At 46.8% G+C, this 288,358-nt stretch overlaps 2 protein-coding genes, 1 non-coding gene and 1 pseudogene across 9 annotated transcripts; 2 read left to right on the forward strand and 2 right to left on the reverse strand.

The window, feature by feature from the left end:
- Positions 1 to 1,383: 1,383 nt before the first annotated feature.
- On the reverse strand, positions 1,384 to 117,326 carry Tpd52 (tumor protein D52). Of its 7 annotated transcripts, none has more exons than XM_075971479.1 (8): positions 117,183 to 117,326; positions 37,828 to 37,943; positions 22,559 to 22,707; positions 21,514 to 21,615; positions 20,457 to 20,483; positions 7,878 to 7,919; positions 6,531 to 6,579; positions 1,384 to 2,892 (listed from the first exon to the last, which is right to left on the reverse strand). In XM_075971479.1, exons 1-8 carry the CDS (start codon positions 117,199 to 117,201, stop codon positions 2,770 to 2,772), a joined length of 627 nt encoding a protein of 208 aa, XP_075827594.1. In that variant the 5' UTR covers positions 117,202 to 117,326; the 3' UTR covers positions 1,384 to 2,769. The 7 variants fall into 7 exon arrangements, with proteins under 7 accessions (XP_075827594.1, XP_075827590.1, XP_075827597.1 ...); XM_075971475.1 differs by lacking the exon at positions 117,183 to 117,326 and adding an exon at positions 52,635 to 52,916; XM_075971482.1 differs by lacking the exon at positions 117,183 to 117,326 and adding an exon at positions 52,625 to 52,723.
- On the reverse strand, positions 73,251 to 73,819 carry LOC142850646 (large ribosomal subunit protein eL21 pseudogene; annotated as a pseudogene).
- Positions 117,327 to 178,903: 61,577 nt separating the features above from the next.
- Positions 178,904 to 179,010, forward strand: LOC142851520 (U6 spliceosomal RNA). Its single transcript, XR_012910832.1, has one exon. It is a non-coding gene; the product is annotated as a U6 spliceosomal RNA (small nuclear RNA).
- A 10,808-nt stretch (positions 179,011 to 189,818) lies between these two features.
- Positions 189,819 to 191,076, forward strand: LOC142851241 (histone H3.3C-like). The gene is made up of 2 exons (XM_075975136.1): positions 189,819 to 189,912; positions 190,324 to 191,076. The coding sequence occupies exons 1-2, from the start codon at positions 189,819 to 189,821 to the stop codon at positions 190,746 to 190,748; spliced, it is 519 nt and encodes a 172-aa protein (XP_075831251.1). The 3' UTR covers positions 190,749 to 191,076.
- Positions 191,077 to 288,358: the final 97,282 nt, after the last annotated feature.

Consider the following 288,358-nt stretch of genomic DNA (forward strand, 5'->3'; position numbering starts at 1 on the left):
AGGGAATGGAAGGAGGGGAGGGAGCGGGAGGAGGGGAGGGAGCAGGAACTGGGATTGGTATGTAAAATGAAAAAAAGATAGTTTTTAAAAAATAAATTAAAAAAATAAAAGGGAAAATATGCGTAACTGCTCAGCAAAGTCTGAAAGAAAGATCCAGGGCGTGTGTAAGATATGCTGTCGCACTGAAGACATTTCAGCACCGTAGAGGAGAGCATTCTGGGATTGGGAGATTAAAAATTAGTCATATTGAAAAGCAAGCCGAGATGTGAATGAAAACTAACGTATGTGGAACTGAAGGGGTTTTAATGTGTTCATCTGTGTGGGGGTGCACATGTCAGCACGCTGTGGAGGCCACTGCCGATGCTGGATGCCATCTAGGACTTAGCCCCTTTCTGAAAGTGGGAAATACATAAAAGAACCCATACCCAAATTACAGTCTTATTGCTTTCAAACTCTTCACAGAAAATAGTGTATACTTTAAAAGATCCAGAAATAGTTCAAATTAAACATTTTTCTGTATTCCAATAATTGCTTTTGAGTTGCTAAAATCATAATCCAGTTAATGAGTTCTCTCTTCCCATTAATTTTGTGAGGTTCTAAACAGTAAGAATTCCGGCTAGATTTACCACAGACCCTGTGCGTTAGGGAAACCGCGTGTGGAAGGCCTCAGAGATCTTCTCTCCCATTACAGGTATGGCCTTAAATATCCAAGATTTCACAAATATTTGAGGTTTCTCTTTTGCTATTTCCTTACCCTAAAAAACACAAATCCCAGTAAAGTGGCCCTGACCTCTTAGGAATATTTCTATTAATTGCTATATTTCAAATTTCTGAAGTATCTGTGAATTCATAATAAATTTCCCACAAATATTTTTAATATTTCTGAATATTCTAAAAATTCGTGTTTAATTTTCTTTTTTTGTTTTTGTTTTGTTTTTCGAGACAGGGTTTCTTCTGTGTTAGTCCTTAATCATTATTGTGATGTTTTTGGATGAGGCAGGGTTCTTACAGTAGATTAACTTTTTAGGTTAAGAGTAGGAAGATGTCCAGAAATATGTTTCTCTAATTTTTTCTTTCATACTGATTCCTCAAATTTATCTATATCTGACTTACTATTGTTTTCCTCATGTGAGAAATCTCTTTATGAAATCTGAATATTTCTTATGAAGAAAGCTGCCATATTACTCTATTTTTGCCTGGTTACAAAAACAGTGGGTAAGACACCCAGGAAGTAATCTGTTGAAAAGATGTTGGATTGGGGGGGGGGGTTATACTGAAAAATCACAATATTTCTCTAAAGAGACAAATTTCCAGGATACCAGTTGATTTTGGAATACAAATTTTATCCAGACCATTGGCCTCTTAATAAATCAAAACCTAGACTACTGATACACAGACTTTATTGAGATTTGTCACATACAATAGAGCATCCAAGTAGCAATCAACAATGGCAGCACGTCATTTTGTAACGACTGACACTTGTGGCTTTTCAAATTTGGTCTGCAGAAACTTTATCCTCAATTCAATCTAGTCATGCTTTTGAAAATGCTTTAGGTCACTCCAAGCTTGGCAATTAACATTTGGCATGGACAATGATAAAATCACAATAGATAAATACCAGACAGACCTTGTAGCCATAAACATAGACAGCAGAAGGAAATGGTAGTGAGTCAGTAGTTAGCCACAGTTACGGGAGGAGCTCAGAGACATCTGGAAGCCTTGATCACAAGCCCCACGATCTCTCCAAGCAGGGGCCGTATCTACAGTACACTCTACATCACTAACGCACTGAGAACACGTACATGATGAGCTCATTTGTATTAATGCCTTACATCCTTCGGAGTCAACAATACCTTAGTATAAAAATATTTAAGTTGTACTTCTCATAGAACTTTCTGTGTTTCCTAATGGGTGCTAAATGGATTTAATGGAGGCAGCAAGTTCCCCTGCGGTGATCGATTTCAGCATTTTTACAGCTATCTAGACCTAAAGACGTTTTAGACAAGTGTGGTCACATTTCAACTTATAGTAATATATGCTTGACTCACAATGATATTTTGTCAGTTTACCTGAAATTAGATTTTAATCTTATAAAAAATGTGTAAGAGTGGCATAATAAATAAGCAGTATGTTGAAATGGTAGCTGCTAATCACCAAGGACATGGGGGGACCCCACACTCACGCCACTGGCAGACTGAGTTTCTGCATGGTTTTAACTTACAGAACTACTCAAGTACACACACACCTGTTTGCTTTAGTCTGGTGTGCTCAGAAACCCAAGATATGGTCCACATACAAAAACTGTTTATCCAAGAAAAAAAGAATTGTAGCTGGTGGTTTCTCCTTTAAAAGTAACAAAATAATTCCGAAACTTTTAACTACCAGAATTTAGAAGAACCATTTTAGTTAGAAATCAAGTATAACAGACTCAAAAAGGAAAAATGACTCGTATAGAAAAGGATCAAAAAGAATCCCAGATGTGGAGTGATTCCGTAAAGCCGAAGCTGAGGTGGCCCGCAGCTTCCTGTCACCCCGGCATGCCTCGGGGACTACCAGAGGCTCTGGCTGCGGTCTCCTACAAAGGGTGTTTCCCTGGCGTGGAGGAGAGAGTGCTCCCACTTCATTTAATTCGCAAACTATTTGGTCAAAGAAATAAGTAAAGCTAAATGAAAGCACATCTGGTCGAAATCTGTGGCCATGAACGCTGACGAGATGTGCTTGATGTCCCTTGCAGCACCTGGCAGTGGGCAGCAGGATATGTTCCGGAATTCAGGGCATGGCCTCCGTCTGCGCTGGAGGGGGCTCGGTGGCCTCGGCACTAGTAGCGTTCGCGGTGGAATTCAGGACCTCTCCAAAATCACCGCCGGCAGGCTTGGCTCCCCCTACTTTAGACTTTAAAAGTGGGGAAAAGAGAAGACATCATGAAGCAAAATTAATCACCTCTGCAGAAAGAAACTCTAACCTGACTTTCAGTAGCAAACTGGGCCTCTCAAGACTATGTCCGTGTGTACATGCTGCTGTAGCGCTCGGGGTAGCTTAACCGTGAGACACAACAAACGGAAGATAAAAGTATCTTTCCTGGTGCACTGTAGGGTTCTCAGCCCTTTCCTACATAAGTCTGCCTACAGACTCAGCCATCATCTGGGGACTTGTCAGACACGGAGTGTCAGACGTGGAACTGTAATGCCTGAGGGACCCTGAGTGACTTCTTGTACACTAGAAATTTGTGACGCCCTACTCCAACCTCCTAGGCCTGAAACTGTCAATCAGTATCGGTTTGAATGCTACATATGCCTGATTTTTTTTTTCAAAACGCCTAGATGGGTGTGGTGGCTCATGCCTATAATATCAACACTCAGGAGGCTAAGGCAGGAGGACTGCCGTAAGTTTGGTCTCTAGCCTGGGCTCTACTGTAAGTTCCTGTGACGCACTGTCTCAGGACCAAAACCACACCTGTTATCAGTATGTCACTTCATGCTTCTCAGTGCTCGCTGCCTGTTACATGTAATGACTGAACAACACGAGAGCTACATGAGGAAACCAGCAGTGACCAAGAATGCATGCTCAGTGGATTCAACTTGAACTTCCGGTTTCCCCAGTCTTAACTCACTGGGCAAGTCTGAGAACTGGAATCTAACTGAAAGTTTTCTGCCATCCAAGCTTTGACTTAGATAAATATGCATAGCTTATAAGCATTACTAAATTCACTAAAATGTCTTTAACTATAAAAATTGTTACAACTTCTGGCAATTTAGCACAAGTAAAGGAACTCCCCACAGTGGGCCCCTCTTCCATTCATCTTTCCTCTTCAGAAGAGCCAATGAAACCCTCCAAGAAAATAATTTTTATTTTGTTTCGCTTCACTGCTTGCTCCATAAAATTCTAAGTAAAAGTGATTAAAATATTATGTATCTTACTATTAAATTTAAAGATGTAAAAAGAAAATGTTCAACAGCAGCACCTCCATAGCTAACTGGCCCAGCACGTGAGGTGTGCGAAGCCAGCCTGCGGTGCACAGCATACCACCTGCTCCAGCACATGAGCTGTGCGCGAGCCAGCCTGCGGTACACAGCATACCACCTACTCCAGCACATGAGCTGTGCGCGAGCCAGCCTGCGGTGCACAGCATACCACCTACTCCAGCACATGAGTTGTGCCTGAGCCAGCCTGCGGTACACAGCGTACCGCTCACTCCTGTCTCCCTTCTGTGCTTTGTCCCATTAGACCCTCTGAATCTTTCACTGTCCTCACCGAGATCGCAACTCCTGCCTCTCAGCTGCTCTTCCTCCAGGTCTGCATGGTACCCTCAGCTGTTCCTGTCATAGCCACCCACATACCTAAAACTACAGGAAACTGAACCCATCCAAAACCGCAGTGCACTGACATGCTGATACAAAGCGTAAATGACTGTAAGTATAATTTGGCAAAATTATCCCAAGCATATAACTACAAATTTCTTTAGCAATAACTATTCAATATACTTTGAAAAGTTACTTTTTATGTGTTTATCTGTGCTGGACAGTTATGTCAACTTGACACAAGCTATAGTCACACGGCAGGAGGGAATCTCAATTAAGAAAATGTCTCCGTGAGACCAGGTTATAGGCAAGCCCATATAGAATCTTCTTAATTAGTAGGTGATGGGGAAGGGCCCAGTCCATTGTGAGTGTGGTCACCCCTGGGCTGGTGGTCTTGGGTTCTATAAGGCGGCAGGCTAAGCAAATCATGGGGAGCAAGCTATGTTTAAGTTCCTTTTCTTCCAAACTTGCTTTTGGTCATGGTGTTTCATCACTAAGACATCATGTTTCATCATCCAAATGATGCTAAGTTGGATATGACAAATGAACTATACTGGCTGGAATCTATAGCAACAATAGTTAATATAGCAAGTGACTGGGCAGTTCTTTCTCATCTTTGGGATCAAATGCACATGAGCTGCTGATTTCTGATGAGCTATTTCAAATACTAAGAAGACAGATGTGAGGAAGAGGCAGGGAGAGTCCAATAGTCTTGAGAACTGAGTCACTGCAAACCGTGACTATTCACAATGCAGCCTCTTTTCAGATGTGTGACCTGGCACCGAGATGAAGAAAGCCAGTCTCATGTACCAATCTAGAAACACGAGTGTGATGTATGTTTATATTCATCCAGTGCACACCATGGAACAAGCCAAAGACTATCACAGCCCCGAAGCAGTAATACTGAACAAAATGAAGGATCCCTGCAATCATGGGTTCACAAGCATGAAGCTGTAAGACTGTATACAGTGAGATTCTACAGAGAAGAGGTCCAAGCTAAAATCCAGATCACTGCAGTGTCTTATCTTTCAGTAAGCAAATTCTGCCTTTTCATGTAAGAAACTTTTTTTCTTTTTGTTTGTTTTCTTTTTGTTGTTGTTATATTTTGTTTTTGTTTCATTTTAAGACAGCATTTCATTATCTAACAGTCTTGGCTGTGCTGGAACTAGTACTGTAGACCAGGCTAGGCCTTGAACTCAGAAGTGTGTTCTGAGTAAAATACCCGGCTATGTAAGATACTTTTAAGAATAAGTGATTCTTCTGGAGTTCTGAATGACTAAAATAAATATGAGTTCTTTTTAACTTATGTTCTTGAGTAAGGTCTCTCTGTAGCCAAGGATGGTCTTGAACTCACAGCCCTCCTTTTCTATCTCTCAAGTGCTGAAATTCCAGGTGTGTACCATTTATATAAATGAAACTGCCAGGCAAGGCTCACTTATTTAAAATAATAAGATGTCAGCTCCAAACTATATCCAGTGCAGTGAAGAGGGCTGGATAAAGGGCCGCCACCCAGGCTGCACACAAACGCTGGAACAGAGCATCAGGAGTTTCACTAGGCACACATGGGACCATTTGTGACTCAAAGAGTTCATAGAATCATTTGTCATGGTTTGTTTGTTTCCTGTTTTAGTGCTTTTGTGACAGAGTATGTAGCAAAAGCTAGCATCAAACTCTAGGCAATGCTCTTGCCTCAGCCTCCAAGTGCAGAGATTAAATGCATGAGCCACTATGCCCAATCCTCAGGGTTGATGACTTCGCCATAATTTTGGAAATAACACAATTTATAAAGCTACTGATTATGGAAGAATGTGTACCTCCAATGGGAGATCAAAGGAGACAGATATGAACAAGATACACTTTATAAATGTGTGAAATTGCTAAACAATAAGAAAATACCCTTAAATAGAAAAGATAGTGACTAATTTTTCATATTTTAATATCTATTATCAATATTAAAATACTAATATTTATATTGTCTAGTATTGTGTGATTTTTAGATAAAAACAGCACAAATTCTTGTTCAATTATAAGAATATTTGAAATAAAACAAATGTCTGAAAAATTGCAGTTTTATGTTATCAAAAAAAAATCACAAGAAAAAGAAAAAACCCTACAAAACCATGCAGTGTGCATTAGTGACGCGCAGGGTAGAATTCTTAAGTTCTCTAGAGCTTTATGGGAATGATGGGAGGTGGCAACAGTGTCATGAAGACAGCGCACCCCTGTACTTACCTTTAAGTTTTCAACCTTTTCTTCAAATGACTTGAAAGTTGGGGAGTTTCTATGAAGATAGAAAAAAATAAAATTACAACCACTGTGAAAAAAACAAAAGTCTCTGAAGGATCAGAAACGACTGCTTTTCTCCTTGCTGAGATTCATAATTAGCAAGAGTGGGTATTTATCTGCATATATGTGAACAGGTATCAACACATACACTTCCTGTGTGAACCAGCTTCTGGGCTAATACTTCTACATTGCTTTTAAGGTCATGAAGACAGTCACTCTAAGATATAAGTGATACTGTCATATAAACAGAAAAGGAAGAAGGTAGACAATACCAGCTCTGTCACCTTCCTAAAGACTCACCAGAACCAAGAAAATGCCACTGTGAGATCCCCTGAACTTAGCAGGATACTTTAGAACTCTGATTCAGTGCCTCATCCTGTGGGCTAAGATTCCCATAAGAGCACACAACACACTACACCATCGAGACAAGCTGAGATTCCATTACAGGGACCCTAATTCCAAAAGAATTGTGTCAGACAGAGAAGGGACCCAAAGAAAGCAGAGAGCTCAGAAAAGTATCTCTCCTCTACACATTAGGCTTTTGTCTCTCACCTATGGGTTCCTACATAGAACCTTAAATCCCACCCTGTTACAACGTTAGAAGGGCACAGAGGGGACCAAAGCCAGTGGTTGTTACATGTGACACCCCACCTCCCCAACCCCAGGCCAACTGTACTAGCGCTCTCAAGAACACGCTAGGAAAATGAACTCTCAGTCCCACACCTACTCTAGATTCAGAGACTCTAGGGGTGGTTCCAGCGTGCAACATTGTAGCTACCCCTCCAGGTGCTTCCTGTACAGACTAAAGTGCAAGCCAGGGATACCTACAGTTCCGGAGCCTCTGCTCCCCAGGCAGACTAAATTATGGCTGATTACCAGTGCCGGCTGAGGAAAGCTGGCTACAAAGGCCACTCTGGGATGAGCAAAGCAGAGTGTGAGGCTGGAAGCTATGGTGGAGGCGGGGTGGGTGGGGGGCGGGGGGGGGGGTTGAACAAAGAGAAGGAGAAGGAACAAAATAACCCTGAACTACTAAGACAGCTTCAGTCTACACTGGCATGTGCTTTCCAATTCAACTGGTTTCAAATAGACATTTTATAAAATAAAATTGAAACAGTAATTCTTTAAAAAATTCACATTTTGGCTCTTATGAATCTATCCCAACATTGTAAGAAAAGCAACTGCAGGTTGTAACAGTGTTAATGCCCAGCTTGTTAGACAGAATTCTAGTTCCCTAGTCAGTGGTTTGAGCATCCATACATGGGGCAGGAAGCATCTTGTAAGGACATACGTTACCTCATAGCAGGCATGCTAATCGAATGCTGAATGGAGCGTATACTGAGAGGCAGCATTAAAGGAAGACAGAAACAAGTTAGTATGCAGTGATCCAGCACAGAAGCTGCCCCACTTTCTGATTAGCGGAGCTTCTGGTAGCTCATTCTTTAGGCACTGTGAACAATCGTCTACTTTTTGAGGTGAGAGGGCGACATCAAAGCTATGCCAAAAGAATTTACTTCCATTCATAAGTCAATGTCAACCAAATCATTATCGGCGCTAATAGACAAGTATATCCTCTCCTGGCGCTGTGAAAACTATCAAGTGTGTTTACCCAGATCTAGAAGGTTCAAGGCTCAGAAGCCAAATTGTAACCCAAGGAACAGTAGAAAACTAAGAATGGAATGTGGATCTTCAGGAGTCCCGATTCAGGGTTCACTACCTCCCCTCAAAGATGAAGTGTACACACACACACACAACCCTGAAGGGCCACAGTGGCCATCTTTCTCCGGGTATCTGTTTCAGCGCTCAAACAGGCCAGTTTCTAAATCTATCACCTATTTGGTAACTAAGCAATCACAAATTCCAAAGCACTGCTTAGCAGGAGCAGCAGCAGCATCAATTCTTCACTAAGAGAGGCTTACACTTGGTCTCAAGACTTCCCCGAAGATCATTCAAGTACCATTCAGCTCTCTGTATTCTGGGGTTCAACGTCTACCCCTTAACAGTACAGTCTACTGATTGGCAAAGCTTTTGAGCCTGCTCTGAGCTACCGTCCCTAGACACTAGCTCAAGAAAATATCTTCATTCTTGGGCTCCTAAAAAAAATTTAAAAAAAAAAAACTTTGCTCTTGTTCAAACTGTTAAGTAATCTTTCCTTTTGGTAAAGTGAACAGTTCAAATATTAATCCTTAATGACATTCAAAAGAGTTTGTGAGTTTATGACTAGGACTGTTGTTACAGATGGCAAGGTGTTATGTGCTATCAAGTCTAGCTTGACATATACTATCTAATTATATACAGCATGATCTGGATGTACAGAATGCATACTCTGGAACAGAGAGAATTGGGGCACCATTGTGCTATCTGTCACACAGGAAGTTCTCCACCCTACAGAGGGGGCATGTGCTATGACAGCATCCTGGGCATGAACTACCCTGGAAAAAGTTACCAGTTCTTCTGCTTGATATTTTCAAGTACACTATCCCCCTAATTATAGGGCACAGATTAATGAAAACAATTGTAAATTATTTACAACATGACTTGAATCATCCCATGGATTTCCTTGGGCCGTTCTAAAGAACGAGCCGGGAAGAGCCAACACCCACGAAACAGTTTGACCCCAACTCCTGTGACACATTGGGGAGCACCCTCAACACTTTTAACCTCCTGCCAATCTGCAAACTGTCACTGAATGGGGTGTGGAACTCCACAACAGACAGATCCTCAAATCCGACAGGACGCGGATCTCTGAGCTAGAAACCCCACCAACTTAAAGGCTGTGGTGGAATTGCCAGATCATGAAAGAGCCGTTAGAACTCAGAGGAAGCCTGTTTGCCAAGAAAAGAGAAAGGGAAGTGTGGACAGGGTTAGGAGGGAGAGAGGGTCTGGTCGGTCATGCAGGTACACCTGGGTAGGAGGGGGCACACTTTCGTATCGCCTAGTTGGCAAGTGCTACCTCAATTTCCAAAGCTTTTTGCTTTTCGAGGAGTTGGGCTTGTTTGAGTGGGATGGGGCTGGGCTTACCTCTCCCCACTCCTTGGTTTACAACACTGTTGTTATATTTGTGCAAAGCTTTTCCCTTTGCACTAAGCTAACACATGCCATTTTCTGTCCCTCCCCGAAAGCACTCTCCACCAGAACACCCACTTCAGGAGAAGCTACTAAACTCTGGCCACGGAAGGTGAGTAGTGGCCAAGTATGATAAATTGATTGTGTGTGGGATTCAGACACAGTTTAACAATATTAACAAAATGAGGTAATAGTGGGTAAAGTTTAATTTTTTTAAAGTCCCAGACAAATCTAGCTACTGTTCCTATAGTCACATAAGAAGTTTTATTTCCCCTAGCAGCCAGGTGGCTGGGTTTTCTCACCAGCACACAAGCTAATACATATTAAATATGCCTCAGACAATATCTATAGGAAAAGACAAGGACCTGTTTATAATAAGGCTTATTTTGTGGAAAAAAAAATCACTGGGCTAAATCTGAATACTTTTCTGTAGCTGTATTTCAAAATTCAAAAACAAAACAAAACAAAAACCTCTTAAAACAGAGAATGAGATCCATTGCCAGAGATGGCTTTGAAGGCAAGGTCTCTGCTCCTGAGAGCCATCTTAGTGGGAAGGACAAAGCGTATATGTGAGTCCAACCCCACCCGTTAGCTAATCCCCTCTGCATTCGCATCCAGATGGCATTGCACTTGGGGCAGCTGTTCTTTCATCCCTGGCTACTCTACACCAAGTTACTCAAAGCTTCCTCAACTGATACTATCATTTCCTATTTCATCCAAAGTTGAACTCAATACAGAACCTCCTACAGCAAAAAGCCAGAGTCACTGATTAACAGCCAAGCTGTGGGGACCCGTCCCATCTACAAGGCAAGATCTGTTGTAACCCTCGAAGCAGGGCACAAAGTAAGGCATCTCTTAACATAACGACACAGCACAGGGCGGCTGGTTCTCAATGTGTCCTTGTCCACCTCAGGGTCACTCTGACTTTGCAAAGCCCATTCTTTTAAAGAGCCAAACTATTCGGGGCTGGAGAGATGGCTCAGTGGTTAAGAGCTGGGCTGCTCTTCCAGATGACGCAGGTTCAAACGTCAGCACCCACATGGCAGCTCACATGGGACTCCAACTCCAGGAGATCTGTCACCTTCAGACCAATGCACATAAAATAAAGTATTTTCTTTTAAAGCTGAATTACTTAGTTTTTTCCTAGTCTGATACTGTTGCTTGGTCTTTCCATCTCTACAAATCAGGATGAACAGAGAAAGAAGGGCTATGCAGAGAGCAGCAATGGCTAATGCGTGGGTGCCGGCCGCATGGCAAGCATGGCTGCAAAAGCAATCTCACGTGGTTCTCAGTCTCCTCTGACGTGAGCAATACCCAGGGATCAGGAGTCACTCTCAAACGCAGTGCTCTTAGCAGAGAGTCAGCTCCGGGTCCAGGACGCTGGATTCGAATCCTAACCAGCAGCCACTTACATTGGCTTTGTAGCCTTCAGGTCATTTACTGTCCCTCCAGCTCAATGTTCTCCCAACTATAAAATCAGAACAGTAACCACGCCTACTTCGGAAGTGCTCAGATCTTCTTACCCAGCTTACAACCCTGAGGCATTATCACATCATTTTCATAGTCAATTATGTGTCTAAAGTTTCCAGCATCAGCAGTTCTTAGTCCCAGCCCTACAGGCTAGGACAAGGCTATCATTTAACAGCTCCATCAGAATGAACAAATACCTTGGCTAACTGAAGGGGGGGAATGGATGCGGAAAGTGGAGGAAGTTATTACTACGATTCAGTTCCTAATTAAAAGATACTGTTTCATGGAGAAGGAAAGATATTGTCTTTTCCCACAAAGAGCAGAAGTTTCCAGCAAAAAAGAATTGTCTAGAATGACCCTAATAAACCCCAAAACAAATTTTAAAAATTGAGATATGTCTATACATGAAGAAATACTTATTTGAAAGGAAAACACCCTGTGAAATAAACACAAAATGAATTAGCATTTCTTTGTAAATATGAAAGAAATGAAACAAGATGAATTATTCCAGAATGCCATGAGCCCATCGCCTGTGTTTAAAGGCAGCAGTAGTTAAAATGAGAAGGGACTTCTAAAGGATGAAGACTCAATGTGCTGCCTGTATGTACAGGGGAAAAGGTGGAAATAGAGATGTGGAAATGTGCGTGCCACTTTCATGAGTGGTCAATGACTGTCCCCAAGGGCCTCATGGATCAGTTTTCATTGACTTGTCCCACCAGGATCCCAGCCAGGCTGAGCTCTCGTACATTTTCTCCCTGACCCCCACTTATCCTCCTGTCCTTTCCCTCCCCCACCCACCCCTAACCAAGCCAAATTACAGATGTCTAAATCTCAAACATCACCTCATTAACTGACCACGTTTATAAGATGAAAACCTGATGCTGAAATCTCCGAGTCAGCAAAAGCCGTGTACGTCTCTTCTTGCATCCCAAACTACATGGGCACGAAATCACTAGTCTCGAGTTTGCCGGACGAGGGGGACTCAGGACAAACAGTTAGTGGGATTAACCGTCTGTTTCAGAGCGGTTGGCACGAGGGATCTCTGGTTTCCATCCTCTTAGCCCTAGACGGGGCCATGCTGCTACAGCCTGTCGCCTTGGATGGTTCCTAGAGGAATGTGGCCAGTTTGCCCCTGACCTTTATGATCTAAAGATCAGATATGTTTTCCTTGTATGTCTGAAACATGAGACTAGATTAAGTGACTTTAGCTGATCTCTGCTCTATAAGAATTACAAAGTTCACGCCCAGTCCAGCCTGTCTGGGCGCTGGGTCCGAGTCCTCGGGGCGCCCGGGTGGGCTGCAGTTCCTTTGTTTCTGTGGCCTGCCTGCACCAAGCAGGGTAGGCGCTTTGTTTGCGAGCTGCCCAACCAGCACGGAGGCCTGATCTCTCGGTGCCAGGAGACCCAGCTTTAGGGTGAGTTTCTGGCCTGCGGCGCCAGCCTGGGACGGGGAGCTCGGGGGTTCCTTGGCCCCCTGTCATTCTTGGGCTCTCTGCAGGGCCTCTACTCCCTGGGTACTGCCTCTTTCTTCCTGGCCCACCCAGCTTCCATCCAGAGTCCTCCCCACTTAGGCCCCACCGCCCTCTTTTGTCACATAACATCACCCAGCCCAGCCTGTCTGGGCACTGGGTCCGAATCCTCGGGGCACCCAAACGGGCTGGAGTTCCTTTGTTTCTATGGCCTGCCTGCACCAAGCAGGGTAGGCGCTTTGTTTGCAAGCTGCCCAACCAGCACGGAGGCCTGATCTCTCGGCGCCAGGAGAGCCAACATTGGGGAGAGCCAGCGTTGGGTAGGCAAGGAGACCTGATCCGGTAAAAGAAGATCCATAAGGGAGCATTTGGAAGAAGAGATGGGCAGACGCCAAGGCAAGAATTCGCCCAACAAGCTGAAAAGCAACATGAAGCCACCAGAAACCAGCGACCTCACAACGGGAGGACATGAATACCTTAATCAAGAAGAAGTAGAAAAGATTGACTTCATGAAAGTGATTGACGCCCTTAAACAGCATGTAAAAAAACGCCCTTATAGAAATGGATGAGAAATATAACAGAAAGTTTGAAGAATTGAATAAATCAGTGAATGATACCCTAGAAAACCAAGGAAAAACAATCAAACAGATAATGGAAACAGTTCAAGACTTGAAAACTGAAATGGAGGCAAAGAAGAAAACACAAACAGAGGGCCAGCTGGACATGGAAAATCTAGGTAAACGAATAGAGACTACAGAAACAAGCATAACCAACAGAATACAAGAGATAGAAGAAAGACTCTCAGATTCTGAAGATACCACAGAGAAAATAAACACTATGATCAAAGAAAACAGCAAGTCCAACAAACTCTCATTACAAAACATTCAGGAAATATGGACACAATAAAAAGACCAAACCTAAGAATAATAGGAGTAGAAGAAGGAAAAGAAATGCAGCTCAATGGTCCAGAAAATATATTTAATAAAATTATAGAAGAAAACTTTCCCAACCTGAAGAAGGATGTACCTATGAAGGTTCAAGAAGCATACAGAACACCGAATAGGCTGGATCAAAAAAAAAAAAATCCCCTCGCCATGTAATTATCAAAACACAAAGCACACAGAATAAGAAAAGAATATTAAGAGCTGCAAAGGAAAAAAGCCAAATTACTTATAAAGGTAAACCTATCAGACTTACACCTGACTTCTCCATGGAAACCATGAAAGCCAGAAGGTCCTGGATAGATGTACTGCAGAAACTGAGAGACCATGGATGCAAGCCCAGATTACTATACCCAGCCAAGCTTTCGTTCACTATAAATGGAGAAAATAAAATTTTCCAGGATAAAAACAAATTTAAACAATATGCAGCCACAAATCCAGCCTTACAGAAAGTAACTGAAGGAAAATCACTAACCAAGGAGTCCAACAATGACCACAATAACTCAGACATCCAGAGACCCTTCACCAACACAAGTCAAAGAAGGGAAACACACAGACTCTACGACTAAAAAAAAAAAAATGACCAGAGTTAACAACCACTGATCATTAATATCACTTAATGTCAATGGACTCAACTCACCTATAAAAAGGCACAGGCTAAGAGATTGGATACGAAAACAGGATCCAACATTCTGCTGTTTACAAGAAACACACCTCAACCACAAAGACAGGCACCTACTCAGAGTAAAGGGCTGGGAAAAGGCCTATCAAGCAAATGGACCTAAGAAACAAGCAGGTGTGGCCATACTAATTTCTAACAAAGTTGACTTCAAACTTAAATCAATCAGAAGAGATGGAGAGGGGCATTTTATACTCATAACAGGAACAGTTCATCAGGATGAAGTCTTAATCCTGGACATCTATGCCCCTAATATAAAAGCACCCACGTACATAAAAGAAACATTGCTAAAATTCAAGGCAGCCATCAAACCGCACACACTAATAGTAGGAGACTTCAACACTCCTCTCTCACCAATGGACAGGTCAATCAGACAGAAACCTAACAGAGAAATAAGAGAATTAATGGAGGTAATGAAGCAAATGGACTTAACAGACATCTATAGAACATTCCACCCAAATAGGAAAGAATATACCTTCTTCTCTGCAGCTCATGGAACCTTCTCGAAAATCGACCACATAGTCGGTAACAAAGCAAACATCCACAGTTACAAAAAAATATTAGTAACCACCTGTGTCTTATCAGATCACCATGGATTAAAGTTAGAATTCAACAACAATGCTACCCCCAGAAAGCCTACAAAGTCATGGAAACTGAACGGTCAACTACTGAACCATACCTGGATTAAGGAAGAAATAAAGAAAGAAATTAAAGTCTTCCTAAAATTCAATGAAAATAAAAAAACAACATACTCAAACTTATGGGACACTATGAAAGCAGTCCTAAGAGGAAAGTTCATAGCACTAAGTGCCCACTTAAAGAAAACAGAGAAAGCTCACATTGGAGACTTAACAGCCCACCTGAAAGCTCTACAAAAAAAAGAAGCAGACTCACCTAGGAGGAGTAGGAGACTGGAAATAATCAAACTGAGGGCTGAAATCAACAAAATAGAAACACAGAAAACAATACAAAGAATCAATGGAACAAAAAGCTGGTTCCTGGAGAAAATCAACAAGATTGACAAACCCCTATCCAAACTAATCAAACGGCAGAGAGAGAATTTGCAAATTAATAAGATCAGAAATGAAAAGGGGGACATAACCACAGACACAGAGGAAATTCAGAGAATCATTAGATCTTACTACAAAAGCCTATATGCCACAAAACTGGAAAATGTAAAGGAAATGGATACTTTTTTAGATAAATATCATATACCAAAGTTAAATCAGGACCAGGTGAACAATCTAAATAGACCTGTTAGTCGCAAAGAATTAGAAGAGGTTATCAAAAACCTCCCTACCAAAAAAAGCCCGGGACCAGATGGTTTCAATGCGGAATTCTACCAGAACTTCCAAGAAGAGCTAATACCTATACTCCCTAATGTATTTCACAATATAGAAACAGAAGAGGCACTGCCAAATTCCTTTTATGAAGCTACAGTTACTCTGATACCAAAACCACACAAAGACTCAACCAAGAAAGAGAATTATAGACCAATCTCACTCATGAACATGGATGCAAAAATCCTCAACAAAATACTGGCAAACCGAATCCAAGAACACATTAGAAAAATTATCCATTATGATCAAGTAGGCTTCATCCCAGGGATGCAGGGCTGGTTCAACATACGAAAATCTATCAATGTAATCCATCATATAAATAAACTGAAAGAAAAAAACCATATGATCATCTCATTAGATGCTGAAAAAGCATTTGACAAAATTCAACATCCCTTTATGATAAACGTATTGGAGAGATTAGGGATACAAGGGTCATACCTAAATATAATAAAAGCTATATACAGCAAGCCGACAGCTAACATCAAATTAAATGGAGAGAAACTCAAAGCCATCCCATTAAACTCAGGAACACGACAAGGCTGTCCACTCTCGCCATACCTCTTCAATATAGTGCTTGAAGTTCTAGCAATAGCAATAAGACAACATAAGGGGACCAAGGGGATTCGAATTGGAAAGGAAGAAGTGAAACTTTCGTTATTTGCAGATGATATGATAGTGTACATAAGCGACCCCCAAAACTCCACCAAAGAACTTTTACAGCTGATAAACACCTTTAGTAATGTGGCAGGATACAAGATCAACTCCAAAAAATCAGTCGCCCTCTTATACACAAAGGATATGGAAGCAGAGAGGGAAATCAGAGAAGCTTCACCTTTCACGATAGCCACAAACAGCATAAAATATCTTGGGGTAACTCTAACCAAGGAAGTGAAAGATCTATTTGACAAGAACTTTAAAGCATTGAAGAAAGAAACTGAGGAGTATACCAGAAAATGGAAGGACCTCCCTTGCTCTTGGATTGGGAGGATCAACATAGTAAAAATGGCAATTCTACCAAAGGCAATTTATAGATTCAATGCAATCCCTATCAAGGTCCCATCAAAATTCTTCACAGATCTTGAGAGGACAATAATCAACTTTATATGAAAAAACAAAAAACCCAGGATAACCAAAACAATCCTATACAATAAAGGATTGTCTGGAGGCATTACCATCCCTGACTTCAAACTCTATTACAGAGCTACAGTGATGAAAACAGTGTGGTACTGGCATAAAAACAGAGAAGTCGACCAATGGAATCGTATAGAAGACCCGAATTTTAACCCACAAACCTATGAACACCTCATTTTCGATAAAGGAGCTAAAAGTATACAATGGAAGAAAGAAAGCATCGTCAACAAATGGTGCTGGCATAACTGGATGTCAACCTGTAGAAGAATGAAAATAGACCCATATCTATCACCATGCACAAAACTCAAGTCCAAATGGATTAAAGACCTCACTATCAGTCAGAACACATTGAACCTGATAGAAGAGAAAGTGGGAAGTACCCTAAATCAGATCAGCACAGGAGATCACTTCCTATGTGTAACCCCAACAGCTCAGACATTAAGGGCAACATTGAATAAATGGGACCTACTAAAACTGAGAAGCTTCTGTAAAGCAAAGGACACTGTCACCAAGACAAAAAGGCAACCTACTGACTGGGAGAAGATCTTCACCAACCCACAACAGACAAAGGTCTGATCTCCAAAATATATAGAGAACTCAGGAAACTAGACTTTAAAATGCTAATTAACCCAATTAAAAAATGGGGCACTGAACTGAACAGAGAATTCTCAGCAGAGGAAGTTCAAATGGCCAAAAGACACTTAAGGTCATGCTCAACCTCCTTAGCAATCAGGGAAATGCAAATCAAAACAACTTTGAGATATCATCTTACACCTGTCAGAATGGCTAAAATAAAAAACACCAAGGATAGCCTTTGCTGGAGAGGTTGTGGAGAAAGGGGTATCCTCATCCATTGCTGGTGGGAATGCAATCTTGTGCAGCCACTTTGGAAATCAGTGTTTCGGTTTCTCAGGAAATTCGGGATCAACCTACCCCTGGACCCAGCAATACCACTCCTGGGAATATACCCAAGAGATGCCCTATCATATGACAAGAGCATTTGTTCAACTATGTTCATAGCAGAATTATTTGTAATAGCCAGAACCTGGAAACAACCTAGATGCCCTTCAATGGAAGAATGGATGAAGAAAGTGTGGAATATCTACACATTAGAGTACTATGCTGCGGTAAAAAACAATGACTTCTCGAATTTTGCATGCAAATGGATGGAAATAGAAAACACTATCCTGAGTGAGGTAACCCAGACCCAAAAAGATGAATATGGGATGTACTCACTCATAATTGGTTTCTAGCCATAAATAAGGGACACGGAGCCTACAATTGGTGATCCTAAAGAAACTAAATAAGAAGGTGAACCAAAGGAAAAACATATAGTTATCCTCTTGGCTATGGGAAGTAGACAAAGTTGCCGGGGAGAAAATTGAGATCTTGGGGTTGGGGTGGGATGGGGGTAAGGGGAGATGGGGAGAGAAAAGGGAGAAGGGGAGCAAGGGGGGAACTTGGGGAAAAAGGAGGATTGGGATAAAGGAAGGTTGGATAGGGGAGCACGGAAGCACAATTCTTAGTTAAGGGAGCCACCTTAGGGTTGGCAAGAGACTTGAACCTAGAGTGGCTCCCAGGTGCCCAAGCGGAGGTCCCCAGTTAATTCCTTGGGCAGCTGGGGATAGGGAACCTGAAATGACCCTATCCTATAGCAATACTGACGAATATCTTGCATATCATCATAGAACCTTCATCTGGTGATGGATGGAGATAGAGACAGAGACCCACACTGGAGCACTGGACTGAGCTCCCAAGGTCCCAATGAGGAGCAGAAGGAGGGAGAACATGAGCAAAGAAGTCAGAACCGCGAGGGGTGCACCCACCCACTGAGACAGTGGAGCTGATCTATTGGGAGCTCACCAAGGCCAGCTGGACTGTGACTGAAAAAGCATGGGATAAAACTGGACTCTCTGAACATGGCGAACAATGAGAGCTGATGAGACGCCAAGGACAGTGGCAAGGGGTTTTGATCCTACGTAATGTGCTGGCTTTGTGGGAGCCTAGCCAGTTTGGATGTTCACCTTCCTAGATATGGACGGAAGGGGGAGGACCTAGGACTTAACACAGGGCAGGGAACCCTGACTGCTCTTTGGACTGGAGAGGGAGGGGGAAAGGAGTGGGGGGAGGGGGAGAAGGGTAGGAGGAGGGGGAGAAGGATGGGAGGAGGGGGAGGGAAATGGGAGGCTGGGAGGAGGTGGAAACTTGTTTTTTTTCTCATTTTCTCAATAAAAAAAAAAGATTTAAAAAAAAGAATTACAAAGTTCAGAAGAGAAGTTTTTCTCTTATTGCCAAGTTTTGATCAGAAGACTTGATCTCCACATGCACTATTTGTCAGTAGAAACGAACACTTGCACCACATCCTTGAAGTTCAAGAACTTTGTGGAAGGGGGAGCAGAAAGAATGTGCTGGAAGGTGAGGAGAAGGCTAAGAAATGTCACCTCGTAAGCCTGACACGGCAGTGGCCGTCTGTATGAAAGTCTGCTATGGAAAGAGAAAGGACTCGTGGGGTCTTGCTGCTGACCTGCTGGCAGCTAATGGATTCTGGAAGATGGGAAGGCAGACTATCCAGTTGTATACACACTGGTGAGCCCACAGCGCTGCGATGCTTAGCTCCAAACCCAGGGTAACACAAGGCCCTAGTAAACTCAGTAGGACACTAAACCAAAACAAATGAATATGGGAAAGATGCCCGCCAAGAGGAATGGGGATTGGCAGGGCTGGGAGGGAAGCAAGAGTGGGTGGGGGAAAGGATTTTATACCTGCATGAAATTCTCAGAGAACAAAACTTATTAGTTTAAGAATAGTGCAGCACAATTGCCATTTCTAAGTAAAATGAGATGACCTAAAAACATTCAGACGAGCAGACTGTTTCTGATATAACATGACGGCACACACTGACCATGTACACATCAGCTTTAACCTCGCTAACAGTGTGCGGAAGAATTAATAACCAGAAAGGGAGACAGGAAGGGGGGGAAAATAGTAGCAGCTAAATCATAGCACAAGTCCCTTAAGACAATGATGTACTCCAGTCAGAAGAGAGATGGAGAGGGAGACACCCTTCCTGCTTACTCTTTAAGATCTCCACTTGTCTCCTCCAAAGCCTCCATTTATAATCACATAATCAGAATCGTCACAGCGACACCTACAGGGCACAGCCTGTACTTTCTCATACCCCATTTCCACTGACAAACCATAAAATTACCCTGTATGCTTAAAAAAACAGCTAGCAGAAAATAATAAAACAGCAAAATCTATGAGCTAATAAGACAAATGTTGCGAAGTACATGGTGGGTAAGATCTGACGTCTGTCTTACCACACACAAAAAGAGCAGTGAAACCTTTATAAGATGACAACTACCACGAGACAGCACATGCAGTCTATTACAGTTACATAATAGGACACACATGAAGGAGAATCCCAGCATCCTTACAAAAGCACCAAAGAAACTAAAGCATCAAAACCAAACAAAGTCAGACATCAAAAGGGAGGAATTCTGTATGCCACGGTAAAAGTAATGACAATAATCAATGAAACTTCAAACATCATTTCCATATCCCTTGTGCAGCAGCGTCAAATTCTTCTTTCAACTGGTTCATTACACATGGCACACAAGGAACCCTCCCGTGGAGTAAGAAACACTAATGTCCGAGCTACCGCGAGTGCAGGAAAATCACAGTGGACACACACAAGCATCCACCGAGGCAACAACATCTGCTCTCGCATGCTTGTCTCACACAGATGCGTGGCCGCAGCAGGCATTTCGCTCTCCTTACCTAAAGGAATGTGAAAAGGCTTGCAATCTGTAAGAAGCCAGAGGAAGCATTAAAACAGAAAGTTCTGACAAATCTGTCACAATTAAATAACCTACTTTTATTAAAGGTTCATGTTTTACATAGCCCCTAACACACTGAAGAGCCAGTCAGCATTGAAGAACCGAGGGCATCTGGTCGGTGCTGCGCACACGACTGTCCGAGGGTCAGGAAATCCCTCCTTACGGTGCCATGCATACAACCGTGGTGCTCTCAAATGCAATGAATGAAGAAATGTGTTTTAATACACAGTATAAAATAGTAATTGAACAAACCAATTCAACTAATGAAATTCTGGTTGTAAAACATATTTTCCACACAAATAAAAATACAAAGTCATGCAATCTGGGTTTAGGAAAAGACAAACGGGAAGTGTGCACACCAACAGAAGCAGAGCCCACGTAAGCCATGTTGGCCATGTTGGCACTATTCCAATCATGGCGGTAGATGGGACACAACAGCACCCCGAAGCGGTTTCACCAAAATGACAAGAAACAGTCTGCAAACTAATCTCAAATATAGATGCACAGTTTTTAAAAAGAAACTAAAAATGAAGACCCGGGCCTGAGTGTGGGTGTACAAACCAATGCACGCATGAGCATCCTGCAGCCACACCATGACACACAAATGTCACACACAAACAGTGACACCCTCAGGCCAAGCATGCGCTTCCGTGCCCGTGTACTGAAAGATGCTCGGCTCTAACCACAATCCACATTTGCAAACACCAGAGACAGACCGACACTGCAGGACTGAGAAGGACCGAGATGCAAAAGTTTGCAACCAGAATTTTTCAACAGCCCCTAAAGGGACTCACAAGAAACTCATTCTGGAGCTTAGAATACTACGCCTAAAGATTCAGGCACGCACTGCAGGCCTTGGCGTGAAGGCAAACCCTCCCTCCCTCTAACAGAAGGGGACCCAGCAGCACCCTGACCCACAGGCAGGGACCAACAGCGATCCCAGCACCAGTTCAGTTTGTCACAACTACTGGGTGAGCAAGGGAAACATATACACATACTTCACATCTTCCAGCTTCTTGGTGATGACTGAGCCAACCGAGGAAAATGCAGCTGACGCCTTCTGTCCAGCCTGAGATAAGGTTTCAGATGTCTTCTTGTACCTACAGTCAAACATGATTAAATGGGGGAGAGGGGGGTCAGTCAGGCTTTCCTATAAATTCCAGCACAGTGTCATCACCTACTGAGAAACTCAAGTACAGGACAGTTTAATAACTTCTAATGTTCTCTCTAACCATCAGAGCAGCAATAATCTCTCTGCCACAGTCTTCTGCAGTGCCCTGAACAGAGGCCTAGAAAGGAATGGACCAAGCAGTTATCAGGGTAAGGCTCACAAACTCAAATGCCCTCTCCCCCCACAAAAGCTGCACATGTATTAAAATCTTCATTTATCTGAGACTATACCTTATCTGGGGTTATCTCATCACCTAATCTACTGGGTTCTGAGGACTAAATATCACTGTGTACATACTGGAAAAGTCAATAGACAGACGTCCCCTCCCTGAGCTGAGGGCAGTATGCTATAAGACCACTAGTGGATGTCAACACTCGCCACTTACACTGAACCCTAGCTATACCATGTCGTCTTCTCTTAAATGGCCACGAAATGAGTAAGGATTGGGTGGTGCATACAGCATGGGTACAGTGGAAAAGGGGATGAATCATGTCCCAAGCTGTACAAAGCAAGATTGCAAAAGATTTAGTCAAGTTACACAGAATAGCATGCAATTTAAAACTTGAGTTTTATGCCTAGAATTATCCACTTAATACTTTCTGACTGTGAGGAAGAAGAAAAAACATACACAGGAAGGGAGGACTATTATCCAACACTTTTGGAACTTCAATATTGTTCCCACAACCCGCACATGAGATTGTTCTGCTCTCTATTCCTTAGAATGTTCCGGAAAACCAACATTAGAAAATAGTCAAGTGCTCTGAAGAACGGGAAGAAAGGGCTGTGTGGTCCAAAGAAAAGAGGTGCAAACGTCCTCATGCCCCTCCTCTTCCTCTCCCCAAAGAAGAAGTGTGTACACCAAGGGAACATACGCAGAGGTAGCTGTCACATCTTGCCACCCTTTGGCGATGTTCTGCTTCAATTCCTGAAGTGAACTGATCCCAAGTTTGCGCTTGATCTCCGCAAGATGTTTCTCTTTCGCTGCCAGCACTTGAGAGAGAGTCTGGATTTCTTCTTCCACCTATGAGGAACGTGGATGAGGAGAAAATACAGCAAGGATTGCTCTGTAAGTTATTAAGGGCATCAAAGCAAGCCATGCCCAGACACTATCATTACTTTCGGGGAGATGTTTTGTTCACTTAAGAATCTCGCTATGCATTTTTGGCTGGCTGAAACCCTTTATAGACCAGGTTGGCCTCAGATTCACAGAGATCTGGGTCGTGGTGGCACAGCCTTTAATCCTAGTTCTTGGGAGGCAAAGACAGGCAGATCTGAATTCCAGGCTAGCCTGGTCTACAACACAGGGAGTTTCAAGACAGCCAGGGCTACCCAGAAGAGAAATCTTGTATCAATAAAGGAAAAAAAGAAACAAAAAAAAATTTCACAGAGGTCCACCTGCTTCTGTCTCTCAAGTGCTAGTATTAAAAGTGTGTGCACCACCACACCTGGCTACAGTTAATTTTTTTATTAATTTCATATGTGTCTTTACAAATAGCATTGTTACTAAGCTCTCCTGAGAGCTACTCTCTAAGCTATCAGTTGTCTGCTCTGTTATCTCAGAAGCCTCAGGGCTTCAACCTCTCACACGTGATTGCTACGTCTACATCCGCTGTAGCAGCCGAGCATCCACGGCTTTCCTTCCAGACCCTTCTACCCAACTGCCACAAAAGCAGTTTACGACATCGAGCCATCTCCATCCGCCACCGAGACATTCGCAGCCAACCCTCTTGTGTATTTCATAGACTTCATGGTGAGCCTGCCAAAGTCAGAGTTGTATGAACTAAACGACGTCCCCTAGAGAGCCCCACACTACGTGAACCTCCAACCCTAGAACAGCTATGGCCGGGTATGCTGGGGCAGGGTGCCTGGCAGGAAAGAGGAGCTAGACTCAGCCTTTCTTCTAGGAGCCTGACTGAAGGAATGAGATCATGGTGGAAGACGCTGAAAAGATCTGGAGACAGAAGCATCTAGGAACAAGTGAGGTGTGGTAGAAGAGAAGGCTACATCACAGAGAGAAAACGGAAATGTCACCGTGTGACACAGACACCAGGTAGAGACGAAATTGAAAACTGGGCTCCACGATGGAGCCTGCATGGGTCCGACCTAGGCGCTCTGCATAGATGTGACAGTTGTGTAGCTTGGGACTGTCTCTAACTCTTACTGGCTTTTTGAACCCTACTCCTCATTCTGGGTCAGCCTTAATTCATGGAGAGGTGCTTAGTCTTACTGCAACTTATGTTTTGTTGATGCTCATGGGAGACGCGCCCTTTCCTAAACAGAAACACAGGAGGAATGGATTGATGAGTGGGAACAACAGAGGGGGAGTTGGGGAAGGGACTGGGAGACAAGGGAGAGGAAACTGCAGCTGGGATATTGACTGACTGACTGAGAATCAGTAGAAAAGAAAAATCGGGTCCCTAAAGTCTATTCATTCCCCTTGCACAACGCTTCCCTTAGCTTGCTTGCTGCCAGCGGCACCCTCAGCCCCACCTGACCTGCCACACAAGTCAAGGATCCCAAAGCCTTGGAAAGCAACATACACCTTTGCTGAATCAGTTTCAACCAGCAAGTACATCTTCAGATCAGGACGTGATAAGCTGTCCACCAAAGGAGGGAAGGATAAACAATCTCCAGAGGGAGGCAGAGAAAGGGAAGGAGAAGACTATGCCAACACAGCACTGAGAAGGCATTAGCTGGCAAAGTGAGTCCAAGACAGATGCTTAGAGGACTCAGTGTTAACCCTGACTGCTTAGACCGTTCGGATGTGCAAGGAAAAGGTGGAATATGAATGAGGAGAAGGGAGAATGAATGCTGTCCAAATCAGGAAGTTGTATGGTTCATTCAGTCACTAACAATGACGGGGAGGCAGAGCTTCCATCCAGGTCTTCTTCACACAGCACTTGGTCACCGGGAACAAACACCTCCAAAGCTTCATGGAAAGGCCAGCCACTGTCTCTTCCCCAACAAGGCACATCTGTTGGTTAGAGCATGCTACTGCAGCATACTGGCAGCTAAAGTCCCTTCCTTCAGTGTGGAGGGTAAGGAAGGGGAGACTGACCAAGTGAAGACACGAATGAAAACAGCGCTGTGAGGGCACAGTAATGGAGGCCGGGGTACTGCAGTGATGGAGGCCGGGGTACTGGAGTTATGGAGGCCGGGGTACTGCAGTAATGGAGGCCGGGGTACTGCAGTAATGGAGGCTGTGCTACTGCAGTGATGGAGGCCGGGATACTGCAGTGATGGAGGCAGGGGTACTGCAGTGATGGAGGCCGGGGTACTGGAGTGATGGAGGCCGGGGTACTGGGGTGATGGAGGCCGGGGTACTGGGGTGATGGAGGCCGGGGTACTGGGGTGATGGAGGCCGGGGTACTGGGGTGATGGAGGCCGGGGTACTGGGGTGATGGAGGCCGGGGTACTGGGGTGATGGAGGCCGGGGTACTGCGGTGATGGAGGCCGGGGTACTGCGGTGATGGAGGCCGGGGTACTGCGGTGATGGAGGCCGGGGTACTGCGGTGATGGAGGCCGGGGTACTGCGGTGATGGAGGCCGGGGTACTGCGGTGATGGAGGCCGGGGTACTGCGGTGATGGAGGCCGGGGTACTGCGGTGATGGAGGCCGGGGTACTGGGCTGATGGAGGCCGGGGTACTGGGGTGATGGAGGCCGGGGTACTGGGGTGATGGAGGCCGGGGTACTGGGGTGATGGAGGCCGGGGTACTGCAGTGATGGAGGCCGGGGTACTGCGGTGATGGAGGCCGGGATACTGCAGTGATGGAGGCCGGGGTACTGCAGTGATGGAGGCCGGGGTACTGGAGTGATGGAGGCCGGAGTACTGGGGTGATGGAGGCCGGGGTACTGCAGTGATGGAGGCCGGGGTACTGCAGTGATGGAGGCCGGGGTACTGGAGTGATGGAGGCCGGGGTACTGGAGTGATGGAGGCCGGGGTACTGGGGTGATGAAGGCCAGGGTACTGGAGTGATGGAGGCCGGGGTACTGGAGTGATGGAGGCCGGGGTACTGCAGTAATGGAGGCCGGGGTACTGGGGTGATGGAGGCCGGGGTACTGGAGTGATGGAGGCCGGGGTACTGGGGTGATGGAGGCCGGGGTACTGGGGTGATGGAGGCCGGGGTACTGGAGTGATGGAGGCCGGGGTACTGGAGTGATGGAGGCCGGGGTACTGGAGTGATGGAGGCCGGGGTACTGCAGTGATGGAGGCCGGGGTACTGGGGTGATGGAGGCCGGGGTACGGGAGTGATGGAGGCCAGGGATACTGCAGTGATGGAGGCCGGGGTACTGCAGTGATGGAGGCCGGGGTACTGGGGTGATGGAGGCCGGGGTACTGGGGTGATGGAGGCCGGGGTACTGCAGTGATGGAGGCCGGGGTACTGCAGTGATGGAGGACGGGGTACGGGAGTGATGGAGGCCAGGGATACTGCAGTGATGGAGGCCGGGGTACGGGAGTGATGGAGGCCAGGGTACCGGGGTGATGGAGGCCGGGGTACTGCGGTGATGGAGGCCGGGGTACTGGGGTGATGGAGGCCGGGGTACTGGGGTGATGGAGGCCGGGGTACTGCAGTGATGGAGAACGGGGTACTGCAGTGATGGAGGCCTGGGTACTGCAGTGATGGAGGCCGGGGTACTGGGGTGATGGAGGCCGGGGTACTGGGGTGATGGAGGCAGGTGTACTGCAGTGATGGAGGCAGGTGTACTGCAGTGATGGAGGCCGGGGTACTGCAGTGATGGAGGCCGGGGTACTGCAGTGATGGAGGCTGGGGTACTGCAGTGATGGAGGCCGGGGTACTGCGGTGATGGAGGCCGGGGTACTGGGATGATGGAGGCCGGGGTACTGGGGTGATGGAGGCCGGGGTACTGCAGTGATGGAGGCCGGGGTACTACAGTGATGGAGGCCGGGGTACTGCAGTGATGGAGGCAGGGGTACTACAGTGATGGAGGCCGGGGTACTGCAGTGATGGAGGCCGGGGTACTGCAGTGATGGAGGCCGGGGTACTGCAGTGATGGAGGCTTGGGTACTGCAGTGATGGAGGCCGGGGTACTGCAGTAATGGAGGCAGGGGTACTGGGGTGATGGAGGCCGGGGTACTGCAGTGATGGAGGCCGGGGTACTGGGGTGATGGAGGCCGGGGTACTGCAGTAATGGAGGCAGGGGTACTGGGGTGATGGAGGCCGGGGTACTGGAGTTATGGAGGCCGGGGTACGGCAGTAATGGAGGCCGGGGTACTGCAGTAATGGAGGCCCGGGTACTGGGGTGATGGAGGCCGGGGTACGGGAGTGATGGAGGCCTGGGCCACAAGGGACCCTATCTCAAACCATACCACACTCTAAAACCTTAAGACCTGCTGCGCTTCAGAGTTCATTATTAAGAGACAAAAGGAAGCCAACAGAATAAGAGAAATATCAAAGACCACTGCAAGTTGCTCAAGCAAGTTCAGCTGCCTAGAAAGTGTAATTAAGTGAATGGCCTAGAAGGTACTCAGACCAGCCAAGATGGGGGTGGGGGGACAGAGACACACAAAACAGACCAGCCAGCTGGACCTCCTAGAAGCAGCAGCAAGACCAGGAGAGCAGCCTAGATGGGGCTCAGGCCAACTGAGCGACCCAGGAAAAGACACTCTGGCCTGTTGACCAGCTCACAAGTTATGCAGTCTGTTTCAGATTCCCAGCTTTGATGAGCTGTCACTCATGCTGGGGTGGGCTTTGGCGATGCAGCTGTCTTTGAGTCATTCCTGCTTCTGAACGTAATCCGCCACTCACACTCTTTTGGGGGGAGGGGAGACTAAGAGTTTATATGTAACAGCTCTGGTTGTCCTGAAACTTTGGAAATCAGGCTGACCTCAACTCACAGAGATCCTCCTGTCTCTGCCTCCCGAGTGCTGGGATTAAAAGTATGTGCCACCACCACCTGGCTCATTCATATTCTTTTAATGACTTCAACAGAACTCCCTGGTTCACTGGGTTGGACTTGGGTGGCATCGTACTTTTGTCTACTCACCTATCTGACGTGGGTAGCTGGTTGCTCACGTCTCCCTACATAACAGAGACTAGAATGACATCCATGTCTACTGCGGTCCACAGGAATCATGCAGTGAGTTTCAGCTGACAGAGCAGAAGGCTGACCCACCAGAACGAATGAGTTCTGATGGAGGCAAACCCAGCCTTTTGCATATCACAGTGGATCTCTGGTGAAGCCATACACTCTCCCTTGGTACAAGCTTCAGCAGAGTATGGACAAGTGGGTAAAACGCCTCCCCATGTTCTGGTGCATTGAGTCATCCTGCCGCCACTCTGCAGTGGGAAATTCAGTCACGCGGTCGATAGCCTTGGTTCCCACAGTCTAATCTCCGCTTCGTTCCCTGAGATACATTAGAAGCCACCTCCCTGTAGCTATCTCCCGTTTGGAAGCACAGACATACAGATCACATTTGGAACCGTCCAAGCTCCGAGAGTTGCCTTTGTTTTGCCTGTGTATATAAGCTGGAAGCTTTGGAGAACAGGACAGCAGAGAAGAGTAAAGAAGCCGATGCAGAGAAGTACATAGTGGGAGTTCATTTCCCCTCAGATCTAAGTCCCGCGCTTGCTGGGAGTCTTCTGGACCCTGAGGCTGGCACTCAGAGGTCTCCAATACACATGCAATGCCCAGTGCAGGTGAGTCTATGACAGGAACCAGACCAGCAATTGCTAGGGGCTGGGGAAGGGCGTGACTGTCAATAAGAACAGGGCTTCTTTCTAAGTTAAGGAAAATGTTGTAGTGCACCTGGTGCTGGTTGTACAACCCTGGGAATATAAACCAAACACTTTAAAGCGTGAATTTCATAATATGTAAACGAACTTCCATTCTGGGCTCAGTCAGTCAAGTGCTCACTATGTAAACGAGGACCCCAATTTTTGTTTCTGTTTTGAAGTGTGGTGGCATACACTTGTCACCCCAGTGTTGTGGAGGCAGAGGTGGAAGATGCCAGGAGCCTGCAAGTTACAGGTCGCAGAGAAACCCTGTGTCAAATGCGAGTTTAAAACAGTGGAGGGTGCTTGATGAGAGGGCATCCCCTGGCCTCGACATACGTATGTGTGAACCTGCGGGTATCCCCTGGCCTCGACATGCGTACAGTAGACCTGCTTCCTCCCAGCCCACAAAAATTCCTCCTGAAATAAGAAATGTATTTCAAATTGAATTCCTATCAATTCTTTAATTGCAAGAAAGTGAAAAGGTAAGTTATAGAGTAAGAGAAAATGCTTAGACATCACAAATCTGTAAGGGTATAGAATATAGAATATATATATATAATTCTTACATTTGAAAAATAACCCATTTCTTAAACGGACAAAGGACTTAATGAGTATTTTTTTCCCAAAAATATACAAATGGCCAGTAAGCTGACAAGAGGCTCAGTATCACCAGTCATTGGAGGAAATCCAAATCACAAGCACAGTGGGATCTCATTTCTCACAAACTGACACATACACTTTAACAAAAGGATGCAGGAGGAGCCTGTGTTACTAGGAATGTGAAGAAATTGAGATGAGACGGTAAAGCAGCGTCACTGCTATGGAGAACAGTTTGGTGACGCCGTTAAGAAGTTAAAACATGGGCTTTGACACCACACCTGTGTACCAGCCCTGGAATCCATTTCGTGGAAGGAGAGAACTTACTCCTGCAGGCTGTCCTCTGGCCTCCACATGTGCACGGGTGCACATGCGCACACAAATAAATAGATACATGAATGTATTATTAAAATTAATTCAGTGTGGAATTACTGTATGGTGAAATCATCTTACTTTTAAGCATATACAAAACAGATTCAAAAAGATCATTTGTACATAAATGTTATTGGTTCACTATCCACAGCTGTCAATAATACACCTGGCTACCAGACATATGAACAACACAATACCACATCTATATGGTAGACAAACACACAGTGGACTATTATTAGCCATAAAAAGGGAATAAATTACTGACAGATGGCACAGCAGGAATGAGCCCCAAAAGCATGATCGTGAGAGCACTGCTGAAGGAAGCCAAGATACAGAGGCCAGGTGTGGTATGTGAACTATCCAGAAAACAGGTAAATCCACAGAGGAGAAAAACAGCTGAGAGGAGGCGGCTAAGGAGTGCAGGGGGCTCCTTGGAAAAATGTTCATAACTTGAAAGAGGGGACAACTATGACACTGACCGTGCTGAATGACATTGAACTGTGCACTGAGAAATAGACCATTGTAATAATTTTATAGTCCAGGCAGCGGTGCCACACACCTTTAATCTCAGTACTCAGAAGGCAGGCAAATCTCTGAGTTCGAGGTCAGCCTGTCTACAGAGCAAATTCCAGGACAACTAGGGCTACATGGAGAAACCCTGTCTTGAAAAAACACAAAACACAACAGCAAAAGAATTTTAGAAGCAAAAGCTATGGAAAGTCGGAGCTGGAAATCTGTCTGGAAGTTAGGCTAAAGTCTGAAGCAAAGAAGAAAAGCAAGGAGGGAGGAAGCTGTCTATATCCACAACACGGAAAAAAATGAAGCTGTCTATATCCACAACACAGACAACAGGGATGAGGCTGTCTATATCCACACCCACGGACAACAGGGATGAGGCTGTCTATATCCACACCCACGGACAACAGGGATGACGCTGTCTATATCCACAACACGGACAACAGGGATGAGGCTGTCTATATCCACAACACGGACAACAGAGATGAGGCTGTCTATATCCACACCCACAGACAACAGGGATGAGGCTGTCTATATCCACACCCACAGACAACAGGGATGAGGCTGTCTATATCCACAACACGGACAACAGGGATGAGGCTGTCTATATCCACACCCACAGACAACAGGGATGAGGCTGTCTATATCCACAACACGGACAACAGGGATGAGGCTGTCTATATCCACACCCACGGACAACAGGGATGAGGCTGTCTATATCCACACCCACGGACAACAGGGATGAGGCTGTCTATATCCACACCCACGGACAACAGGGATGAGGCTGTCTATATCCACAACACGGACAACAGGGATGAGGCTGTCTATATCCACACCCACGGACAACAGGGATGAGGCTGTCTATATCCACACCCACGGACAACAGGGATGAGGCTGTCTTATCCACAACATGGACAACAGGGATGAGGCTGTCTATATCCACACCCACAGACAACAGGGATGAGGCTGTCTATATCCACAACACGGACAACAGGGATGAGGCTGTCTATATCCACACCCACGGACAACAGGGATGAGGCTGTCTATATCCACACCCACGGACAACAGGGATGAGGCTGTCTATATCCACACCCACGGACAACAGGGATGAGGCTGTCTATATCCACACCCACGGACAACAGGGATGAGGCTGTCTATATCCACACCCACGGACAACAGGGATGAGGCTGTCTATATCCACACCCACGGACAACAGGGATGAGGCTGTCTTATCCACAACATGGACAACAGGGATGAGGCTGTCTATATCCACACCCACAGACAACAGGGATGAGGCTGTCTATATCCACACCCACGGACAACAGGGATGAGGCTGTCTATATCCACAACACGGACAACAGGGATGAGGCTGTCTATATCCACACCCACAGACAACAGGGATGAGGCTGTCTATATCCACACCCACAGACAACAGGGATGAGGCTGTCTATATCCACAACACGGACAACAGGGATGAGGCTGTCTATATCCACACCCACAGACAACAGGGATGAGGCTGTCTATATCCACAACACGGACAACAGGGATGAGGCTGTCTATATCCACACCCACGGACAACAGGGATGAGGCTGTCTATATCCACACCCACGGACAACAGGGATGAGGCTGTCTATATCCACAACACAGACAACAGGGATTGTAGTGAGCCGGACAGGATCGCCATTACAAGATGGCGCCGACACCCTGTCTTGTTTGTTACAAACAACTCCATATTTGGCTATGGCTTTGAGAGCTGCATGTCCCCGCTTCCCGCATGCGCGATGGATGCGGATTCTTGAGCCTATCCCGATGCGGTCTGGTGTCAGCTGTTGGTGGCAGCCAATCACAGGGCGACCCGTGTGCCAATTCCCTATTTAAGCGGCTGCCTAAGTGCACCCCCTTCCCTTCGCTTCCTGCTTCCCTTCGCTTCCTGCTCTCCCTGCCCCTTCGCTCCCTGTCCCTCGCTTTCCTGCCCCCTCTTTTCCTGCTCCCCATCAATCAAGGGCACTCCAGTAAAGCGTGATCTGAGTGGAATCCTGGTGTGGTGGTCGTTCTGCGGTCACCGGCAAAGAAGTCCGCCGCAACTGGTGCCGAAAACCCGGGAACTTCGGTCGCCAGGCGAAGGGCCGAAGAGGATTCTGAACTCAACACGCGGAGTGGCGACGTCGGTAAGTTTCTCCCAGTATGCTGGTTTCAGTCTCCCCAAGTATGCTGTTTGCGGGAGTGGGTTCTTGGATGTTTGGTCTCGTGTTCGTGGCGTTTGTGGTGTTAGTACTAGCCTGCTTTCTCTGGTTTCACTGCCGTAAATCCGGCCACAACCTCAGAGCAGGGAACAACGTGGACGTTCCGAGAGAGGGGCGAAAGGCCCGAATTAAACACAAGAACGGTTTTTCAGATTCAAAGGGAAGAAACTTGGAAAGGCCTGAAAGAAAAAAGGTAAAAGAAAAGGATCCTGATACAATCCTCTCTAAAAGAGAGGCTAATGAGAAGAGGGGAGGTCCCCTCTATCCAGCGCTCGTGGAATTTGCGGGCCTGGATCGGTCTGAGGAGGAGTTAGATCCTCAGGAGGAGAAAAAACTGGAGAAAGCCGCCTCTGGCAATCTTAATGTGTTATCCTATGATAGGCTTGGTAGAGATCTGGCCGCTAAACAAGATATGCTAAGGAAGGGAATTATATTCCTCTGGTTCGAGTTACCGAGGCCTCCAGATTTTGTAGAATGTGAACAGCTGCAGCTCCAAGATGCAAAGCTGCAAACACAGGACCTGCCTTGAGGACCGACAGGCTAGAACGCTAGGCCACTCCCAGCGTGGGCCTCAGGGCATAGTAGCGCAGCACGACCGTGGTAAGGCTCACCGCTCTGCTCAGCCACACATCCAAGCAAGGCTGAGCACATGTTCTTGTGGTTAAACAACTTTGTATTTAGGCCCCAAAAAAAAAGGGTATTGCTAAGTTTTGAGGTAGATATTTGCCTAATTTTAAAAAATAGACATAGTGGGAGACTCCCAATGCTGGGGAAACTCTCACTCGGGTCTTGGGATGGCGCGGGCCCCGCATGGCTTGCGGGAGACCATCCTTGCTGAGGTCGCGCATGTGGCCTTGGTTGGTGGGGAGGAATTCAACCCCGAGTACCAGGAAAAAGAATTTTTGAAAAAGAGGCCACTGCCCAGTGGTCCAAAAGGGTCATAAATTCCAAAAAATCCACAGGTGGTTGCCTTGGGACCACTCCCAAGGTCGTAATCTGTTAGTTCCTAAAACACAGCAAGCTGATAATCACAAGGAGGAAACTCACTGTTTCTTGGGATTGTTATCAGAATTGCAGTCTGGCTTTGTCTTCAGCTGGTTCTTAGGGCAGGGTCGCTGAAGCGGCTAGCCCTGGATTTTTGGTTCTTCTCTTCCTGCTGGGAGAGTCTGGTTTGTTCAGGTTTTTCAATTCCTTGTGTGATCCAAAGGTGACTGTGTCGGTTTGCACTTCCAACAATGGAGTTTTTTCTTTAACCACATTTTCTTAAACATAAATTGTTAGCAATAATTTTTAATCTTGGTCATTTTTACAAGGATAAGGTAAAATCTCAGAGTTTTGGTTTGCATTTCTCTGATGGATAAAGGATGTTATGTTTGAGCATTTTTTAAGTGTCTCAGTCATTTTTAAGTTCATCTGAGAGTTTTCAGTTTAGGTCTGTAACAAATATTTTTATTGGATTAAATTTTTAATAACTAATTTCCTGAGTTCTTCATATATTTTTGAAATGGATTTATGATAAATAAAGATCTTTTCCCACTATATAGCCTTGTTATACAAAAGCTTCTCAATTCAGGAGATATAATTTATGGTTTCTCACAATGTTTGTGCCACTGAGGCTATGTTTGAGACGTGGCAAAATGTACTTCAAAAATTTTTCTCTGTAAGGTTCAACATAATTTTTATATGCTAAGGCCTTTGGCTCATTTAAACTTAAGTTTTGTACATAAAGATGGATATAGATCTATTTTCATTTTTCTACATGTTGGGGCCTGGTCTTGGCACCAGATAAGATCCAACAGACTACTGCTATAAAATTTCTGGGGGCAGTTATATCCCCTTTGACAGTGACCCCTCAAAAGATTTCCATTCGCACCCATCATTTGAGGACACTTAATGATTTTCAACAATTATTGGGGGATATTAATTGGATTAGGGGGTATTTAAACATCCCCCGGGCAAAGTTGTTGCCCTTGTTTTCTATTTTGGAAGGTGATCCAAATGTTAATTCGAACAGAACTTTGACCCCCTTGGCTGAAAAGGCTTTAAAACAGGTGGAGAAAGCAATGACTAAGGCACAATTGTGCCGAGTTGATCCTGATTTGCCCATATTCTTATGCATCTTAAAAACTGCACATTACCCTACTGGGGTGCTATGGCAAGATGGCCCCTTGTGGTGGATCCATGGTAATTCTTCAGGTACCAAAACCATTCAATATTATCCCGAGTTGGTTGCTTCTCAAGCGGTATTGGGGATAAAACATTGTTTAACATCTTTTGCAACCATGCCAGATAAATTGATTATTCCCTATACCAAGGAACAGGCGGAGACATTGGCAGCTACAGTAAATGAATGGGCTGTTTTGGTTTGCGCTTTTCCTAACCTTATTGATAATCATTATCCAAGACATCCTCTATTAAATTTTGTGGAAAGGAACTTAGTGTATTTTCCTAAGGTTACCTTTAAAAAGCCCATTAATATGGCCTTGACTGTTTTTACTGATGGCTCCAAAACTGGCAGAGGTGCCATAGTAATTCAAGGTAGGGATCCCATTTTGCTTGATTTTCGACCTGATTCCCCACAAGTCACGGAATGTATGACCGTGCTGGAAGTTTTTAAAAGATTTTCAGAACCCTTCAATTTATTTTCAGATTCTAAATATGTGGTGAATGCTGTTGCCTCATTGGAGGTGGCTGCCTTTGTTAGAAATTCAAGTACAGTTTCCAATACTTTGTGTCAAATTCAAGCATGCATTTTACAAAGAGATAATCCCTTTTTCATTGGACATATTCGGGCTCATACTTTGCTTCCAGGACCCATGTCTGAGGCCAATGATTTGGCTGACTGCCTTACCCGGTCCATGGCTTTGGTCGTCTCGGACCCTGTAGAATTAGCACGAGATTTTCATAAGCTTTGGCATGTGCCTGCCAATACCCTTAGAAAAAAATTTCATATTTCCAGACAGATAGCCAGAGAAATAGTTAAAGCCTGTTCTTCATGTGTGACCTTTTTATACCCCCCTAATGTTGGGGTCAACCCTAGAGGGCTGCAACCTAACGCGTTGTGGCAAATGGATGTTACCCATCTGCCTGATTTTGGCAAATTAAAATATTTACATGTATCAGTGGATACCTTTTCGGGCATTATTCATGCCACGCCCCTAGCGGGAGAAAAGGTAACTCTTGTAAAAACACATTGCCTGGAGGCCTGGGCCGCCTGGGGAAAACCCCTACGCCTGAAGACAGACAATGGCCCGGCATATACCTCCCGTGGATTTCGTGCCTTTTGTGCACAGCTCCAAGTGACCCACATTACGGGTCTTCCATACAATCCACAAGGACAAGGTATTGTGGAGAGAGCCAACAAAAATATTAAAAAAATTCTACAAAAACAAAAAGGGGGAATCCGCTTCCCCCAGGGAAAGAATCTCCCTTGCTCTCTTCACACTCAATTTTTTAAACCTGAATGAGTCGGGTACTGCAGCAGCTGAAAAGCATGCAGCAGGCCCTATGGAACAAAAGGAATATGTAAAGTGAAAAGATGTATTGGATAACAAATGGTATGGACCGGATCTTGTGTTGGCAAGATCCAGGGGAGCTGTATGTGTTTTTCCACAGGGCCAAGAGGCTCCACTTTGGGTTCCGAGCCGGCTGACACGCATGATCAAGGAAGTTCCTAAGGATGAGGCTGAGTCTCTGGAAAAAGTTCCTGCAGACATCCCTGATGACGTGGATCCAGTGGAAGGCGGAGCACTGAAGGGGAATCCTGTCAGCCTTCCCAAAGGCGATGCCTGTTCGGCATGATGCCACAGTTCTCCCCAGATTTTTACCTTTTAGGAGAAGCACGTAACTTTACAGAGAAAGGGTCCCTGTGCTTTCAGTTGCGTGGGCATGTTTTTGGCAAGCTGCCTGGGTGGCCGTGTGTTGTGCCTGTGGTTGGTTTGCTCCCTTCGAGCCCAGACCAATAGGGATAAGGCTATATGGGAATAAAGTTATAATCTCTCAGGCATTAGCTACTCTGGAGTGTGGCTCCTTCCCCCAGATATGGTTGTTAGCACTAAGAGACGCTTAGAGCTTCCATCCTGCACAGCCTTTGCACCCCATGGGATCTGTTGATCCATTGCACTTGGGTAGGTATGCGGATGTAGGCTCCTTCTGCACAGCCTTTGCACCCCATGGGATCTGTCGATCCATTGCACTTGGGAAGGTGTGTGGTTGTAGATTCCTGCGACACAGCCTTTGCACCCCCGGGGTTCCTCGAATACCCATTGCACAGGGGAAGGTGTGTCCATGGAAAATATCTTCCATCCTCGATCGACCAACACATCATGAGGTGGGGGTCAGATTGGATGAGTTAGTCCTGCGCTCATTGCTTACAAACAATAAGGGGGAACTGTAGTGAGCCGGACAGGATCGCCATTACAAGATGGCGCCGACACCCTGTCTTGTTTGTTACAAACAACTCCATATTTGGCTATGGCTTTGAGAGCTGCATGTCCCCGCTTCCCGCATGCGCGATGGATGCGGATTCTTGAGCCTATCCCGATGCGGTCTGGTGTCAGCTGTTGGTGGCAGCCAATCACAGGGCGACCCGTGTGCCAATTCCCTATTTAAGCGGCTGCCTAAGTGCACCCCCTTCCCTTCGCTTCCTGCTTCCCTTCGCTTCCTGCTCTCCCTGCCCCTTCGCTCCCTGTCCCTCGCTTTCCTGCCCCCTCTTTTCCTGCTCCCCATCAATCAAGGGCACTCCAGTAAAGCGTGATCTGAGTGGAATCCTGGTGTGGTGGTCGTTCTTCCGTCACTGGTCAAGAAGTCCGCCGCAAGGGATGAGGCTGTCTATATCCACACCCACGGACAACAGGGATGAGGCTGTCTATATCCACACCCACGGACAACAGGGATGAGGCTGTCTATATCCACAACACGGACAACAGGGATGAGGCTGTCTATATCCACAACATGGACAACAGGGATGAGGCTGTCTTATCCACAACACGGACAACAGGGATGAGGCTGTCTATATCCACAACACGGACAACAGGGATGAGGCTGTCTATACCCACACCCACGGACAACAGGGATGAGGCTGTCTATATCCACACCCACGGACAACAGGGATGAGGCTGTCTATATCCACACCCACAGACAACAGGGATGAGGCTGTCTATATCCCCACCCATGGACAACAGGGATGAGGCTGTCTATATCCACACCCACGGACAACAGGGATGAGGCTGTCTATATCCACACCCACGGACAACAGGGATGAGGCTGTCTATATCCACACCCACAGACAACAGGGATGAGGCTGTCTATATCCCCACCCATGGACAACAGGGATGAGGCTGTCTATATCCACACCCACGGACAACAGGGATGAGGCTGTCTATATCCACACCCATGGACAACAGGGATGAGGCTGTCTTATCCACAACACGGACAACGACAAGGATGAGTCTGGCGAGCACTTGCTTCACGGGTCTGACAGTGTACCCCCCACTTCCCACTGCACCTGACTCCCAGATCCACCTGAAAACTAACTGGAGTCCCTCTCCATCCTCTGCCCTGCTGAGACTCCAGGTTATCCCTGTTCACAATGCTCTTTTTTCCCTTGAGCCTTTTACCATAAGCTATCACCAGGGTCTTTGGGAAAGGCAAAGGTCCAGAAAGGATAGCCCTCACCTTAGCAAGTTCCCGTCTCAGCTCATCTTGCTCCTCCTCTGACAGGTTCTCTGGGGCACTGAGCATGGCAACGGCATCCTCTCCTTCCTCGGCCACTGGCTCTGTCTTCAGCAGACCTTGGGGTTAAAGAAGAAAAGAACCATGTCAAATGTGAAAGCTAACCTAAACCCCTACAGCTGCTCCACTGTCCCAACGTGAACAAAGTCACTGAGGTTACAGCCAGACCCCTTCATTCTCTATACTGAAGGGATCCTGGGGAAAGAAGAAAATCCAGGAGAGCCGATAAAAAAGCACTGGCTTCGAATGCCAAGCCCTGTGCTGAGAAACGTGCCCGTCTCAAGCTTCTACTCACTCTCAGTATCCATCTCAAAATAATTACAACAGAACAGAAGAATGGGGTCCCACCATGACCTACCTTTATACTAAACACAGTGTGCATGCTTGTAATCCCAGCACTTAGGAGGAGATGGGACAATCACTAGGCAAGGCCAACTTCAGCTAAGATCAAGTTTAAGTCCAGCCCAGGTTACAGGAGATCTTGTCTCAACAAAACATCAATGTTTAAAATACTGCACAAATAAATCAGCAGAGAGTAGAGGAAAGATTTTAAGTCCTGCATACCAGCCCACAGGGGAAGACTGTGTGCTCATTAGGTCCCTGTGAGACAATCTCCATGACGGAGCAAACCAAATGCCCTAACGAAAGTGGATTCTGGTTGCAGCTTTTCATAAGCCTGCACCTCACTGAGATAATCTTCAGCACAATGCCATGGGGTAAGGCAGTACAGGCCTGCGGTCCCAGTGCTCTGGAGGCTGACACAGAAGGACTGAGAGCTCCAAGCCTGGGTTCCACAGTCTCCAGAACAAACAGCTGTCTGTATCTATGTAGAGACGTGACCAACAACACAGAGACTTCCAAACCCACGGCCCTCCTTCCCTGAAACAGAGCCCCTATTAAGACCACACTTCTAGAGCATGGCCAGCATGGCAACCATCTCCAGCTCTTGCCTTTCCCTGTCCAGCTCCCTCTAAAGGCCAGCTCAGATAAAACATCGGGTGGAAAAATCAAAAAAGCCACCAAAAATCGCAATTGTATTTGATTAAGGTTTGAATGTCAAGTATCCCACACAAGCCTGCTTTTATGTTTGAGCTGTCGGCCCCACCTGAGGGCTCTGTTTTGAAGGGTTGTAGAGCTTCTAGGAGATGGAGCCTCAGCAAAGGAACTGTGTCAATGGGGCAGGCCCTGGGGTTCTACAGCCTGGTCCTGCTTCTTGTCTTCCCTGACTGAAGCCCTTCTCTTCTCCAGCTGCTTTTCTCAGGCATTTTCTCCCAGCAGCAAGAAAACAAACTAATACATATTTTAATCCAATTTTTAAAATCAAAGGGAAGGGAATTCAAAGAATTGAGACGAAGTCTCACTATGTAGCTCTGGCTGTCCTGAAATTATGTAAACCAGGCTGGTCTTGACCTCACAAAGACCAGCATGCCCCTGCCTCCAGAGTGCTGGGATCAAAGGTATGTGCCACCACAACACCCAGCCCAGAGCAGCAAACTTTAGGACAGAAAGGATTAGCCCTGCTGACACTGCCTTTGCCTCAGGTTCTAAAGTGGCTCTGCACTGGTAATTCAGCCACTGGCCTTGCCTTGGTTAACTTTTTGATACTTTGTTAACATGGATTTTGTTTGCATTGATTCTGACCTTCTCAAAATGTTGTATTGACAGATGATTTAATTACTGAGCTTTCTGGTGCCCTCTTAGCTGTCCACCTGTGACTCAACCTAGCCACAGTCTGCCCACCCATTCCCAGCATTCCCAGGTCACAGACTCTGATGCACCGAGGCCCAGGAAGGCCTCCTCCTCTTCCTGTCAGTGCCACCGCCTTCATCCTGCCACAGTCCACCTGAATCAGCAATGGGGTGCCCCTCCCAGCGCGATGCCAACTGGCAGAGGAAGGGCATGTGGGCAGGCAGGTAGGCAAGAGGGAACGCACCCTGCTGAGCAGGTAGCCAGTGCCACAATACACATAAGAAAACCACAAAGCAATGAGAGCCGTGTGTGGCTGTATGCACAGGACAGAGGCATTTGATGTGGGTTTTATTGCATAATAACTTTTAAAAGTAATTAATAAGTATAATAATTAGCACAGCAGTACCAAAACAGTGGCCCACGCACAAGATGTTAAAGAATTATTAAAGAAGCAAAAGTAATACAAACAAGTCTGTTCAGGAACTACACTTTGGACTAACAAGCAGAACTCAACGTATGCTTTCAGGAGCAGAGATTGTTCTTGATGCAATCAGAGGGTAGAAAAACTCACTGAGTAATTGCTTCCTACTAAGGAAAGCCACAGAGACATGCCCAGAAAGGCCACTGGGTAAAGCTGAAAGGTGAAGCCTGCATTTCCTTGGACACCCCAAGATGTTGGAGATGCCAGAGATGTGGGATACCCGCCAAAGAGATCTACATACAGGGTATGGCACTAACCCGAGAGAAAGAAGTGTGCTGCGGTCAGGAAAGCCGGACGGAGGAGCCATCTAACCACCTTTGAACACCAGGCATGGAGCGCTGTGATTTAGAGTTTGCCTCCTGGGGTGTGGTCTTGCTTTGGACCAGTATTTCCTCACGAGCCTCCCTTCTTCCCCTTATGAAATGGTAATGCATATTCAGTCCCGTGCAACATACATGTGAGCCGCCATCAGCCCATGCAACATACATGTGAGCCACCATCAGCCTGTGCAACATACATGTGAGCCACCATCAGCCTGTGCAACATACATGTGAGCCGCCATCAGCCTGTGCAACATACACGTGAGCCACCATCAGCCCGTGCAACATACATGTGAGCTGCCATCAGCCCATGCAACATACATGTGAGCCGCCATCAGCCCATGCAACATACATGTGAGCCGCCATCAGCCCATGCAACATACATGTGAGCCGCCATCAGCCCGTGCAACATACACGTGAGCCGCCATCAGCCTGTGCAACATACATGTGAGCCACCATCAGCCTGTGCAACATACATGTGAGCCGCCATCAGCCCATGCAACATACATGTGAGCCGCCATCAGCCTGTGCAACATACATGTGAGCCGCCATCAGCCCATGCAACATACACGTGAGCCGCCATCAGCCCGTGCAACATACATGTGAGCCGCCATCAGCCCATGCAACATACATGTGAGCCGCCATCAGCCTGTGCAACATACATGTGAGCCGCCATCAGCCTGTGCAACATACATGTGAGCCACCATCAGCCTGTGCAACATACATGTGAGCCACCATCAGCCCGTGCAACATACATGTGAGCCACCATCAGCCTGTGCAACATACACGTGAGCCACCATCAGCCTGTGCAACATACATGTGAGCCGCCATCAGCCTGTGCAACATACATGTGAGCCACCATCAGCCCGTGCAACATACATGTGAGCCACCATCAGCCCGTGCAACATACACGTGAGCCGCCATCAGCCCGTGCAACATACATGTGAGCCACCATCAGCCCGTGCAACATACATGTGAGCCACCATCAGCCCGTGCAACATACATGTGAGCCACCATCAGCCCGTGCAACATACACGTGAGCCACCATCAGCCTGTGCAACATACACGTGAGCCACCATCAGCCTGTGCAACATACATGTGAGCCGCCATCAGCCCGTGCAACATACATGTGAGCCACCATCAGCCCGTGCAACATACATGTGAGCCACCATCAGCCCGTGCAACATACACGTGAGCCGCCATCAGCCCGTGCAACATACATGTGAGCCGCCATCAGCCTGTGCAACATACATGTGAGCCGCCATCAGCCTGTGCAACATACATGTGAGCCGCCATCAGCCCGTGCAACATACATGTGAGCCACCATCAGCCCGTGCAACATACATGTGAGCCACCATCAGCCCGTGCAACATACATGTGAGCCACCATCAGCCCGTGCAACATACACGTGAGCCGCCATCAGCCTGTGCAACATACACGTGAGCCGCCATCAGCCCATGCAACATACATGTGAGCCACCATCAGCCCGTGCAACATACATGTGAGCCACCATCAGCCCATGCAACATACATGTGAGCCGCCATCAGCCCGTGCAACATACATGTGAGCCACCATCAGCCCGTGCAACATACATGTGAGCCACCATCAGCCCGTGCAACATACATGTGAGCCGCCATCAGCCTGTGCAACATACATGTGAGCCGCCATCAGCCTGTGCAACATACATGTGAGCCGCCATCAGCCTGTGCAACATACATGTGAGCCGCCATCAGCCTGTGCAACATACATGTGAGCCACCATCAGCCCATGCAACATACATGTGAGCCACCATCAGCCCGTGCAACATACATGTGAGCCACCATCAGCCCGTGCAACATACACGTGAGCTGCCATCAGCCTGTGCAACATACATGTGAGCCGCCATCAGCCCATGCAACATACATGTGAGCCACCATCAGCCTGTGCAACATACATGTGAGCCACCATCAGCCCGTGCAACATACATGTGAGCCGCCATCAGCCTGTGCAACATACATGTGAGCCACCATCAGCCCGTGCAACATACATGTGAGCCACCATCAGCCCGTGCAACATACATGTGAGCCGCCATCAGCCTGTGCAACATACATGTGAGCCGCCATCAGCCTGTGCAACATACATGTGAGCCGCCATCAGCCTGTGCAACATACATGTGAGCCACCATCAGCCCATGCAACATACATGTGAGCCACCATCAGCCTGTGCAACATACATGTGAGCCGCCATCAGCCCATGCAACATACATGTGAGCCACCATCAGCCCGTGCAACATAAAGCTAAAATCATCTGACTTGATGTTTTGCTTGGGACTAAGTTCTTGATGACACGGGACTCAAATCAAAGAGTGCTAACAGAATTCGAGTATTAAACTTTGCCTTCTGAAGCAAAAGCTCTTCCATGCTTTTAAATACACATTATTTTGCAAGTCTAAATAGGCAAAGAGAGAAATACAGCATCAAATTGCTAGTGTATGGGGGAATCTTCTATTCCAAAAAGAACCTGAAAGGATGCCGGCACGGGGTGCGAACACTCAGTATGAAAACCATGACTCTTATCCAGGTTTGGATTTTCAACCAGGATTATCAATCAGTAGAGTTCACATACATGTTCTCTAGTCCAAACAATGACAAAAGCCAAAATATGAAATACATGGAGCCCAAAAACTTCAGATAATGTGTCTTAGGGTTTTTATTAATGTGAAGAGACATCATAACCATGGCGTCTTTTATAAAAACATTTAATTGAGGGGGCTGGCTTACAGACTCACAAGTTCAGCCCATTATCATCATGACAGGAGCATGGCAGCATGTGGCTGGCTACATCTTGACCAGAAGGCAGCAGGAAGTCAGCTGACTATCACACAGAGGGAAGCTGAGCAAAAGAGACCTCGGAGGCCACCTCTACAGTGATACACTTCCTCCAACAAGGCCACACCTAATAGTGCCGCACCTTTGGGGGGCTGTTTTTCAAACCACCACATAAAGATATTCAAATACTTTTAAATTTTATTTATTTATGTGTGAATGCACATTTACATGTGTGCCTGCACACCAGAAGAAGGCATCAGACCCCATTACAGATGGCTGTGAGCTGCCATGTGGTTGTTGGGAATTCAACTCAGGGCCTCTGGAAAAGTAGCCAGTGCTCTTAACCACGGAGCCATCTCTGCAGTTCTGATAATCAAATATTTCATTAGGTTTTCTATAAAAATAAATGTCTCAGAAAAAAAGACTTTGGTAACACCCATACTTGGTTATCAATTAAGTATCTAGCAAAGCCAGCCAGCAATAATTCAGTCTGCTTTACTCACATTCACCTGCAGGGGGCAGCAAATCATCGGCATTAAAATTTAAAGGTGCAGGTTGTTAAGACACTCAGCTGGGAACAAACACAGAAAGGCAAGAACCAAGTGGGAGATGCTCTGGTCACAGGCAAACTATACAGTCATCTCCTATCTTAGAGAAGTTACTAACCACAGCCGCTCCACATGGCTCGACTTACATCCAAACCTGAGCCAAGAGGTCCAGAAACAGTCACTTACACAGTGGCGTCTGTGACGCGGGGATGGCTGTCACCACTTACAGATGAGGAAAGAGTCACACACCAGCACAGGGTTCTTGAAACCAGTCTGATTTGAAAGGAGACGCCCCAAGATCCTGACCTGGAAACCAAACTGGGAGCAGGAGACCTGGACGCCATGTGGTAGCAATAAAACTACAGAGCTGAACCGGCCAACGGCGGCCTTCGCGCCAGCTTACTTCTCCGTTCTCAACATCCGCTCCCCTCACATAAATTTCTAGGCATTACCTTCTTTCCTATATGCTCACAAATAGTATGGAGGAAGAGTCAGCTTAGGGGAGAAAATACGTCATTTTCATACTCTAATCATGAAAGGTGAGAAATGAGACTATTACAAACAATGCACAAACACTTGTTTCTTAATGTTTTTCCCTAGACGCCAATGAAAAGCCGTTTTAAATGGCAAAGAGTATGGCTGAGGCCTGCTGAAGCTCATCCTGCCAGCCACCGCGAGGGGACATTGCCTTGACAGGGATTCTCTGCTTGGCCGAATGTTGGGCCTCCAAACCTCCTCAGGTCACTTACATACTTCATTTTTTTAAAAAAAGAGCCGGGCAGTGGCGGTGCATGCCTTTAATCCCAGCATTCAGGAGACAGAGGCAGGTCGCTCTGTGAGTTCCAGGCCAATTGGTCTACAAAGTGATTTCCAGGATAGGATCCAAAACTACAAAGTGAAACCGTGTCTCAAAAGCAAAACAAACAAACAAACAAACAAAAATAAATAATAATAAATCCAGTTAAACAACCAAACCTACAAAGTCACTTTTACCAGAATCTCCATCCCTAATATCTGACGGCCTCGCCATACCTAATCATGTCTCTTTTTTAATTGTTTCTGCCTTTTAAGCTAAGGCTAGCCTATTCGGCACTCACCCTCGCCCCGCCTTAAAAACACTTCACCTGGCTCCTCCATGCGACCTCCTGACCACAGGTCAATTTTAATTAATCCAACACATTTTTGAATCATTAAGCAAATGTTCCAGAGCATAAACTAAAGTAACACACTTTAAAATAACATTCTGCATCACTCCCTCAATGATGCCTCATCTCCCCGACTACAGTCTTCAGCAAGACTCCCACTAGGTCGGTGGAGCCTGAATGTGCCTGACTGCGCCACTTCCTTGACACATGCCAATGCTGTATTTGGGGCTGACCCCAGTGTCTGCAACAATCCAGAACAGTGGTCACCGTATCTACCCCAAGAGTAAAGCTCCCTCACCATGCTTTAACAGAATCTTTTTCCCATTAAGAACATGTTCCATCAAAGCAAACAAAATTAAACTAACATTCAATGGGAATAGTGATTTCTACTAGAAAACTGAGCCCCTCCAAGGTTATAGAATTTACCCTGAGTCACAGACAAGACTAAACTGTTGTTGGATTTTTTTTTTACTCTAGCCCCATGTTGGAAGACTAAAATGCTGTTTGCTTTACACTCTTGGTTTTTTGGGGGTGCCTGCCACCCAGCTCCCAGATAAATCACACACGGAGGCTTATTCTTAATTATAAATGCCCGGCCTTCACTTGGCTTGTTTCTAGCCAGCTTTACTTAAGTATCCCAGCTATCTTCTGCCTCTGGGCTTTTATCTTTTTCTATTTCTGTATACCTTTCTTAGCTTCTTGCTCCGTGGCTTCCTGGGTGGCCCCTGATAGCCTCCTCTCTTCACCCCTTCATTACTCCTTTCTTCCCGGATTTCTCGTATTTATTCTCTCTGCCTGCCAGCCCCGCCTATCCTTGCTCCTGCCTCCCTGTTGGCTGTTCAGCTCTTTATTAGACCACAGGTGTTTTACACAGGCCAAGAATCACAGCTTCACAGAGTTAAACAAGTGCAATGTAAACAAAAGCAATCCATCTTTACATCATTAAACAAACGTTCCACAGAATAAACAAATGTAACACACCTTAAAATAATATTCCACAGCACTAAACCTTGATGGTCTTTCTGACCATCATTCTGGCTTGCTCATGTACAGTTTTTCCTTAGAGAAATACCAATGAGCAGGGCAGGACAAAGAACCAGGGCTAATCCTTTCTCCCAGGCCTTTCTGGCTGGAAGAGCTCGCTAGCATCAGTAGGGTTGAATTCAGGTGTCTAGACATCGGGGATCACAGCCCCCCTCGGGTACGAATAGTTTAATTACTTCCTTAATTGTCTAATGAAGCAGATCGTCCTTCCGTCTTCAGTACCAACCAGGGAATCCCCAGTGTGGTTTGAGGGGACAGTCAGTGTGTATGTGTCGTCTAGAAGGTCCCTCCAGCAGCACAGGCTGGAAGCTACACAGTGGGCATCAGGCAGCTGGAGGCATGGGTGACAGCTGAGCTGTCTCAGGAGTGAGGAGGGAGCCAAAGGTACCACTGTACACAGTTTGTGTGCTTTGTCTTTAAGCTGTAAACGGTGCAATTGTAAGATTAAGAAATCTGGAAATTGGACATCAGTAGCTCAGATCATCCCAGATCTCTCTACAGACCTCTCATTTAAACAAAGCACAACACGGACGTTGTGTGGGAGAATACACAGAGCTACAGGGTTCCTAAATGAAGCGGGTCAGGTCAGACAACACGCATGAGAGTGTCTTAGGAAAACCTCAACTTCCTTTTAAAATACGCCCAAGAGAATTACAGTCATCACACGTAACCAATCTTCAATAACCATAAATTCAAAGACTGGAGTGACAAGAAAACGCTGCTTTCCAGTTCAACTCGAAACATTTGACAGCCCTGTAAGATAACTTAAAAACCAAACACATGATCTGAAGGGTCTCAGATTGCAGTGAGCTCATGAGGGAGAAGGGACTAGTTGGCTCCAGCACAGTGGGAAAGTGTCCAAGCGAGCGTGAAGGTGTTGGAGGCAGAAAGGCAGGCAGGAAGAAGTCAGCCCTGAACCGGCTCCAAGCCCTGGTATCACTTCCTTATCACCGCACCTCAGAACTCAGGGGCCGACGCCAGAACAAAGGCTAATATGCCATGGATCAGCTAAAGCTTTAGTTAAAGTTGGTTCTCTCTTTGCCCGTAAATGACCTCTCACCCACCACATACCCCACTAATTCCGGCCACGAACAGTGTCTTACCATCTAACCCACGCTGACCCCAGACTCCTGCCTTAGCCTCCTGAGTGTTAGCATTACACATTTGCACCCCTAACCTGACTCTAGAGTCTTCCAGTTTACAGGAGTCTAGATTCTACAGTCTAGCCATGAGCAAGGGGGCTTGCATGATGGGGCTTCTCCGCACGAAAGGTAGGGGTGGGTTCAGCCTCACACCCCAACTGCACCTCCACCTGAGCAGATCAGTGCCCTTTATCGTGACTAAGACTGCTTCCCTTCAAGATTTCCTACAGTGATTATAACTAAAACTTGAGCCATTTTTATACAGTTCGACATCAGGAAAAGAATTCCAAAGTCGGGCATGGCGGTATGCTCCTTTCATCCCAGAAGCTGGGCAAGTGGGTATCTGTGAGCTCAAAGGCAACCTGGTCTACATAGTGAATTCTAGGCAAGCCAGGCCTACATTGTAAGACCCTGTCTAAAACAATAGTCTCGGATCATTTCATTTAAACATTTCACTGTATAAAAATAAGAAAACTAGAGAAGGGATGACTTATACAGAAAAAAAGCAATGAGATATGAAATAACATTTTATACAGTGCAGGACAGAGTGGAAACATTCGTCAATGGCTGGACAGTGGTGGTCAGGCCACAGCCAGACCAGTATCTTGCCTGTGGTTTAAACCTAAAACTCATGTCAAAACCATGAAGATAGGAAGATAGGGCAGGCAGAGAGAGGGATACCAGACCTCATTTGTTCTTCCCAATGTGAAGACAGGAGGATCGGGGGAGAGAGGGGTACCAGACCTCATTTGTTCTTCTCAATGTGAAGACAGGAGGATCGGGGGAGAGAGGGGTACCAGACCTCATCTGTTCTTCCCAATGTGAAGACAGGAGGATCGGGGGAGAGAGGGGTACCAGACCTCATCTGTTCTTCTCAATGTGAAGACAGGAGGATGGGGTGGGGAGAGAGGGGTACCAGACCTCATTTGTTCTTCTCAATGTGAAGACAGGAGGATGGGGTGGGGAGAGGGGTACCGACCTCATTTGCCTTTCTCTGCATGTCACTTTAATTGTTGTAATGAGAACTGGTGGCTGGTGGCTAAGCCTGGCCTGTTAGGACTTTCAGGGCCCAGTCTTTGACTTAACAACTCTACTTGATGAGGCACAAGTGATATTATAGAACAACTGCAGTTCCCAAAGGACTTTGTACAGTGAGGCTCTCTGCTGCATACGGAGCATCTCAGCCTCTGGGCTCTGGACGTCAGTAGCTGCCTAGAACCCAAACCATGCCTACAGGGCACAAATCTGCCCCAGGCTGAAGATCACTGACCTAAGACACCTGAAGATCTGAACGGACACATAGACACTTGTCCTCTGAGGTATCATCTCCAGGAAACGGCGCTGCAGGAGCAGATGGAGACTTGGGTCCTCAGAGGCTGTCATTCCCCATGAGTAGCTCACATTGAGAATACAACCTTAGAGAGAAATGAACTGGGTAACTGTGGTTGAGGTGGCCAGGAACAAAGGAAGCTAAAGAAATGACCCATTTCATCTGGCAGAAGCAGGAACCTCAAGAACAGAACTGAATGATGTCAGGTGACTGAGGAAGCAAGGGGACAAAGCAGGAAGTGAAATGGTGACAAGCAGAGAAAGCGAGAGGAGGGGGTGCCTGCCACGGAGTATCCTCGGGCCCAGAACCCTGACAGAAGTGAATGTCTCACTCAGGAATGGAGTGACTTCGCATAACTTCACAGACTGGGGGATAAAGAAAGATCCCCCAGGTAGAACACAGTCGTTTTTTTTTTTCAAATGGCTCACTGCCCTCTTCCGGTAACCTGACCTCATTATATCTTTCATCTTTAAAAGGGGGGATTTTATCTTTAAGAGGGAAGATGAAGAAAGTCTCTGGTTACTTCAAAGCATGTGAATTCCCCTGCTTCGTCATCCTCCCTCCAAATACCAAACACAAAACTGCTAGCCAAGACCATCCACTCAAGAGACACGGGTCAGTCGTAGAGAAACTTGGGGATACTATCATTAAATTTTCTCTCTGTGGATAGAGTTCTCTTCATGTCTACTCCAGTTTTCATCTGTAAACCATAGATGGTTTGCTCTTTAAGACCTATGCAATCATAAAAAGCCCCGTGAGAAGCAGTTATCACTTCTCTACGAAGTGGGATGACACGGGAGAAATCAAAGTATAGCAGAATTAGAAATAAACTCCGAGCTAAGGACTTTCAGCTTCACTTTTCAGAGTTTCAGATTTTGACAGCATGAAGAACATATTATTATTGTTTCCCTACCAGTCTCAGGATTGAACCGAGGCCCTTAAGCATGCTAGGCAAGACTCTGCCACGACGCTGCAACCCCAGTCCAGCTGACAGATTATTTTCGCTACTCATCTTTTCTGCGGTTGCTAGAAGAACCAAAGGTGTTAAAGAGTTGTGGCTTCCTGATTTTTCCTAGAAAATTCATAAGAGCAAGAGAGTCCACATAATCGGTGTCTAGGAAAGCATTCCAACAAGCTCTCCCAGAATGGAAGAGGAAAAGGCAGGAAAGGGTGTTAACGTGACACAGATGGTATTGACAGCCACACACACACACACGGATGGTATTGACAGGCACCACACACACACACACACACACAGATGGTATTGACAGCCACACACACACACACGGATGGTATTGACAGGCACCACACACACACACACACACACAGATGGTATTGACAGCCACACACACACACACACATACACACACACAGATGGTATTGACAGCCACACACACACACACGGATGGTATTGACAGCCACACACACACACACACGGATGGTATTAACAGGCACCACACACACACACACACACACACACACACACACACGGATGGTATTAACAGGCACCACACACACACACACACACACACACACGGATGGCATTGACAGGCACACACACAGATGGTATTGACAGCCACACACACACACGGATGGTATTGGCAGTCACGCATGCACATGTGCACGCACACACGGATGGTATTAACAGGCACCACACACACACACACACGGATGGCATTGACAGGCACACACACAGATGGTATTGACAGACAGACACACACACACGAATAGTATTGACGGGCACCCACACACACACATACATGGATGGTATTCACACACACACACACACACACAAAATGGAATTAGAATTTATATCCCAGTGGCACAGAAAAAGAAGCCAACAAGCCCTTCACAGTAAAATCCTTGGCGAGGAAAGATGCCCGTCTGTCCGTTCTGTAAGACCCATCCCAGCACCAGAGGTGTTAAGATGAGCCCCCTAAACAACTGAGGTTTGGGGATCAGCTTTGAGGTAGAGCAAACAGGTAGCACATACTGGGTCCTGTGCGATCCCCAGCACAGTCAAAAGCAAACCACTGGCTTGAGAAGCGAAAGATGAGCGTGAACGCCAGCGAGGCTAACTAGACTTGGGGACACCAAAGACCTTTCCTACGTCAGAGCCCACATCTGTCAAACAACCAGGATGTGTCCTAGTCTCTAACAATTCCGCTCAACAAACAGCTGCTTTGTTTTAGTTATATTTATCATTGCTGTTATTGTCTGATATTTATTTTTGTTGCTGTTTTCATTGTTGTTGTGACAAAGTCTATGTAGCCAAGGCTTGCCTCAAAATTACCACCTTTCTGCTCAGCACCCCAAGGCTTGTCTTCCAGACTCTACCATGTATCACAAATCCTGTTTTCAAACCACAGACTGAAAGCACTTCGCAGGAGTATTGCTGAGCCTGTGGGAAAATGGAACACAGCAGGACCAGAGGGGACACAAGCACACTGCAAGGTGCTTCTAGCCCTGAGAAGATTCGGCTTTTCATCCAGCCTCTGGTTCCGCTCCCACTCTCCACTCATGAACATCTGCCCACTGCCTGAGCCTCCTTGCCTTCACCTCTGCCTCCTGGTGGTGTTTGGATACAAGTCAAAGGATAGATTCTTGTTTCGATTCCATCCAATCTTTCTGAGTAGGATACCTTCTTAGATTGGTCCTGTTTGCCTGCACAACCTACCTGCTTATTAAGAAAGTACATACTGGCCAAAAGTCACACAAACTTTTAAGATCAAGCCTAAGTTTCTCCCTCTTTTCAATTTGTAAATTCGAGTACTTATAGCCACATGAGTGGGGTTTCAGTGATTCAGTTATTTGCTTTTTTAAATGAATTTCATTAATTTCACCACCCGAAAGGCTTCAAACTGCTTCTAGGAACCGAGGAGATGGTTTATAGAAGTTTGCAGGGCGCGGCCACTCACACCTGCTGTTGCTGTGACAGAGAACAGTGAGAAGTGGCCACACACTTGTAACTCGGAACACAAGTGGAGGTGAGGAGCAGCAGGCAAGAACTAGCAGATGCAGCAAGCCTTGCTGGGAACTGAGAAGCCCGGAAGTTGCTCACCTGCCCCTCTGCCATCTACACGTTCCCACAGTGTTACTGACAGCTCTGACTTCCCACTGTGGGCACTGCTCTGATCCACGGGAGTATGCAAGCTAGAAAAGGGCTGGGGACCGGGGAAGCCCAGAAGTCCCACGTGGGTCACAGACAAAGGAAGTGAGAAAATGAGAAAAAAAGCTTCCTTGTGAGCCATGTTCCTGCAGACAATACTAACAGCTGCCAACTTCTAGTGGCCAGGGTTTGCCTGTAACGGTCAACATTGGTTACTTTCTGAAAGTCCAAACTCTACCTCAAAGGTGGGGAGCAACTGTAACCAAGAGTTGAAGCATGTTGCATTAGCACACACCTGTGGTCTGCAAATACCCAACCCCCGCCCCCCAGGCAAGTTTGCAAAGGAGTTTCCGCTTTGTATCCTTTACTGTTGGTTTTCTAAGTTTCCCAAGCTCCACTGCTTAGAACAAAATGTAACCAATTCTTCACAATAAGGAAATAATTAACTTCTTCTGGGAAAACCTAGCTGCTTCCTTGACTCATTACAGAGGACCTTATTTTGCCGTCTCCTCCCCCTGGCCAGCAGTAGAATCCTTCCTGCAAGGCTGAGGCTGCGCCTTCGCCCCCATTTCTGTTGGATTCTACCTCGAGATGCCCTGTCCCAATCAACTCTGATGGCCATTGACCAGGTTCATGCTACCATGTGGAAGGGGACAACTGCTTCCAAAGATATAGAGATTCTTGATTTTTCCTTTCTGGAAACTCTGTAGTCTAGATATTTGTCTAAATGGATCTTGGTCTTCAAAAACAAAATCCAGGACAACTACCAACTGCTCTTGAATGAGGGTGAGTGTTTTGGATCCTTCACCAAGACAAACTAGCCGGATTTTAGAAGTGTACAGGTTACTCGAACCCAGAGTCTTCAGACCCCTCCACATGTCATCAGCTCCGCACCATTTGTTACCATTCATGCATCCACAAACCTCTAAAGAGCACAGAAACGGTGCTGGCTTTAAAACCCAATTCCCACTCTAAAGAGTTAACAACCTACTGCCTCTCCGTGCTGAAAACAGGGTGGTTAGTCAGAGCATGGCAGCACCTTGGCCCACCTTCACGCTAATCTGAAAGTGAGGTGAACCCCAAGTCACATCTGGGTCCGATCACAGTAAACAGAACTATACAAACCAATAGTTACCGAAGCTCTGCCTGGGTGAACCAGGCGGCGACGCGTTCCCGCTGGGAGACAAGTAGAGGTAGTTTTTGTTCACTCCAGAATCAAAGTCAAACGGGGACCGGTAGTCCTCATACAAATCGGTATCTCTAGAATCCATTCCAGAGGAAGACAGAAAGCATGGCGCTGCGGCCGCCTGGAACTGCTCCCCAGGCCTGAGATGCCTGGGCCACGGGTCCCTTGGCACCGTGTGGCCCTGGTGAGGGAAAGAACTGGTGCTTGGAGTCCGGCCCAGCTCTGGCCCAGGCTTCACACCCTCACAGCAGATCTTTTAATGGCTCCTCCCAGCACCCTCAGGAGGGCCTAGTCACCACCTGTTGCCAATTTGAGTGGACAAAGGACAACCTGGGTGGAGGGCGTGGCGTTTTCCTCTGTACACAAAGGAGGGCCCGCTCTGCAGCCCCACTCAGAAGTACAAACACTGGATAATGGCAGGATTATTTTTTTTAAATACATTTTTTTTTTAGACTGGTCAGCTGATGACATCCTCCCCAGGGCAGACTTAATCTTCTAGGGCAGGGAAGGATTATCTGTCAGTAATCTCCAGCAAATGCCATCTGGGCCTCACTTTCCTTGCACCCTATATCACCACAGCATTCTGAAAGCCTGGGGTCCTGGGTTAGCAACCAGTAACCAGCTATCTGAGCCTAACATGATACAAAAACAAAGCTAAATTCCTACCTTCGCTTTTTCTAAAGCAGAATCTGAGTCACTGCCAAAATTTTAATCTGACTCTTTTTGGAATGGCGCCCTGAAAAGACGTGAAGCCGCTCTGAAGGTAGAACTAGCTCCTCCTGTGCTCCCCTGCTTCCCACTGTGCTGTTGTGCTCCCCCTGGTGATCCCCTATGCTCCCCTGTCCTTTCTCTGTGATCCAGCACCTTCTTTATTTATGTAAGGTCATGCCCTGTGGGGGTCTACAAAAAAAAATCTGTTTCCTTTAGCATACCTACATGGCAGCCATGGTGGGAGGGAGCCATGGTGAACTTATAAAACTTTTCAAACACCAAGTTCATTTCCTCCATCACAGGCTTCTAGGTAGAATTTTTCCATACTCACAAAGGCCTTTGCTGTGGCCCCAACAGCCCTCCAAGCCCTTGCTGGAACTAATGTTTTTAAAAGGGGGAAATACGCCAGGTGGTGGTGGCGGTGCAGGCCTTTAATCCCAGCACTTAGAAGGCAGAGGCAAGAGGATCTCCAAGCTCGAGGCCAGCCTGGTCTACAAAGCAAGTGCCAGGACAGAGAAACCCTGTCTTAGGGGTGGGTGTTAAGGGAGGGAGAGAGGGAGGGAGGGAGAGGAAGGTGGAGAGATGGAAGGAAGCAAATGAAAAAGAAAAAAAAAACAAGAAAAAAGAAGGGGAAATATGTAAGTCAGTCATGCCATAATCACAGCACTCGGGAACCTGAGACAGGAGGATTGCCACAAAGCTAGCTTGAACTACAGTAAGAGACTATGTCTCAAAACAATAAAATACTAACTGAACAACACTAAAACCAACAAGTAATCATACGTTTTCAAGTTTCAGTGCATAATCTCGGATATATATATATATAATAAGTATAATCTCTGAAATGTAACTATAGATCCAGAAGTGTTTTATGTAGTTTAGGTGTGGACTTGAGTGCAAACATCAGCTCCGCATGCTCGCAGGAACCCCGGAGTCAGTCAGAACAGGCTGACAGATCCCCTGGAACTGGAGTGCCAGACAGCATAAGCCCGTGTGTTCATTCTGGGAACTGAACCTGGGTCCTCTTAAGCCCTGGGTCATCCCTCTGGCCCCCAAACCCAAAATATTTTAACTACTACCAAAAAATTCGTTGTATGCCTAGTGTACAAAATCTGTCTATATTCACCTCAATTTATGATTAATTTTCTTTTCTGCTCCTTTTGGCTAATCTCATGTACTCTACGGAACACCTTTGTCTTATTTCAAGTTTTTAAGAGTTTTTTTTTTTTTCCGAGACAGGGTTTCTCTGTGGTTTTGGAGCTTGTCCTGGAACTAGCTCTTGTAGACCAGGCTGGTCTTGAACTCACAGAGATCCGCTTGCCTCTGCCTCCTGAAAGGCCTGTGCCACCACCGTCCGGCCCAAGAGTTTATTTTTAACAAAAATATCTAGTGCCTTTCTTAAAGATACCAAAACTTTGGCAGCTACAAATGCTGTTTGTTTGTCTTATATTTGAAACTAGATTAAATACTTTTTTAATATTAATTGAAATACTGAACTCTCACAGCCAGGCACAATAGCTCATACTTGTAATCCTGGAATCCGAGAAGCTGAGCAGGGGGATTCCCACAAATTAAAGGCTGGCATGGGTTAAATAACGAGTTTCAGGCCAGCTCAGGCTATTAGTGGGATACTGTGCAAAAACAATGATTTTTTTTTTTCTTTAAAAATTCAGGTGTGCTGCAGTCCATGATGTCATTCACTCTGACAGGACACGGTCAGAGCTGTGTCCCTGGAACAGACACTGCCAGAGAGTGTCTGCTATCGCCTCTCTGGAACCACAACCTTTAAAGGGTTAACTGCCACTGCCACAGATGCAACACAAGCTGCCACCTCATCTCTTGCCAGCCCCACCCCCTCTGGTGACCTTTATGGCTGCAGGCTGACATCATCATGCATCCTTCAGGCCCTGGCCTCCTCTTGGAAGTTCCTCTTGGGCTTGCCATCCAGTCCCAGGCACAGCACACTTACGGGAAGCGCTCAGCTGCCGGCCAGACCTCATCCCTACAGCAGCCCCGCTGTGGAGAGATCGCAACTCTCTGCTGGCCCTGCCCTGGATATGAGGCTTCTCATGGGCGAAGAATAAAAACACCCTTATTTTCAAATATGAGGGCTAAGATCTAAGTAACTGCCTTAAAGCCTGACTCTCTCTACCTGCTAAGTCCATTTTTAGGTCTGGGTTTTGAATCCCAGCATTGGGAAACAATCTTCCTTCTTATTACCCCAGAGACCTATTCCAGTCGGTCCAGCCTCGAGAACATTGAAAACAGCCCGAAGAAAAACAGGGCTGGGTTCCTCAAATGGCAGACTCAAGGTCTAGATGGGGGAAGGGGTGTTGAAAAAAATGAAAGAAGAGAAATGTAGCTTGGGAATCAACCAATAAAGAAAGGTGAATGATGAACCTTTGCATTTACTATAGACTTTTTTTTTTCAAACTTGAGGGTTATGAAGTAGCAAAAGTAAATATTAGGAAATGGGGTATAGCTGAGTAGAAAGCACTAGCCTATCATGTGTGCAGCCCTGGACTTAATCACTGGATGGATGGATGGATGGATGGATGGATGGACGGACGGACGGACGGACGGACGGACGGACGGACAGAGATAAATGAAAGATGGTTCAATGTTATAAAGGCCACTTTGGAAAGGAAGCATACAATGCAATGGAGACAGACAGCAGTGACAGGAAAGGACATGCAGAAAGGATCCTACGACCATCCAGGAAGGAACAGGAAGTCTCCAGGACACAGCAGGTCTTTTTGATTCCGGTGTGGCTAACTGGCCCAAGGAAGAGTTGGCCCTATGCAATGGATATTTCCACAGGGTTATCCCAAAACGCCTTCAAAAATCAGCATTTGACACTCCTACACTGCTGATGGGAATGCAAGCTGGGACAGCCCCTTTGGATGTCAGTGTAGTGATTTCTCAGAAAATTAGGAAACAACCTTCCTCAAGATCCAGTAATACCACTTTTGGATATATACCCAAAAGATGCTCAATCATACCACAAGGACATGTGCTCAACTATGTTCACAGCAGCGTTGTTTGTCACAGCCAGAACCTGGAAACAACCTAAACGTCCCTCGATCAAAGAACGGATAAGAAAAATGTGGTACATTTACATAATGGATTACTATATAGCAAATAATAATAATAATAATGACAGCTTGAAATTTGCAGACAAATGGATGGAGCTAGAAAACTTCATATTTAGTGAGGTAACTCAGACCCAGAATGACAAATATCATATGTACTCACTCATAAGTGGCTTTTAGACATAAATCAAAGAAAACCAGCCTACAACTCACAATCCCAGAGAACCTAGACAACAATGAGGAACCTAATAGAGACATACATAGATCTAATCTACATGGGAAGTAGAAAAAGTCAAGATCTCCTGAGTAAATTGGGAGCATGGGGACCATGGGAAAGGGTTAAAGGGGAGGGGAGCAGAGAAAAATATATAGCTCAATATTATCAATAAAAAAATATGCTTATTAAAAAATAAAGTAGGCAGCTGTGAAAACTTTTTGAACAATTAAAAAATCAGCATTTGTGACGTTATTTTCCCCTAAATTCTCCATGCCTGATCTCACATGGATTATAGTCAACAGAACACAGAGAGCTGTCCATGGTGAGCCCTGCGTCCTCTCCTTTTCCCTCTGCCTGCAGTGTTCCTGTGGCCCAGGGTGCCACCTTCCTTGTCTGTGCAACAGTCTCCTGCCTTGAAGATTCCAGACCGCCTAGCCCACGTGCTCTGGCTGAGAAGAGGCCGCCATAGGCGCCACCCGTTCTGTCCTGATTCACAGATGAACCAGATACACAGCGCTGTTCTGGGGTATACCTAGGAGCAGACTCCTGACCCAAGGAGCCCAGTCAGTGGTTGTCCCTGATACTTATGAGCAACAGAATACAGTGATATTCTCTAGAACCTGAACTGCCTGGTGCTGGTTTGGATGAGAGGGGCCAGGGAGACTTCCCTCCACATGCGGAGAGGGGAGAGAAGCAGTGAACAAACTAGGAAGGACAGGGGAAGAAACTAAGTTAGCCAGGGGATGGCACCACATTGTGTGAGCCCTGCATGGAGCTGCAGTAGGCTCTAAGGCGAGCTACAGTCTGCTCTTCTCTTCCAGTTGGAATCAACAAACAGCAGGGGCCCTGGAGTGTCCCTGCAGTGTCCCCAGAGTGTCCCCGGAGTGTCCTGCAGTGTCCCCGGAGTGTGCTGCAGTGTCCCCGGAGAGTCCTGCAGTGTCCCCGGACTGTCCTGCAGTGTCCCTGGAGTGTCCCAGAGTGTCCTCCAGTGTCCCCGGAGTGTGCTGCAGTGTCCCCGGAGTGTCCCTGCAGTGGCCTGCAGTGGCCTGCAGTATCCCCGGAGTGTCCTGCAGTGTCCCCGGAGTGTCCCTGCAGTGTCCTGCAGTGGCCTGCAGTGTCCCCGGAGTGTCCCTGCAGTGTCCCCGGAGTGTCCCTGCAGTGTCCCTGCAGTGTCCCTGCAGTGTCCTGCAGTGTCCCTGGAGTGTCCCTGCAGTGCCCTGCAGTGTCCCCGGAGTGTCCTGCAGTGTCCCCGGAGTGTCCTGCAGTGGCCCTGAAGTGTCCCAGAGTGTCCCCGGAGTGTCCTGCAGTGTCGCCAGAGTGTCCCTGCAGTGTCCCCGAAGTGTCCTGCAGTGTCCCCGGACTGTCCTGCAGTGTGCCCGTAGTGTCCTGCAGTGTCAACGGAGTGTCCCAGAGTGTCCTGCGGTGTCCCCGGAGTGTCCCTAGAGTGTCCTGCAGTGTCCCCGGAGTGTCCTGCAGTGTCCCGGAGTGTCCCTGCAGTGTCCCTGGAGTGTCCTGTAGTGTCCCCGGAGTGTCCTGCAGTGTCCCCGGAGTGTCCCTGCAGTGTCCCTGCAGTGTCCCCGGAGTGTCCTGCAGTGTCCCTGCAGTGTCCCCGGAGTGTCCCTGCAGTGTCCCAGGAGTGTCCTGCAGTGTCCCCGGAGTGTCCTGCAGTGTCCCTGGAGTGTCCTGGAGTGTCCTGCAGTGTCCCTGGAGTGTCCCTGGAGTGTCCCTGCAGTGTCCCTGGAGTGTCCCAGAGTGTCCTGCAGTGTCCCTGGAGTGTCCTGCAGTGTCCCCGGAGTGTCCTGCAGTGTCCTTGCAGTGTCCCTGGAGTGTCCTGCAGTGTCCCTGGAGTGTCCCAGAGTGTCCTGCAGTGTCCCTGGAGTGTCCCTGGAGTGTCCCTGCAGTGTCCCTGGAGTGTCCCAGAGTGTCCTGCACTGTCCCCGGAGTGTCCCAGAGTGTCCTGCAGTGTCCCGGAGTGTCCTGCAGTGTCCCTGGAGTGTCCCTGCAGTTTCCCTGGAGTGTACCTGCAGTGTCCCTGAGTGTCCTGCAGTGTCCCTGGAGTGTACCTGCAGTGTCCCTGAGTGTCCTGCAGTGTCCCTGGAGTGTCCTGCAGTGTCCCCGGAGTGTCCTGCAGTGTCCTTGCAGTGTCCCTGGAGTGTCCTGCAGTGTCCCTGGAGTGTCCCAGAGTGTCCTGCAGTGTCCCTGGAGTGTCCCTGGAGTGTCGCTGCAGTGTCCCTGGAGTGTCCCAGAGTGTCCTGCAGTGTCCCCGGAGTGTCCCAGAGTGTCCTGCAGTGTCCCTGGAGTGTCCCTGGAGTGTCCTGCAGTGTCCCCGGATTGTCCCAGAGTGTCCTGCAGTGTCCCCTGAGTGGCCCTGGAGTGTCCTTCAGTGTCCCCGGAGTGTCCCAGAGTGTCCTGCAGTGTCCCTGGAGTGTCCTGCAGTGGCCCTGGAGTGTCCTGCACTGTCCCCGGAGTGTCCCTGCAGTGTCCCCGGAATGTCCCTGCAGTGTCCCCGGAGTGTCCTGCAGTGTCCCCGAAGTGTCCTGCAGTGTCCCCGGACTGTCCTGCAGTGTCCCCGGAGTGTCCTGCAGTGTCCCCGAAGTGTCCCTGCAGTGTCCCTGCAGTGTCCCCGGAGTGTCCTGCAGTGTCCCCGGAGTGTCCCTGCAGTGTCCCCGGAATGTCCCTGCAGTGTCCCTGCAGTGTCCCCGGAGTGTCCTGCAGTGTCCCTGGAGTGTCCTGCAGTGTCCCTGGAGTGTCCTGCAGTGTCCCCGGAGTGTCCTGCAGTGTCCCCGGAGTGTCCTGCAGTGGCCCTGGAGTGTCCCAGAGTGTCCCCGGAGTGTCCTGCAGTGTCCGCGGAGTGTCCCTGCAGTGTCCCCGAAGTGTCGTGCAGTGTGCCCGGACTGTCCTGCAGTGTCCCCGGAGTGTCCTGCAGTGGCCCTGGAGTGTCCTGCAGTGTCCCCGGAGTGTCCTGCAGTGTTCCCGGAGTGTCCCTAGAGTGTCCTGCAGTGTCCCCGGAGTGTCCCAGAGTGTCCTGCAGTGTCCCTGGAGTGTCCTGCAGTGTCCCGGAGCGTCCCTGCAGTGTCCCCGGAGTGTCCTGCAGTGTCCCGGAGCGTCCCTGCAGTGTCCCCGGAGTGTCCTGCAGTGTCCTTGGAGTGTCCTGCAGTGTCCGTGGAGTGTCCTGGAGTGTCCTGCAGTGTCCCTGGAGTGTCCTGCAGTGTCCCTGGAGTGTCCCTGCAGTGCCCTGCAGTGTCCCTGGAGTGTCCTGCAGTGTCCCCGGAGTTTCCTGCAGTGTCCTTGCAGTGTCCCTGGAGTGTCCTGCAGTGTCCCTGGAGTGTCCCAGAGTGTCCTGCAGTGTCCCTGGAGTGTCCCTGGAGTGTCCCTGCAGTGTCCCTGGAGTGTCCCAGAGTGTCCTGCAGTGTCCCTGGAGTGTCCTGCAGTGTCCCTGGAGTGTCCCTGCAGTATCCCCGGAGTGTCCCAGAGTGTCCTGCAGTGTCCCTGGAGTGTCCCAGAGTGTCCTGCAGTGGCCCTGGAGTGTCCTGCAGTGTCCCCGGAGTGTCCCAGAGTGTCCTGCAGTGTCCCTGGAGTGTCCCTGGAGTGTCCTGCAGTGTCCCCGGAGTGTCCCAGAGTGTCCTGCAGTGTCCCTGGAGTGTCCCAGAGTGTCCTGCAGTGTCCCTATAGTGTCCCTGGAGTGTCCCTGCAGTGTCCCTGGAGTGTCCCAGAGTGTCCTGCAGTGTCCCTGGAGTGTCCTGCAGTGTCCCTGGAGTGTCCCAGAGTGTCCTGCAGTGTCCCTGGAGTGTCCTGCAGTGTCCCTGGAGTGTCCCCGAGTGTCCTGCAGTGGCCCTGGAGTGTCCTGCAGTGTCCCTGGAGTGTCCCTGCAGTGTCCCCGGAGTGTCCTAGAGTGTCCTGCAGTGTCCCTGGAGTGTCCTGCAGTGTCCCTGGAGTGTCCCTGCAGTGTCCCCGGAGTGTCCCTGAGTGTCCTGCAGTGTCCCTGGAGTGTCCTGCAGTATCCCCAGAGTGTCCCAGAGTGTCCTGCAGTGTCCATGGAGTGTCCCAGAGTGTCCTGCAGTGGCCCTGGAGTGTCCTGCTGTGTCCCCGCAGTGTCCCAGAGTGTCCTGCAGTGTCCCTGGAGTGTCCTGCAGTGTCCCTGGAGTGTCCCTGCAGTGTCCCTGGAGTGTCCCTGGAGTGTCCCTGCAGTGTCCCTGGAGTGTCCCAGAGTGTCCTGCAGTGTCCCTGGAGTGTCCTGCAGTATCCCCGGAGTGTCCCAGAGTGTCCTGCAGTGTCCCTGGAGTGTCCTGCAGTGTCCCTGGAGTGTCCCTGCAGTGTCCCTGGAGTGTCCCAGAGTGTCCTGCAGTGTCCCTGGAGTGTCCTGCAGTGTCCCCGGAGTGTCCCAGAGTGTCCTGCAGTGTCCTTGGAGTGTCCTGCAGTGTCCCTGGAGTGTCCCTGGAGTGTCCTGCAGTATCCCCGGAGTGTCCCAGAGTGTCCTGCAGTGTCCCTGGAGTGTCCCCGAGTGTCCTGCAGTGTCCCCGGAGTGTCCTAGAGTGTCCTGCAGTGTCCCTGGAGTGTCCTGCAGTGTCCCTGGAGTGTCCCTGCAGTGTCCCCGGAGTGTCCCAGAGTGTCCTGCGGTGTCCCTGGAGTGTCCTACAGTGTCCCTGAGTGTCCTGCAGTGTCCCCGGAGTGTCCCAGAGTGTCCTGCAGTGTCCCTGGAGTGTCCTACAGTGTCCCTGAGTGTCCTGCAGTGTCCCTGGAGTGTCCCAGAGTGTCCTGCAGTGTCCCTGGAGTGTCCTACAGTGTCCCTGAGTGTCCTGCAGTATCCCCAGAGTGTCCCAGAGTGTCCTGCAGTGTCCATGGACTGTCCCAGAGTGTCCTGCAGTGGCCCTGGAGTGTCTTGCTGTGTCCCCGCAGTGTCCCAGAGTGTCCTGCAGTGTCCCTGGAGTGTCCTGCAGTGTCCCTGGAGTGTCCCTGCAGTGTCCCTGGAGTGTCCCAGAGTGTCCTGCAGTGTCCCTGGAGTGTCCTGCAGTGTCCCCGGAGTGTCCCAGAGTGTCCTGCAGTGTCCCTGGAGTGTCCCTGGAGTGTCCTGCAGTGTCCCCGGAGTGTCCCAGAGTGTCCTGCAGTGTCCCAGAGTGTCCTGCAGTGGCCCTGGAGTGTCCTTCAGTGTCCCCGGAGTGTCCCAGAGTGTCCTGCAGTGTCCCTGGAGTGTCCCAGAGTGTCCTACAGTGTCCCAGAGTGTCCTGCACTGTCCCCGGAGTGTCCCTGCTGTGTCCCCGGAGTGTCCCTGCAGTGTCCCCGGAGTGTCCTGCAGTGTCCCTGGAGTGTCCCTGCAGTGCCCTGCAGTGTCCCCGGAGTGTCCTGCAGTGTCCCCGGAGTGTCCTGCAGTGGCCCTGGAGTGTCCCAGAGTGTCCCCGGAGTGTCCTGCAGTGTCCCCAGAGTGTCCCTGCAGTGTCCCTGGAGTGTCCTGCAGTGTCCCCGGAGTGTCCTGCAGTGTCCCCGGAGTGTCCTGCAGTGGCCCTGGAGTGTCCTGCAGTGTCCCCGGAGTGTCCTGCAGTGTCCGCGGAGTGTCCCAGAGTGTCCTGCGGTGTCCCCGGAGTGTCCCTAGAGTGTCCTGCAGTGTCCCCGGAGTGTCCCAGAGTGTCCTGCAGTGTCCCCGGAGTGTCCTGCAGTGTCCCCGGAGTGTCCTGCAGTGTCCCGGAGTGTCCCTGCAGTGTCCCCGGAGTGTCCTGCAGTGTCCCCGGAGTGTCCTGCAGTGTCCCTGGAGTGTCCTGGAGTGTCCTGCAGTGTCCCTGGAGTGTCCTGTAGTGTCCCTGCAGTGTCCCTGAGTGTCCTGCAGTGTCCCTGGAGTGTCCTGCAGTGTCCCTGGAGTGTCCTGCAGTGTCCCCGGAGTGTCCTGCAGTGTCCTTGCAGTGTCCCTGGAGTGTCCTGCAGTGTCCCTGGAGTGTCCCAGAGTGTCCTGCAGTGTCCCTGGAGTGTCCCTGGAGTGTCCCTGCCGTGTCCCTGGAGTGTCCCAGAGTGACCTGCAGTGTCCCTGGAGTGTCCTGCAGTGTCCCTGGAGTGTCCCAGAGTGTCCTGCAGTGTCCCTGGAGTGTCCCAGAGTGTCCTGCAGTGTCCCTGGAGTGTCCTGCAGTGTCCCCGGAGTGTCCCAGAGTGTCCTGCAGTGTCCCTGGAGTGTCCTGCAGTGTCCCTGGAGTGTCCCTGCAGTGTCCCTGGGGTGTCCCAGAGTGTCCTGCAGTGTCCCTGTAGTGTCCTGCAGTTTCCCTGGAGTGTCCCTGCAGTGTCCCTGGGGTGTCCCAGAGTGTCCTGCAGTGTCCCTGGAGTGTCCCAGAGTGTCCCCGGAGTGTCCCAGAGTGTCCTGCAGTGTCCCTGGAGTGTCCCAGAGTGTCCTGCAGTGTCCCTGGGGTGTCCCAGAGTGTCCTGCAGTGTCCCTGTAGTGTCCTGCAGTTTCCCTGGAGTGTCCCTGCAGTGTCCCTGGGGTGTCCCAGAGTGTCCTGCAGTGTCCCTGGAGTGTCCCAGAGTGTCCCCGGAGTGTCCCTGGAGTGTCCTGCAGTGTCCCCGGAGTGTCCCAGAGTGTCCTGCAGTGTCCCTGGGGTGTCCCAGAGTGTCCTGCAGTGTCCCTGGAGTGTCCTGCAGTGTCCCCGGAGTGTCCCAGAGTGTCCTGCAGTGTCCCCGGAGTGTCCCAGAGTGTCCTGCAGTGTTCCAGAGTGTCCTGCAGTGTCCGCAGAGTGTCCCTGCAGTGTTCCAGAGTGTCATGCAGTGGCCCTGGAGTGTCCTTCAGTGTCCCCGGAGTGTCCCAGAGTGTCCTGCAGTGGCCCTGGAGTGTCCCAGAGTGTCCTACAGTGTCCCAGAGTGTCCTGCACTGTCCCCGGAGTGTCCCTGCAGTGTCCCCGGAGTGTCCTGCAGTGTCCCTGGTGTGTCCCTGCAGTGGCCCTGGAGTGTCCACTTTCCAACTCAACTGTGTTTCAGCCACCATGACGTTCCCCAGTTTTTGAGTCACTTTATGTGTGGAGTGTTAAGACGTAAACCCCAAGGCGTGCACATACTTGGATTTTTGAGACAAGGGTTGACCATCTAGCACAGGCTGGTCTTGAGCACAGAAGGGCCTGCCTCGGCCTTCTGAACCGCCACATGTACCAATTTCCCTGTTCCTTGAACTAATCCTCAACTTGTCCTAGACATGTTTTCTCAGGCTAGAATGTCCTCTATATTTTACCTATTAAATCCTAACTCATGTATCAAGCTGTGTTCATTTGCATCCTATACAAATGGTACACATACAAGATGCTCACTTTAGAGCAGCCCTGAGACAGGAGCAATGCAAGTGCCTTCCAAGTGGACGTTTGCCTGCTAAAAGTGTGTGGTAACATGATAGTGGGAAATGTGTATTTAGCATGGAGACATATGCTTTTCAGTTTCATTCCTGGTGCCCAAGGAGGTGGTGAACCTCCATGCTGCAAATCGAACCCAGGTCCTTAACAAACGCAACTGCTTTGAAGCGCTGAGCAGCGGACTCTTCAGCAACAAGGATATATTCTTCGTAAACTTAGTAATCAAAGTTGTTTCTTTTAAGATACATTTCTTTTTAGTTATGTGTATGAGTGCAGGCATGTCTGAGCACCACATGCATGCCCATGGTTCATAGGGGACAGAGGAGGGCACTGAATTCCCTGGCACTGGAGTTGCAGAGGGTTGTGCCCTGGGGTCCTCTGAGAGAGCAGCCAGTGCTCTCACCCACGGAGCCATCTCTCCAATCCATCAAAATAGTTTTGAGGGCCATATGGCATGACCCATATTTACATAACTGAAGAGAAAGTGGGAGGAGCCAACCAAAAGAAAGAAGAGCCCAGAGGTGTGGAACAACCTCAGAAAGGTGTGCACACAGAGCAGAACCAGCAGAGGGCACCCAAGGGTGGTGCGAAGTCAACCAGGAGCAGGCAGCAAGTGTGTGCTGTGCGCCATAGGGCCCAACCCATTGAAGGAGTCCCAAGCAGAAAGGGCAGTAGATAGGAAGGACTGCAAAGAAAATTAAGGTTCTGACCACCTATTAGTGCATAACTCTATTAGGTCAAAATACTCCCTCCAAATGGGAGACACGTAAAAGAGAGAGACTTGAAAACTATGCTCAAAATTAGGGACTTTCGTGGCTGGCTCCTGAAAGACAGACACTTAAGGACAGCGTACAGGGCTTCCCAAAAGGAATTCATTTAACTCAGCCCTTAGAGGGGTGTAGGGACGCATTCTTCAAGGAAACATCATCTCTGTTAAAGATGAACAGAGGCTGTGAAAATGGCCTGTATTTAAGAAGACTAAACCAATGCTAATTAAATATTACTTAATCATAGAATTCATCCTATAATCAGGAGGACAGCTAATTCTATAAAGGCCATCGTGGACACACTTGAAAATACCACAGCTTTGCCCAGGTGTGGTAGCACAGGCCTGTGATCCTGAGGCAGGGGCAGAAGGACAATGAGCTCATACCAGCCTGGGATTCGGACATCAAAGGCCAGTCTGAAGTAGACAGTGAGCCCCAGGCTCAAAGCAAAACAAGAGCAGGGGATATGGCTCTGTGGTAGAATTCTTGCCAAGTACATGTTTCTGGGTTTGATATACAGCCAATAACTCCCCCTCTCTCTCTCTCTCACACACACACACATAGGTAGATACTTACACACACATACACAAATCTAAACTTAGAACATGCCACAAATCTCGTAAAAGTAGCAATAAAACTGACACTCTATATATCTGAGAGAAGAGCCTCCTTCTTAGGAAAGAAAAGACGAAGTCTTCAGAGGCCTGGGGCCTAACATATGCAACTTCCTTTCTTTCTTTTTTAAATTTATTTATTTATTTATTAAAGATTTCTGTCTCTTCCCCGCCACCGCCTCCCATTTCCCTCCCCCTCCCCCAGACAAGTCCCCCTCCCTCGTCAGCCCAAAGAGCAATCAGGGTTCCCTGCCCTGTGGGAAGTCTAAGGACCACCCACCTCCATCCAGGTCTAGTAAGGTGAGCATCCAAACTGCCTAGGCTCCCACAAGGCCAGTATGTGCAGTAGGATCAAAAACCCATTGCCATTGTTCTTGAGTTCCCAGTAGTCCTCATTGTCTGCTATGTTCAGCGAGTCCGGTTTTATCCCAGGCCTTTTCAGACCCAGGCCAGCTGGCCTTGGGAATATACCCAAGAGATGCCCTATCATACAACAAAAGTATATGCTCAACTATGTTCATAGAAGCATTGTTTGTAATAGCCAGAACCTGGAAACAACCTAGATGCCCTTCAATGGAAGAATGGATGAAGTATGGAATATATACATATTAGAGTATTACTCGGCAGTAAAAAACAAGGACTTCTTGAATTTTGCATGCAAATGGATGGAAATAGAAAACACTATCCTGAGTGAGGTAAGCCAGACCCAAAAAGAGGAACATGGGATGTACTCACTCATATTTGATTTCTAGCCATAAATAAAGGACATTGAGCTTATAATTCATGTTCCTAGAAAAGCTAAATAAGAAGGTGAATCCAAAGACAAACACATAGGCATCCTCCTGAATATTAACCTTCATCAGGCGATGAAAGGAGACAGAGACAGAGACCCATACTGGAGCACCGGACTGAAATCTCAAGGTCCAAATCAGGAACAGAAGGAGAGAGAGCACGAGCAAGGAACTCAGGACTGCGAGGGGTGCACCCACACACTGAGACAATGGGGATGTTCTATCGGGAACTCAACAAGGCAACTTCCTTTCAGATAACTCCTATGCCACTAACCTAGGAGGGCACACTCACAGAAATGTGTCCTGGGTGATTTCATGTGTGTGAGAACCTAAGAGTGCGCTCACACAAACTAAGAAGATGACCTCGCTAGGTGATGGCCTCCTATGGGTGCACTGTCTGTGTGTGCTTCTGTTGTTATATTAGGGACCCGTAGCTAGGACAAAATACCTGAGATACTCGACTTTAGAGGAAAGAGCTTTGGTTCAGAGATTTAAGGGCTCTGGGCCAGTATCAATGCAGAATGTCTTGCAGTGAGACAGTGATAAGGCTGTTCAGCTTATGACCAAAAGCCAGGAAACAGAGCAGGAGAAAGGGCTGCAGCCCCAATATCCCTGTGAAGGGCACACCCCCAATGGCCTAAACCCAATGTAGTGTGGCGGCATTCCAGAGCTGAACCACTGCTGTGAACCAGCGTGTTACCTGGTCTATGACAGAGCTGAACCGCTGCTAGTGTGAGCTGCTGCTACTGTGAGCTGGCGTGTTACCTGGTCTATGACAGTGTGAACCATTGCTACTGTGAGCTGACGTGTTACCTGGCCTGAGACAGAGTTGGACCACTAGACACTTCTCACTCCTCTCATAGACAGCTGGGAAATAAGGGGCTCTGGAGTCAGAGAGTTTTGTTTTCAGTGTGTTTGGTTTCCTCCTGCAATACTGATTTACAGACTGTTGTGTGGACAGCTGCCTACCTTCCTGCTAGGAGTCTGGAATTATAAAGAGCAAAGAGCCTAGAACAACAGCTCAGCACTAACAAGGGATGAGAGCTAGTCTAAGGGCATTGATGATGTATTTGAGAGCAGGGTGGTCTCAGCGGTGAGATTAGCAGAAGATAAAAAGGGTTTTGTCTGAGCTGAACATTTCCAATCTGCTGAGTTGAAAGAGAGCTCAGCTGTTGGACCTACCTGGCGTTTGGGAAAACTTCCATGGCACTTAGACAGCTATTCCCGCCAACTGGAGCCTCACATGCCCCACCTTGAGTTTCTCAAAACAGTGGGCACTTACTTAAAATTAATGTTGACCACAAGCTTCAGTCACCAGCAAGCTGAGACACAGCAAAATGCTCGAAATACCAGCAAGCCCTACAGCCGTGGCAATCTGGTCGGCTATACCCAGGGGCTCAACCATTAGGAAAATCCACAGCAAGGTCTGGGGGAGTGGCACATACCTGGAATCCCAGCACCCAGTAAAGGCAGGAGGGTCAGAACTCAAGGCTAGCCTGGGCTACACCACCAGCATGACTGAGACCCACCTGAGTCAGATCAGACCATCTCAAAACAAAGGGATGAGTTGCATAGGACAAGCCACTTTATCCCTGAATTTTATTTTTAAGGTGTCTCACCTTGAATTTTATAGCATTGCTACTCTGGTAGAGAAATGGCCACATTCCATACCCCTTCCTTCTTAAAACAAAAGTAGACTATCAAAGCCACAAGTGATGATTAATTTCAAACCCACATCTAGGAAGCATGAGGCCTGACATCATAAAAATATATGGCTACCATAACTGGGTTAATTATTGTGAAGACGTGATGGTCTCCTCTCAGTTTTACATGGTGTCTCTATTGAGAGAGTATTTACCCAACAATATAGAAAAGAACGGTGTGGGAGTTTGGATGTAATTGGCTCCCCTACACGTATATGGAATGGCACTCTTAGGAGGCGTGGCTCTGTTGGAGTAGGTGTGGCCTTGTTGGAAAAAGTGTGTCACTGTAGAGATGGGCTTTGAAGTCTCATATATGCTCAAGTCATACCCAAAGTCTCAGACCACTTCCTGTTGCCTTAGGTCCTTCTCCAGCACCATGTCTGCCTGCATGCTGCCACGTCACACCATGATGACAATGGACTAAACCTCTGAAACTCTAAGCCACCCCAATCAAACGTCACGGTGTCTATTCACAGCAATAGAACCCCAAGACAAACTGGTAGGCCTAATTTATTATAGAAATCTCTCCCAGGGGCTGGAGAGATGGCTCAGTGGCTAAGAGCATTGCCTGCTCTTCCAAAGGTCCTGAGTTCAATTCCCAGCAACCACATGGGGGCTCACAACCATCTATAATGATGTCTGGTGCCCTCTTCTGGCCTTCAGGCATACACACAGACAAAATATTGTATATATAATAAATAAATAAAAAGAATTCATTTTAAAAAAAGAAGAAATATCTCCCAGTATTAAAGGATAAGTTTGGGTAAGGAGGCAGCATGATGTAGAAAAATGCTCTCATGGGGCCAGCAGGATGGCTCAGCAGGTAAAGTGCTTGCTTGAAAGCTTGATACCGTGTGTTAACCCAGAACCCACACACAGGTGGAAAGAGAGAGCAATTTCTGGAAACTGTCCTCTCACCTACACACATACACACACACACACAAACACACACACATACGCATGCACACACGTACACACACATACACACACACATACACACATACACACACACATGCACGCACACACTCCATGCACACACAGTAATAACTTTTTTAAGAAAAAAGAATCATTTTCCCAAAAAACATCAAGAACTAAGAAAGTGCTAATGACAGTCATGTGATCTGTCAAAGGCAGCAATGTGTATGGCTCAGGCTGTCCTGGAACTCATTATATAGACTGTGCTGGCCTCAATATCATAGAGATCCTAATATGGCTAAGAATGCTACTCAGGGACCAAACCAATACCCTCTCACGCCTATGCACAGACAACACTAACTGTCCTTTCCCTTGCAGCTGGATGTGGCCATGTGACCACATAGCTATACTACATTACCCACTATCTCCTGAACCTAGATGCTGCCATGTGACTAAACAGCAAAACTACATTACCCAGTTTCCCCTGCAGCTGCCAGGGGACTAGGTTCTAGCCCAAAGATAAAGATATATATGTAAACAAAGACTGTCCATAAGCACTGAGCTTTTGGAGAATGTTACCATAAAAAAAACCTAATTTAAGCTAGGGAGAAACCTTGTCTCAAAAATCAAAAATAGTAATAATAATAATTTAACTCTAATAGACCTACAGATATTCAGTTGATTTCTGTAAATGTCTCTTCTAAAATGATCTTATCCCAAGATGAACACAGTGGTGTTGGCTACCCAAATATAAAAATCTAAATGCTGATGAATCGCCACATAGCTAAAATCAACAGTATTGAGCAACACGCATTCTGCCACATTACAAAAGCCAAACACAAAGGATCACAAGAGAGTTGAGGTATCCCTGGCATAGCAGCATGCACTTTAATCCCAGCACTTGGTTGTGAGAGGTAGGAGGATCTCTGTGATAGAGGCCAGCACAGTCTATATAATGAGTTCCAGGACAGCCTGAGCTATATACTGAGATTCTGTCTCCAAAAAAATAAAAAAATAAAAACTGAACGCGCGCGCGCGAGAGAGAGAGAGAGAGAGAGAGAGAGAGAGAGAGAGAGAGAGAGAGAGAGAGAGAGAGAGAGAGTCATTCACACCACCAGACAGAACAAACCAGTACAACATAGACCAGGCGGAAGGGGAGGCCAGCAACCTTGATAAGAAGATGCGCTGTTAAGAATTATAAACTCTCTCCCAGATTTGTAAGGACATTTCCTGTGAAGAGCCTCCCCCTGGCAGAGGCAGAGCTGGTCAGGTTGTCATAGGGAAGGAGGACAGTTGTCACCAAGACAACAGATGCTGTGAACAGAAAGAGTACACCTGCTTCCACACCACACTCATGGTCCTAGATGTCTAACCAAGTGGGCTGAGAGCACCCACGCTCACTGAACCGCACACAGGTGACACCAAGGTGTCTTCCAGGAAACGAATGGGTAATATCTGTAGCAATGAACAGACAAGGGAATATTAGTGAGCACTGAAGAGGAAGGGACCAGCGAATCATGAAAAGCTGTATGAGGGAACTGTTAATGGTATTGCTAAGTAAGAGAAGTCAACCTTACAATCCTATCCCAACATTCTGGAAGAAGCAAAACTGTAGCGACCATAAGAAAACTCAGACCTTATCCTCTGGATGCCTGGGGTTGGGAGACTGGAGGGTAGGGGGGATATGTGGGGCAGAAGACGGTTAAAGCAGGACAACTATGATGGAGGAGGGTCATTTGTCTATGTGTTACTTTCATCCATTAATAAAGAAACTGCCATGGCTTTTGATAGGCCAGCAGCTTAGATAGGCAGAGAAGACAGAACAGAATGCTGGGAGAAAGAAGGCAGTGAGGTAGACGCCATGGAGCCAGCCGCCAGGTCAGACATGCTGAATCTTCCCCAGTAAGCTACACAGATTATTAGAAATGGGTTAATCAAGATGTGGGAGTTAGCCAATAAGAGACTGAAACTAATGGGCTAGGCAGTGTTTAAATGAATACAATTCGTGTGTTCTTATTTCCAGGCATAAGCTAGCCAGGCGGCAGGAATGCAGCCTTGCTCTCATCACTACACAACTATTTCTGTAGACACCATAAACGCAGTGTTGCGGTTGGGATGTGAGATGTCCCCTAGAGGCTCCTGTGTGTGACCACTTGAACTGGAACCTAAAGAGTCTACCCCAAATGCTACCTTCCCATACTGCCCTGTGGCATGGCTGCACTGTATTTCCTCTAAAGACATTACCAAGGGATTTGAGACACCATCTTCACAGAATAGATGTCCCTTAGGCCAGGCCAGGTGCCGGTCACCTGTATTGCTCCCCTTGTTCTTTTCAAGGTTCCTCTCACATACACCATTTTAGCCACGTGTAAGCAGAGGCTACCATCCTGCCAGTGGGCTGCATAGAACAAAAGATCAGCAATCCATGCACCAACACTAGACTTGACATGGAATGTCCACCAACCTAGAGATTGCATAAGTCTATGTGATCTCCTCAGGGGATACACCATGGGTCCATGCCTCCTGAAGGGAAGAGAAGCTGAGGTGACGTGTACTTTTTCAACAAACCTCGTGGCCTTCAGGGTCTCTATGTGTGCAAGGAGAAGGAAGAAGAGGTCGGAACAGCAGGGGGTTTGGGAGAAGGACCTCGGCCATGGAGAGTCAGTGGGGAGCTGAAGGGCCATTATTGCTAAGAAGACAAACACTAGATTAACAGGCTGGTGGGTGCTTTGGGTTTACTATCTTTCTTTTTTTTAACTTTTATTGTTGTTTTTCAAGACAGGGTTTCTCTGTGTAGCTCTGGCTGTCCTGGAATTCACTCTATAGACTAGACTAGCCTAGAACTCATAGACATCCATCTGCCTCTGCCTCCCGAGTCCTGGGATTAAAGGTGTGTGCCACTACAGCCTGGCTGATTTGGGTTTATTAAGGCCAAGTTTTGCTCTGTCACCCTGGCTGTCCTGATACTCACCATGTAAATCAGGGTAGCCTCAGATCACAGGAACCAGCCTCAGCCTCTCCAGTGATGGAATTGCGTCAATGCACCCCCGCCCCCGGCCCTGAGTTATAACCCAACTCCCTGCGGAGCACAGAGACACAGGTTAAACCCTGCGTGGCTATTGCATCTCCAAAACACAGCCTTTCATGCTTTGCCATTCTCTAAGAAGGCAGCAGAACCCAGCACCTAAGGGAAATCACACTGATTTCTTGAGTCTTCAGAGAGCCTAACTTAGGGCAGCAAAGAATGCTGATAGCAGCATGGACCTGATGCCAGTCCAGAGGCTGGAAATGCTGGCAGCCTGCTCACGTCGAACAATGAAAACTATGAAAACTTCCGTATGGCAAAACTGCCCGACTATGTCAAAAGGAACTAAACGCGCTATTTATATTAACAGCTGTGCTGCCAAGTTTATGTCAATATGATATACGCTACAGTAGTCTGAAAGGAGGGAACCCAGTTAAGAAAATGCCTCCCTCTGTAAGATGGGCTTGTAGGCAACTTACATGAGTGACTGATGGGAGAGGGCCCAGAGCATTGTGGTGGTGCCACCCCTGGACCTGGGTAAGCAGGCTGAGCAAACCATGTAGAGCAAACCAGTAAGCAGCACCCTCCATGGCCTCTGCAGCAGCTCCTGCCTCTAGGATCCTGCCCTGTTTGAGTTCTGTCCCGGCTTCCTTTCATGATGAACTCTGATACAGAAGCACCAGCCAAAAATAAACCCCTCCCCGCCCCAACTTGCTCCGGTTATGGTGGCTCATCACTGCAACAGCAACCCTAACTAAGACAACAGTTCTTAACAGATGATTGACAGAATGCTACATGATCTTTAAGAAAGAGTTAGAGTCGGGCAGTCGTGGTGCACACGTTTGATCCCAGCACTCGTGAGTTTGAGGCTAGCCTGGTCTACCTAGTAAGTTCCAGGACAGCCAGGACTATGCAGAGAAACTGTCTCAGAAAGAAGGAGAAAAAGAATGAGTTAGAGACAGACCTGGTAGATGGAGCATACCTTAGCACAGGGAATGCTGGGATGGTAGGAACGAAACGTTGCTCTACATACACAGTGAGATCCCGTCTCAAGAAAACAAGAGAACAGAAAGAGGAGAGAGCTTTACGCAAAGATCTCAAAGGAAAAAGGCTTTCATAATTTATTTTTTTGGTTATTTTTAATTTTGTGTATATTGGGGCATGCACATAAGAGGGTATGCCAATAGAGGCCAGAAGAGGGCATCAGATCCCCTGGAGCCAGAGTTACAGGAAGCTGTGAGCTGTCCACAACTGGGAACGGAATTCGGGTCCTCTGGAAGAGCAATAAGTACTCGACTGCCGAGCCAACTCTAAGATCCTTAAAGGAGAAGGGCTTCTAAGGCAAGTGAACCCAGCATCGTGAAGGAGGAGAGCAATCCTATTGCCAGCCACAGAGACTTGAAAGTGCTCTAACAGTGTGCTAAGTGTATGCCAACAGTCTGAGGGTGGAAATGAACCTAGCCAACGCCCAGAAAAACACCATGAATTCATAGGGAATGGGCTCCAGCAGCTCAGGCTCCTTCCCGTTAGTCCTCACGAAGTGTGCTTCTCTGGGTGGAGCAGGCTGGCGCTTCAGCTGAACCCAGGTGCCCTTCTCTTTGGCTTCCTTTTTCTTCTGGTCGTTCTCCTTCACTCGCTTCAGGAAGCTGTCTCTGCTCTTCGAGTGCTTGATGTGTTCAATCCGCACATTAATTCTCTTGGCAAGAATCTTGCCCTTAACTTGCTTGTTTACAATGATGCCCACAGCATGCTGGGTGACATTGTAGACTCTTCCGGTTTTGCCATGGTAACATTTATGGGGCATTCCTTTTTGAACAGTGCCCATTCCCTTGATGTCAACAATATCACCCTTCTTGTAGATTCTCATGTACGTGGCCAAAGGAACAACTCCCTGTTTCCTAAAGGGCCTAGAGAACATATAGCGAGTGCCCCTCCTCTTTCCCTTTGTGTTTGTCATTTTGGCGAGTTACTGAAAGATGGCTACCACGGCCAAAACCTAAGAATAATCTAAAAACATTTTTAACAAGATTTGAAAACCATCCACAAGGAAAACCCCAGTCCCAGATGGCTCCACTGGTGAAAGAGGAATGAAGACCAATTCTTCACGATGTTTAAAAAAATAAATCAAACATCAGGCAACATTAACCAGAACTCAGTCTGAGAGGCCAATAACTACAAGAACCAAATACCTCCCTCCCTCCCTCCATCTCTCTCTCTCTCTCTCTCTCTCTCTCTCTCTCTCTCTCTCTCTCTCTCACACACACACACACACACACACACACACACACACAATCTAGGATAGTGTGGCTGGTAACTGTAGACATAAAATCCTCAACAAAATACTAGAAAGCCATCTAGGAATACTATTTTAATGATAATTATATGGCAAGATGTATCTGTAAACACCTGTAATCCCAGCACTTGGAAGACAGAGGCAAGGGAATGGGGAGCTCAAAGTGATCCTCACTATACCACGAGAATCTACTCTGTGGTGGAAAAAAGACTGTTGTGTTGTGTGGACTCCACATTCATCTGAGGAAGGCAGGGGGCTTTGAAAAACACTCCACAAACTAGCACCTTTTACAGTCAGACGAAAGTCATCTCAGGTGACAGCCCCCTTAGAGTCGGCCACAGACAGACAACAGCTCTCAACACACACACAGAGATATGGATGTGAATGTCACGGTCTCACTGTGTAGCTCTGACTGACAAGGCTGGCCTTGAACTCACAGAGATACACTTGCCTCTGCTTCCTGAATACACAGCTCTCAGCATCCCTCTTCAAGACAGCAGTGAAGGTGTTAGCCAGGACACTCAGGTAAGAAAATGAAATAGCACGATTCTGTATCTAGAACAACTAAAGAATCCACTAGAGAACTACCAGAACTTATACGCAAGTTCAGTGTGTTTACAAGATACAAGAATAAGACTCAAAAAAAAACCTAGCAGTAAATAATTAGAAAGTGAGATAAAAATGCAATATGCCAAATAACTGCATTTAACAAAAGAAAACCAGAACTTAATCCCTGAAAATTATAAACATGAAAAAATTAAAGACAGTCTAACAAAAAGGAAAGTATACCATGTTTATAGACCTGAAAACCTAAAATCATTAATGCAACACTGCAAAACCGTTTTCAGAATCCATGTGATCTGATTATGAAAACACCAGCTGATTTTTGGGCTGAGGGAAGTTCTTAGTATACAGCCCAGGCTGACTCTGAATTTTAGATTCTCCTGCCTCAACCTCCTAAGAGAACTAGTCCTACTACACCAGTCCCCCACTAATGACTCTGCAGCAATTGAAAGTTGATCCTAAAATTCATTTGCAAGTTCAAGGGACTCCAACAGCCAAAATAAGCTGTAAAAATATTAAATTAGAAAATTCAAGCTTCTGTATTGTGTTTTGTTTTGTTATTGCACAAGCAACAACACCTGACAAAGAGCAAGGCCTTTATTCACTGATTCATGCATTCATTCATTCCAGAGACAGGGTTTCCCTGTGTAGCCCTGGCTGTCTTGGAATTCACTATGTAGCCCAGGCTGGCCTCAAACTCAGAGATCCAGCTGCCTCTGGCTCTAAAGCACCGGGACTAAAGTCAATAACCACCATCACCACCACCAGGTTTTTTTCGCTCAGGGGTTAGAGGTATAGTTATCACGGCAGAGAAGTCACATGAAAAGAACATGAAACAACCAGTCACGTTGCATGGGGTGGGGTGGGGGGATTAGCCTACCTTTTAATTCTGCCCAACAGTCAAGCACAGGGAAAAGTGTCCACACAGTTAAGGTGAAGTTAGGCTTGTCTCCTCAATTAAACCCAATCTAGATAATCCCTTATAGGTGTAGCCAGAGGCTTGACTCATAGAAGATTCTAGATCCTATCAAGGTGACAGTATTAACTGTCAAGACTTAAGTAATCAAGAGTAGAAAGTGTGACTTTAAAATAAACATACAGATTGGTGCCCTAGAACTGAGTGGTCATTTGATATTTGACATGATGCTAAAATAATCCTATGAGGAAAAATTGTTTTCTCATGTAATGGTGTTGGGAAGAGGGTTCTCCACATGCAAAGGAACACAGCTGCATGCACCCCTCAAAACACACGCTTAGAATCAGATAAATAGAATCAGATAAAATATGGGCTTAAACTAGAAAATCCTAAGGAAAATACGAGCACGGACTGGAGCATGCAATGGATCCAGCACAGACCTCAAAACAGGTAAAGCAGACAACACGGACATTTAAAACACATGTCAAGACCCCAGCATAAACGCCAAACAACACAGGCATGGTGGCATAAGCCTTTAATCCCAGCTCTAGGGAGCCAGGGGAATCTGCGAGTTCAAGGCCAGTCTGGTCTACAGAGCCTGCCAGGGCTACACAGTGAGGCCCTGTCTCTCTCACAGGCACCTCACCCCCTCAAAAGAGGATGGCCTTTAGCAGCTGGAAGAAAAGAAAGGCAAAGGGCTGCCCGGAGACAAGTTGGCAAAGCCCTTCTGTTTTTTCTGAGTGCACCCTTTGTGTGCAGTGCTCAGGGTATAGCAATTACCAGGCACAGAGCCTTCCATGAAGACATGAGAAAGTTCACTGACCCGGAAGAACTAAGCGTAGAGTTCAAATCTTAGCTTCAGCACCTGCTAGGGAGAGTAGCCATGCACACTTTACACAGTGACACTAAGATTAAATATGACATTCAAAATCACTAGTCCTCAGTGGTCAGCTATCTGTGGTCGCTGTTCTTGGCTGTCAACTTGTCTACCTCTGGAGTTAACAAAAACCCAAACAGCTGGACACATCTCTGAGGGATTTTTTCCTAATTACATCATTTGAAATTGGAAGGCCCACTTTTAATCCAGGTATTTCCAGGAGGGAAGATGCCTTGGTTTTCGATCTGTTGAGGTGGAAAGATCCACCTTGAATCTGGGTCTCTTGAGGTGGGAAAATTCACCTTAAATCCAGGTTACACATTCTGGTGGCAGCCTATATAAAGGACAGGGAAAATGTGTGTGTGTGTGTGTGTGTGTGTGCGCGCATCCACATTCCATGGTTCACATATGGAGTTACTTCTCTCCTCCCACCCTGGGGGTCCCTGAGATCTAATGGGGTGTTGTCTGGGACTTTACCCACTGAGCCACCTCAGCGCTCCACTCTCCTAGGAACGGTCCCCATGCTCTGTGTCAGTGCTGTGACACATCCGCCAAGTCAAAACGCATTACCAATCCCTTGCTCTGCCTCAACACACTTCTTCCCACGCCTACCAAACTCAGGTCTTGGCTAAATCCCCTCTTCGGTTCCAATGGGACTCGGCAGAAACTGTCCCAGGAGTTGGTACTGACAATGCAAACGGGAGTTCCTAAAGAACAGCGGAAGCATTTTTAGGAAGTGGGGCATGAAGGGTCCAGCAAAGAATAACAGCCACCTGAAACAATTTAAGCTTCTACTATGTCGTGTTATCACAAGACAGTGAAGAATGGAGGACCAGAAGCCATGGCAGGAACTCAGCCTGAGGAAGTCATCCAAACACAGGAAATAAATAATAAGAACTGTTTCCCTATAAACTACGTCACATATAATCAATGGCACGGCAGACAGTTAAGCCCTACCTCCTGGTGTAGGGTCAGTGGCTCTTCTGGACTGGGGCAATGACTCGGCGGACAAAGGACTTGATGCTCAAGCATCAGTACATGAATTCAGGTCCCCAGCACCCACATGGAAAGCTAGGCAAAGCAGCACGTGTCAGCAACCCCAGTGCTGGGGTGAGGGGCAGAGAAAGGCAGATTGGGGGGTGGGGGGAACCTAGTCAAAATGGCTGGCAAGCTGCAGGCTCAAAGAGAGACCTCTCCTGAAATAAAAGTGATGACACCTAATGTCGACATCTGGCCTCCACCACATATAACACACACACACACACACACACACACACACACACGCGCGCGCGCGCGCGCGGAGAGAGAAGCGGCTATTTCACTGGTCATTTAATTTTATATCACGCCTGTTCTATCTATTTAGAAACAATGACAGCAGCTATAACTGTGTGTGTAGCACAGGCCAGGCATGTACTTTGTCATCTGCATGAGTTTATCTTCCTATAAAGGTGTTGCAACCACGCAAATACAATCATGGGCCAAGTGTCAGCCAACAGCAGCAGTTTCTTGAGATTACATTAAGTGGCACCTTGGCTGTCTGAGTTTCTCCACAGCACAATTCGGACAGCCGTGAATTCACCTGGCACATTTCTCGGAACTGGTAACAAAGCTATCTGTAAAGGGCTGGAGGAGAGCACCGCAGAGCTGAGCTTTAGCCTCCAAGATGAGAGTGTTCAGTTTCCAGTGTCACCACTTCACATGCTATCCCTGGGTGGGCAGCCTGAGAACACAGGCTGCCTCGGGAGCAACAGCTGAGGACTGAAGGCGTAAGTCACAAACAATGCCACACCAATTTGGGATTATGATTAATAGGGTGATATTTATTTAAAGGGGAAAAAACTTACAGATCACTGTCCCAGGCAACAGCCCTCTACGCAACGCAACCAGGAGTCTAGTCGCCAGCGGAGCAGGAAGTGAAGAGAGAGAGGAGAGGGAAGTGGCTGCTTTTTTAAAGGGAGAGAGACCACGCCCCAATGGGCTGGTATCTCAGCGGCAATTGGCTGGAGGAGTGGGAGGACCTCCCGCAACACCTCCCCCTTCTGTTTAAATAAGAGAGTTCTAAACCTACTATGAAATTATATACAATAAGTACAAATATCCTATTCTAACTAGCTTAGGTCTTGTATAATAAATAACTTGGCCAAGTCATGAGAGAAAGTAACTACATTTATATAGTCTTCAACCCCATCAAAGATCTGAGAAGGGAAATAATGTTACCTGGGTAATTAGGAAGTTCAGTAAAACAACTTCCAAAACATGCAACAAATCACAGAGACAACTAGCTACCTGGGCAATCACCCAAAATCACGTTAGCAGCGTTGAAGCAACCAACTTTGGCTAAGGCCTAACATAACTGACATACCATTTTCAAAGGCAAGCAACTTTTCAAAACTATCTTACCCTGTCTTGGCAGGATAAGACAGCCCTGTTTTATCCATTGATGCACGCTCTGTATCTTTGTCAGTGGTTGAGGTATGGGCATTTCTTAAAATGTTAAGCAGTTCTTAAAAACTTAAGTTGCACCATGTACAGGTAATACGGTAATAAGGTACAGCCTGTTTCCTGCCCAATCTAAACCTTAACTGCGCTGTTTTTATGGTAATTACGGTAGTTCCTACCTGAGACCAGCACAGTTCAGCATGGTGGAGCTGAGCAGCTCCTGCCTCAGAGCCATTTGGTGCCCCTGAGCCACACACAGTTCCAGGCACACAGCAGTCCACATTGCCATCAACCAAGCCGTAGAGCTTTACTCCAAATGCTCCATTCAAAAGCTCTGTCTCCCACAGGGACCAGACAGAGATCGCAAACCCTCCCCCAGCCCCCCACAAGGTGTAGGCACCAGCCTTCCTGACATTCAGCACCTGCTGAGAGTTTTTACCTAGTGGTAGCAAAAGGGCTGTGCCTGGGCCCACTGCCAGTGTCCCCTCTCTGCACCCTGTCCTCCACTAAGCCCTGGAACTTTCCCCTAGTCCTCCACATCCACAGCAGGTGACTTAAGCTTTCCGGATCAGAGCAAAGTAGAAAACTGTAGAAATAAATAAAAAGATGAACGCCAGTCCAAGAGCAGGTGGCACGCTGAGGGAGTTGTCGGAGCACGGAGCAGCCCTGTCTTTTGTCACAGGTACAGGAACTGCAGTTCTTCCCAAAACCAGAGGCTCCAGAGCTACCTACCTGTACAGCTTGCTGATAAAGGCTCCCGGGTACCCAGCAGCAAGGACGCAGTGAGTGCACTGGGGCCTGAGAGCAGCATTTCCAGCGTGCTGTGGACTGAGGCTGCAAGCTAATGAAAGAGCCCTTGATTACGTCATTCCCACAATTGAGGCCAACATGCTGCATTATCTGTTTCTTTATAAGCAACAGAGCAACCTTCCTAGCCAATTTTGGTAAGCAGGGAACCTGAGGGCCTACTACCTACGGTGGTTGGAATGAGAACAACCCCCATATTTGAATGCTTGGTCCCCAGTAGGTAGAACTATTTGGAAAGGTTAGGAGGTGTGGCCTTGAAGGGGATACATCACTAGGGGGGGACTTTGAGGTTTGAAAACTTCAGACCATTCCCAAGCTAGTGTTCTTCTCTCTCTCTCTCTCTCTCTCTCTCTCTCTCTCTCTCTCTCTCTCGAATCGATGTAAGCTCTAGCTACTGTTTCAGTACCATGCCCACCTGCCTGCCTGCTGCCACACTCCATGCAGTGATGGTCATGAACTCAAACCCCTCTGGAACTGTGTGCTCCCAAATTAAATTATTTCTTTTATAGGTTGCCTTGGTCACGGTGCTTGTCACAACAATAGAAAAGTAACTAAGACAGCACCTTCTCTACCATCTGCATCAGAATCTATCTTAAGAGGCGCTTTTAATTCCAGCACTCGGGAGGCAGAGGCCCGCAGAGGCAGGTGGGGGGCAGGCGGGGGCAGGCGGAACTCTGTGAGCCCGAGGCCATCCTAGTCTACGGCGCAAGTTCCAGGACAGGTTCCAAAGCTACACAGAGAAACTCCGTCTCGAAAAACCAAAGAAAAGACAAAGAGGGTGCTGGAGAGACTGCGCTTTGTTGGAGCCCAGACTGCTGCAGGTGGCAGCCATCTTGGCCCTACATAGTCACGTCAACCTGTAAGTCACCTAACAAGCTTGCGACAGACTTCCAGCACCCACTGACCCAGAGGCTAAGAAGGCCACTACATACCTAAAAGGAACAGTGGAGACTTCCTTGCTTTACTGTAACCCACCCACCTCCTGCTCCCATCAACGTATTTCAGCTTCCAACAGCTACTGCCATGCTGGAGCACGGAGTGTGTTTGTAGGCCACAGCCACTGCTTCGGAGCTGACAGAACTAACAGCTTCCCAATCGGGGAACTGAGAAATATGAAGCCTACCGTCTCCAGCTGAAGAGGTTGGAAAACTGGGATAGACAGTTCAAGGATTCTCCTTCAGGACACTGAGTCAGGGACACGTTAGAGCGGTCGGGCAAGAGGGACTCCCACGTGACAGAACGAGTGCTGTGTAACCTTTCCTGTTTCTTCAACCTGCAAAATTCTAAAAATTAAATCTTTCTAACCCCCTCCCCCCAGTTAAATGTCTATTGTATAGTCAAAAATGTCAGACGCAGTTGTAGGGAGACAGCTCAGTAAATAAAGGATTGCTGCACTACTATAACAACCCGAGTTCCAATCCCCAGAACCTGTTTAAAAGCTGGGCAGGTGTGAGGCTAGCTAGCAGCCTGTATTCCCAACACATGGGAGGCAGAGACAGGGACCCCAGGTCAAGCTGGCTGGCTAGCCTAACCAGGACCAGTAAGCTCCACGTTTGGCTTCAGATACCCACAATCAACTTTAGGCTTCAATACAAAATCCCAAGCACACATGTGTGAACACACACACACACAAACAGTTTAGCATTTTAGTTGACTAACATCCACCCGAAGTCTCCTACCTACAACATGCTAATTCATTATTTTGACAGAGAAAAAAAAGCCACAGAAAAGTTTCATTTTCCCTTCTCACTTCCCTAGACCAAGTGGCTCACCACTCCCAGGAGTCTCATCTCAGTGAACCACTGTGTGCCAATCCCTTCCCTCCACTTACCCCAACCAGAGTTCAGAAGCCTGAGAAGCCTGTGGCGTCCTCTGATTGAAACTGCTGTCATGTTCACACAGTACACCTAAACATACATACTGACAAAGGCCTCTGAAAACACGCTCACCACAACAGCAGGCAACGTGTTTTACTACTGTGCTGTTTTAATTTGAGTTTTTTTTAAAAATTAGTAGCTAGGCATTAATATTCTTTTTTAAAAAATGCTGCAAGATCCCAGCGGCCGTAGGAAGCAGAAATGCTGTAGGTCCCAAATGGTGGTAGCGGGCCATGTGGTGGCAGGCAGCGGGCCCTGGGAGCAGCCAGTCCCAGGCAGAGACGGCTGCTGGTCTCAGAGCAGTGGTGGCGGGCCATGTGGCGGCAGGCAGTGGGCCCCAGGCAGAGAAGGCTGCTGGTCCCTGCGTAATGGCTGGTCCCAGGCAGGGAGACACATGGCGGGCGGGCAGAAGACAGAAACATGGATAGACACGACATGCAGGGTGAGGTTGAATGTTTATTCAGGGGGTTATGGAGGAGGAAGGGTGAAGGGGGGGCAGAGAGAGAGAGAGAGAGAAGAGGAGAAAGAGACAGAGGGGGGGGGAAGCAGAGAAGTGGGGAAAGAGGCAGAAGCAAAGCTGCCTCTCCAAGAGAAAGATGGAAAGGAGAGCGAGCTCAAGCCAGAAGCTGAAGATCAGCCTGCCTCAGCGGATGGGGGAGGGAGTGGATGTGGCTTGTCTCTTAAAGGGACCAAAACCATAACAGGCGTGGCAGCACATCTTTAATCCAATCACTGGGGATCTCTGAGGTGGATCTCTGAGTTCAAGACCAGTCTGGTTTACAAACAAGTTCCAGGACAGCCAGGTTACAAAGCAAGACCACATCTCAAAATACAAAAGTTGATTAGTCATATAGGCATAGTAGAACGTGCCTATAATCCCAGCATTTAGGAGGTACAGGCAAGAGCATCCGGAGTTCAAGGCCAGCCTGACTACACGACCCCCAACCTCAAAACTCAAGGCGAACAAACAGAAACAGCTGGCATACATTCACAATCCAAAGCCCAACACAGTTTGAAAAGACATACCCCTCAAAATAAGACAGCTCCTGAAATCCCCCAGGTTAGACATAAAAGAAAAACTGAAATAATGAATTCCCCATGGCTCCAATTGTGTGTAAATATTTAGTTCCTCCTCACCCACACTCAGAAGACACACATTAAAGGCTTGCACTTCCCCCGCATCAAGGACAACCTCGGGCAGTTCCCCCTCAAACGGAGATAATTACCCTGGCCCTAATTCTTCTCCTTTCCTAGCTAATCAGTGGAAAACTGACAGCCACTCAGCTAAAACTCCCCTCTCGCTCAGCAAGTTTCACCCAAAGGCATGACTTCAATCTTGTCACTTTTTTTAAAAAGGAAGTAGGAAGTGAGAAAAATAAAACATCAGCAAAAACTACATTTGTTTGAAAAGAGTCCAGCTAAATACACTTTCCATACTCCATAAAACACAGATAGGGAGAGAAAAGTCAGCCCACAGAGACAGAAAGCAGATTGGTGTTAGCTCCAGGGTAGGGCTGTAGAGGGCTGCAAACAGGCCCAGAGGGCACACTGGGGTGAGAGCACACAACTCTGTAAGTTTATCAGAAACCTGTTAATTACACTTAAAGCAACTAAATGGGGGGGGGGGTGAATCAGATAATAATGATTTCTAGGAAATCACATCCATTGCACTATTGGAAGAAAAAGATCTCTATGTGCCAGATGCAAGTCTAAGACACAAGTGAGATGCAGGGGATATAGCCCAGTGGGCAGCGTCCTTGTGTAACAAGCACTAGGCCCTGGTCCTTCCCCAGCACCATATAAACCACGTGGGGCAGCGCACCATAATCCCAGCACTTAGAAAGCAGACGCAGAAGGATCCAATGATCGAGATCACCCTCAGCTACATAGTGAGCCTGAGGCCAACCTGGTCTAAAAAAGTATGCGTTGCTCAAACTAGAAAAGCACAGAGCATTGGCCATGCCCAGCTTCGGTGTGCTCTTTGCACTTCCTGCCTAGATGTTTCTGGGGGAAAAAACATTCAAAAGGCTAACTGGAGCCAGAAATGAGTCCAGGAAATACAGCTGGCTTTTAATTGCTTGCCTCCCTATCCACAGTCTGAATTCATCAGCTCTGAACCTGAACTATTTTCCATAAAGATAAAAGGAATTTGCAGGGAGCGCTCAGAGTAGGACTCTAAGCTCATAAGGTCCCCTTTGAGGGAAGGGACGTTTTGGTCCCTCGTAATTTAAGTATTTCTCAGTGAAAGACTACAGGCTAAGGGTGTCTGGCTTTGACAATAAAATGTTTAGTAACAGAATCTTCTGTCTGAAACTGTATCACATAAATTGAGACAGGAAGAGGATCTGAATGCCCTCTAAGGAGGAAAACGTGGCTTCGGAAGACGTAGCCACTTCTGCAGGTGCTCGCTAAGTACTCGGTTTGTGCTCTGTGGTTATAATCTGCAAGGACACTGGATCCAGGAGACACCGTGCAGGGCTCTGCGCAGCCAAGGAAACAAGCCTGCACTGTGCAGAGAAATCGAACAAAACATAAAGAACCAGCATGCATGAAAGCCTGCAGGCCCGGCACTCAGGAAGTAGAGGCAGGAGGATGAGGGATTTAAGGAGATCTTCATCAGAAGCTCAAGACCAAGAACAGCCTGAACTACAAGTGAAAAAATTGAACCCAAGCCCAAAAGGTAACTGAACATCATATTCCCAAAGCTAGAAGCCAGACCCTCCATGGACACCTAGCTAGAGGCCTGGTTCAGCCTTCATGTCTCACCTCATTCCTTGGCTACCGCCTTTCTACCAAAGACAGTGTGGTGGATTGAAGGGAGTGGCACTGGTAGGAGGTGTGGCTTTGTTGGTATGGTATGCTGGAAGGTATGTTCTTATTGGAGGAAGTGTGTCACTGTGGAGGTGGGCCTTGGGGGCTCATATGTGCTCAAGCCACACCCAGTGAGACAGTCCACTCCCTGTTACCTTCAGATCAAGATATAGCCAGTGCCAGGTCTGCCTGCACACCGTCATGCTCCCCACCATGATGATAATGGACTGAACCTCTGAAACTGTTAGGGAACCACCCCAATTAAATGTTGTCCTTGTAAGAGTCGCCGTGGTCATTGTGTCCCCTCAAAGCAATAGAAACCCTAACTAAGACAGTCACTCTGAAAATTAAAGAACTCTTTGATCACTACATCATGCCCTTCCTTACATTCTGCAAATGCATCCATCTTCTAGACTTTAGCACACAACAAACAGCTCCTGATGCAAACAGCCAAGGTCATCAGAACCTAGGTCATAAAATACTATTGTGCCCAACTTTCAACTCCAAGACTTCTGTCTGGTCTGCACCCAGACTCACTGGGAGCCCCTCCCCCTGGAGCCTCCCGGGGCTCTCCAGTATACCTTGCCCATAGGCCAAGCCACCACTACCATCACCACACCCACAGGCCATCAAACCCTCTAGAGTGATAGCTCGCCCCTGCAGCCTCTGCTCCTCTCTCCTATTTATGCACTTGGAATTATTTTACCTAGCTACTTGCTGAGGTCTGACTATGTCTCCCAAAGCTCATGTGTCGGAAACAGTCTCCAGTGTAGGAAGGGCGGCCTACGCTATCCAACTATGAGGCAGTCGGCCCAACGAAGGGTCGGCCTTGTCGCAAGAGTAAGCAGGTGGCTACAGCAGGGCATTTGTTGGCTTGTATTTGGGCCTCTGTTGCCCTTGCACCTTCCGCCTTGAGCTGATGCAGCACAGAGGCCCTCATCACAGGCTGGCACCTTCTTAGACGTCCCGGTCTTCCCCTCAGTTATGTACTCTTGGTGATGCAGTCAGTGCATCGGGAAAATGGACAACAATATCCATTCAATACTCAGTGACCTGTATGTACCAAATGTCAACCAAGGTCAAGGAGCCTAGGAGAGACGAGGGAATTGTTACAGTAACGTTTAGGATAAGGTTTGTTTCTCAGTACAGCCTGACCCAGGCATAAGTCTAAGGTCATGATATTAACCCTTTACAAAGACCACAGTTGGCCAGATATGGTTGCTCACTCCTGTAATCCCAGCTCTCGGGAAGATGAGGCAGGAGGATTGCTGCGAGTCTGGGGATACCTCAGACTTCTGTCTCAGAATAAATAAATAAAGAAGTACAATTTCTGGTAGCTTCAGGATTGTGCAGCTGCCGCCACAACCTCACTCTCGGGGCACTGTCCGTCAGCGGAAGAAGTCTGCGCCCACCTGCTCTCCAAGACAGGGCTTTTATGAACGGGGTTGGGGTTTTTTTTCTGAATTTCAGATTAGCACGCTCTTAGAACTTTGAAAATTATAAACTGCCTGCTATCTAAACCCGTCTGGTACCTGACACAGATTAACAGAGCTGATCATTTCCTGCAGATGCAAAGAAAGGACAGCGGTAAACTTTTCCTCGGACGAAATCTCAACCTGCTCTACTCAAGTGCCGACACCAGGGAGCAGCATCCTGGGACCACTCCTCTGAGCTTGTGCATGCACTCAGGACCCGAGGACAAACTCAGCGTAGGCCTGAGTTTTATACTCAGAACTCAAGTAACTCAGGGTGGTGGTTTGTGTCTGTAATCTTAGAGCTGCGAGACAGAGAGAGGAAGATCCGTACCTCACTAGGCAGCCATCTTGGCCTACTTAGTGAAGGGTTCAAGAATAAGAATACAAAAATGTAGATTCCAGAAATAAGAATGTAGAAATAAATATAAAGTTGTAAGCCTAGGAGAATGAGAACAGGCTGTCAGCAGCTTTCTCAGCAGCTTGAGGGATTGACTATTAAGAGTGGGTTACTCCACTTTACAACCATAGCTCTATTTACAAGGCCGAAGCATCTCTCTGCAAACTGAGAGCCTAACACCCCGGCCATCCTTGATTAGCACGGATATGAGCTGAGTTTTAGGAGATAGATTTATGACCTCTGGGTTACACATTGTCCCTGCTATGTGAAACTGGCAGCATCAAAGGGGAGAGCACAGGGCTTCAGGAACACCACCTGGAAGTACCAAGGAAGACAACAGATTAAGTACAAACACTGGTTTAACTGGAAAACTCTTGTTAATGAAGATTGTAAAGAAAGGCAATCTGGAGCCTGGCGCTGGTGGTGCACACCTTCAATCCCAGCACTCGGAGGCAGAGGTACGCGGATCTCTGTAAGTTCGAGGCCAGCCTGGTCTATAAGAGCTAGTTCCAGGACAGGAACCAAAGCTACAGAGAAACCCAAAGCTCCGTCTCAAGAAGGAAGGGAGGGAGGGAGGGAGGGCAATCTGTATCTGAGTTTTACCTCAAGATTGTAAAAATTCCTTTGTTCAGACCTAATGCTTGGTACACCTTACTATAAGAAGGTTAGCTCAGAAACTGGCCTAGGCCATAGCCTTACAAAATCCATCTCTGGCTGTGGTCTCAGCTAGCTGATAAGCTTTTTATGCCCCCATGGAGATTTTTTATTTTATTTTTTCCTGGAATCTGGTTTCTGGAATAAAGTTTGCTTCTGATTTATTCGACTTTGGTGGTCTGTCCCCATCTTTGTGCGACCCCCCCCCCAGACCCAACACTTAGCAAGCTCCCTACCAAGTGAGAGACTGTGTCTCAAAAGTCAAGGTGGGGCTGGAGAGATGGCTCTAAAGTTACAAGCACTGACTGTTCTTCCAGAGGAATTGGGTTCAATTCTTGGCCCCCACATGGTGCCTACAACCTTTTGTAATTCCACCCATCTCCAAAGGAGCAGATGTTCTCTTCTGGCCTCCTTAGGCACCAGGCACGCATGTGGTACACAGACATACATGCAGGCAAAACACCCATACACATAAAATGGTTTTGTTGTTGCTGTTGTTTTAAATCAGGTTGTTTATAGCTGGGAGTGATCCCAGCACTCAGGGGGTGGAGGCAGACCCGAGTTCAAGGCCAGCTTGGTCTAGAGTAGGGCAGTGGTTCTCAACCCTCCTAATGCTGCAACACTTTAATACAGTTCCTCGTGTGTGGTGACCACCAACCATAAAATTATTTCATTGCTACTTCACAACCTTAATTATGAATCATAATGTAAATATCCGATATGCAGAATATCTGATATGTGACCTTCGTGAAAGAGTCATTCAGCCCCCAAAGGGGCTGTGACCCACAGATTGAGAACCCTGACACAGGGAGCGCCAGGCCAAGCAGAGTGACAAAGTGAGACTGTGCTTCACAGGAAAACAATCAAGGCAGACGACGCCTGAGGAACATTCGAGGCTGTCTTCTGACCTCCACACACATGCACAAACATGTATTAGTCCACACACACACAAATGCATCTGCCCGTGTACACGAGCACACACAATACACACACCTCAAAAATAGACTCAAATACTAATTGCTAACAATAGCATATGGTACATTCAAATTTTTGTTAAGGCAGATCTCACAGAAGCGGTTTGATCATAAAAGAAAAAATTTTTAAAGTCCTCTCTACCATCCTGGCAGGTAAATTTACAAGTGGAAAGCCTGGTCTTCAGAGGAGAGGCCTGATCCAGGTCACCCACACAGAATGGCCGGCCTTGTTCTTCTTCCTGGGCAGGAAAAGTGAGCCAAGCAGCACAATGACCAGGTTCAGAATTACCACTAAGTAATTCCAATTTCTCAGCTGAGAAAAGGTGGAGGGGAGGAGAGGGGAAGGGTCGGATGGGGAGGAGAGGGTAGGGATGGGATCAGGAGCGCAAGGGAGGAAAACAGCAAAGCCCACCTTTGTTTTATGCCGAGCCCTAAAAAATTGTCTCAACTCTGAGTGGACTGTGGCACACAAGACACGAACCTCGTGTCCTCTGTCAATGCTTTTCTCCTTGTTGGGTGGTAAAAATGTGAGCCCTCACCAGAGCCCAGGTCACCTTGAAAGTTAGGAGCAGAACCTCCGAGGGTACCTGAGCCTCACCCAGATGGGAAGGCACTTGTTGCTTAGGGTCCTCTACTCAAACTGGAAGAAACCTCTAATTACCGCCGCCCCTGGAATAAGACACCTGGCTCATCACGTCTCACCAGAACCCGGCCCACTGGGAACACGGCCCCACTTCACTACAAAGAGAAAACATCTCAGGTTTTCCAGGAACACTGACTCTTTTGTTTTTCCAGGCATAAAGTAGTATTTAGAGGGTTAGCTTATTAGTCTCTAAGCCATTAATGATCCGAAGGAGATTAACCGGCTACAGAACGGTAATCCGTCTAAGCAGCAAAGGCTAAGGTGTCCCAGCATACAGGAAACTGTCTCAGAATTAGCACTGGCTCAGCTGCACACAAGCAAGCACCTACATGTGTAGCGGGCTTCTCGACCGGCGAGGAAGAACGACCACCACATCAGGATTCCACTCAGAAAACGCTTTACTGGAGTGCCCTTGATTGATGGGGAGCAGGAAACGAGAGGGCAGGGAAACGAGGGAGAGGAAGGGCAGGGCAGGGCGCGAAGGGGAAAGGTGAGAGAGAGAGGGAGGGAGGGAGGGAGGGAGGGAGGGAGGGAGAGGGAGAGGGAGAGGGAGAAAGAGAGAGAGAGAGAGAGAGAGAGAGAGAGAGAGAGAGAGAGAGAGCGCCGAGGGCACTGAGGCAGCTGCTTAAATAGGGAATTGGCACATGGATCGCCCTGTGATTGGCTGCCACCAACAGCTGACACCAGACCGCACCAGACCGCATAGGGATAGGCTCAAGGATCCTCATCCACTGGGCATGCGGGAAGCGGGGGACGCGCAGCTCTCAAAGGCATAGCCAAATATGGAGTTGTTTATTTCCAACAAGACAGGATGTCGGCGCCATCTTGTAATGGCGATCCTGTCCGGCTCACTACATACATGGAATCTCTTTTTGTATGAGTCAATTATTATGGCTGTAAATTCTAAACAATACAATGTAAATAGAAAACTTAGGTGCACCGAACTCTAGGGGATTATATATATCCCCGCCAGCCCTGATGCCAGCATCACTCCAAAATGGGAGGAAACTGTTCTTAAAGGGGTCAATACCATAAAACACACCAGCAGGGAATTTAAGATTCCATCTTAAATGAACCATGTCCTGTTCCATTCCAATCTCCCGACATGAAGGATAGCCCAGCAGAGACGTTTTAGAAGGGTGTGTGTGTGTGTGTGTGTGTGTGTGTGTGTGTGTGTCTATGACTCCACAGCACTGCAAAACCTAGATGAGCCACACACTTGGTTCACTTCCGTCTAACGCACCACCCCACAAATCAGGCCCTGCTCCCCCAGCTCCTGGTGACCCCTGAACATTCACACTAGCAGTCCAAACCCCTGTGGATATATAGCTTCCTATCTTGGCTCAGAGTTAAATATGTATCTGCCTACCAGACTTAGCTGCCTGGAGGAAAATTCCACGGCATGTTCACGCCCACAGGTCATCACTCAAGACACATACATCTCACAGTTCATCTCACAGACAGCTCCCAGTCACTTAAGTACCTTCTCCCTTAACATTACAGCCAGATGAACAACGTCCCCAAGGATCACTGCAAGACATAACTTGATGCGGGATTCCCCTCTGTATGCTGGAAATATGTTTTATAGCCATTGTTTAATAAAGAAGGATGGCATCTTGGTTGGGTTTGCCAACTACACAATCCTAGCCATAGCTAGGGAGAAGGAATCTTAATTGAGAAAATGCCTCCTTCAGACTGGCCTGTAGGAGTCTGTGGTCATGTTTGTGATTAATGATAGATGTGGGAAGGCAAGGACACATGGGTGGTACCACCCCTGGGTGTGTGGACTTGAGAACGCCATGAGGAACAAGTCAGTAAGCGGCACTCCTCCACAGCCTCGGCTCAGTTCCTGCCCTGAAGTCCCTCAGCCATAGAGCGGGACCTGAACACTGAGAGCTGAAACAAAGCCTCTCCTCCCCAAGTTGCAGTCACTGTTAAATCAGAGCGATAGGAGCCTAAGGCAGATGGCTTCAGGCGAAGTTTGACATGAGTCTGGAAAACACAACAAGGCCTTTCTCCAACAATTTCTAATTTAAAAATGCATTTACGATACATCCCTGAAATACTCACGAGACAGAAAGATCAAGACTTTAAGGCTTCACAAAGTCACGCTCATTTATTGGTTGATTTTTCAAGCGAGACATAAGCAGGATAATTCAAAGTTTAAATTACACAGGACAAATGTTGTAGCCAGATTTAAAAACTGATCGAGGGATGGGGCAGAATCAGGAAGAACAGTCATGCTTCTTCAGATGAAAGCGATTTCGTCAGGCAAGGTTTTCGCAATGTTCCGGGTCGCTCTGTATAGAGTAACAACTCATTCTTCCACCTCCCAGGCAGAGTTTCACAACAATACTAGAAATAAGCCATAGCTCCCACCTTCACTGTATCAATGTCTAAGGCTAGGATTTTACAGTCAGAGCTGAAATCAAAGCTGGGTAAAACAGAAGAACACTCATGGGCTGTCAAAACACTCTGTGCCAGCAAGCCTCACAGAACCAGGAAGTCACGTCAAGCCCAGGCTGAATGGCCTTTCCCTCTCCCTGTCACTGAAAGAGCTGAGACCACAGTCACCTCTCCATAGCAAAGGAGCCAGCTCAGCAGCCGCCTCCTTACATTAAATATTTATTAGGTCTCGGACCAGGAGGCTTCAGAGGGAAAGCCAGGAGAAGCACACACAACTCACCAACCTTTCCTTCAGAAACACTTCCGTTATATTTTCTGAAACAACTTCAGAGAGGGGGGTGTCCGACCTGGCTCTGTGGGATGGACATGCAGTACACTGTCCCTTTCACATGGCTTTTATGTCCCTTTGTTAAAAGGTCCATTTTCACCAAACTTAAGAATTATTAAAATGTTTAGGCCATTCAACTCCCTCAGTACCTGATCCCCATACATTGAAACAACAAATGCCTGGCAGAACAAGGCTTTTATTATAAGATGATTTATTTTATGTACATGAGTGTTTTGCCTGCACTTGTATCTGTGCACCACAAGTGTGTCTGGTGCCTGTGGAGGTCAGAAGAGGGCGTGGGATCCCCTGGACCTGGAGGTGCTAACAGCTGTGAGCCCCCATGTGGGTGCTGGAACTAAGCCCAGGCCCTCTAGAAGAACACGTGCTCTTCCCCACGGAGCCGGCTCCCAGCCCTTCCCTTTGTTTCTTTGAGGCAGGGTCTCCTGGGTCCCAGACTGGCCTCGAACTCCCCTCAAAGCATCACCCAAAAATCTAGTGCGCCCTTTACACCGTGGTCCTTCGGAAAGGACTAACATGGAAATGCCTGACTCTGGGGGTTACCCTTTCACCTGTTCCCACAAACTACATGAGCCTGAAATTGGGCCACTCAGGCTCGGGCTGTTGTTATGTGTTGGGGTTATCCCCACATCCCAAAGCACTCAGGAAAGTCTAAGAGCTTACGAGGGTTCCCTACATGAGGAGGCCTGCACGCTTCACCCAACTCTGCCTCCACAGCTAATCAAAAAACCAGACTTGCCAAGAAGCTGGAAGATAAAAGGACCAGCAGGTGACTAAACAGGGTGACTCTCTACTAAGATCTTAAAGGCAAGGAAGTGACCTTTAAACGGTATGGCACTTGTCGCCACAGATGGTGGGACAGGTGTGCATGGGCAGGCCATCTGTGTACTACAGGAAGCTGCTGGTTGGTATGGCGGACACTTCCCACCAGGTGCCACGGGCAGAAAGAGCCCTAAGAACTGCTGCAGTGCGTCTTCCCTGGGAGGGCAGCACAGTCCTGGGCCAAGGCGTTAACCAGGAGCACAGTGGGCAGAGGAAAACCTCCACGGACACACAGGGTGTGCAAAAATGGCCGACTCTGGGGCTGGCCACACAGGCACTAAACATTTTCACTCAGACAAAAGGGAAATTAAACTTAAAAGTAATGCCTTTATTATGGAATAATCCCTTTCCGACTGGTAGGTTGGTTTGCTTTGTTTTGTTGGGAGGAGACTTATCTTATTTTTAGAATAATAAAAACTTTTGGGTTGGTTTTAATGACATGGGCAAAAGGGGGTAACAACCCTGCATGAACATACATTCTCATTCTCTCTCTCCCTTTCTCCTCCTCCCTCCATGCCTCCTCTTCCCTCCCCAATTTCAGTCCATGAAATCTGAAAATTTGGAACTGGTTAGTGATAGAATTAAAAGCCCACTGACCCCTCTATAGCTCGCCTATGACCACGGGCTTCCCTGGTACCTGCCCCCTCGTGAACTGGCTCTGGAGGATGGCACAGACAGTGTCACTCCTGGGTAAGCACATGAGTCTGGTGTGAGGTAAAACCATCCCAGTAGGGAAACTCTACCTGACTCCACATTTGAAAAACTCTGTGAAGGTCAGTGGGCATCTATAGTCCAGCTCTTAGGGGTGGAGGGAAAAGTTCCAGAACAGCCTCAGCAGTCTGTAGTCCAGCTCTTAGGGGTGGAGGGAAAAGTTCCAGGACAGCCTCAGCAGTCTGTAGTCCAGCTCTTAGGGGTGGAGGGAAAAGTTCCAAGACAGCCTTAGCTGTCTCAAAGTGTCCGTCCCCCAACACAACTGGAAACCTGATATGGTGGTGCATGCCTACAGTCCCAGCAGCAAGGAGACTGAGGCAGGAGGATCACTAATTTGAGGCCAAGCTGGACTACAGACCCAAACCCAACACACACACTCACACGCACACACACACAGATGCTCGGGCATACACAGACATACACACAAGCACGCACACATACATGAGCACAAAGAGGAAAACAAACACTTGAATAGTTCTTATCCATCTGGAGCTATTAACAAAGGGAGAAACATTGATTATTAGTGTTTTTGAAATATATAAGAAAAAGTTTAGAAAGGTTGGCCAGTGATCCAAAAGTCTCTACAGACAAATATTTAAAAGAGCCCATCCAGTACATTGTTCTGACTTGATAGCACTAAATTAGCTCCAAACTGGGCGGTAACTAAGACAAACTGCCTATGGTGGGCATTACTGTGTGCGTCCCAAGAAGCCAGTGTCTAAACTAAAATTCCGTATGATTAGCACTTTCACTTCTGCCTATGATCCTTGACACGCTTGCTTGCACACAGTAGAGTATACACAGATGCCTCAGAAAGCACTTGTTTATAACACACACACTAAAAAACAACACTGGAAAGAACCACAACACTCAGTGGCTGACATAAACGCTCTGGAACACCAGGCAGCAGCCGGGAAGGATGACGTGGCCAGCAGGTACCAGCACAGAACTCTGATCGGCTCAGCACAGGCGAAACCGCACCGCTCCATATACAGCACATTAACATTTGCTTTACTAAAACGGCACACAAGGGGCTGCACAGGTGGCTCTGCAGTCAGGTTCACTGGCTGTTCTTCCAGAGGTCCTGGGGTCAATTCCCAGCACACCCACATGGCAGTTCACACCTGTCTATAACTCAATCCAGACCCAGGGAAACTGTTGCCCTCTTCTGGCCTCCAAGGGCACCCCAAGCAAGTGATGCACAGAAAGACGTGCTGGCAAGACACTCATCTAATAAAATAATTTAAAAATAAAGAGGCACACAAGAGCTGCAGATGTGACCATGTGATGTCGTGGGTTCAATCTCCATTTACACATACACAAAGCACACATGCGCTAGACATGGTGTTTCACATCTCTTATAACAGCACTTGGAGCAGACGCCGAGTGAGCACTCCAACTTCAAGGCCAGGTCAAGACAGACCAAGTTCCAGGACAGCCAAAGCTGCATACAGACCGTCTCTCAAAGAGCAAGAAACAAAACCAAACAACACCTCCCCACACACACAAAAGGGGTGCAAAGAAAGAGTCAATTCTAATCACTGTGACCAAATGTGGTCTCTGAACAGTCACCCATGGAAACCTGCTAAAACATATGCATCTCCAGGCCTGACCTCTGACCTGTTGAGTCAGGCTCTGTGGGTGGAGTTCCATCTGTCCATCAGATGTCCCTCATGTGTGGAGGGGCCTGGTTCACACAGGCAGGCGAGGCAGCAGGAGGACTATTTTCAACTATATTCATGCCCATCCCCTTTCAATGAGCAGTCTATGCATGGGTCCTAGAAGTCTCTGCTTTGTGATGTGGAAGACGCCAGAGAAGGACAGGCAAATGGTTAGCTGTATCCGTGCTACATGTAAAGCTCACAGAGGGAAGAGGAAGGCCCCCCAGGGGCTGCTGAGCAATGGGGTCATGAACCACACATCCAGAAAGGATTTCTCTCTTAACTCCCATCAACTGGCCTCACTGGTGTCCTCTGCAGAGCACGCCTGTGACAAACAGCCAACTGTAATAGGAAGAAGGGCCCGCAGCCTAGAGAGCGGCGTCCCAACAATGCAGGCCTTGTTTTGCTGTCCCGTGTGGCGAAGCGTTCACATTACAGGCAGCAGCAAGCAGCTGGGCTCCTAAACCCTGTGCCATCCTTGTGTTTGCTCCGTCTGTCCAGTGGGCAGCAGGGCAAAGGGCACAAGGAATAAGCCTTCTAGAAACTGGACAAGGCACCTGTAAGTCCTGATATAGTGGGGTCACCACAGTGGAGCCTGGAACAACACACACACACATACACACACGCACACACACATACACACACACACGCACACGCGCGCACACACATACACATACTTCTCTACCCATTAACTTCACAGCCAAGAGTGTGGACGGAGAACCTTTACTGACATTTATCAAGGCAAAAATAAACTCTACAAGATTTACAGAAATCTAAAAATATGAGGTTCATGATACTTAATATTTGCTCAAGAAATGGCCACAAAGGCAACCTATTAATTTTCCTACCATACTATAAATTATGGTCTAAAGCATGGTTTAAAGCTGAGTGGCATTTTAAAAGAATTATTAATTTCCAGCAAGGTGTGCAAGCATATGCCTGTAATCCCAGCGTTTTGCAGGCAGTCAAGAGGGCTGGGAGCTTCAGGCCAGTCTGGGCAACAGCAAGATTCTTGTCTCCAAAAATAAAAACAAAACGGATTAAAAATGATCCAGTTCTAAAACTGTTTTCCTGTGTGTATGTATGTGTACACTGTGTGTGGGTTTGAGTACGTGTGTTCCTGCACACCCTGTGTAAATTGACCTTGCATGTCTTCCTTAATCTCTCTCTCTGTTTACTAAGGCGAGGCCTCCCACCAATTACAGCTGGTGTGGTACTCACCACGGGGGACTGACCTTCCCCCGCCCGTACTGGGACGACAGGAGACTAACCATGTCTGCCTGGCATCTGCACGGGTTCTGAGGAGCTGAATTTCAGTGTTCATGATTGGGCAGCAAGCACTTTATCCAGAGCGCCATCTTGCAGAACAATACACACCCGAGTAAACTCTCAGCCTTGAGTCAGTCTGCTTTACACTCACCGCGTAGCCACAGATAACCAGGCACGTCTGTCGCTGTTGCATGTGCTACTGTGCCAGGTTTATATGGCACTAGGGATGGAACTCGGGTCCTCATGCACGTTAGGAAAGCACCCTGCCAATGGAGCTGCATCCCAGCCCTGAAGGGTTTTAAGGTGAGAGAGAGCCTAGCTGCTCTAACACAGCCGGGCACAGCATTACTGCAGACACAGCAGACAAGGACTTTGGCTGCTCTTGCTCTTCTTCTGGGGTTTGTTTGTTTTGGTTTCTGTGTAGCTCTGGCTGTCCCGGAACTCACTCAGTAAACCAGGCTGGCCTGGGACTCACAGAGATCCACCTGCTCCTGTGGCACACGCCTTCAACCCCAGCAGGCGGGAGTTTTAAAAGCTTATTTCTAGAACAACCTAGATGTCCTTCTCCGCTCTGATCAAGAACAAGCGGAAGATCCGCTCTAAGAGAACTCCTCAGATTTCACTGGGGAGAAAAACTGAACACATTTTCTCTTCTGAGTTTAGGAACATCAGTCAGTCACTCAGGGTCCACCCTGGTCTCCTCTTCAATGTGGGGGTTCCACAGGTGAACCCCCGCTTGAGACCGCAGAAGACCCACAGAGAAACAGCTACGTATCATTCAACTTTCTGGGCCTTGATTCTTCACTGTGCAGAGAAAATATATGTAATTCTTTTTTAACCTGAATGAAAACGCTGGTGTCGGCCAACTGACTGCTTCATATATCTAGGCCAGATCTGTGGCTGTATCCGTTTAAGAAGCTTAGATTCTTTTCCCAGAGAAGAGGCGAAGAGCAATATAATTATAGCTTCTATAACAGGAATATCCAAAAATAAAAAAAATTAAAAAAAAGGATCCACCACTGTGTGGCAGGAAGAACAGTAGAAAAAAGATTATTCTTCGTCTCCAAAGACTAGATGTAAAACCTCAAAAAAACACAGAAATGTCACACAAAAATGCTGGAAGACTTTGTTGTAGACCCAGCCCCTGTACTAGGCCCCAGTAGACCAGACCAAACTGAAATGGAGTCACTGGCCCTAAGTGCCACACAGTCAGACTGGACCCTAAAACCAGGGCCCTCCTTGTTCTGCCTTTCAAGCCCCACTGTTGACTGCCCACTGGAAGGCCTGACCAATCACTTCGTTTGCCTGAAATCCAAGTCAATTAGAGCCATGCGTTTGCTTTTACCTTGTCTTCTGAAAGGTTTAAGGCGCACTAAATGAGCTTTGTGTAATGTACCCATTCCCACAAAGCAGCAAAATAAAAACAGGACACTGGAAGTGACTTCCTTCACCTTGGTGCTTCCGCAGAGGCCTGTGCATCTCCAGACAGGTGGCTTTCTATATAAACAAAAACCCTGTATCTCTCTGTTACCTCAAGGTACGATACTGCAAGGCTGGGGTTTGGAGCTGCCTTCTGAAATGTGTCTGATTAGCATTCATTGTTTTAAGAGGGAAAAACAAACTAGCCTTTATCTTCCACGTCAACCTGACACAAACCAGGGCATATCTGGGAAGAGAAACTGGCAATTGAAGAGTTGCTTCTAGGTGATGGATGTGGGGGAGCTCAGCCCACTGCGGGCGGTGCCATCCCTAGAGCAGGTGGATTTGGGTTGTGTAAAGACCCAGGCTAGCAAACCATGAGGAGTACCCCTCCCTGATCTCTGCTTCAGTTCCTGCCTCCAGGTTCCTGCCTTGACTTCCCTCCAGGAAGGACATAACATGGAAATATAAAATGAAATAAATTGCCAGGTGCGGTGGCGCACATCTTTAATCCCAACACTCGGGAGGCAGATGCAGAGGTGGATCTCTGTGAGTTTGAGGCCTGCCTTGTCTACATAGTTCCAGGACAGTCAGGACAATGTAGAGACCCTGCCTCAAAAAAATAAAGGAATGGAGGGAGGGAGGAAAGGTAGGAGAGAGGGGGGGGCGGGAGGGAGGGAGGGAGGGAAGGAGAAAGAGAGGGGGAGAGAGAAAGGAAAAAAGGAAGTAAGAAAGAAGGAATGGAGGAAGAGAGGGAGGGAGGGAGGAAAGAAGGGAGAGAGAGAAAGAGAACAAATAAATAAGTAATAAAAAAAGAAAGAAACCCTTTCTTCCCCAAGTTACTTTCAGTCAGTGGTTTACCACAGCAAGAGAAACCCTAACCAGGTCACTTTCCTTGTGGGCCTGTTTCTCTGAAACAAGGAAATTCTTTCTCCTCTTTTCTTATCGATGGAGAGCTGATCCAGGAAGGGCGAGAAGGGACTAGCAACTTGTAGAGGAGCAGCCTGCAGGAGGCAGACCCACCCTAACATAACTGACAGGGTCACATGAACAGTGTTGACCAAGGCAAATATAGGAGGCTGTTGTAAGAACGGCTTTCCTCCTCAACACCTATCCTTCAAAAGAATGCTCACTACACCGAAGACCCTAAACTGTGCCTCTAGCTCCATCTCTGAGGTCCTCTTACAAGAATAAAAGGCAAGCACAAGCAGGTCCCGGGCTCCTTTGATCACAGGAAACCTGATATCTTGAAGGGTTGCCAAAGAAAGCAGCCAGTGGCTCAGGGAAAGGCCTGTGATTAAGAACCTGAACATTGACCCGCCAGGGTGTGTGCAGGGGAGGGAGGAGAATGCAGTGACTAAAGAAAATGACTTTATGAGAATGTGCTTAAACTTCTGTTAGCACGTCTGTCCCTTGACGGACGTGAACAGCCACACCTAGCATGGCTCTCGGACACCGAGAAATAAGGGTAGGCAAGAGTGTTTAAGTGTGCTGAGGTGTGAGGTGTCAGTCAGTAACTTAATGTTATGGTTTGAAGTTTTAAATGCCCGTCCCTAGCCAGTGACTCTATTTTAAGAGGCTGTGGAACCTGGAGGAGGTAGGACCAAGCTGGCAGAACTGGGTCGTTAGGCGCGGGTTACAGCCCAGCCCAGGGATCCTGCCTCACCTCCTCCTCAGGCTCAAAGCACATGAAGAAACTGCCCCTGCCATCATGGCTTCCCCGAAACTGTGAGCTGAACTCAACAAACAAACTTCCTTCACTTACATTGACTCCGCCAAGCATTTCGGCCACACTGACATAAAAGTAAATAATGCACTTAATCTCTTTAACAAATGTTAAACTAACTTTTTAAAGTACAGTTTCTTTATACAATACATTATTTGTTATGCTTTATTTGTTCTACACTACAGTTACAGGTAACATATGTTTAAAACAAAAATAAAAGAGGAGAAAAATGACTTCATAGAGGCAGATGGATCAGGAGTTCAAGGCCAGCCAGGGCTACACAATCAATCTGAGGCCAGGCTTGGCTATATGAGACCTTATATAATAATAATAATAATAATTTATTATTAGTATTATCACTTTAGAACACAGAAATACAATGCTTGATCTGATTTTCTAATGCCCACAAACTTCTGTGCTCCTACCCCCGGGAGGTGATTATTTCTATAGGACCGACAGTAGGGTCAACAGAAGTTTGCTGCCTCCTAGGTAAAAATCCTCGCTGGGCATCTGGGAAGGCACATAATGCCTCCTGTGCCCTCACACACCCTCCTGCCCTCTCCTAGGCAGCAGAACTTCTCTCTCTAAAACTACAACAACAAGATTTGCTCTGCTGGAATCCAAACATCTCACTGGTGGCTACCTTGGCAATTCCAAGTCCGGGTTCCTTCCTTAAGGTTTGCTTACTGGACTGGGAGGTGACTCGGTCAGGAAAGGGCTTGCCTTGGCAGCAGGAGGATCTGAGCTTGATCCCCAGCACTGATGTGAAAAGCTGGGCTTGGTGGTGCATATGGAGAATCCCATCGCTAGGGAGGAGACAAGAGGCAGATCCTGAGACTCGCTGGCTGCTGGCTGTGCAGCCCAGCCTGTCTGGTGAGCTCCAGGCCAGTAAAAGACAGCTCAAAAACCAAGGTGGACAGAGCCAAAGCAACGAAAGCTTAGGTTGTCCTCTGGCCTCCACACGTATGCATACATACTTGTGTGCACACGTGGACCAGCACACACATGAATACACATGTGCACGCATACACAAACACACATATTACTGCTGTTTTTAAGTGAACCAATTCTATTTTGACAGAACTCATTATGTAATGGTCTGCTCTGTCCCTTTAAGAGACAAGCCACGCCCACCCCCACACCTCACCCCCAGGTGAGCTGATCTTCAGTTTCCAGCCTGAGTCCCTTCTCTCCCCCAGAAGAGCCAGCTTCTGCCTAGCTCCATTCTCCCCACTTCTCCCCTCCCCCCCACTCTCTCTGCTTTCCCCCCTTCTTTTACCCCCTCTCCCCTTCCCTTCCATAACCCACTAAATAAATATTCAACCTCACTCTGCATGGTGTGCCTATCCATGTCTCTGTCACTCACCCTCCACGTGGCTTGCTGCCCAGGGCCAGCCGCCTTCAAAGACCTGCAGCATGGTGCCATGGTGTGCCCATCTGTCTGTGTCTCCTCGTGGGACTCGCTGCCCCTCATGGCCCACCGCAGCCACTTGGGAACTGCGCCGTCCCTGCCTGGAACTGGTTGCTATCGGGGACCGCTGCCCACTGCCGCTGCCGCTTGGGGACCTGCAGCATTTCTGCCGCTGCAGTCACTCGGGATCCTTAGCATTTTAGTTAATCCATCACACATTAGACTAGGGGTTTCTATGTTGGCAGCAGACGGGAAAACACTGCAGATTTACTTTGTGATGCTGGAGATTTCCTTAACCCTCTAAACTTTGAACTCGCTCAACAGTAAACAGGAAAAGACTCCACGGCAGGAATCAAGACTGAGAAAGCACTTGATAAAAGATAGTATCCTCAGCAAATAAAAGGCTTTCATCCCACACAGTGCTGACCAAAAAGTCCCAAACTGTCCCCTCTGCGTACAGTGTCCAATCCCCGCCAACCACTGGCCAACAATACACGGGACTGCAGCACTGTGAAGGCTTAGCGACATTGGTCTGAAAGCACAAGATCAGGGCCTGAGGCAGTAGTGGGCATGGGAAAATGGACACATAGAAACACTAAGAACAGATATATACTATTACTGCCCAAAGGAAAACGGTGGTGGAGTGACCAAGTCCATCTTCTCCTAGGTGAAGAAAAGCATGAGGGTCAGAGGGAGGAGGGCCTGTTGTTGTCCCCTGAGGGCCAGCGTGAGTGGAGGAATCAACAGGACCAGCCTTGGCCTCTCCTGTCCTCTAGGCCAGGAAAGATTTCAAGAGCTGGGGCCTAATGGTAGGTAGCATCCACGGTGGATGTGGCAATCCCACAGGCGCCACAACCTAGGAGGGACCAGATTCCACTCATAGCTGACTCAGAGTTCCTGCAATGCCATTAGGAAGGAGAAATCTAAACTTTATTGTATAACTTATAATCAGTTTTTTTGGTTTGGGGTTTTGGGTTTTTGGGTTTTGTTTTTTAATTATGATACCCTTAAGTCAGAAAAAGAAAGGAGCCAAGCCTTGGTCCCTTGTTTCTCTATTGGCTCAGAGTATGATCATTTTTAAATTCCAAACTAATAGTATGAAATGATTCTTCTATATTTAGAAACATCGCATGTCTATGTGCAAATAAATTAGCCTTGAACTAGCAAGGAAATTAATAATAAATGAGCGAAGTGAACAAAATAGATTTCTGGGGAATTTTTGTCTTATTATTCCTGCAAAAAGAAACAATAATACTTCTCATAAGGCATATTATTAAATAGATGCATGAAATCCCTCTTGCGAGTGGAGAAGGTGGAGAAATGGTGGGGGGGCTGGGAAGAGAGAGCAGACAGGGACCTGTGACCTGCGTGTGACCTGGGGCCGCGAGAAAACACAGCTATCTAGAATCTCTGAGAAGCTGAAGTTGGCTGTCTTCCCATCTCAATCCATCATCTTACAGCAAGCTTGTGAGAAGACTATAACCCACGGCTGCTAAATCCAGAGAAATCTGTCAGGCTGTCTTCACTCTGAAGGAAAATGTTCAATCTTATTAAACCCCTGAAGCAACGGGCAGGACAATCCACCTGAGGCCATTGGGGCATGGAGGCTTCCCAGGGAAAGCAATGACCTGAAGAAAGGAGCTGCCTGACTCCGACATAAGGAAGCTGAATGAGGGCAGTTTTCTGAGCCAGAGTATTGGACAAATCTAGACTTGGCACCGGCAATCCTGTCACGTGCACACAAGTTCTCGCAGACTCAGCCTCAGAAACCACCAGCTAAATCTGCAAAGTCACGACGTCGCCAATTTTGCTTAAATGCCACCACCAAGTTAAATTGCTTCTCTGGTGACAAGACCACCCAGGGGATGGATAATACTTTCCTGAGACCAATGTTTAATAAGTGCCTCTCCTCTGCGATGCTCTCACACATAAAAATGAATTACTGCTTATAGACTAGGGCTGCCTGAAGGTCAAACTCTATAATATCACCATGAAAACGCACTTTGCATGAAAAGCCGTCTTAACTAAAATCGGGCCCCTGCCACATAGCAAATCTGGTTATTCCCCTTTGTGCTCGATTTCTACTCATTTTACAAACACCTGCAAAGGCCAGACTTCTCTCATCCTCTCCACTCAATGCAGGACAACAAGGCACTACCACTTAATCCAAAAGTTCTGTTCAAACACCCCTGGACTCTTCCAAAGAGAGCATCCCTTTTCGGCTGCCTCCCTTCCCCATCCCCACACGCTCCGCCTCTTTCTACCTCCCGTTCTCCTCAGCCTTGTTCTCCTGGGAATCTCCCCTCACTGTCTCCCACAAGCACTCATCATTGGGGCCAGTCTCTACTTGTTCACCTCACCCCTACCTGCATCTCCACAGATTTCGGAAGCCTACCTATCTCTTAACTCACATCTGGAAGGGTCACAGCCCCGGCCTCCTCCTCTCTTTAGTTTCTCCGTGGTCATCATACAAAGTTTAGGTGCCCTCAATTTAGACATTCAGCCCACCTTTCTCTTAGGAACGCCTCACCTTTGAACACATCTACACAGACATCACATAAAGACGTGGTGGTTTTAAAACAAACGTACACACTCACTGACACTCTTCCCCGCCAGAGATGAGGTCTGTCTACTTTCTCTCTCCTTGGGCCCAGGCTGGACTTGGCAGCACAGTTCTAACTACTGGAATGAGGTGAAAATGACAACGTGTGACTTACAAAGCAAGACTATAAAGAGCCACACAGCTTGTGCCTGCCCCTCCAAGGACTCCTTCCGAGAAGCGCTGAGTAAGTACGTCCTTCCGACACTTAGACACCCCAGGGCCACATGCAGATCTACAAACGTGGCCAACAAACAGGTATCCAAGGACCCCAGCGTTGGAGTCTTCTAACATGGCCCAGCCCCCACCTGAGAGGCGGGGCTCGAGATGAACCGAAGCCCAGTCTCTCCCATGCCCTAGTCTGAACACAGCTGATAGCAGTGGACCTATGGCCATCCCGTTAGTGCCTCAGCTAGGTTTGCGGGAGACTGGGCCTCACCGCCTGGGCAATGGGAACACGAACTGCTCTCAATAAATGCATTACCTCCTTCCTGAAGTCTAGTCCTTCTGTGTTGACTACCAAAGCTTTTCCACATCCAGTATGAACTGCTCTTCTTTTCTCAGATTCCCACCTCAGTCTCTAGACATCTGATTTACTCTCCTGTAAGGCCTCCCAGGAACCCAACACACCCACACTCCACAGCCTTCTCAACTCTGGCCTGGATCACAGAGACTCGCCGTTCTGGCTTTCGCACGGTCTACTCAACCACCAAGTGACATTTCTTAACCCCAATTCCTAACCCTCAGTCACAAGGCCCTTCATGCTCCCCAGGGTCAACGCACCTGCAGGCAAGGCCATTTCTGGGGCTTCCAAACTCTGTCTTTGTGTTCTGAGTCTTTCCCTCTCCCTCGCACCACTCACTCCTACCACACTTGGTCTTCACCCGCTCAAGCCGTTCACACAGCAGAGTGGCTTCAACAACCCTGATTTCTCACAGCTCCTGACTGAGGTCCAAAACAGAGGTGGCAGCAGATGGAGAGCCCAGCGGAAGCTGTTATTTCTGGTCCACAGATTGTTTTTGCTGCATCTTCATGTGGTAGACAGAGAGATCATCTCTGTCCTGTCTCTCCCCTAAAAAGGCACTAACTGGGCTGTGGGGATGCCTCAAACAGTACTTGTGTGCACGCATTGTACTGAGTTCGATACTCAGAACCCATGGTTGGGGTGGGGGGAGTTGCTGTTAAAAATAAACAGCCAAGGTAGCTTGTGTTTGTAATCCCAGCTGGGGAGGCAGACCACTGGGGCTCCTTGGCAGTCAGCCGAGCCTATCTGGAGAATTCATGCCAATTAAAGACATTGTCTCAAAAAAAACCAACATTGATCTCTAACCTACACACACACACACACACACACACACACATACACACACACACACACACACATACACACACACACACACAGAGGGAGAGAGAGAGAGAGGCATTAGCCTTATTCATGAGTCCAACCTTCATGGCTAAATGGCCTCCCGAAGTCCTCCCTCCAAATGCCCACACTGGGGCACCAACACATGAACGGAGATTATGCGAACGTCCAGGCCCATGCACTCTGAAAGTCCAGGTTCGGAGAAAGAAGTTGCTGGCTTCCTCCCTGGCAGGTAGGTGGTTTTCCCATCATCCACTTTCCTTGTCTGTCAGTCCAGACTGCCCCTGTGGTGTGGAATGTCCTTCTGTCTATGTGCTGCTTTTATTGGTTAAGGAATAAATCTGTTTCAGCTAGTGGCTTAGCAGAATAGGGCAAGGCGGGAGTCCCAAGCAGACAGAGGAGATGGCCGCCTACACCCAAGGCTGCGGGTGGTCACCACATGGAAGTGTCTCTAAATCAACAACATTTCATCTGCACTGGGAGCCACTGAGTTCAAGTTCTCCACAGTCACCTAACTTGCCACTTCAGGATCAGGAACACCTGTAGCTACTCAGCTCAGATGTTCCCCTAATTTCACAAGCACTTGGGGCATTCTCAGTGTCAGAGAGGTGAGCTGACTTATCCAACGTCTCAGAACCAGAAAAGGTCATGTGAAATCTGGAACCCAGATGTGACTTCATACCCAGCATGCTTTCCTCTCAACACTTAAAATTAACTCTGAAGCGAGAGGACAGACAGACACTCTACAGTAGCTATGCTACTGCCCTTCAAGGGGAAAGGGACACTGGGTGACTTCTAGATGATGTTAAGGTGGACAATGACATGCACGTCTTAGCCTGACACCACAGATCAGAAGCCCAGATCGGTCTGTGCCAAGCACTGTGCTCTGCAGAACTCATTCGATAAAGCAGCGTCACCACTAACTCCTGCCCCCAGGGCTTGTCACGAGTCTAAAAAATTAAAAATAAACCAAGTTTAAAAAAAGGAACCTCAATGCATTTAGTATGAAGCCCCAGCACACAGAAAACACTCCAGAACACTCCAGAAATGTCGTCACACTAAAAAGACTCCAAACAACACACAAATGGGAGGCAGGCCTGAGACTTCGTTCCTCTGCACCTTCAGATTCCAATTTCGTTTTAATTAACCGTGAGGAAAATATTTCTAAAGAGTGTGCTGTGTCCTGCTCAGCAATCATGAAAACAAAACAAAACTGGTTTTTGATTCAATGTCATTTTCTGAGAAACCATAAGTTTAGGGAGAGCAGTGGTTTTGTGGGCTCTCCACAGTCAGCAGAGTAAATCTGGGGAAGCTGTGACCGCTGCCTATACCCTCACAAGCAGATGAAAACGGCAGTAGTGCTGAGAGACCCAGAGACAGCAAGCAGTGGAACTCTTGGAACTCTCGTGGGCATCACACCTGGGGTTCTGATGCAAATCGCTGTGAGTTGTGGGTTTGTTCTCCTCGGTTCTCAGAGCTCAGGAAAAACCATGCTCTGGAAATAGTAAGCTAGACATGACAGCTCACACCTGTGACCCCAGCACTTAGAGGAGTGAGCCTGAGGACTGCGGCGGGTTCTAGACCAGCCTGGGGTCTCAAAACAACAGACAGACAAATGTCCCAGACAGAAGCACTCTGTAAGGTTCATTGTTACAACTGTTCCATATTATTAGTGTATTTATAAATCAAACACTACCAAAACAACATACAAAATGCTAGCTGAATGTCTGGGCATCTACTAGAAGGATGATGTGGTTTGGATGAAAATGGCCCCATAGCCAGGCGATGGTGGCGCATGCCTTAAATCCCAGTACTTGGGAGGAAGAGGCAGGTGGATCTCTGTGAGTTGGAAGCCAACTACAAGAGCTAGTTCCAGTACAGGCTTCAAAGATGCAGAGGAAACCCTATCTCGAAAAGAAGAAAATAAAGAAAAAAGAAAAAGAAAAGAAAATGCTCCCCATAGGGTCACAAGGAGAGGCACTATTAGGAGGCGTGGCCTCGTCGAAGTGGGTGTGGCTTCGTTAGAGAAGAGTGTCCTTAGGGGTGGGCTTTGAGGTGTCAGAAGCTCAAGCCAGGTTTGGTCACCTCCTGCTGCCTGTGGAGCCAGATGTAGAACTCTCTCGGCTCCCTCTCTAGCACCATGTTTACCTGCCTGCCACCATGCTTCCTGCCACAGCGATAATGGACTAAACCTCTGAACTCTAAGTCAGCCCCAACTAAATGTTTTCCCTTTACAAGAGTAGGTGTGGCCACGGTGTCTCCTGGCAGCAATAAAATTCCAACTAGGACAGGTGGCTTTAGACTATCCTCCACAGCAGGCGGGACAATACACTCGACACACCCTGTGTCCGAGCAGCGGCAAAGCATGCCTTTGATAAATGTTCCACAAGGACAAAGTGTTTTCCTTTTTCCTGGTCAAGAGAAACAGGCCCTACGTCCTTCACACACATTCAAAAAAGCTATTCTAGAACGCGATGAGGGGCCTGGGTGTGGCTCAGTGGCTGTTGCCCAGCACAGGAGGCTCTGGATTTGGTCTCCAGCACTACAGAAATCAAGTTCAGTGCCATGCACCTATAATCCTAGTACCTGAAAAGGGGAGGCAGGAGGATCAGAAGTCCAAGGTCATCTACTTCCGGATCCAGAGCAGCCTGAGATGTAAATAAATAAACAAACAAACAAACAAACAGTACCAAGACCTCCCACGTATCTTAGGCTGAGAAGACATGAGTAACACTGAAATATCAAAGAACTTGGTTCATTAAAGCAATGACATGGCGCCATGCCCAATACCCTCTGCTGAATAAAAACTTAACCAGCGCCCGTCTACTTTATACACACATAGCACTTTTTACAAACACTGCAGAAGGAAAGCACCCATCTCTTCTATTTACAAAGCACATTTCCTGTGGTTTATAGAAAGCTAGGAGCATATTAGGACATATATTCCTGCCTCCTGGCTGAGCCAGTCTCTCTCCCTGATTCTTAGCCTTTATTGTCTACTCCCGTCTGACTCCGTTCACACCGGTGGTCTCTCCACTCAGCAAGTGTGTGCTGTGGCTCACACTTGTGAACTGCCTCTGGCAAATACCCACAATGAGTATGGAGAGGTGTTTCAGGGACATCTCCTTTCAAGCTGAGGTCAGACTCTAGCAGGCTGGATAAACTACTTTCTTTCCTTTTCTCGCCCTACTGGCTGGGCCACACTTTCTATGCTCGTCCACACTGGCTCCAACAACCTCAGGATGCAGCAGGGAACTCATGAGCCATTGAGTTCCCAATCTCTTATATGCAACTTTAAAAATTGAATGTGCATTTGTCTGCAACATGAAGCAGTGTTTGTGAGCTAAGGTATAGCTCACAAACGAACAGATAAACCCACTGTTTTAGTACTGATTATGAAAGCATTTGAAGACAGAAGACAGACTCTAAGAAAGAAGTATCAAAGGCCACTTGGAGGAATACAATATGCCTAAAATGTCACCTAAAGGCATTTACTCTTAATACTAAATCTTGTTAGTTAAGTTGGCAACTTCTCTTACAGCATTATTTATAATAACAAAAATAACAGCCAATGAAGAGTAGAGACATCAGTGTCAACATACCAATGACAGTGTCACCAATAATTCCTGGGAGTCTCTTCAAGGTCATCACATGACACCAAGGAAATCAGGGTCACTTCTTGGGGTTCTTACTCTCATTAATAGAAGAATTTAAGACGGCTCTCTTACTGGAGTTTCCAAGAAAACCCCATGGCAGAGAAGCAATAGATCTCGGCAGCTGTCTGTGAAGGAAGATGAAGCAAAGAGAGAAAGCAAACTACGATGTTCTGGTTAAGCCCCGATGTTCTGGTTAAGCCATGATATTCTGGTTAAGCCACAATGTTCTGATTAAGCCATCATGGCCATCAGCCACATTGGCAAAGGAGCAACCAAATGAAGGTAGGGAGCATTAAAGAAAGAGTAAAAAGTCCCAAAGTAACATTAATATATATAATATAAGGTTACTTTGCCTAGAACATATATATATTCCAGTGCGCCAAAGAATGAGGGAGAAGAGAAGGAAGGCAGAAGTTATGACCTTCTGTGCCAGGACTCAGGAAGCAGACAGACCCCAGGGAACAGTGGATGGGACCAGGGGCAAAGGCAGAAAAGCCTGGAATTGGGAAAGGAAAAGCACATCATCTCATTAAGGGGTAATTAGTCCTCCTACCTCTTTGATAGCTTAAGGTGAAACTACCTCAGTGAGGAATGGTTCCTTGGCCAGATGCTAGATCAACCCAACTGGGTTAACTCTTAGAGGAGGAGACAATAGCACACAGCCACCTGACGGAGGACTCCATTTCTACCCATACCACAGTGAAGCATAAAACCATCATTCTTTTTAAACTGTGGCAAATTTCCTATAATCTAATAGCATCCAAAACAAATTATACATATTTGGTATGATTCTGACAAACATTATTGAAGGTAATCAATTTCAAGACACACAGACTAAGCTGTTATATGCGACAGCATGCCTGTAATCCTAGTACTCAACAGGACCATGAGATCAAGACCATCCTGAGCTGCATGGTAAGAGAGACAGGGAAAGATATGGGGCGGGGGGAGAAGGGGAAGGGAAAAAGGCAAGGAAAGGGAATGAGGAGAAAGCAAACCAGTTTCTACAGTCAAGAAAACAGGATAAACTGCTGGCATTTCTTTTCAGTTCACTGCGAGGTTAACTGAAATTTCATTTGGAAATAAAATCTGGCAGGAATGGTAAAGAAGAAACTCGGACAGCACGGGAAAGGAAAAAAAACATCAGTGAGGGAGATGCGCCTCCCACAGCCTGTGTACATCCTGTGAAGTTACCTGCTGTCAGTGAGCATGCAAATCAAGGAGGAAAAAACAGGCAAGAGTTTAGTGTCTGCTACAGCGGTGTTTGGAATAGGTGGGGGAAACCCCCAGGCAAGCAATGGTGTTGGGTGCCTGGGCAGCGAACTGTATGGGGGGAGGTTGAGGTGCTGAAACGCTTCTGATTAAAATAAACTCCAGATGGAAGACTGAAATGTAAAAAAATAAAACCATCAAAACATAAAGTCCAAGTGAAGAAGGCGTTTCTAGGAATGATTCATAAGCTAGAAGCTATAAATGAAAAGATAATTGCTTAGTATTTTTGCTTGGGAAAAACAATCACCATGAAGTCAAAGAAGGGACTGCAAGCTAGGAAGAGCAAACACCACCTCATCTCATGGATGGAGGTCGCACCTGGCAAAACAAGACAGGGAAACGCGGACAGTACCATGGAGAAACTGGCAATGACGACAGTTTAACGCTTTACCGAAAATGAAATATAAATGTCGAGCACATCCAAAGACGTGGATACATGTTCCTGTCAGAAAAAGGTGGAGAGGTTCACGTCTGAGGCTGCGGCAGCAAGCTTACCACGAATGAGGTCAATACGGGCTACCTGGTGAGACCCTGTCTCCAAATAAAGGAGAAGAATAGGGAGGGGGATAGAGGTGCGGTGGTAAGGGGGGGAGGGGATGAGTCATCGTTCTTTTGTGAGACAAGCAAAGCTGGAAATGTGCAAGAATACGGACCACATGGTGTGGGGAAGCAGACGTTCACACATGCCAGTGGGATAACTGGCACTTCCCATGGAGCGGGACTTGGCACAATCCAAAGTGAAGAGTCACACTCTTCTAAGAATTCTTCCCACAGGCATGATGCACACAACGTGTATTTGCTGCAGTTTGCTCCGGCAGGAAAATCCCAGCTCAGGACACGGCATGCCAAGACAGGCTTCCTCTGGCTGTCAAGTTACCGTTCTACTGCTGTGAAGAGACACCATGACCAAGGACGCTGGCTGGCAGGCATGGCGCATGAGCAGTGGATCCTGATCCACATGCAAGAGCAAGAGTGGAGGAGAGGGGGCATGGAGGGCGGGGCGAGAGGGAGAAAAAGGAGGAGAAAGGGGGAGGGGAAAGAGAGGGAGGATGAGGGAGAGACTGGACCTGGCACAGGGCTTTTGAAACCTCAACGCCCACTCTAGTATCACACCTCCTTCCACAAGGCCACACCCTCCCAAAGGCCACACCTCCTCCCCCGAGGCCACACCTCCTCCACGAGGCCACACCTCCTCCCACAAGGCCACACCTCCTAACCCCCTCTGCAACAGTATAGGGACTAACTAGGTATTCAATACATGCGCCTATAGGAATCATTCTCATTCAAACCAACTTACTGATTGCTCTGTGCTAAACAAACTGAGCAGCAGTAGGTGCAGGAAGGCATTCTGGCCCCATCTTTTCATCCTCAAATGAGATAATGCTCCCATGAAAGCCCTCTCCATACCAGAGGCAAAGAAACAGAGGTAAGGAAGGGAAGTCCAAATGCTAACAAACCCCAAGCCTTTAACCCCAGCACTTAGAAGACAAATACAGGAGGATCTCCATGAGTTCAAGGACAACCTGGTCTACATAAAGAGAATTTTTTCCATACATGACATTTAAATGCCTATTAATGAGAAACAAGCTAAATATTGCCTATCTTAGACATAAAATAATATATGTATGAACAGGCATGTCCAAATGGCCTTAAAAATAAAACTATGGCGAGGCTTGGTGGTATTTGGGAGGCAGAGGCAAGAGGACGAGAAGTTTAAGGTCAGTCTAGAACTGGAAGAGACGTCTTTAAAAACAAATAGCTAAGGAAACGGCTTAATTGGCAAAAGTGCTGTTCTCCATGAGGAACTGAGTTCAAAACCCCAGTCCATACTGGATGGCAGAATGCTTATTCTCCATGAGGAACTGAGTTCAAAACCCCAGTCCATACTGGATGGCAGAATGCTTGTTCTCCATGAGGAACTGAGTTCAAAACCCCAGTCCATACTGGATGGCAGTGAATCCCAGCACTCAGAAGCAGAGGCAGGAAGATCTCTGAGGTTGCAGCCTGTCTAGTCTACAGAGCAAGTTCCAGGAGAGCCTAGGCTACACAGAGAAACCTGTCTTGAAAAGCAAAAACCCTCTGTATCGAAAAACCAAAAAAAAAAAAAAACAGCACCCATGTGAAAAACAAGGTCACTACCAATGCCTGTGACCCCATCAGTAGGGACAGAGACAGAAAATTCACCAGCCTGGCTAAAATGTTGAGCTTCAGGCTCAGTGGGCGACTTTATCCCAACAAGTAAGGTGGAGAGAGATAAAACCACTTGTTTTTCTCTGGCCTCTGAACACAAACACACATACAACAATGAAGCTGCTGGACACCTGGCTCACTGTCTGAGCCCTTACCTGGGTTCAATCCCCAGGCCCGGGTTCATCCAGCAGCCCCAGCAAAACAAAAACAATTTTATTTTCTTTCTATTCCTCCCCGTTTCTAATTTTTCTAAAATAAATTATTTTAATCCCCCCCCAAAAAAACACATATTTTTAGAGCTTAATGTTGGTGGGTTTTTTTTTTCAATTTTCATTAACAACTTAGGTAACCTGAATCACCAGGCAACTGACCTCCACCTCTGACCCGGCACACAGTCAGAAAGACTGAAAGTTCTAGGCCAGCCTTGGCTACCTAGCAAGATCCTGCTGGATCAAACCACCAATCAACCAACAAATCCTTTGATCTCTTCTTTAAATTAAAAATGTAAAACCATGGTATCTTTACAGCTGGTACTCAGCCAGTTTAAAGTTTGTGAGGGTCTCAAAAGAGATTTTACAACAGTCAACAAGGAAAGCTGCAAATTAACCCCAAGAGGGTATAAAATGAGCTTAGCCTGCAGCAAAGGCTCCTCGCAAGGATGCTTTGTTCTGCTCTGCCGGTGGGTGTGTAGTATCTGTTTTTACTACACCATAGATTATTCAGTTCAGAGAATCTGCTAAAAGACCTCAGCCCCTCCCACTACTCAGCTTTCCCCCTTGGGACTGTCAGGCAGGCTGTCACAAAAACATACAAGCAGGAAGTGGAGGAAGCCTAAGGAAGATCCATGCAGACATATGGAAAGGGAGGGTGCTGAGCAATAACCTGGGCAGGACGCCCCTGATGTCACCCGAGGAGACCTTTGGATTAGCCTTTCTTCTCTACACCTACTTTACATTTAAATAAGTGACATCCCAGATCTGGGCTATATCTAAGGCTAAATGGTTAAAGAACAACACATCATTCCACTGTTCTTCCCCTCTGCCTCTTCTCTCCTCGGGTTTCTGGCTCTGGTAACCATTCCTTTTTCCCTTTAAATACTATTTCACTGAGAGGAACACCATGCTCAGGAGATGGGCTACGGCTGTCACACACAGTATCCCTGACAGGAACACCATGCTCAGGAGATGGGCTACGGCTGTCACACACAGTATCCCTGACAGGAACACCATGCTCAGGAGATGGACTACGGCTGTCACAGTATCCCTGACAGGAACACCACGCTCAGGAGATGGGCTACGGCTGTCACAGTATCCCTGACAGGAACACCATGCTCAGGAGATGGGCTACGGCTGTCACAGTATCCCTGACAGGAACACCACGCTCAGGAGATGGGCTACGGCTGTCACAGTATCCCTGACAGGAACACCATGCTCAGGAGATGGACTACGGCTGTCACACACAGTATCCCTGACAGGATCACCACGCTCAGGAGATGGGCTACGGCTGTCACACACAGTATCCCTGACAGGATCACCATGCTCAGGAGATGGGCTACGGCTGTCACAGTATCCCTGACAGGATCACCACGCTCAGGAGATGGGCTACGGCTGTCACACACAGTATCCCTGACAGGATCACCATGCTCAGGAGATGGACTACGGCTGTCACACACAGTATCCCTGACAGGAACACCATGCTCAGGAGATGGACTACGGCTGTCACAGTATCCCTGACAGGATCACCACGCTCAGGAGATGGGCTACGGCTGTCACAGTATCCCTGACAGGAACACCATGCTCAGGAGATGGGCTATGGCTGTCACACACAGTATCCCTGACAGGAACACCACGCTCAGGAGATGGGCTACAGCTGTCACAGTATCCCTGACAGGAACACCACGCTCAGGAGATGGGCTACGGCTGTCACACACAGTATCCCTGACAGGAACACCACGCTCAGGAGATGGGCTACGGCTGTCACAGTATCCCTGACAGGAACACCACGCTCAGGAGATGGGCTACGGCTGTCACAGTATCCCTGACAGGATCACCACGCTCAGGAGATGGACTACGGCTGTCACAGTATCCCTGACAGGAACACCATGCTCAGGAGATGGGCTACGGCTGTCACGGTATCCCTGACAGGATCACCACGCTCAGGAGATGGACTACGGCTGTCACACACAGTATCCCTGACAGGATCACCACGCTCAGGAGATGGGCTACGGCTGTCACAGTATCCCTGACAGGAACACCACGCTCAGGAGATGGGCTACGGCTGTCACAGTATCCCTGACAGGATCACCACGCTCAGGAGATGGACTACGGCTGTCACAGTATCCCTGACAGGAACACCATGCTCAGGAGATGGGCTACGGCTGTCACACACAGTATCCCTGACAGGATCACCACGCTCAGAAGATGGACTACGGCTGTCACACACAGTATCCCTGACAGGAACACCATGCTCAGGAGATGGGCTACGGCTGTCACACACAGTATCCCTGACAGGATCACCATGCTCAGGAGATGGACTACGGCTGTCACACACAGTATCCCTGACAGGAACACCACGCTCAGGAGATGGGCTACGGCTGTCACAGTATCCCTGACAGGAACACCATGCTCAGGAGATGGGCTACGGCTGCCACCCTATCACAGCGCTCAGGCTCTTACTGACATAAGGGAGTCCTTGCATATAAATATTTATTCAGTAAAGGAGACAAGAGGGCTTTGTTGTCACACAGGCGTGCTCCAGTAAGCAAGTGGCACAGCGGTGCAGCGTAGGAAACACCATCCACGGTAAGTTCCCTGCCCAGCTAACGCCTTAGCATGCTTGGAGAGCAGTATGCAGAGAAGGTATTTTTGAGATCCCTTGCAATAGAAAGAAAGCATGGTACCCAACATCTAAACAAAAAGTAGAAAAATAACCTGGGCATAGACTACAAAGTATCAAAGAACATGACAGAAATTTGTTTATTTTAAGCTTATAGGTCTGTTAAGGGGATTAGTAGCAGCCAGACGGTGGTGGCACAGTCTTTTAATTCCAGCATTTGGGCAGCAGAGGCAGGCTGATCTCTGTGAGTTCGAGGCCAGCTTGGTCTACAAGAGCTAGTTCCAGGACAAACCCCAAAGCTACAGAGAAACCCTGTCTTGAACAAAACAACAACAACAACAAAAAAGATCAGTAGCAAAATATGCGGCACCAGCATCATACAAGGAAATCTAAGGCTTTCTCAAGAGAGTTCATGTAAGACAAGAAGGGGACATTTAACTTAAGTCCTTTAGTCCCAGCACTCGGGAGGCACAGGCAGGTGGATCTCTAGGAGTTCAAGGCCAGTCTGATCTACAAAGCAAGTTCCAGGACAGCCAGGGCAGCTACACGGAGAAACTCTGACTCAAACAAAACAAAACAAAGAAGAAAGGAAAGTTTTAGGAATATTTTCTAACTGCAAGCTCTCTGGTGAAACAAAATAATCACAATCAAGCCAAGTCAGACCAGATTAAAAGATGTCCAGATTTAATTAGACACCTGCACTCCCAGGTGGCCCTGAAGGGAATGAGAAGTCGCCAATTGTGACCACCAGAGAGAAAAAGGGAAAACCACGCATTTATTTTCTGGCGAGTAGTTTAAATAACCCTAACCCATGGGAGTGGTCTTGAACTTTCCTGGGGAGGGGGATCAAGGTCGAGGGGTACAGGGGAGGGGCCTCCAAAGATGGAGGCCAGCAGAGGCTGGGATTTATAGAAAAAAGGGGAAAAAAGAAAAAGTAAGTCCAAAAAGTTTATGATTTAGATTGAAATACTCTGGGGACGAAAAATAATGACCTTACAATTAAATAAGGACATAATCACAGTTTGCTACACTGCATCCTAGCCAACACTGGGATGCTGGTGAGCACCAGATTTGAATCCACACATCTCACTGGCCAGCCCTTCGCGAGAAGCCAGGCAGTGCAGGCACACTCCTTCAGGGCAGACCCACCTGCACTGCCAGTCCAAAGGCCCTCACAGGTAAGGTTATCTGGCCTGCTCAACACAGCCTTATCACAGAGAAAAGCAAGTAGGAAAGGGAAAAAAAGGAGCAGGAAACAAAGGGAACTAGGGAAACAGAGGGTAGCAGCTGGAAGCAGCCACACAGGCACTTCAATCCAAAGCATCAACAAGCCTTGCTGAGTACTTACATTCCCTGGGGTCTGGCTGATGGCAGGCGGCCTGTCACAAAGGTTTAGGGAAATTCCTAGCAAGAATAAAGCAGCTGGCCTCCCCCACACACACACACTCTCCAAAGGGGCAGGGTGTCCAGCTGAGAACTATGACAGCAAGACAAGTGACTCTGTCACACACAGGAAACACTTGAACACTATGATGACTCTCCTTACAACTCCTAGAACTAGGAACTTAAAAATCCCATAAACCACACGGTGCCTTAACCGGCTGAGGCAGCTGCTGGACACCTAAACCAAACAGCACTTTGGCGCACTTCAAAGTAACAAGCTGTTACTGAAAAATATCAGCATGTTAAACGTGGCAGTGCAAAAACACATACACAGACACGCACGGAACACACAAACCAATCACATACACACATATGTATTACCCAGACAGTCTGCATGAAAAGTCAGATGAAATAATACTGGTTTATAAAGGTTTATAAAGACAAACTTTCTAACTCTTTGACCCACAAAGGTCAAGTTACTTAGTTAATTCAGTCAACCACACAGGCTCAAAGAGGAAACACAACCCCCCAAAACCAAAAATCTAGACAGTGTGTGTGCATGTGTAAAGATACATGAGTAACAAACTCATGAGCATATAACATATTGTATGTTAGGTTTATAAACACACACAGTGTGAACTTAGAATGGGGGGTTACTAGGGTTAAAATTCTACCTTACAAATTAATCGCAAATAGAATACAGTAAAAGTAAAATATGGTTTTATTTATATTTTTAATAACTCATGCTCGAAACTCATACCAAAGGCAAACACCGGCGGCAAGTAAGCAGAAAATGAAGTGTCCTACGGGGCACACAACAGGAACGATTCCTAAACCCACTTGGTAAACACTGGGTATTTTCTTTAGCATTTGTAAACCGTCACCCTTACCAGTTTCACAGCAGCGCTCTTCATTGTAGTCAATATTTCAATCGAAACCCACAACCTACTCTGGCCACATCCCCATTATGATTCTATTCCTGGCGATTTCACTTGAGTTGCTGTCTTAGGAAGAAAATAGAAAGCCGCGGTGCACGGGATCTCTAAGATTCACCTGGCCACTAAGATCCAGACCATGAACGCTCCCTTCCCCCAACCAAGCAGACAGGCAGCACTCTACAGTTTCGGGACTCCTAGTATGACGAATATCTACATCCAAACACTCTGGCCATTGGCTCAAAGACCACCAAGAATCCTAACTGGCAGGTAGGAAGACTTCTCAAATCACGGTCCCACCTGAACCCCATCACTTCCAGGATCTGGCGGTGACCCTGAGGCCAGCGCGCTGCCTGAGTGGTCCTCCCAGCGCGTAGCCTAGCACCTCCGCCGGCTCTCGCTCCCCTTCTCCTCCCCAGTACACTCGCACGCGATTGCGCACACCCGCTCGAGCACGCCGGAGCACACTCGCTCACACTCACGCTCCAGCGAAGAGGCCCCTTTGCCCGCTCCGCGCTCGTGAGTGGCTCCCAGGCTCGGCCACCGAAGCGTGCCGGGTCGGGGTCGCCCAGACACCGCTCCGAGGCTCCGCGCGGTCGCCGGGAGCCTGCCACCGCCTACCTTGCTCGCCGCGGTCCATGTCTGTGCCACCTCGCTCCCGGCGCTCCGCCCGCCGCGCTCCTCCGCGCCGCTCCGCGCTCCGCCCGCGGCCGCCGCGCAGTCCCCACCCCGGGCGTTGGCGCCGCCCTCCCGGGAGCCGGTCCCGGGCGTCACCGACCACCTGACCGCGACCTGTGCGCTCCGCCACGTCGGCGCGGGCGGCGGCGCCGCGCAGGAGTCCCGAAGGTCGGGAAAGGCCAGGGAGGGGCTGAAAAGGGAAGGAAAGGGGACTCCGAGGCTGGGCGAGCAGCTGCGAGTCGGTGGCGTTTGCACTTCGCTCGCAAAAGTTTCCTCCCAGGCTTCTGGCCTCGCGACTGCCCCTTTCTCCGCCCCTGTGCACCTGCTCGAACGGAAAACACTGTTTGCAAGGTGGAACGAGTCATTTGGGTGACTTAGTGTTCTTGAACCATGGCCATACTTGATTCAGAGTAAATTCTTATTACTGTTGAAGTGTTTATGTGTGTGTGTGTATGTATGTATATGTATATATCAACATTAAGGTAAATTTGGCATGGAAGGAAATACTATAATATGAAAAAGAATTCGAACTACATACGTCTGGGAGTGTAGCTTAGTGTTAAAAGTGTAGACGTAGCATGTTCGAAGATGGTACATTTGAGACTAGCGTGGAATATAACAAGATGCAAGACCCTGTCTCAGATTTTAAAAAGAACGCTTGCCTTATCCCTTCATCTCTAAGAGTTTACATACTCATTCATGTATGGAAATGTTCTCGTTTTTCTTCCTGTGTGGGAACCCGCGTGTCGCACCGCTGAAATACTGCCCAGGCAGGACCTTGGAGCTGGAGATAGCTCTTCATGAATAAGCAAGGTTGGCCTAGTTGGGGCTCTGCGTGTCAACTTGACACAAGCTAGTGTCATCTGACAGGAAGGAACCTCAGCTGAAAAAATGCTTCCTTGAGCTACAGCTGTGAGGCCTTTCTCATTTAGTGACAAAGGGAAGGCCCTGCACATGTTGGGTGGTGCCATCCCTGGGCTGCTGGTCCTCCGTTCTCTAAAGTTAGATGCGCAAGTCATAGAAAGCAAGGCAATAAGCAGCTGCTCTCCATGGCCTCTGTCTCAGCTACTGCTTCTGGGATCCTGCCCTGTTTGAGTTCCTATTCTGTCTTGCTTCAGCGATGAACAACAATGCTCAAGTAAAAGACAAATAAACCCTCCCCCCCACCACAACTTGCTTTTTGGTTATGGTGTTGCACAGCAATAGAAATCCTAACTAAGACAGGCTCCAAGAAACTATTTAAAGAAAAGGACAGAGATCCCTTCTTGGCTGCATGTAAAAGAATAATTTCAGCACTAGGGAAGAAGAAGAAGGAAGACCACAAATTTGGAGTCAACCTGGGCTACCAAGAGCTGAGAGAGAGAGAGAGAGAGAGAGAGAGAGAGAGAGAGAGAGAGAGAGGGAGGGAGGGAGGGAGGGAGGGAGAGAGAGAGACAGAGAGACAGAGACAGAGAGACAGAGAGACAGACAGAGAGAGAGAGAGAGAGAGAGAGAGAGAGAGAGAGAGAGCGAGAGAGAGAGCGCATTATTTTCCACTTTACTTACAGGAGCAATGAGCACAGTGTAACTAGAAGGAAGGAAGCCAAGGATGGCTGGCAGAGACAAAGGCAGAATGGATCTGGTCATGTAGACCTGCATTCTACCAAAGAAAGATCAATGCCTGCTTTGTAAAATCATTATTATTTCGACTCCTGTTACATGGCTCAAGTGCAACCCTGATACACCAGGGCATTTTGCAACCTAATCTGTTAAGCCTGGCATGGTGGTGCCACACTGATAGTCTTGGTAGCTGGGAAACGGAGGCAGTAAGATCAGGAGGTCATGCTCACATTTGGAGACATAAAAACTTAGAAGTCAGCCTGGGCTCCATGAGACCCTGTCTCAAGAGCAGAGACAAGGAGCGGGAGAGGCTGCATAGCTGGGGGAGCTTCCCTAGCATGCGTGAAGCCCCGGGGTTATAGCTGTGTACCAAATCAGGCTTACTATGTGACCTAGGCTGGCCTCAAATATATTATCTCCCAAACTAGAGACATGCGACACAGTAGCCAGGTAGATTCTTTTATAAACTAATCCATTGCTGAAATCTCTACAAGAAACAGTAGATTTTTTTTCAAAATCTTCACTGAACGACTTAAAGACTAGGGACTTCCAGTATGGATGGCTGACTTAGATAGGGTGGGTTTGGCAGGCACGGTTCCCTGCCACTAAATAAATAAATAAACAAACAAAAAACATTATGTACATGAAAATTTGGTACTCTGCCCTTGTCATGCATACCTCCCCACCCTGAAAGCCATCAGAGATCATACAAAGTATAGAAACATCTGGATGCTTTCTGCCGTGACACCCCTAAGTTTGGGGCAAGGATGCTGTCTAAGTTAGGGTTTCTATTGCTGTGAAGAGACACCATGACCACAGCAACACTTATAAAGGAAAACATTTAATTGCGACTGGCCTACAGTTCAGAGGTTCAGTCCACTATCATCACGGCCGGAAGCATGGCAGCATGCGGGCAGACATGGTGCTGGAGAAGGAGCTGAGAGTCCCACGTGATCTGTGGCAGCAGAAGTGAACTGCCACACTGGCTGTGACTTGAGCATCTGAGCCCCCAAGCCTGCCTCCTCCAACAAGGCCACACCTCCTAATACTGACATTCCCTTTGCACCTATGGGGGCCATTTTATTCAAACCACCGCAGGAACCAATAGAGGCCCCGACTGTCTCTGGTTCTTTCCTTACACCTGTGTTAGAGCATCAGCTGCCTCTTGGCCACACTTCAGACCAGCATGGCCATCACAAAGCTTACCTGGGAATGAGGCCAAAAACCCCAATAATGCATGCAGGCCTGCCAAGACAAGAGATTTCAGAGATGCCTGCCCATGGAGGGGTCATGATCTGTAGAGATGGTACAGGTATGAATAGAGGCCTCTGTTTGGAAATAAGGCCTCCTTCCCCCAAGAGAGGCACTGAAACTCATTTTCTAAAGCCAGGGCCGAGTGCTGTGGCCTCCCAGTAGCCTGGACCTAGAGTCTCCAGATAAAATAAAGGGCACCAATTTCAATTTGAATTTCAAGAAAATGATAAGTTTCCTGGTTTATGATAGTATTAGTATACCCCTTATCGTGTTTGTGGTGTATTTTAGTGTTAGCATACCCCCTATGGTGTTTACTGAAAATATTTATTCCCTCCTCAGCCACCATCTGAGGCATCCTCTGTCTTTATTTGCTGAGTGCAGCAGCTCCAGGGCGACCCTGACTGGCTGGCTGGTCAGATAGCAGCACGGCAGAGCACAGATGGGAAGTTGTCATTGTCCGGGAGAAAGACTGGCCTTCCCTGCTCAGACTGTCACAGTTCAAAGGGCTGAGACGTTAAACTTTGGAGAGAAATCTATTCGGTGTCACATAGTTGATACTGAATTGCTTAAGACACCATCATAGCTGTCTCACGTCCTCGAAGGTGTATGAGCGATGGTGACGATGAAACCAAGACGTTAAGAATGTGCTCTAACGGAATTCTGACATGCAATCCCTGAGTAGCAACAGGAAATGCTCTCACAGCATTGATCTGGGCTATCTTAAGAAAAGCCATAGACCACTTAACCCCCTGGCATGTTCAGCCCCTCTGAATCCTGGGTATTATTTAGGCTGTATTATGAGAGCTGGGAGGGGGAGGAAGCCCAGGGGAGACACAGCCCCTTTTCTCCTGAGATTCAACCATTGCTGTTATCACGGATTCTCGCTCTCCCATCCTGCCTGAAGATGGCCCAAGGGTGTAAACATCATCGGCTATTTTAGAATCAATGATAATATAATTAACAATATTTTTTCTTCTTTTGTTTCAGTGCTTGGAATTGAATCCAGGATGTTGCTCTTGCCAGGCAAGGGATATTGCAAGTGAGCTGCATGCCCAGACCTGGCTTTGAGTCAGTGTTTTACAAACCATTTCACTGGTCCAGGGATAAAGGTTAGCTTTCCTAAGTATCAGTGTTCTTCCTGCACAGACAGGGCAGGAGAACGGCAAGTGCAGGGTCAGTGCTGAACAGCCGCACACGCTGTTGCTCAAAGGCAAGCTGCAAGGCCAGATACATAGCCAAGTCAGCACTAAAGTCCCTGATTTAAACCATTACTGTCCTGGGTTTCTCATGGATACTCCTCTGGCTCATGCTCCTCCTCTCTAAAATCTGTAGTCATGTTTTACGACAAAAACCCCAAGTATGAAAAGTGTTTTAAATTTATTCTATCGACATTGAAGTTATATACCATTAAATCCACTCTTTGGAAAGTTCAGTGGCTTTAAGTATCTTTCTAACATCCATCCATGCTTACTCCTCCCCATCGGTACTAAAATTACAGTAAGAAGACAAAACCACAAGGACAAAGAGAGCGCACAAAGCCAGGCACTGGTAATTGATCTTACAGAGCTGAGCCAGCCAAAATGCTAAGCTGCTAGTGGAGAATGCCAAGAAGAACCACACTTACAGGACAAATTTTCCCAAAAAAATAACAATAATAATAATTTAGGACTTGCCACGAGGAGCCTGTGGGTAGAAAAATGAGTTCAAAACAGGAGGATAAAACCAAGCATGGTACGAGCACTCAGGAGGTAGCAACGGGAGGACCAAGAGTTCAAGGTTCTCCTTGACTATATAGCAAGTTCCAATGATAGACTACACGGGAAGGAAATCAGTACCCCTCTTTCTAGCTGTATCACCTTCTTTCTCTCTCTTTCTCCCTACCCCTCTATCTCACAAACATACACAGATAGATAGATAGATAGATAGATAGATAGATAGATAGATAGATAGATAGATAGATAGATAGTTGGATGGATGATGTGGTATTTCCCTCTGTATGCTGTGATTACCGTTAATGAATAAAGAACTGCTTTGAGCCTATAGCAGAACAGGGTGGGGTGGAGCAGAGCTAGGTGGGAGGACTGGACTGAATGCTGGGAGAAAGAAGGGTGGAGTCAGAGAGAAGCCAGGTACCCTGCCGGATTTAGATGTGGGAACTTTAGCCAGTAAGCCACAGCCACATGGCAATACACAGATTAATGGAGATGGGTTAAATTAAGATGTAAGAATTAGCCAATAAGAAGCTAGAGCTAATGGGCCAAGCAGTGATTTAATTAATATGGTTTCTGTGTGATTGGGGCTGAGTGTCTGGGAACTAATTAGCGGCCTCCCCCCTACAGATAGATAGATAACAAGCAAAGAAGAAAACCAAGGGATTTGTGAGTTTGTTATGCCTAGTCTGTGGGGACCCCAAAAGGCCACCAGGGAGATGACTCACCAAAATGCAAAAGCAAGGTTTATTGCATGCTCAATTACAAGCCAGCAGAGACCTTGTCAGCACAGTAGCAGGAGGAAGTACCCTGCCCTTCTAGAGGGCATTATTTAAAGGCAAAACCCAGAAAAGTTACATTAGCAGGGTGCAGGTGATGAGTTCAATCCCGATTGGCTTGTGTCTAGGGACTTTTCAGAAATTTTGTTTTTGAACCTCGCCTGTTGCTTGTCAAGTTTTCTTATCGGCTGACCTTTGGGTGGGGATATTCTGCAGTCAACTGTACTCTCCAGATGGCTACCCTGTTACTTTTGCCCCTAGCCATTTCTGAGGACTGGAATGTTTTATGGGAAATAGCTTACACAGGACACAAGATGGAGGCAGAAGACAAAATGGAGGAACTTTGGTTCTTCAATTTTTTTTTTTTTGAATGAGAGTGGTACCTGTCGGCTCCAGCCCAACTTGGCTGTGCATTCCTGAGAAGGAGGGTGTGGATGTGGACTAAGGAAAAAAAAAAACAAAAACAAGAGACAGAAAATAAAGTCAGGAGGCTTCCAGTGAAGACTGTAAAAAAGAGGGGGCCCCGAGTTTATCACTCACTGTCCTTCTATGCCGCAGTCAAAAGGGAAAAACACAAGCCTTCGATGGTACAAAGAACAGGTGAGAGTAAATACCTCCTTACACCTCAAAACTCCTGGTAACTGTGCCCTAAGCCAAACATCCTGTTGACTGGCCTTTGAAGAGTACAGCATCCAGTAGCCACACCCTTGGCCAAACAGCCTGTTATTTGTCCTTGAGAAGCAAGACCAGTTCTCAGCTCTCTCACCTTTAGTCAAGATGGAAACAGATTCAAAACTGAGTGCCCTCACAGATACCCATAGGCTCATATATTGAAACCCTTGGTTCCAAGTGACTGGAATTGTCTGGGAAGGATTAAGGAGTGTGACCTTGGAGGAGGTGTGTCACTGGCCTTGGGCTCCCTAGCTCCTGTCCATACATTTTATCTTTAGGGGTCCTAGAGTCACCTGGGTTTCTATTCATTCTCCTTACTCCCAACTCAGCTTTTTAAGAATGAAGTGCGCAAGGTTAAATTGGTATATCAAGAGTTATCCATATTTCTAGGTGTGTGAAAGCTACAGGCCTGCCTGGGTCCTCACAGCCTTGGGCAGGCTGGGGACATCCACAAGTTCACCTGTTACTACAAGGTAAATACCATTATGATGAGCAAATATGGTGGAGAGATGGGAGAGAAAGAGAAGTGGACCGGTTTGTGTGCTGTAGAAAGACGCAGAACTGAAGAAGCAAAGGCAGTGGAAAAACAGGCTAACGTGGGTGATCTGCTTGCCACTGGCATCCATCATGATGTCCTGGGTTGCTGCTGAAAGTTGTGTCTGGGCCCATAGTCCTACTCCAGTCAGAGTCCGTGTTGACATCCATAGCCCATGTTCCCTCCAAAGACCACACGGATGCCCAGCGTCTGGATCTGGGCCACCACCTGAGACCATGCCCAGGATGAGTGATCTTCACTGCCACCCAGGGCCATGATGACATCTGGGCCCAAGCTGCTGTCTGGGTCCATTTGATGTCCTTGGCTTCTATTACCACCAGGACCCTTTGGATACCTGGGGTCTTCTGGTCAGCCACCTGACACCATGTTGGTATCCTAGGGCCATGCTGCTGCCAGGGCCATACTGATCTGGGTTGCCTGTGCTGCTATCGCGGCCTAGGTGGCACTGGGCCCAAGCTGCTGCCAAGGGCCATGTCTGGGTCTATGGTCCTGCTGCAGCAGGGGTCTATGCTAATCTCTGTAGCCCAAAATACACAGGGGGCCATAGGAACCATGTGAGTTGAAATCCAGTGGCTGTGCTAAATCGACACCGCCCTATGCTGGCTCTGAGAGAGCGAGTCCTGCTCCTAGCTGGCCACTGAAGCAGGAGAGCTGGCCCCATACTCTGAAAAGATGACTCCCCCATGACAGGTGTGGGAGAGCTGGCTCCATCCCTTGCCTGAGTTGGGCAGCTCCAGCAGCCCAGACTGACAAAATCAGACCCACAGCCAAGGCTTTGAGTTGTCCCACCCAAACATCTACCCCATCCATGACCTGCCAGAGTGTGTGAAAAAAGCCATAGCTGCAGAATCTCCATGACTTGGGGCAATGGCAGGATTTCCAGGAAACGTTTTGGTGAGGTCCAGCGTTAATGGTGTACCAGAAGCCAGAGGCTTTGAACAGACCAACAACCCATTACAAGAAACTTTTGCAAGTACGTAGCATGAACAAAAGGGTCTACTTGTGACACATCACAGCTCCCAACACCACTAAGATGAAGGAAGAGGTGTTGGGGAGGTGGAAAGATGGAGGAGAGAAGTGGGGTTTTGTTTGTTTTGTTTTTAATTCATTTTCTTTTGGGGAGGACCCTATGGGGGTGATGGGAGGATATGGAGGTGACAAGGAAATAAACGGGATTGGGATGCATAATGTGAAATTCTTTGGGAATAAAAATTTTCCAAAGAATCAATTTTAAAAATTAAGAAAAAAGTTATCGATATTTGTACTAGGAGTCTGGTTCAGAAAGGCTGGTTGGGAGCTGCAGAGATGGTAGTGTGATGAGTGGACCGTGGGTCCCTAATGCTACTGACTACACGGGCACACGTCCCAGGGCTATGGTGTCACTTAGTTGGTAGATGCTTGCCCAGCATTCTCACGCCCTGGGTTTGATTCTCTCTCCAACACACCAGGTATGCTAGTCATTTATGCCACAGCTTAAGCATACATGGACAGCCTGTTTATGACGCTTCTCCAGTTGTTGCTATCCTGGGCAGCCCTAGATGCTTGTGTTATTGTCATACCCAAGGTTGCACAGTCTTTCTTTATGCTGTCTGGTTAACATTTTGGGTGCCTTCCTCTTCGCCTTATCCCGTGCACTCTTCCAAGCAATACTATCTTCGGGTATCTGCAGTCATTCATTCTCAATAACATGGTTGACGTATCTCAAGCACCGTTTCTGTATCCTGCAGTTTACTTCCATATCCTGTAGCTGAATGTTTCTTAATGTCATCACTGCACAGCCTATCTCTGTGTGACACCTAGAATCTTCCTGGGACATTCCGTCTAAACACATTCAGCCGCTGTTCTGAGGAGCGCTTCGTTGTCCAGGTTTCGGAGTTGTAAAGAAGGCAGCTCAAGACAAGGGTCTCATAATTTTCTTTGTAATTCTGTTGTTGTTGTTATGTCACTTGCTGATCTAACCTTTCCTAGTGTCTGGAATGTAAACTTTGCCATCCCTATCCACCTCTTGATATCTAAAATAGTTCCCTCTTTTGAACTGAGGTTTCAAATAGACAAAGTTGACTGTTTGCTTGAGGTTCAGATTCTTTATTACAATGCTAAAATTCTTACGCACCCTTCTCTTGTATCATATCTCAGCCTTTTGATGTTGACTTTCACACCAAGGTTTTCACTGACTTCCACCACTCTGTTTACCATGGCCTGCAGCTCAGTTGGACTTTCAACAAGCAGTGCTGTAGCGTTGGCAAAACACAAGCTATTGATTCACACGCCACCTGTCTGCATACCTGTCTCCTCATCCTCCAGGGCTTTTGTTATTGTTAATTCCAGGAATATATTACAGAGCAGTGGTGAGAGGACGCATCCCTGCAACCTTCCCACGATTGTATTAAACTGATCGCTTAGCTCTCCACAGACTTGACTGTGGTATCTTTATAGGTGTTTTCTAGTGTCCTTATGATTTCCTCTGGGTAACTGTAGAACCTCATTGTTTCCCAAAGTCATTTTCTCCAAATGTTATCGAATGCCTTCCTGAAGTCGATGTAACAGACATATAACTCTTTTCCAAATTCTTCATATTTTTCTGCCAGTTGCCTAAAGCGAAGATCAGATCAACTATGCTCCTGTTAGCTCTGAATCCGTACTGGGCCTCAGCTAAGATGAAGCACTCATTCATAATTCCTATACACAAGAAGAAGGACAAGCTGGACACTCAAATTACAGGGGGGTTAACTTTCTTGTGCTGTAGCAGCAAGATCTTCTCCTCCATTATCCTGCAAAGGATCAAGGGCAGAACTGAGGAAGGGGTGTGGTAGTTGCGAGCCTACTTCCCACACTCAGGTGGTAGAGGTAGGGCAATCATAAATTCAAGGTTATCCTTGTCGATATAGCAAACTGGAAAACAGTCTGAGAGTCATGACACTCTTCCTCAAGAAAAAATTTAATACAAATTTGGTCCAAATGAGCTGAGCATGGGAGTACATGCCCATCACCCCAGAACTCATAAGGTTGAGACTGGAGAGTTGCTCTGAGTTTGGGCTACCTAGTGAGTTCTAGGCCAGCTCGTGCTGGAGGTTAAAGGGGAAGAAATCCTGCGTGAAAAGCAAACTGATTTAAGTGGTAAAATGTTATCGTATGCATATCTTACCATAATAAGAAGTGTTCACTGGTATTTACCATTTATTAAATTTAAGTTTATCTCTTGTCATTGTTGTTTTGTTTGTTTTTCCAGACAAGATTTCTCTGTGTAGCCCTGGTTGTCCTGGAACTTGCTTTGTAGTAGACTAGGCTGTCCTCGAACTCACAGAGGTCCACCTGCCTCTGCCTCCCGAGTGCTGGGATTAATGTGTGGACCACCATCATACCACTTAGTTCATCCTTATAAATAGTACTTGACTATTTCAAAGGGAGAAAAAAAATGTTAGAAACATTTGAAAAGATGTTAAATGCTGTGAATTCTCATAGTCATCCATGTTCTTGGAAGGCAGCTTTTGGTGTGAGGGAATTTCGAAGTTCCCATTACAAGTGTGTGTGTGTGTGTGTGTCTGTTGTTGTTGTTTCCATAATGAGAAGAAAGTTACCATAACATGGTTCTCACGTGCAAAACCGTCTGGCCCCTGAGCTGGGCAGGTAAAACACACATTTGTGTGTAGATTCCTGGCAGGTATGATAGAGGTCTAGCCTGGGAAGAGAAGCCAACAGGATCAGGCCCAAGGATGAACGACGGGCACACAAGAGGACTGAGGCAAGAGTCCAGCCTTGCACCCCAATGTTGACTCACCCTAGGAAGTAGGGTCCCCTCAGGAAGCGATCTTGAGTAAGGTGGCTCTCTGTGGTTGAGAAGAGATCTCAAAGCGGAACTTCACTGCGGGCCTTTAGCTGTTTACCTTCCCAGGCCTTGGAGGAGGAAGGCAGGCCCTGGACATGACTCTGCACTCTCTGAGATCATAGTAACAGTATAAGCCAGACCGGGACTAAGACGTGCTGAGGAGGGGAATAAAACTTAAATCTTACAAGGAAACTGCAGTTGAGAACATGGAGGAGGGCTAGCGGTATGTCTCAATGACAGAGCATGTTTTCCTAGCATGCCCGGAACAAGGCCCTCCTTCAAAAAGAGGAGGAGGGGAGAGGGAGAGGGAGTGGGATGAAGGGTAGGCTGTTCCCATAAGCAGATATTAGGAAGTGGACCCAGAACCTACTCAGAGGGTTTCTGATGATCTGGAAATAACTTATACCATTGCTAAGACCTTTCCTAAGGAGCTTCGTGTGCGTGTGTGTGCGTGTGTGCGTGTGTGCGTGCGTGCGTGCATGTGTGTGTGTGTGTGTGTGTGTGTGTGATGAGACAAAGTCCCTCTATTTCACCCTGGCTGTGCTGGAACTCACTCTGTAGACCAGGCTGGCTTCATCCTCACAGAGATCCACCTGCCTCTGTCTCCTGCGTGCGGGGTGGAGAGTACACCACCACTCCCAGCCTCCTGCATGCAGTGCGGGGTGGAGAGTACACCACCACTCCCAGCCTCCCGAGTGCGGGGTGGAGAGTACACCACCACTCCCAGCCTCCCGAGTGCGGGGTGGAGAGTACACCACCACTCCCAGCCTCCCGAGTGCGGGGTGGAGAGTACACCACCACTCCCAGCCTCCCGAGTGCAGTGCGGGGTGGAGAGTACACCACCACTCCCAGCCTCCCGAGTGCGGGGTGGAGAGTACACCACCACTCCCAGCCTCCCTAGTGCAGTACGGGGTGGAGAGTACACCACCACTCCCAGCCTCCCGAGTGCAGTGCGGGGTGGAGAGTACACCACCACTCCCAGCCACTTTCACCTGTTTTGCCCAGCTTTCCTTCTCAAGAGAAGACCCCCCCAGTTAAGCCGTTTCAAGGACTTTGTCTGAAGCAGCAAACACACACTGGGAGCGCGTTCTTCCTGCACCATGCACCTGACAGAATAAAAGCAAAGGCTCTCTAATGAGCATCTCCTCCTCCCGCTTAGCTTTCCTCCCCAGGGAGTCAACCCCACACCAAGCTTTCAAAGAAATCGATTGCAGACATGAGCTTATCTTCCAAGTACCGATCCTGAGCCAGGAAAAAAATCCTCTCTGCTTTCTCTAAGAAACCAACTGAGGCCTCTGTTTTAGCCAAGGGAGGTAGAGAGTGTACCTTATTGCTCCATAGAAGACCTCTCTGGAAAATATTTCCTATGGGTTTCAGTGTTTTTAAAATTCTGTGCTAAGAGGGGTGGTGGTGGTGTACTCCTTCAATCCCAGCACTTGGGAGGCAGAAGCAGGCGGATCTCTGTGAGTTTGAAGTTAGCCTGATCTACAAAGCCAGTTCCAGGACAGGCAGGACTGTTACACAGAGAAACCCTGTCTCAAAAAAGAAGAAGAAGAAGAAGAAGAAGAAGAAGAAGAAGAAGAAGAAGAAGAAGAAGAAGAAGAAGAAGAAGAAGAAGAAGAAGAAGAAACAAACAAAAATCTATTCTAAATAACTATGCATCTGTACTTCATCATATTCAATACCAAAATGTTCACACTGTCTAAAACCAGCGTGAACATATATATTAATATGTGTGTGTGTGTGTGTGTGTGTGTGTATGTGTCCTCTCTCGCAGCTCTAGGGAGCCAGCCTGCTACCTTATAAATGAGGATACTGAAACACAAAGACTTTTTGTTGTTGTTTTATTTTGTTCTTGTTTTGTTCTTCAAGACAGGCTTTCTCTGTGTAGCCCTGGCTGTCCTGGAACTAGCTTTTGTAGACCAGGCTGTTCTTGAACTCAGAGATCCACCTGCCTCTGCCTCCTGAGTGCTGGGATTGAAGGCTAGCACCACCACTACCCGTTGTTTTTTTTTTATTTTTAGATTAATTTATTTTACATCTATGAGTTTTTGTCTGCATTTATGTCTGTGCACCACATGTGTGCTTGGTGCCTGGGGTCAGGCTTCTCCTTAGAGTCCTCATCTTTAAAATGAGTCTGCACTTGACAGCTGTCTCCTCCCATTTTATACTCCTCTCTAGTGCTGGGATGAAAGGTGTGTACCACTATCGCCAGGTTTCTATGGCAAACTAGTGTGGCTACTGGGACTAAAGGTGTGTATTGCCACTGTCTGGTCTGTAAGGCTGACCAGGGTGGCTATTTTACTCTCTGATCTTCAGGCAAGCTGTATTCATTAAAATACAAATGAAATATCATTATAAGAACTCTCAGCTTCTCCCCAACACCAGGTCTGTCTGGGTGCTGCCATGCTCCCCACCATGCTAACGATGAACTAAACCTCTGAAAGCCCCAGCTAAATGCTTTGTTTTATGAGCTGCCTTGGTCACTGTGCCTCCTCACAGCAACAGAACAGTGACTAAGACACACCTCCGTCTCAAATGTCAGGACTCCGGCTCACCAGACACCTCCTATCCAGTACAACACCGTGTACTCTCCCATAGCAGAGCATCCTATAGGACAAAGAACCAGCGTCACATGAGCATTTCCCATCTAACCCTGGGACCAGCCCCACTGAACAAACCTAGAATGGAAAGAAGAAAAGGCCTGGACTGGAGAGGTGGCTCAGTGGTTAAGAGCACTTGCTGTTCATGCAGAAGACCTGAACTCAATTTTGAGCATCCACATGGTGGCTCACAACCATCTGTTTCCCAGGGGATCTGACACCCTCTGCTGGCATCAGACACGCTGTGGTACACATATGCAAAACTGCACGGGTTTTATCTGTGCTTTACTCTCTATGTGCTGTGGGACTAGGCTGAAATTTTAAAACCATACACAAACACACACAGAGAAAGACAGACAGACGGGGCCACAGGGACATCCTTGAGACAAGAACGCCCCCTTTACTGTGCTCGGGGCAGCTTATATAGTCCATGTCCCAGCTCTTGTGTTTTCAGGAGCAGACTCATCAGAACCCATTCTGCCAGCAGGGTCTCATGCTCAGAGCAAGGGAAAACTAGCTGTTTATGAGAAATTCAGGGTCTGGGTGTCCATAGGCCCCAACAGGTCCCAACACATATACATACATGAAGGCAAAAAAACTGATACTCGTGCATAAAAATAGATAACCCAAAAGAAAAAGGTTGTAATATTGAGAGCTGAGGCTAGAAGCTATTCTAAATGGATTTCTGGTTGGGTCTTTCATCTTATAACAAACATCTTTATTGTATAGTACTTGGATCCTAAAGATCAGTTAGAGCCCAAGGCTTACAGTTATTAAGGAGGGGACAACCAGAATTCAGCTTCCCACTATCTCCGCATTGTCTCAGACCCACGGAGTAAATCCTCAGAGGCAGCTGTGATAGTTAAAAGCCAGACTAGTCTAAACTGACTATGCTAATACTTCAGACTTCCCTGTAATGGCCATTCTCCCAAAGGGCAGAGGCAGACTTGACTGATGGTAGAACTAGATTACTGGCAAGATGTTGAAAAATTTGGTGAACAATGACCAGATGGTATGTGGCAATAGAACTAAACTGCCACCTGAGGTCACCAACCCAGGAGGTCAAAGTACAGCTTTGATAGCCACTGGCCCAGAATGATGAAGGAGTAGCCATCAACTCCCAGCTTCCCTGACTGTGTCCAGCCTCTCCAACTCAGAGCCAAGCCCAGAAAGCCGAATCTGCTTCTATCTCCCTCTGCACACACCTTCCTGCCTCCAGCTGCCAACGGCACCATGCCATGCAGCCAGAAGCTTTATGTCATTTTCACCTGGCTCCGTCGAAGTTCCCTCCCTGTCTTTACCTCTCTAGCAACACAAAAAGGACAGAAGGACAGTAACTCGTTCCCTGCCCAGAGCAAGCGCTGAGAAAAGAGGTTCGCTGTTGCTTTCACTTGGGTGGTTACGTTTGATGGAGGAAGGTCATTGGCTAATAAAGGAACTGCCTTGGCCCATTTCATTGGTTAGAAGATAGGTGGGAGGAGTAAACAGAACAAAACGCTGAGAGGAAGAGGACGTGAGCTCAGACTCGACAGCTCTCCTCTCCGGAGAAGACGCCTCAGAGAGACGCCATGCTCCCCGCTCCAGGGAAGATGCACGCTATGAAGCTCCGACCCAGGATGGACTTAGGCTAGAATCTTCCCGGTAAGACCGGTGCTATACAGATGATAAGAAATGGGCTAGTCCAGGTGTGAGAATTAGCCTAGAAGAGGCTAGATAGAAATGGGCCAAAGCAGTGTTTAAATGAATACAGTTTGTGTGTAATTATTTCAGGGCAAAAGCTAGCCGAGCAGGCGGCTGGGGTGTTGGGGACGCAGCCCCGCTGCTCCTATTACTACACACATTTATTTCCAGTGGCCTAGAAGCCCCACACTACATAGACTGTAATGATGCTACCCGTGCAGCACTGCAGAGGACCACTGGGGTCCCGCAGTCCATGACGACATGGTAAGCCCCTCTAAGATCTGAATTCTCTTTACACTGGGTTCCTTAACTATTTCTTTTTATACTTTGTTGGCTTTCTCTTCCCACCGCCATTCTTTGTGGACCAGGTCACTTAATCTTTTCTGCTATTTTGTGCTTTCCACCCGTGTTTGCTGTGTAGCTATTTTCTCAGAATTGAAACACTCCCTTAAGACAGAGAAGGAAGGCTCATTAAGTTAGGAACTCAGCAAACTGCCCAGTGTTCACTGAAAGCTGTGCCCAGGGCTCCAGCTGAGCACTGTTGAGTCATCAGCAGGCTGAAGTTGGACTTTCCTGAGGTGCAGCGGCCTTCCAGTCACCCGTGCTCCTGGGATGACCTCACTAAACTTACTGGTGTCTTCTTCAATTTCTTTCTTTGAAGATTTAAAGTTTTTGTCATACAAGTCTTCCACTTGTTTGGTTAGAATTACTCCGTGATATTTCATGCTATTTGTGGCTATTGTGAAGGGTGATGTTTCTCTGATTTCCTTCTCAGCCCACTTCTCATCTGTGTAAGGAGGGCTACTGATTTTTTTTTTCAGTTAATCTTGTATCCTGCTACATTACTGAAAGTGCTTATGAGTTGTAGAAGTTCCTTGGTAGAATTTTTGGGTTCACTTATGTAAACTATCATATCGTCAGCAAATAGTGAGAGTTTGACTTCTTCTTTTCCAATTTGCAATCCCCTTGATCTCCTTTTGTTGTCTTACTGCTCTAGTTATGACCTCAAGGACCATATTGAATAGATATGGAGAGAGTGGACAACCTTGTCTTGTTGCTTATTTCAGTGGGATCTCTGGGAGTTTCTCTCCATTTAGTTTGATGTTGGCTGTTGGCTTGCTGTATATTGCCTTTATTATGTTTAGGTATGTTCCTTGTATCTCTGCTCTCTCCAAGACCTTTATCATGAAGGAATGTTGTATTTTGTCGAAAGCTTTTTTGGCATCCAATGAGATGATCATGTGGTTTTAATTTTTCAGTTTGTTTATATGGTGGATTCCATTGACAGATTTTCATATGTTGAACCATCCCTGCATCTCTGGAATGAAGCCAACTTGGTCATGGTGGATGATGTTTCTGATGTGTTCTTGGATTCGATTTGTCAGTATTTTATTTAGTATTCTTGCATCAATGTTCATGATTGAGATTGGTCTATAATTCTCTTAGTGATGTCTTTCTGTGGTTTGGGTATCAGAGTAATCTGTAGCCTCATAAAAAGAGTTTGGCAATGTTCCTTCTGTTTCTATTATGTGGAACAATTTGAGGAGTATTGGTATTAGTTCTCCTTTGAAAGTCTTGTAGAATTCTGAACTGAAACCATCTTGTCCTGGGTTTTTTTTTGGTGGGAGTTTTTTGATGACTGTTTCTATTTCTTTAGCAGTTATAGATCTGTTTAATTTGTTTATCTGGTCTTGATTTAGTTTTATGATATTTACCAGAAAGTTGTCCATTTCCTTTAAGTTTTCCAATTTTGTGGAGTACAGGTTTTCAAAATATGACCTGATGATTCTCTGTATTTCCTCCATGTCTGTTATATCTGCACCATCCCTTTTCATTTCAGATTTTGTCAGTTTGGATATTCTCTCTCTGCATTTTGGTCAGTTTGGATAAAGGTTTGTCTATTTTGTTGATTTTCTCAAAGAACCAACTCTTCGTCTCATTGATTGTTTGTATGGTTTTGTTTCTAGTTCTCTCGTTTCAGCTCTCAATTTGATCATTTCCTTCCATCTAGATCTCTTGAGTAAGTTTAATTCTTTTTGTTCTAAAGTTTTCAAATGTTCTGTTAATTCATTAGTGTAGGATTTTTCCAGCTTCTTTATGTAGGCGTTTAGTGCTATGAACTTTCCTCTTAACACTGCTTTCATTGTGTCCCATAAATTTGGGTATGTTGTATGGTTATTTTCATTGAAATTTAGGAAGTCTTTAATTTCTCCCTTTATTTCTTCCTTGACCCATTGATGATTCAGGTGAGCATTGTTTAATTTCCATGTGTTTGTGGGCTTTCTGGAATTAGTGCTGCTGTTGAATTCTAGCTTTAAGCCATGGTGATTTGATAAGATACATGAGGTTATTCCAATTTTTTTTATCTGTTGAGGTTTGTTTTGTTACCGAGTATGAGGTCAGTTTTTGAGAAGGTTCCGTGAGGTGCTGAGAAAAAGGTATATTCTTTTATGATTAGATGGAATATTCTATAGATGTCTGTTAAGTCCATTTGAGTCATAACATCTATTTGTTCCCTTATTTCTCTGTTCATTTTTTGTCTGACTGACCAGTCCAGTCGTAAGAGTGGGGTGTTGAAGTCTCCCACTATTAGTGTGTGGGGTTTAATGTATGACTTGAGCTTTAGTAGTGTTTCTTTTACATAGGAGGGTGCTTTTGTATTTGGGGCATAGATGTTCAGTATTGAGATTTTTTCTTGATGAATTTTTCATGTGACTAATATGAAATATCCTTCTTTGTTTCTTTTGATTGATTTTAGTTTGAAGTCTATTTTGTTAGATATTAGGATAATTACACCAGCTTGTTTCTTAGGTCCATTTGATTGTAAAATTTTTTTTCCCAACCCTTTACTCTGAGGCGATGTCTGTCTTTGAGGTTGAGATGTATTTCTTGTATGCAGCAGAAGGATGGATTCTGTTTTTGTATCCAATCTGTTAGTTTGTGTCTTTTCATAGGTGAATTGAGTCCATTTATATTAAGGAATATTAATGACCAGTGATTGCTCTCTCCTGTTAATTTAGTTTTCATTGTTGATGATGTTAATTCGTGTGTTTTTCCCTTCTTTGGGATTTGCTGCTGTGAGATCATCAATTGTCTGTGTTTTTGTTGATATAATTAACTTCCTTGTGTTGGAGTTTTCCTTCGAGTACTTTGTGTAAGGCTGGGTTTGTGACTAGGTATTAGTTAAATCCTGTTTTGTCATGAAATAACTTGTTTTGTTCTTCAATGGTGATTGAAAGTATTGCTGGATATAGAAGTTTGGGATGGCATCCGTGGTCTCTTAATGTCTGTATAACACTTGATCAGAACCTTCTGACTTTCATTGTCTCCATTGAGAAGTCAGGTGTAATTCTGATAGATCTGCCTTTATATGTTACTTGGCCTTTTTCCTTTGTAGCTCTTAATATTCTTTCTTTATTCTGTAAGTTTAATGTTTTGATTATTATGTGGCAAGAGGACTTGTTTTTTGTTTTTGTTTTTGTTTTGATCCAAATGTAAGCTTCTTGTATCTTTCTTTAGGTTGGGAAATTTTTCTTCTATGATTTTGTTAAATATATTTTCTGTGCTTTTAAGTAGAACTACTTCTCCTTCTTCTATGCCAATTATTCTTAGGTTTGGTCTTTCCGTGGTGTCCCATATTTCCTGCATATTTTGTGTTAAGCTTTTGTTAGATTTAATGTTTTCTTTGACTGGAGTCTATTTCCTCTATCGTGTCTTCAGTGCTTGAGATTTTTGCTTCCATCTCTTGTATTCTGCTGTTTATGCTTGTATTTGTGGTTCCTGATCGTTTCCTCATGGTTTCTGTTTCTATAATTCCATTAGCTTGTGTTTTCTTTATTGTCTCTATTTCAGTTTTCAAGTTTTGAATGTTTCTTTCATATGTTTGATTGCTTTTTCATTATTTTCTTTAAGGGATTTGCTGATGTCTTCCAATTTTTTGTTTGTCTTTTCCTCATCTCTTTGAGGGAACTTCTCATTTCCTCTTTAAGGGTCTCATTCTCCTGAAGTTATTTTTTAGGTTATTTTCTTCTGCTTCATCTATATTTGGTTGTTCAAGTCTTGCTCTTGTAGGGTCATTAGATTTTACTGGTATCATGTTGCTCTTTGTGGTGTTGAGTGTGTTCTTACCTTGGTCTACCCTTCTTTTCCTCTAATTGGTGTAGTTGGATCTGTCTGTGACTCTGGTGATTAATCTTCCAGGAGCCGGTGGATTCTAGACTCAGATGGTTGCTCCTCATGGTGCAGTCAGTGTCACAGTTCCAGTTACCCAGTTGGTCACTACGTGTTCCTGGAAGTCACTTAGTGCTTCTAGGTTCCAGGCCCACTCTGGCCCAGGTCGCTGGCTCAGTCCTGCTCCTCTCACATCTCCTAAGTAAAGTGGAACACTATGGAAGCATGGCTTTGATCCAGAGAGAATGTTCTCTCTTCTATGCCTGTGAGGGGTACACGCTGGTCGGGAGTCCAAGGCGCTGATTAGAATGAATTGGAGTTGTGAAGCACCAAGTGTCCCAGCATCTCTGTGGACTTATTCTTACCAGTCCTCACTGCTTCATCTCAGTATAAATACTCTTTCTGCTTCCATTAAAGGACAAGCTCCTTTCTGAATGCATTATGTCACCAAGGGTCACTTGGGCCACCAGGGGCCACACTGGGAAACACTTGGGCAGTAGTCACTGAGCAGGTTCCTGGAGAGAAAATAAAGAAGCTTTCTTAGGTCCAGGGAACAGTCAGTTTTTTTATTTGTAAGCAGAGACTTCCAAACAAAATTTCAATCCAGTAATTGCTTCATAAAAAACAGGTTAGTCCAAGCTAATTCACAATTTAACAAGCTTCAGCAACAACAAACTATACTCCCTTTCTCAACCAGCCTCCCAAGCTTGGCCCCGGTAGCTGTGTTTGTCCAGATCTCCCTCGTCTCCTTCGTCTCTGCTGTCTCCCTTCCTCCCTTCCTCCTTCCCTGTCACCAACATCCTTGGCCTGGTCACGTCATCCCACGTATCTTAGCATAATAGGTGCCACTTCGGAGCTCATCAGAGCTGCTGTTAATCGAGGTCTAGACTCTTTCCCTGGCCTCCCAGAAGTGTGGCGCAGGCATTTCTAGTGACTAAGAACTTTCAACACTTCCACCCTGCTTGTTAATGCCTTAGGAGATTTTCTCTGCTACTTACATTGCAATCCACCATTGCAACACTCTGAACCTGGCCCAGGAAAAGAAGAGAAACCTCGCGATTGCCTTATCTCAGCTGCGGAACTTCCCTCACCTCAAAGTATTAGAAACCTCCATAGAGACTGCTGACCTATGCATATTTGCTATGAATTAGCTCAAAAGTGAAGCTGGTGGCCAGTGGAAGGGGCTCTATCGTCTTCATGCAAAGTCTACCATGAGCATTGTGCTCCCTCAACCTCTGCTGTGTTGTGCTTCTGGAGGTCAGTATTGGGTACAACTTCTCAGCCTTTGACTGATGAACTAAATCAGAACTGTGAGCCTATCTGATAGACATTACGACACTGACTTTTTTTAAACTGAAAATAATTTTTACTTAGAAAAATCTGTTTTAATATAGTATTAACTGCAGGCAGTGCTGTTGCGCCCCTTTAGTCCCAGCACTGAGGAGGCCGAGGCTGGTGGATCTTGGTGAAGGCCTGTCTGATCTACAGAGTTTCAAAATACCCAGGGATACATAACAAAACTCTGCCTTGGACAACTAAAAATAAGAAAAAAATTTATTCTAACAGATAACAGGTTGCTCACAGATATCTTGAAATTCTGCTGCAGATCCACATGGATCTTGGTTTCTCTCCTTGGACAGATCAGACTCGGCCTTTCTAACCTCATCTGCACCATAAATCCTCTCCAGGGCCAGTAGTTTGTCCTCCTGGGCTCCCAATTTTCTGACGACACTGAATTTCCTGTTAGTCAAACCAGGAAAGGATATTAGCATTACAGTCTTTATTCCAGGTCAGCTTGGACCTTGTGTAAATCCCATTGATTTTCTAGCCAGAGGAGCCGAGACTGAATGTAGGTGAGACACCAAGATGTGGGACTCACATCAGAAATACTATGGAAATTCTGCTATCGTCCAACCGCCTCACTGAGCCTGGCCCGAGAGTTGTGACTTACTCCCAGGCCAGGCCTGGAGAGATACTTTCCATTTGCAGCACTGGCAAGCAAACCCCATCACTGACTCCAGGAACACCACTGTAGCACTTGAAATTAATCTCTGTGACTTCCTGGATTATTAGTAGTCTCATAATGATGCTACTTGTGATAATGGCCACTCAATAGGAAGCTGTCAATAGTTCATGGGTCTCCCACACTTGTCGACTATCCACAGCCATGTGGAATTGTCAACGTAGGAACAACCTCTTTCTCCCTTTGTCCTGGATCAGAACCCTCGGCAATCACTTTGATCAATAAATGTGGCTGTTCCTATAGAGACCTCCTCTCAGCCTTCCTTGAATAATTACCATGACTGAAGGGCCAGGGAATTGCTTGGGCCTATGAGGAAGACTCAGTGTTCCTGGGCTCTCCTGGGCAGGATGTTTCTATCTTTTCCTAAATGAGAATCTGTTCTGGGTGGTTTTTTACAAACTCTAAAAGGCAGATTAGCTTAAAGGAAACCTAGACTATTAGTAAAGTGTGTTTTGGCCACCTGGATTTTCCTGTTGGCTTGCTACATCCCAGAGAGGAGGACAGTGATTCGTACTTTGAATACACTTCTCACATTTTCAAGTATAAGACACACTGGTCAAAATACAGAGCATAATTGATCTCCTGTAAAAATAAGTTTGTCTCTCTTGTCCTTGACCCTTCTTGGTACAGGCAGAAGATGGCTGGAAGCAAGGAGAATCCATAGTTCCCAGGAAGGGACACACTAACTTTCCGGCAGTAGAGTGGTCTTCCCTTGGAGAAACACATCCTCACTCAAAGCTCCCTTGGACACCACTGGTGCCTTTGATTTGACTGTGAGCCACCGACCCCCCCCCCCCCAGATATCTCCGCCCATAGTTTACTCACAGTTTCCTTGCGCCCACCAGAATGCCTTTTGGAACTACAAGGAACGGTCTCTATGTCCATAACTCCCAGGCAATACACCTGCCAACACCTCTGGACGCTTTTGCCACTTCTCTGACTATAGTATCAGATGAGCTGGGCATGGCGGCACACTTGCAATCTCAGAGTCAAGAGGCTAAGGCAGGGGGATCATGAGTTTGAGACCAGCCTGTGCTACCCAGGGCAGTCCTCTAGAGACAGATGACTGTCTGGCTGGTTGGAAGAACAGACAGGATATGCTAGGTCTGCTGCCCTACACGGTCCCTTGAAAATAAGATTTGGACTTGGTCAAACTGAACCGGGGACCCAAGTACACCAACTACTGGGAGGTCACATTGGATTTATTGCCAACCTGTCCCCCCTGGTTGATGCTGATTCCACTTGGGGACCTCAAAAATTATTAACAGCGCAATACTTACCACGTGGAAGTGTATCTTATAGGGCTGTAGATATGCCTGCCTATTTCTTCTGAGGACATTTTGTCTTCCAAGAATGTTCATAATACAATCATCCTAGAAAAGACAGTCTAGAACAAGGAAGGCCTAGAATGGCACTTTCTTCTCTTGCCTACAGTTGTCACTGTAAAAAACCTCTAAGCATTTAAGGCAACACTATCGGAAGTTTTGTAGCCTTCAGCAGTGGCAAACTCCCCCAAATGAGACTTAAATGCTTCAGGAAATTTCCAGGGGATTTCCAGATGTGATTCATAGCAAAGCGCACACCAGAGAAAGTTTTCTTATGATTAAAAATGTAATTCCAAGGGTTAGGGAGACGGTTCTGTTGCTAAAGCACTTTCTGCACAAGCAAAGGGACCCGAGCTTGAAGCACCCATATCAAAAGCTGGCCACAGCAGCATGAACCTGTAAGTCCAGCGCTGGGGAGGCAGAAATGCAAGGATGCTGGGTGGGGCTTGTTGGCTAGCCATTCTAGCTGACCTGGAAGGCCTTGGGTTCCATGGGAGAGGCTGTCTCACTTAAAAGTAAGGTGGAGAAAGCTTGAAGAAGGCACCTGGCAGCTGGTGCAGTTTGATGGACCTTGGGAAGCCGTGCCCTGGAAGGAGGCTGCTGGCATCTCTCACTCCTTCCGGTGTTTCTCTGCTGCTGGCCAGCATGAGGTGATCACCTTTGCTACCTGTTATGATAGTCTGCCTCACAGGAGCCCAAATAGCATAACCAACCCCCATGCTCGTCAGAGCTAAAGTAAAGTCTCCCCTCCTAAGTGACTTTCTGGTGTGTTGTCAGGGACAGATGGACAGACGGACAGACGGACGCTGACTAACGTGGTGCATCACCAGACACTCAGCATGTGCGGCACTGGATATGCTCCTGCTTTTGAAAAACACAAACAACAGTTGGGGAATTTTTACTTTTATGGGTTTTGTTTTTTGTTTTGTTTTGTTAAGGCAGGTTTTCTCTGTGTAGCCCTCATTGTCCTGGAACTTACCTGTAGACCAGGCTGGCCCTGAACTCAGAAATCCTCCTGCTTCCAAGTGCTGAGATTAAAAGTATGCACCATTATGCCTAGCTAGCTGTGATTTTTTTTTAAACAAAAAACATATAAACATACAAGAAAGCTTTGTAGGATTATAGCAATAACATTAAAGTCATAAACAATTAAAAGCATAATTGGGCTTTCTCTAAAATGATCCACACTTCAGAGAAACTGAGGGGAGTATTTATTTATTTATTAAAGATTTCTGCCTCCTCCCCGCCTGAGGGGAATATTAAATGTGTTCATCTCACTCTTAGTCCCCCACAAAGGAAATGCGCATATAATGACAGCTCGGAGACTGGCTAACGTCAAACCACCTTGAAGAATTGGAAATGAATTTGTATTGTATGAAGAATAATTGCTGGAAACAAATGAATTCAGGCTCTCAAACTTGGAGAAACCACTGTTTGTATAACAGACCTTCAAAGCGCAACAAAAAATTAAACCAAGAAGCATTATCTTAGCTGTGTGAAGTTTACAGCTGGCATGGGAAATACACAGTGAGTTTCAGAAAAACTTAACTCTGAAGTCCTTGGAAACAGGCTCCAAAATAAATAAATGTTGGGGAGAGGAGGAAAGGAAGGAAACAAGTCCAAGCCCAAATTCTTCTTATTTACATAAAAGGTCTTTTTTAAAATAAAATCTGTTATGCTGATGCCTATCTGTAATCTCCTACTTGAGAAACTGAGGCAGAAGGATTGCTGTGGATATGAGACACCTCACAGACCTAAAGTGTGAATCCATCCCAAACATATGCAGACACACACACATAGGCACATGCACACATGCACACAGGTGCATGCACGCACACACACAGGCACACGCACACACACACACAGAGGCACACACGCACACACACAGGTGCATGCATGCAGGCATGCACACACACACAGGCACATGCACACACACACACAAGCACATATACACAGGCACACATGCATGTGCGCACACACAGACACATGTACATATGCATGTGCGCGCACACACACTCACAGCTTTTAACTCAGATTAACTCTAGGGCTCCACACACTATTGCTGGATTCATTTCCCTAATGCACAAGGGCCAGCTGGCCACAGCGGGTCCCTCTGCTGGAAAGAATTCCCAAATCACAGTCCAGGTCATTAAAGGAAGGACATTCCCAACGACGGTCTAATAGATGTAGCATGAGCATGAACCTGTGCCGTCAGGATAGGGGAGCTGTTTTCAGCATGACCCTGGGATAGAGCAGTGTGTGGACCTGAGGTTCTCACCAACAGAAGGAAATAGCGAGCCCCACCTTTCAGGGTTCATGAACTCCTAGAACTGTAAGCATGTCTTAGAAAATAAATGAATTACGACGGTGAATTTTCATTCATCTTAAGTTGTAAGCAGATTATTGTCCTCACCACCATTGCTGCTCCTGTTTGCCCTGCAGAGGGCAAAGTGCTGGTCACTGCTCTATTGTGATGAACTGGGGAAGATTTTACATTAAATAATTATGAAAATCTATAGGCATCTTTTAAAAATGTTTAAATATTTTAATGCTTCATTAACACAAAAGTGATGCTTGGCTTTTAGTTCCGGTGTAGACATTTGAGTCAGATTGTTGAACCTAAGTTTGGAGAGCCCCATAGTGGAGGTTTGTTGCTGGCATTCATCACGAAGGTGCCTAGCCATAAGCCCTAGCCTTCTCCCGGTGTTTGCAAACACTTTATACCTTTTTATTCTTTTTTAGTGAGAGTTGAGAGAGATAAAGAGAGTAGGGGCAATGGCTACATCGCCCCACCCCTTACATGTCTATCATTGGCCCTTCCTAATATCTGAAACTATGAGCCATAACTCAGAGAAGATGGAAACAAAATTATGTTTTATGTTACATCACGAGGGACAAAGCTCCTTATCAAATGATAATGGCAAATGTTCCCCTCTTCTAATGTGTCAGAAACCACATTAATTCAACAAGCTGAGCCAGGTGGTGGTAGCTCACACCTTGAATCCCAGCACTGGGGAGGCAGAGGCAGGTGGATCTCTGTGAGTTCAAAGTCAGTCTGGTCTACAAAGTGAGTTCCAGGCAGTCAGGGCTATTAAACAGAGACACCCTGTTTTCAGAAACCACCACCAACAAAAATCAACACGCTGATATTATCTGATGCTCATACACGGTCCTGGAAGTGGATTGATATGTTCCGCTAGTTTTCCGCTGCTGCTCTGGCAAACAAGCGCAGTTAGGTCCCTGGAGGAAACACAAATGTAGGCTCCTACAGTTGTGGAGTTCATAGTAGGCCTACAGGCTGTATTCATTCTAGAGCAGCGATTCTCAGCCTTCCTAATGCTGTGGCCCTTTAATACAATCATGTTGTGGTAACCCCCCCCCCCAGCATAAAATTATTCTATCACTATTTCATAACTTTAATTTTGCTGCTGTTATAAAACATAATGTAAATATCAAATTTGCAGGATAGCTGATGTTCGAGCCCCTGTGAAAGGGTCATTCAACCCACAGAGGGGTCATGAACCACAAGCTGAGAACACTGTTTTAGAGGCTTTTACATCTGCTGGTGTAGTCTAGCCTTTCTTGAGGGCAAGCCCTGGCACACTCCAGCTTCTCCGCTGGCATCTTCTTATCTCATGTCTACCTCTATCCTGCATGCACCCTTGTGCTCTGTGGAAGCCACTCAGATGAGGCAGGGTATCTCCCTTCTCCTCCAATCTTAATCATACCTGCTAAGTCCTTCATTAAAACTGTCAGGTACCCTGCCATGCCAGGCTTATACGTATGCGGGAGCTCAGACAAGGGCCCTGCTCTGGCCCCTGTGTGAGTGGTCCCCACATGGCCATGCTTGAAACACTGGGCCCCCGCTGCTGTAGCAATTTCGGAGGGCCATGGGAATTTTAGCTGATAAAACACAGTTCATGGAAGTACGAGAAGGCCTTCGGTGTCCCATAACAAATGTTTCCTGGGGAGATGTAAAACACTTGTCCACTCACCCCAAATACAGAACCCACAATTGACCAAAGTTTGGAAACCACCAAAGTCCAACTTGTGAGCCAATGAGTTTTATTGGAGTGACTTCAGGAATATGAGTGAAGGTTACTTCCAGAGCAGGAATAACTCTAAGACAGCTGTCTCACCAAAGCACTCCCCAGCATGGGCAACAACACAAACCCTGGGAGCCTGGAGCACCCTGCACAGCCTGCAGGCAGTTCAGCAGGTTGGAGGGTATCCTTTCCAAGCGCTCTGGTCTAAACCTCTTCCTGGCAGCTCAGCCGGCTCCTGCTTCTTCCAGGCGTCTGGTCCCAGAGTCCTCTTGGCAGCTCAGATTCCCTTCCTCAGAGGGAGACTCTCAGCTGTTATTGCTAACTCTGGAAGAGGTGCATCTTGTGAGTCTGGTCAGTTTCCGGAACTTCCTGAGTTGAGTTGCTTACCTTCCTATTTAAAGAGCACATCTGCAGGATGGAATGTAGGTCTCAGAGGAAACTTACACAACAGAAGGTTAAGCCAAGCCCCAGGTTCCTATCCCACTCCTTAGCGTGATGAATGGCCATTGCCACACATTTGCTCCGCCCTGAGCTGAGCTGAGCGACTGAAACAGTGAACCAAACAAATCTTTCTTTTTATTGTTTCTGTCACGAGTTAGTGGAACTGTTTGGAGAGGAGTAGAAGATGTGGCCTAGCTGGAGAAGGTGTGTTACTGTGGGGCAGGCTTTGAGGATTCAAAGCCCAAGGCCAAGAGTAGTCTCTCTCTCTCTCTCTCTGTCTCTCTCTCTCTCTCTCTGTCTCTCTCTCTCTCTGTCTCTCTGTCTCTCTCTGTCTCTCTCTGTCTGTCTCTGTCTCTCTGTCTCTGTCTCTGTCTCTGTCTCTCTCTCTCTCTCTCTCTCTCTCTCTCTCTCTCTCTCTCTCTCTCCCTGCTGCCTGTAAAGGATTTAAAGCTCTCAGTTACTGCTCCAGCACCATGCCTATCTGCTCCCCATGCTTCCCACCATGATGGTCATGAATTGACCCTCTAACACTGTAAGCAAGCACCTAGTCAGATGCTTTCCTTAGTTATAAGAGTTACCTGGGTCATGGTGTCCCTCACAACAGGAAAGTGGTAACAATGCACTGACTAGCCTTATGTCAACTAGACACAAGCTAGAGTCATCTGAAAGGAGGGAGCCTCAGTTGAGAAAATGCCTCCGTAAGATCAGGCTTTAGGCAAGACTGTAGGGCATTTTCTAATCTAATGGTTGATTAGGAGGACCCAGGCCGCTGTGGGTGGGGCCATCCCTGGGCGGGTGGTCATGCGTTCTATAAGAAAGCAGGCTGAGCAAATGATGGAGAGCAGGCCTGTAAGAGACACCTCTTCAGCTTCTCTGTGGCCTTGGCATCAGTTTCTGCCTCCAGGTTCCACCCCTACTTGAGTTCCTGTCCTGACTGTTGATGACTGAGATGTGGAAGCATAAGCTGAGCTAACCCTTTTGTCCCCAACTTGCTTTTGGTCATGGTGGGGTTTTGTTGTTGTTTTAATGATTTGTTTATTTATATATTTTATATATATATCGGTGTTTTGTCTGCCTACCCTGAAGGGACTCTGTTCAACCAAGTGTGTTGAGTATGGCTTTGGCAGGCCTTGCCCTTCTCCCTCATTCCCTCTGCAGGGCTGAAAACCATTAGATTATGCTACTAGAGCTAGCCTCCAAAGTCTATCCCCTTATTTAGCTACTTCTTCCCCCTGAGGCTGACTTCCAAGTTCCAGCTATCAAAGTATTAAAGTCCAGCAATGAAAAGCCCTCTTTGACTCTCATAATTTACATGCCCAACCTAAATATACCACCGCATCCTTGCCCACGCTAGCATAGACCTCCCCTTTTTTCTCTTATTAAAAATTACACCTGCAAGTTCACCTGCTGTTTTCCTGCCTGAGTCAGAAAGCAGCCACTTTAACTTTTCTTCCCCACTTAATAAAGGATCTCTCAGTGAAAACATGTGTTTGGGTTTGGTTTATGCCCAATCTGGGTCTCCTTCATACTGGAGGAGGGTGTCAGATTCCATTATGGATGGTTGTGAGCCACTCTGTGGGTTCTGGGAATTGAACTCAGGACCTCTGGAAGAGCAGCCAAGGCTGTTAATTGCTGAGCCATCCCCTTGGCCACGGTGTTTATCACAGCAATAGTAACCCGAACTAGGACATGGTGACAGTGAGGTTTAGTGCTCTGTTTCCTGCATTCTTGATGGAGCTGAAGTATGCACAAGGTACATTAAGACCCAAGTTGTGTTTGCAAATCAGGACTCAGTTCTGAGTCTTGACCCAGGCCAAAGCCTCTGTCTTTTGCCGAGAAATACTATGTACTCTTTCTGCAGGCACAGACAGTGCCATTTGCATGAGCACTTGTGTTTCTCTGGGATATGGTTAGTGCATTGATTATGCTGACAGCATTTGATAAATAAGGCTCAGCTACGGATACAGTTCCTACACTGTCTCAAGCTCCAGCAGCCATAATTATAGTCTATTGTGTAGATAATCATAGCCGAGGAAAATTTAGTACCTATTTAGCGGCCATCATACCAGTTTACAGGAAAGCAGACAAAGACCCAGTTCCTTATCCCTGGGGATTGTCAAGACAAACAATATAAAAACATCAAGGCCAGAAGAGTCCAATGGGATTGCTGTGCAGGCTGGGAGTGACAATTAGCTGATTGATCCTTTTACTCTTGACTTGCATCATCATATATCAGTACCATATGATGATAACCACATCCTAAGCATTACTTCAGTAACAATATCGATTGAAGCTGCTGCTGGGTTATCCACAGATATTGCAAAGGATACAGACGAAGACATGACATGTAGGTACATGCGTGTCAAGAACTCCTACCCACTACTCACAGAAGCACCCTCCTTTCCACTTGTGTTCAGGTCCCTGGGACTTTTTGTCATCTCCCCCCTTTATTGAAAATGGATTTTTTTTTCTCATACAATATGATTCGAAGGTTACCCTTAATGTGCAACGTTTGGAGTTTAAACCCACAGAAACTCAAGCAATGACAGGTCCTGTGTAAGAGTCCCTCACACAAACAAGTCCAATTTTCCCTGCGTAGAGCTGATGAAATCACAGAGGAACACATAAAGCAAGGCCACAGTGGTGGGCTGGCCGACCCGCCATCCATCAACTCCTTCTGCAGATCGCTTTGGTCAGATTGCAAGTCAGCTGTCTTCCCAGCTAAATGTGCCATTTACATCTAGGGAGGGGCGGGGCTCAGGAGACATGAAAGAGCACATGGTGAGGGAATTTGATATATGGCAACTGTGGGGCCATGGGAAAGGGAAATGGAGATGGAAAGGAAGGGAGAGGAAAGAGACAGAAAATGTGGCTAGAGGGAGGAGAAGCGATGCCCTGGCACAGCTGGGTCCACCAGCTGCTATCAGTGGGGACACACCCCTGTGGCTGGTGTACAGGCTGTTGTGAGGCACCTGGGGCACAGCTGGGTCCACCAGCTGCTATCAGTGGGGACACACCCCTGTGGCTGGTGTACCACCTGTTGTGAGGCACCTGGGGCACAGCTGGGTCCACCAGCTGCTATCAGTGGGAACACACCCCTGTGGCTGGTGTACCACCTGTTGTGAGGCACCTGGGGCACAGCTGGGTCCGCAGCTGCTATCAATGGGAACACACCCCTGTGGCTGGTGTACCACCTGTTGTGAGGCACCTGGGGCACAGCTGGGTCCACCAGCTGCTATCAGTGGGGACACACCCCTGTGGCTGGTGTACCACCTGTTGTGAGGCACCTGGGGCACAGCTGGGTCCACCAGCTGCTATCAGTGGGAACACACCCCTGTGGCTGGTGTACAGGCTGTTGTGAGGCACCTGGGGCACAGCTGGGTCCACCAGCTGCTATCAGTGGGGACACACCCCTGTGGCTGGTGTACAGGCTGTTGTGAGGCACCTGGGGCACAGCTAGTCCACCAGCTGCTATCAGTGGGGACACACCCCTGTGGCTGGTGTACAGGCTGTTGTGAGGCACCTGGGGCACAGCTGGGTCCACCAGCTGCTATCAGTGGGGACACGCCCCTGTGGCTGGCACAGCTGGGAATACCAGCTGCTATCAGTGGGAACAGACCCCCGAGGCTAGAGTACTGCCTGCTGTGAGGCACCTGGCCGGGTGCTGCAAACTCAGGTCCCTGCATGAGCTGTATGTGCTCTTCACTTCTGCGTCATCTCTCCGGCCCCAGAAAGAGATGTCTTTAAACCATCTAGGATAAATATTTCACACTGACTTCTCACCTGCTGGTCTCTGGCTCCTAAACATAGCAGCTAATCAAGGAGCCCATGCTCCCATTTAAAACAACAATAACGGCAAAAACCAACGCGTGCTCACACAAGCAATTCTAATACCCCCTCCCCCACATCCTGCTCCACAAGAGGGACTCCTAGCTGGGAGATGGGAGATGGAGAGGATGAGTGGGAGTGAGGGGGACGGGGCGAGTATGACCAATAAGATTGTGTACATGGATGCAGTTGTCACAACCAAAGCCTTTGAAGAGTGCGGAGTGAAAGAAGGAAGGAGGAGAAAGTGAAGTAAGGAAGGGAGGTCTTTAAGCAAGAGCCCCACCTAAGGCTGCTGGGCTTCCAGACTCTGGAGCTGAGCTGTCTGGTTGACCTTTGGCCTTTGGAGAACACCTCAAAGCTCCGCCCCACACTTTATTCTGGAAGGTTCAGATGACATACACAAGTCTGAAAGTTCCTGGGGTATCTGCAGACCTGGACTGCAATGTGTCCTTTGGCCCAGTGCTCTAAAACTGTCCAGACTCAGAAACCAGAAGTTGAACCTCCTGCTGGGAGAGACGTTTCACCCTAAAGCCCAGCATGTGCTGTCCCTGCCAGTGCGCTGCCCACGCTGTCTGGGGAGCAGCACTTCAGAAGGGTGTGTCTCTGGAGAGGGCAGAAGAGGCCATGTTAGAAGAAAGCCCATCTATCGTAAAGCTCATATACTGAGGCCGTTATTATCTCGTCTGCTTGAATTTGCAGCTTTCGTGTTCTTTGTGGCTTTTCTGCTTAGTCTTCACCTCTATTGATGGCTTGAAAAATAATTGATGTCTTGCTCTAACTGCAGCATGATTTCCTGTTTACAGATCTCTCACACAGCAAATCTTATCCCTGACTCAATTAAGGTGTGTATCATCTCTATGCCTTTTGTTCAGTTCTCTGGGTAACTCACTAGATGCAGTATATCAGCCCCAGAGAGTCAGAGAGGGGATGCCACGGACTGGGTAACTCACTAGATGCAGTATATCAGTCCCAGAGAGTCAGAGACAGGATGCCACGGACACTTTAGCTCTGATAATTGCCCATGCATCCGGCCGGATCGTACACGCCCATCTCTCAGGCCTTTTTATATAAGGCAAGGATAGTGTTCTAGAAACATCACTAATGGCCCATTTCCCTTATTCAGCTTCCTTTGAGAAGATTTATTTTTATTTGGTTCTGCACCAGCAACTGGTAAGTGCACTCACAGCTTGTTAAACACCTTGTACACCGGCACACAGTGGCTGGCGGGCAGAATGCCGCCATTTCTCTGACTTGCCTCACAGATGACGTGACGTATTTAACTGTTCCACACATTTCCTTTACTGACATAAATGCTAAACAATAGAAGCTTCACTAACAGCCGAAATCCTACAGGAAAGAAAAGAAACCTGTTTTGCTTTTCTCTTTGTTGCCGTATGGTCGGGAAAGAGAGTTTTTAAATCTAAATATTGCCCTTCAATACTGCCCTCCAAGCAGATTAAAGGACGTGCCAACCATTCTGAAAAAAATCCTCCAGAGCCTGCTCCATTGTGAACTTCCTTCAGTGAGCCTTTGGCTAGGCTTTTAGGGAGTCACCATCTTGAACCCCAGACATGTATGGAACATTAATCATGGTAATACAATGAGAAAGTCCTAGCATTTGTTATCAGGTTGACTCCATAAAACAGTTCTCTGAGTTGAATAATACTCAGCTTCACTTTGCATGTGCATGTGGAACTGGGAATTGAACCCAGGGTCTTGTGTATGCCAGGCGAGTACTCTGTGACTGAGTTACAACTCGGGTCTTCCAAATTTATTTTTAATTGAAATGTCTCTTGGTCAGTCTGGCCACATAGATAGGTAGGTAGGCGGGCGGGCAGGCAGACAGACAGATAGATAGATAGACAGGGCTCACTATATATCCCAGGCTGCCTCAAACTTAAGGTTCTCTCTTGCCTCAGCCTGTGCTGAGACCACAGATGGGTACCGTCAAATCCAGCAGTAAGGTTATGATTGTTTAAGTTATAAGACCCTGGGATTCCCCTGAGTAGGGGCAAAAAGTAACCCTTCTTGCGTCGCACCATATTTGGTGGGCATGTGAGGCCTGCCATCTCATATCATAGCCTGTATCAAAAGTCTCACTTTTTGGTCACCTGCGTGGGATAACGCGTTCTTTCCTTTATCTGTGCTATGCTCACAACAGCTCTGTGAAGCTGGTATTATTACTCTCCCCACTTTGTGGGGTTAAGAGAGGGGAAGGGACTCCGAGAGGCAAAGGAACAGGTTTGGCTTGCAATGGGAGGCATTAGCCGTGAACTCAGGGTTGTCAGCATCCGTCACTTAAACTGCTATGCTAGGCTTTGTATCGCTCCATTAGCACAAGATTATAGGAATAGACTTATTGCCAAGTATACTCTCTTCAAAACACAGGCCTTCCCTTCTGCTGTGGAATAGAAAGTGGCCCACAAGTCATACTTCCCGACAGCGGTACGACTGGTGCCATCAGTTTGGACTATCATCACAAAATACCGTGGTCCAAGTGGCTTAACCATGACGCTGAAATCCAGGTCTTCTGACTTCTTCCTCTTCCTCTCCTCTGCCCTCTCTCCGGGGACTGAACCACCACAGGCCATGAACAGGCGCTCTAGCACTGACTTACACCCCACCAGAGTGTCCCTCTTCCAAGTGCACCAATCCTACCTCTAGGGCTTCAACTCCTGAGCTGGTTACTTCCCCAAGGTCATCCCTGCAAGTCCATCATTCTAAAAGCTAGGATTTCAGCGCATGAACTTGAAGGGACACAAGCATTCAGTGCACAGCAATGATGAACATAGGAGACTAGCTAACAAGAGCTGTTCTGTCCTGTCCTGTATGCTACTATATGTGGCTGTATTATTAAATATTTTAAATATGGAAGTAAATTTATTCTAGGGTGACTGCATGCCAAAAATTCCTTCATACTTATGAGTGTTTATGCCTGTTGTCCTGGCCAAATTATTAATAACACCCTCTTTTACTTTCCATGTTTAGATGATAAACCATATGGTTGTTCTTCATATTACCAGCATTTCAAATATGAGTTTTTCTTTCTTTGTTTTTTTTTTGTTTGTTTTTTGATTTCTGGTTTTTGGTTTTTTGAAACAGAACTTCTCTGTAACTTCAGAACCTGTCCTGGAACTCGCACTGTAGACCAGGCCATGAACTCACAGAGATTCACCTGTCTCTGCCTCCCAAGTGCTGGGATTAAAGGCGTGCACCACTACTGCCCAGCTCAAATATGAGTTTAAGGTTATCCTTGGATATATAAGGAATTCCAGGCCACTTGTGAGATCCTGTCTCAAAAATAATTCAAAAATATGATGGTACGATGCTGTAATCCCAGCATTTGGGAGAGTTAGGATGAACCGCCTGGAGTTCAAGGTCACGTGGGAAAATACAACAAGAAGTTGCAGTAAACACACCCTGTTCTCTCCCTGCAGTGGGAGAATACAGCAAGATGCTGCAGCAAACACACCCTGCTCTCTCCCTGCAGTGGCATCTCACTGATCAAAGCCAGCCAAAAATGATAAAGGATTTGGGAATTGGTTATTGTGGTCCACATAATACTAGCTTTGAGGCATAGGACAGGGTGGAGAAGGCTAGAAACCAGGCATCACAGGTTAACAGATGCTATCTGGCAGCTAGAAGTTTCGGGTGCGGGTGATCAAAATGAAAACCTGTAGCAATGAAGCAGATTGCCACTCTGGCTCCATCCTGATGGTCCCCATATAACATGACAGTCTGGCTCCATCCCAATGGTCTCCATATAACATGACAGTCTGGCTCCATCCTGATGGTCCCCATATAACATGACAGTCTGGCTCCATCCCAATGGTCCCCATATAACATGACAGTCTGGCTCCATCCCAATGGTCCCCATATAACATGACAGTCTGGCTCCATCCCGTTGGTTCCCATATAACATGACAGTCTGGCTCCATCCCAATGGTCCCCATATAACATGACAGTCTGGCTCCATCCCGTTGGTTCCCATATAACATGACAGTCTGGCTCCATCCCAATGGTCCCCATATAACATGACAGTCTGGCTCCATCCCAATGGTCCCCATATAACATGATACAGGGGCACAAGGAACATTCATACCTCCTGATCTTGGTCTCTAAAATACCTTCAAATACAGACATCTAATGCTCCCTGGAGGAGGGGCTGCTTCAAGGTGGGGACAGGGCAAAGTAAGATGAGTCTCTAGAGTAAAGAGAATGAAGGGGCCATGCCAAAGGTCAGCTTTGTGGGAAGTCCACTGGCCAAATTCGAGACAATCTGGAGAGATGGTCAGTTAGCTGCATTAATAGTCATCTCCTAATGAACAAAATCGGATATAAATACATCATAGCAATAGCTACAAATAAATAAACAAGGAAACTTCTACCTTTTATTACCCAGTGAACAGAAAGTACTCATTAATTAACTTTATAATAAAAAAAATTCTGCAAACAGCCGTGTGATGATGACAGTGTCCACAGTGGCGCAAGCCCTGTCACCCTGGTGTGATACAATAAGAAAAACGCAGTCTTACCACTACAGTATTCCTAGCAAAGAATGACAAACTTAAATCTCAAAACAACATCAGACTAATTCAAACCAGGGGGCAATTACACTGTTAATAACCTGTGCTCTTTAAAATGACAGGTTAATACAAGATAAGGCTGTCTGAGTTGTCCCAGATTAAAGGAAATCAAAATTGTGGAGAGAGTAGTGACCATTTGATGGAAGTCTGTGAATTAGGGGGTTTTAGCAAGTCACTGTTAGGCGCCTGGAGATGGTGGCTGTGAACGGGAAGGTCCCTGCAGCTCAGGCTCACACTCAAGTACCAGGGGGTCATAGTTTGTTCTCTCTACACAATTGCTACAAGAGGAAAAGAAAGATGGTGTGTGTGTGTGTGTGTGTGTGTGTGTGTGTGAGAGAGAGAGAGAGAGAGAGAGAGAGAGAGAGAGAGAGAGAGAGAGAGCGAGAGAGCGGCAGAGACAGAGAGACAGGAGTAGGGGTGTAAATAAGACAAATGGGGAGCCGTGTTAACAGTTGGAGATTCTAGGAGGATATGTATACAGGAACTTCCCATTATTTTCTCAAGTTCTTTAACACTAAATAGTAATAGTGCATTAGTCCGACATGATGAAGGTCCTGCAGGGTCCTGCCTTTAGCACCACAAAGTTAAAACATACTTCCCAACATTGAATGCGTAGTCGTCATCTAGGACGCGCTTGGTCTGATTTCCGGAGCTAATCTCAGCCACGGAGAGCTTTAGAAGCTGAGCAGATGACTCGCAGACAGCCTGACTTTCCGTAGCACTAGTGTTAAGGACCGCCATGAGAAATGTGTTGTTTATTCTAAATGACCCAGAATGTCTGACCTGGTTGCTTTGGTTGCTGTGGTTGTTTTGCGTTTATTTTTATTTTTTGCTTTGTTTGAGACAAGTCTCACTAGGTAGCCCAGGCTTGCACTGGACGCATGTCCATCCTCAGCCTCAATCTCTGGATGTCAGAATTACAGACACATCACCCTTCGCTTTGCTTTGCTTTTATAGTGTTTTGGTTTTATGAAATAGTCTGTGCTAGTTAGTCCTGTCAACTTGACACAAACCTAGACCTTTCTAGTAAAATGGAATCTCAGTTGAGAGATTGCCTCCATAGGATTGGCCTGAGACCTGTTTCTGGGAGCATTTTCTTTATTAATGATTGAAGTGGGAGGTCCCAATGGGGGTGGTGCCACCTGGGGCAGGTGTTTCTTTCCCCATGTTGCTTGTGGTGATGATGGTATATATCACAGCTCTAGAAAGCAAACTATGGGTCTCATTTAGAGCAGATCGGCCTTGAACTACTGATCCTGCCTTACTCTCCCAAAGGCTGAGGTTCCAGGCTTGCTTCCTCTTACCCAGCTTACCTGAGGCTATGTGCAGCCATGGGCTGTCATCTTCCTTATGACTTTATAAACTGATTCGAGTGGGCGTCTGAGAGAAGCTTGGATGCAAAGGTTCCAGGAGTCCAGCGAGGGCAGTGAGACTCAGGAACACACTGGGTACGGACTGACTTAGGAACACACTGGGTACGGACTGACTGGAACACACTGGGTATGGGATTCACTGGGCATGTGACAGATATCCTGAGCATGTGGGTAGCTGGCAGTGACCAGATAATCTGGAAGAAACTGGCGGAGGCTCAGGATTTAAGAGGCATACGTGGAGAAAAGAAATGCTGACTAGGAGGGCAGGTGTGTGATCTATTAGACATCAAAGTAGAAATGGTCACGGGATTTGTGCCCTCTTGGGGTGACGGAAAGGTTGTTAGGTTTTGAGAGAAATATCCAGAAGTCATCTGTTTAGATGTCATTGAAGGTTGTGGGTAGGATGGGATCGCTGGGAAGGGAAGGACGTAGGCATGGAGGAGCTGAGCCTCTGACAGAGCAGTGTGGACCTCAGCATCCAGGAGGAAGCCAATAAAATGGTGAGTTAAGAGGGAGCATCCTCCAGAAAGAGCAAGAACACCTGTCTTGTGCTGTGCTGGTCTATCTGCCAAACACTTCAACAGGGAAATGAAAACGAGGGAGAACCAAGCATATGTTCAGATTTGCCAAAGTGGTGGAGACACAAACTAGAATTTTGGCTCAAAGGAAAACAAGGCAAGGTGTGTGCGGCAACTGGAGGGACACACAACTTAAGTGTGGCCCCGAACTGTGAGATGGGACAGCTGGGGATGCAAGTGTTTGCTTTTAAATCTGATGACATCACGCTTTATACCAACGGGAACAATACACCTCTCCACTGGGAGAGGAGGGGCCAATGAAGGAGGAGAGGGCAGTCGGACAAAGTCCTTGAGAATGTGCGAAACAGGACCCAGAGCCCACTGACAACGCGAGGCCGAGCAAACATGGAGCTGGTGCTCATTACTTATTTGTTGAGGGATTTGGCAGTGTTTGGTTTTTAATCTTCAAATACCATACAGTTTTGGATATCCTTGCCCATTCTTGGATCTACTTGGTGTCTTACTGCAGGACAAATGCCAAGAAATATCTTTCTTGGTCAAAATATTGAAATAAGCATGATGGCGTGTGTTTGTAATCCTAACTTACAGGAGGCTGCAATGGAAGAATCTCAAGTCTGAAGTCACACCGGACACACACACACACACAAATCCCAAAGTTGCCTTCCAAATTGTCTGTTTTACTTGTAATTACATAAATTTATGTATGTTTTAATTTTAGCCCTGGGTGTTTGGCAAGATGGGGTCTCCTTGTGAGGTGTACCCTCAGATCATCTCACTCTTGTCTGAAGTTGAGCTGGGGCAGTGGAGAGCTGCCCCAGCTGTTTCCAGAGGACCTGGATTCAATTCCCAGCACCCACATGGAGGCTCACAAGTGTCTTAACTCCAGTCCCAGGAGATCCAGCACCCTCTTCTGGCCTACATGGCCATGGTGGACAGACACACTCGCAGGCTGAACATTGATATACATAAAATAACAATAAGCGTTAAAAACAGTAACATTATTAGAATGAAAGTAACAATAATGGCCTAGAATTATTAGTTCTATCCATCCATTTATTTTTTTTTTTTTGGTTTTTCAAGACAGGGTTTCTCTGTGGTTTTGGAGCCTGTCCTGGAACTAGCTCTTGTAGACCAGCCTGGTCTCGAACTCACAGAGATCCGCCTGCCTCTGCCTCCCAAGTACTGGGATTAAAGGCGTGCGCCACCACCGCCCAGCTCCATCCTAGTCTACACTGTTTAGTCTGTAGTACTTCTCATCTTACTGGGGTTAACTTGAATTTCTTTCCTCTCCACCTTCATTTCTCCTTTATTCATTTTTGTTGTTTGAGATGGGGGTCTCTCCTGGAACTCACTATGTAGATTAGGCTGGCCTGAAGCTTTATTCAGTTTTGATTCTTCATTTTTATACTATGGGGCCAGGATCTGGGTCTGGAGGTGTGTGAACTGTGGAGGACTTAGTTCATAAATAAGAAACCCCATCGGGTTCCTACAGAGGTGGGCAGGTCTTCTGTGAGCTCAAGATCAGACTGCTCCCTGGTCTACACAGTGAGCTCCAGGCCACCCAAAGGTAGTGAGACCCTGTTCAAAAATAAAAAAGGAGAGAAAGAAGGGAAGGGAGGAAGGGAAGAGGAGGGAGGAGGAGAAGGAAAGGGAAAGAAAGGAAAGGGAGGGGAGAGGAGGGGAGGGGAGCGGAGGTAAGGGGAGGGGAGGGGAGGGGAGGGGAAGGAAAGCGCTCCCAGCTGCTGTCTGGTATACCTGTTCATAATTAATAAGACTCAAGAGAGTTTCCTCTAGCCGCTGAGCACCCAGAAAAACATTTCCATTTCTGTTAAGGGTCAGAGGTTAAGCACGTTAGGATGGAAAGTTCCACTGAGCAGAAAACTGCTTTGCTGAAGAGCGTTGCTTACCTTACTCTGGCTGGCATTAGATTTTTTAAATTCCTTGCCATGGAATCCATAGAGTCTGGCTGGGGTTAAGGGAGGATGGCACTCATAGGTCACAAGACAAAAGACAGCAGCTGAGAGGGATTGCTCAGACAGGAGACTGGTTTAGACCTGTTTGGGAAGCCCGTGGCTGCTCAGAAACCGGGCAGGCAAGGTCTTGACAGCTAATTTGACCTTTAGTGGGTGAGTCACCGGATTCTCTGAGATCACGTGTCAAGTCTCTAAAGTCTTAGCTTTCACAGAGAAGCTGGGTCTGTACAGGCTGTCAAAGAAGACTCAGCGGTTGTGTTGGTTTTCTGGCAGGTGAATCTTTCCGGCTGCTGAATGCTGGATCTGGCTTAGAATGGTGAGATAAGAAAGGTGCGGGAAAGAGAGGCACAGTTCCTCAGCCACTAGCTGCCGTGACTCAGTTTCTAGCAAGTTCTGGAGCTACATAAGGACATGGATGGCTGGGACTGGGCTACAGACATTTCCCTTCTTTTGAGGGTTTTTATTTTCCTTTCTTTCTTTGTTTTTTTTTTTAATATAGTTAGACAGAGATTCCCCCAGGCTGGCCTTGAACTTATGACGCTTTTGCTTTAGGATATGGGCTTTACTGAAAATGTCCTGTTTTTAAAAAAGTGTTCCACTGGGACTGGAGAGATGGCTCAGCAGTTGGGAGCACTGGCCGTTCTTACAGAGGACCTGGGTTCCATTCACAGCCCCCACATGGCAGCTCACAACTGCCGTCACTCTGCCTCCAGGGGATCTGACACCCTCACACAGACACATATGCAGATAAAACACCTATGCACATAAAATAAAAATAAATAAATTAATTTAAAAAATTGTTCCACTATCTATGACTTCAGAACTCTTTACCTAATGTGCCCCAGCTGGGTTAACCTCCTCTCAGTACTGAGTCCCTCGGTCCTCACTAATCAAGTCCACCTTGGATCAACCGTCCTGTGTTTCTAACATGATGGTTTCTGACTTCACTCTTCAGTTTGTTTAAATGTGTTTGTGGGAAGTGAGTGATATATTTGTTGTTTTGTTTGTTTGTTTGTTTGGTTGGTTGGTTGGTTTTTCAAGACAGGGTTTCTCTGTGTAGCCCTGGCTGTCCTGGAACTTGCTTTGTAGATCAGGCTGGCCTTAAACTCATAGAGATCTGCCTGCCCCTGACTCCCAAGTACTGGGATTAAAGGCATGCACCACCACCACATAGCTAGTTTTTTAAAGGTCACAACTATCTGACTTTGGATTAGACAATTGAGGAGGTGTAAAGTTTTTTGGTAAACTAACGCATTCTCAATTGAGTAAAATTGAAAATTCTTTTTTGTTCTGTTTTTTGGTAAGACAGGGTTTTTCTGTGTAACAGCCCTGGCTATGCTGGAACTCACTCTGTAGACCAGGCTGGCCTTGAGCTCACAGAGATATACCTGCCTCTGCCTCCCTAGTGCTGGGATTAAAGGTGTGTGCCACCACAGCCCAGCTGCTGCTGTTCTGAGACAGTCTTATACAGCCAAGGCTAACTTCAAACTTTATATATAGCAAAGGATGGGCTTGAATTCCTGATCCTCCTGCCTTTAGCATCCAAGTAATGGGATCACAGGTGTGCGCCACCATGCTTGTCTACTAAGGTGTGCCCAGATGGAAGAGCGTTTGGAAAGTTGCCCCTTCCAGAGTCTGTTCCTATATCGCGCTCAATGGCGCACATAGAGATACCCAGAAGGATCGATAGATTGCATTCTCAGTGAGTTGGACCACGTGTAAGCATGCTTGAACTGGGCCACATGGCAACAGCTGTCCCAGAGCTCACTGCTCTGCAGTCACTGTGCTATTGTGACTAAGTGTGCCTCTGAGATGGGACAGAGTTGCCTGCAGAAGAGCCTCCAGGGACATGGCCCTGCCCCCCCCCCTCCCATTGCTGTTGGCACTACTTGCACGGTGACTTTGCAGGTTACTGTGCGCCCTTCCCTCTGGGCCAGTTTCACTTACAGATTCACACACTCAATCAGTTTTCCTTTAACTTGCCACTGGGTTGTGCTTTTTCCAGAGGCAGCCCCTTGGGGACCCAAAACCAAAGATCAGTTTTTTCTCCAAACATGAGTTTGCAAGCCTGACATCACTCCCCACCCTGCTATTCCACGAGGCCTATGTCCTCTTAGAGATAGGGCCCTGTTCTTTACAGCGCTCTACCAGCCTGGTCCAAACTTATAGTCTAAGCATCAGCCTTTATAGTGTGTGTGTGTGTGTGTGTGTGTGTGTGTGTGTGTGTCTGTGTCTGTACGAGAGTGACAATAACAATTGAAGAAAAAGAAGAGGCCCTGATTTCAAGAGGGAACAAGAGTGGGGTACATGGGAGGAAGGAAAAGGATGAGGAAACTGTGTAATTATATTTTAGTTTATGAAAAAAGAGAAAGTGCAACGTGGCCAGATTCCTGGCCTGCCTGCTAACCGTTGCTAGACAAGAGTCCAGCTGCTCTTGTCCCCAGTGTTTCCATTTTTATTGCTTCTGATAAATGCTTGTTTGACTTTTATCAGGTTATAAATATCCATTTCATGTAACAGGCTTCCTCATTTGTCTCCCTTAGAGTCCATTTTGCAAGGAATTTTGTTGAAAGCAATGCCAGCCCATAGCTCCCCATTCCAGGGTGTATGTAAGGACTCTATTAAAAGCCAGGGCTTTTACATGTATTTCATTAAAGCAGGTATAATTCTATAGCCTATGCTGGCCTGTAACTCACTATAAACCCAGGCTAGCCTGTGACTCACTATAAACCCAGGCTAGCCTGTGACTCACTATAAACCCAGGCTAGCCTGTGACTCACTATAAACCCAGGCTAGCCTGTGACTCACTATAAACCCAGGCTAGCCTGTGACTCACTATAAACCCAGGCTAGCCTGTGACTCACTATAAACCCAGGCTAGCCTGTGACTCACTATAAACCCAGGCTAGCCTGTGACTCACTATAAACCCAGGCTAGCCCCAGACTTGCAGCAGTTCTTCTGTCTCAGGTTCCCCAGCTCCAGATTACAGACACTCATCTTGTACTCATACTCCCCCCCCGTGTGTGTTTGTGTGTGTATACATATGTATACATGTTCATACATAAGTACTCAAAGCTGCAGCTGAACATGGTGGCCAGGCCTGAATCACAAGAACTTGAAATGGCAGATTGTAAGGTCAAGGCTAGCCTGGACTACAGAGTGAATTCAAGGCCAGCCTTGGCAACTTACTGAGATTCTGCCTCAAACTAAAAATCATCCAAAGGATGTAGTATATAATTCAGTGGTGTAGTGCTTGCATGGCAGGTACAATTTGATCCCTGGGGAGACGGGGAGGGAGAGAGGGAGGGAAGGAGGGGCAGAGGAAGGGAAAGAGAGAGAAAGAGAGAGAGAATAAGGAGGAGAAGGGAAAGGAAAGAGAACCAAGATGAAGGAAGCCTAGGGGTTGGGAAGATAGTTCAGTGCTAGAACTCTTGCTTAGCATATGAAAAATCCTGGTCTAACCCAAGAACCAAACACAGTTCAAAATGAAACAGCATTGGAACAAATTGGGAGCCATCTTTGATTCTCCAGTCCCAGTCTCTCATATCCAAGAAATCAGCAAATGCTGGGAACTCTTCCAGGGAAGTGTCACATCACCCTATCCTTGTCCCCCTTGTCACCACAATGCAGCTCAAGTCACATTTCCTACCTCTGAGCCCCTGAAAGAGCTTGCCCAGCAGCTCTGGTCTGTAACCCAGCACATGGGGTGACCGCAGGAGGCTGTGAGTCTGAGACCAGCCTGGTCTACATAGCAACACTACCTCAAAATGAAAGGAAAAGGGAGAGAGAGAAAGATTGAAGATCCACATAGTATAAGTTTTTGCAAGTCATATTTATCTTTGGGGATTTTGTTTGTTTGTTTGTTTTGTTGAGTTGTGGGTTTGTTTTGCTTTCACATAGGGCCTCACTAGGTAGGTCACATTCTTTGTGCTCACAGAGTCCTGTCGTCCGTCCATCCATTCCGTGCCCTCCCCCACCGCACGCCCTGTACCAAGCACAGAGGAGAGGAAGGCAGCTAGCTGGGGTCCAGCGAGAACAAAGTACAACGACATAGACACTGAATTAAAATGTTGCAGTGCCAAGGGGCATGGTGACACACACCTTTAGTCCCAGCACAGGAATCAGAGGCAGGTGGATCTCTGTGAGTTCGAGGCCAGCCTGGTCTACAGAGTGAGTTTCGGAACAACCTGGGCTATGCAGAGAAACCCTGTCTCAAAATAAATAAATAAAAATAAAAGTCACAGTGAAGCCTGTTTACTCTTATCCCAACCACAATAAACAACTAAACAAAAACGGAGTGAGTGGTGCTTAGCCTTTCCCTGACCACTGCAGTATCTCTTAATAAAAATTATATGGCTGTGTCTTTATTTTTACCCAGCTTTAAATATTCTCAGTTTCTTCTCTGAACATTTCCTGGTTATTTGCAACAGGGGTATTTGGTTTCCAGGTACTTGGGGAGTTTTTTGGGGTTTTGCTTTGCTTTTTTACTCTGTCTCTCTGGTTTTGCTTTTTGTTTCTTTGTGATAGCCTTGCTCAATCGCCCAGACTAGCCTTGAATTCACAGTGATCCTCCTACTCCAATTTCTGGACTGCTGGGTGTGGTCTTCTCAGATCACAGCACCTGTTTCTCTGCCAGACTCCGAGGTCTCTGCACTAATCTAGGAGTCGTAAGGTACAGCACATTGTCAAGAGAGCATCGCACAACCGTAGAGTGTGGTCAGATATCTTCGTGAGGAATGAGCCGGGGCCTTTGACCTTCCCTTCAACTTCATCCTGTTACTTATTTTCTATTGTGGTGCTGAGAAGCAAAGCCAGGGCCTTGCGCACATTCAACACACCATCCTGAACTCAATCCCGATTCCATACAGTTTAAATGTGAAAATAACAATGTGCCTGTTCCTAGACCACTGGTGTTGAGAGTGTGTAGCCAGAAATGGTAGAACACATCTGTAATCCCAGCATTGAGGCAGGCTGAGTCTTGAGTTTGAGAGGAGCCAGGAGTACTTTGCTGTGTTCCATAGGAGCCTGAGCTACACTGAAAGACCTTGTTTAAAACCAAATAAAGTGAAAAAAAGAAAAATAGATTAAAAGATTTTAAGCTGAACAGTGGTGGCACACACCTTTAATCCCAGCACTTGGGAGGCAGAGGCAGGTGGATCTCTATGAGTTTGAGGCTAGCCTGGTCTACAGAGCTATTTCTAGTATAGCTAGGGATGTTACAAGGGAAATCTTGTCTCAAAAACCAAATCAAACCAAAAACAAAATTTACCCTTGGATGAGTTCCATGATTTTGCAAGCTGAAGTGCTAATTAAGATGGTTGCCTTGGTAGCAGCTGCATCAAGTGCCGGCTTTCACAGTCTTGACCCACAGAGAGTTGTCTTAAAGTAACTCAGCAACAGTGAGTAAGAGCTACTAAAATGCTTATGTATCAAATAAAAATTATCTCTCAAGGGCTCGGGAGGTGGCTCACCAGGTGAAGAGCTTGCCAGGTCCCCAGACCTCCCCAGCAGAAAGAAAATAGCCTAAAAATCCAAGCAGGAAGAGAAGAATAAAAAATCTAGGATTAGCTGTTTCAGTGACTGTGTTTCAGGAACTAGCTGAAGATAAAGTTAGATTGTAATCTTGAGAATAATTTTGAGAAACAGGGAGTTTCCCCCTTGTGATTTTAGGAACTAGCTGATTATGACCTTGAGTGATCTTGAGGCAGGGAGTTGTCCCCTCGTGACTTTCTGTGACACCCTCCATGCTCCTTTCGGATTATTGGGCTGTGGTTTCTTCCTATAAAAACCCCTTCTCCAGATCACTCGGGGTCGAACTCTTCCCCTGCATGGGTTATGAATCTCAGCCCCAGTGCACTGGTTCCCGTCTCATCTCATCAATTAAAGCCTCGTGTGATTGCAGCAGCAAGGATGGTCTCATGTGAGTTACTGGGGTGGGGGGGGTTGTGTTATCCCGAGACTTGAGTGAGAGTCTCCCTGCACCGGGGGTCTTTCACAGGCAGTATGAGAACTCAAGTCTGGTTCAACACCCACATAAAAGCCAGGCAGGAGTAGCAGCTGCCTGTCACCCCAACACTCGGGAGACAGAGCCAGGATCCCTGAGTCAAGCAGGCTAGTTAGACTAGGAGTTACTGAGTTCTGGTGCCACTGAGAGATCCTGTCTTAGTAAGTGGAGAGCAATAGAGGAAGACATCTACAGTCAACCTCTGGCCGCCACAGGCATGGGCACATGGTTCACATGAACTTGCACACACACATACCAGCACGCATGCACACCACACACACACACACCACACACACACACATGTCAGCACGCATGCACACCACACACACACCACACACACACATACCAGCATGCATGCACACCACACACTCAGCACGCATGCACACCACACATACACATGTCAGCACGCATGCACACCACACATACACATGTCAGCATGCATGCACACCACACATACACATGTCAGCACGCATGCACACCACACATACACATGTCAGCACGCATGCACACCACACACACACCACACACACACATGTCAGCACGCATGCACACCACACACACATGTCAGCACGCATGCACACCACACATACACATGTCAGCACGCACACCACACATACACATGTCAGCACGCATGCACACCACACACACATGTCAGCACGCATGCACACCACACATACACATGTCAGCACGCATGCACACCACACACACATGTCAGCACGCATGCACACCACACACACACCACACACACACATGTCAGCACGCATGCACACCACACATACACATGTCAGCACGCATGCACACCACACACACATGTCAGCACGCATGCACACCACACATACACATGTCAGCACGCATGCACACCACACATACACATGTCAGCACGCATGCACACCACACACACACATGTCAGCACGCATGCACACCACACATACACATGTCAGCACGCATGCACACCACACATACACATGTCAGCACGCATGCACACCACACACACACATGTCAGCACGCATGCACACCACACACACATGTCAGCACGCATGCACACCACACATACACATGTCAGCACGCATGCACACCACACACACACCACACACACATGTCAGCACGCATGCACACCACACACACACATGTCAGCACACATGCACACCACACACACACATGTCAGCACGCATGCACACCACACACACACATGTCAGCACGCATGCACACCACACACACATGTCAGCACGCATGCACACCACACATACACATGTCAGCACGCATGCACACACCACACACACATGTCAGCACGCACGCACACCACACACACACACATGTCAGCACGCATGCACACCACACACACATGTCAGCACGCATGCACACATCACACACACCACACACACACATGTCAGCACGCATGCACACACCACACACACACCACACACACACATGTCAGCACGCATGCACACACCACACACACACACACACAAAGGCCAGAAAATTGCTTATTGAATATGACATTTTCAAAACTGTCAGCGTGGAAGAGGACTGCACAATTATCCTCTATTGCAGTTGAGTAGGCTTCTCTTATGAGCTGTGTGATGCCGTGTTCAGATTTTTTTTAAGGTTTTTTTTTTAGGCACATTGATGTTTTCTCTGCATATATGTCCGTGTGAGGGTGCCCAATCCTATGGAACTGGAGTTACAGACAGTTGCCATGTGGGTGCTGGGAACTTAACCCGGGTCCTCTGGAAGAGCAGTCAGTGTTCTTAACCACTGAGCCATCTCTCCAGCCCCAGGTTCAGGTTTTTGATCATTTCTGAACAACAGAACAAAGGATGCTGTGATGTTGACCCATACAATTTAAACCTCTAGAAGTACATCCTCAACTAAAAGAGCCTTTCTGAGGCTGGTGAAGAGCTCAGTGGGTAAAAGTGCTCACTGTAAGTCTGATGACCCAGGTCAGCCCCAGGTCCCACAGGTCTTCTGATCTCCACACAAGCATCATGGCAGCTCCCCGGACAAACACATGGAATTTAAGAAAGTAAAACCTTCTTTCTCAATAAGCATTCATTTGATCAATTACACGCCTACATTTTTTAGATATGGAACTAAGTGAAACACAACTCATCATCTTGAGAAGTTTGTCATCAGATAAGAATGATTTGGGGACCAGATGTGTGCACACACCTTTAATACCTGCATTTGGGAGGCAGAGGCAGGCGGTCTCTGAGTTTGAGGCCAGCCTGGTCTACAGAGTAAGTTCCAGGACAGCAAGGACGACACAGAGACACCTTGTCTGGAAAAACAAAACTGTTTCTCTCTTTTCTACTGCTCAGCAGTGAAGAGCTTTGGCTGCTCTTGCAGAGGATCGGGCTTACTTCCCAGCACTCTCGTAGTAGCTCACAACTAACTCCAATTCTAGGTACCAACTAATAGGTTTTCTGTCTCCTGATAATAAGTTTCTCCACCAGCACCTGAAAGACTGATCACCAGAGACACAGCCCCAACTACACCAATCAGAGGAAAAGATGGGTAAACAAGGTAAGAACACACTCAACACCACAAAGAGCAACATGACACCAATAAAAACTACTGGTCCTACAACAACAAGACTTGAACAACCAAATATAGATGAAACAGGAGAAAATGACCTAAAAAATAACTTTGGGAGAATGTTTGGGGCCCTTGAAGAAGAAATAAAAAAATTCCCTCAAAGAAATGGAGGAAAAAACACAAACAAAAAATTGGAAGAAATCAACAAATCCTTTAAAGAAAACCAAGAAAAAGCAATCAAACAGATGAAAGAAACTATTCAAGACTTGAAAACTGAAATAGAGACAATAAAGAAAACACAAATTGAGGGAATTATAGAAACAGAAATTAAGAGAAAGCCATCAGTAACCACAAATGCAAGCATATACAGCAGAATACAAGAGATGCACCCGGTGGTGGTAGTGCACGCCTTTAATCCCAGCACTCAGGAGGCAGAGGCAGGTGGATCTCTGTGAGTTTGAGGCCAGCCTGGTCTATGGAGCTAGTTCCAGGACAGGCTCCAAAGCTACAGAGAAACCCTGTCTTGAAAAATCAAGAGAGAGAGAGGGGGGGGGTGGGGAGGGAGGGAGGGAGAAGAGAGACTCTCAAGCGCTGAAGGCACAATAGAGGAAAAAGACTCATCAGTCAAAGAAAATGTTAAATCTAACAAAAACTTAACACAAAATATCAAGGAAATATGGAACACCATGAAAAGACCAAACCTAGGAACAATCGGTATAAAAGAAAGAAAAGTCCAACTCAAATGCACAAAAAACATATTCAACAAAATCATGGAAAAAACTTTCCAAAACTAAAGAAAGATATGGCAATGAAGATACAAGAAGCTTACAGAATACAAAATAGAGTAGACAAAAAAAATCCCCTTGCCACATAATAAACAAAACACTAAACATACAGAGTAGAGAAAGAATATTAAGAACTGCAAAGGAAAAGGACCAAGTAACATATAAAGGCAGACCTATCAGAATTACATCTGATTTCTCAATGGAAAAAATGAAAGTCCGGTCAAACATTAAGAAGATATTAAGAGATCACAGATGCCAGCCCAGACTACTATACCCAGCAAAACTTTCACTCACTATAGATGGACAAAATGAGATATTCCCATGACAGAATCAGACTTAACCAATACCTAACCACAAACTCAGCCCTACACAAAGTACTAGAAGGAAAACTTCTGTTGTAAAAGGAGCAGCCAGCCGCTTCCCTCTGCCCTGCTAGCTCAGTCGGTAGAGCATGAGACTCTTAATCTCAGGGTCGTGAGTTCGTGCCCCATGTTGGGTGCCAGATGAAGGCTTAAGTCACAAACGATCTCACACCAGTTTGGAATTATGATTAATAGAATGGTTATTTATTTAAAGGGGAAAAACTTACAGATCATCATCAGGAGTCAGAAGCAGAGCTAGAAGTAAGAGAAAAAGCAGAGGGCAGTCTCTGCTTTTTTAAAGCAAAAAAGACCACACCCCAATGGGCTGGTATTTCAGCGGCTTTTGGCAGAAGGAGTGGAAGGAGCTCTTGCAACAAACTCCAACCCAAGGAAGTTGGTTACATCCACAAAAACACAGACAATAGGTGATTTCATGGCAGCAAATCCCAAAGAAGAGGAAACCACATATAATAACATCACCACCAACAAAACTAAAATAACATGAGCTAGCAATCATTGGTCATTAATATCCCTTAATATAAATGGTCTCAACTAGCCTATAAAAAAAACAGGCTAACAGATTGGATATGAAAACAGAATTCATCCTTCTGCTGCATACAAGAAATACACCCAAACCTCAAAAATAGACATTGCCTCACAGCAAAGGGTTGGGAAAAAATTATTTAACCAAATGGACCTAAGAAACAAGCTGGTGTAATTATCCTAATATCTAACAAAATAGACTTCAAACTAAAATCAATCATAAGAAACAAAGAAGGACATTTCATATTAGTTACCAAAAAAAATCCATCAAGAGAAAAATCTCAGTAATGAACATCTATTATGCCCCAAATGCAAAAGCACCCTCATATGTAAAAGAAACGCTTCTAAAGCTTAAATCATACATTAAACCCCACACACTAATAGTGGGAGACTTCAACACCCCACTCTCACCACTGGACAGGTCTGCCAGACAGAAAACAGCAGAGAAATAAGGGAACTAACAGATGTTATGACTCAAATGGACTTGACATCTATAGAACATTCCATCCAATCATAAAAGAATATACCTTCTTCTCTAGCACCTCATGGAAACTTTTCAAAAATTAACCACATACTTGGTAACAAAGCAAACCTCAACAGATACAAGAAAATTGGAATAACCACAAGTATCTTATTGGATCACCAAGGCTTAAAATTAGAATTCAATAGCAACACTAATTCCAGAAATCCCACCAACACATTTAAACAATGCTCTCCTAAATCATCAATGGGTCAAGTAAGAAATAAAAGAAGACATTCTAAAATTCAATGAAAATGACCACACAACATATCCAAATTTATAGGACATAATGAGAGCAGTATTAAGAGAAAAGTTCATAGCACTAAATGTCTACATAAAGAATCTGGAAAAATCCCACACTGGTGAGTTAACCGAATACCTTAAAACCCTAGAACAAAAAGAAACAAACTCACAGGAGAACTAGAAAGCAAGAAATAATCAAATCGACAGCTGAAATCAACAAAAGAGAAACAAAAAAAAAATAATACAAAGAATCAATAGGAGAAAGAGTTGGCTCTTCGAGAAAATCAACAAAATAGACAAACCTTTATCCAAACTAATCAAAAGACAGAGAGAGAATATCCAATTTAACAAAATCAAAAATGAAATAACAACAGACATGGAAGAAATCCAGAAAAACATTAGCTCATATTTCAAAAACCTGTACTCCACAAAATTAGAAAACTTTTTAAAAATGGACAACTTTCTGGATAAATATCACTTATCAAAATTAAATCAAGATCACATAAGCAAATTACATAGACCTATAGCTGCTAATGAAGTAGAAACAGTCATCAAAAGTCTCTCAACCAAGAAAAGCCCAGGACTAGATGATTTTCTACAAGATTTTCAAAGAAGAAATAATACCAATACTCCTCAAATTGTTCCACACAATAGAAACAGAAGAAGCATTGATGAACTCTTTTTTATGAGGCTACAATTACCCTGATACCCAAACCACACAAAGATATTACTAAGAAAGAGAATTACAGACCAATTTCACTCATAAACATTGGTGCAAAAACACTAAAAAAATTACTGGAAAACCAAATCCAAGAACACATCCAAGAAATTATCCACCATGATTAAGTCAGCTTCATCCCAGAGATGCAGGGATGGTTTGGCATATGAAAATCTGCCAATGTAATCCACCATATAAACAAACTGGAAAAAAATATGATCATTTCATTAGATGCTGAAAAAGCTTTCAACAAAATACAACATCCCTTCGTGATAAAGGTCTTAGAGAGAGCAAGGATACAAGGAACATACCTAAACATAAAAAAGTCAACATACAGCAAGCCAAAAGCCAATAGCAAACTAAATGGACAGAAACTCAAAGTGATCCCACTGAAATCAGGAACAAGACAAGGTTGTTCACTCTCTCCATATCTGTTCAATATACTGCTTGAGGTTCTAGCTAGAGCAATAAGACAACAAAAGGGGACAAAGGGGATACAAATCAGAAAGGAAGAAATCAAACTCTCACTATTTGCTGATGATATGATAATTTACATAAGTGACCACAAAAATTCTACCAAGGAACTTCTGCAACTCATAAACACTTTCAGTAATGTAGTAGGATTAAAGATGAACTAGAAAAAATCAGTAGCCCTCCTTTACACAGATCATAAATGGACTGAGAGAGAAATCAGAGAAACATTCTTCACAAGTCACTAGTAGCCGAAAATATCTTGAAGTAATTCTAAATAAACAAGTGGAAGACCTGTATGAAAAGAACTTTAAATCTCTGAAAAAAAATTGAAGAAGACACCAGAAAATGGAGAGATCTCTTATGCTCTTGGGTAGGTAGAATTAACATAGTAAACATGGCAATCTTATCAAAAGCAATCTTCAGATACAAGGCAATGTCCATCAAAATCCCAGCAAAATTCTACACAGACCTCGAAAGAATAATACTCAACTTCGTATGGAAAAGAAAAAAAATCCAGGATAGCCAAAAATTATCCTGTACAATAAAGGAACTTCCGGGGCATCATAAACCCTGACTTCAAGCTCTACTATAGAGCTACAGTACTGAAAACAGCCTGGTATTGGCATAATAAAAGACAGAAGGACCAATGGAACCAAATGGAAGATCCAGATATCAATCCACACACCTATGAACACCTGATTTTTAACAAAGAAGAAAAAAATATAAAATGGAAAAAAGAAAGCAAATTTAACAAACGGTGCTGGCATAGCTGGATATCAACATGTAGAACAATGAAAATAGATCCATATCTATTGCCATGCACAAAACTCAAGTCCAGATGGATCAAAGACCTCAACATCAAATCTACCACACTGAAACTCTTAGAAGAAAAAGTGGGAAGTTCACTTGAACCCATTGGCACAGGAGACCACTTCCTAAATATAACACCAGCAGCACAGACACTTAGAGAAACAATTAATAAATGGGGCCTCTTGAGACTGAAAAGCTTCTGTAAGGCAAAAGACATGGTCAACAAGACAAAATGACAGCCTACAGAATGAGAAAAGATCTTCACCAACCCCATGTCAGACAGAGGGCTGATCTCCAAAATATATAAAGAACTCAAGAAATTGGTCATCAAAAGAACAAATAATTCAATAAAAAAAAGTGTGGTATAGACTTAAACAGAGAACTATCAACAAAAGAATCTAAAATGGCTGAGAGACACTTAAGGAAATGTTCAACATCCTTAGCCATCACAGAAATGCAAGTCAAAATAACTCTGAGATTCCATCTTACACCTGTAAGAATGGCCAAGATCAAAACACTGATGACAACTTACGCTGGAGAGGATGTGGGGTAAAAGGAACACTTCTCCATTGCTGGTGGAGTGCAAACTGGTACATTCCCTTTAGATATCTGTATGGTGATTTCTCAGAAAATTAGAAAGCAACCTTCCTTAAGACCCAGCAATACCACTTTTGGGCATGCACCAAAGGATGCTGAATCATATCACAAGGACATGTGTTCAACTACGTTCATAGCAACATTATTTGTCATAGCCAGAACCTGAAAACAGCCTAAATGGCCCTATATCAAAGGGTAAGGAAAATGTGGTACTCAATGGAGTACTACATAGCAGAAAAAATATCTTGAAATTTGCAGGCAAATGGATGGATCTAGAAAACATCATATTGAGCATGGTAACCCAGACCCAGAAAGACAGATATCATATGTACTCACTTATAAGTGACTTTTAGACATAAAGCAAAGAAAAACCAGTCTACAATTCACAACAAAAATTCAAAATCCCAGAGAACCTAGACAACAAAGAGGACTCTAAGAGAGACATACATGGATCTAATCTACATGGGAAGTAGAAAAGAACAAAATCTCTTGAGTAAACTGGTGATGTGGGAGTCCCCTCTGCATGTTGCTTTTCTTGGTTAATAAATAAATAAACAAACTGTCTTGGCCTGTTGATAGGGCAGAACTTAGGTAGGCAGAAAGACAGAACTGAATGCTTGGAGAAGGAAAGAGTCAGAGAGATGCCATGGATCCACCAGAGACAGACACTGGGAATTTTACCTGGTAAGCCACTGTCATGTAGCAAAACACAGATTAATAGAAATGGGTTAAATTGAGATGTAAGAATTAACCAATAAGAAACTAGAGCTAATGGGCCAAGAAATGATTTAAGTTATACAATTTCTGTGTGGTTATTTCAGGGCTAAGCTAGTTGGGCAGCTGGGATGAACAAGCGGGCCCTTCTCCCACAAACTGGGAGCATGGCAACCATGGGAGAGGGTAGAAGAGGTTGGGAGATGAAGGGAGGGGAGCAGGGAAAAATATATAGCTCAATAAAAACAATAAAAATATGATAAAATTAAATGATTAATAAATAAGCAACCCCCCCAATAGATGCCAGTAAATAAAACACACAGAAATCCTAATCTGACAGACTCTAACAGGAAAACGTTAAGCAATCATCTAGTAATGAGCACTCGTAACTACCAGAGTATGGAAATTGTTATTCTGTCTCAAAATAAAGCAGGTCTGTGTGTGTGTTTCCACAATGGAAACCTCAGACTATTTAGAATGGATACACTAGAGCCCATTTAGAAGGCAGCTTGGGTGGCAGTCTTTGATGGTAGGTGAGTTAGGCAGGGTGCTCTGGTGAAACCAGGCCAATATAAAGTATATCACTGCAAAGGGAGATTATTAGATTAGCTTGCCTGATATGGGCTGGGGGTCTAACAGTGGAGGGCTGCATACTGCTAGCTGCTCAGTCAACGAGCACCCCCAGTCTGCTCGGTTGCTCTGCACCTGTAGGAAGCCCAAGAAGCAGGAACTTAATGATAGTGCGGGAACAGCACCAGCAGTAGACACTCGGGTGCGAGCGAAGGCAAGCAGGGGTCACAGTTTTTACTCAGACCTCCGTGTCTGGGCCACCAGTCGTGAGATACCACCCACTGCAAGGGCAGATCTTGCCCCTTAGCTGACACTCTCTGGAAACAACTGTAGGTTGATTCCACATTCTGTCAAACTGAGAATGGCAGATAACCACAATAGTAGCTCCGCTTTAAAGTGAGCCGCCTTCCTGTCAGGAGTGACGGAGTGAGTGGCTCTCAACCTTCCTATTGCTGAGGCCCTTTAATACAATTCCTCATATCGTAGTGACTCCCAGCCATAAAATTACTTTCATTGGTACTTCACAACTGTAATTTGGCTACTGTTGTAAATTGTAATGTAAATATTTTTGGAGATAGAGGTCGATCAAAGGGGTCTCCACTCACAGGTTGAGAACCCCTGACCTAGGGTGCATCAGAAATGCTGAGCTATTCAGGGACTCACTTGCCCTGGGCAGCGATGTAAGAACTATGTGTTAGTAGCTACATGTACTAGGAGCCAACTTTCGCCTTTGGTTGCCCATCTCCACGGGTTTCCGGCCTCATAAAGCCATTCCTTTTGCTGCAATTTTTCTTGATTTTGAGTTAACTTTTTTAAAAGTGTCAAATTTCGAGCAAAGAATTAAAGAAGGCTTCCATGAAAGAGACTATTTAATCAGACCCCAAGGAAGTGAAGGAGGGAGGTATGTAAATGTGTGGGCCAAGGGGAAGGCACTGGTGGTAAGCGAGGGCGTGCTTAGAGTTTGCCTTTTATTATAAAGCCACAGAGTACTTTTCTTAAAGGATTTTAGCTGCGTTTATAGACAGATGACGGCTAACTAACCAATGGCAAGGTAGCCATGTTTATCTCCGTTTTCTGAATCTGAGAGCGAGGAGGAAGATCAACAGAAGGAAGATTTAACAGAATGAAGTCAGGCATAGGCGTGGAGCGACGTTCCTGGGTAGTGAAACTCAGTGACGGTGTACAGAGGTGGAGGAGGGGGTGGAGGCGGAGGGGAAGGGTTCATGCTTCACTCTGGCCCCTCTCCTGGTGATAGCCAGGTGCAGCGCCTCCTGCTGGTGGAGGCTGACGTGGAGGCGGTAGGTTTCTGTGAAGCTCCGTCAAAGTGGTGACGATCACAGAAACGCTGGTTTGGGGTTATTGAATGCCCATGGAATTAAATAAGACTACACACTGCAGGGGTGCCTATAAAAGTTCTAGGTGGCCATGTTCTGTGTCTGTTTGTGTCTGTATATGTCTGTAATCCTGGCTAACGGAGGTTGAGGTAGAAAGAGCAAATACTCAAGGGCTTAAAACCAGTCTGACACACCTGCCTGTCGTTTGCTGTGGAGTAGGTGTCCTCCCTGCAAACGGCTGGCATGAAGGTGAGCCCAGCAGAGCACCAGAAGGCTGACTGCCGTAGACAGACTCTTTTCCTTCCTCACTGAGCCCTCCCCTTAAAACCTCGCTCCTCAGCCCCAATCTGCTCCTGACCCTCCTCCTCTTCACTGAGGCCAGAGGAAGCACCGCCCACCACGCGGTACTTCTTCCTTGTAATCTGGACAAATCGAGGACCGTGGCCACGCTACTCTTCGCTGCTATCCGGTTTTGTTTCAGGCAGTGCTGAGAATTGAACCCAGAGCCTCCCTCAGCCCGCATTTTTTCTTTATATTAAAATAAACTTGTTTCGTGTGTGTCCTGCGGATGCACGAGCTCCGTGAGCGCATGAGGTCGGGGGAGGGTGTCCAGTGTCCTACTCCATCACTCGGCCTTATTCCCTTGGTCCAGGTCTCTCCTTGAGCCTGGAGAGGTGGTGGCTTCCACACTCCATCGCTATAGAGTTCCAACACAAGCACACCAGGCTTTGTTTCTTCTTTCTTTCTTTCTTTCTTTCTTTCTTTCTTTCTTTCTTTCTTTCTTTCTTTCTTTCTCTTTTCTTTGTGTGTGTGTGTGTGTGTTTGTGCTTGCATGCATGTGGGTGCATGAAGGGACTTCTCCAGTCCTCTCCAGCCTTCCTTCATACTGAGGCAAGGTTTCACCTGAACCCAGAGTTCACCCCCGAATCTACCTGATGTCTGTAAGTTGGACTATTCTGGATTTTCCTTGTGCACGGACTCATATAAAATGTGGCTCACTAACAATGTCTTTATGTTTTAGCATGTATCAGAATTTCATTTACTTCTGTTGCTAAATAATAATCTCTTGTGTCGGTCTGCCACGTTTTTATTCTCCAGTTGCTTCTGTTATGCTTTGGGGCTGTGATAAGCCACGTTGCTGTGGTTTATTCCATTTCTTTGGGCAGTGCTGGGGATGGAACCCATGGCTTTGCACACGCTAGGCGATGCTTTCCCTCTATGTTACATCCCCAGCCCTGAGTAGCAGTTTTTGTGTGGACGAAGGTTTTCATTTCTCTAGGAACGAAATGCTGGGCTCTGGATTGTGAATATGGCTTAGTGGCAGAGGACTGGTCTGGAAGGCATAAAGCCTGAGTTGTAGACTCCAGTACCACAAAGGGAGGAAGAGGGGGAGTGAAGGGAGGAGGGAGAGGGTGGCACCGAGAGGACCTTCTACCTACTTCCACCTCAAAGGAAGGGGTGACTAACAAGGGAGCGCCTGATCCCTGTGAGTGTAAGCACAGCACTGTTAGGGTTTGATCTACAGCTCCTCAACACAGCCTTGCTCTGTCAGGACCTCAAACCCTGGCCTCGATCCTTGGAATTATTCCCTTTATCCTTGCCTCTTGGCATGTTCTCTTCTCTTCTCTCGGGACACTTCTTGGCCTGTCTACTGGTATAGATACTACTTTCACTTTCCTTGGAAGTCTATTTTTCTGCTTCACAAACCAGAGGCACCTATAAGATTGTCTGGTTTCAAAGCCTTCCCAGAAGTAGGAGGGGTGCTCACCACTGAGCTTGGCCAAGTCTCCTGTTTTTAAAGCCATCATTATCCAACCAGCGAAGGAACCAAGTGTAAAGACTTGAGTGTTTCTCAGTCATTCCCCACAGCAAAGCAGGACCGTCTGAAGAGACACAGCATCCTCTCCTAATGTGGAAGAAGCGCTTGTTTTCCAGTGAGAGAAATTAAAACGGCAACTCAACATGGCCACGTGGCTTGGGAATTGGCCCGTGGAACCTCTCTCTGGCATGTATGAGGCCTGGACTTCTTCCCCGGCACTGAAGAAAAGCAATCTCACAAGTGTTCAGATATCTTCAGTGTCATGGTGTCTACAGAACAGAGACAGCCAGACTCCAAGCTGTGACAAGCGCAATGAAACCGCATGCCTGGAGACTAGAGAGAGCAGAGTGGCCTGCTGAGGAAGCCCAAGTGGGATGTCCATGCTCCCCTGACTCCCCAATGGGGCTCACCGTCCTTCTAACCTGTTGCTCAGGGGACTATGCTAGTCTTTGCATCATTTTGACGAAACACAGCTTAAAGGAGGAACAGTTTATGGCTCATTGCTTTAGGAGTTCCAGTCCGTCGTGGTGACGCAGGCCGAGCAGAGCCAACCACGGTGTAGTGGACCAGGATTACAGCGGGTGGGAGAGCCTGTCTGCATTCTGGGCTTCCTCCTTCCACCCGAGCCCCCAGCCTCAGGGAGAGCACTGCTGCTGTTCAGTGTGGGTCTCGCCTTCTTACCTAACTCTTTCTGGAACCATCGTCACAGACCTGTGCTTAGCTAAATTTGGAGCTTCTCATCCCAATCCAGTTGAAAACTAGGAAACTAGGCTTTACCACCACGGTTGTACCTGTGAGCCAGGAGGACAGCCAGCAGCGAGAGCAGAGAGGTGTGTGCCTGACACCCTCCCGAGTTGTTACTTCACCCTGATCCTGAGTAACAAGATATCTGAGAGGACTCTCAGTGCTAGCCCAGGATTTGTGGTGCTTCAGAAACCAGAAACCTTGAACCAGATCAATGACTGTTGCAGTAAGTGTCTGCCTGTGGAAAGTAGATACTTTGTGACACACTGCAGCTCGCAATGCCACTGCAATGAGTAAATGTGCAGGGAGATGAGGGAAGGCTGGCGGAACAGAGCGGAAGAGCAGGGAGCCAGCAGGAGAAAGAGGGAACTAGAGACATGGCAGCTGTGATGGAGAAAGGCTTGTTTTCGGGATTGGGCTCCCTCGAAAGACCTCGATGGTCTGTGCTGCCATCAAAGGCCAGATGGAAGTCCACGAGTCGTGCTGCCCCTGGCTATTAAGGGCAAGGAAACTTGCTTTGCAGTGGTAGTGATGACTGCAGACTCACAGTTGAAAATGAGAGACATTGAAGACATCTGTGGCCCCCTCCCGCCCCCGCTAAAAAGAAACAGTTCAATGCTATTGGAGAGAGTCCTTAAAAACTGTGATAAAGAAGCTGAAGTGCAGCTCTTCACAGTTGAGGGATTCTGGGGGTGGGGGGTGAATAGGGAAGAACTCAGTTTTCTTTAAGGGGATGACCACTGAGAGTTTAGCCATACTCCAATGAGTGTACGGGCAACAAAATTGGACTTGATGTATTTTTTTTTTCATTTTTGGAGGAGGGCATAGGGGTGGGAGGGTGGACCTGGGAGGAACGAGAAGTGAGTGTGATCAGGGTGCATTGTATGAAATTCCCAAATTGAGAGAGAGAGAGAGAGAGAGAGAGAGAGAGAGAGAGAGAGAGAGAGAGAGAGACACTCACCATCACGGGGTATTCCAGGTGGACACATTTAGTCCATCATACCCATTGGAATGCTGGGTAAAGGGATCAAGGAAGCAAAGCAGGTTCAGAAAGTGCTCAGTACCAGGTCACCAGGTCCCCATGCCCTGTCTTTTATGCCTGCTACTCTCAGAACCTCTACAGGAGAAGACTGTTGGAGGAGCAGCAGAAACTCAGAGTCCTCTGGAGTGGAGCTGAGTGTGGAAGAGGTGCCCGGGTCGACCCCACTGAAGGCTGAAGGAAAGCACGAATCAGTAGGCCAGAGGAGGGCACCAGATCTCAGTACAGATGGTTGTGAGCCACCACGTGGTTGCTGGGAATTGAACTCAGGACCTCTGGAAGAATAGCCTATAGCAGCCCTTAGATGTTTTTTGTGAGATTGTTTTTGTTATTGTTAACTGTGTGTATGGGTGTGTGTGCATGAGTGCAGATGCTCTCAGAGGCCAGAGGCCCCGGAGCCAGCCCTCACCTCCTGTCTCAGAGGCCAGAGGCAGAGGTTCAGAGGCCCTGGAGCCAGCCGCCCTCACTTCCTGTCTCAGAGGCCAAAGGCAGAGGTTCAGAGGCCCTGGAGCCAGCCCTCACCTCCTGTCTCAGAGGCCCTGGAGCCAGCCCTCACCTCCTGTCTCAGAGGCCAGAGGCAGAGGTTCAGAGGCCCTGGAACCAGCCCTCAACTCCTGTCTCAGAGGCCAGAGGCAGAGGTTCAGAGGCCCTGGAGCCAGCCCTCACCTCCTGTCTCAGAGGCCAGAGGCCCTGGAGCCAGCCCTCACCTCCTGTCTCCGGGCATCCGCAGCTGAATCGGTCCTCTGGCTTCAGAGACAATGGAAGCAGCAATTGGAACTGAGCACAGGGGCACACATTTCTCAGCTCAGTTTTGGCATTAGCAGGGAGGGAAGAGAATCCGTGGTCAGACATTTGAGGCATCTCTGGCATTGGGGTTCAAAGTGAGGGAGAGGCCTCTGGCCAGGGTGTGGAGTTCCTCAGGAAGAAGAGGCACCGAGTTTGACAGCATCCTTTATGCTTGCAGTAAGTGATGCAGGCTGTGTACATGGCAGATGTGTTAGCATAAAATGTGACAGATTCAGTAAGATACGGAGCATAAATAAATACGGAGCAAGGGTTTATATGTCTAGGACACTGTTGACATGAAGTGAGGGTGCTGGCTCTGGGAGTCACCCAGCACTCACACAGGGACTCGGAGGCCAGGCAGGTAGCCACCCCAGGGGACAATTCCCAAGACCAGTGCTGTCTTCTTCAGGGTTCCCTCAGTGGGTGGGACACAAGACAAAACTAGACAATGAGAGCACTTTCCCTAAATTGCTTTCAAAAATGTTCTAGAAAGTTTTAGAAGGAATTCTGTGGTGAGCTGGGTACCACCTTATGGGACAGCTTCATCTGTAATATCAGATCATTACCAACTCACATGCAAATGGTATCCCTGGATTCCCAGGCTGTGCTCTCCTTGGAGGAGAAAGGGGTCCACCTTCAAAAGAGGCTTGCCTCTGCCTCGGGCAGGCCACTTCCGGTCAAAACCCCTCGGCACCAAACTTGTCAGGGTCCAAGCTGGTTATTGTTGTTGTTATTGTTTAGGTGAACACACAAATACGGGGTCCACCATAGCGTCTCCTGTCACACATGCTAAGGTTGTTTTCATTTTGCCCTCCTCCATCTGTTCTCCTTCCCTCACCACGTCCGAGCTCCTGCTGTCCCCCCCTTATGATCTCTCCTTCCCTCTCCCATTCCCCTTTCTAGTTTTATAACCTGCAAACAAACACATATGAATGCATACACATATATGCACACGCACGCGCCTACACACACACACACGTTTTAAATCTCGGTTCTGTGTTTGAGAAAACACTCATTCTTTCTGAGTCTGGATTATTCTTGTTTAACATGAGGATTTCCGGTTACATCTATTTTCCTGCAAGTATCATAATTTCATTTTTCTTTACGGTTGAATAAAAATTGTGTGCCCTAACCATTGTAGAGTCTACCCAGTCCTTCCCAGGTAATCATTCTTAATATCAAGCCTCTTGCCTGCAGCCCTCTCCTGCCAATATTTAATGCCCTGGAAATCTGTATGGCTACATCTGCAGATGGCTGCCTTCCAGGCCCTCCTCGGGAACTAGTGGCACCACAGCGCCCCCTGCTGGCAAAGTCTCAGAAACCACTTTCTAGGTCGCCTAGCTTGAACTTGGCCGTGAGGTTCAGAGTCCTAAACTAGGCAGTAATCCCATTACTAAGGAGATTTAGGCTGCAGGATCTTGAGTTCACGGCAAGTCTGGGCTACAAGAAAACACAAACATGGGGTCCACTACCGTTGTTTTTTGGAGAGAGAGCTATGAAGAGATGTCTTTTCTTCTGGCTCTCTCTTCCCGTTCTTTCCACGGGGTTTCACTGTGAGAGGGAATGCCAACGACACTGGGACAGACGTCCAGAGGAGACTTCACACGGAGGAAAACGACCAGAGAATAGCAGTGGTAAATCCAGGGTGCGGTCACCTGAAGCCTCCTTCACAGGACTGCACTTGCTGGACAGGAGCAGGCGGGATGGGAAAGGAGGCACTGGGTGAGCAGAGCAGAGCGTGGGCAGAGCACTGGCTCCCCCCCCCCCCCCGCAGAAATGACCTTGGACTCTGACCCTCCTACGCCTACTTCCAAGACCAGGTTACTATCATGAGCCACCACACCTGGCTCTACCCTTTTCTTAACTACAGTTTTTTGTTGTTCATTTTTTTTTATTCTGGTGCCTTCCAATCGTTTTCTTCTTCCTTTGCTAAAAGTATCCTTTTCTAAGCTGGGCAGGGTGACATATGTCTGCAATCACTTGGCTGATGGAGGCAGGCGAATCAAGAATTCAAATGTAGCCTCAGCTACAAAGAAAGATTAAAGCCAGCCTGGACTATATGGTATCCTATCTAGAAAGAAAAGAGTACTTGCTTCTGCAATACATACACTAAAATTGGAACGATGCACGGAGGATTAGCATGGCCCCAGAGCAAGGGTGACATGCAAATTCATGAAGCATTCCATATTGTTCGCAGTGAGGTAACCCAGATCCAGAAAGACAAACATGGCATGTCCTCACTCACAAGTGGTTATTAGCTGTAAAGTGAAAGATGACCATGCTACAGTCCACAGACCCAGAGAGGCTAGGTAACAAGGAGAGCTTATGGGGGACTCGTGGATATCCCAGGAAGGGGAGAGAGGATATTTTGCTGGTGGAATAGAGGTGGGCTGGGTTGGAACAGGAGGGATCACGGGGGGGGGGGGGTTGGGGATGATGGGAGAAACCACTGGAATTGGGGGGCATTTTGGAGGTGAGGTGGAAACCTAGTGCAATGGAAACTCCATGGAATCTGTGACAGTAACCCTTGCAGAGACCCCTGGGAATAGGGGACATGGAGCCTGAACACAGGCCATCTCTGTAACCAGGCAAGGCCACAAGTGGAGTGTTGGGACCCCAACTCAGCCACAAAACCTTTGACCTACAGTTTGTCCTGCCTATGGAGTGTTCTGAGACCAGAGCCTAGCAAAATCCTCATCAAAGAGACCAGAGAGACTTCATCCAGCAACTGATAGGACCAGATGAAGCAACTCACAGCCAATCTACAGGTGAAACTTAGGGAGTCCTGTGGAGAAGGAGGAGGAGGAGGAGGAAGAGGAGGAGGAGGAGGACTCAGAAGGGTCGGGGACAACGTGAGAAAGTGGCCCACAGAACTGACCAGGATTCATGGGGACTGAAAGAGGCCAGGGAGCCTGTGCCACTCTGACCTAGGGCCCCTTTATATGTGTTGTGGCTAAGTAGCTTGGTGTTCTCATGAGACCCCTAATTGTGGGAGTGAGGGATTGCTGACTCTTTTGCCTACTTATGGGACCCTTTTCCTCCCGCTGGGTTGCCTTGTCCAGCCTTGATGGGACGGCATATACTGGTCTTATCGTAGCACATTAGGCCGGGTTTGGTTGTTGTCCCTGGGAGGCCTTCTCTTTTCTGAGGGGAGACAGAGGGAGGGTGAATCCGGGGAAGAGGAGGAGTGGTGGGGAAGACTGGGGGAAGGGAGAGAGGGAAACTTCTGTAGGGATGTAAGAGATGAGAGATTTTCAAACTGTGTTTAAACATTTTCCATTCCTCCTTCAGTGTGAGTTTCCTACAATTTTTGTTCACACTTCATTTTGTAATTCAGTAGCCAAAGCCTTGCTTATCTTGGCTCATTTCTGAATTCTTACACAAACGCCCGTACTTGCTAGACTAAGAATAAAAAGAAAGCCTGGACTTCTCCCTGAATCTGCTCAAAGAATTCCTCCTTGTGGTTGGGGATGTGGCTCAGTTGGAAAAGTGCTTGCCTTAGATCCATGAAGCCCTGGGTTTGATGCCCAGCACCACGTAAAAACGGACGTGGTAGCTCACACCTATAACCCTAGCACTAATGAAGAGGAGAGAGGAGCGAGGAACCCCAAAGTCATCTCTCGGTGTAAAGCGAGTTTGAAGCCAGCCTGGAATATGGCTCCCTGGCTGCCTCATCTCTGTCCTGCCGTTCACGGCGACCTACAGCGGCCCTTTGATTCTGATTTCCCACCCTCTCCCCACCAGACTTCATGTTGAAAAGATTGGCACTGCTTTTCTATCCCGTATTCCTGATCGTACAGCCTCAAAGTCAAGGGAAGACCAGCTTGGTCCTTACTACATTAAAGCTGTGAGAGGGCAGGCAGGACGGCTCAGTGGGTAAAAACACTCAGGGCTCAGCCTGATAACCTGAGTTCAGTCCCCAGGACCCAGGACACACACAGTGAAAGGGTTAACCCAGTTTCTTCAAGTCGTCCTCTGACCGCCATACACACACACACACACACACACACACACACACACACTTGCTAAACAAATAAGCAAATGTTAAAAAATTGAAAATAATTTTTCTCTGCCTTGGTTCTCTTGGGTCGTACCTCTCTGTCTCCAAACCTGTCTGAGTCTCCTTGTAATTCATAAGAACCAGAGTATGGATCACGTAAGTGTCTCCATTTTTACATGCGAGGGACAGTTACGCCTGAGCTGAAATTAACACCCTTTCAGGAGAAGTATGTGTATTTTTAGAGCACAGTAAAATGAAAACGGGAAGACCAGAGTTTTAAAATAAGCCTTTTCTATAGAAATTCAGAATGGCAATGTTTGGACAGATGGGAGCGGAGGGCGTCCATGAGAAGAGAATTAGTCAGAGTCGCCCCTTGTGCATGGGGCAGGCTCATAAGCTACAGCTTTTCACACTGGGATTTGAACAATGAACAGTTCCCATAGACTATTGTGTTTTGGCGTCTCTAATTAAGGGCTAATTAAATGCCTATTTTATTGCATGTCTACTTTTTCAAATGTTTCAGGGTTTCCCAGATCCCTGCTACTGTGTGTACTGAATCAGCCTGTCTACTCAGCTACCTGCAAACATGTTCCTAGGACAGAAAGATGATCTGAAAGCCGCCTTCAAAACAGGGCACATAGCTGGAAGCTTCATCACTCATGGGGCCGTGGAAACATGGGGACCGCAGAAGACCCCAGCTTTCCCCTGTCACAATCCTAGTTCTAGTCACGATAAGGCATAGCCTATTGTTCTCCTCCCTTGATTGTTCTTTCTGTTGTGGTGCTGAGGACAGAACCCAGGGTCTCCCATTTGCCAGGAAAGTGTTCTACCACTGAGTCATACCATCAGTGGATAGGATAAAATCAAAAGCAAGAGGGTGTGTGCGTGCTGGTGTGCATGTCTATGTGTGTGTACGCTCGTGTGTGCACGAAGATTGCAAGGTAAGTGAGAAATACAATCGAACTTTATTTTATGCATAAAGTATTTTTAAATTTTTTGTTTGTTTTTGTTTTCTGAGATAGGGTTTTTCTGTGTAACAGCCCTGCCTGTCCTGAAACTCACTCCATAGACCAGGTTGGCCTTGAATTCACTGAGATCCACCTGCCTCTGCCTCCCAAGTGCTGGGATTAAAGGCGTGCACTACCATCACCCAGCAATTTTTAATTTTTTGGTACAGTTGGTTACATTTACAGGAACACTCTTCCACCGGGCCACATCTCTAACTCTCTTTAATCTTTAAAAAAAAAAAAAAAGCAGAGCAGCCTTCGGAGATCCCGTGGATCGGTGTCTTGCTTCAACAATGTTTGGACGGAACAGACCCGGGGCCTCCCTTTGTTAGCTTCCCCCGCTCCTCATCTGCAGCCGCAGCCTCCGGGACCATCACCTTCTGCTCCCAGGACCAGCCAGCACCGTCTATTTGCGGATAGCTCCAGACTGCATCTCAGCCGTGACCTCCCAGATTTGTCAGAATATTCCACCAAAGTGGAGGCTGCCGTGAACCGCCTGGTCAACCTGCACCTGCGGGCCTCCTACACCGACCTCTCTCTGGGCTACTATTTCGATCCGGATGACGTGGCTCTGGAGGGTGTAGGCCACTTTTTCCGCGAATTGGCCGAGGAGAAGCGCGAGGGTGCCGAGTGTCTCCTCAAGTTGCAGAACGATCGCGGAGGCCGTGCACTCTTTCAGGATGTGCAGAAGCCATCTCAAGATGAGTGGGGTAAAACCCAGGAGGCCATGGAAGCTGCCCTGGCCTTGGAGAAGAACTTGAACCAGGCCCTCTTGGATCTTCATTCCCTGGGCTCTGCCTGCACAAATCCTCATCTCTGTGACTTCCTTGAAAACCACTTCCTGAATGAGGAGGTGAAGGTCATCAAGAAGATGGACAACCACCTGACCAACCTCCACAGGTTGGCTGCTGAGCCCCAGGCGTCTCTGGGAGAGTACCTCTTTGAGCGGCTCACTCTCAAGCATGATTAGGAGGCCTCTCCTTCTAGGGGCTCCCACCTCTGCTCTGACTCAACCGGCCTCAGGACCTTCATCCGAACCTCTCAAGAAGCCACTAGGCAGCTTTGTAACGCCCTGGAGCCCCTCTCAAGTCTTGGACCAAGCAAAAATAAAGCCTTTTGAAACAGAAAAAAAAAAGCAAACAAAATAAAAACTTTGAGACAGAGTTTCTCTAAATTTCTCAAGATAGCTCTAAATGTGCAATCCTCTGCCCCTCCCCCCCCAATCCCAGACTGGCTCATAAGAGGACTCTGATTAGTAACATAGGAGACAGGACATGCTGTTGCTGGGCTGGTGTGCCGAAGCTAGCCAGGTGTGCTGAAGCTAGAATGGGCCCCAGCCCCGCCTTGCTTCCCACATCCCTAGATGCAATCCATTGCTTGTTCCCTGAATTCCCGAACTTGACATCCTCCAGGATTTCCTTCCTCAAATGGGTCCCTCTATTGGAAATAAAGAGCAATGCAACCAGGTGCTGTTGGGCTTTAATCCCAGCACTCCAGGAGGCAGAGGCAGGCAGACCTCTGATTTCAAAGCCAGCCTGGTTTACAAAGGAGTTCCAGGACAGCCAGGACTACACAGAGAAACCCTGACTTGAAAAACCAAAACATTTAAAAAAAATAATAAGAATTTAAAAATGCAAAACAGCCTGCCTTTCTCCCAGCTTGGCATGTATTCAAGATGCCAAGCTGTTCCTCAAACTATTCTTTCCTTGATCTTGATGTTGGTCACTTGGCCCCACTGGCCACCAAGTTTTAAGCCGAGACTGTCTTGATTATATTGAGCATATTCCTATGCTCAGGAATGTCCTCCTACAAATGCTGGCTGGGTGGGTGAGCTGGTTTAGGGGAGTCCCACATCATCACTCTTCCACCAATCAAATTCTACACGGAGGAGCAGGGTGCTAAGGCGACAGACAGAAGCAAAAGCCATCATGACCGGGTAACATCTCGACTGTGGTAGGCACTCAGAGAACTTTAGACGAGTGTCTAAATCTGGCACTGGGGATCCCGTGCCAACACATCTCCGTCTTAGTGCTAACTAGGTCGCCTCAAAACCACTGCAGGGAACCCACACAACAGGTGAGCTCAAGGGCTGGGTGCAGTGGGGCACACCAGAACTCAGGACTGACGTGGGTTCAAAGCCAATGTGTACCACAAACGAAGACCCTGCTTCAAACCAAAGACAGGGCACTCGGTCTCAGAGCTGAAGATTTATAGCTTGGAGGATGGGAAGCCACACTTGGCGTGCAGAACTTTGCGCAGGATGGATCTTATCTAGGCAACCCTTAACAGGGCGGCTGTACTTCCATTTTGTCTTAGTGGCATTTTCTGGATCCTTTCCCTCAAGGATAACAGTAGACAATGCTGCGCGATGCAGGGCAGCCTAGCAGCCTGAGCTGCTTGCCTTATCCACCCAGGTCATGCTTTTGAAAACTCACTGTGGAGTCTGCCCAAGTTATTTATGACCCATGGTAAACTATTTCTTCAAATGTCTTGTAGTAGGTTTTAAAATTCAATGCAAGCACATTAAATGATATCTTGCTTTGTTTTAGGAAGGCGTTCCCTGGAGACAGCAGGAGAGGCGGGCAGTCCCCAAAGGGTGCCAGTAGGGCATGCCCTGGTCCGGAAGCTGTCCCTGCAGCGTCACTGTGCCCGTCAGGGTATCCTAAGAGCCATGAGTTGGCTCGGAACTGAACTTGTCAAACTGATTCCATCCCACGGAAGACACCATCGTCTGTAGAGGTCGAAACTCCTGTGAGTTTTGGAGACTTGATTGGAAGCGAGTGGTGCAGCTGCTCTGTTCAGCAGCATCCTAAAACCTGTGCTTCCCCGGGAGAGAACTGAGGGAGGTAGGAAATGTTTGACCTTTCCTGCCCGGAGCGGCTTCCATAGCACAGGCTGTGCGAATGCCATTTAGGGGGCTCTAACCTTTTCCTCCCTTTCACCAGACCTGGCCTCTGTAGATGCCTGAGTAGAAACCACCTGTGGCTCTCCCAGCCCCTCCTCTGGTCTTCCCAGAAATGATCCTATCGTGAGATCTATGTAAGGAAACAATATAAAGCCTTGAGGGTGGGGTGTGATGACTCTGGGAGTGAGGGTGCTTCTCGCCAGTCCTGATGGCCTAAGCTGTCCCCAGACCTACATGGTGGAAAGAGAGAACCAGCTTCCACAGGCTCTTTGCCTTTGCTGGGGCACCAACTGTGTCTCCCAATAAACAAACACAAGTGTGTGTGTGTGTGTGTGTGTGTGTGTGTGTGTACTCTCTTGAACTTACAACTGAGTCAAAGTCTCAGTGTCGGAGCCAAAGGGTCTTCTTGCTTGTTTTTCTTCCTCTAAGTACTCTGGAAGACCCAGGCGTGGGCTGAAAAGTTAGCTTGGGTACTAGAGTGCTTGCCTAGTGTGCATAAAACCCCAGCTTTAATCCTTAGCATCAAATAAATCGTGTATGCTTGTATGTACAATTCCAGCTCTCGGGAGATGGAAGTCAGCTACACGGCCACTTTCAGTCCTCCTGGGACACATAAGACCCTGCCTCGGACAAACAAAACAAAGCAGTGATGACCAGCAGAATGACAGAATCCATGTCAAGTCTCATTTGGCCCTTTCTTTTTCTCCTTTTTCCTTTTACTTTTCTTTTGTTTTTTTAAGACAGGGTTTCTCTGTAGCTTTGGAGCCTACCTCACTCTGTAGACCAGATTGGTTTCGAACTCACAGAGATCCGCCCGTCTCTACCTCCTGAGTGCTGGGATTAATGGCGTGTGCCACCACAACCAGGCTGTCTTTTTCTCAAATGTCCTGCCACTGACATTTGAGTATTGAAAACAACTTTTACAACAAAAGACTTTTTTATTATTATTACTTTTAAAAATTATTTTTAGCCAGGCGGTGGTGGCACACACCTCTAATCCCAGCACCCAGGAGGCAAGTGGATTTCTGAGTTCAAGGCCAGCCTGGTCTACAGAGTAAGTTTCAGGACAGTCAGGGAGGGTTACACTGTCTTTATAAAAAAGATTTAAACAATTATGTATTTTTTGAGATTATAATTACCTCAGTTTCCCCTTCCCTTTACTCCCCTCTACCTCCCATATATCTCTCCTGGGTCTCTTTCAAGTCCATCACCTCTTTTTTCAGTGTTCTTTTATATGTGCATATATAAGTATATACACATTATATATGTTACCTGTGTGAATATATTACACATACATACACATATTCACATACGTGCAGCCTGCTCAGTCTTTTTACTGTTCCTTGAATGTATGTCGTATGTTTTCAGGGCTGACCTTTTGGTGAGCTCTTCCCTGGGTAAAGCTAATTCTCCCAGTCTCGGCACTCCTTAGTTGGCGAAGTTCTTTGTGTAGCGTTGGTCCCCCGCGACCACACTAGCCCCCCCATTACTCTATTGTCGTCTTTGTGTAGCCCACATTTAGGCAGTCATGTTGGGAGTCTTTGTGTGTAGTTTCTGACACAGTTTCACAGCAAACTCCCTGCCCCTCTGGCTCTCACAGTCTCTGTTCCTTCTGTGTGTTCTGTGTGTTCTGAATGCATCTGTTGGGACGAGGCTGCACAGCTCTGCGCTTTGACTGGCTGTGATTTTCTCTAATGGCCTTTGTTTAGGATTAGTATTAGTGGTGTTGTTTGTTTTTCAAGACAAGGTTTTGCTGTGTAGCTCTGGCTGTCCTGGAATTTGCTCTGTGACCAGGCTGGACTCGAACTTGGAGGAGGATTAATTTTTTATTATTTGTAGTTATCTGTACATGTTTGTGTCTGTGTGAACATTCATCCCAGAGTCTTCAGAGGCCAGAGGCATTGGATGCCCTGGACCTGGAGTTATAAGAGGTTGTGGCCCTGGGAACCGAACCCACGTCCTCTGTAGGAGCACTCTGCACTCTTAACTGAGCTGAGTCGTTTCTCCAGCCCACCTGGTTTTCTTTATATGAGACAAGGCCTTGCTAATTTTTCCAGGTGAACCTTGAGTTCTAGGTCCTCCTGCCTCAGCCTCCTGAGTGGCTAGGATTAGAGGTGTGTGCCACCACACCTGTCTCAAACCATATAATGGACACAATGCCATCCAGTACCTCAGCCTTGCTCTTCTGGACTCCTGGTCAGCTTGAGGTAGGGGAAAGAGACAGGCTTTGGACCAGAAAGGAAGAAAATTACAGCCTTGCTAGAAAGTTCAGGGATATGGCTCAGTGGTAGAACACTTGTCTTGTGTGTGCAAGGCCCTGGCTTCCATCCCCAGCACCGCACTTGCTCACTCTCTGTCTTGAGTGTGCAAGGCCCTGGGTTCCCCCCAGCACCTCACTTGCTCACTCTCTGTCTTGAGTGTGCAAGGCCCTGGGTTCCCCCCAGCACCTCACTTGCTCACTCCCTGTCTTGAGTGTGCAAGGCCCTGGGTTCCCCCCAGCACCTCACTTGCTCACTCCCTATCTTGAGTGTGCAAGGCCCTGGGTTACCCCCAGCACCTCACTTGCTCACTCTCTGTCTTGAGTGTGCAAGGCCCTGGGTTCCCCCCAGCACCTCACTTGCTCACTCCCTGACTTGAGTGTGCAAGGCCCTGGCTTCCATCCCTAGTGCCGCACTTGCTCACTTGCTGTCTTGAGTGTGCAAGGCCCTGGCTTCCATCCCTAGTGCCGCACTTGCTCACTTGCTGTCATCCCTAGCTGGGTGATCACTCACAATTTGACACCAACTGACTAGAGGCCCTACAGTACCTGTTGGAACCTACAGAAGGAGAAGCGGATCTCTTACCGATTATTGCTAGCTTCAGATGATGTCCCATCTCCCCCCTGGGCTTTCTCGCTAGCGTTTACAGCTGTCTGGAATCCGTCAAGCACTTGTTTATTTCCTCTGAGTGTTCCTGCTCCGCCTCCTAGGAGCTCATCAGGAGCAGGAACCTGGATGACCGCCTTTGGTCGGGTCATTCACCATTGTCAAGGGGCACGCTTGCGTGGAGAAACGGGTCAGTGGATCCTGACTGGCTGAGTGGAGGTGAAAAGAGAGTGAGGCACGTGACAAAGGCACAGCAGCTGAGCTGTTTGGGTCTGTTTTGTTTTTTGTGGACTTGTACTGGACCACAGCAATGCACGGACCGTGAAACTCAGCTGGAGCTGGGTCCTCTCTGTTGTACCTGAGATCTTTCCTCGATTCTTTAGCTCTGTCCAAGAAAGCATGCTGAGGGATTATCACTAGATGGTGTGGATGAGAATTTAGCTTTAGGTACAAGGGCATTTGGGGGTAGGTTGGCTGGCTCGTCCTAGTCTGTGGAGCCTTGTGGCTTCTTAAGTCATCCTGGACGCAGAGCTGTAGCTGTGACGACAGTCATTCAGTAGGTGGCGCTCTCTGCCAGAACACAGTCCTTCACAGTCCAGGGCTCAGCGTTACGGACAAGTCCTTGGAGTGCTGGGTAGCCGCGCTTCCTACTTCCCAGTCTGTGAGCCCCTCCCACACGCCGCCTCCCCTTCGTTCCTCTCCTCCGGTAGCGCTTTAGCCAGCGGTGTGGAGGGCGTGCTGATCTCCTAAAGCGACCAGGTGAGGGAAGGAAGAACACCGAGCTAACTCTTGTGCGAAGTCTAATTTGGTTTCTTTTGAGGTTTCATTTACTCAGTTATTCACCAAATTCGCCGATGTGGTGGGGTTTCGGGGTAGGAGCAGATTCTGAAACCCGGGTCTGCTGTTTATCGGCAGAACCAATTTCTACCTCTCAGCTTCCTCTTCTGTAAAGGGGGCGCAGGGCGAGAAGGCTCCTCAAACACTTGCTTCAAGGATTCAATAAATCCTGATTTCCAAAGTACAGGAACAAGTTTGTCAGATAAATACAGACTATCAGTATGCTGCTATGACCGGTTTAACTTCGCAACTGACACGTTATAACAGATACTTAAAAAAAAACTCCACCTTTTTTTCAGGTTTATTTTTACATTGTAATTTATGTGTGTGTGTGTATATATGCCACAGGATGTGAGTGCCATACAGGAACCAAAAGAGGATACTGGGATTCCTGGGGCTGGACTTGGGGTACTCTGTAATTCCACTGTCAGGTTCCCAGTGTGAATGCTGGGAGCCAATGTCAGGTCTTCTGGAAGAACAGCAGTGACCACTCTCTTACCAGAACTGTCTCTCCAGCTCCATGGTGGGCTTGTGCGTGCCTGTGTGTGCACATGTATGTGAATGTGCATGTGTGTGCGTGTGTGTTTGACAGTGTCACGCTACGAAGCCCTGGCTGGTCTGGAACTTACTGTGTAGAACAGGCTGATCCCAAAGCATAGATTTCCATCTGCCTCCCGAGTACCTGGAATGTAAGTATGGCTGGCCACTCATGTTTCCTCGATGTACACATTCAAATAGCCTAGGGAACGGGCATCCTTGATTCATATTTTGCTGATGAAGGTAGTGAGGACAGGAGGGGTTAAATGATTTAAGGGGTGCTCAGGCTCTTGGGTTCACTCAGTGGGAGGCCTGAGGGTGATGGCTGCTCTCCAGAAGACGCTTTTTTTTTATCTTCCCTCACTGCAACGCAAGGAGTTCTGGGTCCCCGCTAGTGGGCTAGTGTGGCTAGTCGGCATCTGAAGCGCCGTCACTGCAGTCTTAAGAGCTTCCTCGTGCCGCCCTGGTGGCGCACACCTTTAATCCCAGCACTCGGGAGGTAGAGGCAGGTGGATCTCTGAGTTCGAGGCCAGCCTGGTCTACAAGAGCTAGTTCCAGGACAGCTAGGGCTACACAGAGAAACCCTGTCTCGAAAAACAAAACAACAACAACAACAACAAAGAGCTTCCTCTGCAAACAGCAGCAGAAGCTGAGGGCTGGACACCTCATCTTTTAGGTATGCTCTGTCAGCCTGTCAACAAACTGAGTAAGTGGACTCTGAAGGATTCTGGGAAGCCACCCTGACTTCAAGGGTGAGCAGGCAGGAGTGACATTAACACTGTGGTTCGATGTGTTCGTGCGCATGGTTTTATAAGAGTGTCTCCCTATGCAATCCTCAGCAGCTTCAATCATGCTGGCCTCAGTTTGTGGTGATTCTCCCGACTCGGCCTCCCAGGTGCTTGTCTTCGAAAGAGGCCTTCGAAACTCTTGGGACACAGTCAGAGGTGATGGACCACACCTGTCTCAGCAATGAGGAAGAACAGGCCGGGAAGATTTCAGGTTCCAGCGCACCGGAGACTAACTAAAAAAACCCAAAACAAATCTTTGATTAAGAAATTATAGCCGGGCGGTGGTGGTGCACGCCTTTAATCCCAGCACTCGGGAGGCAGAGGCAGGAGGATCTCTGTGAGTTCGAGGCCAGCCTGGTCTACAAGAGCTAGTTCCAGGACAGGAACCAAAAAGCTACGGAGAAACTCTGTCTCGGAAAAAAAAAATTATAGATCTTTCAATTGTGTTCGCAGCCATCGCCGCGCCGCCGCGGCTCTCTAACGCCAGCGCCACCTCTCGCTTGCCGAGCCAGCGCCGCCTCTCGCTTGCCGAGCTCCAGCCGAAGGAGAAGGGGGTAGGTAAGTAAGGAGGTGCCCATACCCTGGCTCTTACTAAGCAGACTGCCCGTAAATCCACCGGTGGTAAAGCACCCAGGAAACTACTGGCTACAAAAGCCGCTCGCAAGAGTGCGCCCTCTACTGGAGGGGTGAAGAAACCTCATCGTTACAGGCCTGGTACTGTGGCACTCCGTGAAATCAGACGCTATCAGAAATCCACTGAACTTCTGATCCGCAAACTCCCCTTCCAGCGTCTGGTGCGAGAAATTGCTCAGGACTTCAAAACAGATCTGCGCTTCCAGAGTGCGGCTATTGGTGCTTTGCAGGAGGCAAGTGAGGCCTATCTGGTTGGCCTTTTTGAAGATACCAACCTGTGTGCTATCCATGCCAAACGTGTAACAATTATGCCAAAAGATATCCAGCTAGCACGCCGCATACGCGGAGAACGTGCTTAAGAGTCCACTATGAGGGGGGAAACATTTCATTCTCAAAAAATTTTTTTTCCTCTTCTTCCTGTTATCAGTAGTTCTGAATGTTAGATATTTTTTCCATGGGGTCAAAAGGTACCTAAGTATATGATTGCGAATGGAAAAATAGGGGACAGAAATCAGGTATTGGCAGTTTTTCCATTTTCATTTGTGTGTGAATTTTTAATATAAATGCAAGATGTAAAGCATTAATGCAAGCAAAATGTTTCAGTGAACACATTTCAACAGTTCAACTTTATAAAAATTATAAATAAACCTGTTAAAGTTTTCTGGAAAAAAAAAGAAATTATAATAAGGGAACCGGGCGGCAGTGGTGCACGCCTTTAATCCTGGCACTTGGGAGGCAGAGGTGAGTGGACCTCAGTGAGTTAGAGGCAGACTGCTCCACAGAGTGAGTTCCAGGACATCCAGGACTGATACACAGAGAAACCTTGTCTAAAATCTCCCCACACACAAAAAAAGAAAGAAAGAAAAGAAAAGAAAAACGAAATTATAATAAGGGCTAGAAATGTAATTCAGTGGTCAAATACCTGGGTTCTATTTCTAGCAGGCACGTGCGTACACACACACACACACACGTGTGTACACACACATACACACAAGAGAGAGAGACAGACACACAGAGAGAAGTCCAAATTCTGCTTGCATTTTTAGCAGAGTGGTAATAGCTGTATTTGTTTTTCTATTTCTAATTGATAGATTTGTATAACTGGGATTTGGCCCAAGCCTAAGGTGTCCGTGGAAACCCTGTGGGTGTCAGGGACTTGTGTAACCTCCAGCAAACACCTAGCCATGTTGCGGTGCTCGGTGCTCTTCCTCACCCCGAGGTGTCGGTCTGCTGAGTCACCTCCAGCCTGCCTTCCCTCTGGGGGACGGAGAAGGCTGCTCTGTAACAGAACCATGCTCTGTACTGGCAAAGCCTGCCCACTCTGGAGGCTCTGCTGAAGACTGGGCTCTTCTTGGCCTGGTACCTAGCAGAATAAAAAGGGTCACAGGCCACAAAATACATTGTCCCTCCTTAGTTATCTAACGTCTAAGGAATAGGACCCACGTGGACTGTGTGGCGTGTATGGTAGGCCATTGAGCACATGGGGCTCGTTTACCTCGCTGGCGGGACGACATGCCCGGGAGTGGGCTCCGCACTCTTGCCCATCCCCTTCGGTGGGGTCTCTCTGCTGTGCCTTGCTGGCCTCACTTACAGTGTGGAGGACAGCACTGCCCAACGCAAGGCTCTGGACCGGTTAACAGCCCCCTTGTTCCCAGGCAAAGGCTTCTCCTTGCGTTCCCTGTACTTATGTGTTTAGTAAGAGAGCGCCTTTTTTTTTTTTTTTTTTTTTGGTTTTTCGAGACAGGGTTTGGAGCCTGTCCTGGAACTAGCTCTTGTAGACCAGGCTGGCCTCGAACTCACAGAGATCCGACTGCCTCTGCCTCCCGAGTGCTGGGATTAAAGGCATGTGCCACCACCGCCCGGGAAGAGAGCGCCTTTAAACCCTCCACACACTGGGTCTAACCGCCTGCGCGGCTTGCTCGGGCAGGGCTAATTTACGAAGACTGAGACGCCTAGTGGGACTGCAACATTAAAAAGACCTCTTTGCGAAACTGGGTTTTTATCATCACCGCCATTGAAAGCAACACTGGACTCGTGAAGAAAAGAAACTCTGTCGTTTGGAGGGGCAGGTTAGGGTCAGGTCCCCTGCAAAGGATTTTCCTACTCTCCGGCCCCCGCCTCAGTGTTCCCTCATTCTCAGCCTTCTTTCCTCCTTCCCCATCCTCCTCTGACGCCCTGCTCTCTGATGACGAACCTTCAAGATAACATACCACAAAAATCACAGAGATGAAATCAGGCGACAGGGCCGAGCCAGAGACCTAGTGCGTCGGATTGAACCCTGAGAGGAATCTCTGGACAGTCACCTCATTGGCTGGAGGATCAGAGGGGGTCATGCGCGACCTTTATCCAGGTGTGGCATTTTTAACAGATAACTAGACCAGGCGAAACTAAGAGTCGAGGTGTTTTGCCAAGAGGGTGGAGGGGTGGTGATGTCCTTCCTGCTCCCCAGCTGCCTCCACCCCAGCTGAGATCTTATCAGCAGAGGTGCAGAGACTCCATAGAAATGGAATCTTCCAGAGCTTTTATCTCACTCTTTCCACTTCTTTTAAAAGCAGACCAAGCTGCTTTCAAGTTTAAACAATACAGATAATCACATCAGAAAAGAGCCATAATCCCCGTCCCCAGCTCCCCCAGAGGAGAAACCAGAGCAGAACCAACTGAAATTCTCAAGACTTTGCTCAAGTGTGATAAGTCTACTTTGGAGCTTTCTCTGCCATCTGGGGTCATCGTGGAAGGCTGACAATAATGGCGACCTTTCTCCCAGCTTCTGCCTGCCCTCCAGACTGGGCCCCTTTAAAGCTTCTCAGCATGGATTGCCTCTCCAAGGCTCAATGTTATTGAGTTAGTGGGTCAGCTTTGCTGGCACACTCCTGTAATCTTAGCATTGGGGAAGCTGAGGCAGGAGAATCACTGAGAGTCTGAGGCCAACCAAGCTACACATCTCTATCCTGTCTCAAATTGTCCCCCTCCCTTCCTCTACCCTACCTCTCTATTTTTCCACCCCACCCACCCACACTCACTGTGTATGGAAACATACAAATTTTCTTTCTATGGATAATTTGGAAGAAAATTGAATCTCCAGTTATTAGAAATAAGCCCAGTTCCCCCCATAGATAACGTGAGTTAGTTCAGTTGGTAGGAATCTTGGAGTTGCCTACCAGGAAGAGGGCTGTGCCCTTCCAAGACAGACTTCATCGATGTCAACTGGTTCCTCCACTCTGGTCTCTCTCAGACCCTCTCTCTCTCTCTCTTCCTTCCTTCCTTTCTTTTCTTAAATTTACTTGCATTTGTGTTTTGCCATGGGTGTCAGGTCCCCTGGAACTGGAGTTGCAGACAGTTGTGAGCTGCCATGTGGGAATTGAACCTGGATCCCCTGGAAGAGCAGTCAGTGCTTTTAACCACCAAGCCATCTCTCCAGCCCCCAGACCATCTTTCTTTCCTTTCTTCCCAAACCAAGGGACAGCACATGGCCTCACTTTTCACCTCGGAGACTGGGTAAAAACAGCCCTCTCCACCTAATCAGAAGGACCAAGGAAACTAGAGTCCCTTTCAGCTTCTGGGGGCTAGACATCTAAGAACTCAGTGTGTTCTTGGGAAGGGGACACAGAGACCCTCAAAATGCAGAGGGTAGGGTGGCTCAATGTCACAGCTTGCCTGTCCAGGGGACTCTGTACTCGCAGGCTGGCCACTCCCTCCGTCACTCACTTCGTTTTTGACTTTGAGTCCTCCTCTAGCTGTGGCAAACCATTTACTTTAAGAGTGCCCCAAGATGGAGAAACAGCACCCAGATAGCAAACTCATCCCTTTCCCGGCATTTCTTGGTTCAGATGAGGTCAGGCAGTAAACCAGTCATCCCTGAAGTGAGATTCAGGCAGCTCAGGGAGGGCCCTACTCCAAAATAGATCCCGTGCAAACACCTGAACTACTGGTGACCAACTCATCCCTTTCTTGACTGACAAATATTTACCTAATAAACCCCATACGCCCCTTCCGTTACAAAGAAAGTGTGCCTGGTCTCAGGATGAGCATGATTTTGGTAGCTGAGTTGAGCATTATGGTGCAGACTGGTAAGCAAGACAAAGCCAGGACATTCACTATAATTTTGAGGCCAACTTGAACTACATAGTGAAGTACCAGGCCGGCCAGGTCTACACTTGGGGATCCTGTCTTTTTTTTTTTTTAATATTCCATGAATGTAATTTACAGTCTTGTTTTGAAGGTGACATCATCGTTGGGTGCTGGAGAGATGGCTCATCTGTAAAGAGTCCTGGCTGCTCTTCCAGAGGTCCTGAGTTCAATTCCCAGCACCCACATGGTGGCTCACAACCATCTCTACTAGGATCTGCAGGTCTACATGCAGAGTCCTCTGTCAGGGCTCAAGTAACCCAGATGACCTCAGACTAGCTCCGTGGCGGAGACTGCCTCCCAGGTGCTGGGACAAAAGGCACACAACCATGGCCGGCTTCCAGCTCTCCTTTAAAGACGTCTTAGAGACACTCTTCCCAGAGTTGTCCATGATTTTCCTCGCCTTTCTGTCTACTCCGGGAAGGCTTTCAGGACGGAGCTGAGCTGAGCCCACCTTTGCCGAGTCCCTGACCTTTGTGAGCCTGACTGTCCTGCGGGAGAGGAGGCTTGAACAGTCCTGTGACTGTTGACGCCTGGGGGGCAGCAGATGTTGAAAGGGCAGGTGGGGGTTCAGGAATGGAGGCGCCCAGAGACACGTAGCTTCTTTCACAATCTGGCCTGGGGCTGATCCTGTGATTGGGCGTCTCAGCCAAGAATGTCCCCAGAATCCCAAGTCACTTTAGACACCGTTTCCCTGTCCGGTGTTCGATATCCTCGGATAGAGTGGGTTTGGGAGCAGAGGATAGTGGGCTCCTGGGGCTGTTCTGCTGCAGGGTGTGAGAAAAGGGGTGGATCTTCTCTTTGTCTTTTTGCTTTAGTTTTTCTTAAATCTATGGCTGGGTGTGGTGGTCTTGATTTTTTTGTTTATTTGTTTGTTTGTTTGTTTTAATCCCAGCACTCAGGAGGCGAAAGCAGGAGGATCTCAGAGTCTGGTCTACAGAGTTAGATCCTGGACAGCCAGGGCTACACAGGGAAACAGTGCCCTAGTCACGAAGGAAAACTCGCTGAGTTCCTTTCTCCGTGCATTCTAAGCAAAACTCAAATAAATGAGACACGCTTCATAGAAATCTCCAATGGTTTCATCTTTCCCCAACATTTTTGTGACAGGAAAAAGAATGATTGACATGTCTTCCCATGTGACCACATAAAAGAGACAGACGTCTTTATGTTTATTGCAATAATATTTTTTTCTAATTTTTTTGAAACCAGGCTGGCCCGGGCTTACTGTGTAGCCCAGGTTGTATTTGCAATTTTGCTGCTTCAACCTTTCTAAATGGTGAGCTTACAGGAGTGAGGAGTGAGCCTCCGCAGCTAGCCGATAACGTCGAACTTTTCAGTTTTATAAGGGATGCCTCATAGCCCCATTTTTATGAAAGTGAAAATCCCCCCCCCCCACTTAAAAACCAAGAGTAACCAAAGAACAACAAACAAAAGCTGTGCCTGCAAGGAATAAATAATCTCTGGAGGTTATACTGGCAGCAATTACTGTGGGCTCACGCATCCTCAGTTTAGTCAACCACAGATGGAAAGCGTTCGTGAGAAAAGGCTTCAATGTCAGGTACATACTAAGGTTTTGCTTGTTATGACCCCCTGTGCACTATAGGGTAACAACTTGTGCAGCATGTCTTCTGTTAGGCAATGGTGGACCTGAGATCCCTGCGCTTATGCAGTACAGACACTGAGAGAAAACAATTGATAAATGGAACCTCCTGAAACCGAAAAGCTTCTGTAAAGCAAAGGACACGGTCAGCAAGACAAAACAACAGCCTACAGAATGGGAAAAGATCTTCACTAAACCCACATCAAACAGAGGTCTGATCTCCAAAATATACAAAGAACTCAAGAAATTGGACACCAAAAGATCACATAATCCAATAAAAATAATGGAGTACAGACCTAAACAGAAAACTCTCAACAGAGAAATCTAAAATGGCTGAAAGACACTTAAAGAAATGTTCAACATCCTTAGCCATCAGACAGCTAGGCTAGCAGGAATTGATAAGTTCCGAATTCAGCAACAGATCCTGCCTCAGAAAACAGGGGAAGAACCACTGAGGAAGACCCCATCATATTTCCAGGCCTCTGAGCTCTCATATGTGTACCGGTGTATGCACACACACAAGCACACACACACGTGCATGAACACAAAGCACACACAGGTGTGTGCACACCTACACACATGCCAACACCCATATGCACAAACAAAAAATAAAGAGGAGGAGAAAGGTTGAAAGAAAGAACAACTTTACTCAAGGCATAGTGTGATGTTTAAGACCAGGCCAGGGCGGCTGTGAACCCTGGTGGACCAGGGACTTTCTTAGGAATCACAGTTTGACAGAGGTTGATATTCAGATAGGGCAAGGTATGGTTCTCAATAGCTTTCCTTGAGAACAGTTTCCAAACAGAAGTTTTGTTTTCCTATGATGCTACTAAGAAGTAGTTTGACATTTTTCTGTAACATTCCCCAAGGCAGATAGACCCAGGGGAGTTCAAGGCGTGGGCAACCCAACAGTGCTGGTATCTGTCTTCATCTCCTTTTTGTGGGTGACTGAAAAGTTTTTTGTTTTTTGATTTTTCGAGACAGGGTTTCTCTGTGGTTTTGGAGCCTGTCCTGGAACTAGCTCTTGTAGACCAGGCTGGTCTCAAACTCATAGAGATCCTCCTGCCTCTGCCTCCCGAGTGCTGGGATTAAATGCGTGCGCCACCACCACCCGGCTCTGAAAAGTTTTAAACACACAGAAATGCAGCGTTCTGTTGCAAAACACTGATCTCCGCTCAAGCCTAGCAAATTTTCATTTTGCTTAGATCTTTGTTTAAAAGGTTGTGAAGCATTAGGAAGCATTGGTGCCCCTTTGCGTTACTTCTTCAGTCCATTTTTCTCACGCCAGAATTAATTACCACGCCGAAGTTGTAAATACACTTTCTATCCATGTGTTTAATCTTTATTTATATGTGTGATTCTAAAATAAAAATGCAGAGTCAGTGAGATGTTTCAACAGATGACCGGAGTCCAGTCTCCGAGACCCACAGGTGGAAGGAGAGCTCCTTTCGTGGCGTGCAGAAGACCTTCTTGTACCAAAGAAGTAGGGGTGAGGGCTCTGTCTAGGCACGAGCTCAACTTCTCCATGTCCAATGCATTGTAGAGCTGTCAGGTGGTGGCAGCAACAGCCCCTTTGGCCAGCAACTCGATTAGATGCAATCAAACCAGGGGCTCTGCCTCCCTGCTATTTGGCACTTTCATTTGGAGTGCCTTCTTATGTGTTCTAGGAAGCTTCTACTTTATCAGTTTCCCACACTACCTCTCAAATGACCTTTAATTTTAACTGTCTCTTCATGCTCTGCTTTCCTTCCCTTCCCTTTGCTTCCCCTCTCTTCCCTTTCTCCCCCTTCCCTCCCCTTCCCCACTTGAACCTCTTATTCTGCCCTCTGTCCTATCTATATCTATCTATTCTATTTTCCTTTTCTAGGGAAATCTGTCTGTCCCCTGCTAGTCTCTTATTCTATAACTAACCTCTCTGAGTCTATGGATTGTAGCTTGGTTATCATTGTCTTAACTGCTAATATCTATATATTAGCAAACACTTTCTGGGTCTGGGTACCTCACTCAGGGTGATCCTTTTCTAGTTCCATCCATTCACCCGAGAGTTTCATGATCATGATATCTCTCTTCTTCTCCTTTTCCTCTCCTTCTCCTTCTCCTTTGCTGAGTAGTACTCCATTGTGTAAATGTGCCACATTTTCTTTATCCATTCTTCTGTTGAGGGACATCTAGGCTGTTTCCAATTTCTGGCCATTCTGAATAAAGCAGCAATGAACATGAGTAAACAAGTGTCTCTGTGGCAGGAAGAAGCATCCTTTGGGTATATGCTCAAAGGTGATAGAGCTGGATCTTTTCTCTTTTTACTTGGATTTATTTATTATATATACACTGTTTTTCCTGCATGTATGCTTGCACACCAGAAGAAGACACCAGATCTCATTACACCCATTCCAGATGGTTGTGAGCCACTGAACTCAGGACCTCTGGAAGATCTCTCCAGCCCCAAGATGACTCTTTTATTTACTTACTTATTTAGAGACAGGTTTCTCTGTAGCTTTGGAACCTGTCCTAGTACTCTCTCGTAGACCAGGCTGGCCTTGAACTCACAGAGATTCACAAGCCTCTGCCTTCCTTGTGCTGGGATTAAAGGCGTGGCCCACCACCCTGCCCAAACTGGATCAGGACGTAGACCTATTCCCAGCTTCCTGAGGAAACACCAGGCTGGTTTCCATAGAGATTATGTAAATTCGCATTTCTATCAGCCATGTGATGTATGAATGTTCCCCTTACACCACATTTTCACCAGCATGAGCTGTCACTTGCTCTATTGATCTTGGCCATTCTGACAGGTGTAAGATGGAGTCTCAGAATAGTTTTAATTTGGATTTCCCAGATGGCCAAAGATGTTGAATATTGCTTTAAGTGTTTCTAGCCCATTTGAGTTTCCTCTTTGAGAATTTTCTGTTTAGATCTGTATCCCATTTTTTAATTGGGTTGTTTCTTGATATCTGTCTTTTTTTTAAAAAAAAAAATTCTTTTTTTTCTGTTTTTGTTTTTTTTTGAGACGGTTTCTCTGTAGCTTTGAAGCCTGTCCTGTCCTGGAACTAGCTCTTGTATTCTAGACTTGTAGACCAGGCTGGCCTCAAACTCACAAATATCCACCTTCCTCTGCCTCCCGAATGCTGGGATTAAAGGCGTGCGCCATCACCGCCCGGCCTTTCTTTTTCTTTTTTTTTTTAATTCTTTATATATTTTGGATATTAACTCTCCACGGGATGTGTATTTGGCAAAAATCTTTTCCCATTCTGTAGGCTGCCACCTTGTCATAATGACGGTGCACTGTTCTGTTTACTTCATATTTTGTCTGTGGTTCATGCGGGGCTCGGCAGTGCCCTGCCCTGAGCTGCATGTGGTTCAGGGATTGAACCAGACCCTCGTGCGTGGCTCCGCAGTGCCCTGCCCCGCGCTTCCACTGTTGAAGAGCTGTCTGCTCTGTACTCACCCTCACAGCTCTGATAAATGTCACACCCACGGCAAAGTCAAGGGCAGGCATTCCTTCTTCCTTACCGGTCCTTCCAACGTTTCTCTTTCCTTCCTCAGCATCCCAGACACCTTGCCAGCCCCCACCTTTCAGTTACATAGAAACTGCCCAAGCCTCATGTTTACTGTTAACCAATCATGGCGTTCCCACAGACACTGACACTATTGTGTGGATGTTGGGCGAAGGGTCACTGATAAGGTCAAGTGCATTGTAAGTGGCCGAGCTGAGACACACCCAATTTGTCACCAGAACGCGGAGTTTTACCACATGCTAATGATGGGCAACATGTGTGTGCATGTGATTGCATGTGCCTGTGCACATGCGCGTGGCCGGGGAGAGAGGGGGGGGGGAACGACTGCTCCCCGAGGACTTACATCAACTGTTATCTGTTGAGCCCCCAAAGGTGCTTCTGTTGGCAGCACTTTCATATACACCACCGACGTCAGCTTCCTTTACCCCTCCTTCAGCTAGCTCTTGCTTCCCTTCCCGTGTTTAATAATACAATGGTGGGGCTTTGTCCAACACTAATTAATGTGTTATGGTAAAGAGAGCATTTATTTGGAGTCAGAGATGGTGATTTCAAGGGCGTCTTTGTCACTTGTCAGCTGGGTGACCTTCAGCAAATTATTTAGCCTCTCTGGCCCTCTTTCCTAATTTGTAATGAGTGAAAAATAATAGTACCCACCTCATTGGGGTTGTCTGGGAATCAAACAAGACAGCAAAAGGCTTTGACAATTCTAATCTCGTTGAGAGATATAGAAGAAAGAACTTAAAATCAGAGTCAGAGATCTGGATTCCTGGCTTCTCTGAATATGGCAGAGAGGGTGAAAGGGCAAAAGTGGGGTGAGGAGGGGCCGGGATCCCAACCTCAGACAGCCTGTGCTTCCTGTCCCTCTTTCTTCAGCAAAAGCGTAAGTTAGTACAAATCATGGCACTTGAATGACCACATCAAAAGCATCAGATCAGATTTCAGGGGCCTCCGTGGAGAACTGGACTGGCGGGAAGAGAGCATTCCTGCAGACGAGTTCCTGTTCCTTTACTGGTCAGCCAGCTTTCACTGCCTGTCCACACTGCGTGCCGCCTGGTGTTTTGGTTGGTTTGGAGGGATAGGATCTCTCTCAGGTAACCCTCACTGCTCAAATCTGATAAGAAGCTGATGACTGACCTTGAACTTGTGGTGATCCTGTCCCCACTTCCAGAGAACTAGGACCTCAGGTTTGTGCCCTGGGATGGATTCAGGCCCTGTTGAGATCACACCCAGGGCCTTACACATGGCAGGGAAGTACTTTACCAATTGACATGAACCCCAGCCCTGAGTGTTGTCTTAAATGCTGTGATGCTGAAAGGAGAGGGTGGGGTGCCTGTGACCCCAGCAGTCAAGAAGTTGAGACAGGAGAAGGGGAAGTTCAACTCCATCCTCACCTACAGAGGGAGTTTGAGGACAGACTGGGAGATATACGAGATTATCTCAAAAATAAAACTAAATAAATGAATAAAACCAAAAATGACAAGACTGTTGATGGAATGTGAAGAAATGAGCACATGGTGCTATGAACACATGCACGCACACACACGCTCACTCGCGTGTACACACACGCTCACACTCGCGTGCACACACACGCTCACACTCGCGTGCACACACACACACACATTGGGAGCAGGAAGGTCACAGTCATCAGAGGGAAACATGGACATTTATGATTTATCAGTGGTCAGCTCGTGCACTCAGAATTCCTTTAGCTGCAAACTCTCGACAGACAGAAGATACTTTAGAAATATTAACGTTTTATTTACTAAAGTGTGTGTGTAGAGTGATGCTACTCAAAAGCACATGTGAGCAAGCAAATACATGCCCCCCCCCCGAAAAACAAACAAAGACGGCGGGGCGTGGTGGTGCGCTCTTTTAATCCCAGCACTCAGGAGGCAGAGGCAGGTGGATCTCTGTGAGTTTGAGGCCAGCCTGGTCTACAAAGTGAGTTCCAGTACAGCCAGAGCTGTTACAAAGAAAAACCCTGTCTTGAAAAACTAAAACTAAATAAATAAATATAAAATTCATCTTTAAAATATGGATAATTATAATCAAAAAGTTAAACTGTTAATCATTGTTATCTCTGGGTATTTTAAGTATATTTGATAGGATTTATTTTTGTACGAGGCAGCCAAGGTTGGTTTAAACTTACTGCAGAACTGAGAACGACTTTGAACTCCTTCCACCAGTGCTAGAACTACATGTAGTAGGCACAACCATGCTCAGCTTTAATTTTTTCTTGGTCTTAAGTATGTATTTTTCCCTTTCTTTTTTCTCCCTCCTCTGCTTCCTCCATAGGCATGGATAGTCTATATAATGTAGGTAACACAGATAATTTCCATTTGATGTTAAAAATGCTAAAAATGTTAATAGTTGGCAAAATCTAGCACACTGACAATACAGTGGAATTTTATAAAAATGTTCTATATACGAGTGTTTGCCTGCATGTATGTAAAATGTATGTATGTGCATCTTGTGTGAGCAGCACCTAAGGAGGTCTCAAAAGGACATTGGCTGCCCTGTAACTGGAGCTACAAATGTGGGTGTTGAGAACTGAGCTCAGGTCCTTTGCAAAAGCAACGAGTGTTCTTAACTGCTGGCCCATCTCTCCAACCCCAGCCCCTTTCTTTGAGACATGGTTTTGCTATATAGCCCAGGTTAGCCTCAGACTAAGCCTTCTCCATTTACTGCCTTCTCCTCCCAAATGGTGAGGATAGACAATGCTCAACAGAATCTTTCCAACAGTTCATGTTGGAGAGTTTGAGTTCATTGATAAGTCTAAGATTAGGGCCAATGTTTGACAAAGATGTTAATTCAGTAAATTCTGATATACAGCCTTGCTCTACTTGATGACTGGCTATGCTCTGAGAACTCTGCACTTAGGCAGTTTCCCCAGGGACTAAACATCAAAGGCGCACACACAGCTAAGATTCTTTGTGTGCTTGTAACCCAGGGCAGCAGCTAAACAGGGTGGTACACACCTAGAATCCCAGCTACTTAGGAATCTGGCCAACGGCTCTCAAATTTAGGCCAGTCTGAGCAGTTTAGCACTCAAAGAGCTAGAAGACCAGACTGTGGTTCAGAGGTAGAGCATTTGCCTACCATGTATGAAGTCCTGGGTTCGATCCCCAGCACTGAAAACAAGACAAAATTGGGTACAAGTGCAACCTAATGGTTTACCTGTGTAGCTTCTGATGTTTAGAGGATTAAGGAAAAGGGATAGCTTGATTCTCGCCATTGGGAGTCAGGCCGGGCAGCAGAGAGATGCCTGGAGCCAGGGGTGGTAAACATGGAATGTATGAAGTGGCTGGCAGCCTGGTACAGCAGACTTTCATGACATTCAGTGCCAAACTCGTGTTCTACTATTACATACCATCTCCAAGCTCGGGGAGGGAGTCCAAGGCTAGCATGCACTATATAAAACCATGTCTTAAAAAGACATGTAGGGCCAGTGAGATGGCTCAGCCTGTAAGGGCTCCCAACACCAAGTGTGATGACCCGAGTTCAATTCCTAGAACCCACATGGTGAATAGAGAGAACCAGCTCCTGCAAGTTGTCCTCTGACCACCGTATGCACACGATGACACTTGTGTGTCATACTCTGTTTTGACGCACTGGACCTTGGGCCAGCTCGTCCCTTGGTAGGGAAGCCCTAACATGGATGAAATGACCTCTAGCTGGGCTTGCTGGCTTGTGCCTGTAATCCCAGCACCAAAGAGGCAGAAGCTGAGGACCAGGAGGGCAAAGTCAGAGTCCTAGGACAAACAAGACCTTTTCTGAAGCAAAACAAAACACAGACCCAAGAGAAATGAGGGCTGAAGACCCAGTGCAGTTGGTAGAGTGAGTACTTGCCTAGCGTGTGTGAGACTGCAGCCCTGATGTCAACCCCACATTATCCCCAGTCTTGACGTTAGGTTGGAGGTCTACACTCAGGAGGTAGAGACAGGGAAATGTGGAGAAGTTCAAGGCTACCCTAGGAACACAGTGAGATTAAGTTCATCTTGGAACTCATGCCAACAACTAAATAGAACTAAGCACAAATGAAACCCACAAAAAACAAGCAAGCAAGCAAGCAAAGAGAAATGATCTCCACCAAGAGTGTGTATGATGTTGACCCTGACAGCCAGCTGCTACTTCTCCAGGAATAGGGAAAAGAGCTGGAGGGGGAGGGGGTGATGCGAGCACCTGAAAAATAACTTTTCCCCCCATTCTTCCTTCTGCTATGTGTGGGGAGGAAGCAGTTAAACAGTATCTGTACCTACAGGGCTTCCAAGAGCTAGGAATCACCCGAAGTCTAGGGTAGCCCATTGCCCTGAGGGACACGGAGTAATGTCAGGCTGTCACGCTCACTAACAGATGCCTAATCTAATGGTTTAAAGACTGAACCACTCCCCAGCCATGTGTCAACTCATACCTGTGTCAAAGCCCTGGGAGCAGTGATCTCACACTGCTTCTTAGAGCATTCAGTGAGCTGACCAATTATTTCGTGTTTATCTGGGCTGCCTCCCACAGAGTCCAGAGATCTGGCCGGCTACTTCTGCAGATCGGCCTGCTTTGATTTTAGTTTTGCCTGGCTACAAAAACTGCCCTGCCAGGTGTGGAGGTTCTAGCTAGCATCTTGTCATTCCAAATATGGACAACCAGAAGCCTCTAAGCGTTGGACTTGAAAGAAGTCTGGCCAGGCAACTCTCAATCCGGGTCCCAGTTTGCACTTAAACGGAGCTCCCCACCCCCACCCCCGGGGGACTCTGTGCACAATGAGGTCAGGGAGCCAGGGCCCACAAGGGTCAAAATCACTTCCCTTTCCGGGAGAGCCTGGAGCCCGGGAGCCCCGGGAGCCCCTGGAGCCTAGGTTCCTGAGAGACCAATGAATACTGATTATTTGTGTTGGAGTTCATCAGAATTTCAAAGAATCTAGGTTCTGGGTCACAGTGTAGCACGTGGAACAGGAATGGGGGGGGTACAAAGAGAGTTTAGAGTCGTTTAATCCCTAGATTGAGAATATTTAAGACAAAACAAAACACTGCCCTGCTTCAGGTAAGGAGGTTCTCCCAGCTTCTCTGCCTCTGGGGAGCCCTTTTGAAAGAATGTGTGAACAGATTTAAGGTTTTTTTTTTTTTTACTTTTGGGCAGAAACATGTTTGCAAAATAAAAAAAAAATCCCCACTACCCTTTTAGAGAAAGAAGAAATACAAAGAGAGGAGGGGGCAGGATCAACTAGTTTTCTCCCATATTTGAGCACTTTATTTGTTTATTATTTTGAAACAGATCTCACAATTTTGCTCTGGCTGTTCTGGAACTCACCAGGTAGCAGCAGGCTGGCCTTGAACTCACAGAGCTCTGCCGCCAAGGGCTGGGATTAAAGGTGTGCGCCACCAGCACAGCACTTAAGATCTTTTTGGTTTGGGTTTTTGAAGACAGACTGGTCTAATTGGGGATTCCCATACCTCAGTTTCCCACATGCTCCTGGGATTGCAGTTTTGTGCCACCACAGACGGCTTTTGGACAAGCCAGCCAGCCGAAGCTCCCCAGCCTCGCTCACTCTCCAGAGTTGCCAGGAGCCCACGCTTTGAGGCCTCTTTTAGCTCATTCTCCACAGTGCCTTCTCTGGATGTAGCACACTGGTCTCTGACCTTTCGTGTGTCCCTCAAGAATGCCCTCTCCAGCCTGTTCAACCTGAACAACTCTTCCCAGAACTTTGCACGAGACACTATGTCATTTAAGCCTCAGTCCCATGTCCCTCCTTAGAAAGGCCTTCTTTAGCTGTGCACAGTCCACACAACTTTAATCCCAGCACTGGGCTCTCTGTTGAGTTTGAGGCCAGCCTGATCTACATACTGGGAAGAAACTTTAGTTTAGTGAAAGAGTCTGGGGGCTGGAAAAATGGCACAAAGGTTAAGAGCACTGACTGCTCTTCCAGAGGTCCTGAGTTCAATTCCCAGCAACCACATGGTGGCTCACAACCATCTGTAATGAGATCTGGCGCCCTCCTCCGTGTGCCCAGAATGTTATATACATACTAAATAAATCTTTTTTAAAAAAGAGTGTGAATAACTGCAGGGAAGAAGAAATTTCTCGGGGGTCACCTTTGTCTTGAGCCATGGAGTAAAGGGCTCAACTGAAGAGTAAAAACCCAGCTAGACCTCCTGGTTCGGGTGTGCGAGAAGCCCTGAGAGGCAGTGTTCACCGCTCTCATACTGCAGGCCTTGGGTCTTGAACTCGTCTGTGAAGATGAAGAGGAAGAGGAAAATAATGACGACACTTTCTGTCTCGATAGTTGGAGCTGAACACAGGGCTTCACACATGTTAGGTAAGCAGTCTAATGTGGAGTTATTGCTCCGGCCTTAAGAGTTGCAGGCGTCTGTCCTTCTGAAGGGGCTTCCTGCTCCTTGAGAACCAAGCCTGGTCTGCTTTGACTTTGGTTAGTGCCTAAAAGTATACCAGACATGGAATCTATAGATCATAGATGCTAGGCAATCAATAAAAAAACATTTAGCAGGGCAAATATAGGCAAGCATATATAAATAGCTTATTATATATACCACATCATGGATCATACATATGGTATTGCATTTTTAGTTAATACTAGCAAAGTAATTTCTCGCGCATGACTTTAGAAAACACTGGCTTTTTTGATCAACTTTATTTGGGGTTTGTCTTTAGAGTCCGATGTGAAAATAGGCAGGGTGTACCTTGGTGCCTGGGGCAGAGTGGAGCTGGACAGCAGGCTCTCGGTGCAAAGTCAGGGTTTAAGCTTCCTTATTGCAGGAGAATGGGACTGAACAGCAGCCCAGGTGAGGGACAGCTGGAATTTCCTGCAGGGAGGTGAGGGTCACCCCACCCTGCTTCTGCCTTTGAGCACAGGGATTCTGGGAACCAGCCCAGCGGGGACTCTCCAGGGTGCAATGGGTGGGGGTTGGAGGGGTGGGGACTGAGGGAGGGTTGGGGAGTCAGCAAACAGGCTCTAAGGTCTTTTTCCATAGATAATGCGGGTGGGGAGAGGGAAACTTCCTCAGGGAGAACAGAGAGGCTGTGTAAGACCCGTGCTCAGGTGACCCCAGAGAATTCCAGGCTTTTGCCTAGCCCCACCTGTAGGGCAATTGTTCTGCAATCTTCAGGACAGTTTGGCCCAGGTGTTTATCTAAATCCAATCTTGGGGGGGGGGGGAGGAGAGGAGAAGGGGTTTCTTCCTGGGGAGGGTTGAGAACAAATGACACAGCTCACGTGACAACCGCTGGCTTTATTGCCACACAAATTCTTTAAAAAACAAACTACTTAAGAAAAGAAGTGTGACCTTGTTTTTCCAAAGTCCCCTCCCCTACCATTGTGAGTCTGTTCTGTCCTCAGTGCCCAGGCACCAGAGATTTAACTCTGTCCCTGCATCCCAGACCCTGCTGAAGTCGCCTATTTTATTTCCCTGAGTTTGGTGTCAGTGTGATCAACGAAAGGCCACCTTTTAATGTAGTCCGTGGTACATGTTTGTGCCAGGACAGGGCCTGCATGCAGAAAGGGTTAAGTATATGTCTGGTGAGTCAATGGAGCCAATGCAAGCTCCTTCCCGCCTGGTGTAACTAAAGTAAGTACGTAAACAAACAAACAAATTATCAGGTGATCCCTAAATAAAACAATGGCAGGGCCTCTTCAGCAAACCTCCTTTGGGGAATGTGGACGCTTCTGTGTCAGAACGTGGCCTTTGGAGGAGAACTCACAGGGGGGTTAATAGGCAAGCTGCGACCAAGCAGACTAGATAATTCCTCATGTTTGTGACGATTGTGGAAAGAAGGGGTCTCCCTCCTTTCCTCCCTCCCTCTTTTCTTTCTTTCTTTCTTTCTTTCTTTCTTTCTTTCTTTCTTTCTTTCTTTCTTTCTTTCTTTCTTTCTTTCTTTCTCTGAGACAGGGTCTCTCCGTAGATTCCTGTCTGTCCCGGAACTCTCTGTTGACTAGGCTGGCCTAGAACTCAGAACTCTGCCTGTCTTTGCATGGGATTAAAGTCATTCACCACCACGGCCCGGCTAAGAGGGGCTTTTCAAGTATGCTAGAACACTGTAGGCATTTAATTCCCACTTATATGAAGGGACTTATTTATGATTCATGTCAGTGTTGTGACCATTCAGCAGGAGAAAATGTAGTACGTTCTTGGTGAATGAAAAGGAGCAGTCACCTCCATCCATGAGACGTAGCTGTTCTCGTTGTATATTGTTCATTCATTCATTAAGCAAGCAAACAAACTCTGTCTTGTACAGTCCATTCTGACTTTCAACTCCCTTTATATCTGAAGAATCTTGAACTTCTAAAAATTAATATTTCCCCCACCCCACCCGTGAATGTGTGTGTGTGCGTTTGTGCATGAGTGAGTGTAGGTGCCCTCAGAGGGCAGAAGAGGGCATCGGAGACTCTTGAGCTCAGTTGCAGGAGGTTGTGAGCCACCTGACAGGGGTGCTACAAACTTGGGTCCTCTGCAAGAGCAACAAAGCTCTTCTTGCTGAGCCCAAACTTGAACTTTTGATCCTCCACCTTTTGCCTCCTATATATTGGGATTACAGACTTGTACTTCCTTCCACTCCTCCATCCTGTTTTATGTGGTATGGGGGATCAAATCCACAGCTTCCTGAATGCTAGATAAACACCCTCGCAAATGAACTACATCCCTAGTTCTATTAGCTAATATCTCAGGATGTTAAACACCCTGGCTTACAATGTTTATATGCCACTATCACTGTGGGATAGGGGTCCAAGGTGGGTTAGAAAGAACACACCTAACCGGGTGGTCTTATTTAGCATGACTTGGCCACCAGGGGCGCTAGCACATCCAGTAATCTCAGCATCTGGAAGGCTACTGCAGGAGGATCACTACAACTTTAAGTCCAACCAGGGCTACCTCATAGCTCCAGGCCAGCTGGAGTTAGAGGGCAAGACCTTAGCTCAAAACCAAACATTATGTTGGTAGAGGAGGTACCTTGTCTTAGACGCTAGACCAGACCTTGGCTCCAGTGGGGAGAAGCAGGAAATAGAGTCCTGGGGAAAGTGGAGAGGGAGCCAGCAGCTCAGTCTGGAGGCGGGAGTTCAAAGCTTAGTGGAGTTTTATTGTATTTTGTATTTTTAGGCTGGGATTGGACGGAGGGTGACAGAGGGTCTCAGAGAACTCAGATTGGACTCAAAATTGCCAGGTAGCCCAGGCTAGCCTTGAATTCCTGATCCTCCAGCCTCTACCTCCAGAGATCTGGGATTACAAGTATGTGCAACCACAACCCGGTTTGTTTTTCCCTTCTCTCCAGACCTCAAGAAATCTGTTTGTCCTATCTCCCCAGGTCAGAGTGGAAGTCGGCCATGCACCTGGCCAGGGGGCCCATCCTAGCCTTATTAACTCGGCGTCTTCTGCGAGTGACGTTAACATTCTTGCTCCTCATTTTTCTACTGCGTAATGAGATGATTACGAGGGCTGAGGTAGTTCAGGTGGAAGGCTGAGTCCAGAGAGCGGAGGAGGGAAGAACTGGTCACACTTGAGCTGTTGACCCCTCGCCTGGACACACGTCATTGCCACTGGTCAAATGAGAATGCGCTGGCAGCCAGCACCCACTCCTAAAGACTGCAGGAAACCTTAGTGTGTTTAAGGTTGAGGCCTAGGACTGGGCATGTAGTTCAATGGTAGAGCACGCGTCTTCTGTGTGTGACATCCTGAGTCTGAGATCAAGTCCCATATACAATAAGGCAGAAGAGTTAGAAACTACAGGTCTTAGTGGTCATGTTTGAATTTTACTTATTTTTATTTATTTATTTTTGAGATGGGGTCTCTCTGCATCACCCTGGCTGTCCTCCAGTTCACCCATAGGCCTGGCTGACCTCTCATGCACAGAGATCTGCCTGCCTCTGCCTTCTGAGGGCTGTGATTAAGGCTGTGGGACACCATAGCTGCCCTGATGTAATTTTAAATAGCAGGGGAAGAAAGTGGAAATTTCAGGTTATGAAACGTCTCTCCCTAAAACTGATTCAAAAACAACAGCCTAGGTGTCTATCTATAAATGAATAATAAAAATGCAATACATATACAAAATAGAATATTGTTCAGCAGTAAAGAAAAATGAAATCATACATTTATTTTATATATTTTTTAAATATATAATTTATTTTTATTTCATGTTCATTCATGTTTTGCCTGCATGTATGTCTGGGTGATTGTGGTCAGAAGGCCTGGAACTGAGTTACAGACAGCTATGAGCTGCCATGTGGATGCTGGGAAATGACCCCGGGTCCTCTGGAAGAGCAGAGTGCTCTTAACCGCTGAGCCGTCTCTGCAGCCCCCATAAATCACATTTTTTAGGCTATGATTTGAGGTGGGATCATACTGTGCTGCCCTGGATGAGGTGGCAGTGGTGCCCTCATCTCAGCTGCCCAGGGTTTAGCCCCAGGTGTACTTCCAAAGCTGGCTTACGTCAGTATTTTAGAAGGAAGTGACATTCACACAGTCCTGGGTTCTAGTCCCAGCACTGGTAACAGATGTGCTAACAAATACCCACAATTCCAGCATTCAGGGGGCGAAGGCAGGAGGTTCAAAGGGTCATTGTTGGCTACAGAGCAAGTGCAAGGTTAGCCTGGGCTAAAGCCGGGCGCTGGTGGTGGTGCAGCCTGTAATCCCAGCTCTTGGGAGGCAGAGGCAGGTGGATCTCTACGAGTTCAAGGCAAACCTGATCTACCAGGCAAGTTCTAGGACAGCCAGGACTGTTACACAGAGACCCTGTCTCAAAAAACAAAACAAACAGGCAGAAAGAAAGAAAAGAGAAAGAAATAGTAAAGGCAGAAGCAGTGAGGGGGTAGACCCCACAGCTGCAGGGCAGATACTGGAGGAAGACAGACAGGGTCAAGTGAGTGGAGAGAAGTGGGGTGAGCGTGAACACCCTGGTTCTAGCTGAGGGACTGGAAGCTGGGATGGGGGAAGGGTGCGGGAGGCTCCCTTTTTCTCTCCCCACCTGATGCATCACGAGACCACCTGGTCATCTTGGTCACACTTTCAGGTCATTAGTGAACCCCCAGAGCTGTTTGTGCCCTGGGCAGCTCTGATCCCTTACCTCACGGGACCGGGGTGCCCATTAGTAACGCTCTCCTATAGGAGTGCTCGCTACGTAAGCGCTCGTAATCCATGCCGGTTGTTTACCATTCTAATTCTGGTTCTCTAACTCACTGTACCACTTCCCAAACCTTCTACCGCCTGCCTTCTGTCATATCCTGCACCCAGCCGTCCTACTTCCTCCAGCTCACTGAAGATACCCAGTTAACCACTTTTTATTTGAGACAGGAAGTTATTGCATAGCCCTGGCTGGCCTAGAACTTGCTATGTAGACCAGGCTTCCCTCGAGAGATCTGCCTGCCTCTGCTTCCTGATGGTGGACCTAAAGGCCTGTACCCCTACACCTGTCCCCCACCCCCATTTGTCCTTGAGGCTTCAGCTGAGATGCTACTCACTCTGGGAAGTTCTCCTGAACCCCCAAGCCCAGGATTGGAGGAGGGGGCCCAGCTGATGCGTTGGAGAGCACTCATTGCACTGGTTTAGTAGCCATGGGGAGAACTGGCCGAGTGTGGCCTCCTCCCTGCAGACCAGTTGTCTATGTGTTTGTTCTCGCGGACAAATGAAAGAACAAAATCTGGGGGTGAGACTTGGACAGGAGGTGTAGACTAGGGACTGGCTCCACCAGGTGTCCAACAGGGAGGGAACAACGTCATTGAGGGTGAACCCTGCAGGCCTCACCTCTCACCTGCTGCCCAATGAACTCTTCCGTTCCAGGACTCACCCCTACTTCACTTCTTTTTGTTAGGGTTGTGACAGAAGCTTTTGGTCTCTTTCATAGGTTCTTTGATTTGTGTGTGTGTGTGTGTGTGTGTGAGAGAGAGAGAGAGAGAGAGAGAGAGAGAGAGAGAGAGAGAGAGAGAGAAAGAGAGAGAGGGAGAAAGAGAGAGAGAGAGAGAAAGAGAGAGAGAGAGAGATCCTGCTCTCCTGCCTTACTTCCTTCCTGAGTGCCGAGGCTACAGGTATGTGTCACCACACCTGGCTTTATGCTTGTCTCTCGGACCCCATAATTTCAGCTGTCCCTTATCGACTCTTATCTCCTCAGCTAGCTCCAGCATTGCTCCTGAACTCCTGACCTGGATTCGCAGCTGCTCCCACACAGGCCATCTGGATAGTTCCAAGGCGGCCAGGTGGGACACTTCATTCCTCCCGCTTCTCCGGGCAATGCGCACTGAGCTCTCTCCCCCGCTTCCAGACTAGTAAATAAAGGTTCCCATATGCAGTCACCTAAACTAAGTCTTAGAAGTTCCCACTGTCCCTCCACCTCTCTCCCCACATCTTTCTGTTCCCCCTCCCTGGGTCTTCTCTATCTTGCCCATGAAAGTTTCTGTTTTATTTTTTTTTCTGGAAGCTGGGAACAGAGGCCCTCGAGCATGCCACGTCAGCCCTCTGCAACCGAGCAGAGCACCGGCTCTTCAGGCTCTTCAGAGTTTCAGTCTGACTCCGGCTCACTGTCACACCACTCCTGTCTGACCCTGCGCTGCTCTAATAGGTTCTTAATTGGCTTCTCTGTCTTCAGGTAGCTTCCCACGGCACAAAGCACGTAGCCAGTCTGGCCATGCAGGTCTTTCACTCGGGACCTTCCAAGCCCTCGAGGTGTACAAAATGAATGTCAGCCCTTAGCCTGGGCATTTGCAGCCTTCATAGTCTGAGTCCAACCTGTATTTGTCTCCTGTCTCCCGAGTTCACGCTCCAAGAGCTATTGATAATACAGATTTCTGCATCAAGGGCTTGCTCCGTTGTCAGAGACTCCTCCATATGGCGCTAGACCACAGTCATCCGTCCATCCATTCATTCATTTGTAGTTAGCTGTCTCTGCAGTGCTGGGATAGAGCTTGGTGCTTGCAGGCTGCAAGACAAGTGCCAATCCTGAGCTGCCTCCAGTCCCACCCCACCCCCTTTTCTGAGACTGGCAGTTTCTGCATAGTTGAGGACAGCACACCCCATTCTCTGGGGTAATGATGGTGAAAAATGGACAAAGGGATGTTTTTTTTTTCCTTTCTTTCTTTCTTTCTTTCTTTCTTTTTTTTTTCGAGGCTCATATAGCTTTGGCTAGCTTCAAAAATTTTTATGTAGCTGAGGCTGACCTTGAACTGGTGATCCTTCTGACTCTGTCTCTTGAGTTCTGGGATGACAGGGGTATACAACCATGCCTGGCTGGTGTGTATGTGTCTCTGTGGGTACACACGCACTTGAGTGTGCCTATGAGTGTTTTGAATTTTTGAGGCAGGGTATTATTATTCTGTAGTCTGGGAGTTCTAAACTTCCTAAGCAGTCTATAGGATGACCTTAAACACCCCATCCTCCTGCCTCCACATTGCAAGTGCTGAGATTATAGATGTGCAGTTCCATAATAATCTAATAATGTGCCTGTGTTTTTTGCTATAAAGCTCAAACTACCCTGGAACTTTCAATTCTCCCATCCCAGCCTCCTGAGTTTACTGGGGTCAGTTCTTGCGCTCAGCTTTCGTTTGCTTTGTTTTGTAATCAGCACATAAAGTACCGGGCTTTATTATACTTTTCTCATCCATACTCTGTTCTTGTTGATCCCCTCTCTGTCCCCGCACCCCTGCCCCACTCCCCCGTCCACCTCCTGCAGGTCCCCACTTCCCATTCTTTTCCTCGCGGCACATATATTGAGTTATACTCTTTCCCCTCCTTTCCTAACCCTTCCTTAACCTTAAGGCCTCTTTTTCTCCTCTCACGGTCTCCTTTCTAGTTTCATGACCTGTATCCGCACACAACCCTCACACATATGTACACAATATAAAAATTAAGACCTAGGATCTGTGTATGAAAACATGTGGTATTTGTCTGGATTACTTTGTTTAACATAATAATTTACTGTTTTATTCATTTTCCAGAAAATATCATGATTGCATGTTTTAATGCCTCAAGTGGTGCAGTATTTGTGTGTGCATATTGTGTTGTATGCACGAGTGTGTATGTGTGTGTTTGGGTGTGCTTGCCGGTACATGCACCTGTGGAAGACCTACTTCCGGTGTCTCTCTTGACCACCCTCTACCTTGTTCCATTGGGACAGGGCTCTCACTGAACCTGGAACTTGGTATATCTTTCTTTTTTCTTTTTTTCTTTTTTTGGATTTTTCGAGACAGGGTTTCTCTGTGGCTTTGGAGCCTGTCCTGGAACTAGCTCTGTAGACCAGGCTGGTCTCAAATTCACAGAGATCCGCCTGCCTCTGCCTCCCAAGTGCTGGGATTAAAGGCGTGCGCCACCACCGTCCGGCTGGAACTTGGTATTTCTGATGGACTGGCTGACAAGCAAACACCTGTCTCAACCCCTCAAGCAACGGGGGAGTTATGGAGGCGCCACACCAAATCCTGCTCTTATAGGATGCCAGGGATCCGAATTTGGTCCTCATTGTACCTCTTTATCCGTGGAGTCGTCACTTCCGACCTCTAAGGGATATTTCTTAAAGAACAGTTGCAATGAACCAGTGATCATCACCCCGTTGCCACAGACTGGAGAATTCTAGAATCCCCTGCTTTCTCCTGGCGTTTATCATTTTTTGGTTTTATTTCTAGTAGCTCAATGTGATCTGACAGCGTAAGATGACGCCACAGTTTATGCTTCTGTTTGCTGAAGTTTAGGAAGTTGTACACAGACAAAGAAGAGCCCTCCTTCCACATCGGAGAAAGTGAGTCTCCTCACCAACGCATCACGGGGCAGTGTTCTGAAGTGAGCAGGTGTGGCGGGGAACGATGGGCGAGCTAAAATTACCCGGCTGTCAGTTCTAATTTCATTTAATTAATGCGGCCTTCTTCTAGTGTTAGCTAAGTCTTTAGAAAGCAGTCGCTAAAGAGAATCTGTCTCTCTTGGGATGAAGTCTATATTAGAAATAGAAAAGACAAACTGAATATCAAATAAACTGATGCTGGCATTTTGTTTGAGGACTTCCCTTATTTGCAGCCTAAATGCACAATGCTCAGGTTGACCTCAAGGTCAGGTGCATTAAAAAGGGTGAGTCTCTGAACTCCACCTCCCTCCGATTAACTGAATTTCGGGGGACGGAGCCCACAGGCTCTGCATTAGTTCAGCCCTGTTTTGTTTGTTTGAGACAGTGTCTCACAGTATCCTCCTGGATGGCCTAGGAGTCTTTATATAGCGCAGCTCAGGCTGGTCTCCCACCTGCTGCCATCTCCTACCTTGGTTTGGGATTGAGTGCTGGGATTATAGACATGAGCTGTCCTGTCTCCCTCCCTCCCTCCCTCCCTCCCTCCCTCCCTCCCTCCCTCCCTCCCTTCCTTTTTAGCACTACTGACTATGTAATGGCTATTCTCCATCTCTTCAAGCTTCTACCCCATTGCTGTCAGACCCTTCCCGCGAGAGTCCCCCTGCCGTGCTGACTGAGGATGGGATGAACACACTGGTGACAGCTGGTCTACACCTACCTACAGAGCTACAGCTTAGCTTTTCTCTTTCTCTCCCCTCTTTTGTTTCTTTTTCATTTTCTGATCTTCCTCCTCCTCCTTTATTTTATTTTATTATTTATCTATTTATTTTGGTTTTTCGAGACAGAGTTTCTCTGTTGTAACAGCCCTGGCTGTACTGGAACTAGCTCTGTAGACCAGGCTGGCCTCAAACTCAGAGATCCTCCTTCCTCTGCCTCCTGAGCGCTGGGATTAAAGGTCGCCCAGCCTTCCTCTCCTTTTAAAGACAAGGGTTTCATAAAGTTCTTGTGGGCTGTGACCTTACAGCGTAGCTAAGGATGACCTTACACTCTTGATCCGCACATCTTTACCTCCCAGTGTCAGAATCGTAGCCCTGTGCACCTCACCCAGCTTTACTTCTTCTGCTTCTGAGACAGATTCTCACAGCTGGCCTGGAACTGTGGCTATTCTCCTGTCTTGGTCCCCAAGGCAGTGCCACTCCTAATATGCGAACTGCCAGGCCTGAGTCAGCTCTGTGTTTTCAGTGTATTTCTTCTGGATCACCTTTTCTCTCAGAGCACAGATTCCCGCCGAGGTTGGTGGAAAGCTCCGAGAAAGATTCGGGCCCACAGAAACATAGGTACAGTCCACCATAGCCTCACTGTGAGCAGGAAGGAGCTTCTGGGGTTCCTAGTCTGCATCCTGTACATAGATCTAAATCTAATCGCCTTTAATTCTAGCCAAACACTTACTTATAAAAACATGCTATAGATGCTGATGCGTAAAAAGAAACAACCCAGAACAAAAATCCCTGACGAGGGCTCATGTGAGTGCATGCATGTGCGTGTGTGTATCACTGGGGATTAAATAGGACCTTGTCCATTCAACAAACACGTGCTTTTGGAAGAGTATCTCTTGAATCACTATTATTCACAGATCTTTAATCATTTACTGCTTACAAAAGACATTTAAACTGGGTGGTGGTAGTGCGTGCTTTTAATCCCAGCACTTGAGAGGCAGAGTCAGGTGGATCTCTGTGAGTTCAAGGCCAGCCTGGTCTACAGAGTGAGTTCCAGGACAGCCAGGGCTACACAGAGTAACCCTGTCTCACTCTCCAGCAAAAGATATTTAATGCTAGTACCACTTAGTATCCCCATGTTACAGGCAGGAAGAAGGCATGTGAAGGTCAATTAACTTCTTCAAGGCAACCCAGGAGTCAATAAAGATTCATTCTGCTCACAAGAAAACTCTTGTTCTTTGCACGATTCACTGTTGTGTATCATATCCAAAGTGGAGGGAGATAAATTGCCTACTGTTCTGGGGTTCCAGCCTGCATAAGGTAAAGACAGGAACATATGCTTAGGGCCTAAGGGAGGAGGCTAACCAGCTTGAGGAAGGAGAAAGGCTCAGAAGCACATCCCTGTTGCGGAGGGCCCTGGGAGCAGGCGCAGTAGTGAGCTAGAGCGTGGACGTGAAGACGACCCATTCAGGAAAATGTGTGTGTTCAGCCATGACTGAGTAGAAAGGAGCCACCAAAGAGTCCTCTACTGGAGCCCTAGAAAAAAAATCAGGGTGCGTTCAGAGCCCAGAAAGTACCTCAGGGCAGCAAAGGAGCCTTCTGAAGACTTGAGGGTGCAAAGCAGTCAAGGCCATACGGGTGATGTGGTCTAGTGTGGGTAGAGGTGAGGTCAAATGTCTGGCTAGGAAGACCCTGCTAGAAGCCAAGTGGGCCCAGAGAGTGTGAATCCCAGGAGAGAGACAAGAGGGAGGGACTCTGGCAAAAAGAAGAAAGAGGAAGCGTGTCCCGGATTTGGGGACAATCTAAAGAGAAGGAAAGCAAGCTTCCTGGGGGTAGGAAACACTTGATCTGGGGTCTGGTGGCCTCAAAATGTGCAGTTTCAGGTGACAAGAGGTAGGAAGAAAGCAGCGGGGAGGAGTCCCTGGGTAGTCTGTGAAGGCCCAGCGGCCTTGGGGTCAGGTTAGTGAGGTGTTGCCTGAGCTTCTTGCTCCCATGGAGGCGTTCTGCCCCAGTGGTCTCCTGGAAAAGGTTAACTGCTCTCACACCGCCTGACGACTCTCCCCAGAGAAGTGTGAAAAAGGGGTTTGGACTCCTATCCACTTAGTAAAGAACAATGACACTGGCTGGCTAAGCAGCCACCACGTTCCAGAGAGTGAATGGTCGCCATTCTGAAAGACTGGTTGTAGCTGAGATCAATTGTAGTCATGGTAGGCTTCCTCCTTAATGTTTATTTTTCTTCTGGTTATATTTCAGACAATTAACAGTGGCTAATGACTCAGGCTTTCAAGTAATTACCGCCAGCGATGAGTGACGCCTGTAGGAATGTGTCTCTCACACCGCGGCTGGGAAAGCGAAGGGAATTTATGGCAACGGGAAGCTCCTCCAGGCCACAGCCACACTATCAGACTTTAAATTAACCCCCTTTCTATCTCTATCTTTGGCTTGGGAAAAAATGATGACGATAATTAAGTACCTTCTTCCTTCAGTCTACCCTTTCCTTCACTATGCCAGGACACCAGGGAAAGCTGAGAGTGACAGCGGGGGACTTTCCCTGTACAGCTCCACTTTGAGATATTTCTTCTCTCTTAGGTGTGAAAGTCTTTTAGTGAAAGTTCCATCTCAGCTTTGTAAATAATTAATCCCCTGTTTCTTCGCAAAGCCTGGCCACGCAAGCGTGCAATAACAGACCATAAAACACTCCCTAATTGAGCAAGGGTTCCTTCGTTCTTGTTGTAGGCTCAGGCCCACTGGAATGTGCTGAAGTCACATTCCAGCACCTTCCAGCCAGGGTGCCAAAGGGGATGAATGGGATTGCATCTGTGCTGCTATCCCAAAGCAGGAGGGAGGCCCGGAGAGGCCTGGACACACTTGTGGGAAGCAACTGTAAGGGACCCCGGAAGGCAGCTGGTCTGCAAGAGGAAAGCAGCTCAGGAGGAAGCAATGGACAGACCCGGCCGCAGGGCAGAAGAGTGGAGCCTCGTGGAGGGGCGAATACCTACCTTGAGACAGACGTTCTTCAGGAGTCCCATCAGCTTCCCACCCGGCACAAGGCAGTTGGAAATAAAAACCTAACTATAGTTCTTATTTTTGAGACAGGACCTTACTTTGTACCCCAAGCTGGTATCAAACTCACAGTGCCCTTCCGCAGCCTCCCAAATGCTGGGATAGCCAGCCCGTGACCGCAGCTCAAGTATGTGCTCCAGTGGTGACTGAAGACGTCTTCACCATCTTCGTGTGACAGTTAGTAAACTCTTAAACACAGAGTTCATAAAGAATGAGCGCGCGCACACACACTTACACATACACACACACACGCTCACATCCTGATAAACAAAAGCAACAAAATGTACAAAACACAAACCTTTAAATGGTCTATGATGTTCATTTTTTTTTAAAGACAAAATCTCTTAGTATAGCTGGGCCATGGAGGCCCACGCCTTTAATTCTAGCACTTGCGAGGCAGAGGCAGGTGGATATCTATGTGTTTGAGGCCAGCCTGGTCTACAGAGCTAGTTTCAGCACAGCAAGGGTTACAAAGAAACTGTGTCTTGAAAAACCAAAGTAAGTAAATAAATAAATCTCTTAATACTTTTCCAGGCTGGCCTTAAAACTCATTGTATTGCCCAGGCTAGCCTCTGAACTTGAAATCCTCCTACCTCAGCCATGAGTGTTGTGATTACAGGTTTACACCATTACAACCAGCTGTGATTAAAAGCATGCACCATAACATTTTGAGACATGTTTTGCAAAGTGGCTGTGCCATTTTACTAATAACATACAAAGGTGCAAAAATGTATGTACCTTTTTCAGTCCTCTTTATTTGCAGACAGAATCTTGCTATATAGCCTAGGCTGTCTTCAAGTTTAGCCTCCTGAATGGTAAGATTATATGTGCGTGCCTCTGGCCTTCAGTATATTTCCTTAAGAACTTTAGTAAAGTGCCACAGCTTAATTTAGTACTCACAGGCTTGCTTGACTTATACTGGGTAGAGGGGTCAAACCAGGGCTCTGGGCACTGTGGCACCTAGCCCCACTGCTCAGTTGCTTTACATTACTCTTCGTGGTTGTGTAGTTAGTTCTACGCCCCAGTTTGATGATGTCTCCTTCGTCCAGCAAGACCTTTCTTGTTCCTTGCACTTAAGCTTCCCTCATTCCTACCTCGAGTCTTAGGCAACACTGACTGCCCTTCTGTCTGTGGATTTGGCCATGCTATCCGCTTCACACAGAAGGAATTCACAATATGTGATCCTTTAGAGTTGGCCTCTTGCTATTTGCACACCTTTGTTTTGCCTTTTTGTTTTGTTTTCTTTCTTTCTTTCTTTCTTTCTTTCTTTCTTTCTTTCTTTCTTTCTTTCTTTCTTTCTTTGTTGAGTCAGGCTCTCACTAAGTAGCTTAGGTTGATCCTCTTTCCTCAGCCTCTTGAGTGTTTAGGTTACAGGTTTGTGCCACTAACTGGCTTTACATTTATATGGGTTTAGCCTTGACCCCAGTCGCAAGGATCAATATTTCATGCCCCCCCCTTCTCCAAAGGCTCTCTGTGGTTCAGGCTGTCCAGGAGCATGCTACGGAGCCGATCCTGCTGACTCAGCTCCCCAGGGCTGGTTATGTGCAAACCACCATGCTAGCTATGACTTCATCCCTCCAGTGCTAGCAGCGATGCAGCTCATAACCACACCACCTTCCACTTATTGGCAGACGATGGGCGCTTAGTCCCATGTTTCAGTCATTATGAGCAATGTTGCCGTGAATGTTCTCTGTGATCGGGTATGCATTTTCCTTTCCCCCCAACTGACACGGTAAACTCATAACATTTTGAGACATGTTTTGCAAAGTGGCTGTGCCATTTTACTAATAACATACAAAGGTGCAAAAATGTATGTACCTTTCTTCACATCTTTGGTGCTGTATTATGATCTGATGCTTAAAATTAGAGCCAGGATACTGAGTGTGAAGTGGTAGTGTTTTGTATGTGTTTGTGCACGTGTGTGTGTGTGCGCGCGCTTGTAATTTATTTTATTTTTGTGTGTATGAATGTTTTGCCTGTATTGTGTATCTGTATACTATGTGTGTGACTGGCACCTCAGGGAGATCTATGCGGGCATTGTGTCCCTGGAACACAATGGCTTTGAGGCGCCATGTGAGTCACATATTCCTTGAGATTGTAAGTAGGACGTGTGGTGCTCCTTCTCTGTTCAATGTACAATTGCCACGTGTTCGTCTCATGAATTTATTTGTAATTTCCTGTTGGCATGCTTTGGTCAATCACTCCACTCTGTGTTTTCCACTGCTACTTCTTTGATGCTGGCATGTGGTGTAAACTTTACTTGATGAATGAATGAAACACAGGACTAATAAATCAGTTGCCCAAACAAAATTACCCCTGTGGGTGGCTGGGAGCAGTATAGAAGTTTGGAGCAGCGCCAGCACTGATGAACACAGAACTAGGGGCGAGGGCTCCCTTTGGGCCTCTCTTATCTGGGTGTACAACGGTAAAGGAATGAAGATGTCTCTTGGCATCCCCCAGGAGTAGCTTGGAGAAGAATTTCTTAAAGTAGTTAAGGACAGTTATGTTCTTGTTTTTTTTTTTAATTTTATTTTCGAGACAGGGTTTCTCCGTAGCTTTTTGGTTCCTGTCCTGGAACCAGCTCTTCTAGACCAGGCTCGCCTCTAACTCACAGAGATCCGCCTGTCTCTGCCTCCCCAGTGCTGGGATTAAAGGCGTGCGCCACCACCACCCGGCTTATGTTCTTGTTTTGTCTAAAAGACAGAGCCTTCTTACAAACTCAGGCTGCCTAGAATTCAAGATCCTCCTGCCTTAGTTTCTCAATACAGGCAGGCTTCACAATGACCACACTTTTCTTTTAGTTTGTTTGCTTGTTGTTTTGTTTTTAATTTGAGGAAGGTCTTCCTGTGCTGTTCGGGCTAGCCTCATGATCTTCCTGCCTCAACCACCTAAGTGGGGAATTTCACTGTGCCCACAAAGGACATAAGTTATAGACTTAGATATCATTCATTTATTCAATGTATACTTTATAGCCGGGGTGGTGGTGGCACACGCCTTTAACCCCAGCACACAAGAGGGAGAGGCAGGTGAATTTTTGTGAGTTCAAGGTCAGCCTGGTCAACAGAGTGAGTTCCAGGATAGTGAAACCCTACCTTGAAAAAACAACACTAACAACAACACACACACACACACACTTGTGTCTCTTGTCAAGTCTCTGACACCTGGGGATTGAGTGAGACAGGGCCGGTATTTTTCCCGGCCTTAAAGAAGGAAAGTAGTCAGTTTCCAGGCCTCCAAGCATTGCTCTGTGATCTTGTCGATGTTATGTAACCCCTGACCCTCCTTACTCATAAAACAAAAAAGACAATTTGATTTTGATTAACTAATCATACAAGCAGATACCCCTTAAAGCCCTAAATAGGTATTAGAAGCTCACTTCAGCTTCCCTTTATAGCTTATCAATCACTTTGAGTGAGTCCCCGAACAACAAGGAATTAATATTTCTTAGCCAGGTCCAGGGGTGCATCTGTATTCCTGGCTGAGGGAGGCTGAGGCAAAGGGATCTCTGGAACCCTGGAGTTTCAGAGTGGGCATGTGGGGATGAGTGGGTTAGAACCTGGTGACACGGACCTGTAGTCTCGGCCCTTGAAAGGAGTCAGGGGCAGAAGACTTCAAGATCGAGGCTAGCCTTGACTACATAGTGAGCCCATGCCTAAAATCCGAGGTTGTGGACCTAGTTCAGTTTTGGGGCACTTCTCAGAATGAGGAAGACCCTGGGTTTAATTTCCAGGACTGAGAGAAAGTTCATCATCTTTAGATTTGCTTCTGGAGGATGACACTTGGTAAAGAACCCATTTCCACGGCCGACCAGAAGCTTGTACCTCAGAATGTACAGATCATGCTCCCTCAACTTATTCCTCAGAGGTCAGCACCGGAAACAGTTCTGTTCTCCACGTCTGGGAAGCTTTCTACATATAAGCATGTAAAAATATATCCTTAGAAAACAAAGGCAAGGAGACCGAGAAACCACACAGCGTCCACAGACCTTCCCACAGCAGCCTGTATTGGAGAGCCATCCAATACCAGAACACGCTGTCCTCACTTGGAGTATTTTAAAATGCTTCCAGCATAGCATTGCACACCCCTTTAATTCCAGCACTCCTAAGGGACAGTGCTGTGAGACCCTGCTTCAAAAAAATAAATAAATACTAAGTGTCAGGTGCACACCTTTAATCCTAGCACTTGGGAGGCAGAGGCAATCTCTGTGAGTTTGAGACTGGTTTGATCTACATAGTGAGTTCCAGAACAGCCAGAGCTACATAGAAAAAACTGTCTCAAATTAATTAATGAACTATGTAATTACTCTCAGTGCAACCAGTCCCAAACTTTCTGAGAGTCTGATCTTGACTCTTTTTTACTCCCTACTCTAAATGCTCTACCTCAGACCCATTGCTTCTGAGAGGGAAGGCTGCAACCTCCCCCCCCCTGTGTTTTCTTAGTCTGTGGCTCCTGTGGTCTAACCAACAGCGGAGAGAGAGTGTGTGGGGACGGGCGGGAGGGCGGACAAAAAGAAGGAAGAGAAAGCAAAATTTCCAGATGTCTTTGAGAAAGAGCAATGAGAGCAAAGCCGAATCTACTCATAAGGGATGGCACCCCGAAGTATGAATATTTACGCACAATTGTGGGAAGAAGTGTTCTGGAAGGGTCCAGGCAGCGGGGACGGGGACACTAGGCTGTTAAGGAGGTAGGGACAGATGCATGAGAAAGCAGAGTCTGTGGATATGGAAGGGACTTAAGGTGGTGTGCATGGTGGGGGGGGATGTTCCCTAAAAATGCAATAGGGTGGAGACGGGGAGGGAAAGGGAGAGGGAGGGAGGAAAGAGATCCTCCCAGAGTATTGGCAGTGAGCCTAGGCCGGGTGCCCCAGGATGGCTGTTGGAACCCTGCCCCTCCTCACTGAAAACCAGGATTTGTTCCCTCCACTTTCCACCTGCCTATTCTCCCCCCAGCCAGACTCTCAGCTCAGCGACAGGTTTTAACTTCTGTGAGGGGCTTCTGCTAGAACTCAGCCCCCACCAAGCCTCTGATGTCAGAGTCTGCCCCTCCCCAGCCACCTCTCTCAGACTGGGCACACCCCAGCTATTCCAGAGAGGTAGATTCCGATCATGGAAGATAAGGAAAACTTTTTGGCCTTTCTTCTTTTTTGTCTCTTTCCATTGGCTACTCATTTAATCTCGGTTCCTTGGGGGCATCTCTATCTCCACCTGAACCAGAAAAGTAAGAGTATAGAATGGTTTGGGGCTTCTAAATTTGCCTTATGAAACCTGTCAAAGCCCATATTTAGAAGCCCCAGTCCCTGGGCAGGGCTTTCCTAGACAGCTGTACCATGCCTCTAAGCAGGTGAAGTCCCAGCCAAGTTTATATTGGGCGGGTAATAAAATTAAGGGCAATAAAACCAGATAAACCACCTCATTACAGAGGTTTACTGGTAAAGCCACTCTAAGGAGAACAGGAGGTGAGAGCAAGAATTCAAATTCTTTGCCAAGCTCTTTCATATACCATAGGATGTCACTTGATGATGGGGCTGGCCTGAGAAGTGCTTCTGTGGACAGTTTGTGCAAATATCATCGAGTCCTTATGCAACCTAGATGGTGTGGCTGGCTCCACACCTTACCTGGGCCGTGTGGTATAGCCATGGTGCTCACCTGGGCCATGTGGTATAGCCATGGTGCTCACCTGGGAGCCATAGTCACCTGGGTTGTGTGGTATAGCCACAGTGCTCACCTGGGCCATGTGGTATAGCCATGGTGCTCACCTGGGAGCCACAGTCACCTGGGTTGTGTGGTATAGTCACGGTGCTCACCTGGGCCATGTGGTATAGCCGCGGTGCTCACCTGGGTCATGTGGTATAGCCATGGTGCTCACCTGGGAGCCATAGTCACCTGGGTTGTGTGGTATAGCCACGGTGCTCACCTGGGCCATGTGGTATAGCCATGGTGCTCACCTGGGTCATGTGGTATAGCCACAGTCATTCACCTGGGTCATGTGGTATAGCCACGGTGCTCACCTGGGTCATGTGGTATAGCCATGGTGCTCACCTGGGAGCCATAGTCACCTGGGTTGTGTGGTATAGCCACGGTGCTCACCTGGGCCATGTGGTATAGCCACGGTGCTCACCTGGGCCATGTGGTATAGCTGTAGTGTTCACCTGGGCCATGTGATATAGCTGTAGTGTTCACCTGGGCCGTGTGGTATAGCTGTAGTGTTCACCTGGACCGTGTGGTATAGCCGCGGTGCTCACCTGGGCCGTGTGGTATAGCCGCGGTGCTCACCTGGGCCGTGTGGTATAGCTGTAGTGTTCACCTGGGCCGTGTGGTATAGCCGCGGTGCTCACCTGGGCCGTGTGGTATAGCTGTAGTGTTCACCTGGGCCGTGTGGTATAGCCGCGGTGCTCACCTGGGCCGTGTGGTATAGCTGTAGTGTTCACCTGGACCGTGTGGTATAGCCGCGGTGCTCACCTGGACCGTGTGGTATAGCCGCGGTGCTCACCTGGACCGTGTGGTATAGCCGCGGTGCTCACCTGGGCCGTGTGGTATAGCCGCGGTGCTCACCTGGGCCGTGTGGTATAGCTGTAGTGTTCACCTGGGCCGTGTGGTATAGCTGTAGTGTTCACCTGGGCCGTGTGGTATAGCCGCGGTGCTCACCTGGGCCGTGTGGTATAGCTGTAGTGTTCACCTGGGCCGTGTGGTATAGCCGCGGTGCTCACCTGGGCCATGTGGTATAGCCGCGGTGCTCACCTGGGCCATGTGGTATAGCTGTAGTGTTCACCTGGACCGTGTGGTATAGCCGCGGTGCTCACCTGGGCCATGTGGTATAGCTGTAGTGTTCACCTGGACCGTGTGGTATAGCCGCGGTGCTCACCTGGACCGTGTGGTATAGCCGCGGTGCTCACCTGGGCCGTGTGGTATAGCTGTAGTGTTCACCTGGACCGTGTGGTATAGCCGCGGTGCTCACCTGGGCCGTGTGGTATAGCTGTAGTGTTCACCTGGGCTGTGTGGTATAGCCGCGGTGCTCACCTGGGCCGTGTGGTATAGCCGCGGTGCTCACCTGGGCCGTGTGGTATAGCTGTAGTGTTCACCTGGGCCGTGTGGTATAGCTGTAGTGTTCACCTGGGCCGTGTGGTATAGCTGTAGTGTTCACCTGGGCCGTGTGGTATAGCCGCGGTGCTCACCTGGGCCAAGTGGTATAGCTGTAGTGTTCACCTGGACCGTGTGGTATAGCCGCGGTGCTCACCTGGGCCATGTGGTATAGCTGTAGTGTTCACCTGGACCGTGTGGTATAGCCGCGGTGCTCACCTGGACCGTGTGGTATAGCCGCGGTGCTCACCATGTCGTTTGGCACCATTATGCTGCATTTGTTGCATGTCAATTAAGAGTTCGGAGGAAAGTCTGAAATGGTCTCCTCTTCCCTCTGCCTTCGCCTTCCCAGAGTTGGGCTCCAGTCTTGCTCCACTGTACCTAGCCATCCTCTGGAACATGCACACATACCCCTCTTTTTTGTTACAAGAAGATCATCATTAAACTGCCCAACATCTCAAAAGCTTTTATCTAGCCCAGACCTGAGAGCGTGGGGAGCCTATGCCAGTTTGTCTAAAACCAAAGAACCTGAAAGTTGATCCATGCCTGAAAATCAAACTAGCTTTGTAAATAGTAAGTAGTGTGAAGGAACTACTTCCTTTCCCTTTCTTAAAATGTAGTTTTGTGTGTATGGGTGTTTTACCTGTGTGTGAATCTGTGCATTACATGTTTGCTTGGTGCCTCTACCGGCCAGAAGAGCATGGACGTGTGTCAGATGCTCTGAGACCGGAGTTAGACAGCTGTGAGTGCCATGTGGGTGCTCTGGAAGAGCAGTCAGTGCTCTTAACTGCTGAACTCTTAACTACTCCCCAGCCCAAGGAACCATTTTTCCAAGTTTTGGCAGCATGGTGATCGCCGCTTGGCAAGAGTTAGGAAGGAAAGATGCGCTGGGAGTGTGGCTCAGCGGAGAGCACCTCTCTGGCATACACGAGCCCTGGGCTTGCTGGTTTTTGCTACAGAGAAAACATGGAATCAGTGTTCCCAAACTTGCTTTTCTCTCTCTCTCTCTCTCTCTCTCTCTCTCTCTCTCTCTCTCTCTCTCTCTCTCTCTCTCACACACACACACACACACACACACACACCACCTGTACACAGACATACCTTCACTTGCACGTAGGTAAACAAATAACTGAATTAAGATGTGCCTCTAAGCCTCATCCATCCATTGCACAGGTTCTCACTCCATAATACAAGCTGCCTAGAACGCTTCATTCACCTGTCTCAGCCTCCTAAATGGTGAGATTATAGATGTGTATCACCACTTATGGCTTTAAAGCTTCCCTTCCTCCTTCTGTCCCTCCGTCCCTCCCTCCCTTCCTCCCTCCCATCCTTTTCTTCTTGTGCCAGGGTCTTGTGTAGCTCAGACAGGACTTAAATGCCTGTGTAGCCAAGGCTGACTTTGAACTGCTCCTTCTGCTCCAGCTTCCATGTGCTGGGATCACAGACACATACTATTACATGTGTCTAACCTATGTTTGTAAGACTCAGATTTTAAAATGGGGAAACCAGGCATTGAGGAGATAGCTCAGGGAGTTAAGTGCCTGCCTCACAGACATGAGGACCTGAGCTTGAATCCCTATCAGGTACATGAGAGTCTTGGGGGTGTTCATCTGTCACCCCAGCGCTGGGGATTGTTGGCTAGCCAGTCTAGATAAAATGATTAGCTGAAGGTTCAGTGAGATCCTATCTCAAAAAAATATGGTAGAAAGAGAGGAAGACACTCAGTCTGGCCTATGTATGCATGCATACTCAGGCTCAAGCGCCCATACACGCATGCACACATATGTACAAGCTATGCACAAACACGCACAACACATATACCAAATAAATGTTTACAATTAATACTTAAATAAAATGTTTAAAATTGGGAAGTCAATAGAGATCCTACCATAACCTACCCCAACTTATGCTAAGGCCCCTGCCTGACCAGATACCTCTCTCCTCTGTGTGTGTGCGTGTGTTTACAAAGGGCAGAAGCGGAACTACCTTAGATGTGGGTATTATATGTGTTATATCTTTTACCATCACAAGGAGAACAGTTTTTGTTGTTTTTGGTGTTGTTTTGTTTTGTTTTGTTTGAGACAAGATCTCTTTATGTTTCTCTGGGTGTCCTGGAATCCAATGAGTAGACAAGGCTGGCCTTGAACTCAAAGAAATCCCCTAACCTCTGCCTCTTGAGTCCTGGAATTAAAGGTACGCGCCATCATATCTACCTAGTTTTGTTATTGCTTGTTTGTTTTTGGCTTGGAGAGTAAAGAGTAGAAGGAGATAACTAAACGAACGCTCGGTGTCAGGATGTCACAACCCTGGCTGTGGGTGAGCGAGCCACCCGTGATACTGAAGTTTTCTACTGTGCGGCCAAGTAAGTCAGAACACACAGATTGGTTAATAATAATAAAAAGAGTGTGTTCCAGATGAGACAACGTGTGTGGTCTGTGTGTGTGAGTGTATTTGTGTGTGTGTGGTATGTATGGTGTGTGTATGCTGTGTATGTGAGTGAGTGTGTGGTTTGTGTGTATGTATGAGTATCTGTGGTGTGTACAGTGTGTGTGAGGTGTATGTGTGTGTGGTGTATGTATATGGTGTGTGTGGTGTGTATGTGTTTGTGTGTGTGTAGTGTGTGTGTGTGTGTGTCATGTGTAACCTAGATCTCACAAATGCTAGTCACGTATTTTATCACTGAACTACAAGCCCATGCTCAGATCTCAGTCGTGATTATTTGGGACTGAGCTTGTAACTCTGCGGTGGAGAATGTCCTTACTGTGCCTAGGTGCTACGTTTAATCCCTAGCAGACACAGAGAAAAGACTATTTTACAGGTAATAGGAGCTAGAGGACCCAATTTCAAATGTTCAAAAGAAAATAAAAACTAAGTCCAATTCCTACCAAAATACTTCAGCTGTTTAATCCCTTCTCTTGAGGCAAACAAAGTAATCAATTTTTAATGTATCTGTTTAGAGACATTTTATACATTTCAAATACACACAATGCCCATCTTCCTTCCCACCTTCCTTTCATATCTTCTTATCTTTCTTATTAAAAAAGATATATTAATTTTTATGTATATGAAATCTCTCTCTACACACACATGCACACGCGTGCACATATACACGCATGCACACACACTCAAGCACCACATGTGTGTCTATTGCTCTTGGAGTCGGAAAAGAATATCAGGTCCCTCTGGATGTTGCGAGCTGCTGTGTGGGTGCTGGGAACTGAAGCTCAGTCCTCTTAGCGGGTGAGCCATCTCCCCCACTCCTCACCCTGTCTGAGACAGGGTCTCACACTCTAGCCAGGCTGGCCCATCTTGGTCTCACACTCTAGCCCAGGCTGGCCATCTTGGGCTCACACTTGCTGCCATCCTGAGTACTTTAATCACAGGTGAGAGACACGGCTGGCTTGAAGCAAGACACCACCAGGGTCTTGAAGATTTCTCTGGCTGGTCTGGAACTCCTAGGCTCAAGCAACCCACGGCTTCAGTCTCCTAGCTGCCACTGGCAAACCTGGGCCACTATACCGGTGTTTACATTCTTTTTAGACTTACAGTAGTGTATTGTACTAATTGTGCAATAGGTACTATTTTTAAAATAATACACATCAATTGATCCATGTTAGGACTTACAGAAAAGCCTAACTTAATTGTATTTTGTTTTGTTTGTTTGAGACACAGTTGGATTGCCTCCAGTTTTAGTATTTGTAGCACAAATAATAAAAGCCCAGAGACAGATATTGGGATTCAAGCTGAAGATCAGAAAAGCAAAGCAGCCAAGCCACTAGAGTTCTCACCTCTACCAAGGCTCAGACAGAAAGCACTGCCCACCGAACTTCAGACTGCACTGCTGTCTGCCAGACCTCAGACGGAGACTGAGCGTGAAGTTGTCTCCTCCCGTCTTATATTCCTCTCTAGTGCTGGGGTTAAAGACGTGCGTGAGCTACTGCCCAGCCTGTATGGCTGACTAGTGTGACTGTTGGGATTAAAGATGTGTGCCACCACTGCCCGGCCTGAATGGCTGACTAGTGTGGCTGCTTTGCATTCTGATCTTTGGGCAAGCTTTATTTATTAAACACAAGTAAAATATCACTGTACTCCAACTTGTGGCAATCATCCTGCCTCCCCTTCCTAGCTGCTGAACATACAGGAGCACATTACCATGATGTTTCTGTTTTTGTTTGTTTGTTTTTGGAGGTGGGGAGCAGTGTGTCACTATGTAGCCCTGCCAGGCCTAGAACCTGTTACGTAGATCTGCCGGCCTCTCTGATTACTGATTCTTAAATCCATGAAGTGCTTCCCTGACTTCTGGGGTTACAAGCATGAACTATCATGCTTAGTCCTGAGACTGCTTGAGAGAGAGAGAGAGAGAGAGAGAGAGAGAGAGAGAGAGAGAGAGAGAGAGAGAATAAAAACTGTAACTTGGTGATGCCCTAAGTGCTGGGATCACAAGCCTGGTTATAACTGTTAATAACTTTGTTTCATGCAGTAGTTTTTCTGAGTGCCCAGAGAACCTGTAGGAAGCTCTTCTCAGTACTCAGGCATGACACTGGAAGGTGCTTTTAACCGTGTCCCACATCTCCAACTATTCTTTAACTTGCTTCTCCACTTTATTAGCAGAGTCACCCCTGTAACTTTGACCAGCATTCCCATTCGCTTTGTCGGGAGCGGCCCTTGGTCTTTGCACCCACACATTACAGTTTGTCCACAGAGGGAAGAGGGGAGCAACCCCAAAGGTCCTCTCAGAAGCTCACATTCTGTGAATCTGTGACCAGACCGGCCAAAGGGCCTTTCCAGCTCTGCGCTTGATCAGCAGTTTTCTACGAAGGGGGTGGCCTTGTTTCCTCAGTTGTTCACAGGCTCACTGAAGACAAGGCCGTCTTGCTAAAACTGTTGCCTCAGATAGGCTTAGTGATCTCTGGGCTAGTGTCTACGGTGCAATGCATGATATCGGTTCAGTGCAATTGCCCGAGATAGGCCAGCTAGCCTCATCTCCTCCTCTTAGGATAAAGCAGGGGACCATACAACGGTGTGTGGAAACAAGCAGGATTCACTTGTGATCTCAGCCTCCGTTCCTTCCAATCCTGCCCATCAGTAAACACACAGACTGTGGAAACTGGGTGACGCTTCACTCAGAAGCGGGAAGCTTGGAAATATCTATGCTTTCGAAAATAGACAGACAACCAGAGACTACTGAGTGAGTCTGAAGCTGTCAGAAAAGTGAAATAAACACCACAAAAGATGGGGAGAGAGCAAACCCCAGTTATTTATGGCGATGGTCAAAGCATTCTTACTAAGGGGCAGGTCTTTCTGGTTGGGCCAGCTTTCTCTGCCTTCCTCAGTGACCCTGTGAACAGCCGCTTCAGTCACTTTTCTAGCACCGCTGATGGAGCCCTCGTCCTTGACTTTAGAGCCGCGGTGAGCAGCAGTAACCACGATGAAACTGCAGGCCAACGTAAAAGCTGTCCTCAAGTTGTTTCTGCTGGGGATTTGGTCACCACTGGTGGAAAAGTTCCTAGGGGAGGGGTCAGCACAGATGTGTGGCTTACGATGCATAAATGTTTCTGCAGAATTTAAAAAATATAACTTCAAGTTAGAAAGATTAATCCTATGTATCATGAATCAGAAATAATCTTAACAGTAATTGCTGATTTATATATTCCATTGCAGCCATTAATTTTTCCATCCGAGCAACACACGTCCTTGACTGAGCTCTCTAACGCGAAGCAGGCCAAGGTACCGCACACAATGACCACTAACTAGACCGCAGTGTGCAGAGGCGAGAAACCGCAAACTTCTCACAATCCAACTATGTTTACGTTAATAAAAATCTTTTCCAAACATATTCCAGCTGTTTGCATCTGGAAGGTTCTGTCAAAGACTTCGGAGTTAAAGGCTCCTAGTGTGGTGCATATGGGAGGTGCTGAAATCTAAGCAGTGCCTCTCCATTCTGTGTCCCCAGCATGGGTATGGCTGCCCCAAATCCCAGGAATGGGGGTGCTGAGGAAGGAGCATTGTGACTTCTAGGCAGTGTAGGATATGCAGCGAGACTTTGTTTGGATGGGGATCTAGTGGAAGATTTCAATCAAGGAGGGCCGTGGGTCTCTAGCTGCTTCCTTTTTCTTTTGGCCTGGCCATGAGGCAACCACCTCGTGCTCCCACGATGCCATGCTGTCTCACCTTGGGCCCAAGACAGCTAGAATCTGCCAGACTGTGGACCAAATAAATAGCCTCTGTCTATCTCTGCTGTCTGGACTGCTTTACTGTCTCCTCCCTTCTCACAGGTGTTCTCACCAACTTCACTGAGAGTGTCCGGGATTCCCTGGCCGATGTCAGCTTCCTGACACCCATCATCCTGCCAGCCAGCAGCAAAGGATTGTTCTTTCTGTATACTGAAGCAAGCTGCCCGTTCTTTTGACGCTCAGGGTGGCCTTCTCCCTCTCCCCCCACTTGGTTTTCTCTACCATAGTGATTTTTTTTTCACCAGCATTAAAAATGTTCCCAACTTCCATCCTCAATGCCAGGCATTGTTTTAACGCTGCCCTTATGTCTGAGTGTGTCCCAGATCCTGTTGGAAAGTCTGCTTTGTCATTTCCAGGGAAGTCTCTGTATTTCCTTTTTCCTCTTGAGAATATTTTCTCCAGGGAGTTGTGGCACACACCTTTAATCTCAGCACTCAGCATTCAGAGGCAGAGGCAGGTGGATCTCTGAGTTCAAGGCCAGATTGGTCTATAGCAAGTTCCAGGACAGTCAGGGATACACAGAGAAACCCTGCATCGGGGAAAAGGGGAAAAGAATATTTTTCTCTGGTTTGATTTCCAAGGGTTTTTATATCTTGCTATATAAATGGTGTAAGAAACAATTAAGTTTGCCTGTGGTGCCACCAAGGAGATTGCTCACACGCTCCTAGTTTTCCTCATGGGCCTTTCTCATGTGAGGAGGTTTCCTATGAAGCGGTCAAGATACCCACAGTGACTTGTGGGTATATGTCCGTGCATGCATGTGTTCATGTATGTGCGTATGTACATATGGAGGTCAAGGAAGACTTTGGGTGCTAGATTCAGGCACTACTTACCATGGTTTTCAGTTTTGTTTTGTTGGTTTTATTTTTTTCTGAGACAAGGTTTCTCTATGTAGCCTTGGTTATCCTGGAACTGGCTCTGTAGTCCCAGCTGGCCTTGAACTCACAGAGATCCACCTGCCTCTGCCTCCCAAGTGTGGGGACCAAAGGTGTGTGCCACCACAGGGCCCAGCTTCGCCATGTTTTTCCCAGACAAGTTCTTTCACTGGCTTTGAACTTAAATCAACTAGGTTGCCTGTCCAGTGATCTCCCAGGAGCCCACAGGGCTCCATCCAGGATTACAAGTGCACACCACGACGCCTGGCTGTGAGCGTGCGTGAGCAATGCGTGTGTGTGTGTGTGCTCACACACGAGTTTGTGTGGAGGAAGTGTTTCTCTGTGTAGCCCTGGCTACTGGCCCTGTGTGCCATCTTTTCTGTCCTGGTTCTATAGCGCCATGCCCTCCTGGTCACCCACCTTCCGCTGTCCCTTCCTATCAGCAGTTCCCGAGGCCCCTTCTGATTCTCTTTCTTGTTGCTACACAAACATTTCCCCCGTGATGCTGTTCTTTCTTTCTCGGTTGCGGAGGGAGCTGTTTTCTGCAGCTCTAGGGATTGAAACCAGAGCCTGGTGTGTGTTAAATAATCATTTACCAATAAGCTACATTCTACCGCCCCATTGACTCTTGGAGCTGCCATTACAGTCTTCATGTTGGTCGTTCTCTCTGTGTGTGTGTGTATGTGTGTGTGTATGGTGTGTGTGTATGTGTGTATGTGTGTGTGTCTGTACATGCATTCATGTGTATGAATGCTGGCACATGTGTGTCCTGGTGTGCATGTGAAGATCAACAGATAACCTTGGGTATCAGCCTTTGCCTTCTGTTTCCTTCCTTCCTTTTTTCCTTCCTTTATTCCTTCCTTCGTTTTTTCCTTCCTTCCTTCCTTTTTTCCTTCCTTTGTTTTTTCCTTCCTTCCTTCCTTTTTTCTTTCCTTCGTTTTTTCCTTCCTTCCTTCCTTTTTTCCTTCCTTTGTTTTTTCCTTCCTTCCTTTGTTTTTTCCTTCCTTTGTTTTTTCCTTCCTTCCTTCCTTCCTTCCTTCCTTCCTTCCTTCCTTCCTTCCTTCCTTTTAAAACAATGCAAACGCTTGCCGGGCAGTGGTGGAGCACGCCTTTAATCCCAGCACTTGGGAGGCAGAGGCAGGCGGATCTCTGTGAGTTCTAGGCCAGCCTGGTCTACAAGAGCTAGTTCCAGGACAGGCTCCAAAGCTACAGAGAAACCCTGTCTCGAAAAACTAAACAAACAAACAAACAAACAAAAAAAACACTTTATTTAACAGTCGCGTGTCATCATGGGTGGATATCCAGGACCCAGCAGCAAGGTCAGAGCAACCTTGAAGCCCCAGGAGGGTGAGCACATCTCTTTCTCCATCCTGAGCATCCTTCAGAGTCCCCCATTCAGGTTAAAGGAAAAGATAATTCACCATTCTCGTGAAAGGCTACAATCCTCCTATAACCCTTCCTGAGCATTATGTAATTATATTTGTAGATGTCTTTAACATCTGTGAAGTTGTTGATTTCTTCTGACTTATTTTTGAGACAGGGTCTCAGTATGTGGCCCAGGCTGGCCTGAACTGATGCAACCCTCCTACCAGCCTCCCAAATGCTGGATGGGCGAGCCCCGCTGTGCCTGGCAAGGTGCTGATCTGCATGCAGTGAGTTTGCACTGCATTTGAGTAGCTGATGGAGAAACCATTTCTCAGAAATGCTTTTCGTTTCTCTTTCTTTTCTTTTTTGCTTGCAGTGCCGGGGTTTAAATGCAGGGATTCACATACAGCAGTCAAACTGGCACAAAGCCTCACCCCAACCCAGGAATCCTTTACTTTTGACTACTAATTTAAGATTTATTTACAATAGATTTCCATAGCATTATCACTTATCACATTGTATAATCCTTTGAAAAACAAGACATGTAACATACACGACACATAGAAACCCACACATATAGCATATAGATATAATAGATTTATCTTGCTTTATTGAGAGAGAGAGAGGCTTCTACAGTAGACACATCATATTCTGATTTTTTTTCCTTTGAAATGGGGTCTTGCTCTGTAGCTCAGGCTGACTGGGGTAGCCCAAGCTAGCCTTGAATTCAGAGCCATCTTCCTGCCTCTGTTTTCCAAAGCTGGGATTACAGTCATGAGCAGTTGTGCCTGGACAATGCCTCTTGTGCATGTGATTTATTAGCCATTGGCTGTTTTCCAGGGGTACTCCTTATTTAACAGTGTGTTCTGTGGTTTGAGTTTTAGCTGTCCTCCTGAGGCAAATGTGTCCAGGGTTGCTCCCTAGTGTGGGCTATTGGGAGGTGCTGGAATCTTTTCATGGTGCGGCCTAGTAGGAGGTCCTTAGTTATGAGGCCCTGCCTTTGAAGGGGATTGTAGGGCTTTGGTCTCTTCCTCTTTCTGTTTCCTGGCCATGAGCAGTTTTGCAGTCTTGGCTCTGCCAGGAACTCCTGCCATGACCTGCTGTCTTGCCACAGGCTCTGGGCTGCAGTACCAACCTGTCATGGACTCAAGTCTGCAAAAGTCTAAGTCATGATAATAAATCGTTTGTCCTTGGAAGTTGAGTACTTGCTAGAATGTTGGCAGGACACAGCCTATGGGCTGGGGGTAAGAACATGTGCTGAGCATGCCTGGAGCCCTGGGTCAGTCCCAGCATCAAAAATAAACAACAGACTTTATAAAGTGGTGGCTATTTTTACCCTTGTTCTGGAGAGTAGCCATGTCACACGCCTGTCAATTGGGTCATGTTTTACAGTTGCACTGGACTCTGATGACGCTTGACGGCTGAGACTGATCTCCAGCGGGGCCACCGAGGGATCTTCTCTGGGATCATGTGCTGCCTCTTGGATCACAAACATTTCCCCAACGTGTCTGGCTGTCTCTGACTTCATCCGCGCCAGAGGAATGGAGCCAGGCTCACACTGCCCTTGGTGTCCCGAGAGCTTGTCCTTGTGGGGTTTCCCGCTGTGCTCCTGGAGGTGGAACTCACGACCTAACACACTTGGTTTTGATGTCCCACTCCCTCGGTTCCTGGGATGCCCACCACACGGCTGTAGAGCCAGCTGTCTGAAGTCTGGACAACCACCTGCAGAGGGTGTGGAGGGCCTACCCTTGGGAGAAGTCTCTATTTTGGACAGATAGAAGGGGGTAAGTAAGACAGTCTGGCTGGAGAGAGCAGCAAGCCCCTGGCTGGAGTCAGGAGTGAGCAGAGGGGGAGAGAAGGCTAGTGAAAGGTATCCTGATGTCTGATTACAGCGAAAGAGGGAGCCCACTGGGGGAATCCACACAGGAATTGGCATTTCCTGTAGAATACCAGAGGGAAGTTCTGTGCAGAAAACCCAGAAGCCACGAGCAGGAAATTGGGGACAGAGGGAGAGATGGAGCTCAGCTGTCGAGCAAGCAGAGGCTGGCTTAAGCTGTGGGCTCTTCTCCAGCACTTAGGTCCCCAGAGAAAAGGACACGCTTTCTCTTTTTGTCCCCCTTTTCTAATTTTATTAAAGTGTTAGTAACTAAATCCAGGACTCAAAAATGCTAGGCAAGCTCTTTGCCGCTGGACCATATTGCAAGCCCCAAAGGCATGCTTCCTTTTTCTGGGGGGGGTTCTCTGTGTAGCCCTGGCAGACCTCGAACTCGCTCTGTAGGCCAGGTTGGCCTCGAACTCAGAGATCTGACACCCCTACCTCCCAAGTTCTGGGATTAAAGGCATGCACCACCACTGCCAGGTGGTACACATCTTTTTAAAGAGGAAATATATATATATAGAAATCAAATGTTAGTTGAAAGAAAGGAGGGAAGGAAAAAATTGGAAAGGAAGGAAGGGAAGGTGAGTGGAGGAAAAGGAAGAAGCAAGAAAAGAAAGGAAGGGCCGGGCAGTGGTGGTGCACGCCTTTAATCCCAGCACTCGGGAGGCAGAGACAGGCGGATCTCTGTGAGTTGGAGGCCAGCCTGGTCTAGAAGAGCTAGTTCCAGGACAGGAACCCTACAGAGAAACCCTGTCTCGAAAATCAAAAAAAAAAAAAGAAAGAAAAGAAAAGAAACAAAGGAGTTTAGTGACTTGGAAGAAGGATAAAGAGGATGGCAGGGCGCTGTGGAAGCTTTAGGCCGAGAAGGCTTAAGCAAAGGAGGAGCTGCCAACCCTGCCACTTACACAAGGACTCCAGTGGCCACTAAAGCTGCGCCATCTCTGGATGTACTGAGTGCAATTTAAGCTTCATATTCGGAGTTGGAGAGTAGAAGATGATCCTCAACTGACGATGTACAGAAGTGGACCTGGGCAGCACGCGCACAAGCAGACAGCAGGCATGCATGGCCTCGGAACACCAAACAAGCAGAGCAGCCTCTGCAGTCGCTGTAGATGATCTGGGGCATCTGGGCCTAGGGCGAGGGAAACGAGGCAAACAGTCAAGCCATGGCTGCTCATCTCCTGCTCATGATGGCCCCAAGAGAAAGGTGAGGATCCACTACCCAAACCAAAGCAGGAAAGCAAACCCCCACACCACCAGAGTAGGTACAATAGCACACAAGGTGACTAATTATAAATATGCAAATCAGCACCAGTCAATGTTTTTAAAATCTAGTTTGAAATAAAATGCAGAGCACTTCAAAGCAAACCCAAGTCGGCAGAAAGACATACGATGTCTCATATTGTACATGTGCCGATTATCTTCAAGTTAGGTCTAAACTCCAGTAAAATCCCACCACTCTGGAGCTGCTGAGCAAACCAATCATACCAATTAAGGCCCAGGGACGTGGTATCTAAGGAATTCTTTTCTTTGGGGTAACCACAAGATTTTAGGAATGGGATTTTAATGTTTAATTTTTGTTTGTTTGGTCTGGTCAGTGAGTGTCTTTCCTTGAACTTGGAGCAGTCTTCCTGCCTCAGCCTCCTAAGTACTGGGATTACAGGCGTGTGCCCCTATGTCCAGTTTAAGAATTAAGTCCCACCTCATCAATATAAACTCCCTCACACTGCCCAGGCAGTCAATAAAGTTTCTAAATACAGAGGGCCTTATGTGGCCATTTCAAAGGGAGAAAATCAACAGACGAGATGGCAATTCACCTCCATATTGCCAGAGAAGTGACCCCTTTGTGAAGGGAATCACGGTGGGAGTCAGGGATGCGGAACTGGGAGACAGGAGCCTTAGAAAAATTTTAGGAAAATACCAGAAGGGCTTGGAAACAGTCTCTTCTGAATCTCAGCATGCGGAGGATACCTCACAAGTCACCTGTGTGAAACCTAAACCAGGAGCCTGCCGCGGTGGCGTGTGCCTATAAACCCAGCCCTTGGGAAGCTGAGGCAGAAGCAGTACAAGCCAGAGGCCAGCCTGGGGTACGTGGGAGTTCGTGACCAGCTGGTACACACTGAAGCCTTGCCTCACAAAATCCACCACCACTATCCAAGAGAGATTTTACAAATTCCTAGAAGAGAAAACAACCCTCAAAGTATTAGTAGTGCCTCTGTTTGTAATACTAAGTTATAAATGATTCTTATTTTTATGCTCCCCTGAATTTTCTATAATAAGCATTGGTTGTTCACACCACGTGAACCATGCGTTTGTTCTCTTTAGCTTTCTGAACTGGTTCTTTCCATCACTTTGTTTTATGTAATGAAATATTATACAATAATAAAAATAACATTATAAATATATATTCTTTTTTGTTTTATTTTTGAGGGGAAGGTTTTTTTGTGTGTGTGTAGCCCTGGCTATCCTGAAACTTGCTCTGTAGACCAGGCTAGCCTCAAACTCACAGAGATCCATCTGCTTCTGTCCCCTAAGTGCTGGGATTAAAGGTGTGCACCACCACCACCCATATATATATATATATGTGTGTGTGTGTGTGTGTGTGTGTGTGTGTGTTACTCTTTAAGAAATGTCTGTCATGAGAAAAGGAGAAGTAGGAAGCTTGTGTGAATGCAGAACAGGGTGTCAAGGGCAATTCCCCTTGCTTGGTGGCTTCTGGGAGGTCACAGTGAATGAGTCTGTGTTTCACCTTCAGCAAACGTGATCCTGTCCGTGTGTAGGATTCTGTGACTGTCCTGGCAGGAATGAAAATGTTCTGAAGAAACACACGCATCCTTCCCTCTGGCTGTCAGAATGTTGAAACAATGGCCTCCAAGAAAGTGAAGCTTCCCTAGGAATTAGGCTGAGAGAAAGAATGGTGACGACTTTTGCCAGCCTGAGGACCTTGCTCTGGTGAGATTTCACATGCTTCTGTGAGCTTGACGGACCGCCTCGAGGAGACTCTCACTGACACAATGAACGCTGTGCAGTGACGGCTGAGCACAGCTTGACCATTTTAGGACCTTCTAAAGTGGCCACACAGAATAAACCTCCCTTGTCTGCCTTTCACGACGCTGTTACTCTCCTCCTTTCTCCATTTTATTTAGTGTTCACTTATATGCCTCGGCACATGCGGGGAGGGTCAGAGGGTATCTAGTAGAGATTGTTCTCTCCCTCTATCACGTGAGCTGCAGAGCTCAAACCTGGGCTGTCAGCCCCGCTGCAGTCACTTCTACCAGCCGAGCCATCTCACGGCCCTTTAATTGTCCTGATACTATGGTGGCTCATGGTAGGTGGTTAGGGCTGCCAGTGCCCAGGCTCTGATCCTGACAATGCTGTTGGCAATCTATTGGGATTCTCACTGCGTGTGCTTTGCCACCTCTTAGAACCCAGCAACAAGGGCAAGCAATGCATGTCTCCCGCCATACCTGCCTTCCAACTCCCACGCAGCAGCTACAGTCTTGAGTTTTTGTGTAGCTGTTTCAAGTATTGTATTGTTAACCAGGCTACAAATTTGTCAGTTACCGCATTGTATCTTGTATATCTATGGATTCTCCTGTGTTACCTGGCATTAATCACATAGTTTTAGATTAAATAATTTTAAAAATTGAGTATCCCACAAAGGAATACATATGAACATTCAGTGACCTTCAAGACAACTAAGGGGTATCTAATAAAGACCATATTCACATAAGCTACATAGCAATGCAATAGGTTTCCAATATAGTGTCGGAGTCCCATGAGGTATCCTAGAAGGTGTCAGGGTTTACTGGATGAGCAGGTGGAATGCTCAGATTGGCTCCTTATTAGGGTAGAGTTAGTCCTGTGCCTGGCATCTGTACCTAGGGCCAACTGTCGTAGTCTACCCGCTGGAGCCCCTCCCGTCCCCTGAAGGCCCTTCCACATCTGTGTTCTTCATCATTTGCGGTCTCTGCGCATGGCAGGAACCCAGTGTTTGGAGGCAATGACCTCATTTGGCTCCCAAACAACACGGTGAGAAAGTAAAAAAAATCCTAATAATGGTAATAATTGAATTCTAGGAGTTGTTAATTGAGGCCACTCGTGAATGTTCCTTCCTCCTAAACATGTCATGTGGGACATCTCGTTATTCTTCCCCGCCCTTCGAGACACAGGTACTCGGTTGTTCCAGCTTAAGGCACTTATGTTTAAAGGTTTGGCCAGAACTTGGAGACCTGGGGTCTTCTGGTAAAATTGGTGTTATTTTCTGCCTTTTAGAATCAGATTTTGACTCAACATTTGTCATTTTCTTTTTGTCCACTTGGGGAGAAAATGGAAGCATCCTAAGATCCAGGAAGTCCAAAACACCATAAAAGTACTCTGCCAATAGAAGGGATGTCCAGTGTGAAAGTTAGCCGCCACGGGCACGAAAGGCTTAGACCAATGGGATATCAGGGGACTGGATCTCTAGACCAGTACAGTAAGAGACAGGGGGCTTGACATCACTCGGAACCAGCTCACACTAGAGAATGCTTGACCTATCTACTTTGAGGGCACCTCTTCACAAACAGGGTATCAAATGCATCTCTCTATTTAAAGTGTTGGCGTCCACACTTGTTGGTAAGCTGGGCATGCAGGAAGCAGATTGGGCCAATCCAGCCCACACCATGTGAATCGAGCCTTTGTTCTCTTTGGCTTTCTGAACTGGCTCTTTCCATCACTTCTTATTCCTCTTTGAGGGTGAGAGGGGCAACAAGTATGTGTCTTTGTTTAAAATCCTTTGAAGGCCAGGCCTGTCCTGCCTGTGACACCCCCTCCCCCACCCGTTCTACCTGCCACCCACACCTCTTCGCCTCGTTGTACTGGGTCCTCATATGTACTGCCTCTAACAAGGAGCATACCCGAGACCCGTGGGACCCCTGACCCTGCCTTCCCTAACCTCAGGCGTCTCAGCGATAGCCTGGACCAAAGGCAAGTCTGCTGGGTATGTTTGGGGGAGCAGCAGGGAGTGATGCTTGGCCTGCTGACAGAAACTCTGATACCCCACACTCCAGAGCACCCACTGAGGCAGGCTGATCATCAGAATTGCCCATGGTGAATCATGGCAGAGTGAAAGGCAGTGGGCAGGAGACAAGGAAGAAGGGAGAGAAAAGTGGAGGTGTGTTTCACAGTAAGCCAGTTTCACTTCCTCAGCTGGACTGGGTCAGCCGAACTCGGTTCCCCTACAGCTTTGTTTTATTTATTTATTTATTTATTTATTGTCTGTTTTCTTTTTCTTTTTTTGTTTTTTCCAACATAGTGTTTCTTTGTGTAACAGCCCTGGCGGCCATCCTAAAATTTGCTTTGTAGACCAGGCTGGCCTCAAACTCATAGAGATCCACCTGCCTCTGTCTCCCAAATGCTGGGATTAAAGGCGTGCGCCACCACCTTTTTATTAAGTTAAATAAGTGCGCGCATGTGTGTGTGTGTATGTACACACACGCATGTGTGCCACTGTGGTGATGGAGACCAGCAGGTAACTGTGGATATCAGTCTTAACCCTCCCCCTTGTTTGATCCCCACAGGTCAAGCTACCTGGCCTGCAAGCTTCTGCAGATGTTCCTGCTTCTGTGGCATGCAGCATTACAGATGTGTAGCATATGTCCAGCTTTCCCCGGGTTCTGAGGCTCTGGAGCAGTTCCTCAGGTCCACATGCAAATGCTCTACCCGTTTAGCTTTTATGCCAGCCCTGATTGGGTCCTTCTTATGACACTCACCCATCCACCTCCCACACTGGTTCTGGGTACCTGTGAAGGTTCTTCCTACCCATTCAGTGTCTTTCTCCATTACTGATGGATGCCATAGCTTCACCTGCTCTAGCAGGCCACGTTGAAACGCCATCGTACACACCACAGGCCACCATGTTAAAGCGTTGCCTGTACACATCACAAACAACAATATTAAGTGTCATCTGAACGCACTACAGACCACCATGTTAAAGCATCATCTGTACACCCCACAGGCTACAGTTTTCAGCTGAAGCTTCCGAGTTTCTGCGAACTGGAGTCTGATTTGCAGTGAAGAATACAGAAGGATCCTAGGGTCTCTTCTGGGGGGAAGGTGAACATGTGAACCAGCCTGGCTGTGAAGTGCCAAGAAGTGCGCTGCGTGGGCCTGGTGTGAAAGCTGCCCCAGGGAACAACGCAACAGCATCTCTTCTGGAAGTTCACTGCGACAGTCTTTTCCCATATCCTGGTTTGAGTAACTACCTTCTGCTGCTCAATTAGGTGATGAAACTCAGTACTGATTTGATGTGTTTGAGTTGAGGTACCAAGATTGCCTGTGTAGTAGGAAGGACCCAGGGCAGTCCCATGGGGAGGTCTACTGGACAGCTCAAAGAAATATCTCTCTTGGCCGAGCGGTGGTGGCGCACGCCTTTAATCCCAGCACTTGGGAGGCAGAGGCAGGCGGATCTCTGGGAGTTCGAGGCCAGCCTATTCTACAAGAGCTAGTTCTGGGACGGGCACCAAAGCTACAGAGAAACCCTGTCTCGAAAAAAAAAATCTCTCTTGGTCCACCTTGATGCTTTTCTTGAAAATCAAATTAAAATTTGCAAGTTGAGCATGGTGGTACATGTCTTTAGCCCAGCACTTGGGAGGAGAGGGAGGTGGATCTCTAAGAGTTTAAGGCCAGCCTTTTCTACATAGTGAGTTCCCCAACAGCCAAGGCTACATAATGTCAAAAACAAATAAATAATCTTGCAGTGTCTTTGGGTGGTAGCTTGTGTGGTCTAGAAATATACTTCCTGTCTGCTTAGCATTTATGAGGCCCTAGGTTCAAACCCCAGGAATTTCCCCTTCCACTACACACACACAAACATACACCAGAAATTTCTCCTTCCACCATACACACACACACACAAAAACACACACACCCCAGAAATTTCCTCTTCCACTATACACACACACACACTCCAGGAATTTCCTTTTCCACTACACACACACACACTCACATACACACACACACTCACATACACACACACACACTCACATACACACACACTCACATATACACACACTCACATACACACACACTCACATATACACACACTCACATACACACACACACTCACATACACACACACATACGCACACACGTGCTTGCGCACACACACACACACACACACACACACACACACTAGGAATTTCCCGTTCCACTACACATCTTCCCCAGAAATTTCCCCTTCTACTACAAACACACACCAGAAATTTCCCCTTCCACCACACACACACACACATCAGAAATTTTCCCTTCTACTACTACTACTACTACTACTACTACTACTACTACTACTACTACTACTCACACACACACACACACACACACACACACACACACACACACACTCACTCCCAGTTGGGGAGAAAGCTCAGTCAGTAAAGCATTTGCCTTACAAGCACGAGAACCTGAGTGTGGTCCCCAGAACCCGTGTAAAAATCTGAGCACATGCTCTTAATCCCAAAGATGGTGAGATGGGAAGCAAAGACGGTGGACCCCTGGAGGCCTATTGGCCAGCTAGTCTGGTTGGCAAGGTCTCAGACAATGGGAGACTCTCTCCTGTCTCAAACCAAGATGGAAGGCAACTGAGAAATAACACGCCAGGTTGCCTTCTCACCCATACATGCCTGTGCACTTGTGTGCATTCATGTGCACGCATGTACATACACACGACACAAATGTGTACATGGGCACTCACGCAAAAATAAACAGCATGAGGAAAGGAGGGAACACGTCTACCAAGCAGTTCCTCCCTTCCTCCTCCGCGGTGCAGCAGGACAGCCTTAATGGGTACCACGGACAGACAGCGCACATACCAGCAGTTCCTGGCACTATGATTAGGAATTGTCGTAGCTTGTCAAAATACATCAGAGAGACCAACAGCACATCTGGTCCAGACCGGTACAGGAAAGACTCAGCGAGCAGCGTCCTTCAGACAGCCACGGGAGCGTCTGTGTCGTGTGGCGCCCTGACATGTATGCCGGTGCCTCAAGAAGATGTCATACAACAGCTCCGTCCCAGATGTGTATCATGTCACAACTGTCACCACAACAGCTAAGCGTTTTGACAAGTAGGCTGTGTTAGGATGAAAATATCCACGGAGAGGGAGATATCCTCAACTGGAAGTTAAATACCACTTCTCAGCCTCGTCTATCCCCGGGATATGATAGGAAATGGAATCAAACGGCCCCTCCAACCCACAAGACAAATTGCGGAAACACTCGGGTTGGCAGCTCCCAGGCACTTCTCACTAGAGGTAATTAGCAGCACATAAAAGCTAATGGCTAATTACCTTGGCCTACGCTCACATCCTTCCAAGTCTGACTTAACAGATAAACCGAGGCTCCTGGGTCTGGTGAGGGCACTGAGGAACTGGGGGAGATCGGGGAGGCAGGGAAGCTCCACGGTTCTGCTAGTGGAGCCAGGAACGGTGACGCACACCTGCAATCCCAGGACTTGGGAGGTAGAGTGGGAGGGTGGCTACAGACTCGACTCTAGGGCTACATGGTAAAACCCTGACTTAAATAAACAGGACAAGACAAGACAAAACAAACAATGAACGGTACTCAGATCTCAGGAGGTAGTTGGGTAATTGCCAGCCTCCGCAAGTTAACCTTGAAAAGAAAGTTAATTTAGAGAGGTGTGTGGGCATTCCCTTGAACGTCTGTTTCCTCCTGAGGCTGTGTAGTCAGGGGCTGACCTGTAAACCTGACTGCAGAAACATTTGGTATGCTTAATAAAACGTCAGATAGATGCTTGACTTAGGGAGGGAATACCCACAATTTACCCTTCTGCAAATGGGAACAAAATCCTGCTGAAAGAGCGGAGTCTCCACACAAAGGTGTTAGCACAGGGGGCTCCTCCAAACCCCTTTGTCTGTCCTGCAGGGAGAGCATTTCCATGAACCTGGGACAATAGGGAGATCAGCAAGCAGACTGGAGAACCTATGTTAACATTGTGTTACCCAATAAACAGAGAGTTTGCTTTAATTTATTTGTTTTCCTTTTAAAAAGTTTTCTTTAGGAGTAAGGGACAAATATGATCAAAATACATTGTATAAAATTCTCTAAGAATTAATAAAAGTATTACATTATCAATCCCAATACTTAGAAGAAGCAGAGGCAAATGAATCTCTGTGAGTTCAAGGCCAGCCTGGTCTACATATTGAGTTCAAGCCTAGCTAGAGTTACATAGTGAGATCTTGTTTCAAAAAATATATTAATAAAAAGATTTATTCTATTGTAAGCATGTGGGTGTGTGTATGTCTGTGTTCTATTTTTAATCATGTGTATTGGTGCATGTATGTACATGTGTGTGGGTGGCTGAGGAGGCCAGAAGAAGGCAATGTACTCCATGTGGTTTGAGTTGCAGGCAGTTGTAAGCTGCCACGCGTGTTCTGGGGACTGTCCTCTGTAAGAACAGCAGGCAGTCTTTGACACAGAGCTGTCTCTTCAGCCTTGATTGTTTTATTGTGATAGGGCGTCTTTCCTTATGTGCTCCAGGCCAAGTTTTAATTTACAATCTGCCTGTCTCAGACTTCTAAGTGCACAGCAAACTGGAAACCAAGGACAACATTTTGTTTTGTTTGGTTGAGACAGGGTTTCTTTGTGCAGCCTTGGCTCTCCTAGCTAGCTCTGTAGATCCAACTGGCCCAAATTCAGAGATCCACCTGCCTCTGCCTCACGAGTGCTGGGATTAAAGGCATGTGCCACCACTGCCCAGTTACAACTACAATTTTAACTAAACACTGGTAGGAAGGAATGGATTATTTGAATGTCTTGTCCAGGAACGATTGGTCCTGGCTGCAGTGCCAGCACTCAAGAAGCTAAACTTACAAATTCCACACCAACCTGGCTCTGCAGTGAGATCCTGTCTTTAAATACACAAATAAGTAGACAAACAAACGTGTGACTTTTTCTGGGGAGACATGAACAAATGTCTGTTGACCCCAATAGAGCACCAACAACAGCTAAAAGAAAAGATTCCATTCAGGTTTAACTTAGCGGCCAGAGAAGTTTACTGGGGTTATTTATACAACATAGGTGACTCCAAGGAAGTTGCATTACCAAAGTGCCCATTGTAGCTAGGTGACAACTCAGAGAGCTTCCTCCTGAATCCCTGGATCTCTCCATATAACTTAGGGGTGAAAGAGCCTCGTCTTCCCAGAAACTGCTCTTACAGGACCTTCGGGAGAGGCTCAGTGACTCCTGTAAGGTTCAGCATTTCTGATCCTCGTTAACATCACCTATGTCCTGAGTCCTGTGGGCTTTTCCCTTCCCTAGAGAAAGGAATGTTTCCATTGGGAAGTAACTACAACACTCTACCCCTCCTCTGCCCTTCCCTTCTTCCCATGCCCTTCCCTTTGTGATGGCCTCTGAGCCTCAGAGGACATGCTATAGATACTTGATATTATTGTTTTTATTTTGAGTGCTGTCCTGGTACCTTGTTGTGGCTGTATAGTGGCCGGTACTCAGCAACGTGATTATTTTCTTGGATCTGTCCCTGATCCTACAGACGAGAGTTACTTACAGGAGCATGGGTACTGCAAGGCAGGTGCGTCATCAAGAAGCTCCTCACTCCAGCAAGGATAGTGACCCATGACAACTGCATCCTTGGAGCTCTCTGCGTAATTTCCAGGTAGCTGAGCTCTCCCTGGCAGCTGTTACTGTTTGAACTGCAGGGAGAGGCCCCAGGAACCTTGTGTCAAGAGTGTCCTTAGCCTTGTGAGTTCGGTTTTCTTTCTGAGTCCTGTGCGTTTGTTTCCCTTCTCCCTTCGAGAGGGGATGCTCCAGTTCGGAGGAGACAGATAGTACCATAAACCAAAGGGAAGGAGGAGACAGATAGTACCATAGACCAAAGGGAAAGGGGAACTCTCGGTCTCTGTCAGTCTTTTCCACTGACTTGCTGTAATATATTTTTCTTAGGGAATCCAGAAGGTAGTCCTTGATTATACTGGCTAAACTGAACCTAGGGGAAGCTGCATGTTCCAAAATTAGGAATGAGACCCGGGTGCTTTTCTTTCTCTTCATATTCATTACAGCACTCAGAGTCTTAGAGCACAGCCAGGAAGGGGGGTGGGGTGGGTAAAAGTGATGCAATTAGAAAGGGAAGAAGTTAAATTATCTCCATCTGTGGGTAACATGATTCTACACTTAAATTCCATGCTAAAGATTCTAGCAGAAAACACAAAGAACTGATCAACACTTTCATCAAAGTAGCAGCATTGAAAAATCAACATTCAGAATATTATAAGAAATCAGGACAAAGTTGTTCTATTTAAGGCTTTAAAAATAAAAACAGAAATCTTAGTAATAAACTTAACAAGGATCTAAAAGACCTCTACAATGAAAACTAAAACATTGAATAAAGAAACTGAAGAAGACCTTACAAGATGGAAAGATCCCTCACAAAAAGTTAATGGATTGGCAGAATTGATACGGCAAATATAATTACATTACAAAGAGCAGCCAATATAGTCAATGAAATCCCCATCAAAATTCCAATGAGATTCTTCACAAAACTACAACAACAGCAACAAAATAAAGTCCTAAAATTCATATTGAAATACAAAAGTTCCCAAATAGCAACTGTAAGCAAAAAGAGCAATGCTGGAGGCCTCACAAAACCCAATCTCACACTACACTACAGAGCCATAGCAACAAAGACATCCTGATGCTGGATACACAGGCCCCTGGCTCGGGGACAGAGGGGACCAAAGAGGACAGACGGACATGCTCAGAGAAAGCTCTCTACCTCTTGTATACCTCTTCTTTCCCTGTCCTGCCACCTTCCTCCTTTTGTGCACCCTTTGCATGAACATATTTTAATTACATGTTCAAATCTAGATTGCATACATGAGCAGAATGGGATATTTGTTTTTCTGAGTCTGCCATGTTTCTTATAACATGATGATCTCCAGTTCAACCAATTTTTGTTCAAATATCATAATTCTTCATCACAGCTCAATAAAGGCCCAGTGCATGCATATGTAAGTGCATGCGTGTGTGTGTGTGTGTGTGTGTGTGTGCATACATACGTACATGTCACCTTTTCTGTAGCCACTCATCTCTTAAGCAGGGTTGGGTGGTCTGGACTCTTTGATGGAGAAGATGCAGCATTCTACATGTTCACTGGGCTTATTTATACAACTTGAACATGGAGGCAGGGTTATTGCATGCAGCTGAAGGAGAGGTGAGGTTCGTACCTGACAAACAAGGAGGAATGATACAGGTGGACAAGGAGGCAGGTTTCAACCCTGGTAGAAGCTATCTCTGTAGAGGAGCAATCTGCAGGATGGAAGTATCTATGGGGAGGAGGCTACCGTGGACATTTTCTGCAAACATTGTCAATACTCTACTTGGACAAGCGGAAGCCTTTGTCACCCTCTGAGCCTCACTTGGGGAAGGCGTTAGCATTCCCATGGGTCTGAGGTACCGGGGTTCTTGAAGTGGCAGTACCTGTGTCAAAGAGTACACACTCACCCAGGACTTCCCTTGCTCCCCACAACTACTATCTGATAAAGCTGTCAAAATCATGCCTTTGAGAAAAGTGTCCTCAGCAAACAGTGCTGGGGGAATTCGGCATCCATCTGTAAAAGAATGAAGTTAGACCTATACATCTCTTACTGCACAGTTCAAAAGGAATTCAAAACGTATTCAAGACCTTAACATAAGACCTGAAACTTAGAGCTAATAGAGGAAAGAATATGTAAAGCCCTGTAAGACACGGATTAGACAAAAACTTTCTAAGAAGTTCTCCACAGCAAAGGAAACAATTGGTATAGGAAAAGAATAAAACAAAACAGGGTATAGTCTGGGGAGGAATATTTGCCAGCTATACATAACACAGAGGATTAATATCTAGGGTCTTCAAAGAATTTTAAACATTAACATTGAATATTTATCCAATGAATAATTGGGCTAATGAATTGACTAGACAATTCTCAAAGAGAAAACTGCAAATGGCCAATAAACGCTTTAATGTGCTCAGTATCTTTAGCCATCCGGGAAAGACTAGAGCTGCACAGAGACTCAGTATCTCCCCAGTCAGCCTGCTGCTGGGGGTGTGGGGTGAGAAGAACGTCCCCCGTGTCTGCTGGGGGTGTGGGGAGAGAAGAACGTCCCCCGTGTCTGCTGGGAGTGTGGGGAGAGAAGAACATCCCCCGTGTCTGCTGGGAGTGTGGGGGAGAGAAGAACGTCCCTGGTGTCTGCTGGCAGTGTGAGCTGGTGCAGGCCCTGTGGGAATTAGTAGGGAGTTTCCTCCTAAAGCTAAACATGGGCCTGCTGTATGACCCAGCTTTTCCAATCCTAGGTGTGGTCCTGTGAGAATCCTAAGAACACCCAGAGATGCTTCACACCTGTAGTTAGACTTCGCTTTGGTTCACCAGCTCACAAGTAATGACAGGGAAACTTATTAATTGTAAAAGCCCAGCCTTAACTTAGGCTTGTCCCGCTAGCTCTTAGAACTTCAATTAACCCATGTTTTTAAATCTATGTTCTTCACGAGGCTTGTTACCCCATCTGCTTGCTACCCCGTCCTGCTTCCTCTGCATCTGGCTGATAACTCCACCTTTCTTCTGCCCAGGGTCCTCTCTGTCCCTGGAAGTCCCACCTAACCTCTTCCTGCCTAGCTATTGGTCATCTAGCTCTTTATTAGGCCAATAAGAAGGTGCCTTGGCAAAGACACATCTTCACAGTGTAATCGGATGTTCTGTGACACCCACCCATTTGGCTACTATTCGTAGCCAAGTCTGATGAGTGAGTAGCTAAAGAAAATGTGGCAAAGTTGGGTGTGGTGGCTCCTTTAATCCCAGCACTTGGGAGGCAGAGCAGGTGGCTCTCTGTGAGTTAGGGCCATCCAGGTCTACAGAGTGAGTTCCAGGACAAACAGAGCTGTTATGCAGAGAAACCCTGTCATGAAAAGAAGAAAAAAAGAAAAAAAATGTGGCATAAACATACACTGGGGTTTTACTGATCTGTAATGAAAATTATAACATTGGCAGGAAAATGGACTGATCTGGAGATGATTTTGTTATGAGAAATAAGGCAGGTTCAAAAAAACTTACATCACATTTTTGGTCCTGTGCAGTATTGATTTAAATATGTAATTAAAAATATAAACACCTGTCTTGAAAAAACTCCAAAAAATATAAATGTGTGTAAGTGTGTAGGTGTATAGCTGTGTGTAGGTATTTGTAGAGGTGTGTAGGTGTGAGTAGGTGTGTAAGTGTGTATGTATAGGTGTGTGAGTGTGTGTAGGTGTGTGGGTCTGTGTAGGTGTGTGGGAACGTAGGTGTATGCAGGTGTGTATAGTGTGTATGTGTGTAGGTGTATGTAGGTGTATATCGTGTGTAGGTGTGTGGGTGTGTGTAGGTGTGTGGTTGCGTGTAGGTGTGTATAGTGTGTAGGTGCATGAGTGTGTAGGTATGTAAGTGTATAGGTGTATGTAGGTGTGTCTAGTGTGTAGATGTATAGGTGTGTGTAGGTGTGTGGGTGTGTGAAGGTGTATGTGTATAGTGTGTGTAGGTGTGTATAGTGTGTAGGTGCATGAGTGTATGTGAGTGTGTAGGTATGTAAGTGTATAGGTGTATGTAGGTGTGTCTAGTGTGTAGATGTATAGGTGTATGTAGGTGTGTGGGTGTGTGAAGGTGTGTGTGTAGTGTGTGTAGGTGTGTATAGTGTGTAGGTGTATAGGTGTGTGTAGGTGTGTGTGTGTGGGTGTGTGTGTGGGTGTGTGGGTGTGGGGGGTGTGGGGGTGTGTGGGGGTGTGTAGTGTGTGTAGGTGTGTAGGTGTGTATAGTGTGTAGGTGTATAGGTGTGTGTAGGTGTGTGGGTGTGTGTGGGGGGGTGTGTGTGTAGGTGTGTGTGTGGGTGTGTGGGTGTGTGGGGTATGTGGGAGTGTGTGGGTGTGTGGGTGTGTGTGTATGTGGGTGTGTGTGGGTGTGTGGGTGTGTGTGGGTGTGTGGGTGTGTGGGTGTGTGTGGGTGTGTGTGGGTGTGTGGGTGTGGGTGTGTGTGGGTGTGTGTGGGTGTGTGGGGTATGTGGGTGTGTGGGGTATGTGGGTGTGTGTGGGTGTGTGGGTGTGTGGGTGTGTGTGGGTGTGTGTGTGTGTGTGGGTGTGGGTGTGTGTGGGTGTGTGTGGGTGTGTGTGGGTGTGTGGGTGTGGGGGTGTGTGTGGGTGTGGGTGTGTGTGTGTGGGGGGGTGTGGGTGTGTGTGTGGGTGGGTGTGGGTGTGTGGGGGTGTGGGGGGTGTGGGTGTGTGGGGGTGTGGGGGGTGTGGGGGTGTGGGGGTGTGGGGGTGTGGGTGTGTGTGTGTGTGTGTGTGTGTGGGTGTGTGGGTGTGTGGGTGTGTGGGTGTGGGGGTGTGTGTGGGTGTGTGTGTGTGTGTGGGGTGTGTGTGTGTGTGGGGGGGGGTGTGGGGGTGTGGGGGTGTGGGGGTGTGGGTGTGTGTGTGTGTGTGGGTGTGTGGGTGTGTGGGTGTGTGGGTGTGTGGGTGTGGGGGGGTGTGTGGGTGTGTGGGGGTGTGGGGGGGTGTGGGGGTGTGTGTGTGTGTGGGGGGGGGTGTGTGTGGGTGTGTGGGTGTGTGGGGGGTGTGGGGGTGTGTGTAGGGTGTGGGTGTGTGGGGGTGTGGGTGTGTAGAACATGAAAGCAGAAAGATGACATGATGAAGAGAAGTAGAGAGGTCTAAAAGGAGGGAGAGGGGACATAAGTAGGAATATAAGCCATGATAGGTTTATACCATACCATTTGTAGTTTATACCATCTCTTTGGCATTCTGGCTTATAGTTTTGAAAGTTATTCCTAAATAATATGACTCCGTGAAAATAGTGAAATGTCTATTATTTATAAGTATTTCCAGAAATACACATTCTTTTTTTCATTTATTTTCTCGTATGGTAGTGTATTTTGTGTGTGTAAACATACTGGCAAGCATACAAAAGCTCGCACCCATGCCGCACACCTACAGTGCACACCCTGGGCACTGTCCCCTTGTTGATTTTGTCTTCCTCCTCTCACCCAGACACCAGCTCTTTTGCGTCCTTCTTCCTTGTGATGTCGCGGGCCCATCTAGATAATTTAGGCTGACCTCAGTTCTGTCTGTCACAATAATCCCTTTGCCATGTAATGTGCCATATACTCACACAATCCAGGAACTCAACTGTGGGCACCAGTGTGAGGCTGCTTTTCCGCCCTCCACACCAACGACACGCTCATGGAAATGGGAAATGTCGCAAAGCTCCGCATATCCTCTCTCCAGCTTTCACTCCTGGCTCTGCACTCACTTGAAAAAAAATCCATAGTAGATGTTACTTTGAATGAGAAAATTAGCAGTTGAGGGGGGAAAAAAGACAAATGGACTGGTTCCATCCAAGTCCCCTGAGTTCCCCCAAAATGTCCCAGGGAGAAAACCAAAAATGACAGAGATAGAGAGTCAAAGTAAACATCCCTGTGCAGTCTGACCCATTTCACTGCTAGATACAAACCGAGCCAGCTACGAAATGAAATTTAATTCATCTCCGCTGGCAGGGTAAGGAGGGGGGAGAGAAAGGAGAGAACATTAGGTGTTTTACCAGGGATGTCAAGCATGGGCACCCTGGAATGACTACCCATTATGTGGAGAAATGAGACAAGTTCCAAAGAGGACAAGGGCACAGGAAAGTGAGCGTGTGCCCTATCGGACACCACGGCACAGCAATGAGAGGCAGGAAGAGCTTGCATCTGAGATGGACCTTGGAGTGGGTGAGTGTAGCGTGGGTGGCATGAGTTGTCAAACAGAGGGGGCAGAGAATTTTCCCTTGAGAAATTGGAGATGCCTGCACTATTTTCCAAAACCATCCACCCTTTCTAAATCCATTAAAAAAAAAAAACAAAACTTGGTCTTAACCAAAGGCCACAAAGCGATACAAGACAGTCTTTCATACCAGCTTCAGGTCCCACACTTGGGTAATATGCATACTTATTGGCTGAGGGGGACAATCCTGTGCCCCCTACCATGCTTTGCGGCATCTCTCCTCTAACCATTGGATGCTACAGTGCACTGTGTACCGCCCCACTGTCCAGGATATCTCCCAGCATGGCCCAAAGTCCCTGTGAACAGTTGTGATCTTTAGTCTCCCGTTACAGGACCAATGTGAAGCAGGTCTAAATCAGGTACAGCTGTGGGCGTGGAGGGTGCGGGACCCTGGTTATGGAGCCTTGTCCCTTTAGATCTGATGATCAGAGCTCTGAGCATCACTAACCATCATCCATGGCCACTCGGCCAGTCCAGAGTTCCTTTATTGTGGACACACAGACCCTTCTTTAAAAATTAAAACCAAACCACCAAACCAAAATCCCACTCCTAACTGAGGGGCAGTCTACAAACAGCTGCCCTCTCTGGGAGGAATACAGCATTTTCCTTTACACATCTGCCTATATTTCAGAATGCTGGCAGAATTTGTTTTTCCTTTAAAGTTCAAACGATAGAATAGACTGTATCCAAAACACTCCAAGCTTACTATTCTGGGGAAAATGCCTTACGGTATCATTGGGTCTTTACAAAGGTGTCACTGAACTTCAGTAGGGCTAATGTTGACAATAATGGTGTGCTGGTTTGAAAAAGAATGCCCTCCATAGGTTCATATATTTGCATGCTTAGCAATTAGGAATGTGAACTGTTTGAAAGGATTAGAAGGATTAGGAGGTATGGTCTTGTTGCAGGAAGTATATCACTGAGGGTGGGCTCTGAGGTTTCCAAAGCCCATGCTAGGAGGCCCAGGCTTGTGTGCCCTTCCCCTGCCTCTGTCTCCCTCTCTCTCTTTCTCTACCTGTGAATCAAGATATAGTTGTCAGCTACTGCTCCAGCACCTGCCTGTATGTTGTTATATTTCCTACCATGATGATACTGCGCTAACCCTCTGAAACGGTAAGCAAGACCCCAGTTAAAGGCTTCCCTTTTTAAGAGTTGCCTTGGTCATGGTGTCTCTTCACAGTGAAAGAACACTGACTAAGGTAAATGGCTTTTTGTGTCAGGTACTTAGACTTGGTGCTAGCTAGTTAAAGTTAGCATTTGCTTCCGGCTATATACGCAGGAACAGTCAGGAGATGCTATGGACTGAGAATGTGTACAAAGCAAAGTCAGCTCAGGGGTCTACAGCTAGGATCTGGTGGCTGCCATCAATAATCTTGAAGCCTGCCAAATTTTGGCTCTCTTCGAATGCCCCAAAATATTCTGTTGATGAAACAGAACCTTACTGGAAGCAGAATAACTCTTGCTATGTTAATAAGAGTGCCATCTGCCCTTGTGTTGTTGAGACCCGGAACTCTGTCAATGAGTTTGAGGGCTGGCCTCCAACTTGCTATGTTGCCAAAGCTGGCAGTGAGCTTCTGACCCACCTGCCTCAACCTCCCAAGTACAAATATTAAAGTTTGTTCTCCCATATCCAACTTAAATAATTTTTGAGTGTCTGAAGGCGGGAAGGGGCAATAGCAGGGAGGGTGTTTTCATGTTTTGAATGTGTCTTCCAATGGAGGGGGCACCTGATTAGGTGTCTCATTCTGTTCTATGTTACTGTGACAATGGACCTGATGCTGGTTCTGCAACTAACTCTTGTTCCTCACTCATCTCCCTGCCATCTTCTCTCTGTTCAGTATTCCCGTTATCTGGGAAGGTGCTAGCAGCCGCTCCCTCTCCACCGTTGCCCTGGTGTTCCAGCTTCTTGTTCTGTACTCTTCTAATAAGCTACTCCATGATGCGAACCCTTCCACCGCGGCCCTCCCTTTGTGTGTGACCACAAATAGACTGTGAGGTACTTAAATCCAGCAGTTCCCGCATTTTAAAGCTGCCGTGAGCCAATGTGAAGCTTACCACATAGATCTCTGCTATTAGGAAGGTCTGAAGGATACTCAGAACGACTGTCTCATGTAGCGCACCAGAGATGTGGCGGCAGACAGAGAAGCGAGCACTTTAGTGCTCTCTCTTGGAAGCTACAAACACAAACAGAAAATGCAGATGACACAGAGCTGCAGAATCCCTGCGCTCCTGGCTGTCAGGGCCATAGCCATGGTGGCTGAACTGATGAGGCTCTTCCAACAACATCTATCTTGGCTCCCCGCACCCTTCAAACACAGTTGTTTTTTTTTTTAAATTCCAGCTCAGATGGTCTAACGGGCTGGCTAGAGCCTTTTTGTAAGCCTTACTGCTTTTTAGTGGCTTTGTTTACAACCCTTTTAAACTCTGTGGTTGTGTGGACTGCACAAGGCTGCTCCCTGACCTCGCTCCTCTTAGGAACACAGCCTGCTGCCACTCACGGCCACAACCATCCCTTTCTCCCATTGGTGTAAGTGAGAATGCCACAGGAAAAACAAGAGAGGAACTAAAATAAACTCGCTGGGTTTCATCCTGCCAGAAACTCTCTGGGAGAATAACTCAAGCAGCCGTCAGATGTGAAAATGTCAAAACCAGGAGAGAAAAAAATCTAGTCACTATATTTAAGGAGAAGCCATGCAGACAAGTTGGAGGATAGTTTGGCGACCTTCGGAAAACTGGAGAGAGGGTTTGCAGCATGGAGACCCAGGGTCACGGGGAAGGGGAAGGGTCGGAGGAATGAGGACCACAGACATCTAGCTCTTCAGGGAAAGATTCCTTTATCTACAAATGGTTCAAATTTGGGAGGTAGGAAGCCACGGCTGCACCAAGAGGCCTCAGAAGCTCATGGGTGCAGTTTGCAGGTGTGCCGAAGGGGGCTTCCTTGCCTCATTTCTCACATCATGTCTATCGGCTACTCTCTCCTATCCCCTCTCACCTGTGTAAGAACACAGAAAGTTCCAGAAAATTTCCCCCCTCTTCGCTGCACTATCATCTACCCCAGTCTTTTCGGGTCCCCCTTACCCCTCAAATCTTCTCTTTATTTCACCTTTCCCTGTAACCCCTAGACACTTCACCTCCTTTTAAAAGACAGCTTTTCATCCTGCTGACTCCAAACACTTCCCTTACACTCCCAGGTAAACCCTGTGCCCTGAGAGCTCAGCTGTTCTTGTTCAGGTAGCCACGGGCCACCCCACAGTTACAGGCAATTGTCATGTCTCAATTTGTTTGGTCCACTATGCGGATGTTACTAAGGACTTTGTTCTTGAAAGTCTTCGTTTACTCTCCTGGTGAAGTCACCCAGTTTGGTGGCCAGTTAAACAAAGGGCATGGTGCTGAGCTGGTGGTACACACCTTTAATCCCAGCACTCAGGAGGAAGAAGTAGCTACATCTCTGTAAGTTCAAGACCAGCCTGGCCTATATAGCGAGTTCTAGACCACCTGGGGCTACAGTAAGATTTTTGTCTCAAAAAACAAAAACAAAAACACTTTTTTTCAAATTCTAAGCTAAGAGCTTTGAAGCCTCCTTGCCCTTCCCAGAGCTCTGCATTCCTCTCTGCTTGGGGAGGTGTGACTTAGACTGTTGATTCGGTTTTACTCCGAACCCCTGCCTCCCCGAGGTTCCCGTCAAATCAGTACTCCTCCTAGTTGGCTCATGTTCACTCAATAGCCTGAACTCAAGCCGAGTCCTTCCCTGCCCAGCCCCCAGTACAGCGCTGTAGACACCGTTGGCAGCATCTGTCCAAGTCTCTCCACTGGGAGCCAGGTGTGGTCTTGCACACATGAGTCATAGCACTGGGAGGCAGAGGCAGGAGGACTCTGAGTTTGAGGCTACCCTGGTCTGAAAGTATAGACCAGCAAAGCAATAGAGATCTGTCTCAAGACGCAGGGGAAAGAAGTACCAATCTGAACACTTGACTGCTCCTGTAGTAACGCCGTTGGGTCTGTCTAAATCACTTGTCTTTCCTGGATTGCTGAGGTAGCCCCATCCTTTCTTCTACCTTCTTACCAGTGACAGCGAGACCACACTCCTGTTGCTGTCCCCTTCCTTGCTTTTTAACGGTACAGTCATTACCACTAGCGTTAGTCACCATTTTTGTTACCACGACAAAATATCTGAGAAGAATCAACTTAGGGAAAGGTTTCTGTTTGGTTCAGTTTGAGGGTACAGTCCCATACTGGGGAGAAGGCTTGGTGGCTGGAGCAGGAGGTGGCTGGTCAGAGAGCATCTGCAAGCAGGAAGCAGAGAGAGAGCATGCTGGGACCTCCTCCGTGGGCTTGGAATCTCCTAGGAGACACACTTCTGGGTGAGCCTGTGAGGGAGTCCCACCGAGGTCTAACTGAAGTGGGGCGATGTCTCCTAGGTGATTCCGAATCCTATCCAGAGAGCCATCACACCTCTTAGGACATTTATAAAAAGAATATATTATGGATGAGTGAGATGGCTAAGTGGGGGCACCTGGCACATCAGCCTGACGACCTGAGTTTAATTCCTGGGTCCCCTGTTTAGACGGAAAGGGAGAACCAAGTCCACAAATTTGTCCTCTGGCCTCATAAGGCACCATTAACATACATACATACCAACAAATAAAGGGTTAGAATATTTACAAGTACTGATTTTTCTACAATTACATAGAAATATATCATATTTTAATGTAAAGTTTATTATTTATTCATTTATTTCGAGGCAGGGTTTCTCTGTGTAGCTTTTGGAGACTGTCCCAGAACTCACCTGTAGACCAGGCTGGCCTTGAACTCTCAGAGATCCACCTACTTTTGCCTCCTGAGTGCTGAGTTTAAAGGTGTGTGACACCACTGCCTGGCCAAAACAAAGTTTTTAATAATATTTACTTATATTGACATATAAATAATTCATAAATAATTCAAGGACTGTTGATGAATTTGATGATTTATCTATATGTAATCAATACCATAGTCGAGACACAGAATGCAGCTGGGAGGGGCTCCATGGTAGTTTGTTTGCACACACAAGGACCTAGCTTCAAACTTCACTACCCCTCCCGCCCCAGAAAAAAAGAAAAAGGCGTGGAACATTTCTACCATTCCCAGACATTCCCTTTCACCTCTTTACAGCCAGCTCTTTCCCCAGCTCTGTCTCCAGGCAATACTGATGCGCTGTAAACAGCCTGGGTCAGACAAAGGGAAAAAAAACCATGTTTGTTCTAATGGGGAAGATCTAGTAGAGAAGAAAAGTAGGTAATGCAGATAATATTGGATTACACTGTATTTTCCTCTTTTTGAAGTTTATGTAGATAGAACCACTGTGGTGTGGCATGCATTCTTTGTGTCTGGCGTCTTCCCTTGGGCAAAACGCATCTGAGACTCATTCATGTTGTGAGTGTGTCAGTGGCTGACTTCTTTCATTATGGATAATGTAGTGGTTTGAATGAGAATGCCCCTCACATATCTGAATGCATGATTACCAGGGGTGGAACTGTTTGAAATGATTAGAAGGATTAGAAGGCGTGACCTTGTTGGAGTGGGTGTGGCCTTGTTGGCAGAAGTGTGTCACTGGGGGTAGGCTTTGAGGTTTCAAATGCTCACGCCAGGCCCAGCCTCTTTCCCTCTGCCTGTTGCCTATGGATCCAGCTACTGCCCCACTGCCATGCCTGCTTGGATGATGCCAAGATCTTCACCATGATGGTAATGAGATATCACTCTGAAACCATAAGAGATCGCTCAGTTAAATGCCCTCTTTTGTAAGAGTTGCCTTGGTTATGGTGTCTCATCACAGCAATAGAACACTAAGACAGATGCTACTCCATTCTAAAGATGAACCATAACTGATTTATTAGATTCACCAGTTGGTGGCTATTTGGGTTGATTTCAAGCTGGGATTTTTTGATGTAGAATAAATGTGAGCTAATAAGCTAATATGAACAAAACATTTGTGCACACAGCTTTGCATGGGCACTGTTTTTATTTCTCCATAATTGCTAAGTCATGTGGTAACTGTATATTTTGCTTCCTAAGAAACTGATTAAATTCCCAATATTAAGCACTCGAACCCAACCATCCAGTAAATAAGTGGGCAAACTACCCGAACAGACAGCTTACCAGGGAAGAAATGTAAATGGCCAGTAAATATTTGAAGAAGAATTCGGTATCTGTAGCTGTCAGGGAAATACAAAGCACATTGAGATTTCAAGTCAGTCCTGTCAGAATGGATATCATTAAGAAAACAAGCAACTTCATCTGTTCAAAATGATGTACAGAGAGGGGAAGTCTTCTAAACACGAAGTTGAGAATGTGAACTAGGCAGCCACAATGCAAATCAGTACTAAGGTTCCCCAAGAAACTAAACACAGAGCTGCCTTATGACCTGACTGCACCGTTCCTGAGCTGTAGGTCAGCACACAACAGCACTATTCATAGCCGCTGAGATAGGCAACCAGGTTGGTACCCAGCGATGAATGAATGCTGAAGGAAAGGTGATGTAAATACACAACAGGGTCTGATTCGGCCATGAAGAGAGTGAGGGCCAATGAGATGGTTCAGCGGTCAAAGGTGCTTTCCTCTAAGCCTGACAACCCGGGCTTGATTTCTGAAGTTCACGTGGCAGGAGAGAACCCTACTACTACAAGTTAACCACTGACCTTCACACATGTGCCATAGCACTAAATAAATAATACATGTAAATAATAAGATTATGTCATTTTCTGGAGAACAGGTAGAACCAGAGATCATGTTAAGCAAAATAAGCCAGACACAGAAAACAAATACTGCAGGTTTTATCTCATGTGTAGACTCTAGATTTAACATACACACAATCACATGAGATATGTGTAATGGTCTGTTCTGTCCCTTTAAGAGACGAGTCCCACTCACTACTCCCCACTCCCCTTCCCGTGAGGCAAGCAGATCTTCCTTCTGTTCCAGCCTGAGCTGCTCCCTTTTCTGTCTCTCTCCCAAAGAGGCAGCTTCTGCCTCTCTCCCTCCTTCCCATTTCGCCCCTTCCTCTTTCTATCTCTCAGTTTCTCTTTCTCTCTCTCTCTCTCTCTCTGCCTCTTTCTCCTACTCCCCCTTCTCCCTCCCTCTCCGCTGTCCCCTTCCCTTCCATAGCCCATTAAATAAATATCCAACCTCACTCTGCATGGCATGCCTAATAGGTCTCTGTCTCTCACCTGCCTCACCGCTCCCTGCCTGGGGCTTGCTGCTCCTTGTGGCCTGCTGCCCGCTGCTGCCACTCGGGGACCTGCACCATGTATTTAAACCATAACAATATGTGTAATAAAATTATAAGAGGTAATATCAGGCCAGAAAGGATTTAACAGGAGAGGAAAGAGAGGTTAATGGAAGAAACAAAGACAAAATATTGCATGTTTTCTCTCATAGGAGGGACAATGTGAGGAAGGTATAATGATAAATGTGCATAAAATGTCACTATGCCTATTAGTGTGCATGCTGACTAAAAAAAATGATTTCAATAAAGAGAGAGCAGGGCATGATGGGTCACATCTTTAAACTCAGCATTCCAGAAGCTGAGGCAGGAGGGGTTCTATGTGTTTGAGGCCAGCCTGGTCTACACAGTGAATTCGAGGACATCCAGGGCTAGGTAGAGAAACAAGAGAGAGGGGATGGGGAGGAAGCTGTCTGTGTTCCACAGTGGCTATGCCATTTTGTGTCCTTGCCAGAAGAGCACACCAGCTCAGCTGCTCTGTGCCTTTGGGGTCATTGGTGTTTCCAGGGTTTACATTTTGATCATTCAGTGGTTGTGTTCTATCTCACTGCGGTCTCGTTTTCACTTGCCTATGACTAATGATGCAACTGCTTTTCAAGGTCTTCTCAGCCACCCAGTCACCTTTGTTGGTGAGATACCATCTCAAATCACTTGCTGTTTTATTGGGATCTTATTTTCTTTCTTAAACATGTATTTTAAATTATGTGTTTGTATGTGGGGTGTGCATGTGGTGTGTGTGTGTGTGTGCGTGTGTGTGTGTGTATGTGTAGGGAAGGACATGTGTATTCATATAAGTGCAGAGACCCACAGAGGTGTGGGTTCCACTTGGAGCTGGAGTTGCAGGTGGTTGTGAACTGACTGGCATGGATGCTGGGAATGAGCTCTGGGCTTCTAATCAATGACCCATCTCTCTGCTGCCCCAGGAAAAATTCTTTCTATATTATTGGCACAAGTTCTTCAACAGGTATTTGCACTGCAAATATTTTCTTCACTTCCTTAATTGCTTCCCATTTTCTTCCTTCCTTCCTTCTTTTTTTTAATGTAATTATTTTATTGATTCTTTGGGAAATTCACATCATGCCCTCCAATCCCACTCATTTCCCAGTCCCCCCATATCTGCCCTTCACTCTTGTAGTGCTCCCACGAAGGAAACTTAAAAATAATAAAAATTAAGTTAAATTTAAAAATACAATTAAAAATATTTAAAAACAAACAAACAACATCAAACAAAAAAGCAAACAAAAACCTCACATTGCTCCTCCATCTTTCCTGCCTCCCCATCACCTCTTCAATCGTCTTAGTGGCTTTGGGAGCTGCTGTGTGTCATGCAGTGTAGTAATAAGAGTGGCGGGGCTGCGTCCCCAGCATCCCGGCCACCTGCTAGCTTATGCCTGAAATAACAACACACAAACTGTATTCATTTAAACACTGCTTGGCCCATTTCTATCTAGCCTCTTCTCGGCTAACTCTCGCACCTGGACTAGCCCATTTCTAATCATCTGTGTAGCACCTGTCTTACCGGGAAGATTCTAGCCTACGTCCTTCCTGGGTCAGAGCTTCATCGCATGCATCTTCCTGGGAGTGGGGAGCATGGTGTCTCTCTGAGGCATCTGCCCCCCAGAGGAGAGCTGTTGAGTCTGAGCTCATTTCCTTTTCCTCCCAGCATTCTGTTCTGTTTACTCCTCCCACCTATGTTTTAACCTATGAGGGCCAGCCAAGCAGTTTCTTTATTACTTAACTAATGAAATCAACAGATTGATATATGACATTCCCACATCAATGCAGTAGACCCTTTGGTTCAGACCAGCTTTGCTTGCAAATGTCATTGTGTAATGTGTTATTTATTGATCAGGTTTGAGGCCTCTGGACCCTCACTGAAACTCTTCTCAGCTATCCTGCTGTTGCTCCTGAAGCTGTGGCTCCCAAGGCCCAGTCCCTTCACACGCTCCAGCAGGTCGTAGATGGAGTAGATGGTGATGTGCCAACTCCAAGCCATGGATGTGTGCATGATTGGCAGCTGACTCAGGTAAGGGGTGGAGCCAGCTCTCGGTGGGGCGTGTGGTGGGGAGGGGGCAGTTCTTCTATGAGGGACAGGACCAGATCTCCTGTGCCAGAGTCCATTATCCCAGGGCTGGAATAGGACTCTCATTTCCTTCTCCAGCACCATGTCTGCCTGCATGCCACCATATCCTGCCATGATGAACTGTAAACCGCCACCTCAGTTAAATGTTTTCCTGTACAAGAGTTGCTGTGGTTGGGGCTGGAGAGATGGCTCAGCAATTAGGAACACTGACTGTTCTTCCAGAGGACCTGGTAGCTCACAACTGTCTGTAACTCCAGTTTCAGGGGACTTGACACCTTCACACAGACATACACACCAATGCACATATAATAAAAATGAATAAATTCCTTTTAAAAAAAAGAGTTGCCATGGTCAAGGTGTCTCTTCACAGCAATAGAAACCCTAACTACGACCCTCACTATACTGGCTGGTTCTGTGTGACAACTTGTCACAAACTAGAGTCGTCAGAGAGGAAGGAGCCTCAGCTGAGGAAATGCCTCCATGAGATCCAGCTGGAAGGCATTTTCTCAATTAGTGATCAGTGGAGGAGGCCCTGCCCCTGGTGGGTGGTGCCATCCCTGGGCTGCTGGTTCTGGTTCTATAGGAAAGCAGGCTGGGGGACTGGAGAAATGGCTCATCAGGTAAGAGCACTGACTGCTCTTCCAGAGGATCAACATTCAATTCCCAGCACCCACATGGCAGCTCACAACTGTCTGAAATCCAGCTCCAAGTGATCTGACATCCTCACACAGACATACACACAGACAAACACCAATACATATAAAATAAAAACAGACAAATAATTTAAAAAAAAGAAGAGCAAGCAAGCCATGAGGAGCAGGTCAGTAAGCAGCACCCTCCATGGCCTTTGCATCAGCTCCTGCCTCTGGGATCCTACCCTGTTTGTGTTCCTGTCCTGACTTCCTTTGGTGATGAACAGCAATATGGAAGTATAAGTCAAATAAACCCTTCCCTCCCCAATCTGTTTTTTGGTTTTGGTGTTTTATCGCAGCAATAAAAACCCTAAGACACTCAGCAATGAAAATATCGGTGAATTCATGTCCCTGACCTAGACCAGGACACACGGAAGACCCTAACAAACCTTAGATGCCATTATCATCATCACTAAAGTAAATGTGAAGCCACCAGTACCGACCGAGGGAACAAAGCATGGCAAACAGTATTTATAAAGTGTCACTCTGGGTATTTCCCTGCTGCAGGAGCCTTCCCAAAGGGTAGCACACCACACATTTCCCCCGGCAGCACGCTTTCCTAACAAAAACTTGTTTACAATTTGTTAAAACCATGTGTCAACAGATCCCTTCCAAACTTCTAAGAATAGAATAACCTCAAATTATTATTATTATTTTAACCACAAAACGCCCACCTTAAAAAAGTCTTTCTTGGCTGTTGCTGCTTCTGTTTCGGAGAGTCGGGTGTAGAAGCATCTCAGTGAGTTGATAGCTTGTCTGTGCTCCTCTTCCGCTGAGCTGTGGCAACCACTCGCCAGTTCCACCGCAGGTCAGGACAAATGGACCTGCCTGGTGTTTGTCTTTCTCACTCAGGGAAGTTTTATCATTTACTGGGACGCTTTCAGCCCAGCCACAACATAACTGATATCCCACATTATATGCTTGTCATTTTTGAGTTAGTTATCTTTGAGGTTTAGGATCTTGGCTCAAACACTGGTTTAATAAGTAAAGACTTTAAGTTAGCCACTCAGAAAAGTTGATTCTGGTTCCTTGTGATCATTGGTAAGCCGTACGCTCAGAAGTCTTTTTCTGTCCTCCGAGGTGACTTCCCCAAAGGATGTAAACACAGAAGGACTGAACCTGAGGTCAGGGACTTTTGCTGTCTGGGTTCAGTGCGCACTGCTTGATGCCCGTCCTCTGCTGAGACATCCCGAGAGTGCCGGATGACTCACTTCGCACTTTCACTGCTGTCTGCTTCAAACCACACCACACCAGGTACACGCCGCTCTCGAACCGCACCACACCAGGTACACGCCGCTCTCAAACTGCACCACACCAGGTACACGCCGCTCTCAAACCGCACCACACCAGGTACACGCCGCTCTCAAACCACACCACACCAGGTACACGCCGCTCTCAAACCACACCACACCAGGTACACACCGGTGGCTCGGCTCCCGCTGTTCCTCATTTACTTCAGTGAGATTTAACCAGGTGCTTGCATGCCTGCCCACTCCTGAATTATATTCCCTGTCTCCATGTTTGCCCAGGGCGTGATACTTTGTTTCCAGAGATAGGACAGCTGGTTCCTGGTGTAAAAGAGTAATTCCATTTTCAGATCCCACAAATGACATTGATGTCTCTGGGTGTGAATTCACAGATCCCATAGTTCCAAGCGTGGTCACAGTGAACATGGGGTTTGTGCCAAAGCTGCCTTTGGTGAGTTAAAGCCTGTTGCTGCGGGCTTGTTGTCTAGCGCAGAGCTGAGATCAAAGCCAGGCCCTCACAAACGCTACACAGCTCTCTGCCACTGAGCTGCACCCACAGCCCAGTTATAAGCCTTCATTTGATTTGTCTCCGATTTCCTGTGATCTGTTCTCTGCCGCAGAAGAGGTGGAGAAATGCAGAATGAAACAGAAAGCAAGCACCGGGGGTATGAAAGCGGTGCAGGAGGTCAATACCAAAGGCCAGGCATGGGTGAGAGCGTACCCTGCCCCGTTTGAGCCCAGTGCACAGGCCCATCTGTTTATCACCATACAGCCTAGAGCTGTTTCCGTGCCATCTAGAGGGTTCCGAGGCTGCCTAGTGTAGCCCCACCCCCTGTGCTTAGCCAGGACAGTCTAATTAATGAGATGCAGATGGACATCTTTACAAACACTCCACAGGGTCAAGACCAAGGGGAGCTTTGGGAGTTCTTAATAGTGGGGATCCCCCACTTAGCATCTTCTCCTTAGGATCCTGGGGAAGTCCTAAGGGCTGTTCAGCAATAGAAGAAATCCCCACTTCCGTTTTGTGGAAAAAGAGGCGGGGATGGGGAAACCTGACAGCCCTGGGAACCCCCTGGCCCTCAGGAGGCTCTTAACCTCTCCACAGGGGGGCTCCCAACAGGTTGGGGGGGGAGAGGTGGGGGACGCTCCCAATGAGTCTACTGCTCCTGCTGGTTCCTTGCATTCTTTGGGGACCTTTGGAGATTTTACAATTGACCTTTTCTGGAGTGAGATTTCAGAGAAGCTGGTACACTACCCCGATGTGGAATGCCCCTCCATACGCTGTAAATATTGTATTACCACTGGTTAATAAAGAAGCTACTTTGGCCTATGGCGGGGCAGAATATAGCTAGGTGGGAAATTCAAACAGATAACAAGGAAAAAGCAGGTGGAGTCGGGAGATGCCAGCAGCCACAGGGGAAGCAAGATGTGAGGTAACAGGCCACGAGCTTAAAATACAGAATAATAGAAATGGGTTAATGTAAGTTGTAAGAGCAAGTTAATAATAATGCTGAGATAATAGGTCAAACAGTTTGTCATTAATATTAAGCCTCAAAGTGGTTATTTGGGAACTGGTGGGCAGGAGAGAAACCTCCAGTTACACTACCCCATAATTTTTCAATTTGGCATGGATTGAGACCCATCTGCCTGGCTGCAAGAGTCTACATTTACTACATAACACAGACATACCATATACATATACACACCAATAATAATAATTAATTTAAGAATTAAAAACACCAAATAGTTATATAAACCCATTAGCAATTTCAACCCTGGAGTCTCCTTTGCTTCCAGACCCAACTATTCCCATCTTTTCTGATGCCCCAAGTTATCGCGAATCAAATCCCAAACTATTTTTTTTAAATAAACCATTATATCCTTAAAGTCTTGAATACTGAAGCACATTTTGAAGCTAATGGTGGCAATTTCATCTGGAGGCCTCTGGAACCATGAGGCTCGGGACTACTTTAAGAGTTAAAACAAGCTCTTCAGGCCTTGTTAGGAATAACGATCACCAACTCATTTAAGTTTGTCTCATAAGCTTAGTATGTTCTGATTAAAACAGAACACAAACCAAAGCAATACAACGCCAGCTGGACATGTGTCCCACACTCTTGGGAAACTGAGACAGGAGAATCATGAGGCTTGGGGCAGCCTGGGCTACACAGCAAGAGCCTGTCCTAAAAGCACTGTTAGGAGGCGTGGCCTTGCTGGAGTGGGTGTGTCCCTGGGGGTGGCTATTGAGGTTTCAGAAGCTCAGGCCAGGCTGTGGTCTCCCTCCCTGCTGCCTGCTATTGAGCTCTTTCTGCAGCACCTGACTGCTAAGCACTGCCCTGCTTCCCTCCGTGACTACAGTGGACTAAAGGTTTGAACCTGCGGGCCAGTCCCAATAATTCTTTTCTTTGTAAGAGCTGCCAAGGCCACGGCACCTAACCAATGCAGGCTGGTTATCATGAATTCGGTAATAAGCAGAAGACATGAGTCAGGGGCTGGAGAACTAGGTAAAGCCTGGCTTTCATTTCATCTCATCATTTCATTTAATTAATTTATTTAGTTTTGGTTTTATAGATAGGGTTTCTCTGTGTGTAGCCCTGGCTGACCTGGAATTTGCTTTGTGCACCAGTCTGGCCTTAAACCCAGAGATGAGCCTGCCTCTGCCTCCCGAGTGCTAGCATTAAAGGCGCACAGCACCTTGCTGGCAGTTTATTTATTGGAGACAGGGTCTCACTGTGTAGCCCTTCCCGGAACTCATGTAAAATCCAGCTTGTCCTCAAATTCCCAGAGATCTGTCTGCCTCTGCCTCTGTGTGCTGGGATGGGAGCAATGTGCCCCCACTCTGACCTCATCGCTTCAGAGACGAAGGTGTGGCAGTCTGCAGAGGTGAAGAGACTGTCGCTGTCCAGAATTCATAATGAGCGTAGGTCAGCATCTTTCAGCAACTGGAAAAATAACTATAAATGAGGGTAAGACAATTGAGGATTTGCTTTCCAAGAGTTGAGAGTCTAAATGGGCTCTCTGCAGAGGCATACTTTATAGACACGGGGTAGCAGTGAGGCTGAGATTGGAGACCTGAAAGGTGAGAAAGTGAGCAGAGTCCAGACGGGGTTAGATAGGACGTACCCTAACGCCAGCACTGATTTCCACAGAGCAAAGACGCTGGGTTGAAACAGACATGGTAAAACAGGATTATATGCAGAACACTTAGGTCCAGCCTGCTGAAAGGAGTGATTTTGATCAGAGAGAAGCAACAGTCATAAAACAAAACCAACCAAAACAAACCCAGCAACTTTTCTTTTGTATAGACAACTATTCTTCCTTGGCTGCCGTTGATCTCCTGGTCCTCCTGCCTCTGTCTTGACAGTGTTGGGATTATAGTAAGTGCCACCATACCCAGATCCTGGCAGCTTCTACTTCAATGCTTTCATGTGTCACCTACATAAAATTGAGTGTGTGTGTGTGTGTGTGTGTGTGTGTGTGTGTGTGTGTGTGGTGGCCATAGGCAGTGACAATCAAGTGCGCATAAATTTTAGTTGTAGAATTCAAGGTCTCCTAGTCCGGTGTTATTTGTGTATATGAGCTATGAAGGATAAGTCTAAAGGAGGATGAGAAAAGCCTTTAGAGGGACGCGACTAGGCTGGGGTGACCCTGAACCCTGGGGTGATTTAACCCTCATATCAGCTGCTACAATAGTTCTCTGCAGGTGGCAGTAACCGTGGAGGCTTCCTCAAGCCCACTGTTGCTGATTACAGGGCTCTCTTCCCAGTTGTCCGACTGAAGTGCATCCAAGGCAGTGGCAGAATTTCACACTCTTCACGTGATTCTACGGATGGCTACACCTGTGAACCTCTGCCTGGATGAGAAACTCACCATGTCTGGAGCACTTCTCAGGAGCAGGAATTGTGTTCACTATCTGGAGACTGCCATGTAACTTCCTGTGGGGCGCTAGGCAGTGCCCTGGTCTGGGGTAGGGGTGTAAGATCAGGCCTTAGGTGGTATCCATAACCTCTCATTAAGTTGGCGTCTCTCAGGTGTGTTGTAGATTATTATTTTAAGATGTGTTACATGTGTTTACGCTGTGGAAAATTTGTTTAATGATGCAAAGATGTGCTTCATTCTTTTATGTTGTATTTGTTTAACTCTGTGAAGCTGTGTTACTTTGCCTGTTAAAAACACCTGATTGGTCTAATAAAGAGCCGAATGGCCAATAGCTAGACAGGAGGAAGGATAGGCGGGGCTGGCAGGCAGAGATAATAAAATAGGAGGATAAGCGATCAAGGATCGAGAGGAGAAGGAGGAGCAAGACCGAAAAGAGCGAAGACTGGTAGGGGCCGGCCACCTCGCTGCACTGCCAGCCACAGTCAGCCACAGAGGAGGCTGGTAGGGGCCGACAACCTAACTACACTGCCAGCCACGGTCAGCCATGGAGTGAAAGTGAAAGATGTAAGCAGAAGAAAAGGCCCAGAGGCGAAGGCAAATGGGATAATTTAAGAAAGGCTGGCCAGAAATAAACCAAGCTAAGGTTGGGCATTTATAAATGATAATAAGTCTCCATGTGTGATTTATTTGGGAGCTGGGTGGTGGGCCCCCTAAAAGAGTAAAAGTTGAAAGTAAAAAAAACAACCAGCTACACAAGTGGATAGTCATCACAGATGACATGGTCCTCCTCTGGGAACAGAGAAGGAAATTGAGATCTTCACAGAAAACCTCTCAAGTTAAATGCTCACTATGTTGAGCCTAGACTATAACCCAGAATTGCCAGTGTAGATCAGAGCAGTTTGGAATTGCCTGAGCATTGAGAATTATATGCCAGCACATGACTGCCTACAAGGCAGGTTGTCTTCAGCTTTTCCCAGCAGCTGTTGGTGGCTGGACATACACAGCGACAGTGTGGCCAACTTATAGTGTGAATAAGCAAGCAGGTACTGCCTTGAGTTTATGAGAATGAAGAACATACTCACAGTCTTCACCCATAGCCTGGAAAACAGGCCTCTGTTCATGCTAATGATGAGACGCGCCTCTTAGCAAGTCAACCACTTTGATGTTGGTACTGTAGTAGCAGCTCAACTCAAATGGTTGTTGTTCCCTTTAATGAATATGTGTATATATTTGCATTAAAATTCTGAATTTTATTGTTATGTGTGCAGTCCACAGTACACATATGGAAGTCACAGGATGACTTTGGAGAGTCCATTCTCTCCCTCTCCCTTTCCAGGAGTCCTAGGGATTGGATTCAGGTAACTGGGTTTTAGCAACAAGTGCCTTTACTCGCTGAGCCATCTTGCTGGCCCTATTTTTGCATTTAAACAGGAACAACAGAAGGATGGAAAGGGAAATGGAGAGGAATTATGCAATGGGCAAGGTTCTCAAAAGAAATTCTTAAGGCTCGGTCAAATGCCCACTTGTAATATTGAGTATGGCAAACAAAAAATTGGAAGACATCAGCAAATCCCTTAAAGAAAACCGAGAAAAAGCAATATTAAACTACTCAAGACTTGAAAACTGAAATAGAGACAATAAAGAAAACACAAGTAGAGGGAATTACAGAAACAGAAATTCTGAGAAAATGATCAGGAACCACAAAACACAAGCATGAACAGCAGAATACAAGAGATGAAAGACAGAATCTCAATTGCTTAAGATATAATAGAGGAAATAGACTTGTCAGTCAAGGAAAACATTAAATCTAACAAAAGCTTAACACAAAATATCTAGGAAATATGGGACACCATGAAAAGGCCAAACCTAAAAATAATAGATATAGAAGAAGAAGTTTAACTCAAAAGCACAGAAAATATATTTAACAAAATCATAGAAGTAAACTTTCCCAACCTAAAGAAAGATATGCCTGTGAAGATACAAGAAGCTTACCGAACACCAAATAGACTGCATCAAAAAAAAGCCCCTTTGCCATATATAATCAAAACACTAAACATACAGAGCAAAGAAAGAATATTAAGAGCCGCAAAGGAAAAAGTTCAATTAACATAAAAGCAGACCTATCGAATTACACCTGACTTTTCATTGGAGACAGTGAAAGCCAGAAGGTCCTGGTCAGGCATTATGCAGACATTAAGAGTCCATTGATGCCAGCCCAGACTACTATACCCAGCAAAACTTTCAATCACCACAGAAGGACTAAACAAGATATTCCATGACAAAACCAGATTTACCCAATACCTAGCCACAAACCCAGCCCTACACAAAATACTAGAAGGAAAACTCCAACTCAAGGAAGTTGGCTACACCAACAAAAACACAGACAATTGATGATCTCATAGCAACAAATCCCAAAGAAGGGAAAAATGCACAAATTAACATCAACAATGAAAACTAAATTGACAGGAGATAGCAATCACTGGTCACTAATATCCCTTAATATAAATGGACTCAACTTACCTATAAAAAGACACAGGCTAACAGATTGTATACAAAAGCAGAATCTATCCTTCTTCTGCATACAAGAAACACACATCAACCTTAAAGACAGACATTGTCTCAGAGTAAAGGGTTGTGAAAAAATATTCCAATCAAATAGATCTAAGAAACAAGCAGGTGTAGCCATCCTAATATCTAACAAACTAAAATCAATCAAAAGAGACAAGAACATTTCATATTAGTCACAGGAAAAATCCATCAAGAAGAAATCTCAATATTGAACATCTATGCCCCAAATACAAGGGCACCCTCATATGTAAAAGAAACATTTCTAAAGCTTGAATCATACAGGTCTACATAAAGACATTACTAAGAAGAGAACTCAAGAAATTGGTCATCAAAACAACAAATAATCTAATTTTAAAAATGGGGCACAGACCCAAACAGAGAACTCTCAACAGAGGAATCTAAAATGGCTAAAAGACACTTAAGGAAATGTTTAACATTCTTAGTCACCAGAGAAATGCAAATCAAAACAACTCTGAGATTCCATCTTACACCTGTAAGAATGGCCAAGATCAAAAACACTGAAGAGGTTGGGGGGAACACTCCTGCATTGCTGATGGGAATGCAAGCTGGTACAGCCCTTTTGGATATATAATAGCGATTTCTCAGAAAATTAGGAAACAACCTTCCTCAACACCCAGTCATACCACTTTTGGGTATATATCCGAAGCATGCTCAATCATGCCACAAGGACATGTGCTCAACTATGTTCATAGCAGCATTGTTTGTCATAGCCAGAACCTGGAAACAACCTAAATGCCCTTTCACCGAAGAATGGATAAGGAAAATGTGGTACATTTACACAATGGAGTACTACACAGCAGAAAAAAATAATGACATCTTAAATTTTGCAGGCAAATAGATAGAGCTAGAAAACCTCATTTTGAGTGAGGTAACCCAGACCCAGAAAGACAATTATCACATGTACTCACTCATAAATGTTTTTAAACATAAATCAAAGAAAACCAGCCCACAAATCACAACAATGACAGACAACAGTGAGGACCCTAGGAGACATGCATAGATCTAATCTACATGGGAAGTAAACAAAGGGAAGATCTCCTGAGTAAATTGGGAGCATGGGGACCTTGGGAGAAGATTGAAGGGGAGGAGAGAGGCAGAGAGGGGAACAGAGAAAAATGTAGGGCTCAATAAAAATCAATAAAAAAATAATTAAATAAAAAAGAATGAGTCTGAGGGGCTGGAGAGATGGCTCACTATTTGGTTAACACACAAACTGCTCCTACAGAGGACCCAAGCTTGGTTCCCAGTACTTGGTTCCCAGTGAGCTGCAAAACTCAACACCACCCTACCCATATTCACAAGCACATGCCCACACAATACACATAATTAAAGATTTAAAAAAGCTGGACAGCGGTGGCACATGCCTTTAGTCCCAGCACTCAGGAGGCCGAGACAGGCTGATCTCTGTGAGTGAGGGGCTAGCCTGGTCTACAGAGTGAGCTCCATGACAGTTAAGGCTGTTACACAAAGAAACCCTGTCTCAAACTCTTCCTCCAACCTGAATGCCCTGAGAGATAGGTCCAATACAGAGCTGCTGCATGCAGGCCTGGACGCTGAGAACACTGGATTTCTCTGTTTAGGTTTGGACCCCCAAACTGAGATTCAGGGCAAAGGAGGACTTAGAGGCTAGGAAACACCTGGGTCAGACCAATAGCTGTTGTTGTAAGTGTCTGCTATGTAGTCCAGGACGGCTTTGAACTCCCAGTCCCCAGCCTCTGACCTCCAAGTGCTGAAAGTGCAGGCACTTGGCAAACACACCGGAATCTCATTGTCACATCTAGAGTGCTTCCTCCTTTGAAACATCTCAGAACCATCCCTTCCCCTCCCGCCTGCTGCTGGCTTCAAGCAAGTGTGTCTTGCTGTCTTCCCATGCTGACCTATGCCTCCCTCCAGCAACCCTAGACGGCTGCCAGATGAGTCTCCTTAAGCCATTTTAAAATATGCTTTTTTTGCTGGGCAGTGGTGGCACACACCTTTAATTCCAGGACTCAGGAGACAGAGGCAGGTGGATCTCTGTGAGTTTGAGGCTAGCCTCATCTACAGAGTGAGTTCCAGGACAGCCACCAGGGATAAACCGAGAAACCCTGTCTTGAAATATCAAAAAAAAAAAGAAAAAAAAAGAAAGAAAAAAAAAGAAAAAAGAAAGAAAGAAAAGAAAGGAGAGAGAGTTCTTAAAAGCTACCTAGACAGGTCTCAAACTTCTTGGCTTTTGAATTCTCGGGTCAAGTTTACCATTCTGTCTCAGCTGCTTTTCTTTCCACTTTTTCAAAACTGAAAACACTTTTAATTGGCTAAGTCAGTTCGCACCTCGTCTCCTTGGCTCTCAGGAGTCCCTACAACCCAGCAAACATGCTTCCACTTCTGTCTCCGTAGCCACCTCCTAAACTCAGTCCAATCAGGTGAGCCTACTGTTTGCTCTGTCAGCATCCCCCTCACTACCAGCATCCTCATCTCGACTGTGGTCACAGTGGTCATTACCATCAGTCACAGGTGTTGCCCTTGCTAACTGGTTTTCCTCAGCTGGGTCGCAAATTGTTAAGATTGAAACCTGTCACTTTTTCTTCTCCTTTAGCCTAGGAGGCTAAATTTGAAGCAAACACCAATAAATATTCAGCTTATTGGACAGGACATTAGCATTACAAGCAGAAAGACCAATACTCAAATTCCCCCACAGTTGCCTTCACCAGTACTTTAAGAAAACTTATATTTTTCTTTCTCTGCTTTTTATATAAGTTAGGATAATAAAAGGAGGAAATACTACAGTTTATAGACCTAATATGCTAACAAAACCTTCGCCACTCTTTGTATTCATCGATGGCATTAAAACGGACTCATTTAAAGTAAGCCAGCACAGATAGGCACATCGTGGTTCTGAGTCTCCAAGAATAGAACGTTACAGTCATTTCCAAGGCCCTCAAGCTAATACAGTCTTACTGCTATTTAGTTTCTATAATTGTACTGGAATTTGTTCTTTATGTATTTTGTTTGTTTATTTGTTTTTGTTTTTGGACACAGGGTTTCGCTGTGGAACAGCCCTGATTGTCCTGGAACAAGTTCTGTAAACCAGGCTAGTCTCGAGCTCAGAGCTCTGCCTGCCTCTGCCTCCCAAGTGCTGGGATTAAAGGTGTACGCCACCACTGCCTTACTTATTTTGCATGTTTTGAGATATTGTCTCACTATGTAGCCCAGAATGACTTCTAACTCAAGGTCTTCTTATTTCTGCGCCTACAGCTGAGATTACAGGTGTGTGCCACCGCCACACCTGGTCCATGTAGGTGGCCTTTTTTCTTTGTGCTATTATTAACCCTCCATAAAGACCACCTTTATTCTTGGAACTCTGTGTATACTTGATAGGTCAAGAGACAGAACTGAAACTTCTCATCTTCTGTTCGTTGAAAATAGGAGTGGGGTACAGTTTAGTAACAGAATCCTTGTCTAGCTTGCTGGAGGTTTAGGTTCAATCCTTCACACCATTAACTAATTAACTAATTCATTAATTAAAATCACACAGGATGGGAGTGTAGTTCAGAAGTGGAGTGTAGAAAGCTTAGGGCTTGATTCCTGGGTTTTTTTGTTTGGTTGTTTGGTTGGTTGCTTTTGTTTTGAGAGAGAGAGAGAAGCTGGGGTGCCCCATTTACTGTGTAGCCCTGGCTGTCCTAGAACTCACTCTGTAGACCAGGCTGGCCTCAAACTCAGATCTGCCTGTCTTTGCCTCCTGAGCACTGGGACTAAAGGGATGTGCCATTACTACTTGGCCTCAATTCCTCCCCCTGCCAATACATTTAAAATTTTTATAAACTTTATTATAAAAAATCTTTGCAAATAAATAAAAAGTCAGACTTAATCCCTAATCCTACAACAACAACAAGAAATTGTGAAAGTAAGCAAACGTTTGGAAAAAAAAAATCTACCTAGGCAGTGGCGGCGCAGGCCTTTAATCCCAGCACCAGGGAGGTGGAGGCAGGCAGATGTCTGAGGTGGAAGCCAGCCTGGTCTACAGGGCAAGTTCTAAGACAGCCAGGGCTACACAGAGAAACTTTGTCTAGAAAAACAAAACAAAAAAGAACAAACTACATGTGATTTGAAAGGATAACTATGTCCTCTTGTCCCTCAGCCAGGGAACCTGGATCCCAGTGTTTAATCAAACTTGAAGGTCGCCTTACCTCTTCTCTGAGACACTTGGAGTTCAGCTCTTTCAGAACTGAAAACACCTGCTGTCCGGAGCTGCTCCATAGGCACCGGCTCAGGGGTCGGGGTGGGGCTAGCCTGTGCCTGCCGAAGGAGGAAGGCTCTGCTGAGGCCTCTGGACAGTAGTCTTTAGCTCTGTCGCCTTCCTCAGCACTGCAAGTCCTAGGACAGAGGGAAAGGGGCGGTTTTGTTGTTTCAATCTCAGATTCCTTCATCCCTTTGGAAGGACCGAGATGCACTGAACCGTCCACTAAAGGTACACTGGGCACCTTGACGGGCGGCGAACAGTGAATGGCGGACTGTAACTGGGAGAGGGTAGTCAGCTATGAACTCGGTTTTCTGTGCGTGAGAGCAGAGCTCACCATTGCATGGACAAGCCAGATGTTCCAGAAAGCTCTCCCTGCAAGCTCCCAAACCCTCGGGCTCTCCGTCTATTTGAGCTGTCTGAACATTGCAAGCACACAGTGTCTAGGCTTATAGCATACACGTGTTTTGTTGCCCTAAATCGGAAAGGGGCAGTCAAGAGAGCAGTTGGCTAAATTACTGTGTAAAACCTGAAACTGACCCTCTGCACATAGAATTCAAAAACGCAAAAGGCCCACTGTGGTGGGTGTTTGGGGATTGTGCTTTTTAAAATAATTTATTTACCTTTATTTTACGTGAATGGTGCGAAGATATCAGATCCCTGGAACTGGAATTACAGTCAGCTGCCTTATCAGTGCCAAGAATTGAACCCAAGTCCTTTGGAAGAGTAGCCGGTGCTCTTAACCACTGAACCATCTCTCAGCCCCGGAGATTGTGTTGCCTTAAATTGTTGGTTGTCAAATCTTGAGTAGGGTAGGGCCTGGGGAGGGAGGTCAGCTGTTAGAACGCTTACCTGTAATACATGAAGCCCTGGGTTAGGGTCCCCAGCATCAGCCTAATTGAGTATGTGGACAAGCCTTCAATCCTAACAACACTTGGTGGGGGGGGGGGGGGTAGAGGGCGGATGACCTGAACTCAAGGTTGTACTTCACTACACAGGGTTTGAGGCCAGCCCGGAAAGCAAACAAGCAAGCAAGGAGCGGCGGCTCCACACTGGTAATTACGGCCTTTGTCCTCAGAGCAGAGCAACTGATTCTCCTGCTCTGCACACAGCCTTGGAGTTTTCTGACTCCGAGACTGTTTGCTTTGTCCTCTAAACACACTTTGGTTATGTGTGTCCAGGACACCATAGAATCTCTCAGTCTTCTGAACACCGTTGCTGGTATAAATTAAAAAATTAAAAGGTCTTCTATGGTTAAAAGGTAATCTATAGATTCTCAAACTTAGATTTGTGTCCTTAAAGAGGGTATCTGAAGAAAAAAAAAAAACAACCAAGTTATTCCAGGATCCGAAAATCGATGCTTCCAAATAACTTTAACCCAATCATCGTGGGCTCTCAGTTGAGCTGTATCCTCGTTTGTGTTTTGAGACAGGCTCTTTCTAAGTTGCCTACAGTGGACTTGAAGCCCCCCCTGTAGCCCAGACAGGTGTCAAACTTGGTATCCTCCTGCTTCAGCCTTCTTAGTCCCAGAATTACAATTGGATGTCACCACCTCTGGCTTAGCCTCTTTAGTTTAGATGGAACAGAATCGTACCAATAATTGTATTCCTACCCCTCGCATTACTTTATTCTAAACTCAGTATTTCAAATACTGAGAGTGTGTGGCCTTAGGATGCCCACCAACTGCCTTTAGGTGGTTAACACTGAGTTTTGGGCACAATATAGTTTATGAGGCAAATACAATTGGGAGGTGACCTCTGGTGCACTTCGTCTCCGAAAAGATCTTCATTTCTCTGTAGGTGGGTTAAGACCACAATAATACAGGAAATCCGTGCCATTAGAAAACAAACTTTGTGCACTCCACTCACATTGTACAGATCAAATCCTTTGTCTACCTGTCTCTGACCAAACAGTATCTGAGTCCAGAAAATTCAGGGCTCCAGGTCCAAGCTGCTCTGTTTCCTTCATTTCCTGCTTGCCTCTGGATAGTGGTGCCATCCTCAAAATTCAACTAAGTATTCAGAAACTCTGATCAGACGTCAGAAAACCTGAGAAAGCACAGGACGAGAAAACACCTGGGAAGCAGCCTGTGGCCCTGCTGCCCCAGAGAGCCCACAACCTCTAAGGCTTTAGAGGCCCATTCTCTCTGCCATGAATCACCACAGGGACCCAGGAACTCACCTCTCAAGTCAGGGCAGCTATGCCAATCATTCACTCCTTAAGTGTTCTTCTAAATTTCCCATTTCCATTGGTGACCTTCTATGAATGTGTCTCGTGGTCATTTGCTTTTGTCTGTGCATTGCTCAGCTGGTCTGGGGACCTGTGTATGTTCTCTGTCCAGTTTCCTGCAGGGTCTTCTTTATTATTTCCTTCAGCTATATCTCATATACCCCCCTATTCTCTACAACTGTTCTTCTCCTGTCCTTATCCCCTCCTCCCTTTATGTCTTAGTTAGAACCTTCTATACTTTGATAATACCTAAAATCTATAGACCCTAACAGCATCCAAATTTTCCTCTCCTACTTTACTGACTTTGATTTTTTCTTTTCTTCAAAATTGCTCTAATGTTTAATCCTTATCCTTACCTGCCTTGTCTTTTAATATTGATCTAATACTTGATCCCTATCCAATCAATCATTTAAAAGTCAATGTAGCACTTAATCCGTTTATTCTCACCTACTTCTTACTTTTAATCTAATTACTCAAGTCTGAGCATATAACATAGTATCCTAGGTTGTTTATTCTTCAACAGTTTTTTGAAGACTAAGGGACCAATGTTATTAATTGGCTACTATGACAATTGCACAGCAGTGATACCATCCAACTCTGCTTGCTCTCCCAAGTAATATCCTACACAGACAATGAGATTTAACTTAAACCAGGCTCTTGGATCTCCGGCCTCAGGAGGCACTTTCTAAACTCATCATTACCACATACAAATCCCATCTGGATCTTGCAAATATGTCAACTGAAAGCATATATAGCTAATACAAATTAAGCCAAGCAAAGATATAACATTGGATGCTCAAATATCCATGTAATAATGTAAGAAACACAGGAAAACAACAGAACACAACACTTCAGAAATTATTAATCCTATAGCTATGTTATCTAGTGAGGATGAGCTAGGTGAAATCCCATATATAGAATTCAAAATAATAATTTCAAAGATACAAACAGCTGAGTGAAATAAAGGAGGTGATGGATTATACAGAAAAGGAATTCAGTAAAGAGAACGCCTGAAGAAAGCCAGTCTGCACCACTGGTTCTAAAAGAACAGAGTAGGCCCGTGGAAAACCTCAGCAGCAGAGTGGAAATCAGTGTGGAGGGTCTCACAGAGCTAAAAGTGGAGCTGCTCTCTGATCTAGCTTTACCACTCCTAAGCAGACATCGAAGGACTCCAGGTTTTCCAGTGGAGAAACTTGCACATCCCTGCTCCTTGCTGCTCTATTCACAGCAGCTAGGCAGTGAGATCAGTGTACACAGTCCTCAACTGATGGTAGATAGGAAAGTGTAATGCATGTACACAATGGAATTTTATACAGCTATTAAGAAAAAATAAAATTAAGCCATGCATGGTGGCACATGCCTTTAATCCCAGCACTAGGGAGGAAAAGGGAGGTGGCTCTCTGATTTGAGACTAGACTGATCTACAGAACAAATTCCAGGATAGTCAGGGCTACACAGAGAGACCCAACTTAAGAAAAAAATCAAAACAAAACAAACAAAAATACATAAAAAGGAAAAAAATGAAAATGTGAAATTTTCAAGAAAATGGATGGAACTGGAAAATATTGTCCAAAGAGCAGTAACCTAGGCCTAGAAAGACATTACTGCAGGCTCTTCCTCATCAGTATATCCTAGCTTAGAATCCTTAGATCTGTGCCTTTGAAGAGCCTAGGAAGCTAGAGAGGGCCCACAAGTGGGAAAGAGAAGGAAATCTTAAGGGAGGGGAGGTAATAGAACATACATGACAGGAAGTAGAGGGGAGGGTACTGGAAGAGCCACTGGGAATTTTTAACATTAGAGCCGAGGGGTGTCCACGCAGGTGTACCCACTGGCTCAATAGTGACATGAGGAGGTGGGTGACTAGTGGGTTAACCAGGACTGAGGATGTGAGAAAACATCAGAGGTTTCCTCGCAGTGAACTCTGAATGCTACCACACTAACCTGCCAAGCAAGTGAGTCCGCTGGTACAGTAGCGGCATGAAGGTTGTGGGGTAACCACCAGGTTTTGGAGGAGATCTGAGGCCTGTTCCATGGGAAGGAATTCAGGTCTGGTACTATTAAACTGGTCCAAAGTCCATAAATTGGGGGCCATAGGCTCTAGGGATGAACCTACTACTACTGTTTTGCTAAGTGACATGTTACTAAACTGCCTTTTGAATATTTATGTTTATAAGCATAATACATTAGTGTTGCCCTTGGCCTTGGCCAGAGGAGCTTCTCTCTTCAGTGGTGACAGTTAATGCAGAAACTTCTAAGTGATCAAACTGCTGAGAACCATTTTATGCTCTGCTTCTTCCCCCAACCAAAGGTCAGAGAACATCGTGGAAGAGGGGTGGAAAGATTGTTAAAACAGGAGGATGGATGGGAGTGCCATGAAATGCTGTCTTTGGGACACAGCACGAACACTGCATTCATGGGATGTATCTCTGAACACCGGTATAAGAGCAAGCCAACGTCGGCCAACCTTCCAACAGGCATCGCTACCAGAGTTGGGGGGCTACCCACAAATGAAGGAGAGAGCATGAACATGGAGGTGGCATGTTGAAGGTGCCTGGGGGCTGCAGGAGGAGGAATTGAGAATGCGTATGAGTGAGGTGGATGTTTCCATGTATGAAATTGTCAAAGAATAAATAAAAGTCTACTAGAGAGAGAGAGCAAGAGATTAAGAAAGGCATAAAAGTTATTATATAAGAGAAAATATAATTTATTTCATATGGTATGATTATAGACACAAATGCATGGACTGGTATTCAACTGTAAATTTAAAAATAACTCAGTTTGCTCTATATAGATGAACATACAAACCTCATGAGAGTTCTTGCAATGACTTTCCCTAGAAGCAATTAGGAAACTCTAATAAGAGATTTTTCTCATAATACTGACTCCAATAATATAAAAGCATATCTAGGAATACACTCAAATATGTGAGAATTATGTGTTGGAAAATATAACTGCAAAGAGACTTTTCTGAGAAAAGAAAGTACAGTGTAATACTTGCATTTTTTTCTTTAAAGCACTTCATAAATGCAATGCAAATAAAAATAGGAATATATGAGATTTGTTGCTCTACCTGTTCAGTTGTTTAGATGGGGGTGTGAGTTAAGTAGCCTAGGCTAGCCTCAAAATCAAAGTCCTCGGCCGGGCGGTGGTGGCGCATGCCTTTAATCCCAGCACTCGGGAGGCAGAGGCAGGCAGATCTCTGTGAGTTCGAGGCTAGCCTGGTCTACAGAGCTAGTTCCAGGATAGGAACCAAAAGCTACAGAGAAACCCTGTCTCGAAAAAAAAAAAAAGCAAAGTCCTTCTATCACTGCCTCTCAGATGCTAAATATATTTTCTTGAGGAAGCAAGCAACCTACTACAAAATTCAGAGATTCATAAAGAACAGTGAAGATCAAAGGGTATTGGTAGAGACCTTGCTCAGCATGTACAAAACCTCAACTTCAACCCCTGGACCCACATTAACTTGGCATGGTGGTACATGCCTGCAACCCCAGGACTTGTGAAGTCGGGGCAGGAGGGTTAAGAGGTCAAGGCTATCTTCCACTACCCAGAGTTCAAAGCCAGCATCGTACAAAAGACCAGCTGTGAAGGGTCACATCTGTAATCCCAATACTCTGGAGGCTGAGGCAGGAGGATTTCTGGGAGTTCCAGATCATGTTGTGCTATATAACAAGACCCTTTCTTAGAAAAACAACGACGAAAAGAACGACAATAACAATGAAAGAGCACGAGAAGAAAGGAGACATTCAACAGCCTCAACACTGCCCTGACTGCAATGTCGTGGGGTTTCTCCCACACCCAGCGCAACCAGGCCCTGCTCTGGCTGGGGCTCCCAGGGAAGCAGCTTCTGAGAGAGATGTTACAGAGTTCATTCAGCAAAGAAGGAAGAATAGAGTAGAAAGGAGGGCTGACTGAGGGAACCCCCCAGAACCCCCCAGTCTTAAAGTGGGAACAGGGCAGACCTTCTCAGTGTCCACAACAGGTGGAAAGAGAGGAGCCCTGGCAAGCCTTGGCTCGGGGCAGAGCTGAATAACAGAATTACCTGGAAGCAGGCATGAGTGTGGAAATGAGCCTTTCACCTCAGACTTGCACTTTGTTATTGTTGTGTCTACACAGATAAGTACTGAGATGTACAATGTGACCCTGCCTCGGCCCAGGGCCGGTTTACAGATGTTTGTTTTGTTTTTTCAAGACTTGGTTTCTCTGTGCAGTCCTGGCTGTCCTAGAACTCACTCTGTAGACCAGGCTGGCCTCAAACTCAGAGATCCACCTGCCTCAGCCCACTCTCCCCAGTGCTGAGCCCAGTTAACAGATATTAAATGAACAAATTCTTTATTAATAAGTGTGACACAGAAGGAAAGGAAGAAAGGAAGAGAAGAAAAGAGAGGGGAGGGGAGGAGAGGGAAGGAGAGAGAAGGGGAGAGGAGGGGAGGAAAGGGGAAGAGACGGGTGTGCTAGGATCCAGAATCCCAACAGATGTACCTGGGACCAGGAGGATCAAAATTGGGAGAACTACTTTGGCAAAATAAAATTAATAGGTGTCTGAAGATGTGGCTCAGTGGTAGAGTACTTGCTCAGCTTTCACAGAGCACTGGGTTCAACTCCTGGTAATGCCGGAGGAAAGGAAGGAGGGTGGAAAGGAAGAGAAGTCTATGTACTGCGGTCGCCCTTGCTTCCGGCACACTGTGGTAATGAATGCTCTCCAAGTTCCCTGGTGGAAAAGACCAACCCCAGTACACCCATCTCTCCAGATGTTCTTTCTGCCTGCTTAGGACAAACTGTTTGGAAAACATGCACCAGTAAGCTACTACCACTGCAACCAGCATCGAGTTTACCCGTACTGTAGTCTGGCGCAGTCATTTCAGCCGTGCTTCAAAACGAAGTTGACTGAACTACAGACATCACTTCCTTGACCCCACTGTCACTGGCTGGGCTTCCAAGCAGACCCAGAAGGCTCATCTGAATCTTGGGCAGAGTTCTGTCTTTGGAGCACTTGCACTGCTGACCTCTGTGTGGGGCACAATGGGGTTCACACCCCAGGGAGTCTTTAGCAAGCAGGGTCCTGCCCCTGTGTGCCCCAAGGGAGCCTGGTCAACATACGCACAGGGACCGTGGCCTCAGCCTCTTGTCACATATGTTTGTGAGGTGACATCCACGGGAGGTTCTTCCTGTCCCCGTTATCACGAACTGTGAGAGGCACGGGGTGATGCATATTATTTATCCATTCTACAGAGTTTACATATTTGAAAACATCATATTGTATACATAAATATCTATAACTTTTTGGTCAATTAAAATAAATTCATTAATTTTAAAAGTTTGCTGAATAAGCAATTATATGTACAAGTAAGTATATTAGCAAATTCATTAAGGTCCATTTATTCTGCCTTTCAAGGTTTAATTGATATATTTTGCTTTGAATAGGGTCTTTATGCTTGAGATGATTATTTTTTTCTCAAAGCTAAATGAATGAATATTATCCTCCTTTAAGGATATGGTTTAACAAGTATGGTTTTTTGTCTTAAATTCATTTTAAAAATTAAGATTTATTTTATTTTTAGTTGGTATGAGTGTTCACATGAATGCAGGTGTCCGATGAGGCAAGAGTCATCAGTTGCCACCGGACCTGGAGTTATAGGTGACTGTGAGCTGCCTGTCCCGAACCTTAGGAACTGACCCCTGGTCCTCTGAAAGAGCAGTGCATGGTGTTGAGTCATGTGTTTTCTTTTTTTTGTTGTTTGTTTGTTTTTGTTTTTCGAGACAGGGTTTCTCTGTAGCTTTGGAGCCTGTCCTGGAACTCCCTTGGTAGACCAGGCTGGTCTCGAACTCACAGAGATCCGCCTGTCTCTGCCTCCCAAGTGCTGGGATTACAGGAGTGCGCCACCACCGCCCGGCTGAGTCATGTGTTTTCTAATAGAAACTTGGGCATTTGATGGTGCTGGGGGTCAAATTCAGTCTTCTGCATGTGAGGCAAGCACTCGACCACCGAAGTACAGTCCTTCTGAGGCTGGGAAACGTTCTTGACTTAAACTGAGTTGCCGTGAGTGCAGCTGGTTAGCGTCTTATTAACTTTTCACAAGCCAGGTTATCATCTGAGATGAGGGAAAGTCAACTAAGAAAATGCCACCATCAGATTGGGCATTTCTAATTAATGAGTGATGTGGGAGGGTACAGCTGGCTGCGGGTGGTACCACTCCTGTGCAGGAGGTCGGGAATGGTGTCAGCGGGGCAGACAGGCCACCACCAGGTACCACTCTTGTGCAGGAGGTCGGGAATGGTGTCAGCAGGGCACACAGGCCACCACAAGGAAGCCAGTAAGTTTCATTCCCCGTGGCCTCTGCTTCAGTTTCCACCCTGAGTTCTTGCCTCGCCTTCCCTTCATGGCGGACTGCAGACTGAATAACGAAACAAAGCCTTTCTTCCCCAGTTGGTTTTGGTAGTGGTGTTTATCACACCAACAGAAAGCAAAGTAAGAGCAGGGACTTGTGGCACACACCCTTAACCCCGGCACTTGGGATGCAAAAACTCTGCAAGTTTGAGGCCAGGCTGGTCTACATAGTGAGTTCTAGAACAGCCAGAGCTGTCCATAGTGAGATCCTGTCTCTAAAAAATTAAAACAAAACAGATGAAACAGAAACAAAAAACATGACATATTTGAAAGAGCTATTAAGCCGATGATGAGTGTACCCTGCTGAGAGCTTTCAACTGAAACTAAAGAGGAAATAGTTACTAAGTAATATAGAAACTAAGTGCCTAGAAGAGGCCTGGTACCCACGAGTTATTATTTCTTACTGTCATGAGTATTTTTTTTTTTTTTTTGGTTTTTCGAGACAGGGTTTCCTTGTAGCTTTTTAGAGGTTGTCCTGGAACTAGCTCTTGTAGACCAGGCTGGCCTCGAACTCACAGAGATTCACCTACCTCTGTCTCCCGAGTGCTGGGATTAAAGGCGTGCGCCACCACTGCCCGGCTGTCATGAGTATTTTTAAAAAATAATTTTTTCTTTTTTAAATTTTTTAAAATTTTAATTGAGCTATATATTTTTCTCTGCTCCCTTCTCTTCCTCCCCCTCCCCTTCTACCCTCTCTTTTGGTCCCCATGCCCCCAATTTACTAAGGAGATCTTGTCTTTTAAAAGAATTATTAAAAGCCCTGAATTTATGGCCACCAGAGGTGCATGCCTGTCATCACAGCTACTCACAAGACGGAGACAGGAAGATCCTAATTCCAAAGGCCTGTGTGGTAGACTGAGTTCAAAGCCAGCCTCAGCAACCATGCTGAAAATAAGAAGTACAAATAGAGGGGTGGGAGATGGCTCAGTCGCTGAGAGTGCTTGTGGCACTCACAGAAGACCCAGGCTGGGTTCCCGGCACCCACATGACGACCATAACCACTGTTTCTAACCTCTGTCTCTTCTGACCTCTGCAGGTTTGTGGTGCATGCGCTCACACCCTCACATACACACAAAATTACATTGGAAAGAAAGGACTGGAGCAGAGTGGTGGGGCACTCGCCGGCACACGTGAGGCCAAACCCAAGGGCATCAAACACCCTGGCTGTCCTCACACTCACCCTTAGACCAGGCTGGCCTCAAACTTACAGAAATCCACCTGCCTCTGCCTCTGCCTCCCGAGTGCTGGGATTATGGACCTGCGCCACCGCTGCTGGACAAACATACTGATTTGAATAATTCATCCAATCATAATTCAAAATGCCCCCCCAACCTTCTCATATTCTGAGCATCATGGCAGAAATGTACCTAAGATTTCCAGATAAACTATACGGCACTTAGTTAATTTTTAATTTTAAATAAACAATGCATAATTTTTAAATAGAAGTATAGCCCAATATAATATCTGCGACATGCCAAATTTGGGACAAACTTACACTAGAAAATTATTTGTTGTTGATCTGCAATTCAAATTTAACTGGGTATCTTGTATTTTGGCTTGCTGAATCTGGCAATTCAAATCAAACCGTATTGACTAGCAATAATCCGTAAAGCAATGTAGTAGTTTGGTTAGCTCTTTTGATTCTGAAAGAATGTTTTATTGGCAGTTAACCAATTTTCTTCTGCTAAAGCTTTCAGCCTAACTCTTTCCCCCTCCTAAACCTGTGGTTAGTTTGCACTGTGATTTCACCTTCATTTAGAAAACGTTCTGAGCTCTGGAATCAGAATATCTATTTTTGGTTCTCTGTGGTTACCAGAATGTGGCTTGAAAAAAAAAAAGGAACAGTTGTTAGTCCTGGCTAAAAGCCAGACATTTGGTGTCGCATTATCTGCTGTGTGCTCTCCTCGAGGTTCAATGAAAGCTTGTAACGCAGGTTGGTGTGATCCGGTAGCCAGGAGACCATTGACATGGCTGCTTGTTTTCATTCATAGTGAAGAGTCCAGAGACCTTATGCTAAGGAAGAAAAGGCCACGCTTGATAAGCAGTGTGGCTGGGCATAATGAGCGATGTGACTTGCCAGTGAGCGCTGGTTCACAGAGCAGAAGGCTTGGAGCCAAGTTTAGAGGGAGGTCTTGGCTGGGCACCGCTGGCCAAGGAAGAAAAACCAGAAGTTTGCGCTAACTGGTCCTTTTATGGGCCGTTTCTCTTTTCATTAGTCACTTCTCTCAAGCAACTGTATAAATCATCTTGGGTCTGAACTCCAAACTTTCAGAAAGCTGCTGGTTAGGTGAGCAGCTGTGGGGAGCCAGGGCTTCTTGCCAAAACAAGACCCTGAGGACATTCCGGGTCCCCTGCCAGCTCCCGAAAGCCCTTCCCTTTCTTCTCTGAACCCTGAGGATCGGCCAGCCTCTTTCCTCTCCTCCGGGGCCACCTGTTATTTCCAACTGCTGTTATCTCCTTCCTGGAACAGCGTGGGACAGAAGTCGGCTTCACCACTTCTGACCTACCTTATTCACACCAACTGTGGTGTGTGCAGGGCTCGCCATGTGCCTGGCCCGGCTTCCGTGCCTCCCAGCATCCGGGTCTGTCTTTTCCGGTCCTCCTGAGCGGAGCCTGCTCTTACAGCCAGGAATCGGAGTTCTTATCAGATCTTAAGAAATGAAAATGTGCCGCAAGCCCATCCAGCTTGCCTCAGTAGCTCCTGAGACCAGAGCCATCTCTCCCTGACTCCCTTTTTTCAGCCAAGGGTGAATGCTTATAATCCTGGAGTTCCAAAGCTGGCCTCAGCTGTATAGCAAGTTTGAGACCAGCCTGAGCTACTTGAGATCCTATCTTAAAAAAACAAAACAAAACAAAACAGCAACCAACAAGAAACAAGAAACCTGAGTATGTGTGTATGTGTATAAAAATAGAAAAAAAGAACAAAAAATTAAATTTAAACTAAGATAACTAAAAAAAATAATAAAACAGAAACCTGTAAAATTGTGGAAAAGTAAAAAAAAATGTTGAAAAACTAGGTCTGTAATAAGATTGATAAAACTGGTAAGCACTGAGAGAGATTATGAATAGAGAAATCTGGTCTCAGTGGCCTTTGCTAATTATGTGTGTTAACCTCGGTTTGATCCAGCATAGCCTCCACAAAAGATTCTAAGTATATTTCTTAATTGCATATCAAATATTTAAGAAAAAATTAACAAATTGTGGGAAAGATCTTCATGCTGAAAACCATTGCTGAGAGATTTTAAAGTTTTTTTTAAAAGTTGGTTTTGAATAAAATTACAATATTTTAAAATGTCAGTGCTCCCTGAATCATGTATAGAACACATATGCTCATACAAAAACATCCAAATCACACTCCATCAGTCTTTATTGTAGAAATTGATAATTTGATTCCAAAATTTAAATGGAAATGGTCTAAAATGGCAAAGCTATCCTAATAACCAAGTATAATTTTAGAGGACTCAATTGCATTTTAATACAGCCCACTATCTGACCACATACATGTGGTTACGAATGTATTTACTTCTGTTTTGTACTTGCTATGTATCCCTGGCTGGCCTAGAACCTGCTATGTAGTCAAGGCTGCATTCAGATGCGCCACAGCCCTCCTCCCTCTGCCTCCAGAGTGTTTGTGACTATGGGCTAATGCCACCTCACCTGGTACTAATTGGTTTTCATAAATGTGCCAAGTCAATCGACTGAGAAAAGATCTTCTCAGCGAATGGTGCTATAATAACTGATCAAACATGTGAATCACCAAACAGTGCTATAATAGCTGGTCAAACACATGGACCACCAATCGGTGCTATAATAGCTGATCAAACATGTGGATCAGAGAATGGTGCTATGGTGGGAGAATGATCTGTATTCTGTCAATTATATTTTAAATAAACGCTGATTGGGCAGTAGCCAGGCAAGAAGTATAGGCAAGACAGCCAGACAGGAAGTAGAGGTGGGTCAATGAGAACAGGAGAATTCTGGGAAGAAGGAAGCCTATTCCTCTGCAGTCCTGATCCGACCAGAGAAGAAGCAAGATGTGACTGCTTCACTGAATAAGGTACTGAGTCCCATGGCTAGCATAGACAAGAATAATGAGCTAATATAAGTTATAAGAGATAATAAGAAGCCTGAGCTAATGAGCCAATTAGTTTATAACTAATGTAGACCTCTGTGTGATCTCTTTGGGACTTAATGATTGTGGGAACTGGGCAGGACAGAAACCTCAGTCAACAGTGTTATAATAGCTGATCAAACACGTGGATCAGCAAATGGTGCTATAATAGCTATAATCTGTTTGTGGTGACAGAGGCCTGTAATCCCTGCATGTGGGAGGCAGAGCCAAGAGGATCAGGTGTTCAAGGTGAGCTTCAGCTGCATAACAAGTTGGAAGCCAGCCTGGACTACAGTAAACTCCTATTTCAAAAACACAGACACGGGGGTCTGTGAGGATATCATATACTGCTTGCTGTAAACTCACGACCTGGGTTTGATGCCCCCAAAGTTTGGCAGGCCTGTGCTTATATTCTCAGTGCTTGGGGGGAGGGGGAAGGGTAAAAACAGGAGGAGTCCCAGAATCCTGATGACTTCAGATGAGTGACACCTGACCTTAACTGTTTGCACACATGTGCATGAGCACGAGTGTGTACACACACACACTCATAAACCAAACAAACAAAAAGAATGGATAACGAATACTTGCTTACTTCTTCAGACTTGTGCCATGGATTTCATTGCTAGGCTTGTGCCATGGGTTTCACTGCTAGGCTTGTGCCATAGGTTTCACTGATAGGCTTGTGCCATGGGTTTACTGATAGGCTTGTGCCATGGGTTTCATTGCTAGGCTTGTGCCATGGGTTTACTGATAGGCTTGTGCCATGGGTTTCACTGATAGGCTTGTGCCATGGGTTTCACTGATAGGCTTGTGCCATGGGTTTACTGATAGGCTTGTGCCATGGGTTTCACTGATAGGCTTGTGCCATGGGTTTACTGCTAGGCTTGTGCCATGGGTTTCATTGCTAGGCTTGTGCCATGGGTTTCACTGCTAGGCTTGTGCCATGGGTTTCACTGATAGGGTTGTGCCATGGGTTTCACTGCTAGGCTTGTGCCATGGGTTTACTGATAGGCTTGTGCCATGGGTTTCACTGATAGGCTTGTGCCATGGGTTTCATGGCTAGGCTTGTGCCATGGGTTTCATTGCTTGGCTTGTGCCATGGGTTTCATTGCTTGGCTTGTGCCATGGATTTCATTGCTTGGCTTGTGCCATGGGTTTCATTGCTTGGCTTGTGCCATGGATTTCATTGCTAGGCTTGTGCCATGGGTTTCATTGACAGGTATAAACAAAAACACTAAACTTTGAAGAAGGATTGATTAATGTCA

Source organism: Microtus pennsylvanicus, chromosome 5 (genome assembly GCF_037038515.1).
Source record: "Microtus pennsylvanicus isolate mMicPen1 chromosome 5, mMicPen1.hap1, whole genome shotgun sequence".
Lineage (NCBI taxonomy): Eukaryota > Metazoa > Chordata > Mammalia > Rodentia > Cricetidae > Microtus > Microtus pennsylvanicus.

What these genes read in the sequence shown, in the direction of transcription:
- LOC142851241 (XM_075975136.1), top strand. Translation starts at nt 189,819, where the DNA reads ATGCTGGCCTCAGTTTGTGGTGATTCTCCCGACTCGGCCTCCCAGGTG. An exon ending in CTCTTGGGACACAGTCAGAG is followed by an intron (nt 189,913 to 190,323) that starts GTGATGGACCAC and finishes TAGGTAAGTAAG; the next exon opens with GAGGTGCCCATACCCTGGCT.
- Tpd52 (XM_075971475.1), bottom strand. Translation starts at nt 52,770, where the DNA reads ATGGATTCTAGAGATACCGATTTGTATGAGGACTACCGGTCCCCGTTT. An exon ending in ATTAGCATGCCTGCTATGAG is followed by an intron (nt 6,580 to 7,877) that starts GTAACGTATGTC and finishes CTATCTTCATAG; the next exon opens with AAACTCCCCAACTTTCAAGT. An exon ending in AAAAGGTTGAAAACTTAAAG is followed by an intron (nt 2,893 to 6,530) that starts GTAAGTACAGGG and finishes CCACTTTTAAAG; the next exon opens with TCTAAAGTAGGGGGAGCCAA.